The sequence below is a fragment of the Sceloporus occidentalis genome, unplaced genomic scaffold, assembly GCF_023333645.1.
Source record: "Sceloporus occidentalis isolate IW3139 unplaced genomic scaffold, rSceOcc1.0.p SCAF_5, whole genome shotgun sequence".
Classification (NCBI taxonomy): domain Eukaryota; kingdom Metazoa; phylum Chordata; class Lepidosauria; order Squamata; family Phrynosomatidae; genus Sceloporus; species Sceloporus occidentalis.
In genome coordinates this window covers 137,629,278-137,917,635 of record NW_028316985.1, presented here as the reverse complement: position 1 = coordinate 137,917,635, position 288,358 = coordinate 137,629,278, and the positions used below count along the sequence as shown (strand labels likewise).

General features: G+C 40.0%; 1 protein-coding gene across 9 annotated transcripts; it reads left to right on the top strand.

Moving 5' to 3' along the window:
* Positions 1-48,828: 48,828 nt before the first annotated feature.
* On the top strand, positions 48,829-281,289 carry RAPGEF2 (Rap guanine nucleotide exchange factor 2). 9 transcript variants are annotated; one of them, XM_089525591.1, is made up of 30 exons: positions 48,829-49,036; positions 128,112-128,182; positions 132,334-132,390; positions 145,301-145,384; positions 160,510-160,585; positions 162,797-162,964; positions 166,652-166,669; positions 216,447-216,578; positions 226,284-226,461; positions 226,962-227,098; positions 231,156-231,314; positions 232,705-232,857; positions 233,180-233,344; positions 237,335-237,442; positions 237,547-237,750; positions 237,859-237,967; positions 238,737-238,983; positions 242,211-242,368; positions 253,195-253,435; positions 254,244-254,627; positions 256,946-257,157; positions 257,267-257,390; positions 260,158-260,181; positions 261,225-261,448; positions 270,384-270,569; positions 270,862-271,014; positions 274,579-274,804; positions 275,383-275,711; positions 278,295-278,603; positions 279,342-281,289. In XM_089525591.1, the coding sequence occupies exons 1-30, from the start codon at positions 48,968-48,970 to the stop codon at positions 279,365-279,367; spliced, it is 4,731 nt and encodes a 1,576-aa protein (XP_089381717.1). In that variant the 5' UTR covers positions 48,829-48,967; the 3' UTR covers positions 279,368-281,289. The 9 variants fall into 9 exon arrangements, with proteins under 9 accessions (XP_089381717.1, XP_089381711.1, XP_089381713.1 ...); XM_089525585.1 differs by having other exon boundaries at positions 48,830-49,036; positions 275,383-275,942; XM_089525587.1 differs by lacking the exon at positions 166,652-166,669 and having other exon boundaries at positions 48,830-49,036; positions 275,383-275,942.
* The last annotated feature ends 7,069 nt before the right edge of the window (positions 281,290-288,358 follow it).

The window sequence follows — 288,358 nt, the reverse complement described above, 5'->3', positions numbered from 1 at the left end:
GCTTTATTTTGGCCTGTCTGTATAGGGCCAGAGACTGCTTTGGTCACCTGGGTGGTTGACCTATGTTGGGAACTGGATGAGGGAGTGTTGCCCTGATGGTTCTGCTGGTTTCAGTGGCTTTTAGTACCATTGATCCTGGTATTCTTCCAGCTGCCTTTTTGAGAAGAGGCTTGGAGACACCATTTTACAGTGTCGCCATTCCTGGAAGGCAAAAAATCCCAGAAGATGGTTAGGACTCATGACCCCTAGGCCTGCGAGTCCCTCAGTGTTCAGTGCTGTCCCTCACACTATTTAACATAATATGAAATTGCTGGGAGAGGTCATCTGGAGTTAAGGATCTGGGATCTTCAGTATGCAGATGACAGCCAATTCTATTATGCCTTTCAACCTCTGTCTAAGGAAGCTGTTTTGATACCAATGCCTACCAGCAATGGATTGAATGAGGGTAAACAAATTAAAACCTAGTCCAGACAAGACAGAAGGGGTTCTCATCCGTCAAAAGGCAGGTCAGGGAACAGCCTGTGATGGAAGAGGTTACAATCCCCTGAAGACATAGGCCTGCAGCTTAGGTGTACTCCTAGATTCAGTTCAGAGCCAACAGATTGAGCCCATAGTTATACAGACACAGAAATAACATGCACTCACAAATTCTCCTTCCCTTTCTGCCCCTTCTCCTAGTTTACACACAAGCTATGTTTTAACAACTACCATTAATTGTCACAACAGGTTCACTTATTTCAGTAATCATAGCAATAATGAATCTTAAAATAGAAATATTACTACATTCCTCATTCATAAGGAAATCTGTTCTCTGATTAGCTAACATATCACAATTGTCCAGCATCAAATCCTTGGGAATTACACCATAATGGTGGGATAAGGGGGCATTTGGTATAAGACTGAGTTAATTACCATAATTGGCTTGACCCTGGAAAGGATTCTTCGATGGAAAACCCCAAGGTTTTCTACTCCCCAGCCAACTTCTCCTGGAAAGCAATGCCTGTGGCACCATGGAGGAGGATTGTGTGGTGCAGGCCTCCACAAGTACATAGCATCACCAGTCCCTTCCATCGGTGTGGTTCTTGTTCCTATATACTGAACATGATCCGGAAGCTTAGACTGGTAGTTACCTGTACCATCTGGCCCTTGGAAAATGAAAAATATTTAGAAATATTTTTGGGAATCCAATATATACATTAAGATTTGCTAAACCATCACTTACTGTCTACTTCATGTTTGTTTCTTTCTTTTCCTCCTATCCACCTTTTCCTCGGTCCTTTTAAGTTCTTTGTACCTCTTTCCACATGTAGCATAATACAGTCCTTGTACTCATAAAGGTATTTTTGTTATAGCTGCATGGCAGCTCCTATGTCAGTGGAGGCAGTGAATCTTTCCAGATTTTAGACTAAACTTTAGAGATGCAACCCAAGGTATTGAAGCCTATTTCTCAAATAATCTCAGCTCCCTTAAAGTTCAGAGTGCAACCTTGAACACATTCAATACCTCTACTGCCACTAGCCATCATTGCATGGCTGTGCTGATATTGGGAAATTGTAGGCAATATCAGCCTAAATAAGAAAGACATGGCACCAGGCATGAGAGAGGTAAGTGCCAGGTAGCTTCTGGATTCCTAGTATAGGCTGTGTCTCTCTTTCTGGAATTCCAAAATCCAAAATTGTTCACATGGGTGGCTGAGATAATAGTATATTTGCTTTCTGATGGATCAGTATATACATACATTGTTTTGTGCACAAAATTATTAACAGTATTGTGTATAAAATTACCTTCAGGCTATATGTATAAGGTGTATATGAATTAAAAACGAATGTCATGTTTAGACATAAAGATACCTCATTATGTATATACCAAAACCTGAAGAAAAGGAGAAAAAAACACTTCTGGTCCAAGCATTTGTCTTTCAGATAAGGGAGGCTCAGCCTGTAAGTCAGTATCACACTACAATATTAATAGCACTATAATTCCACTTTAACTGCTATGGCTGCCTTCTGTAGAATTCTGGGGTTTGTAGTTTAGTGAAGCATAAAAGCTCTCTGGTTGAAAATTCTAAATGCCCCTCCTAGAATTCCATAGGAAGTAGCCACAGCAGTTAAAGTGGAATAATATCACTATAACAGTGTAGTGTGATATTGTCCTAAGCGTCCTTTACAGGATGACATAGACCTCCTGTTGGAAGGAACTGCCTTCCTTTCTCTAGTTATCCATTTCTCTCATTTGTCAAGAATGTCACCTGTAGCCCCATGTTAAGATTTAACTTCAGCTCCCCAAATGTGGTGGTCCCAGCTGAGATTGAGGCCCTGCATACTTTACTTTGCAAGTAAAACAGAGCGAGAGGGCCAGCTGCACATGATAAACTCAGTATAAAATGTAACTGGATACATACACACCCAAGAAAAATATATTTTGGGCTCTTGAAACTACTTTAGGGTGCTGGCTGTTATTCTAGAAATCTAATGTGAGAGCAAGGAACTGGATGGCTGTGGCAATGCTTCATTTGTGCCTCCGTCTATACAATTTGTAAATAAAGAAAATATATTACAAAATGCCTGACAGCTTCTAGAGATCTCCTAATCAGAAGCAACTGGGATAACTGGCCTAACTCTTTACACCCTTATGACTTGGAGAAGTAAGCTGAGTATAACAACACTAAAGGCCCCTAAGGGGTGGTATGCAGCCACTCCTTTCCTGGCTGGATCGGGGCCACGGCATCCTCATCTTGCAGCCTTGATCCAGCTTCTGGAGGGTGCAAAAAGGAGCTGCAGAAAGCAGCTCCTTTTTGCACCCTCCAAAAGGTGTCATAGCCACAGTGCCAGAAGGGCATCATGCTGCCGTGCACTGTCTGGAGCAGTGCATGGTGTCATGGTGCCCTGGTGGCATCATCAAGGGTGTGTGTCATTTGGATGTGACGCCCTGACTCCAACCCCAGGCTGGCACAAAGTACAGTCTGTACAGGGTTTCAATCTGCAATCACTGTATCATGCAGTAAACTCTGTTGAAGTAAATAGGACTTTCCGATGAGGAACTATGTATAGAAGAGTAGAGAAATTGTAGCTTGTGTGCCTTTTTTATACCCACAAGGTCCACAAAGCCTTCAGAGACATGTCACTTAAATTGCAATAAAATGCCCTCAAACTCTTCAAAACATACACCAAGCTGCTGCCCACCAACACATTTTAAAAAAAGCCAAACCTTGGAAGCACAAATTGGAAGCAGTCTTCTGATCAGATCTGGGAGGCATTTTTGGCAAATTTTGTCTGAAAATGTAAAACTGAGGCATGCTATGGGGGCCCAAAAGTGAAAATGGGGTCCTCCTTTCAAGTTGACCATTCCTAGTGTAAAGCCCTGAGCCAGATGTTGTTAGAAGAACTAGGGAATGGCTTGACAGAAGGCCATCTGTATACTCACTGCAGAACCGAAACTTTGAGGCCAAATATTCTATCAGCATAGACAACACACACATTTCCTCAAGCTAATCTTAGCTGTGATGCAGTGGTTTGAGCGTTGGAGTATGATACTAGATACCAGGTTTGAATTTCTACTCAGACTTTGAAATCCAGTAGGTCACCTTGGGCAAGTCACACACTCTCGGCCTCAGAAAATCCCATAATAGGGTTTCCTTAAGTTTGCCATAAGTCAGAAACGACTTTAAGATACACAGCAACAACAATAACACGCACATACCATTACATGGCCTCCAACATTTTACAGATGAAAACTGAAGCACATGTAGTCAAGTGACATCAGAGGAGAATTAAGATGGCAAAAGTTACTAATGATGAAGAACCCACAAGCTGCAGCAGTCCCCTTTTTCCTGAACCTACGGGGAAGGGCAAGATTCCACTCCCTCCTCTCCTCTTTCCTTTCTTAATTGAATTGAATGCAAACTACTTTGCAATTTCAATTCAGTTTGCAGCAATTGAAGTAAGCTGCAGAGTGTTGAAGGAGAGAGAAACTGGGACATTTTAAAAGCAGCTGAAAAAATGGGATGACAAAGGATTAATGAGGAGTCTTCCTGCCAAATCAGGACAGTATAAGGCACACTGAGTTTTATCATGGGGAAAAGGGTGAGGTGGAAATAATGCAAATAATATTAAACAGTATCCTGTGAAGGCTGTTGGAGTTTTCTAAAAAAGCTTGAGAGTATTAAAAGGAGGAAGGTGGATTTATAGAAAAATGCAGATGTGAAGAAGTATTGGCTGGGAACACAAATGAATTACAGAACAGAAATTTAAAAGGGGAAGTGGACACTTTTCCTCCTGGGTAAAAGAAACTGCTATCTTGTACTTGATAGATCAAAATTTCCTTATTAAATTCTCATTACTATTATGTTTATGCAGTTCCTCAAAATGTAAGGGAGAATCAAAGAAGAAGAAAATGAGGAAGGGACAAACAGTCCCTTAAAAAACAAGAATGTTTTTTAAAAAGTACCTTTTGAAAATGAAAAACATAATTATATTAAAGGGTGAATTTTCCTAATACAGGTACTGAAGTGAATGGGCCACTTCTGCTCCAAAAAGGAGGGAAAAAACACCCTTGTACATGCTACTAGTCCTGGAGACACAGGCACACTTAGTTCATTTGTTTGATCTCTGAATTTCTCAGCATGGCTACTTGCATTAACCCTTTCCATCTGCATCCTCTCCCAACCCAGTCTAGAGGTACTGCCAAGCTTACATCCCTCAAAACCAGCACGGCTTGTAGTTTCACACAGCTGGAATGACAGCAGGAAAAGGGAAGCTAATGTAGGTAGTCTGAGAAGCCTTTGGTACTGAGATACACACACACACACACACACACACACACACACAGAGTCAGCCATCTGTATACAAAGATTATTTTATCCATGAGCATCTATGGCTTGCAAATATTTTTTAAAAATATAAATCCCAAAAAGTAAATCTTGATTTTGCCATTTTATATAAGGGACACAGCTTCACTGTGCCATTGTATTTAATGGGACTTGAGCTTCCATGGATTTTGTTGTCCACAGGGGGTCCTGGAATCAAACCCCAGTGGATACCAAAGGGGCCCATGGTATATCATAATGAATAAAGTTTAACTTTACAGCCCACTTTCATAAATACAGGGCTTGCTTGGAGAACTGAGCCACACTAAAAACTGGCTTTGTTTTTGTGGACATAAATCATCACTCTGCTTCTGTGACACAACTGAAACAATATTATTTGAAGGCAGTTGTGAATTTTCTGGTAAATCAATACATTGTTTACTCTTATGTCACATTATGTTGCCATTCCTAAAAGTTATGCCGATCCTTTGTATCTGTCCTGATTATATGTTCACTACTGTTGTGTGCCTGTGCACCATGGCGTTGCATATGATGGGGCTCATGATTTGTATGGGCCAGCAGATGTCCATTTCCCTGCCAGCTTATCAGGTTCTACAATGGTTGTCCTTCCATGCTCATTTGATAGCACATGGAGCACATAACTATTTATAGTGCATGACGCAGAGCTACAGTATGTAAAACTTTGTCAGATGCTGAAGCTGAGTGTCTCACTTCTCACTCTGGGTCATCTATCAGATTAATGCAATTGCTTTTGGCATCATTCAGAAGCAATCCATTTAAGCAGTAATGGAATGGGTGGTAGTTACCTGTAAATATAATTCTTTTCCCTGTAACTACTGGTACGGTGATGGGTCTGGAAGCACATTTTTTTGCCATGCTCTTGGCAGCCTGGCTCTAGACTGCAGCCTCACCAATCAGTTAATCCTTGGCAGGCTCACGCTTGTTCTGAGCACTGCGGCAGCTGTTGTCACTGGCTGGCTCTCTAGGCAGCGCAGACAGGAAGAATTGTAAGCCAGGAAGCTTTGGAAGACACTAGGCTATTAGGTGACATTTGCTACATTGTGACATATTGTCCTTGTGACCTTGCAAGCCAACAGGATTCCATGCGCTATCTGCTCATGCCTCCAACATGTCAAAGGACATACAGACCCTGCAGGTCCTTCACACATGTAGTTTTGAAAGACATTCAGCCACCTCTAATGTTTTCTCTAAAGCTGTCTGGCTGTTCAGCAGATTTGTAACCCTACAGTAAAGATTACTGGATCATCAATATGCTGCCTCTTTCCAGCCATGATGATTTTTTAAAGTGGGCACGGCCACAGCATTGAGCAAAGGGAAGCACCTGCCTCAAGCAGCATATTCTAGGTGGCAACAGCAGGGGGGATGGGGGAACTATTCGGCATTCCCTGAACTAACTTGTTACCTTCAGGTGTAGTGAGAACACTATCCTGACCCCTGAGCTGAAATTGAGACTCAACTTGAGACTGCCCTCTTTGTTTGTGTAAGCATGTTACAATAGTAAGGAATGTTATATTTGTTTTCTCCTTGGTGATAACTGAAATTTCTAGTGTTAATGTTTTTTAATTTTATATATTTAGAAGTATGGAAAAGCCAAGTTGAAACTTTATCTTCCTAAATTGAAACATGCTATTACTACTGAAGAAGACTATATAGTCGAAACGGCTTCATAACTCCGGAGGTAGCTACCTGCTACTTGTGTTACTATTATTGCCATCTGTATTATTGATACTTGTGCTACTACTCCCAGTGCCATACTGCTGCCTTGCTTTTCACCTGAATAGAATCACTGGTACGTTTGTCTCAGATTGAGATTGAGAACCATGGATTTATCATTTTAAGAACAGGGTTAATCTTCATCTTATCACTCTGTGAAAGTTACAATATAATCCTCGCAAGGTGACTTACTTAAGTTTTCTGTACCACTTCCACCATTGCCATCCTGTTAACTTGGTCTTTATTTGATTGGAATTACTGGGATGTTTATCCAGTATTGACTACCATGGATTCACCAGTCTGAGAAGAGGATTTTTTCATCTCATCACCTCATACCATTTACAGTAATATCCTTGCAAAGTATTCCATTTTGAACTCATAATTAACATTTATTGTTTTCTAATATCATGATAATCAAACATTCTATTGTTCATTGATAACTGTGTAATTATACTTGTCATTGTTTAAGTATTTAACTAAATGTGCAGTATCTCATTGAGCCAGTACAGACAGGCTAAAATAAAGCTGCTTCAGGTCACTTTGGAGGTATGCTGTTCAAATGATGCATGTGTCTTAAGAGACCAGAAGCTGCACCAAAGCCGCATTCCAGTCCTAAGAATGGGAGTGCAGCTTTGGTGCAGCTTCTGGGCTCTTAAAATGTGTGTGTCATTTAAACAGCATGCCTCCAAAGTGACCTGAAGCAGCTTTATTTTGGCCTGTCTGTATGGGCCTAAAATTTGTTGATTTAGTGATCTATAGTGCATACATACTTCGTTTATTTGTTGCTTTCCTCGGTTTTGACCAGTTTCAGTGAAAGCCTCCTGTTAGTGTTAAGGAAAATATCTGGGACTGGCCTTGAATAAAATGCTTCAGGGACACAAAGCAAACATATCTTTCATAACTTCTGCATGAAGGTTTGGCTCTTCTAAAAGTCAAGGCTTGCTAAAAAAGCAACAAAGAAATTCCTTTCTGGTTAGTCTTTGTTTGTTATTTCAAAAGTGAAGCTAGCCTTGTGGTCTCTATTAGAACAGAGAATGCAAACAAGCTACCTTTCTAGATAACAAGCCACAATCAAAGCCACATGACCACTGACCATGCTGGCTGGAGAATTCTGGGAGTTGGTATCTCAAAAATAACTTTCCCAAATTCGCTGCATGGAATGATTTCAGTCTACCACCATAGGGTTTTCATCTGTGTTCTCCCTAAGCCTTTTGGTGGTGGGAATCCCACCAAAGTACTATACAGCAAATGGCACTGCATTACAGCCAGAGGTTAGTCTGAATGACTCTGTGCTCTGCTCTGACTCCAATTTTGTTATGCTATATATCAGACACATTTTGGATCATCACCTAGTTTGCCTTCTCCAAGTACACAACAGAAGCCCAATGACTTTTTCTTTTCCACCGGTTTATTAATTGAATGTTCTGGCAGACCAGAAGCCCTGAGTGTGATGTTATGCACCCTCTGAATCCAGGACTGTAGCAGCTCCTTCTAAGTCAGTTGAGCCCTCTTGCAAACTCTAGGTTTAGGATGGTAGCTGAAATGCATTCCAGGCAGACTGCTTCTACAATGATCAGCTGATTCAAACAGGAATAGACTACTCTGAAAGAAAATGACCTTTCTTGTCAGCAAGGGCACGGAAGTGTTTGTATAAAGTGGTGATCACTTGGCAGAAGCTTCTTTTTATGAAAGGGATCTGGCATCTCTTTGAAGAATTATAATCACTTGAGTTGTTTTGCAAGCACCATTTAGCTTGAGGGCTGATTCAGATAACCACATTGTCAGGGAGAATATGTGATATGAATGGATCTGGATTGTGTTCACTTCTTGGAGAAGAACAATGTATTTGTTTGATTGTGCATCCAGAGTTCAACTCAACCAATATTTACCATGTTTCTGCTCAGCTCACTTTGAGCATGGTTATTGCAGCATGATAAATACGGTTTGAGTACATTTGTTTGTTCATGTAAAGCACTGGTATCCTGCTCCCTGTAAACAACAACTGACAACTGTCCTTCTCTCTGCAAAATACACACACACACACACACACACACACACACAAAACTGTAACAAAACAAAAGAATGGAAACTTTTCTTAACAGATAGTGGTAAACAGATTTGAAACCATTACAGAGCTTTTGCTGGTGAAATCCTATGCACGTGTTCACCTCCTTATGTGTAGGTTTAAAGCTGGAGATAGGGATATAGGCACATATGTAAGCCATACTCTCAAATGCTGTCACATACCTAGAATCATTGTAGATAGATAAGGCCAAGTTCCTAATAACTGGATTTCAGGTGAACACAGATATTAAATAAACCTGTACTGGTTTTCCTGCTTAGTACATATAGGTCTGCAATATCGTTCTGGATGTATGTATGGCAGCATTCAAGGTCAGGATGCATGCACAGGCTCATGTCCTCATCCCCAGTTTTGCCCTTTGTGCAAGTAGGCAAATGTGTACTTGGGGCTATAGTATCTGTCAATATACTGGTAATTTTGCCCCCCCCCCCTTTTCCTGGAAATAGGAGGAGGCGTCTTTTATTTATTATTTAAAGTATTTCTATATTGCCTCCTAGCCCACGAGGGCTCCCAAGAAGATGAACAAATAAAAACCAAGTAAAACAAAATGATAAAAGCATTTTAAAACACTTAAAAATTTTTAAAAGCAGTCTAAAGTCTTTGCACCCTGCCACAATGGAGAGATAAGAGTGCACTGTCAGTTGGGGATATAAATCTTTGTAAATTTTGCTCCTGCAAGGGAGAGTGAATAATTTTACTATTCTTTTCCTTGTTGCAAGAAATTTGTCAGGTACTGTAGAGCTTTCTGAGACTGTTTGCCTTTTGGTACTTGCTATATGAAAAAAAATGCACATGGGTTTTTCATGCAGAAAATGGTATTTTCCATGCAGAAAACAAGTTTCCCATGAAAAAACAGCATTTTCTCCACAAATGTTGCTTTCTGTGCAGAAAATACTTGTCTTCTATGCAGGAAATTTGTTTTCTGTACAGAAATGTCATTCTCTACAAACATTTTTGTACAGAATAAGTCCTGAACTGCAAAGAATTTCAGCCTTCTAGGATTCTTCTTGTCAGATCTCCTAACACTCAAGAAATCTATGGTTTTTTTTCAATTTTTTAAAATAAATTTTATTAATAAAACAAAAATATAGTAACAAAGACAAACAATACCAAGAAGTATATACAACAAACAAAACAATCATACTTAATCACACGGAATATATAAGAGGAAACCTATCTAAAAGTACTCACCCTTACCTTAGCCTTCGACTTATCTTCCTTCCTTAAACTTTCTTACTTCTTACTTTCTCTACCCCCACCTCCTGGACTAGCCTTGATACTTAAAACAACCTACTCTACCCCTCTACACTTTCTTCTCACCTCACCTATTCCTAATCATCTTCTTCTTCGTTTCCTCTTCCTACTATTCTTCCCAAGTTCATTCTACCACTCGTAGACAGATTTGCCAACATACGACATAAAAAAATGACTTCCTGTCACCAGTATCTGTTTTATTTTTGATTGACATGCCTTTCTTAAAATACAAAGATATAGCAATCTAGACCCACCTACCCTAGATCAACTGAAACATTTAAGTTGTTTATCAAACATAATGCATTATACACTTTTAGTTAGAGACAAAAACAATATTTATATATTCCTCTCATATATAACATATTGCAATGTTACCCCATTTGGATTCCAAAAATTTATAAAATCTTTCCCAATCATCGTTAATCTTGCTTTTAGAGTTATCCTTCAGGATTTGAGTCAGTTTATCCATTTCTATTCCTTCATATATCTTAAATATCCATTCTTCCATAGAAGGATTGGACTGGTTTTTCCAGTGCTGCGCATAACAAATTCTTGCTGTTACCACCAAGTAGAATAACAGTTTTTCCTCTCTCCCCTTAATTTCTTCTTCAAAAATCCCTAGCAAGAAAAATTTGGGATTATGTTTTATTACCTTGCCCATAATTAAATTAATTTGGTTGTTGATCAAGTTCCAATATTTTCTGGCAAATCTGCAGGTCCACCAACAATGGTAGAAAGACCCAACTTTGGTTTTACACTTCCAACATTTATTATTTGAGTTTTTGGACATTTTTGCCAATTTAGCCGGGGTTAGATACCATCTAAAGAACATTTTATAAAAGTTTTCACGTAAATTCTGGGAGACCGTAAATTTGAAATTGTTCCTCCATGTTTTTTCCCATTGGTTTAAATTTATAGGGTGCCCAATATTATTAGCCCATGTGATCATTTGTTGCTTCACGACTTCTTCTTCCAGGTCCCAACTTAACAGCAATTTATATAGCTTCCCTATCACATTTTTGGTGTTGTCTATCATACATTGAATTAGTTCTGACTTATCTCGAAGTGGAGCAAATCCAAATTCCTTTTTATCATCTTTAAATTGTTCTTGTAATTGCTTGTAAACAAACCAGTTTATGTTCCACCCTTCTTTATTTAATTGATCTTTAGATTTTAGAAACAAATCCGATTTACTAGTGTCGATGATGTCATTATACCTAATCCAGTCTCCTTCTTTATACATCTCTTTTCTATAGAAAGCTTCCTGTGGCGATGTCCAACCAGGTATTTTCGGGATTATTCTCTTTTTATATCTATTCCAGACCTTAATTAGTGAACCTCTTACACAGTGTGATCCGAATGATCTATTCTGTTGCCCTTTCCCATAAATCAAGTATGCATGCCACCCAAAGGGTATTCCGTCCGCTTCTACATCTAACAATGAGTTGTTTTCTAACGTAATCCAATCCTTAGTCCATAACAGGCAACATGCTTCGTAATAGATTTTTAAGTTTGGTAGGTTTAAACCGCCCCTTTCTTTTACATCTTGTAGTAGTTTAAATTTGATTCTTGGTTTTCCCCCTTTCCAAACAAATTTTGATAAATCTTTCTGCCATTCATTAAAGCATTTATTGGGGATTTTAATGGGCAAAGTTTGGAACAGATATAGCATTTTGGGCAGTACCATCATCTTTATAGTCGCGATCCTTCCCATCATGGAAAGCTGCAGTTTGTTCCATTTGATCAAATCACTTTTTATTTCCCTCCATAATTTACCATAGTTGATCTCAAATAGTTCCGCTAATTTATTGGAAATTTGGAGCCCTAGATATTTAAATTTTTTAATAATTTAATGCCTGATATTTTCTCTATTTTTCTTTGTTCATCCATATTCAATTTTTTTGTCAAAATTCCTGATTTGCTTTTATTTAATTTACAACCCGACACATCCCCAAATTTGTCTAAAAGTTCAACAATATTTTCAATGCTTTCATCTGGGTTCCCACTAAGTAGGATAATATCATCCGCAAATGCTCTTATCTTATAATTATTCTTTTTTCATTTTAGCCCTTCAATTTCTTTAGTTCCAATGATTTTTTTGATCAGGGTTTCAATTACCATTAAGAATAGCAATGGGGATAAAGGGCACCCTTGCCTTGTACCTCTTTGAATTTCAATAGGTTGTGTCTTATCTCCATTAATTTTTATTTGGGCTTTTTGATGACTATATATCTCTTTTATCCAATTCATGAAATTATCTCCTACATTAAATTTAGTCAAGATTTTTAGTAAGGTGACCCAGTTTACAGAATCAAAAGCTTTTTCCAGATCAAGGGAAAAGAGTCCCACTTTTTTATCGTAATGTTTGTCATAAAATTCCAAAATATCTAATAACCACCTCGTATTATCCCTAATGAATCTTTGGGGTAGAAATCCTCTTTGTTCGATCCCAATCATATCTTTCAGACAGTTTTTTAATCTTTTGGAGAGAATGGTTGCAAAGATTTTATAATCACAGTTCAACAGGGAAATTGGTAATTTGAGGGATTTTCCAAATCTTTATTTTCTTTAGGGATTAAGATAATTTCTGCTTCTTTCCATGATGGGGGTATATTTCCTGATGGCATCTCATTCATTATATTTCAGAGGATTTCAACTACCTCATCTTTGAATGTCTTATAGAATAGGTTTGTTAGACCGTCATTACCAGGAGCTTTCCCTAATTTAGAAGATTGAATGGCTTCTTCAATTTCAGAGTTAGTTATTGGGTGGTTCAAATTTTGTTTCATCTCCTCCGAAAATGGTTGGATAGCACAGTTGTGGAGATAGTCTTCCAGTTTACCATTATCAATTGTTTTTCCTGTATATAAATTTTGATAGAATTCCCTAAAAGTTTCTTTTATTTCTTCCTGTTTCGTCAATATAGTGTTACCTTTCCTAATCTTACAAATTGTCTTTTTCTTTCTTTCTTTCCTCAGTCTATACGATAACCATTTCCCCGTTTTATTTGCATGCTCAAAATAATTTTGCTTGGCCAATTTCAATTTTTTCCCAATTTCTTCAGTCGTGAGCGATTCTAATTGTTTTTGTAAAACCTTGATTTCGTTTAGAAGTTTTTTGTTACCTGGGCATTTGGCTAATAACTCTTCCTTTTCTTTCAGTGCCTTGTTCAGTAAATTGGTCTTTTGATTCTTTTCTTTCTGAAATTTAATGTTCTGCTGTGTGAAGAAACCTCTGAATACAGCTTTAGCTGCATCCCAAATAATTGGTAGATTAACCCCTTTGTTTATGTTTTCATTAAAATAGTTTCTCATCATTATTTTGGCTTCCTTAACAATGTTCACATCCTTTAACAGTTCTTCGTTTAAATACCAATTAAGGTTTCTATATGTCTCTTTGATTTTTAATACTATTGGATTGTGGTCTGAAAGGCTTCTATTTAGAATTTCCATTTTCTCGACCTTGTTTACTAAAGAATTGGATATAAAGAACATGTCAATTCTAGATAGTGAATCATGCCTTTCAGAATAGAAGGTATAACTTTTCTGATTTTCATATAGATGTCTCCAAATTTCTATTAGGTTCCAATCTTCAATGAAATCAAAAAAGGATTGGGGTAATCTCCCTTGTCTTACTTTTATTTTTTTCTTTGAACATCTATCCATTTGGGGATTCATCACCCCGTTAAAGTCCCCCAACATAATCACATTTGTGTATGCTAAATCATCTACTTTTCTCTTCAATTTTTTAAAGAATTTACTCTTACCTTCTTGTGGGCCATAGATTCCCAACACCAGGGTTTTCACACCATTCCAGATTACCTCAACTCCCCAAAAATGTCCCTCTGGGTCACATATAATTAATTTAGATTCTAAATAATTTTTAACATAAATGATTATTCCACGTTTAGCTTTGCCAATCGAACATAGATATTCATTTCTTAACTTCTTATTTTTAGCTAACCTGGAGTCCTTTTTCCTTAAGCGGGTTTCTTGGAGACATACAATGTCAGCCTTTTGCTTCTCTAAGAAGAGTGATACCCTTTTCCTTTTTGAGGGGAGTTTAGCCCTTTGATATTTAAGGATAAAATTTTCATAATTGGGTAATTTCTTTATCTGAAAAAGAAGTGAACAGTGTATCTGAAGTTTCCAAAGCAATGGGGGAGAGAGAGATGGTTGGATGTTGGAAGTCAAGGTATTTGCTTCCTTTGGAGGAATAAAACAATGACTCACTGTATAGTAATATCAGAACCTTTATTCAATTTGTAAGTTAATAGTAGAAGATTTTTACATTATAAGATTAAGTTATAGTCCAATGGAATTTATTAAAAAATGTCTAATAAGCAAGATTCTTATAGATATACGAAGCGAAGTTCCAAAGAAATATAAACACTTTCAAACTTGAGTAACTAAACAATCAATGATACAGGAATGAGGGATAGAAATGGTTAATAGATTGCACGAACACTGCAGGTAATAAGTTTATACAATTTAAAGAAAAAAGTTACGTGGGGTCCCCCCCCCTTTGGTATTGTCAACTGATTTCTTCTTTTCGTGTGCTCTTCGCAAGTCTTCCAGTAATTTTGCAGCTTTTACCGATGAATTGACTCTTATTCTTTTTTCTTCCCAAGAAATCTATGTTTTGACCAGTTAATCCCCCTCAAAAACATTTAGCCCATTTCAACTGCAGGCAAAAGTTATAATATTGACTACAAACGTAATAGAACAATTTCACTGAAGACATTTTTTGTTTGCCAAAATTTCTTCTTTCACCACCACTCCCCTAGTTTGTACCCAGCCTTAGCCAGCCTGGCCAACAATGAAGAATGACAGGAGTTAACATCTGGAAGGCTGCTTCTGTCCTAGACCTTCTTCTGGAATGTTTACCCTCAGGCTGAATCTGTTGTTGTTGTTCTGTGCCTGCAAGTCATTTCCAACTTATGGCAATACAAAGGTGAACTTATCATGGGGTTTTCTTGGCAAGATTTGTTCAGAGGAGGTTTGCCATTGCCTTCCCTTGAGGTTGAGAGCATGTGACTTGCCCAAGGTCACCCAGTGGGTTTCATGGCTGAGTGGGGAACTGGGAATCGAACACTGGTCTCCAGTCCAGTGTCATAGTCCAGCTCTCAAACCACTACACCACACTGACTCTCTATACAGGAAGACAATGCAGATCTATGCAGGTTAATAATATGACCTTATCTTGATTCCACTCCTGTTGAACACTATATTTCTCTCATTCAGATGTGAAAACAATTATTTTCATGTCTGAGGGGTTTATGTAATTGGTGTGGGGTCCTGTGTGACTTTCCAAACTGATTTCAGTTTGAATTAAAACAGTTGTGTGTGGCAGTAAAGGGATCAAACTGGGGTAAAGATGCTATATAGTGGAGTCTCTGTAGTGGGAGAAAGGCAGGATAGTCAGTAAAATAATAATAATAAATAATAAATTCAGCCTAGTTTACAAGCAGAGTTTACATGATGAAACCATGGGGCAAGCTTATGGCTCATCTTCATCTCCTCAACAGTGTTTTGGCTGTATATTACAGACTGTCATACACTGTTAATACTCTAGGTCTAACTTATTCTGAAGATCAAACATTTGTTACATGAAAAATGTAGGGCTGAACCCAGCTTCAGTCATATACAACTGGGCTGGTGGAAGTAGGCTCTCACACATTTCATTTTTCTAATAGCAGACTCTCCATACTCCTGAAAATGTCAAGGGGCTGGATGGTGCTTCAGAAGATGGGGGAAATAACTAAAATCAGTCACCCAAAGAAAATCCCAGAAAGGAAGGCATAGTACATATTTAACAGCCCATGTAACTGGACCATAACGTTCTGTACCAGGATATAGTGTTAAACTTGTAATAGAAATAAGCCAGAACTCAGTGGGTGATATTTAACTAGTCTCTCCCCCCGCTCCCTGTTTCTGCCTGACCACCTTCTTCACAGACGCTACATCCCTACTGCTGAAATAATCTGGTTTTACACCACTTTAATTGCCTGTACCAGGATATAGAGTTCTAGGAACTGTAGCTCTGTTGCCACAACAAACTACAGTTCCCAGAATTCCATAGCATTGCGCTATGATAGTTAAATGTGTCAAACCAGATTATTTTGGCAGTGTGGATGCAGCCAGAGTTGTTGTGAGGTAGGAGGAGAGCCAACTCACTGGAGGAAAGACAGTTATGTATTTATTTAAGAAACATTGAATATATTTGGAGAAAAATCGGAGCTCTTCCTCTTCCCCTTTTGGTATTGTTGAAGGCCAATACACATTTAAGACATGTCTGATTATTGGTTGAAGTAGGTAGCACTAGAGTGTGTGATCTGGAAGAGTTTTTGTTGTGTGCCAGAAAAGTGTCAGTTTTTGAAGACAGCTCTTCTAGTTGTCATTTGAATGGTAATCCAGTCTGTAGAAATCAGCAGGTGATAATGTTTAGTTTCATGCCATAAAACATTTCACCTGCTGATCTCTTCTTATCAAACCCCTCTTTAATAAAAAGTAACAGGCAAGGTTGGTTGTCCCCTCCTTGCAAGTCGGGAATCCCTATTGCAAAAAAGAATGTACCAAACACATGCTAAAAATAAATGTGGTTGCAGAACATTTCATAGTTGGATGAAGACAGATCTGAAGAACTTTTGGTTGATTACAAAAGGACTAGCAATGTAGGTGTATGCTTTCCTACTGGATCTATCTTCTTCCAAAATGTGTTATTCCTGCCCATGAATGATTCCCATCCTCATAATTATCATCCTTCTGTTTTATTCCCCTTGGTGTCTTTCAGTTAATTGCTTTGTTCTTAAGCTTGCAGTAATTAAACAGCACTGAAGTGCAATCTGAGGTTTGCTTATTTCTCGTGTGTCTAATAATATTATTTAATTTGAACTTGGTGTGTGGTGAAGCAGAGTCCACTATTAACTGGATGAAAGGAACATGGTCATGACTGAATCCAAATTAGCAATCCGATTTTCAGGGGCAGATTCCTTGTACACTATAGTTCTGAGGAGTACCAAATATTTCTAGTTAGGATTAAGACTCATCTCAGGACCACACTTTTGGCTGCTTTCTGTTAGCCAGAGCTTCAGCCATGAGTTGGCAAATTGACAGCTAGGAGACCATCTGAAGATGAATTTGTTGTTGTATATCTTCAAGCTCCGACTTATGGCAACACTATCACAGGGTTTTCTTGGCAAGGTTTGTTCAGAAGAGGTTTGCCATTGCCATCCCCTGGGGCTGAGAGCTTGTGACTTGCAGATGAAGCAAATCAATTAATCTTTTTTTGAGGAGGGTAGAAGGTGCTGTCAGATTTTCCTTGACTGCAGTATGAATTCTACCAGTGCTTTTAAATTTTTGGTCCTCCAGATGTATTGGACTTCAGCTTCCAAAAATCCCAGCCAATATGACCAATGGTTAGAATTATGAGTATTGCAGTCACAAATATCTGGAGAACAAAAATTTGAGAACCATTGGGTTATACACTATTAGGATTTCCAGGAGAAAGGTTCAACTTCTACCACTTAAGATTATGGTTTTCACCACTCAACTGTGCCCATAGATTAGGGTGATAATTTTGCAGCCCTCCAGATGATGTTGAACTGCATCTCCCAGCATGCCTCATTATTAGTTAATCTAGCTAAGACTAGAAGTTGCAGTCCAATAGCATCTGGAAAGCCACACAATTCCCATGGTCACTATTTATTTTCCTAATTTATTCCCTTTATGTACTAGGTCAGGGAATGGACAGAGCTTAGGTGTTTTGGATGTACTTTATTTTTTTTTATTTTTTTAAATTTTATTTTATAAATACATATACAAACATACATACCACCCAGAATACATCCAATACATACAAATACATACAAAAACACCCATCCATTCTTACATCTCTTACCCTATTATCCACTAGCATTCTTTCCCAATATCATCATTATTACTTCTTACCAAAAGAGTATCCTTTCCTGCTAAAACTTAGGAATTTTCTTGTTAGAATACACATCACATTCTATTTCTAATAAGCCTCCATCTTCAATTTTAAACCATTTTTTATCTTATTTTCCCAACCTTGTCACAACCAATATTAATATCCATAAATTTACTTCTTACACTTCAGTCCTGTCAATTCATCAAATCATTCTTTCCCTTCTCCAACATATTATGTTCTTCCTTATCTATTTTTCATCCTAGCTTTTCTTTAACTTATTTTTCCAATAGTTCGTTATTAAATACCAACAATTCTGAGTGTCTTCATCAATTTCATCTCTTAAATTTCTAGTGTTTATCTCTAGATCCTTCATTTCCAGTAATTTTTCCAACCACTCTTCTTCTGTTGGTATGTACTTTATTTTTTGTAAAAGTACCCAGTTTTACAAGTTGCTGTCAGTTGCATAAGAATATACATTTTGCATTGAAGAACTTGAATACCTCTATTCTGAGTCCAAGAATGTGTTTTCACCACTTTTCCTGGCTATCCTAAGCTACTGCTGTTGTAAAACTAGAACTCCAGAAACCTTTGCTTGTCTGGTGTAAATCTCCAGAGATGCATTGATAGATTTTGGTCTGCACACCACTGCCTTCAGTCTCTGTGATCCATTTCTTGATTGGTCCTTCTCGTTTTGTCCTCATGCTTTCCTTAGCTAGTTCTCTTTAAAATCATAGAATCATAGAGTCATAGAGTTGGAAGATACCACAAGGGCCATCCAGTCCAACCCCCTGCCATGCAGAAAACCTCAATCAAAGCATCCCCGACAGATGTCCATCCAGCCTCTGTTTAAAGACCTCTAAGGAAGGAGACTCCACTACACTCCGAGGGAGTGTGTTCCACTGTCGAACAGCCCTTACTGTCAGGAAGTTCCTCTTAATGTTGAGGTGGAATCTCTTTTCCTGTAGCTTGTTCCAGGTGCTGTTCTCTTGAGCAGCAGAAAACAAGCTTGTTCCCTCCTCAATATGACATCCCTTCAAATATTTAAACATGGCTATCATATCACCTTTTAACCTTCTCTTCTCCAGGCTAAATATCCCCAGTTCCTTAAGTCGTTCCTCACAGGGCATGGTTTCCAGACCATTCACCATTTTGGTCGCCCTCCTTTGGACACGCTCCAGTTTCTCAACATCCTTTTTAAATTGTGGTGCCCAGAAGTGGACACAATATTCCAGGTGGGGCCTGACCAGAGCAGAATAGAGTGGAACTATTACATCCCTTGATCTAGACACTATACTTCTATTGATACAGCCTAAAATTGCATTGGCCTTTTTAGCTGCCACATCACATTGTTGACTCATGTTCAACTTATGATCTTTTTGGACTCCTAGATCCCTTTCACATGTAGTCTCATTCAGCCAGGTGTCACCCATCCTATATCTGTGCATTTCATTTTTCTGCCCTACGTGTAGTACCTTACATTTCTCCGTGTTGAATTTCATTTTGTTAGCTTTGACCCAGCTTTCATTTTGAAGAGGTCTTTTCAGTCTTCTCAGAAAAGGCAAAGGGTGCCCAACCTGAGGATAATGGAGCAGAGGACAGAATAGGGGAATTTCAGGACAGAATAAGTAAAGAGATAGTAGAGGAATACCTTGTTAATCTAAATGAATTTAAGTCTCCAGGACCAGATGAACTACATCCAACGGTACTAAAAGAACTGGCAAATGTAATATCGGAGCCATTGGCAATCATATTTGAAAACACCTGCAAAACAGGAGAAATCTCAGCAGACTGGAGGAGGGCAAACGTTGTCCCCATCTTCAAAAAGGGGAAAAAAGAGGATCCCAACAATTATTGTCCAGTTAGTCTGACATCAATACCAGGAAGGATTCTGGAGCAGATCATAAACAGAGAGTCTGTGAACATCTAGAAGGCAATGCCATAATCACAAAAAGTCAACATGGGTTTCAGAGAAACAAATCATGCCAGACAAATCTGATCTCTTTCTTTGATAAAATTACCAGCTTGGTAGATGAAGGGAATGTTGTGGATATAGTATATCTTGATTTCAGTAAGGCCTTTGACAAGGTTTCCCATGACATTCTTGCAAACAAGCTTGTAAAATGTGGGCTAAACAAAGTAACTGTTAAATGGCTCTGTAATTGGTTGACCGACCGAACCCAAAGGGTGCTCAACAATGGCTCTTTTTCAGCCTGGAGAGAAGTGACCAGTGGGGTCCCAAAGGACTCTGTCCTGGGCCCAGTGTTATTCAACATCTTTATCAATGACCTGGATGACAGGATTGGGAGCATACTTATCAAATTTGCAGATGACACCAAATTAGGAGGAATAGCTAATACTCCAGAGGACAGGATCAACACTCAAAATGATCTGAATAGACTAGAAAGCTGGGCCAAAGCTAACAAAATGAAATTCAACACAGAGAAATGTAAGGTACTGCACTTAGGGCAGAAATGCACAGATATAGGATGGGGGACACCTGGCTGAATGAAACTACATGTGAAAGGGATCTGGGAGTCCAAGTAGACCACAAGTTGAACATGAGTCAACAGTGCGATGCGGCAGCTAAAAAGGCCAATGCAATTTTAGGCTGCATCAATAAAAGTATAGTGTCTAGATCAAGAGAAGTAATAGTCCCACTCTATTCTGCTCTCGTCAGGCCCCACCTGGAATATTGTGTCCAGTTCTGGGCACCACAATTCAAAAAGGACATTGAGAAACTGGAGCGTGTCCAGAAGAGGGCGACTAAAATGGTGAAAGATCTGGAAACCTTGCCCTATGAGGAACAACTCAGGGAGCTGGGGATGTTTAGCCTGGAAAAGAGAAGGTTAAGAGGTGATATGATAGCCCTGTTTAAATATTTGAAAGGACATCATATTGAGGAGGGAGCAAGCTTGTTTTCTGCTGCTCCAGAGAACAGGATCCGGAACAATGGATGCAAGCTACAGGAAAAGAGATTCCACCTCAACATTAGGAAGAACTTCCTGACAGTAAGGGCTGTTCGACAGTGGAACACACTCCCTCGGAGTGTAGTGGAGTCTCCTTCCTTGGAGGTCTTTAAGCAGAGGCTGGATGGCCATCTGTTGGGGATGCTTTGATTTAGATTTCCTGCATGGCAGGGGGTTGGACTGGATGGCCCTTGCGGTCTCTTCCAACTCTATGATTCTATGATTCTATGAATTTTGATCCTGTCCTCTGGGGTATAAGCTATTCCTCCTAATTTGGTGTCATCTGCAAATTTGATGAGTATGCCCCCAATTCTGTCATCCAAGTCATTGATAAAGATGTTGAATAGCACTGGATCCAGGACAGAGCCGTGTGGGACCCCACTAGTCACTTCTCTCCAGGATGAAAAGAAGCTATTGTTGAGCACCCTTTGGGTTTGGCCAGTCAACCAATTACAAATCCATGTAATAGTTACGTTGTCTAGCCTTCTACTCCTTCTACTTCTTTAATAGGCCTTTCAGTGTTTACATAACTGGGAACTTTTCTGCTTCTCTTTTTCTTATATGATCAGTCAGGAACTTGCTCTTGGCTCTTCCCTCTCTAGCTGCTGTCCCCAGGTGACCTCATCGAGTCATGTTTCATGACTTTCTGTAACACCTAATGTTGTCAGATGTTCAAAATAGCAATAAGGAACAGTTGAAATTCATAGCACGAAGGGCTGACAATCAGGAAGTTCCTGTTAAGAATTCACATGCATCTGAGGAAGTAGGGAAAAAAGGTCATGCTGCCAATTTCTTTTTCAGTTAGTTTCAAAGATGCTACAAGATATCTTTACTTGCTGTTAAAAAGTTTGTGTTCTACCAAAATACCATATGAAAGTATTGACTTCAGTTATCTTTGCTGATCTTTAATCTATGTAGAATTAATATATTGCTCACATTCATAAATTATATGATACACACATTTCTGCCATTATGAAGGGCCACACTAAAAAATATAGCATTTTGAGGCATCTTGTTCAGTCTACAAAAAAGGAAAAGGTTTCCAACCCTCAAACAGATAACATTTCCTATAATAACAGGCACAGTCTGTACTTGATATCACACGTATCCATCAAATATGTTACCATTCACCCTGTTGAACAGGCACATATTTTTGTCTTCATCTTTGTTGTTTACATTCAGTCCACATAACCAAGTTGCATCACTTCTCCTTTTGCAACACTGCAAAAGATATGGCTCTTCTGTTCTGTCCTTTTGGCAAAAGCTTTGGTCCATGCCAATATCATCTCTGGGATAGACTAATACAATGTCTGGTCTTCCATTGCCACAACTTGATTTGTACCCATCACTCTGCTGCCAAATAATCCACCTCTCATTGCTCTGATCATGCAGATTTGGAAGATCTGGCTATGCCTTACATAACATAGCAAACACTGCCCACTGATACGTCATGAATCCTCTGTTTTCTCCTCATTCAGTTACTCTAACACCTTATGAAGATTCTAAATCAACACTCTTCTTACCAGTTTCATTAAAGAACATGTTGAGTTTAGTCATGTTTGAACAATTTTACATCACAATTCCAATAAGCTAGAAATATGTTGCGGTTACCTGGTTACAGGGTGATAAAGATGTTAACATCTGGATCTGGATGTTCGTGTCTGTTGTGGCAACCGGAGAGGCAAAGACTAGGCAATCACATGTTATCCAGCCCTTATTCCCCATCCAGTTTTATTTAATTTTATTTAAAAGATTTAAAAGATGCTTTCTAGGCTAAACACTCTCAAAGCAGCATACAATAAAACCGAGAATCATCACACTAATGGAACAATGATGACCAGTTGCAGAAAGAGAGAGGCATACTCACAATGGAATCCCTATCAGGTGTTGGCCAACATCAAGAGATGAATCCTTGGGACTTACATGACGGCCTTTAGTGATGGAGCCTAGTGAACACCAGTGGGAATAAAGCCTAAACAATCTCCATTTACGTAGTACAAGCCATTTCAGCTTGGCTTGTTTACAGTCTTCTCATATGTTTTGCTGAAACTGCCCAAATAGCCACTTAATTTTTATTCATCCTAGATCAATAGCCAGGAAAGCACTAAGTGTTTTATAATTGTTTGCATTATGCTGTTGCTGGGGAGCATTCATAAGGCATGTCTCACATCAGAGGCAACTTGTTGGACAGCAACTCACCTTTGGCTAAGCTAACTGCTGCAATTTGTAGTGTAACAACATCTAGGGTAATACACTTTGCTCCTTCTAAATGATACATTATGAATGGTCCCATGGCTGATTGTTCCTTTATCAGACAATCAAATATCCATCCTTGTATAAAGGATAGAAGGGAGTGGCAAAACCATAAAAAAGAAAGGATCCCACAGGGACTGCCTTAAGCAGTGGTATCACTAGGGGATTGCAGTGGTATGGTCCACATTGAGTGACACCCCAGATGTGGGATGACATCCAGTCAAGCCCTCCCTTTGTGCCATCCCTGTGCACACTCCCTTCCATGCTTCCTGTGCTCTTGTCATGATGTACCTGTGCTCTCCCCATGCCATCCTGCTCTCTCTCTCTCCCCTGCACCTCCTCCCCTGTGCTCCCCCCATGTCATCCCATCCTTTTCGTCATCAGGAAAAGGATGGGTAGCAATGGGTGGAGGGAGTGTACTCTGCCCCAGAAGCCCTACCTCAAGACATACAGCACTGGAGGAGGGTGAATTATTATTTTATTGTCTCCCAACTGGGGAGCTCTGGTGCCACAACAACTGCCACAACTGCCATGGCAGTTAAAGTGGTGACAAACTGGTATTTCTGCAGGGTGGATACAGCCAAATATAGATTCACTAAGTCAGAAGTGATCTGGGGCACATAATAATGACAAGCATACATAAAGTGTATAACTTTTAACTATCTCTTAACAGAAAAGTAAAGCCAAGTCAGACAAATTATTACGAATGGGTATTAGAAAATTTGCAATGTACTTTCCTCAATGAGAAGACAGGGGGGAAAATTGGTTCATGGTCATCTTGTCTTCTATGTCGATCAGAATTCACTCATAGAAATGGAAAGCCCCCCCCCCCCCCCAAGTAATACAAAAGTTGTCTTCAAAATGAATATGTGAAGAGAAGTGACACAATCTATGAAATGAATCAGGACTGGCTTAGTGAGTATCTTTCAGTGATAGATTTAGGGGATAATGGAAGAGCAAGAGATCATTCGATATTTAATTTATTATGAGAGATAATAGTGTGAGATTTTTGGTTTTGGGTACCAAAGCAGTATGTCTGGTTAGGGTACTATACATCTTGACATATGTGTGTGTGTGCTTTTGCTACTCTATCTAAGGCAGCAAAATGTTTTGGGCCAGCCCTGTCCTGGCTGTTGCCACACTACAGAAATAAAGCAATTTGACACCACTTTAACTTTCATGGCTCAGTGCTAGGGAATCTTAGGAATTGTAGCTTATTGTGGCACCAGAGCTGTCTGACAGAGAAAATTAAACAGCTCACAAAACTACAAATCCCAGAATTCCATAGCATGGAGTCAAGGCTTGTTTCTGCAGTGTAGACACCCCCCTGTGTCCTCATCCCAATGGCGAGCACTTCAGACCTTTGTGTATTCCAGTTATATGGAGGTTTCTGTGTCCAGCTGAATACATGTAGAAACAACTTTCAGACCTTAATATCTGAAAAAAAACTGAAGCTCTATCCCTTCACTTCATACAGTCATTCTGAATGCCTGAGAGGGGAAAATTATCTTACTGGGAACTGCCTTGCCCCCCAAAGGATGATTAAGCATCTACACAGGAGCAGCCATTGTTCAATATACACTGGAAAATGGAGATTGTGTCAGTCTGGTACAGATTCAGCTGCAAGCTACAAAGATAAGTTTGTCTTCATACGAGCAACATATGTTGATATTTCTGCAGCAAAGGAGATGGCTGAATAAAATTTCTGTTGTGTGTCTCATTGTCCCATTACCATGATGAGCATAAACAGACTAAATTATGGGGAATGATTAAAATTATACAATAAAACTACAGTATATGAAGTACAAGGCTATGAAAATTGCTAAGCCTAAAGAGTTTATGCTCATTACACAGTTCCACTTTTCTTGGGATAGAATTTGTTTCACACATAATTTATTTTTCAATGCAAACTAAATACTAAATGCAGCCCACTCACACAAATGAGAATAGGAAACAGAATTGCCCATATTTTTTTTGCTTAAATATCTAAGAAGTGCTAGCCTGTTGTATATGTCTAAATCAGAGATCCTCCAATATTCAAAAAGTAACTGATCCAAGCTCTTAACTAATAGCCCTTTTACACTACATAGTTATAGATTCCACTGTAACTGCCATGAGTCCATCCTATGGAATCCTGGGATTGGTAGTTTGGGGATGTACTGAAGAGCTCTGGTTAAGAATTCTACAAACCTGTCCCTAAACTGCAGATACCAGAATTCAATAAGATGGAACCAAGATTGTTAAAATGGTGCTATAATGGCTAAACATCTCACAAAACTACAGTTCCCAGAATTCCCTGGCATTGAGCGAGGGCAGTTAAAGTGGTCTCAAACTGGATTACTTTTGCAGCTTGGTTTGGGCCAATGTTGAATTTCCTCCCTAGTGAAGCACATTAACACCTGAAATGATTGCCAGGAAATTTATTGAAAACAAGCCATTACTGGACAATGCCCACTGTGTTTTAAACAGTGGCCCAAAACACACTGCACAAATAATCCAGTTTGAGATGACTTTATCTGCCTTGGCTCAAATGTTAGGGAATTACGGAAATTGTACTTTTGTGAGACATTTAGCCTATTTTGTCAGAGAGCTCTGGTGTCAAAATAGTCTCCAATTCCTAGGATTCCCTAGCACAGAACCAGACCGTTAAAGCGTTCTCAAACTGGATTATTTCTGCAGTGAGTTTTGGACCAAAGTTAGATTTAACTTTAATATAGGATGTCTGTTCATGAAATGTCTCTGGGTTTTTTTTTAATCATGTTTTTATTATACTCACAATAAGGGGCTTTTAGTTTTATATAGAAAGAGTTTTATGAATAATGTGTATCTGCCCAGAGAACAATGTTGATAGTCCATGCACATTTTGAGTTTCTTTAAACATATGGGTGGCCACTCAGAGGCTGCTGACAATTCCTTTTCTTTTCCCGCTTGTCTTCTGTATTTACCATTGAGTTCTTTTGCAGCAGAGAATGTTGCCCTTATTTTTCTCACCGCTCACAAAAGCTGTCCTCTGCTTAACATGCACATTCTTTCTTTCAGAGCTCTTTGCAGCCTTTCTGCCATCTATTGCAATTGGCTGTATGCCAAACAGTAGGGTAAGCGGCAAAGAGAGAGAAAGAGAGAGAGAGAGAGTTTATCACAGGCAAGCTGTCTTACAATTTCTTTCTTGTATTGAAAGTACATATGGATGCTATTATAGACAGATTTTAACCCTGGTTTGACACAGCTTTTCTAAAGAACTGAAATGCAAAGCCTTTGATACTTACGAACCAACCCTATATGCATACAATATTGAAGGAGGGAGACAAACCTATTGCTATACTGGCAGAAACAGCCACTGTATTATTGAATGGCCGCTCAGCTCAATCAAGGATAGTACGGGAAGAAAGACACAACCAGCAAACAGAAAAACAGCATACAAATAACCATTGCATGGAAATTTTACTTTTTAGGAATTAACACTCAGAATTCCCTACTTAACATGGCCACTGTCCATACTAGCTGGGGAGATCATGGCAGTTGTAGTTAAAAATGAATAAAATAAATTGTCCAAGTGTTACCAATGTCCCCAGAAGCACTTCTTGTACCCATGAATCAGAGACAGTGCTAACAACAGTGGCAAGCAGTGATTTTGCAATGGTAGGGATATACCTTCAGCTTCAGTCCATGTGCTCTGATTACACACAAAAATGCATGCATGATGACTCCACAGTGCTCTTACTCTGTTAGCTGTAATAACAAGGGCTTTGCTATTGCAAGATTCCAAGCATCCTTAAAAAGTAGGGTTGAAATGGCCTTATGTTCATCCAGTGGTATAAAAGGAGAGCCCAGTCATCATTGCCATCATCATCATCATCAATCACTGTTGTTATTTATTTATATAGCACCATCACTGTTTTTTACAAGAAAAACAATAAGAGGAAGAAAAAAAACCAGTTCCCTGCCCTCAATCTTATAATCTAAGTAAAACACAACATACAAGGAAGGGGATGGTAGTGGTATAGGGGATTAATTCCATCAGAAACTACCTCCATGGCAAGGGCAGTGGCAAAATTGCAATGGAGGGAAAGCATTTCATCTGCTTCAAGGCCTAAGCATGTTGGAGCACTGCTTGCTTCTTCTTCTCTCCTTCTGAGGCCAGGGCAGTGGCATCACTAGGGTGGTGTGGGCGTGCAGACTACACTGGGTGACACTCCAGAGGGGTGTGTTACTTGGTGAGGCAGTACAGCCAGAAGGCCTGGCACAATTACTGGGCAAACAAGAAAGAGTGCTTTCCCACTCGCACAGCAACTGTACAGGACCCTAAATGGGTCCTTTGAAGGCCGAAGCACAGCCCCCCTTAGTAGCAATGGCTGCTGGAGGAGTAGGTGCCATTAGGATCTGGAGTGGCAGCAGCCACACCAGACCATAAAGGCCTCTTGGGAAGCTGCCCCCCCCCCCCCCCCGTACCCAGTGGCACTAACCTGAAGATGCCACTGGCCCAGGGCAGTGGCTGTTGGGATAGAGTGAGAGCCTCTCATCTGCTTCTGGAAATGCAACAGATTGTCCACATTGCTTCTTGGTCAAGAGGCCTGCAGGATCCTGCATACAATGTGGAAAAACACGCAGGTGGCTGCCAAAACAATACTCTTCATATGAGTGCCCTTCCCCATCTGTGAAATGCACTCTCAAGAAAACTCTGCTTCCCTGCAACAACATGCTGTAGCTTCCTTGAATTTTATTTTTGCTTTTTCTGAGCAAAGCTTTATTGCTGGCTGTTGGCATTCTAGTATATTAATGTTTTAACAGAAATTCAACTGATTGATTTGTTTTGGTTACTATGGATTAATTGTTTTGTGTTTTTTTTTCTTTCTAAATTGTTGTGAGGACATTTGCGAGTTCAACAGTACATATATATAAAATTTAATTGAATAAATAAGGAAGGGATTTTAGTCAGTTTCATGTGCACATAATTCATTTGGAAAGGGTCTTCTTTTCAAACCGGATTCTGTTTCTTGTACCCTGGAGCAGGGAAAGCCTGTCCCTCTGCATTAGACATTCAAACTGTTGCCAGGGCCATCTCCTTCCCCGTAAAAGCTGGAAAAAAGTAACCATCACAAACTGTTCACATTCAGTTTGGATAAAGCTCTCTCCAATATGAAAGAAAAAGAGTGGCCTCTTTGCTTTTCCTTCCTCATCTTTTTATTAACTACAACTGGACACAAATTCATAAAAGTGATTGACAGATAAAGTTCTTGGTTATGTTTTAAATGTTTCACTGAAGAAGGTACAGCTGGAAGATGTTAGCAGAATTCTCTGTATTCCACACTTGCTGTCATCAACATCAGCTGTTCTTATTTTAATTTCTAATAACATGGAAATATGCATCTGGTCCAATTAAGGAGCTTTTTGTCCATGTATTTGACAAAATGAAAGCTCCCTGTATGGCTTGAGAAACGCTTGAAATATTGTGGTGAAGTGCTTTAGACTTTTGAGACTAAAGCTAGATTACAAGAAGAGCCCCAGTGACAAAGCCATTGTAGTACGCTAATTTCAGAGCCCTGGAAGATTTCAACAAATGTCTTTACAGTGATATGTGCTATGGATAATATTCTAATGGTCTAGGGTGCTTTCTAATTAGAAGGGATGCTGCAATGGATTGTGACATTGTGACCCGAAGAGTAGCTAAAGAAGGTAAGCATTTGGATTTACTCAACTGGATGCCCAGAAATTCCCTTAAAACAGAGATGAGCAACTTCTGAAGGACAGGTGTGGGTTTTGCCCTATCCTGAGTCTCTGTGGACCATGCCCCCATGGCAAATCATAAGTCCAGCAGATTCCTAGATCTCAGGGGCTCACCCTGAGTCTCAGGGTCTAGTCTCTGTTCTCTGTATGAAAAATCTCGGGGCAGGAGGGCCTCGGAAAAACACATACTCCTTCTGCACCTGTGTGTATTTTCCTCATTTTAAAAAATACGTCTTTTTTTTAAAAAAAATCTGAATAGCATACTTTTAGCAGTTGTGACTGATGTTTAATATATCATGCTTAAGGTCATCACCAGGGGCCTTTCCCATAGAGCCCACAAGTTTGTATGTCTCATGTTTAGGCCCTGAAATCTCAGGACTTGGAACAATCCTAATTTGGCAACCCTCATCTCCACACATCTCAGGTGACAGGGAATTGTCCTATCAAAGTAATTTTGGCCTCCTCATGCTTTTCATGGGCACAAGGTGGTGTCTTTAACAGCAAGAAATAAGTTGTGACAACTGGAGGTGTTCGTAGGGTCCTAGGCAGTATGCATACTGCACTCTGCATTTGCCCAGCCACACATGCCTTAGATGTATGGACCCTGGAGTACATGAGGGTAGGATAGTCTTCCAAAACTATTCTATAGTGGGCTAAGCCCCCCTCTCTCCACAATGATCTGGTAAAATGAGATCATTAAGTGACCTACGAGTTGAGCCTCCTCAGGCGTTACCAGTCAGAAGTGTATTAAATTATTAAGCACTACACTGGGGAAACTCAAGATATACTGCCAGCACAAAATATGTTGGTGGAATACCCCAGATATGCTGGCTATCAAAATGGGGTTGAATCATAGAGGAGATGGAAAAGTGGGGCACGCTTATGTCATATCCTTTTGGCTTTCAATTTGTGGATACACCCCTATCGGTGGTATATGTGCAGTCTAAAAATTCAGAGATGGCTCTCTCAATAGAATTGTAAAAATCTTTGTTGTCATAGCTGGTACCATAATAAGTTTCAACAAAGAATTATAAAAAGTTCTCTTCTGAAGTCCACATCCTGCACTTATGTATTGTGTTGTTGTTGTTTTTACATAGGATTTCATAAGCATGGCAGTATTTGGGTTGAATATTGTAACTCAATCCTATACATGTTTACAAAGAATTATGTTCCAATAAGAAATTTTAAAAAGCATTTTAGATATTTATAAACTGCTTTTTGAAAGTAGTACGCAGGATTTTAAGTAGCATAATACAACAAAACTCCTTACCGTAAAACACAGTCATCCCAACATTAGGTAAAGGAGTTTTCTACCTCCTTCTGAGTCCCAAGAAAGATTTAGATTTTCAAACTTCTTGAAATAATGGTAACACTTGGGGGGGGGGGGAACAGTGTTGGGAAGGTGGCACAAAAAGATAAAGGTAAACGAGGGGAAGAAACTAAACAATATTCCTCATATTAGATTTCTGAAAGAGGGCATCAGGGAAGCATGGGGGTCACATCACAGACTGGCTGGCTAAAGGGAATGATTTGTTCTCAGCTGGTGTTCCCATCTGGGGTACAGTTAGCTCCTGAAATCACTGGCTGAGAATGGACATGGAGTCACCTTTATCTAGAGTTGCCACATTTCAGGGCCTGGCCATGATCTCTAGTGTTATTGGGTTTTCTTTTGTTTCTTTTAATTATTTACATTCAAAAGGGATCTCACTTACATAGAATAATGGTCCAGTATAAGAAAACAGGAAAATAAAATAAATAAAAATAACAACACCAGTCGTAAACTTCTATAAAAGCTGATCAAATTTACAAATATAAATCAATGTGTACATTTTGTCTATACATCATTCTTTGAAACACTGCAAGCATTGTTAGATCTTCTATCCATTGGATCACAAGTGGAAAAATGATCTTTCCAATAACAAAGTATCAATCTTTTAGCAGTCAAAAGGATGCAAAAACTCCACATCTGTTGGCCATTTGTTAATTTCCAAGAAACAGGTAAATAATTAGAAAGACCATGCATGTCCTTGAATATCAAGAAACTTTCGAAACCCCAATTTACTTGTGTGTTTATTTCCTTCCAAAATATAGGTACTATGGGAAAACTCCAAAATGTATGTGTAACTCTTGGCCTACTGTATATACTCATGTATAAGTCTAGAAATTTAGTCAAAAAATTGACCCCCAAAACCTAGGTTGACTTATCCATGCGTCAATGTAAATACTATACTTTAACTCTTATTAAAAAGGGAACTATCCCCTGGTGAAAGGCAAGAGTGAAATCTATCCTGGAAGCACTGACCTCCCTCTACGCTCTCTTTTGTCCAGTCTTTAGTGTGAGCCAAAACAGTTATGCCTGCCATAATATTGTAGGTTCTTTGGCATTTTTTCCCTTTGCTTCATCATTTAGATCTTTTGTTGCATGTTCCTAGGTTTTACGCTTGACTTATCCAAGGGTCATATCAAAATCCATAATTTTGCCCCCAAAACCTGCCCTCAACATGAGGTTGACTTATAGTCGAATATATATGGTAATCCCCCAAGCTTACTTTACTAGGCAACCATCAGATTGGGTGAAGGAACTCCATTCAGTTGATGATCAGGGTGCAGGAGGAGAAAATTTCAACCCGCTTCTACCAGTGAGTGAGGTTCTGACAAATAGAAGCAGGCCTCCTGTTGCAAGTCCACCTTGCAGCCTCACTAGCTGATGGGAAGGCTGAACAGGCCTCCTTTGCCCAATCCATCAGCTACCTGGCAAGTATGTTTGGGAGGAAATTCACCATTGGGGCAATAGTGCCGCAATCGTGACTACATGGTATTAATATATATATGGAGCAGTTACAGACTCGTAACTCGAGGTTACACATCCATAACTGCAATACTAAATTCCAGCCCTCATCTAGAAGAAAAGCTAAATAAACTAAATGATGCAGGCTCTATGGATGTCTCAAACTTTGGATTGCTATTTTGTCAGTCTAGACCATATGCATGTACAAAGGTGGCAGCATTTTGAAAACTATTCTTAATATCTGGGTACCATATTGTAGAAAACATATCACCATTTGAAGTTGTTGCTTCAAAGTAAAAGATTTTCAACATCCAGAAAGATGCAATAGATGATTTTCAGCAGCCAGAGGATGCACCTGGGTCTGACTATTGTGAAAACATTGTGGTTTCTACAGGTTCCAGACTGGGTTCAATTTCTGCTTTTACTGTGCTCAGATATTTTGGGATGAAATGCATCAGATGTTTTGGACTGTCATTGGGAAAGCTTACATAACATATGCTGAAGTGCATCTTGGAATGAATGAATAATGATGAAAATAAATTATTTGCTTCTGTTCCTGAAATGATGACATCTGTGATTTGTTAGCAATGCACAGACTTCCACAAAGAAAGAATCCTAGGCTGAAAGATAATCATATGATTTCATTCATACAGATGCCTCAGAATTTTATTTTTATTTCCATGTGAAATGCTGGCATATGGATATGTAGAGGATTTGGGAAAAGAAAAGTGCCTGAAGTCCAGGATCTTAGGGCCGGTACTAATTCTGTTTTCTCTAAGAAATTAGTGCATGGATGGGAACATCTTTGGAACAGGAGTGTTTTTCTCTCTCCCATACCCTCTTCCTCCCTCTTCTTCTCCCACAATCTCTTTGTTTTCTTTGTAGACTGGAAGTAAGACAGCCTTTCTCTAGAGAGCAAGACTGGGGAAATGATTTATGACATCTAGATGGATTTGATAGCCAGAGATACAGGCCAGATTTCCCATCCCTCACAGGTCCTTCTCAAACAGTTTCTTTGCAATTAATATACAATATATATATGTTGTATATTATATACAATTAATATGCAAGGTATTGTATATTAATATAATACAATTAATATAAAAGAGTTGTGCTCTTCTGAAGTAGATCCAACTATCACTTCCCAAGAAGTGTAGTTTTCCTCATTTTATTTTTAAATTATTGCCTGGTTTGAAATGAAAATCAAAATAAAAGCATAAACAAAACAACATATCATCCGCAACACAATTATAAAATAAATTAAACAGAAATAAAACAGAGGTCAGAAAAATCTTGGCAAAGCTTTAAAAAAAAACACAGTCAAAGTGATCTTAATATCTCATGATGTCTGTTAAGTAGGACTTCTGCTGCAAGAAAATGCAGCGTACAATCCTATTCTTAGGATTTGGTAGCAGTCCTTTACACTGGAAGAATGCCAGACAAAAATCTTCTGTGAAAGATACAGCAATGTAACTGACTGGATACACTGGAGGAAAAATGGTTATGGCAAAACCATTCCACCAGTGAAGATATACCAGTGGAACAGCTGAAACGGGATGGGGATGTGGGTGGCCCAAGAAAGGATCATTGAATCCTATATTCCTTCAGTCCACAGCCATGACCTTTCAAACCACACAACTTTATGTCAGCCTTAGAGACAGTGCAGGGAATTTTCCTCCCATTGATTTCTCCTGCCGGGTACTCAGTTAAGGACCAGTCCAGGTTAGGTGGGCGGGGGGGGGGGGGGGCGTGTTGCCTTGATCCATAAGACCACCATTTCCTTAGCCAGGAACCATGTCCGGCAGACTACTTATATCGAGTGTATTTACCTGACCCTGAAGGCTAGAGACAGTCTGGGGATTCTGTTGGTTTATCGGCCACCCTGTGCGCTAACAGACTCCCTGGCCGAGCTGACACAGCTGGTCCCAGAGCTGATATTGGAGTCCCCCAGGCTTCTTGTCCTGGGGGACCTCAATGTCCCCTTCACGACCAGCCAAAGTCCAACAGGTGCGGCTCGGGAGTTCATGGATACCATGGCTGCCATGGGCCTGTCTCAATTAGTCACAGGGCCAACGCATTCTGCTGGTAATACACTCGATATGGTTTTTCTGCACGGACATGGAAAGTACTAAAAATACTAATATCTCCGCCTTGTCATGGACGGACCATTTCCTGGCAAAGGCGAAGATCAAGGTATCTACCCAACTCCCCCCCGGGGGTGGCGGACCTATTAGAATGGTCCACCCTCGAAGGCTGATGGAACCCATAAAGGTTCCAAGAAGCCCTAGAGGGGTATATGGTTGGATGTGACGGCGATTCTGTTGATGCCCTGACAAACACCTGGGACATTGATCTCTCCAGGACTATACACAGTATTGCTCCCAAGTGCCCTCTCAGGCCTGCTTCCAAAAAGAAGCCCTGGTATACGGAAGATCTTCGGGCAAGGAAGCGGGTTCTGCGACGACTAGAGCGCAAATGGCGGAGACACCAGCGCTTAGCCGACAAGGCTCTCCTAGCTTCCCTTTTGGAGGACTATGGAGAGGCGATAGACGCAGCAAAGAACTTGCTCTATGCTGTGCATATCGCGTCTGCGGAGTCGCGTCCAGCAGAGCTGTTCAGGGTAGTGAGGGAACTTACGCAGCTTCCCTTCTCCCTGAACCCTACTTTGGAACCATCTAAGGCCTGCTGCAACCAATTTAATAACTTCTCCGCAGATAAAACCTCTTGGATAAGGGCTGATCTCAATGCCATTGTTGGGTCAGAAACCAGTGTAGAGGTCTCCAGAGCTTCCGTGGACTCAATTAGACTGGATCACTTTGAGTCTGTAAGTACCAAGGATGTGGACAAGATCCTTAGAAGTGTTAGGAAGACAACCTGCTCCCTCGATCCCTGTCCCTCATGGCTAGCGGCTCAGGGGGGATCGGTGGTAACTACCTTGTTACGCTGAATAATAAATACATCATTCAGGGATGGGCAATTTCCATCTAATTTGAAAACGGCTATTGTAAAACCATTGTTAAAGAAGCCCTCCCTTGACCCCCTGATGCATAATAATTATCGGCCGGTATCGCTATTGCCATTTCTAGGGAAGGTGATCGAGAGGGCGGTTGCCATCCAGCTTCAATCGATCTTGGATGAAACTGCTTTTCTAGACCCATTTCAAACCGGCTTCTGGGCGGGCTACGGGGTTGAGACTGCCATGGTCGCCCTGGTCAATGATCTCCGTCTGGGCATGGACAGGGGTAGCGTGTCCCTGTTAGTGCTCTTAGACATCTCAGCGGCTTTCAATACCATTGACCATGGTATCCTTCTGGGACGCCTGAGAGAGTTGGGAATTGGTGGCACTGCGCTCCAGTGGTTCCGTTCCTACCTCTCGGGTCGGTCCCAGATGGTTCAGCTGGGGGACGTGTGCTCCGGTAGGAGGGCACTTACATCTGGTGTCCCTCAGGGAGCCATTCTGTCCCCCATGCTATTCAACATTTACATGAAACCACTGGGTGAGATCATCGGGAGACACGGGGTGCGGTGTTATCAGTACACTGATGAGACCCAGATAGTCTTCTCTGTGCCTCTGGCTGCTGCAGTGACCAGGGATGGCATCTCTCCTCTGGATGCCTGTCTGGAGTCGGTAATGGGCTGGATGAGGGAAAACAGACTCAGTTTGAATCCAGAGAAAACGGAAGTGCTCGCGATAGGTTCTCCTGGCCCGGGAATGGTTGTTTGTCCACCTGTCCTGAACGGGATCACGCTCCCTGTGAAGGATTCAGTTCGCAGTCTGGGGGTGCGTCTGGACTCGTCGCTCCATCTTACATCTCAGGTGGATGTGACGGTCAGGAGCACTTGTTATCAGCTTAGGCTGATATGCCAGCTGCGACCCTACCTGGGCTGGGGGGACCTTGAAATGGTAGTACATGCTCTGGTAACCTCTCGTTTGGATTTCTGTAACGCGCTCTACATGGGGCAACCCTTGTACCATACTTGGAAGCTTCAGTTGGTTCAAAACATGGCAGCGAGACTGGTCACTGGTTCTTCCAGGACCAGTCACATAACACCAATTCTGAAAGATCTCCACTGGCTGCCTATTCGCTTCCAGGCACAATACAAGGTGTTGGTTATTACCTATAAAGCCCTATATGGCTTGGGCCCAGGGTACTTGGAGGACCGCCTCTCTCCATACATTCCGCCACGCACACTCAGATCTGCTGGGAAGCAATTGTTACGTGTCCCAGAGGCAAGATATTCTACCACCACTCAGAGGGCCTTTTCTATCTCGGGCCCCATCCTCTGGAACTCACTTCCGGACGAGCTCCGCTCGGCCACCTCCCTGGAACACTTCAAAAAAGGGCTTAAAACTTTTTTGTTCCAGCAGGCTTACCCCTAACATTCCATGTTGCCCCCTTCTCTCTCCTCATTGTTTTTGCAATTTTGTGCTAGTTGGAAAACTTTTTAGCTGGATTTTAACTGTTGTAAGATGTTGTAAGATTTTGTATTTTCTGTATTTTAATTTTGTTGTATATTGATTGTATTGTGTTTTTGGCTGTTGTGACCCGCCTTGATCCCAGGAAAGGCGGGCTAAAAATAAAGCTATTATTATTATTATTATTATTATTATTATTATTATTATTATCTACAAATATCTGTGGTAGCTCCTGCAAAGACCAAGCCCTGTTGAAGGGAAACATGCTGATTGTTAAACTCACATAATCCTCAATGATTCCTTATCACCTGAGCATATCTTCTCCAATATTGTGAAGACTTCTGGAAGGCATTATTTTTATTAAACCACTTCTCTCTCAATATGTGGTGCTAAAGTTGCATGACCAAATGCAGTCCCATTGCCACTACATGAGTTGGCTATTCTATTACATAGATAAGTGCACACATTTACATGTGCACATACACACAGAGAGTAAGGGCATTAGAATAATCTTGTCAGATGTAATTTGAACAAATCCACAACAGGCTTTACGCTGCTTTAACAGTTCACCACAGGTTTGACCTACATGGAATGAACTTTGCTGGGTTGGGATGGTGATTAGGTTTTAATGAGAGCTGATCGTTCAGGATTCTTGAAAGATGCTTTCTACTTCATAGAAGAACTGGGAGGAAGAAATTTTGAACAATATGCAGCTGCTAGTATCTAAAGGGCATCCAGGATTTCTTTCTTTGTTTTTAAATTTGATTCTTATGGATAAATCAGATATCTCATAGTACTTGTCACACTGTTGTTTAGGCTGCATTTCCACACTAAACAGGTGCACTTAATATGTGTACCCCTCACAAAATGCATTCTTACACCCACTACTTTATATCCTTTAGACAGATTTGAGTGATAACAGCATGTAAAAGAGGCATAGAATGTATAAATATTCCACTGAGAAGTCATTACATTTAAAACCAATTGTGACTCTTTTTGCAAAATAATACATACTGTTAAAATGTGTAAGAGATGGGGGGAAGATGGGGACTTTTTGTGTTTTCTAATGAGACCGGACAGTCAAAACACAGCATGTATGTGGAGCCTAGGGACTGTTTCCAAGGAACAGTTTTGTCACAGCCTAATTCAGATGTATAGTAAACAATGGATTTTGATTGACTAAGAAATGCTGAGTCTGGAATAATAATGTTCTGAAATAGGCACAGAGCCAAGGCTTTTTTTTTCTTCCCATTTTTGGTTTTGTTTTGGAGGCCTTGGTAGAGGAAACTCTACTGGGTCTTCATTCCTGCCCTGAGATCCGCCATAGGTCCTTTCTCTTAGTGCACACTAATAGTAGATATATCTATAAGAATACTTCTTTTGCCAAAGATTGGAAATGTTACTATTTTTGACTACAGCTCTCAGCATCTAACTACCAGCATGACCACTGGCACTGGAAGTTATAGCCCACAGGAGCACATTTGTATCAGCTTTCTGTTTTCGGTGCAAACGTCACATGGGCATCCTGGGTACTACAGACCTTTTTTTTCCTGATTATTCTGGTAATTTAGTTTCTCTCTTTCCAACTGGATGCTCCACAGATGTGTGCATCTGCAACACCATCATCCCCAGGCATTTACTGTACTGGCTGGGATGATGAGAATTGTTTCCAATGCATCCGGAACACACTAGAGCCCTAAACAGAACTTTATGCTCATTGTACATCGCAAAGATTCCAGCATAATTTATATGTATACCCATATCTCTTCCTCAGTATATTACTACATCTGAATAGGCAATTTCATCATTCTTATTTCTCTGAAATGGTAATGGAGACAGACTAAAATACTGGTAAAGGTTAGTTAACTGGATGCGATTAAATGTTAATAATTGTTCTTGGGAAATGCAGCAGTCTTCAACATGTTTAATGAAGCTCAGGATTTATAAAATATAATATCAAAAGCCATTGTTTCTTGTATTTAAATTTAAATCACTGTTGGCCTCTTTGTCTCTTTAAATGTATTTATCTTAGTACTATATGCAAGACAATAGTTTTTGGTGAAAATATGACTCTGTACGAACAAAATCACAATCTTGATATAAAGAGTATAAAGTTCTGGGCCAATGGACTGTTTAAAAATGAAAGCAATACTTGCAGGGTAGAACTGCCTTGCATAACTTTTATCAAAGTAGTGAAAGCATGCAGATCATATGAGTTACAAACGAGGATAAATATCTTACCTTAACTGATTTGTATATGACATTTTGTAGGAAGAAACACATTCTTTGCCAATGCATGTGGAAAAAGTGATGACACTCTTTCTAGTGAAGCTCTGCTGTGAAAAACTGACTAAGAAATGAGAGATTACTCCTACATTCTTTCACTTAATTATGATGCAGTTGACTTCTTTAAAGAACTGGTGTCATAAGTCATATGTCAGTCACCATTCCTTTTCTGTAACCATAATGGAAAAACCTAAATGTTCTGTGATCCTTCATCTGAAAAATTAACTGTACAACTAATACCCTGTTACTAACTCTTGTGTGGACTGTGGGAGTTTGGGAGAGAAAGTTAGCACAGATCTCTTATAAATAATCTTGGTGATTTGTAGCTATACACATATTGCTCACACGTCAATTTCAAATTAGTGTGTTTGTTAACTGAAGGGAGCTAAATGCTAGCTTAGTACTTTATTTTCCATTTATTATTGTATTGATTTTGTATAGATACTGCCTTTTATGTCCTTTGAGGTTTAAATATATATTTATGAATGAATGGTTAGATGGCAGTTGATAAGGTTTTAGAGTTTAGACTATTGCTATTCAAAGTTCAAGAATTGCTGCTGGTTCTTAAGCCATTGACTATGAATCTCTAGGGAGTTTCCAGGAAAGAAAGAACTAATCGTAGCCAATGGGCAGAAATATAGTAGTGGTCCTCAGCATATTGGAAAAACATAATTATGGGTCCCCCAGCCCAGATATGCTTGGGAAGCATTGCTTCAGACAGAACAAAGCAAGAAAATTCTGGGCTATTTGTGGAAACAAATGGAGAGCCAGTAAAATGTCAGATGAATGTTATTCAATCAAGAGCTTGGAAAAATTGCTTTTTACCACAACTTCAGCCAGCATGGGGATTCTGGGATATGTAGTGCAAAGGGTAAAATGTCCAAGTTCTTAGCAAGGATTCCCCCCCCCCCCCCCCGAAAACAAAAAGCAAACGAGGAAGCAACTCTGATCCTATAAAGTGCAGGTCTCAGGCAGTCTTGGAATATCCTGAACAGATGTTTCTGTGAGCTGTCTTTGGCCATTTCTGTTTCAGAGCCCTTTAGCATGGTTGAAGCATGTCAGCTGCCTCAGTCAGCTGGAAGAAGAATTAAAATACAGCTTGCACCCAGAACTTAAAAATAACATCCTATGTGATACAACATTATTCTTACCCATGCCCGAGATTCTGCTGTGGTATTTACTGTTTATCCTAACCACTCTGTAAGCCTACCGTCTTGTGCAGATAAAACATTTTTCTTTCATTTATTACACACCAGTTCAAGCGCCAGGAAAGCAATTAAAGAAGTAAGGAATATGTGACAATAATGTTGACTAGGTTGAAGAGAATGTGTAGAAATGTGTAGAAATGCTCTGGTAAAGTCCTGGTTGGGTAACTGTATTGTGTTATAAGTGAGTTTGCCTTTGAAGGCAATTCAGAATATAGCAGCTAGATCTGTAATTGGTAAAGACAGCTCAGATCATATTTCCACAGATTTAAAGGAGCTTGACAGGCTGCCTGTTCACCTTCAAGCAAAATTCAGAGTGCTGCTAAAATTTCAAAACCCTGTGTGGTTCAGAACCAAGTCCCCAAAGGAGTAGCTAGTTCAAAATCACTCTATGAGTACTTGAAATCTGAGGTCATCTGCTGTTTTATTTTTTTGAACCGCCAAGAGCCTCCAAGATGAGAGTTAAATCTGATGTTGGCTAGGGAGAGGACTTTTGGAAACATAATAATAAATAATAAATATTTTTTTTATTTCTATCCTGCTTTTTGCCAGGTAATCAAAGCGGCATACAACAGGTTAAAATACATCCATATATACATAATGCCCCCTTAAAACAAGATTAAACAATGTAAGATTAAAAACTACATATTAAAACTGACTAAGCTAAATAAAAATCATCCTGGGCAGAGTTCACTGGATGGAAAGTCTTATTTGTGGCTGATCTTTTTATTCCAGGAAGGCTTGCCGGAAGAGATCCGTCTTAATGGCCTTTTTAAAGCTCTCTAGATTGGTAATTTGATGGATGTCGTCCGGCAGGCCATTCCAAAAGTTGGGAGCGGCTGCAGAGAATGTCCTCTGGGAGGTCGCTGTCAACCTGGTCTTTAAGGGCTGTAATAAATTCCTCCCAGAAGACCCGAGTGTATGGGGTGGATTATATGGAAGCAGGCGATCCCTTAGATAGGTTGAGCCCAAGCTATGTAGAGCTTTAAAGGTGATAACCAACACCTTGTACTGTGCCCAGAAACTGATAGGCAGCCAGTGGAGTGACTTCAATATTGGTGTTATATGGTCACTCCTTGCTGTTCCTGTGACCAAACTGGCTGCCATATTCTGTACCAACTGGAGTTTCTGGACTAGGCACAAGGGTAGCCCCATGTAGAGCGCATTGCAAAAATCAAGTCTTGAGGTTACCAGCGCATGTACTACAGTTTTGAGGTCACCCTGTTCCAGGAAAGGGCGCAGCTGGCGTATCAGCCGAAGCTGATAGCAGGCGCTCTTGACCGTCACATTCACCTGATTCCTCATCTGAAGCGACGGGTCAAGAAGCACCCCCAGGCTGCGAACACAGTCCTTTGAGGGGAGCGTGAGCCCCTCTAGGATTGGAGGTTGCAGCCCAATCCCTGGTTTGGGGGCCCCTACCGTAAGTACCTCCGTTTTGTCTGGATTCAACTTGAGCTTGTTTTCCCTCATCCAATCCATTACTGCCTGAAGACACTGCTTGAGGGGAGAGATGCCATCTGTCGTTGTCGCTGATGACCGGGACATGGAGAAATATATTTGGGTGTCATCAGCATATTGATAACACCCGGCCCCATATCCATGGATGATTTCTTCCAGCGGCTTCATATAGATGTTAAATAGCATCGGGGACAGGATGGCCCCTTGAGGGACACCACAATTAAGCTCTGTTTTTGAAGAGCGACTGTCCCCAAGCATCACCCTCTGGAACCTGCGGAACCACTGGAACGCAGTGCCTCCAATTCCTAACTCTCGCAGGCATTCCAGAAGGATATCATGATCTACTGTATCAAATGCCGCTGAGAGGTCCAGCAACACCAACAGGGTCACACTCCCTCTGTTGATGGCTAGACGAAGGTCATCAGTTAAAGCGACCATGGCAGTCTCCACCCCATATCCGGTCCTGAAGCCCGTTTGAAATGGATCAAGAAAATCGGCTTCATCCAAGACCACTTGGAGCTGAAGAGCAACTGCCCTCTTGATCACCTTGCTCAGAAATGGCATATGAGAAACAGGCCTATAATTTTTCATCTCCAGGGGGTCCAGCGAGGTGTTTTTCAAGAGCGGTCTAACGATCGCTTCTTTCAAAGTGGATGGTATATGACTCTCCCCAAGGGAAGCATTAATGATACGTCTAAGACAGTGGTTCCCAACCTGTGGGTTGGGACCCCTTTGGGGGTTGAATGACCCTTTCACAAGGGTCGCCTAAGACCATCGGAAAACACATAGTTGCATGTAGCAATGAAAATAATTTTATGGTTGGGGGTCACCACAACATGGGGAACTGTATTAAAGGGTCACGACATTAGGAAGGTTGAGAACCACTGGTCTAAGAAGTGCCATCAATGCCTCACCCCCCTGGACAGCCAGCCATGATGGGCAGGGATCAAGAGGGCATGTCGTCTTTTTTACCTTTCCAAGGATCTTGTCCACGTCATCAGTACTCACAAGCTCAAACTGATCCAGTTTAATTTCATAAACGGGTTTACTGGACACCTCAGTAGTCGGTTTTGCTTCAACATTGGCATCCAAATGGGCTCTTATCTGAGAGATTTTGTCTGCAAAGTAGTTGTTAAAAGCATCACAGCAGGCCGTTGTTGGGTTAAGTAGAGGGTTCTGGGTAGATGGCATTACTTATGGAATTCCCTGTCAAAGAGGTAGTTCTGAAGCCATCATGGTTGTCTTTAATGTACTAGGCAAAACCTACTTTATTTTAAGCTGGTCTTGCAATGGTTTAAGACAGCGATTCCTAAACTCCGACCTGTCAGGTGTTTTGGACTTCAGTTCCCAGAATCCTATGCCACTGGCCAAGATAGCTGAGGCTTTTGGAGGCTGAAGTCCAAAACATATGGAAGACCAGAGTTTGGGAATCACTGGTTTAAGATATTTTAGTCAATATTTTGGTGAGCTGTATAGGAATGTATACAGTGAGATGACAAAGAAGGGTAGATGCCATCCTTTTGTTTCTTTGTAGTTAACAATTATTTACTGTTGTTATTCGCTGATGTTGCAGTTGTGCCTCTTAATGTCTTGTTCTGAAAGCCTGAAGTCTCTGCTTGTGTCTTTTACTCCAGACAATGTAGGGTGCCAATTGTAGTTAGTAACTCTTCCCCAGAGCTTGAATAGCTTTCTGGTAAAATGATGGGATTCCAGTTTGTGTTCCTCAGGGAAAACCTTGAACAGCACCAACATATGGGGTGGGTGAGCTATTTATGAGTAATATTGTATGAAGGAACTCTTTCCTTTCTGTTTCTGGTTTCCCTCAAAATTTAACAATAACTGGACAGGAGAACTCAGTCTGCTTTGTACAGTGAGTCTGAACTGTTAGGTTCCTATTGACTAGCTTTATTGCAATTGCTCTAGCCGTTGTACAGTCATGGTTACATTTTTCTCTTAGGGAAAAATGGTTTAAAACAAAAAGTTGTGATTGTTCACTATTCTCCAACACGCAAGGAAATATGAACCACAGTTGTCTGCACTCTCATGCTAACTCAAAAACACTGGCACTTTCTTGTACCTTAAGTTCCATCCCAGATAAACACAGGAAGTGAACTGAAGTCCTTGTTGCTCCAAAGAGCCAGAGTTAAGGTTGTGTAAGTCGATCTTTCAAAAAGCAAATTCTAATCTTTCATTTATCTTGCTTTGGGTCTGAGTGCTGGATTGGATACTTTGAGGCCAGGGTTCAAATCCCTGCTCCACCATGGAAACCTACTGGGTGACCTTGGGCAAACAACACACTCTGCGCCTCAGAGGAAGGCAAGGACAAACCCACTCTGAAAAAAGTCTGACCAGAAAACCTTGTGATAGGTTTGCCTTTGGGTTCCAATAAGTCAGAAGTGACTTGAAGGCACATAACAAAACAGTAACCACCACCACAATCACCCCTGCCTCCATGCAAACTTTCATACCAAATAAATGGAAACAGTGAACCCAAATTTCTGATGTTCCGGATGGTTACAACAACTGTCAAACAACAACCATTGTTACTGAACTGGAGGAAGTTGCAATTACTTTCCAGAGTGGGGTATTTACAAGTGGATAACACATTTCAATAGCTTTGCTGAATGTATTACTAAGCTTCCTTTTGAGATATTTTAATGAGAAGGAAAAAAAACATGTACAGTGAGAAATTAGAAGGAAAGAACAAGTCAAAAAGAAAGGTAAAACAAGAAAATAGAAGTAAAACTGTGTTCCAAAGTTACTAGTTTTTATTTACATTTATATTCATATCACTGCAGCCTTCTGGCTGGGCTGGTGGGGGTTATGGACCAAAATTTGACCACAGCACAGTTGGTCAACTATGATGTGTATGGGGAGGGGGTAACTGTGGGATTATGCAATATAGTCATCCCTCCATATTTGCGGCTTTGATATTTGCGGATCTGATTATTTACGGATTTCATTAATATGTTTTCTCTAGGACTGTCTCGGTCCTCCAGTGCACCTCTGTGGTCAACTTTAACTAAAAGTTGCATTGAAAGACCAGTTGTAGCTACTCCAGTGCTATTCTATGGTCAGTGTATGTTGGACATTGATCACAGAGTTGCCCTGGAGGACCTAGAGATTCCTAGAGAGGTGTCCTCTCAGGTAAAAACAGTGGTTTTGTTATTTGCGGTTTTTCCATATTCACGGGGGTCTTTTTCCCCTAACCCTAGCAAATATGGAGGGACAACTGTAGTGTTTATTTGGGCTGATCACAGGGCCCTTTTTGTATGTTAATGTACTCATGTTTTGAGTACATTTGAGGTGTGCTCTCAGTTTCCTCATTCATTCATTCATTCATCCCATTTCCTGCTTTTTTGGATGGTATAACTCCCATCATACATTTTTGTTTTAAACCGATTTTGAGCTCAGATGGTCATACCATAAGGTGATTCTGAGGCAAAGACTTGGGATGAACTACTACAAACAGAGCCGGGATTTGCACCATCTGCTTTCCTTGCCAATGCTGTTCTACTTCACTCCCACACTTCTGTCTTACTCTTTGCAGCAAGAGTGGATTAAACATCCTTGATCTCTTTTATGGCTAAACCTTGCCCGCCTCATATATGCACACAAGTTTCTTGCAGTAGTTTTGGAACTCAGATTTTTGGTTAATTTTAGACTAAGGGCCCGTACAGACAGGACAAAATAAATCTGCTTCGGGTCACTTTGGAGGTGTGCTGTTTAAATGACACACACATCTGAAGCTGTGCCAAAGCTGTGGTCCAGTCCTTAGGACTGGAGTGTGGCTTTGGCACGGCTTCTGGACTCTTAGGACGCATGCGGCATTAAACAGCATACCTCCAAAGTGACCAAAAGCAGCTTTATCTTGTCTGTATGGGGTCACTGACATCCTTTTTAACTTCATTTTTTTAGATATATGTTGAAAACAAGCAGGTTTCTATAGGGTCCTTTTTAGTTTTTAAAACCTTCTTGCATCTGTATGTTGTATACCAGTGATGGTGAACCTTTTACAGACTGAGTGCCCAAACTGCAACCCAGACCCCACTTATTTATTGTGAAGTGCCACGTCTCTCTGGCTTTCTAGTAAGAAACTCTGGCAAACTCTGTGCTAGGGTGACAGCATGTGTGCCCACAGAGAGGGCTCTGAGTGCCACCTCTGGCACGCATGCCATAGGTTCACCATCACTGTTGTATACATATAAATTGTATTTGTTGTTGTTGTGTGCCTTCAAGTTGTTTCCAACCCTACGCCCTCTGACCCTATCATGGGGTTTTCTTGGCCAATTTCATCAGTGGGAGTTTGCCATTGCCATCCTCTGAGGCCAAGAGAGTGTGACTTGCCCAAGGCCATCCCTGTGCATTTCATGGCTGAAACAGTGTGGTGTAGTGGTTTGACCATTGGACTAGGACTCTTGGAGACCAGAGTTTGAATCCCGCCTTGGTCATGTAAACCCACTGGATGACCTTGGGCAAGTCACACTCTCAGTGTCAAGGAAATGCGATGGCAAACCTCCTCTGAACAAATCTTGCCAAGACTACCTATCATGAGGTTTTCCTGACAGTCACTATGTGTCGGACTCGAAGGCACAACAGCAACAAACATTTTATTAAAAGAAAACAACGTTTATTCTCTAAAACATGGGCTACTACAGCACCGTCAGCAAAGAGGTTGCACCTTTTCTTGATCTATATATATTACAGACTAGAGTGCAAGGAGTACAAATTGCTTATGGCAAGTAAATACAGTTAACAGCCTTCCACCTTGCTCAAACTGTTGTTGCAACAAATATAATTATTATTTAAGCACGCATAGTAATGTGTGGTTTTATGGCAAGTATAAATGTAATTTCCATGAGGATAAAAGCAATATTCATTCCATAATATAAAAAGATATGCTAAACTTGTTTTTGTTTCCATAGGCAGATAACAAAGTAAAGAGAGTGTGTGGGTGGGTTTTGGGGGAAGAGAGAAAAGTACCGTCATCAAGAACATGATACACTCATTTTCTTATAAAGCAGTATGGCCCCAACACAGATTAACTCTGTTTAATTTGTGGGCCCAAGTCTTGTTGTTGATGTGTGTCTTCAAGTTGTTTCCGACTTATGGCAACCCAAAGGCAAAACTATCACAGGGTTTTCTTGAATCATTGGTTCTGTTGAACCTGCTTATATACAACAGAGTAATTCTATCGAGGTAGTATAATTCTGGGGAGGATAAATTTACATGTACCCCCGTGTAAGAGAAATTCCATATATGCTCAAGCCCCATTAAAATCAATGGGGTTCATGCTCACGGTGGTGCAGCAGCGCAGCGGAGTGTGCGCCACACGCATGACCTATTACTCTTTTGGGGGCTCAGCGCCACTTCTTCCAGTGTGGCTTTCAGCATATGCTGGAAGCCATGTAAGTCGTGCCCGTGTATGACGCGGGCGCACCGTAGTTTGAGTGTTGGACTGCAGCTCTGGAAATCAGAGTTTGAATCCTAGCTCAGCCATGGAAACCCACTGGGTGATGTTGGCCGAGTCATACTCTCTCAGCCTCAGGGGAAAGCAAGGGCAAAGCCCCTCTGAAGAAACCTTGTCAAGAAAACTCCCATGATAGGTTTGCCTTAAGTCAGAAACAACTTGAAGGCGCCCAGCAACCATCATAGGCATATGTCATACTTGTGAATAGGACACCCATCTGTTGAATAAGGACTTAAGGTGCATGGCGTGGTGGAATTTGGGTGGCATACCCTGGAGATCAGGGTTTGATTCCCTGCTCAGCCATGAAACTCAGTGGGTAACCTTGGATGAGTCACACTCTCTCAGCCTCAGGGAAAGGCAATGGCAGAAATCCCTATGGAGAAACCTTGCCAGGAAAACGCCATGAGGGTCGCCATGGGTCAGAAACGCCTTGAAGGCACACGGCAACAAAGTCCCTGCACTTTACTATTAACTAAGGGCAAGAGTTGTGTGTGTGGGTATGTGTGACCCTGGCCATGTCACACTCTCTCAGCCTCTGAGGATCTACAATAGCAAATACCCTTCTGAAGAAACCTTGCCAAGAAAACCCCATGAGAGGTTCGCCATAAGTTGGGAATGATGATGGGAAGGCACTACAATTCATATACAGTATTGTGTATGTGTGTGTGTGTGTGTGTGTATGTATATTATATACTGTGTATATATACACAATTATATATATATGTATATATACGCACACATTATACTGTTGCATTGCCTTCCTGTCCATCCTGACCTATGGCCGACCCTGATGGGGTTTTCTTGGCAAGGTTTCTTCAGAAAGGGATTTGCCTTTCCCATCCTTTGAGGCTGAGAGAGTGTGACTTTCCCAAGGTCACCCACTGGGTTTCATGGCAGAGCAGGGAATCCAACCCAGGTCTCTAGAGTCATAAAAGTCCAACACTCAAACACCACTATGCCACACACACACACACACATAAAAACACATATAGAGAAAATGGTGTATGTGTGTGTGTGTGTGTGTATATATATAACACATATGGTGTTAATATGTATATGTATATAGAGTGGTATATATAGACACACACCAAATATGTGGTTGGTATATATATATATATATATATATATACACACACACACACCATACACACAATTATATATATTTAACTTCAAGGTTGGATTTCTGCAACGCACTCTACATGGGGCAACCCTTATACCAAACTCGGAAGCTGCAATTGGTGCAGAATATGGCAGCCCGGCTGGTCACTGGTGCTCCCAGGACCAGCCATATAACACCGGTTTTAAAAGATCTCCATTGGCTGCCCATTCGCTTCCGAGCTCAATATAAGGTGTTGGTAATTACCTATAAAGCCCTAAATGGCTTGGGCCCAGGATACCTAAAGGACTGCCTCTCCCGTACATTCTGCCTCGCACCCTCAGAACGTCTGGGCAGCAGCTACTGAAGGTGCCTGGGGCTAGGTTGGCCTCCACTACTTGGAGGACGTTCTCCATAGCTGCCCCAGCCCTTTGGAATGCGCTGCCCACAGAGCTCCGCTCGTCTACTACCCTGGCCCAATTCAGGAAGGACCTTAAAACCTTCCTATTCCAACAGGCATTCCCCGAATAGTTATCCTGTGGGCCTCCCTCCTCTTTCGTGGCCAAGAGGTTGGGCTATGGGGCTTTTTTATTGTTGGTTTATGTGGATTTTAATCTGTTGTATTTTAACTTGTTGTAAGCCGCCCTGATCAAAGGAAGGGCGGCATATAAATAAAACGTTGTTTATTATTATTATTATTATTATTATTATTATTATTATTATTATATACCACATATTTGGTGTGTGTGTGTATATCTATATATATACCACACAGACAGCATATACACACACTTCAAATATGGTATGTGTATGTGTATATAGTGGGTTCTCTATAAGAGCCGTCATCAGGGAGGAGGAGGAGAAGAGGCTGTGGATGTGAGGGCGGAGGAGGGAGCCTTTGTGTCCGCGGAGAGGAGGAGGGAACCGGCGTCGGCGTCGGAGGCTGGAAGAAGGGCGGGAACCGAGGCCGAGGCGGCTCCTCCTCCTCCTGCTCCCCCTCCCTTGGCCGCTGTGTCCGCTCTCTCTCTCTCTCTGTCTCTCTCTCTCTCTCTGCCTGGGTCTCCTGCTGAGAGGCGGAGTGGGCCGGGAGGAAGCCTCGCTCGCTCTCCCCGGTTCTTCTTTCCCAGGGACACAGAGAGAGAGAGAGAGAGGCGGCGGCGGTGCCTCTCCCTGCCTCCCTCCCTGCCTCCCTCCCGCCCGGCTGCCTGCCGTGGCGCCCGAGGGGATGCGGCGGCGGCTGAGGGCGGAGGAGGAGGAGGCGGAGGAGGCGGAGGGGAAGCAGGAGGAGGACGGCGGCGGCGACGACGACGACAGCGAGAGGCCCCCGCGAGGGAGGGGAAGGGGCTGGGGGTGGCCTCCGGAGGAGGAAGGGGAGGAAGAGGAGAGCCGCAGCCGCTGCTCCCTCCGGCGGCGCCCCTGAGGGAAGAAGAAGAGAAGGGGCCTCTCTCTCTGGCGGGACCCGGGCGGCCGAGGGGCGAGATGGCCTCCTACGTCGATAACAACTTCCGCCAGGCGGTCATGAAGAACCCGGCAGACAGGAGCCCCCAGGTACCAGGCAGCAGCAGCAGCAGCAGCCCCAGCCCCTGCCCCTTCCTTCGCCACTCCTGCCCTCCCTCCCTCCCTGGCTTTGCTTTCCCCTCTGCTTCTGCTTCTGCTTCTGCTTCTTCTTCTTCTTCCACATCCCTTACCCCCTCCCCCCAGACACAGTTTCAGTATGATTCCGCTCAAGCAACAGAGCCCCTCCGCACTGCGGGAATAACCCGGTTTCACGCCGCTTTTAACTGCCAGGTATTTATGTGTGTGTGCGCACACATGCACAATTATGTATATTATATACACACACACACACATGTATATTTTAATATATATACACAATTATGTATAATATATACATACACACACAGACACTCAGTTATCTATATTATATAGATATATATATATACACACAGACATAATTATGTATATGTGTATATATATATAAAGATACACACAATTATGTGTATATGTGTGTCTATAATATATAATAAATTACACACACACACACAAAGGAAGACAAGGCATGTAGGGCATTGAAGAAAACCCCTAGGGCTCTGTGTGTGTTTTGGGTGGATGGGAGGGAGGGAGCTGTAGTTCCAGAGGCCTAAAGGGCATCAGGGGAGAGGAGGCGGTTTGAAAGTGTCCATAGACTATCTTAGCCACTGACATCCTCTTTAACTCCATTTTTCTTTATGCTGAAACCATGCAGGTTTATAAAGGGTCCTTTTTAGTTTTTAAAGCCATCTTCTATCCATGTATTGCAGACATACACATTTTAGTTGCTGTTGTTGTGTGCCTTCAAATCGTTCCTGACCCTGAGGCGAAGCTGTCATGGGTTTTTCTTGGCAAGGTTTCTTCAGAGGGCTTTTTGCCCTTGCCGCCTTCCCCTGAGGCTGAGAGAGTGTGACTTGCCCAGGGTCACCCGGTGGAGGCTTCATAGTCAGAAATAATCAAACCCTGGTCTCCAGAGTCGTAGTCCAACACTCAAACACCACTATGCCATGCTCCTTAAGTCCTTGTTCAAGAGATGGGTGTCCTATTCATAAGTAACACATGAACACAAGGAGGCCTGTGATGGTTTCGGGCACCTTCAAGTTGCCTCTGACCCTAAGGTGAAGCGATCATGGGGTTTTCTTGGCAAGGGTTCTTCAGAGGGGGTTTGCCATTGCTTTCCTCAGAGGCTGGGAGAGTGTGACTCACCCAAGGGTCACCCAATGGCTTTTCATGGCTGAGTAGGATTCGAACTCTGGTCTCCAGAGTCATAGTCCAGCTCTCAAACCACTATGCCACACTGACTCAGAGATGCTTCCAGTCACTTCCATGTTGGTAGCACCCGGCACAGGAGGGTTCTTCCTCCTGACCTTTTGGGAAATGTGACATTGTGGTGATGGCAAATGTGTGCCTGTCAGGCAGCTGGGGTGAGGATTTGAATATCCTAGGATTTTGTTTTGCTTTGTAAATAAACGTAGTTCCATGGGCAAGTCACGTTCTCTCAGCCTCAGAGGATGGCAGTGGCAACAAACTAACAAGTGTGTCTTGCTTCTGACTTATGGCAACCCTAAGGCAAACCTGTCATGGGTTTTCTTGGCAAGATTTGTTCAGCGGAGGTTTGCCATTGCCTTCCTCTGTGGCTGAGAGTGTGGGATTTGCCTAAGATCCCCCAGTGGGTTTCATGGCTGAGCTATGGATCAAACCCTTGTCTCCAGAGTCTTGGTCCATCACACAAACCACTATGTCATACTGTCTGGCAATGGCTTGTGGCAACCCTAAGGCGGCCTTATAACTGGCCAAGAAAACCTTGGTCAAAATGGCCAAAGAAAACCCTATGATAGGTTTGCTTTAGGGTTGCCATAAGTAAAAAATAACTACCGTAGAGTCCAAAACATGCTGCAGAAATAGTCCAGTTTGAGACAACTTTAGCTGCCCTGGTTCAGTGCTAGGGAATCCTGGGAATTGTAGTTTATTGTGGCATCAGAGCTCTCTGACAGAAGGCTAAAGTGTCACACAAAACACTGCCTTAGCATTGACCCAGGGCAGTTAAAGTGTTCTCAAACTGGATTATTTCTGCAGTGTATTTTGCACCTTGGAGGCACACAGCAACAACAAAGTTGAAATGGAATTGCTTGCTGAAAAAGTCTGTACACTGCACCCAAACAACTCAGTTATACTTCAGGTCCCTTCTCCTCCTGTCTACGCATGGATACATGTGCTAATCTTGTTTTCAGAGGTCTCTAATCCTTTCTCTACTTACGGGAAGAAAAGCTGTTCATTCAAAGTTTCCCTACCTCCCCCCCTTCCACCAGCATTGCAAGCCATAGATGGGTGCTTCTCATAAGATGGATGCTTTATTTAGTTTTCACCCTTCTCCCATTTCTAAGTTTGAACTGAGCATTCATTTCAGCAGGCAGGCAGTCTCATAGATAGCTAATTTTGTGGGGTAGCAGTATCCCTTGCCACTCAGTTTAGATACTGGGTTTCTACAGTATTAGTTTCTTAGCAGCTATGTAATTTTTTTCTTAATTCCTGAGAAGGTAAATGGATGTGGAAAACTGGGATGCGTTGCCTTCCAGATTTGTTTTGCTTATTTGTTGTGGTGGCTTTTTGAATTTTCTTGTATCCTCTTTGTGTTTGTTAGTGCACAAAATCATAGTCTCTTTTGCTTTGTTTTCTTAAAACTGTCCACTGCAAAGTGTTGTCCATGATCCTTTCTGGAAAGATAAAGTTTCAATGAATACCCTTTTAATGAATGATTTTTTAAACATTGTAATAGTTTAATACCACTTTAATCGTCAGTACTATAGGTTTTTAATTCTATTTTGTTTTTTAGACTGTAAGCTGCTTTGGGTCCCAGTCTTGGGAGGAAAGCGGGATGAAAATAAATATAATAATAAGAGTAATATCCTTTTTACTATATTGTAGACATTTGTTTTACTGCTTACTCTGGTTTAGAATTTTCCATTGCCTATCTTTAGAATAGGCACTTAACTTCATTTCTGCTAGTCTCTTGCTGTTTTTGCCATCTTCTATCATTCCATAATACGTTGTGGCATTTCTGGCCAGTACATGTTGCTCAAATGTGAAAAGAAAATCCTTAGGTAACCTAACAAGTATTTTTGTCCACCTGTACACTTCATTTCTGGCCTGGTTCTGTGGAATGTCATGCGTTAGCCCAGCGTCTTTGCTGGATTATTTGCCCTTAGCAAACAGGATCTGAGTGGAAGAAGATGCTCAGAGAATACATTTTTACAGGATAACCCTTTTAAGGTTGTGTTAAGCTGAACAGATTCCCCTTGCTTTCAGATAGAGACTGTAGGGGTTATTACTGCCAATCGTTTAAAGATAAATAAGCTTTTTACTGATCCTTCTATGAAGCCTTAGCTCAATAGCTAATGCTTCATGGAGTTACTTTGCTTGTTGGAGTTAGTGCCATCTGTCCTCCATTCTAAAGGGCTTGTCTTGCTGTCTTCAGATCCTGCACATCTTTATTTAACAAGGGGACACTACTTTTAATTGCTGTGATTGCTGATAGTTTTGAGCCGTTTTCAGCAATGATTTTAAACTGCCAACATCTTAAATTGTGCATTTTTCAATTTAATTGACTGCAGATTGTTTATCCTGAAGCCCTTGACTACTGATAAGATATTTAATTTATCTTGCTTTGTCTTTGTTGCTATATTATGCATGGTGGGGGTTCAGTGTGAAACTATAGACATCAGCTTTAAAAAAAAATCCTGACCTTTCTAATTTTGCTTTAGGGCTTACTATTTTTGTGTCCTTGTTTGACCCTCATGCCCCAACAATATTTACCAAATTACTCAGAAAGGTGATAAAGGGATGCGGTTCTGCTTCTTGGGATTCTGTTTGTTGATGCATAGTATGGCCTGGAGAAAACTGGATTTTTAGTAATTGTTTTATGGTTTCCAAGTCAGAGTAAGAAGAAAGCAAAGACTGTTAGGCACAAGAAGATTGACTAACTAGATTTGAACATCTGCTGTCATCATGTCTGTCAGGCCAAGTTAGGTTATTAGAAATAGAATGTGTTCTGCTAAATAAAGTGATCTGTCTTGTGCATGTTTTATTTTAAAAAAGCAGAAGAAGTGACCCAGTGAATAATTTTTACTTCATTGCAGAGCTAGGACCAACAGTGCAGAATGCTGAATCTGGAACACTAGGGCTGCATTAGCACTGCAACTATGAAGCATCTGCAGAGTAAAGACACTATGACATAATACTTTAAAAGGGACTTTAAATTAGTGATGCCAGTTGGTTCTTACGGGTGGATTGCAGGAAATGGTTAAGAGCACTGCAGACTAGTAAGTTTGCATGTGGGGTCTTCTGTTGTTTTAGTGAGGGGGGGGGGCGTTACATTTTAAAAAAACTTTGCAGGGAGGGAGGAGTAGTCTGGGATATTTGTTGGTTTTCTCAGTCTTACATGTTGCCTTGCATGGCTTCAGAGTTGTCAAGGTATCTTTCTTTTTAACCTGGGCTGTCCCAATAAGTGTATTAATGAATATAAATATTGAATTATGACTTAAGGCAGACAACCTCTTGCTTGGCTTATTTTTGTACAGACACTTGAGTGGTTATTTTTAAGTGATTATATAAAGGAATCTTCCAGTTAGATTTTTCTGGAAATCTGAATACTGTATTTTTCTTTTGGATAATAACTGATTACCCTCCCCCTCCACAAGTTCTTGGAGGTTAAAGATGATTGCATTTCTAGTCATGTGACTGATATGGATGGGAAGTCCTTACTTTTGTACCACTGCAAAATGAACAACATAATGTCAAACCAGGTTTGTGAGAAAGATATAGCAGAGTAAATATCATTGGTTAAGGAGAAAGGTATTTTCTAAATATAGGTGTATGAATTTTCTTAAATTTCCAATTGTAATATTGTAGGTTTGACAGAAGAACTATTTTTTTTAAAAAAATCCCAATTGTAATATTGCAAATTACTGTTACTTCTCCACTGTCAATCTGTTATGTGAAGCAATACTGCAGGATTGATAGAATCCTGTTTCCCACCCTTCCTGTGTTCATGTGGAAGGCATGACATTGGAAATAGTAAGACTTCTTTGTATACCTTCCATATCCATTCAGTCTTCCTTTTTTGCTCCTGTGTAACTTAGGTCCAAAGCACACTGCAGAAATAATCCAGTTTGAGACCACTTTAACTGCCCTGGCTCAGAGCTAAGGGATCCTGGGAATTGTAGTTTTGTAAGGCATTTAGCCTTCTCTGTCAGAGAGATCTGGTGCCACAACCAACTACAGTTCCCAGGGTTCTCTAGCAGTGAGCCAGAGCAGTTAAAGTGGTCTCAGGTTGGATTATTTCTGCAGTGTGTTTTGGACCTTACTCATACACCAAATGGAGGGGGAATTCTAAAAGGAATGTGGGAGTCATTTCCTATAATGGCCCAGTGCACTGCTTCTGCACATGTGGTGGGGTGAGAGAGGCCTTTCTAGCATATGGGAATTCCCTGTATGTGGGTGTTTCTTCTGAAATGGATTAGAGTATGTCTGCAATGTAAATTAAAGAACTGAATCAAAGCAATAGATACATAAACTTATACATACATAGTAACAGCTAATAAATGTGATATATTTAATGATCAAGGTCATAAACGTATGTGCCACTAAATCCTCTTGAACTCAGTGGGACTTTATGTTTACATAGACATATACAGTATGAGCTGTTAAAAATAAATTAGGGCCTGAACAGACAGGCCAAAATAAAGCTGCTTTGGGTCACTTTAGAGGTATGCTGTTTAAAAGAGACACACATCTTAAGAGGGCAGAAGCTGCACCAAAAGCTGCGCTCCCATTCTTAGGACTGGCATGTGGCTTTGGTGCGGCTTCCGGCCTCTTAGGGACTCATGTATCATATAAACAGCATACCTCCAAAGTGGCCTGAAGCAGCTTTATTTTGGCCTGTCTGTTGTGATGTTCAGGCAGCTTTTTTTTTTTAAAAAAAACTTTTATTTTTACTTTCAAATATTCTCTTATGCAATCATTTCTGCTCTTTTGTTCATTCTAAAGTCTGCCTTTGAAATTTGTTCACATTACCCTCAAAAAACGAACATAATGTTGTTTATTTTGGATATTAAGCATGGCTCCCTGGCAGTAAGTTATGCTTGGTTCAGTAGAGCATGATCTCATATACATGTGCTTGCTTGTTTATTCATTTGATCTAATAATTTGCCCTTTAGGGTGTCACAGGGCATCTTGGAACAACTAATAGCAGCCATGTGTTAAAGCTAGAAATCAAACTAGATTCGTTTTGTAGTGCCAGTTCTTCAGCATTGCTAGCAAAAAGAATAGATGCACAGGCTGAAAAGAAAGAAAGACTAATGCTGCAGATGGGCATTCCTTGTTTGGCACATACTCCTGTCACAGATTGAGTTAATTTAGTAATACTTCAGGTATCCTGGCTTGTTAAACAAACTAAGTTATTGTACATTTCTGCAAATCAGTATGTATTTGGTAAAGTTTTTAGTGAACATGATATGTAATCTTTTCCCAACTCTACTTTATTGGTTGATATGAACTGGGAAATATGTAGCGTTCTGAGACCATATCACAGAAGAAAAGAGAAAATGTGCCCTGGAAAAACAGTTTTTAGCCAGACACTAATTGTTTACTATAGTTTGTTTGGTCCTTGATAACAGTAATGGTTTAAAAACATCTTAATATATTTGAACAGTTAGAATCAGAGAGGCGGCAATTGCTTTGTGAATTCAGTCTGAGAAAACTGTTCTGTTATGACATAGACTCAGTATATGTTGAATTTGCAGAATTAAGATGCCTTTCATGCTAGAAACCCCTAATTGGCATACATATTCAAGCTTTGAGTAGTTCTCAGGGTTTTGGAACAGTGCTCCCTTTGTTTCATCTGCTTCAGCACACCTGCTTACTCCAGCCTTGTCAATAGGAAAAAAAGATGAAAGATTTCAGTTTGCAGGGGGTATCTCAGTTTCTAGGTAAATGTGTGTCACACATGAGTGCCAAAATAAAATGTGCTGTTGATAAAGAATCTTAATGACTGCCTTGTGCTGTATGTCATAAAACCATGTGGATTCCAGTGAAAATCTTAAAACAGACTTTTGACTTCTGAATGGTAATGAATTAAAAGGTAATCTTTTTGCAGTATTTAAAAAACGTCAACAAAACCTGTATACCACACAATACAATAATTTGCTGGTTATACTGTTTTAAGAGTTGTATATAATCTGTTGAATATATCTTGTGGTTTCTGTTGATATCTGTATCCTGTTGCAGTGACTTTGAAACACATCATTTTGTAGAAGTGCTACTAATGACTAAAAAAGTAGAGACAACAAATATAAGAAAAGAAGTCAAAAGTAATTGTTCATAACATTGCATGACTAATTGTATAGATGAGCTAGTTTTAACTTACATGGATGAATACTTTATCTGCCCAGTGTTTTGTCAGTTTTTAGTTATCTAGTGATCTCATTGAACTTTTACAATGCATTTTGCCTTCATCTTGCTTACTCTTGCTATTGTATTTCATTTCAAAATAATATTTTTGAATGAATTAATTAGATTAAAAATAGTTATATTCCTACTGTTGCTTCTTCTGGATTCCCATCAGTTAGTTACAATTTTATTGCTTTTAATGTATACACATGTACATAATATAAATCAACAAACCCCATCTCATCTGCCCAAAAGCACAATTTTCCTCAAGAGCTTTTGGGAAACCTTAAAGCAATGGAAGTGAAAGAAGAAAAGTAATAAAGGAAGAGAGAGAAAACAGAATTGAGGAGATAAGATAGGTAGTGAATTGACTTGCTAGACATTCCCTGAACAGGTAAGTGGCAGTTATTTTTTTGTTGATGTGTGCCTTCAATCCTAAACTGACCCTATGATGGGGTTTTCTTGGCAAGATTTGTTCAGAGAGCGTTCTGTTGAATTCAAACTTACACTTTTCATATAATTAAGAGTTGGAAGGTACTCATTATTTGGTCTGTATCACATTATTTTGTTTACTACTGGAAGCAAAAAACACTACAAGTCATCTTTGGATCTAGCATGGTGTAATAGTTTGAGCGTTGGACTATGACTCTGGAGTCCATGGTTCTATTTCCCACTCAGCCATGAAACCTGCTGAGTGACCTTGGGCAAGTCATATGCTCTCAGCCTCGGGAAAGCAATGGCAAACTTCCTCTGAACAAATCTTGCCAAGAAAACCCACCGATAGGTTCGCCATATGGTCACCATAAGTCAGAAATGACTTGAAGGCACATAACAACAACAAAACAAATATTGTGATGCTTTATAATGTCCAAAGGGGAACTTGTTTAAAGGACAAGAATAGTATCATATAGTCTACAAAGGATCACTGCTACTCTGATGCATACAACTGATGTGTTTTGTGATTTCTGGTAAAATCCACAATAACTTAGATAGCTCCTATTGCTTTCTTTCCTCTGAGTCAACCGACCATGCTGTTACAGTTCAACCCATCTTCCAGTTCACTTTATTAGGAGTGCATGAGAGATATGAAATTTTATCTAGTTTCAGACAAAAATAGCACCGAAGGAAACAAGGAGGATCCAAATAGTAGTGATCTTTCTGGAGTTCTAGAAAATGGAATAGAAGTCAGTAGTGAAGCAAGAATGAGACAGGCTTTCCTGCCCATAGTGATAAAAATATTGTGTTGGTCCTTGGAGGCAGGCAGGATAGGAGTCTATATGGAAATAAAAGTAGAAGCAAAGAAAAATGATATTTTTTTGTTGGAGCTTGTCTGTAAATGTAAGCATAACCACTAGATTAGAATAGCTTGAATGTGAAACAAATCCATTCTTTGTGGGGTTTTTCTCAGTAGAACATGGGAATATTTACATCTTTCTGTTCCAGTCTGTGATGATTTTTCTGTATCCAGTCATCAATCTTACATCAATATATAATTTTTGCTCTGCAGCTTGTTCTTTGATCTGTTCATTGTTTCAAAGCACTGGCAGAATCTTGGGAGATTGTATTGTTTAACTAATTGTAGACATGTGGTCTAATAGTTAGATTGCTATTCCTGGAGGATGGTGCAGAGCTGTAGCCCCCCACAAAAAACACCACCAGTAATAGAAAACAGAAACGAAGTCACTGTAAGTAGGTTTATTTTTTGCTGCACAGCAGCTGATTTTGGGGCATTCTAGGATGAAGAGTGTTTGGGGCAAAATTGCTGCTCTGGGCCCTCTCAGTTGTTTGCTTCTGTGTCAGACACTTCAGTGTTGTCTCTATTGCTTAGATATGTCCTTATTTTCCAAGCTTGGGAACTCCATACATGATCTCTAAGCTATGTAGCAGGACCTTTGTCAACAATAATGCAGAGCGACTGTATCCAGTGTGGTCTCAGTGATGTTGTCATCTGTGTGACCTAGTAAAGTCTGAGGTGACGAATTTTTAAGATGTTTTTCTGTAAAGCAAAACAATGAACTAATAAATTATCTTAATGTCTTTCTAGTTCTACTTGCAGAGTATATGTTACACCTGTTGTGGCTGTGCTTTGAAAAGCTGTGGTTGAAGTAATGCTTAATTTAGACAAACAAAACTGTGTCTCAAATGATTGTGTCTAAACAGCTGCAAGCATCGGGATAATGCTTTCTGTCCTCTATTTTCTTTGTTTTTCTGCATGTAGTAGGAGGAAGAGGAGAGAAGCTTCCATACCTATTATGTGGCAAATTTTAGTTTATAATTTTATCCAGTTGCTTCAAACTGTAGTTTGCTTCAAATCAGAAATAGGAAGTTTTAACTTTCTTCATTTACGCTCAAGGCGATATGAATGTCTGAAACTGAGGGTTGTCGTAGTTTGTTGTCCATTGTTTATGGTGGTAGTATTTACACCAGGAGGTAGAAGAACTCCAGAGTGGTCCGTTGCACCCTAGAAAATTGAGATTTTTATTCTCAGTTCAGGATTGATTCTAATACATAAAAAGTAATAATCAGCGGTGATTTTTCTCCTACTGTTAACTGGCATGATACTGAATTCTGTTTTCTCAATCATTTTTTGTGTGTGCAGCACTGAAATTATTTGTGGCTCTGATAGTGTTGAAAGAACTATAGCCAGAAAACTGTGGTATGACATAAGTGATATCTGTGAATTCTGGCCTTCATACATCTTAGTTTCTTCTTGGATATCTTGCAAGGTTCCTTTCAGCTGTTGTATTATGATGCCACTGTAAGCTTACTTGCATAAGATTTTTTTTCATCTCTGTAACTGAAATGTCGATAAGCATGCTTGTTTGCTACTTTTCTGCATTTGTCATATGTTATTGGTTGTCTTGGTTGAGAGCTAACTTTTGAGGAACTAAGAGTAATGCTGTTTGAGGTCTATTGTTATTTTGCCACTGTGTAGTACATGCCTCTGCCTCTCAGAGCTTTCAGAATACTTAGTAATGAGTAGGAACAGCTTTCCAACTCCATAGACCTTATGTTTGGTGGACATATATCTGAGGCATGTTTTGTACTTCAACAGCTGGAACTGACCTTGTGCTATTTTTAGATAATAATTGGTTGCCTCATCAGTTAAATATGAAGAGGATGTGAGAATGAAATGCATGCTTTTTTGAGGTGTGAGTATTGCTCATTAGTGACTGACATCCAAGGAATGTACTTACTGTTGAAGGAGGAAGGAAATGTAATATATGGTTTCTTCAGTCAAGCCAGAATATTTTTAAAATAAAATTCTTTACAGTCCTTCAATTAGAACAGTTTATAATAATAACATAGTACAGTGATAAAAATAAAAGTAAAACAAGACAGTATGGAAGGGAGGAGCTATGGACAATATAGTCTTAAGTTCATCTATGTAAAACTCCCATTGGATTCATTGAAGTGTTTGCACTCAGATAAGAGGAAGTTTCAGTGCTGGATTCTGCTAGTGTGGAATCCAATACAGGTGGGATGTCATATCCCCTTTCTACTGCTGCCCTATGGACCTAAAAAGCAGTTTAAAACTAAAACATTTATATGCCTTCCCCTTTTTCTATTTGCAGGTTAGGGTTTTCTGTTTTGATGTCATCAGAACTTTTTATTTCCTCCTTTGGCAGTTAGCATCTGATGGTGTACTCCCAGTGGCTAAACCTACTCCTAAGAAATGGTGTCTGAGGACCATTTGTCTTCTTTCATTGGGATTCTAAATTGATTTCTGTAACCTTTTGTTTGTTTGTTTGCAATCTTACAAAAGGAACTCTTGGGAAGTTGTGGTGTTGATCTACTTACGTAACTTTACACCAGTGTATGAAAGCATATCCAAATTTTTTGAGAGGCAATAGATTTTAGTGTGTGACAGTGGCTTTTTGTGCATATGGAGAAGTACTTGGGTCCAGGAACTTACTGTATAACAGAGACATAGGCATGATAGTCTGGAATATTAGTATACAAAGGGATCTTGTAGCAGTTGTGAAAGAAGTTGTAGCATAAGCTTTCCTAAACTATGGCCCCATTCCCACTGGCCCAATTACCGTGGGTGGGACTGGGTAGATCCGGATGCCCCTCCCCGAATCTCTCTGTTAGGAAGTGCCCACTAGATTTGAGGGGCATTTTAACCCGAATGCCTTATCAGGTTTAACTTGAAGGCGCCTGCTGTCAATCAAGCGATCGTCATAGGTGACATTTGCAGGGGCATCAGAAGTGTCCTCCCCCTCCTTTTTTTAAAGAGCCATGCACAAAATGCCCCAAAGTGCGCACGTCAAAATTTAAAACCTCTTTCGTGTGTGTGTGTGTGTGGACATTTGGGTCTGTGCAGGTTATGATCTGCCCTTGGCTCCATTTTCAACCCCAAAATGCAAGCTAATGCATCCTGTATCCCCAGCTCCTTGCCACCCCAGAATGCCTCTTACACATGTAATAATAATAATAATAATAATAATAATAACAATTTCCTCACCTCAGAAATGCCAGAAAAGGGTGCGATTGCCATGCATTCTTTTTTGCTTTTAAAAGCTATTCAGAGACAGTAGCAAAAGCATGTATCGTTTTGCCAGTTGCCTAATTGACAAGAGCAACAAATGTAACATTCGAATTATAGCATTGATTTGCAAAGGAAAAAAAGTCTAGCCTTTTGCAACATTTCCTCTTTGCTGGAAGCCAGCAAATAGAAGGGAAAGTGAACAAGCAGCTAGCCATGTTCTATCTATCTATATATCTGCCTCAAGCAAAACAAAACAAAACAAAAACAAAACAAAAAAAAAACAAAAAAAACCAAAAAAACATGTGCATATTTTGTCAAAAATAATTTTAAAAAATAAAAAAAGGGGGAAGGTGCCTGATGGGAGCTTTGTTCATGCCCTGCCTTTGACCTGACCTGAAATGACCCTTTTCCTCCTGCTAGAGGAGCTTTGCCATTGTCTTCCACTGAAAGAGAGTGACCTGTCAGTTCCAACTGACCCATGGAATCAATTGGGAATAAAAGGGAAATGCAGTGCAGGCATTCTGACTGTAGCATCTGCATATAACACAAATAATAATAATAATAATAATCCAGGAGCAAGAGGAAATAAAGCACAAGCAGGCACACAGATATGTATCCCAAAAAATCATGCACATAAATTGTCAGAAATAAAAGAGGCTCCTTCTGCTGCAGTTGGATTTCCCTACATCCCCTGGCTTAGCCCCACAGTCCTATTTCCCTGGGCAATCCTCCTCCTCCTCTTTCCTTCCGACCCTCCCCTCCCAAGCTGCCCTGGCTCCTTCATCCTCCTCCTCCTGCTCCCTTAGAGAATGCCCTCCATGGCTCCCTTCTTCCCAGGGCTCCTCCTCCTCCTCCTCCTCCATCACTTTCTCCACTCCCACCTCCCTCTTACAGCCCTTTGCAGCCCAAAAGTCACCCTGATTTCCCCCTTTGCCTCCTCTCAGCCTCCAGTCCTTCAGTTCTTTCCTCCTCCTCCTCTTCCTCCCCCTCCCCTCGGATGAGGGGAGGGAATGCTCTGACCTCTACCCGCCCTCCGACCCTAATCCCTCCCTGAATTTGCCCTGATCGTGATTGAGGGCAAGTTCATATTTCGTGGAACCCGGGTCTTTTGGGAAAAGACGGATTTTAGCCCGATTCTGGATACCCCGGGGTAAGGGGCATTTCCTTGTGCAAGCCTTGACATGGATTGTGACAGAATTGGGCCCAATATGAACTTCATGTGCAAATTTCGAATCCTGAACCGGGTTAAAAGGTAGTCTGAATGGCCCCTAAGTCTATGCCTCTGAAGATGTAGACCTGGATTACAAAAACTTCTTTTGCACAATTAAAAGATATAGCCATGTTAGTCTGTAGAATCAGTATGTAGAGAGATCTTGTAGCACCTTTGAGACTAACTGAAAGAAAGAAGTTGGCAACATGAGCTTTCGTAGACTACAGTATACTTCCTCAGATGGATTTAGTGGAGTGGAAACCAGGTACAGACATATATACAATGGGGTGTGTGTGTATGTATGTATGTATGTATGTATGTATGTATGTATGTCCCTGGTTTCTATTGCAGTACATTTGAGGAAGTAGACTGTAATCTATGAAAGCTCATGCTGTCAACTTCTTTCTTTCTTTTGTACAGTTAGTTTCAAAGGTGGTGCAAGATATCTTGGCTAATTGTGTACCAGGAATACCCCTGTAGAAGCATTTATATCCATGGCTTCATTATATGCAGGGAAATTCATAGCTACAGATAGTGATGGCAGGTAGCTTCCATGTAGGTAGGACAGTGAATCTGTTCCAGGATTTCTTCTTTTTAATCTTGTATTGGTTAATACAAACATACAATCATACCTGGAATTTTCAAAGTTTGTTAAAATTTGCCTGAGATCCACAAGGAAAAGCTTTGGTTCAGGCCTTCCTTGAGAACAAAGAATCCAGATATTTCGTGAAGAAAACAATATTTTCTTAACAGTTGGTCAAAAGGTTTAAATAAGAACTGGAGACAATTCTTTCTTTAACGAAATGACAGCATGATACTTATTCATGGAGTTTAATGGGTTTTACTCCCAGGTGGGCGAATGCTTCTAGCCCAACCATGAAACATGCTAACTGGGGCTGATAAGTACTCCAATCTAATACCTAGATCAGGGTTGCCAGGTGAAAAATAGGGCAGAGCTCCTGTACCTTTAATTGCTGTATGGAAGAGAGTATTCCCACCTCCCAACATTTCTTTATTTAATAAATGTACCATGCAAAACAGTTTTATGCACAGAGTTATATGCACTATGTTTGGATCTAGAGATCTGATCATAAAAGGGATGGGATAATGTAATTTTTTTTAAAAAAATCTTTTTTAAAAATTCAGTTTCACAAACAACATTAAACTACTGAAATGATCAAACAGGCTTAGGATATGAGTTAACAAAAAACAAGTATAAGGGACACTTGACAGGAAATGCCATTAGAGTAGTTCACTGGGTGGCATTGTATGTTTTCGGTTAGGATGAACACAAAAGTTCACTGAGGAAGCTTTTGATGATGGGTCGGAATTAAGCAGAAAGTATCAATCCATAAATCAGCAGTTCCTGATGCTAATGGTAGCATAGTCAATAAGAGCTGATTGGTAGTCATAAAAGGAATGTGATTTCTTTTGCCCATTAAAGCACTGATCCATTACAAGCTTTATCAAGTAGCCATGTGTTCCAAACTCTTGCCCAACATTTTTCCATTGTTAAATCTCCCATCTTCCAGCAGGCAGCTGTTTCAGTTCTTGCATCAGCCAGAAGGAAGGTAATACAACTTCTTTGTTTCAGAACACTATTTTCTTTGGTATACAAGTGGAGTAACAAAAGTGCAGGACAAAAATGGATGGTTTGGTGATAAGTAAGATCTGGTTTATGGTTGCCATTCAAAAAGTTTTGATTTTGGGAAATTCTATCCACATATGAAGACAGGAGCAAGTCTGTTTGCAACCCCTCCATCATAATATTGGTACATTTTTATCTATTTTTGATAATTGGATGGGGGTTAGATACCACTCATGAATTGTTTTAAATATTCCTTCTCTTGTGTTGCTCATCTGGATTCATAAAACAGAGAGGACAAAATATGGACCCAATTTGAGTCAGTGATATTCACCCCAAGGTCCGATTGCCAGATTATTTGGGAAATAGGCCTTTCCAATATGTGGTTTCCACTGATATTCTATACATGATTGCAGCCCCTCTTTACTTTGTGGATGATTGTCAGCATATAATGACTTGTAGGGAATTAATGGATGTGGAATTTGTCCTTTCACTGCCAGGTGGGTAGCAAAAGAGTAGACTTGGTGGATTTGAAACCATGTAGTTTTAATATTTTGTTGTTGAGTGGAAAGAGGTTCCTTAGCTTTACGTTTTCCACCCATAAGTAGGTCTTGAGTGTGATGTAGTCCTTGATCACTCCATTCTTTAAACTGATAAAATTGGTTTGGCACATGAAAACCTGGATGAAATAAAAAAGGTCTCAAAGGGGAGGGGTCAGGAGACAAAACATGTCTTCAGTTTTTCCATATACTTACATCTGTTCTAGGTTTTGAATTTAAATCAGCTATTGAAATCATTGAACCCTATCCACAAAAATAGGATCAGTACCTATAAAATCTGAAATGGATTCACAGCTGCACTGACATGGAAGCTGCTAGGTGCCACTGGCTGCAGGAGTCTACATTTTCATTAGAGGTGAACACTACATGATTATTCACTGATTTATTTATTACATTTTTGTCCTGCTAGTACTATGAGCAAATTAGAGCAGTTCTTCCTCTTCCTTTTAACATTGCAACACCACTGAAATATGAGAGATGGTAAATGGCATGGTGATACTTAGTGATTTTGTATCTGTGTGCAGATCTAGCATGGTGTAGTAGTCTGAGTGTTGGACTATGTCTCTGGAAAGCAGGTTTGAATCCCTACTGGGCCACGAAAACCCACTGGGTGCCTTTGAGGAAGTTACAGTCTCCCAGCTTCAGAGGATGGCAGTGGCAAACCCCCTCTGAAGAAATTTGCCAAGAGAACCCTGTGATAAGTTCACCTAAGTCTGAAGTGACTTGAAGGCAAACAACACCACACATCATCGCACAGTTCTAATCCTAGTCTGTTCTGGCACTCCATCACAACATGATTATCAGATGAATTTTGAGCATTATTTCTTGCTGAAAAATATTCCTTCAATTGTGTGATATGAAAGTTCTGTATGTGGAGAGCATGGAATGTTTACACAGTATTAACTGTAGATAACCAGAGTTAATACTACATAATTAGGTGATGACAGTGAAGCATGTGGAAATGATGCTGGAGGGTATTATTTAACAATATTTCACGCAGAATAATGTAATAGATTGAAGATAAAAATACTGTACAAATAGAAGCTTGAATTAAAATTGTTTTATAAGTAAGTAAAAACATTTTTATAAAGAAGTGGTTAGGAGGCCTAGGATTTTTCCAGAAAAGTGAAGTAATGAGAGTGATGGAAAGAGTCATCTTAGAAATAAGTGTTTATGATAGGAGGAAAATACATGTAATGTGATGTGTTGATGAACATCTTTGAGTACAGTGGAAAGGTAAGAGTAGAAATACAGTAGTCAAAGCTGAAGTTAGTGTGGGAGTAGAACTGTCATATTTCAATGGAAGAAACTGGCAAAACCACCTCTGAGTTTTCCTTGCCTAAGAAAACCCTGCGAAATCCACAGGGTAGCCATTAGACCACAGGAAGGCACAGACACACACAGAGAGATAATTGTGAGTCCTTGGATGTGTATATGCCTGAGGTCTTGATACTTCAGATTGCTTGGAAGCCAAGAGGAAAACAGCAACAAGAGGAAAAAACCACTAAGGAATGACAAGAAAAGTGATAGAAACATTCTGTTGTAAGAAGCTACTGTCAAAAAGGCAATGAAGCACTGTAATGCTGAGCTATCAATTTGAATCTTAATAGAGAATGTTTTCAGCTTTGTTACTATTTCTTTCTGAATGAATCCAGGTAAATAGCATAATGTTTCTTCAAACATGTTGTTCCATTTTGCCAGTTGACAGGGATCAGCACTGCTTATCAGCCTCTTAAAAAATGTCATTAAGTAGATTGAGTGCTCCAAGCATTTCTCCAGCAAGCTACATATCTTTTGGGATTCATTAATTCAAGGTATTTTATAACAGTTTTAAAAACAGAATTCCATTGAAAGAGGAGTTAATTTGTTGTAATAGAACGTTCCAAAAGTCTTAACAGTTGCCTGCTTTAGTAAATTACTAGCCAGTAATTACTGTGTATTTCAGCAATTGTGTAGCTGCTATAATATAGATTTATTATTAATTACTTTCTTGAGCTGAATGTGCAGCTCTAGACTGAGCTATGTTCTATTTATAACTGCTGCATTGTAATAGTGATAACTTTACTTTAAATCTTTAGCAAAAGCTATTATATTTAGTAGCTGATAATACTGTGCATTGTGTTCATGAGAGAAATAATTTTTACACTTTTAGGTTTTCTGTCCATACATTATTTCTCTTATTTATTGCCAGGCAGAGTCTTTTGCAAGATGTAATCTTCTAGAACAGTGTTGATGAACCTTTTAGAGGCCAAGTGCCCAAACTGCAACCCAAAACCCACTTATTTATTGCAAAGTGGCATGTCCCTCTGGCTTTCTAGTAACAAAGTCTGACAAACTCTGTGCTGGGGTGATGGCACATGTGCCCACAGAGAGGGCTTTGAGTGCCACCTCTGGCACGCGTGCCATAGGTTCGCCATCACTGTTCTAGAAATTGCTAATCTAAAGTAGATGACAGGAGTACAGAAATAGAAATTTATTACAAAGCAGTTAAATACTAGGAAAACTGTGGAATACCTACAGATCTGCGGTTCTGCGTGTGGTGTGAAACTGATGTGGAACACCTATTAACACTATTATGTATGCTTCATAAAGAGTTGTATCTGTGATGAGATTATATATCTGGAGAACATGCCTTGTGGAAATACAATTGTATCATTTAAACATTCATATGATGTGCTACATACAGTTGCCCCTCGGTATCCGCAGGCTTGCCATCCACAGATTCAAGCATATGCTGGTGGCAAGCATATGTTGTCTGCAGTGGCAACACGCGGTTCCCCCCGTGCATACTTTGTTCGCAGCATTCCGGCTAACCGAAGGACCAGGAACACCTGAGGGGAAGGCGGGGAGGGGCGTGCCAGTGAGAGGGGCACGCCATAAAGTCTACCTGTGGGTAAATCTCCTCGTCCTGCCCCCTCCAAGGCCCTGAGGGACGCCGTTGTTTGCTGCTGTTGCCAGGCTGCTCCTTGGGCAGCGAAGAACTTGCACAGCTGTGCATTTGTCCAGGGACTTGGCAGCCAACGGACTTTGTTCGCAGCATTCCGGCTAACCGAAGGACCAGGAACACCTGAGGGGAAGGCGGGGAGGGGCGTGCCAGTGAGAGGGGCATGCCATAAAGTCTACCTTGGCAGCCAACGGACTTTGTTCGCAGCTGCGCACCATCGCAGGCAGGCTTGGGTCAGGTCCTGAGTTGCTGTGTGCGCAGCAGAGGAATAACGTGTAGTGTTGTCTTCCTCTGCTGCAGCTTTGTTACATTGCTGTGTGGGTATTATTGGGCCATGGATGAAGGACAGCTGGGCGAGGGGATGGTGGATTGTTCTGTGTTGTATGGAGCTCCTATTAGAGTAGTGTGGGGCAGGGGGAGATATAGTGGTAGGAGAGTGGAGTCGTTTCGGAAAGGAAGGCGGGATCGATGCGTAATATCTATCCCTCCTTCCATCCTCTCTCCTAGCCAAAAAGATCTGTGGGTCAGTCCAACTGTACCACAAACCCTGTCTCTGCTCCTGTGCAATGCCAGGTCTGTAAAGAACAAGACCCATGTCTTGTATGATTTGTTGGAGGAAAAGTGTTGTGACCTGGCATGCATTACTGAGACCTGGCTTGGGCCTGAAAGCGAAGCGGTGTGGGCTCAGGCCCTCCCACCTGGGTACTCAGTTAAGGACCAATGCAGGTTAGGTGGGCGGGGGGGAGGTGTTGCTTTGATCCATAAGAACACCCTTTCCTTGACCAGGAACCATTTACGTCAGACAGATTACATCGAGTGTATTTACCTGACCCTGAAGAACAGGGACAGTTTGGGGATTTTGTTGGTCTACCGGCCACCCCGTGCGCTAACAGACTCCTTGACCGAGCTGACACAGCTGGTCTCGGAACTGTTGTTGGAGTCCCCTAGACTTTTAGTCTTGGGGGACCTCAACATCCCTTTCGAGACCAGTCGTGATCCAACTGGTGTGGCTCGGGAGTTCATGGCTACCATGACAGCCATGGGCCTGTCCCAATTAGTCTCAGGACCTACGCATTCGGCTGGTAATACACTTGATGTTCTCTTCTGTACGGATATGGAGACGCCGTGGGCAGAGGTTTCTAATGTCTCTCCCTTGTCATGGACGGACCATTTCCTGGTCGAGGCTAATATCAAGGCTTCTACCCGGATCCCTCCTGGGGGTGGCGGACCTATTCAGATGGTCCACCCTCGAAGGCTGATGGAACCCAAAAGGTTCCAAGAAGCCCTAGAGGGGCTTATGGTTGGAACTGACGGTGATTCTGTTGATGCCCTAACTAACATCTGGGATATTGATCTCTCCAGGGCTATATACAGTATCGCCCCCAAGCGTCCTCTCAGACCTGCTTCCAAAAAACGGCCTTGGTATACGGAAGATCTTCGGGCCAGGAAGCGGGTTTTGTGACGACTAGAGCGCAAATGGTGGAAACATCAGACCTTAGCCGACAAGGCACTCCTGGACTCTCTTTTGAAGGACTATGGAGTGGCGATAATCACAGCGAAGAACTCTTTCTTTTCTGCACGTATCGCGTCCGCGGAGTCGCGTCCGGCAGAGCTGTTCAGGGTAGTGAGGGAGCTTACTCAACTCCCTCCTCCCCTGAACCCTATTTTGGAACCATCGAAAGCCTGCTGCAACGAGTTTAACAACTTCTTTACGGATAAAATCTCTCGGATAAGGGTTGATCTTGACTCCATTATTAGTTCAGAATCTAGAGTAGAGGTGTCCAGAGCCTCCGTGGACTTGGTTAAACTGGATCACTTTGAGTCTGTCTGTACTGAGGATGTGGACAAGATTCTTCGAAGTGTTAGGAAGACGACTTGCTCTCTTGATCCCTGTCCTTCATGGCTGACAGCTCAAGGGGGAACGGTTGTGACTAATATGTTGCACCGTATTATCAATACATCCTTCAGGGATGGGCAGTTTCCATCAACTTTGAAGACGGCCATTGTTAAACCTTTGTTGAAAAAGCCCTCCCTTGACCCCCTAATTCGGAACAATTATCGGCCTGTCTCGCTGCTGCCATTTTTAGGGAAGGTGATTGAGAGGGCAGTTGCCTTTCAGTTTCAAGGGATCTTGGATGAGACGGATTAGCTGGACCCATTTCAAACCGGCTTCCGGGCGGGCTATGGAGTTGAGACTGCTATGGTCGCCTTAGTTGATGATCTCTGTCTGGGTATGGACAGGGGGAGCGTGTCCCTGTTAGTGCTCTTGGACATTTCAGCGGCCTTCGATACCATCGACCATGGTATCCTTCTGGGTCGCCTGAGGGAGTTGGGTATCGGGGGCTCTGCTTTGCAGTGGTTCCGTTCCTACCTCTCAGGCAGATTCCAGATGGTGGAGCTGGGGGACTGTCGCTCCGATAGGAAGGCCCTGACATCTGGGGTCCCTCAGGGAGCGATTTTGTCCCCTATGCTTTTTAACATTTACATGAAGCCGCTGGGAGAGATCATCTGGAGACACGGGGCGCGGTGTTATCAGTACGCTGATGACACCCAAATAGTTTTCTCTTTGTCTCCGTCTGATGCAGTAACTAAGGATGGCATCTCTCCTCTTAATGCTTGCTTGGAGTCGGTAATGGGCTGGATGAGGGAAAACAGACTCATCCTGAATCCAGAGAAAACGGAAGTACTGGTGATTGGCTCTCCTGGTCTGGGTAAGGAAATTTTTCCACCTGTCCTAAATGGGGTCACGCTTCCTGTGAAGGACTCTGTTCGCAGTTGGGGGTGCTTCTGGACTCATCGCTTCACCTTACTGCTCAGGTGGATGCAGCGGTCAGGAGCACCTGTTATCAGCTTCGGCTGATACGCCAACTGCGACCCTTCCTTGGCCGGGGGGACCTTGAAACCGTTATATATGCTCTGGTAACCTCTCGATTAGATTTCTTTAATGCGCTTTACATGGGGCAACCCTTGTACCAAACCCGGAAGCTTCAATTAGTGCAGAATATGGCTGCTCGGCTGGTTACTGGATGTTCCAGGGCCAACCATATAACATCAGTCCTAAAAGATCTCCATTGGCTGCCTATTCGCTTCCGGGCCGAATACAAGGTGTTGGTTATCACTTATAAAGCCCTAAATGGCTTGGGCCCAGGGTACTTGGAGGACCGCCTCTCCCCATACAATCCGCCCCGCACTCTCAGGTCGGGTGAAAGACATCTTTTAAGAGTTCCAGACGCTCGATATGTATCAGCTCAGAGGGCTTTCTCTATTTCAGCCCCTCAGCTCTGGAACTCCCTCCCCAATGAGCTCCGTACTTCCACCTCCCTCGATGCTTTCAAGAAGAACTTGAAGACTTTTTTGTTCCGCCAGGCTTTCCCCCCGTGAGCCTTGTGGTCATTCTTTTCCCCGTGGCAATGTTTTTGTGTATTCCATTCTACACAGCCACTTGTATAGGGTGTTGTTAGGTTGTTTTTTTTTTAAACTTTTTTTTTAACTGTTCTTAATTATTAACTTTGTATTATTTCATGCTAATGTTTCAATTGTCTTACTCTTTGATGTACACCGCTGTGATCGCTGGAATAGCGGTATAGAAATAAATTTTTTATTATTATTATTATTATTATTATTCTCCGCGCCAACTATACTTTATTGGTTTATAGGTTGTGCTTTCCTCTGAATTGTAGCATTTAATTACAGTGATGTTTAATTACATATTTCTTGGTGAAATAAAGGGAAGATGTAAAAGTTTTAAAAGTAGATAATAAAATACTTTAATCCTAGGTTGCTGTTTTGTGACTTTGCTAGTTTAGCATACGTATGATGTTTGTTTTCCCTCTCTGTGAAGGGAGAGGGGTCTCAGTGATCATTCTCTCTTAATTTTACTGATGGAAACTTTTTTTTTAAAAAATAATTTTTATTAACACAGAATTTTAATATGTAAAAAACAACATTAAACAACAGTTTAATCAGCAAAAGTATCCCATTTCATTTGGCTCTTAGACTTTTGTTGTCTGCCGTAATCTTCCAGAACATGGAAACACAAATTTTTGGGGCACGGTTGCCCTGTCAAATGGACTGTTTATCTGTTTACTGATACATTTGTGTTCTTTGGTATATGATAGACTAGGGATAAAAAGGCCTGTGATTTATAATTATTTCTATAACACTTTGTATTGTACTGGGTTTGTGGTTTGTAGCCTCTAATATTAACTGGTATGATGATAACAAATGTCTATAAATATTCTTATGTTTAGACTGCAGTCAAGAAATAAGAAGAAGACTAGGAATGGGAAGGGCAGCTATGAAAGAACTGGAAAAGATACTGAAGAGCAAAGACATACAATTGAACACTAAAGTCAGAATCGTTCAAGCCATTGTATTCCCAGTTACCATGTATGGATGTGAGAGCTGGACAGTGAAGGAAGCAGACAGAGGGAAAATCAACTCATTTGAAATGTGGTTCTGGAGAAGAGTACTTAGGATACCATGGACAGCCAGGAAGACAAACAAATGGGTTCTTGAACAGATCAGAACAGGGATCTCCTTGGAAGCAAAGATGATCAAGTTGAGATTATTGTACTTTGGCCACATAATGAGAAGGCACGGATCACTAGAAAAAACACTAATTCTAGGAAAGGTAGAAGATAAAAGAAAGAGAGGAAGACCATACACCAGATGGATAGACTCAATCAGAGGGGTTATGGGCAAGGGCTTGCAGAATCTGGGCAACGTAGTCTCATCCACAGGGTCGCCATGAGTCGGAACCGACTCGAGGGCAGCTAACAACAAATAAATATTCTAGATGCATGGGAAACAAAATCTACTGGGAAGAAATGTTTGTTTATTTTAAAATCCACCCATGACATTTTATTCAAAACATTTTTATTATACTAAGGCTGATAGTAAATTCTAAGAGTAATAGATGGAATTTAAATGTGTGAATATGTATTGCTTTTTATTGCCTGCTTAATTGTGATTTTTTACCAGTCAATTTAATGGGGTTTTCTTACATGAGATTGTGCATTTGATTGCAGCCTCATTTTAAAAAGATAATAATGGTGAAAAACAGTTGAAGCCAGGAGTTTATGTATAGTGTGCCTATACATAATCATGTGTGATGGAATGGCTTAAACAGGCTCTTCTAATTTCTTTATTTCTATTTTGTAGTGTAGGCAACAAGTTAGCTTTAATTTCACAATAGCAGAAGTTGATTAATCAATGTTTATTACTTCTAACTATTGCAAACAATACAGTTAAAATGTCAGAAATGCATAAAAATTGATGCGATACAGAATTTATAAAATAAGTTTTAGCTTAATCAGATAAGTATGTCATCTTCACAGTTCACTTATTGTTGATTCAGATAGTTGACTGATTTTCTTAGCTGCTTCTACACATAATAAATGACTAATGTCCACTGTTGCTCAGTAGAGATTTTACAGTATGATATAGTGGCTTTCTGATTAAAGAGGACAAAAACTAAGGTAGCAATGTACAGTGGAACCTCGCCATAGGCGGGCGCACCATACGCGCTCAAGCCGCGGCGGGGCGGAAGGGGAGGCGCGTCCCATTCAGTTGAATGGGTGAGTGTGCCTGTTGTGCCGCGCGCGCACCCGTTGCGCCCCGCGCACCTCCGCGCCGCCGTGCACGAGCCCCATTGTTTACAATGGGGCTCGAGCATAGGCAGAAATCGCCATACACGGCGGGATCCGGAACGGATCCCCCGCGTATGGTGAAGTTCCACTGTACAGTATTTTCTGGCGTATAAGACTACTTTTTAACCCAGGAAAATCTTCTCAAAAGCCGGGGGTCGTCTTATACGCCGGGTGTTGTCTTATAGGGCGGGTGCTGAAACTTCCGAGCTGGAGAAGCTGCAGTTGCCGCATATGGTGGGAGGAGCTCAAAATGGCCACAGCCGCATCCCCTCCGTATAAAATCTTGGAGACAGGGAGGGCTGGGCAGGCAGGGAGAGCTGACCAATCCAAGCAGGCTTTGCATACAACAAGTTTTCCTGCTAAGTACCTGCATGTCATAAGCATCTGAATTAAAATTACCATATTGAAATCAAATCTGATTTTTTAGATTTTTATTTGGTGTGCGTTGGAAGAGGGGTAGTCTTTTACGGCAAGTATATCCCAAACTCTATATTTTAACTGGAAAAGTTGGGGGTCGTCTTATACGCCCAGTCGTCTTATATGCCGGAAAATACGAGATGAGGTAGGTAGTGAATAAAACAATGATTAGTGTGGTACATTCTCAATATAGCTGTTGCAACAAATAGCAAATGTACAGCACTATATATGGTAAAAGCAACAAATCTTATGTGGTCACTGTTTTTATTTTCTTAATATACAACTTTAACCCTGCACTTCCTCTGTATCTTAGTCACAGTGAAACTGAGTTTTGAATCAGGAGTCATTGGATTTAATATTTTATTTCCATAAATTTGATAGAATATTTTAAGCAAGCTAGGTTGTGTTAGGTCCAATCCACACCACAGAAATAACCCAGTTTGAGACCACTTTAACATCCTGGCTCAATTCTAGGTAATTCTGGCAACTGTAGTTTTGTGAGACATTTAGCCATCTCTAAACTACAATTCCCAGGATTCCCTAGCACTGAGCCAAGGCAGTTAAAGCAGTGTCAAACTGGATTATTTCTGCAGTGTGGATTGGACCTTAGTCTCTCTTTCCTTGCCCCATCCCTGTGACACTTGAGATAAGGGACAGTAGAGATTCAGGTTATGATTAGTGAGATTCTGTACCTGAACCATTTCATGTGTGCTAAATCACTATACAGTCAGCCCTCTGTATCCCTGAATTGTTTTATCCACAGATTAAAAAATTCATGGCTTGAAAATATTCCTCAAAAATATAAATTCTGAAAAGCAAACCTTGATTTTGTCATTTTATATAAGGGACACCAGTTTATTGTCCCATTGTATTTAATGGGATTTGAGTATCCATGAATTTTGGTATCCATGGGAGGTCCTGGAACCAACCCCAGTGGTTCCAGGACCAAGGGCCCACTGTATACATGTCAGTTTTGGTTACTGTGTGCAAATACCTCTTCTCCAAATTGCTCACACAGTGCAGAAAATGAGGGAATGAGGAAATCTGACCATGGAACACACTCCCTTGGAGTGTGGTGGAATCTCCTTTGGAGGTTATTAAACAAAGGCTGAATGGCATCTGTCGGGGGTCTTTGATTATGAGTTCCTGCATGGCAGGTGATTGGATTGGATCGCCCTTGTGGTCTCTTCCAACTCTATGATTCTATTATCCTAACTCATGCCATGCACAGTTTATTGGTTTTATCAAAATATGTGAGGATTTATAAAGGAAGATTTTTTTGTCTAGACGTGACACTATCTTGTAATTCCTAAAAAGAGTATGTAAATAAGACTGTTCCTAATAATATTGAAAGTTGGACATAGGGTCAGGAAATAAGGACAAATTGGGGATCATACTAGGACTTAAACTGCTGATGACATTCTGTAACAAATTGTGACCGGATTTTCATTTTGATATTTCTGTTTTGGCTTTGTAATTGCCCTGGTAGTTAAATTTGAGAAAAAAGCTCTCTTTCTCTCTGCCAACTTTGTTTTATAATAGTGGCTTCTCTCTTTTATAACCACATCCACCTCACCCCTTCAGCTCTACTTCACACCTAGATGCCATATTTAGTTTCATGGAGTACATGGTGATGTGTGTATATGGATTCTTTAAATAAGATGACACAGAAGATTTCTTTTTAAAGTATGATATCTCTAGTATAGTAAGAAATAGTCTAATTTTATATGTAATAAACATGTACAGTAGCCCCTTCCTATATGCGGGGAATCCGTTCCGGACCCCTCCATGTATGGGAAAAGCTGCATAAGGTGAAGTTCTGTGCACAGCGCCCGTGGCCCTGCGCCATTTTGTCGTCTGCGGCTTGCCGGATGTGTAAGCTCAAATCCATGTATGGCAAGCCTGCGCATGGCATCACACTGTACTGGCCTTACTACTACAGTCAGTCCTCCATATCCAATGATTCTATATTCACTAATTCAAGCATCCATGGCTTGAAAATGGCAATATTTAAATAAAAATTCCAAAAAGCAAACCTTGATTTTGCCATTTTATGTAAAGAGTACCCTTTTACTGTCTGTTGTATTTAATGGGAGTTGACCATAGACAGATTTTGTTATCCATGAGCGTCCTGGAACTAAGGGCCCACTGTATTCTATATGCTTTTCATGAATAAATAAACCCTTATTTAATGATGTATTTTCTTTAAAAACTTAATTTACTAAGTTAATTTAAAGGTGTTTGGTAAGTTTAAATAAATTTTTTTAAAAGGATTGGCAAATGAATTAATTCTCTAACCCATGCTACACTTTTGAATGGATTAACAAAGAGAATTAATAATTTTAAAAAAGACATTGTGGAAAAACAAAATAGTTGATGAATGATACAGAATTCAGAAGGCTATTCTTTCCCTTGCTTCTTTCTTTGTCTGCTATTCTGGCTTGTTGTTTCTGTCGTGTATTAAGTTGGGCTGGCATGAATTATTTTCAGCAAAGATTATATTTCATCATGTGATTTCCTGTTTTAGAACTGTGTTGTACTAACTGACACTAATCCAGATTGCTGTGGTCTAGGTGTAACAGGGAAATTTGGCTTATACAAGCATTGATGTCAGAGACTTTGTTAAGAGAGGCATGCCTATGCTGTTCTATGAAAAAAAGTGCAGAATGAGGAGAAGGGCAGTGAAATGAACACTTGCCAGAGGTTTATGAATCCTGCAAAATTGTCCAAACTAGGCCAGTTGTAAACTGTATTCAACCTGAAAACACATTTATTCATTTTGTAAACAAGCAAATGTATACAGGACACCGACCTACAAGTGCTATGTAGAGACTACTGGGCTTTTTCAAGTTCAGATAAAGTTTGAAACTTTACAGAATACTATGACATAACAATAAAATTAAATGCTTAGAATGTAAGAAGAAACATCTTAAAATGAAGAAAGGTACAGACAGAAAGAAAAAAGAATACTTACATGTTAAAATACAACTGAGCTGGGCATTAATGAGTCTACATTGTTTGGCTTGTAACTCACATCAGCTCTCGGTAGTGGCAAAGGATTATGGAAGCTGTAGTTTTATCCACCCTGGATGAAAATAAACGATATTTTAAAATGTAATGCATTTTAGAACATGTATTTGTACAGACACAACTATTCTTAATGACCAGAAGAGAAGTGTTTAATAAGTATCAGCTTTTTAATGTTTATCATAAATATATAGTTATAAACTGCTCGTAGGAATTTGTTTCTCAAAGTTCTTTGATTTTCCCCCCAAAATCAATAAGCAATTAAATGTGTAATTATGCTAATGGGGGGAACAATACTATTGTCTTCAGCATGGTATGGCACTTTTATATTAGTGAACATAACAGAATTCTGGTTCTGTCCTTGACTATAAAGCTGTGATAAACGATTTTCTTAATGTGTTCCTTTTTTTAGCTACCAGTATAGATACTGCCTTAGCAGCATTCCAGTAATATGCATAGGTAGATTTCTTCTGTTGCAATACCAGGTGACAAGATTGCAGAGTGATCATTCATCTTTTGTTAATTGAGATTGAAAATTTACTCTCAGATTGCCCTTGCTCTAGTATTAAAATTATGAACTGAAAATGTGCCCTTTAAAAACCAGTGGAAAATATTTGTATCTTCACAGCACTTTGCTAATTCATTTTTAAAACATTTGTGAACTTACTTTCCAGTTGATATTCAAGGTGGTATTCATCATTCACCAAACCAGTAAGAGATCTATGCAAAAACTATTGACAGTGGGGAAAACCTTATTTGCCTGACATCAGAATGTAAGCAAGAATGTGGTTTTGTAAGTCTTCATGTATGGGAAAATATTTCATAATTGTAGCACAGTTTTTGAAAGGCCCTGCCCTGCTAACCATAATAATTGACTTAAGGGCAAAATCATAACTCAGAACAATGTGAGATGCTCTTGTTGGAAGAAAATGTTCTCTAGTTCTATGGAACCTAGATCCAGGGCTTCTCCAGTTTTCCTTATCATCACACCTTGAGACTTTTGTAGTTAATTGGAATTCAACACTGGCCAAAAAATGATTGCAAGCACTGCACTGTTCTGCACTTTTGAACTTGCAGCAAGAACATGCCATGTTACACTTCTCCATGAAGATTATTTGGGCATAGATAATGGCAAATTTCCAGTTATCTGTACAGGATTGATGCTGGCTTACTAGACTAAGTGTAAAAACCCTTATATCCGGGACTGTGTAGTGGTTCCCTCCCAGCTTCAGTCCAGTCAACTCTCATACTTGTTGGGTCACTTGCACAGTAACTTAATGCATGAACTACATCTAGTTTTGAGCCACTTTTAATTTTTATACATTGTGATCTCTTGGTCATTGTAGTTCTGTATATGCACAGTGTAGCGCATGAGATATTTAAGTTTGTAGCACCTTCATCATTGTTGTAGTTTAACATTTTGTAATGTTGACATGTTCTGAAAGCATGGTGCTGGATGCAGATGTGGAATCCAGGGAGCACCTCACCTTTTGCTTATACTGCTGGTAACAGAGAGGGTGTATCTTTTTTGTTATGACAGCTTCAGTAGCTATGGTTGGTCTCTTCTCTGTTATCCTTCTACTGGACAGTAAAGACCTCATTGTTAAAGTGACCTACTGTTTATTGCTCTCTTGCTGAGCTAGAATGCTGTATTTTTTTCTTGATGTGTTTTTAAATTACTTGAGTCTCAGTTTTGGGAGAAAGTCAAGAAAAGTAAATAAGTAAAGCTAAATAGCTGACTACTACGTTAGTTCTAGCCAAACTGTTCAGTATGTGACCCTATTTTGCAGAGTTAAGGAATGGAAACACGCTTACACACTGTGATACCATTTAATGTTCATTATACTATTCTTTACTTTTGATGGAGAATGCTGCTGTTCTTCAGGAGATCTATGACATGGACCAGTCTTGCCTTACAGAAACTGGGCCAGAAATGTTCCCTTTAGCTATATTTGACCAGGCCTCTGGAAGTAAGGTAATGGCAACAAACAGGTCCCGCTGTTTTTGAGATGCATGTTTGTGCTAATGTTTGTTTCATGACTTTGTATGAATTTTCTGTAGCAGGAATGACACTTAGGAGGGTCATGAGTTCTTAAAATTTGATGTAGGAAGTTAATCCAAGTGTCAAGCTGTGGCACAAACATATTCATATGTTTTGTCTTGGCTCCTTTGCAGAAGTCCACATGGGTTTCTAAAGTGACTGGCTTGATCCAGACTTTTTCTGCTTGTTATGTAACACTAAGAAATGACTGTTTCTGCTTCTTGCCAGCTGTGATTTTTTCCTGAAGACTTTTCTCTCTTTTCTGTTTGCAGCCGTGTAGTGTTGTTTACTGCTGCAACATTCTTTATTTGTGGTATTTTGCTCTGTTTTTCCCATTAAAAAAAAAAATACTCATTACAAGGAGCACACAATTCCATTGTGTTGAAACAGCTGCATTGGTTGCCAGTGTGTTTCTTGGCACAATTTAAAGTGCCAGTTATGACTTACAAATCCAAATAATAATGATAATAATAATAATAACAAATCCATATAGGGCTCAAGTCCAGGTTAGCCCTTGGTCCAAAAGCCATCTCAGGTACATTTGGTGAGAACACAGAAGTCTTTCTTGGTACTTGCTCCCAGGCTCTGGAACTCTCTTCCTAGAGAGATAAGACTGGCACACTCTTAAATGTCCTTTCCTAGTCAGGTAAAATACGTACTCCCATGTTTTGTGTGAAAAAATTGCTCTCAGAATTTTAGAACAAATAGTACATTGTGTGCTTTTATGCACATGGATTTACAGGCCATTAGGCAGTCTGTAGAAATCATAATTGCAGACTTTAGGAAATATTACAATGCTAAATAATGTGTATAATTCTGCTGTTAGGTAATGATCAGAAGTAGATTGCTTCCTCAGTTGGCTACTGTTCTAATAATATATTATTTGTATGACAGAAATTAATTGTCCTTAACTTAAAATGACTTTAAGGTCTGATAAACTGTCAAAACAACCTGTAGGGCGGTCAGTCAGACATGCTGAATGCTTATTTAAGTATCGCATGTAAATTCAAAACTGATAAAGACGTTACGGTGGTACAGGTGAATAATCTCATAAGTAAGTGGGGAAAATATTTTTCTCTTTTAGAAATAGTAGTTTTTCAGACATCTTCAACCTCTTACATCCCTCCAATGATGATTACATTTTCATAGAATAGAAAATACACTTTAACTGTCAGTAGTTGTAGGATCTTTTTTTTTTAAATTATTTTTATTACTAGGCTGCAATTATTTTCATATCTTATTGCAAACTGACAGTTCAGGACAACATGTCTTAAGTATCTCCCAGAATATACAGAAAAAAAATTCCTTTAGAAGGTTTCATTTTGTAAGTGGAGAAGAATGCTGAGGCTAAGCATTTTTTTTAAATGTAAGCACAAAAGGGCTGAAACTGCATTTTGAGCACTTATGCCTCACCTTCTTGACTTTTTACATAAATGGAGAATTAATTTCATGTTTGTGGAGAAAACAGTACAAGAACAGAAGTAGGTGATTAAAAGTATATGAATGTTGAAAAAAATAATAATTATAGCAATGTTATAGTTATGTTTCAGAACAGTGTTGTTTGTCAGAATGACCTTTCTGATACCACCATCTTCAGCCCTATCCTGAGATTGCATTTTCTGCTGTGTTTAGTTGTAAAACAGTGGGGGTAGGAAAAGCCATCTTTCCCAACCTGTCATATGGGAAGCATTCTGGGATGAGAGGGAGGCATGTGAAGAAAGACCACCTGAGACCATACTTCAAGTGAACTGTCCACTTTCACGTTCTGTCACAAATTTCCCTGTAGAAGGGATTTCAGGCAAAAGAGAAGGCAGACCCTATAGTAGATGGATAGTATTAGCTATGTATCAGGTGTGTGACCTGGAACAGAGACATAGTGGGTATCACAAGGCCACCCGACAAGTTAATAGAAAAACAGAGCGTAGAACTATGTTATACCTGTTTTTAGCTTATGCTCTTGGTGACTGTACTTTTGAACAATGGTAGGGCAGCCACAATTTAAGTTGAAGGAGATAAAAGATTGCCATCTTGCAACCTAAACTTTTTAGATGTACCTTTAAAAGTATGAATGCAGCAGGGGAAGTTGTTTTGGTTGGGAAGACCTGCTAGCCCTGTTCTTTCCTGAATCTGTTGTCAATTTGATTTCCTTCGGCTCAGTCATACTGCATAATTATTGCACTATGATTCCAAAAACAAAATGTCTGTCACCTCTTCCCTCAAGAGCTATCTATTACCAGCTATTGTATTGGAAGGAGATGATGATGTTGACAGTATGTTTTGATATTTTCATACTGATTTTGTTAATGTGTTCTGATGTCACTTGTAAGCCACTTTGGCTAATAGCAGTGTTAAGGATGTATTTTTAAAATGAGTACTGCAAATATTCCATGATTTTATATCCTCATCTAGTACTAATTAGATCTTATCTGTGAAGGAAATGTGTGCATAAGTTTTTGGATGCAATATTAGGGGATTAATGGTGCTTTGACATGCATTTCATTTTGGATAAACACATGTTGCAGAGGTTTTAATACAGTAAACTGGGAATGGGTCAAAAAGCCAGTCTTTCCCCCCCTGGAGGCCAGAGATCGCAAGAAATATCTTTGAGCTAAAACAAGAAACCTGAACTGTCTGGAAATCTAGTTTAAAAAGTTAAACTGTGGGCCCTCCTGCAACCATTTAAAAGGCAAATTTCTACTCCTGGAGGTTTCTAGGTCATGCGTTTAACTCCCTGCTTTTACAAAAAAGGGCATTTTTGAGAGTCTGTAGGAGTTAAGGGCCATGAACACAGCTTTAGTGGATGTCACATGCTATTCCAGTGCTGGACTTTGCCCACTCCTCCAAGAAACAAAATTTAACAAACTAAAATTAAATATACTTGAGATAATCAGTTATTTCTCAGTTTATGGAGTATGCACTGTGCCGTCAGATAGAGTTACACAATAGTAAGTTCTCTGATCCCCTTCTCGGCATAGCTGAAATTTTTCTTCGCTATTAGGTCTCTCTGTGGAAGTCATTTTTGAATGGATTCCAGGTTATAATATGGTATTTATTAGGGCTGGAAAAACAATGAATGAAAGTTCTGTTTTGCAGACTGTCTTCTGTAGATCTTCACTGCCAGCACAGAGATGCAGGAATAAATTTGCCAGCAAAGAACAGGAGAACAAAACTTAAAATTACATCTCCTTCCCCCTTCTCTATTGAATGAAAAAAGGTTACTTAGCCTGAAGCAGAAATTTGATGTAGTCTCATGAACAGTTTTGTATTTAAGCATTTATCTTCATTTTAAGATGAATCTAGTGCAGGGTATCTCAACCAAAGCTCCCTATAACTGTAGCACTTTGGAGATTATCATACTAGAGCCAATTTCAGAACAATCCCACAAATATCCTGTTATTGGCAGTGAACGGGGCAATAACATTGTGTCAATATATCTGTGCAGTTTTGCAATTACGATGTAATGATGAAACAAAAACGGTTTAATAGAGCGTTCACATTCGGCGATTGGTTCGTATTGGTATATTGTGAACTTCACACATGTGCAGCAGCGAACACCGATTTCACAGTTTTGTTGCCGTGAAAATTATTGTGACCGTGTGTTTTTCGCTTCTGGACTGCTCTTTTGACTATCTGTTTTGGTGCTTTATATGTTTTTCTTCAAAAATTCAGGGGTTTTTTTGTGGTGGAGATCATGGAGGTCACATTCTCTTTAATTACACTGGTGTTCCATTTTTTGGAAAGATTTCTGAAGATGGAAAGGGAGCGAAGGAGGAAGCAGCGACATCTGTGCCTGCTAATTCGCCATCATTTGAAGCAGATTGGGAGGGGTGTGTCTTTCATGGATGTGATTTCATCTCATCTTTTCCATGGAAGTAATGACCCACTGGCTTGTCTTGCCAACATTCCTGCAGTAGAAATATTACATTGATAACTATAATTATGTATGCTTTTACATATAAATGAAATAAATTATACAAATAAATTATAATTACATAATCCATATAGCTTTCATAAATGTCAATGATTATTATTAATCTCATATACTGTACATGTGATGTATTTTGGTCTGGCATTGATATCAGCCAAGACCTGAAGAAGACAAAATACATACCAATATAAAAATCCTTTTCACAAGGGAAATGCCCCAAATGAGTGGGATTACATCACAAAAATCCATACATCACGCAGCCACCATCTACTGATCTTGAAATGGCTAAGTGACCTACGGGAAATACATTTTCCAAATAGCAACCTGGTATTTGACATTTGACTTCATGAATGAAGTGTTGTCGGCAGACCATTCACAGGCTGGAGGGATGTGTGCATATGCTCCTCTTCCTCCCCCCCCCCCCATGCTTTAGCCAGTTGAGGGAAGCTTCCCTGAGCCCACCTTCCCCTGCTTATTCATGGTTTTTCCACTTTCATGGGGGTCTTGCACCCCTAACCCCTGTAAAAATGGGAGGGCCGACTGCAGTTAACAATTTCAATATGGAGTAATACAAAATGTGTAATAATAATTATTAAGTGAACATTTTTCTGAAACAGTAGCAATTACAAACAAATTTATTAGATATCTCCCATATTTTCTCCTCGGGGGAACTGTTTGAAAATGTGCCTTCAATATCTTATATGAAACTCACATCCATCATGAACTTCCTTCTGTTTTAGTATTCCTCACCACAGGATCACACCAATTATTTTCCTAAGTTTACTGAAATTGGCTTTCTTAAAGTCTAGAATGTATGGTTTCCCCTTTCCACTGTATAACTAATTTTGGGGGAACATGGTCACTTCCACCTAGGGATCCTGCTGCTTGTACCTCATTAATCAGGTTATAACTGTTGGTTAGGATCAGATCTAAAGCAGGTTGTCACTATTGGTTAGGATCAGATCATTGCCTCTTCCATTTTATGGACAATGAAATCATCTGCAAGGCAAGTGAGGAATCTGTTGGACCTTACATTTTTGGCAGAGTTTATCTTACAGCAAATGCCAGGATAGCTGAAATCTCCCATTACTACTACATCTCTCCTTTCTGGATGTGTGGTCATCTGTTCCAGGAAGGCATCATCCAAATATTCAATCTGACTTGGGAGTCTGTAGTAGACCCCCCCCCAATGATATTGTTGTTTCTCCCCCCCCTTAATTTTTACCCAGCCTTCTATATTCACTTCGTCTTCTTGATCACTTTGCATCTATGATCATGTTCTTCTCTTGAATTCCTATTTGGTCCTTAGCTGGTCTTTGTCTTATATCTCAGGATGGATATAAGACAACCAATGATTTCCAACCAATGTAGTGGTTGGAAATCATGTTTTATCTTCTTTTTAATAATAATAATAATAATAATAATAATAATAATAATAATAGGTTTTATTTGTAGCCCGCCTTTCCAGTAACCTGATCAAGGCGGCATACATACACCAGGAAAATATAACAATACAAAGTTAAAAACAGAGTTAAAAAGACAAAGTCAAATACAAGGGGCAGGCAGTTGGGGAGTCAAAGTACAAATTCCGGGGTCGATGATAAAGGGTAAAGAATAAAAAGATCATTTAGGGTGGAAAGGCTTGCAGGAAAAGATATGTTTTCAGATTCTTCTTAAAGAGAACTAGGGATGCAGTGGAGCGGAGCTCGATAGGGAGATTATTCCAAGATTTAGGGGCAGCAACAGAAAAAGCCCTTTGTGTGGTCCCCGCATATCGTGTTTTTGGGACCTCCAGTAATTTCATCCCAGTTGACCTGAGTGTGCGGGACGGATTGTATGGGGAGAGGCGGTCCTCTAAATACCCTGGGCCCAAGCCATTTAGGGCTTTATAGGTCAACACCAACACCTTGTATTGAGCCCGGAAGCGGATAGGCAGCCAATGAAGATCCCTCAAGATAGGTGTTATATGGTCAGACCTGGAACTACCAGCGACCAATCTCGCCGCCATATTCTGCACCAACTGTAGCTTCCAGGTTTGGTACAAGGGTTGCCCCATGTAGAGCGCATTGCAAAAATCCAATTGAGAGGTTACCAGTGCATGTACAACAGTTTCAAGGTCCCTACGGTCCAGATAACAAGCGCTCCTGACTGTTGCATCCACCTGAGATGTCAACTGGAGCGAAGAGTCAAGGAGCACTCCCAAGCTGCGCACTGAGTCCTTCAAGGGGAGCGTGACCCCATTCAGGACCAGGTGACAGATCTCACCTCCCAGGACCGGGGAACCTATCACCAGTACTTCCGTTTTCCCTGGATTCACACTGAGTTTGTTTTCCCTCATCCAGCCCATTACCGACTCCAGACAGGCATTTAGAGGAGAGATGCCATCCTTAGTTACTGCATCAGTCGGAGACACAGAGAAACATATCTGGGTGTCATCAGCGTACTGATAACACCGCGCCCCGTGTCTCCGGATGATTTCTCCCAGCGGTTTCATGTAAATGTTAAATAGCATAGGGGACAAAATCGCTCCCTGAGGGACACCAGATGTAAGGGCCTTCTTATCGGAGCGACAGTCCCCCAGCTCCACCATCTGGAATCTGCCCGAGAGGTAGGACTGGAACCACTGCAGAGCAGTGCCCCCGATACCCAGCTCCCTCAGGCGCTCCAGAAGGATACCATGGTCGATTGTATTGAAAGCCGCTGAGATGTCCAAAAGCACTAACAGGGACACGCTTCCCCTGTCCATGCCCAGACGGAGATCATCAACTAATGCAACCATGGCAGTCTCAACTCCATAGCCTGCCCGGAAGCCGGTTTGAAATGGGTCCAGAAAATCGGTGTCATCCAAGATCGATTGAAGCTGGAAAGCGACCGCTCTCTCGATCACCTTCCCTAAAAAAGGCGCAGCGATATAGGCCGATAGTTGTTATGAATCAGGGGGTCTAAGGAGGGCTTTTTTAGCAGGGGTTTAACCACTGCTAATTTTAATTTAGATGGAAATTGTCCCTCTCTTAGAGATGTATTAACTATGCGGTGCAACAAGGTTAGCACCGCATCTCCCCCCTGAGCTGCCAGCCATGAGGGACAGGGATCAAGAGAGCATGTCGTCTTCCTAACACTTTGAAGGATCTTGTCCACTTCCTCGGTACTAACAAACTCAAAATGATCCACTATAACAGGGGTCACGGACGTTCTGGACGTCTCTCTTATAGGATCTGCATGAATACTGGCGTCGAGATCAGCCCTTATCCGAGAGATTTTATCCGCAAAGAAGTTGTTAAATTTGTCACAGCAGGCTTTAGATGGTTCTAAAATAGGGTCCATTTTTCCCTTCCGTTGGATTTCCACAGGGTTCTCTTCTGGGTCCTCTCATGTTTTTTTCCTTGTAGGCACTTGGGTAATTTTATTCATTCTAATGGTTTTCAGTATCATCTTTATGCTGATAATATTCAGTTATATCTTTCCACTCCAGGACTTTCTCCCTATCGTTAAACATTGTTGATTACAGCATATATTTCAGTTATCTCAATGTGGATGTTTCATCATTGCCTAAAATTTAAAATGCAATGATGGAACTGTTTATTTCCCCTCCAAATCCTTCTTTCCAACATAAATTCTCCACCACTGTTAAAAACATTCACATTCATTCTGTGAAGGGAACATGTAGTCCTGGCTTTATTTTTGACTACTCTTTGTCTTTTGTTCTTCACACTGAGACTGTAGATAAATCATATTGCTTAAAAGAAAATATTGCCAGAATGAGACCTTTTTTTAACTGCTTCCTCAACAAAGACTTTAATTCACTCCTTGATCATTTTCAGTCTTGGTTATTGTAATCTTTTGACCGGTTTTTCATTATCTCATCTTATTCCCTAGTTTTTATTCAACATTCTGCTGCTAGGATTATATTTCGGGCCCATTGTTTTGATTATAATACTCCACATTCAGATTGCCTATTCCTTTTAGGATCCATTATAATCTTCTTAAGTTATAAGTATAACTTAAGTTAGAAATTAAGTTAAGTTTCTTCCTGATGTTTCGCCAGCATCTGTGGCTGGCATCTTCAGAGTCTCTGAAGATGCCAACCACAGATGCTGGCGAAACGTCGGGAAGAAACTCTTCTAGAACATGGCCATATAGCTCGAAAAACCCACAAAAAACTATGGATGCCGGCCATAAAAGCCTTCAACTTCACATAAGTTAAGCTAAATTAATTAATTACTTAAAAATTAATAATTAACAACAGCCAATAAGCTTCATGTTCTGCTATTTAAAGAGCTACATGTCCTTATCTTTTATCCATTTCTCCTTAACTGTCAGCTTGGGGTCTTCGTTCTATGAATTCCAGATTTCTCACATAACCAAAGGGTTCCTCTTCTTTTGCTCGGCTTTGTCCTTTTCCTCCTGCTGCTCCACATTCTTGGAATTGTCTCCTTGAACGCTGCAGACTGCTCCTCCCCTCGTTATTTTGTTTTTAAAGCTTTTGGAAGTTAGTTTAATTTAGTTTCATGTTTGTATATATTTTGATTATATGTATTTGTTAGCTTGTTCTTATATTGCATTTTAAAAATTTGTATAGCTTGATTTACAATTGTATTTTACTGGTTTTCTGTCTCTATTACTCCTTCCTTCCTATGCTTCCTTTTATTCTTTTTTAAAAAAAGATTGTATGCCTTTGGTTGAGCTGTAATTCAATTGTTTTATACTGTGAGGTGCTATGTATGGTAGTTGTATTTAAATAAGTGATGATGGTGGATCATCATTATCATCTAAATGGCATTGTTCATCAAACTATCAGTACTGATTGGTTAGGGCTGTTTTTCTACCCTAGACTGACTGCATACCTTTAGTTTTGTATAGCTTATTTAAGAGACAGGCTCATTCACTCTTTGCCCTGCTTAAATGCTGTTCAAATCTAAGGTTGTTCATTTTTTACTACTGTAGTGATGAGCCTTACACTCCCTGTTGTAGAGGAGGAGGGCTGGAGTCAGTACAGTGGACCCTTGTTATACGCTTGGGTTTGGTTCCAAGATCCCCTGTGGATAACAAAATCCGTGGATGCTCAAGTCCCATTAAATATGACATAACAAAATGGTGTCCCTTATAAAAAATGGAAAATCAAGGTTTGATATTTGAAATTTATACTTTTTTTGAATATTTTAAAACCGTGGATGCTTGAATCCGTGTATAAGAAGGGCTGACTGTACTGAGGGCAGGGAACCGTCTAACTAAAAGATTGTATGTACAGCGCTGTGTAAATTTACAGCGCTTTATAAATAAAGGTTAATAATAATAATAATAATAATAATAATACTTGGCATGATGCAAGAAATTCAGGTGGTCAAACGTTCCAGAGAACTCACTATGCTGTGCTGTTTCCAATTATTATTTTTTAATGATCTAGCAGAATACAAAGAAATACACTCATTGTAGGCGAGTTGGAGACAGTGAGATAAGTATTGTAATACCTATAGTTGCCTTGCTCAGCACTTTACTTTTTAAGTGTGGCCTGAGAGATTAGGGGGTGGTACTGTAGCTATAGTACTGAGCACTATAATTGCACTGCTTTGAGCACAGCTACTCATTGCACGAACACAGAATGGATATGCCAGATCAGTTCAAATGCCTATATAATCCAGCATCCCATTCATACAGAGGCCAATTAGTTGCCCATGGAAAGCCCAGAAGTGTGCTGTAGTGTCCATCTGCTCAAGCTCTTGAATGAACATAGGCATACTGGAGGGAACTGTATCCATCATAACCAGGACCTTCTCACAATATTAATATAGCTTTTCTGCAATCTCTGATCTTTTAGTATTTAACTTCCATTGCCATCCAGTGGCCTAACTGTTTCCATACCTGCTTTCCTTTGCTTTATGTATTTAAATATTTTTTTCTTATTGGTCTGGAACAGTTTACAATAGTTATTTTCTAACTATTCCTGGCCCAACATCTCCAGCTGAAATGGGCGAGAGATCTTGAAGTAACAATCAGAAATCAGTGACATTTGACTATTTGATGTCTTGGGGACTAATCCACAGATCATGTTGTCTCACAAATTCTTTTTATTTCAAAAGTATCTTTCCAAACTGAATTACGGTGATGGGGAAAAAAAAGCTTTTACTATATAAGGCACAAGAAGCCACCTAGGTATACTGGTGGACCATTGGATGCCAATGGAAACTAAACAAGTACTAAAGGAAGATAGGGAGATGGTGGAAAAGCTAAAGGAGCACTATTAGACAGTTCTAATTATTATGGCTGTCAATTCCCTCCATTACTCTCTTCATCAGTTCATCAGTTACTTGAGAGTTGCTCCTGAAGGAGTGGCAGATTATACCTATACCTTTTCCTGATCCCAGTACTCCACAGCTAAAATAAACCAAAATAATCCAGAAGTCACAACCAGAAATCACTTCCATTTGTGCGGTATGGCCCAGTACAGACGGGCCAAAAAGGACGGCCCTGTCACATGCGAGGGGCAGTGTTTCTAGATGCCCCTCGCCCCTCGCACGTGACAAGGACATCAAAATGGCAGCGCTTTGTATAACTGGGTGCCACCATTGTTATGCAAGTGCCGTGCATCATCCGCACGGCACCGTGCGGCACTTGCGTAACGAGTGTGTTACAGTGTGCCACTGGCACACTCGTTACACAAGTACTGCACGGTGCCATGTGGATGACGCACGACACTTGCATAACAATGGCGGCACCCGGTTGTACAAGGCGCCACCATTTTGATGTCCTTGTCACGTGCGAGGGGCATCTAGAAGCGCTGCCCTTTGCATGTGACAAAGGCGTCCTTTTCGGCCTGTCTGTACTGGGCCATACAGCACAAATGGAAATGATTTCTTGTTGTGACGTCTGGATTATTTTGCATAACGAGTGTGCCAGTGGCACATTGTGGTGCACTCGTTACGCTGCCACCGCGGTGTAGAAAAAACGTTTTTGCGGGTTCTTTTTCCACCGGTGGGAAGCCTTGCCGTTTGGAAAAGCAGGTACCAGCAGGCCTTTTTGGGCGGTCTATACCCCGCCTATGACTCGTTTATATCTACGGCAAGAATTGCATGGTGTGGGCCATTCCAGGGGTACAGGAATTATACCCGCACACTACAATTGCCCACTCCTGATGATGGGCAGAGTATGTTCTGAGCCACCACCAAATTTTGTCAGATAATGCAAAAATCCAGTAAGACTAAACAATGCTCCAATTGCAGTGAGAATGCTAGAATAAGATTGTATTGGTTGTTTATAAACAGCCTTATGCAGAAAGGCCCGAAACAGACGTGTCAAAAGGAGTGGCTTCTGGCTGCTTTGGAGATGTGGTGTGCAGATCATGCATGCCCCCAAGTGGCTGGAAGCTGCTCTGAAGCTGGACGGAAGGTCACAAGAGCTGGTCCAAAAAGGAGCGATGAAAAACCGCTCCTGTTGGCAGCCTGTTTGGAACCATGGCAGTGGCATGGTTTAAGAGCGGGTGATGCTTTTACAACAGTCCCAGGCTGATTGGGATCCAGTCACAGCTGGAGTGGCCAGAGGCTGCTCCTAGCTGTCAATCTGCTTCACCCCAAAGTATTCTCTGACGTTAAAAATTACTGGAAAAAGGAAACTCATCTGGCTAGCCTGTCCTTTTTCAATCACAAAGTCAGGAATATGCCTGAGATTAATGTCTTTGCAGTCACTCTGTCTGTAATAAGTTTTCACTCAGTGGCCACGCCACTAATACTCTTACTTTTGTGCAGCTGACCCTTAATATTATTATTATTAACCTTTATTTATAAAGCGCTGTAAATTTACACAGCACTGTACATACAATCTTTTAGTCAGACGGTTCCCTGCCCTCAGGCTTACAATCTAAAAAGACACGACACAAAAGGAGAAGGGAGTGGTGGTGGGGAATAGGATCAGGTCCAGCAGATCTTCTCCACTTCCGAGGCCTGGACCAAGGCAGATGGACTGGAGGAAGGGCTTGGCTTCTTAATGAATGGTTAAAAGGAGGCTTCCTGGGTCAGAGAGGGGCTTGCCTCTGGGAACGCTTCTCTAAACAATATAGTTTTTAATTCAGTTTTGAAACTGGGTAGAGAAGTGATGAGGTGTGCATGTGGGGGAAGAAGGTTCCAGGAGTAAGGGGCAGCAAGCAAGAAGGGACGAATTCGGGAGGGGGCAGTGGTAGTCCTACACTGTGACAGGAGACCTTGACTACCAGAGCGGAGGGTGTGAGTAGGAATGTAAGGAAAAAGAAGGTCAGATATGTAAGGAGGGGCCAATCCATGGAAGGCTTTGAAAGTCAAAAACAAAAGCTTGTACCAGATGCAGAAGGGGAAGGGGAGCCAATGAAGGGAGGATAAAAGAGGAGAAACATGGTCAAAGCGGCAAGCGGATGTGACAATACGGGAAGCTGAATACTGGACAGAGATTAAAGGATGGAGGTGTGAAAGAGGAAGCCCTGTCAGAAGGAGGTTACAATAATCTAGTCGCGAAACCACTAGGGCATGGACCAGAGTCTTGGCAGTGGAGATTGAGAGGAATGGATGGATCTTGGCAATGTTGTGGAGAAAGAATCGACAGGCCTTGGCAGTGGCCTGGATCTGGGGAATAAATGACAGAGAAGAGTAAAAAATGAAGCCAAGACTGCGGGCTTGATGAACCGGTTGAATAGAAGTGTCATCAACAGAAACAGAAAAGGAATAACAAAGGGTGGGTTTAGGTGGAAAGATGAGAAGCTCAGTCTTAGACATGTTGAGCTTCAAGCGCCGAAGCCGCATCCACTGAGAGATGGCAGTCAGACAAGAAGAAACTTGCTGTTCAAGCCCCGTCAAAAGGTCAGAGGTGGAGAGATACAGCTGAGTGTCGTTGGCGTACAGGTGATAGGAGAAACCAAAAGAACTGATGAATTTACCTAGGGATAGTGTGTATAGAGAGAACAGAAGGGGACCCAAGACAGAGCCCTGGGGAACTCCAACAGATAGGGGAACAGAGGATGAAGTCAGACCACCCGTGACCACTGCAAAAGATCTATCTGACAAGTAAGATTTAAACCAGTCGAGAGCAGAGTAGGAGAACCCAAGGTCAGAAAGTAAATCAACCAGGAGACAGTGATCAACAGTGTCAAAGGCCGCAGACAAATCAAGAAGAATGAGAATAGAGGCCGTTTGCCTTGGCCCGCAAGAGATCGTTTGAGATCTTGGTGAGGGCTGTCTCTGTAGACTGACGTGGGCGGAAGCCAGACTGGAAAGGGTCTAGGATGGAGTTGGTTTCAGGAAACTTAATACAGCGAGAATAAACGACCCGTTCTAGGACCTTAGAAAGAAAAGGAAGAAGAGAAATTGGATGATAGTTAGACAAAGAAGAGGGGTCGAGAGAGGGTTTCTTCAGAATTGGGGAAACGAGAGCATGTTTGAAGTCAGAAGGGAAGGAACCCATAGAGAGAGAGAGATTAAAGATATAGAGGAGCGAGGGCAGAAGAGAAGGGGCTGTAGAGATTAGGAGACGGGAGGGAATAGGATCAAGAGAACAGGTAGTAGGTTTGGAAGAATTTAGCAGTGTAGAGAGTACATCCAGAAAAACAGGAGGAAACCCAGAGTTTATTAGTAGAAGGTGCCAGGAGGTTAGTGGTAGGGGGCAAGTTGGGAGGAACTATTTCAGATCGAATAGTAGTGACTTTAGTGATGAAGTAGTTGGTGAAGTCAGTGGGGGGAAATGATGAGAAGACAGGGGGAGAGGAAGGTTTTAGTAGTGTATTGAAGCAGGAGAACAAATGCTGCGGACGCCTCTCATTAGCGCTTGAAAATATGTTTTAAAAAATACAAATTCCAAAGAACAAACCTTGAATTTGCCATTTTATAAAAAAAAGGGTTCCATTTTACTACATCATTGTATGTAATAAGATTTGAACATCTATGGATTTATGGGTGGTCCTGGAACCAAACTCCAGTGGATACGAAGTCTGACTGTATATGCATCTAGAAGCAGAATAATCTCCTAAACTCCTACATTACATCAAGTACTTTCTCCAAATGCTGACTTCTGATTTCAGGCAACCATTCTACTTTGAGTGTTTTTAAAGCTGGTTAAATAGAAAAAAGAAAACAGAAAATATTTTCTATTATTAGTCAACTTGGAAAATTAGGCAGCTTGGAAAAACAAGTTAAGACTAACTCTTCCCAAGGTGTAAATCCTTTTTTATTTTTTTAATCACTCAGGTAATATTGAAAAGCAAATTGCCCATTTGCACAACTCCATCATTTTATCAATCATATTTCCAAAAGCATTTTCATGCTATGAAGGTATTACTTTAAAAATGGAAATAATAAAAATGAATGTATTAACTTAAACAATTAATAAAACAAGTTACTAGTTACAAAAAATAAAGTAAAAGAAAATTAAAGTTTGATGGAATTTTAGATTGTGTCATTGCACAAGCATATCATAGAAAAGAACCTACTGCACCTAACACGTAAGTGGAAAAATACAGTGACTGGGCATAACATACACACACTTACTGGTGTGGAATGGAAACCTTTTACAAGAAGATTAAAAGATGAAGGACTGTCATGAAAGCAGGAATGCTTCTGAAATGTTTTGAAACTGTAAACTACAGTATACCCTCACCTTACGTAGGGGATCTGTTCTGGACCCTCCCCCCATGTAAGGCTAAAATGCATATGCTGGAGCCCCATTGAATATAATGGGGCTTGGGTGTGATGGTATGCCGGTGCATGCACACCATTGCTGTGCAGCTTCAGCATAAGCTGAAAGCTGCATATAGTGCACCCGCGTATGGCGTGGGTGCACTGTATTGGGATTTACTTTGTAAGCCTTACTCTCCCCTCTACAGGGTTGATGCCAGGGTCTACAAAATGGCGTGGATATTCCTCAGGCCAACACTTCTTTGGTAGTCCTGTAACCCACCCCAAGCTTACCAGGTGGTGGAAAGAGATTTTTCTTACTGCTTAAATTGAAGCAAAGTGGAAACAGGCCTTAAGCAAGCAGTAAAATATGATAACCTGTCAATAAGACCCAAGAGCCTACATGGAAAATACAGATACAAGAAACATCTGGAAAGGGGCACTATGCATAGGTGTTTCTGTGCTAATGCCAGAAGCCTTCCAGTGAAAGTAGGACTGTTCAATTGCTTGGTTTTAAGTTAAAACAGAGATATAGTGAACATAATAGAGTAAAGAGAACCATTGGGACACTATAATCTCTCAGTACAAACTCTATAGGAATAACAAGTAGGGTGTGCTTGAAGGTAGTGTTGTTCTGTATGTCAAGGAGGAGAAAGTGTCAGTCATGTTGGAAACCTTAAAGTGGACTGATTCCTCCACAGAATTGCAGTGGATGATAATAGCACCCCCCCCCCAATGTAATAGTAATAGTGCTGAGAAACATCATCACTCTCTGACTAGAAAGCTCACTCTCCATCTTGAGATGGAGAAACATCAAAGATCAAAAATCAAAGATGCATTAAAAGTAGTATTGTCATAATGGGTGACAATAATTACCCTTGAGCCGAATGGAGAAATGAATTTTCTAGTCTCAACAAAGATGTAAGCGTTTTAGATACCTTCATAACTGTATCTTAGAACAAGGGAGGCAACCTGACTTACTATAAGCAGTGCAAGATGCAAATGTTGAGCATACCAGCAGCAATGACCATAGCGATGTAAAATTTAAATTATATAAGAATGGAAAAAACACCAGCAAAATCATTTATAGGGAAAAACTTTAAATGAGAGAAATGATAAAAAGGAAATTGAAATGAAAAGTCAGAGGGGTCAGAATTTTTAAAAAGTCTTGGGAGCCACTCAGAAATCACAGTAATAGAGAATTGGCTATCATAAGTCAGAAAATTATCCAGGAGGTCAGTTACATGGCTAATAAGAAGCGTGAAGGAAGCTATTAGAGGAGAATGAATGCTTCTTTCAGAAATTAGAAGTCTTACCTGAACAAGAAGAAATATAAAAGATCATAAACTTGCACAAAAGAAAGTTGTACTAACAACTAGCTAGCTAACAAGGATGGAACAAAGAAAAGAAGATTTTGAGGAATGTATTACTGATAGCATCAAAACCAGAGCTTGGAAATGTTACTTTTTGGGGCTACATACAATTCACAACATTGCCAGTCTACAAGCCTCATTGGCTCAGGGATTCTGAGAGTTATAGTCCAAAGAGTGGCAGTGTTTTGTCATTTTGAGAGTGATTTATTTTTTGCCTGAAAATTATGTTGGAGGGAGAATGCAGAGGCTTTGAGTGAATTGGGAGGTGGGCTAAAAATCTGGGGTTGTGGGGGTCGCATGTGGATAGGGTTGCCATAAATCGGGACCTCCAAACCGGGACAAATGTAGGACACTTTTTTTATAGCAGATCCAAGCCTCTCCCTCCCAGCTTCACTTTCCTTCCCCCCAACCCCTTTGGGGGAGAGGAAATCCCCGGAAAGGAGAAGCCTGGGCAGCGGATGACAAGCCTAGACCGAGGACGCAGGCTCCTCTGAGACGCTTGTGTGCTCGGCCCAGGCCTGTCCTCCGAGGCCATGAAGGACAAGCCTAGACCGAGGACGCAGGCTCCTCAGAGGGGCTTGTGTGCTTGGCCCAGGCCTGTCCTCCGAGGCCACTCTCCTCTTCCCGGACGTCCCCTTTCCTCCAAAGGGCTCTTTGGAGCTCTTTGAAGGGAAGGGAAGGGAGGCAGGAAAGGAGAGGAGAGACCTGGGCACTAGCCTGGTCCTGCTCTTCCCAGACCTCCCCTTTCCTTCAAAGGGCTCTTTTTGGAGCCATTTGAAGGGAAGGGAAGGGAGCAGGGAAGGCGAGGACTTGGCGGCTGCGGAGGACAGCCCCAGGCCTCTCCTCGGAGGCTTCATTTTCCTCAGGCCAAAGGGAGAAGCCTGACCCAAGCAGGGAAGGTAAGTAGGGAACTAGGGAGGGAGGGAGAGAAGGAAGGAGGGAGGGAGGAGGCAAGGCGAGGGACTTTTGTCTCCAATCCGACGTCCCATGCTTCTTCACTGAGACTCTACTGTACACAGAAAGTGCACTTGGGGGGGGGGAACCTTTGAAAATGGGCACCCACCTCCTCCTCCTCCTGTTTCCCCCTCCTCCTCCTCCTCCTTGCCATGCACTAAGAAAGGGTGCTTTTCCCTCCCCCTGGCTGGTCCAGAGTCTCACTCCTCCTCCAAGGGTCCACCTCCTCCTTGAGGCTGGCCAATGGCACAGTGGGGCTGGAAACAGCTCCACCCCAGCTGCTGTGCCATTGGCCACCCAGCCTCAAGAGGACGAGTGTTCCCTTTAGGTGCGATGGCTGCCGGCCGGGCCCAAACCCGGGATTTAGAGTGAACCGGACTGTGCCAAACCGCAAAAACCGTTACAAGCACGGGCGCAGCCGGGTTATGGCATCCCTACATGTGGACCTTGTTTTTAGTTATTTATTTATTTAATTATTTCATTTCATTTATATGCTGCCTTTCACTCAGAGTAGGACCCAATGTGGCTCCCAAAAAGAGTCAGTTAAAACCTAAACAGTAAGATTTTAAAAACATTTAGAATAAGCACATTAAATCAGCCTTGCACATCAGTTGTCCCCAGCCTTCTTGGGAGGTACATCTGACATTCTGAGAATATGTCATGAGTCATGAAAAGGCCTGCCATTAGTTAATTGCTCATTCATTTTGACTAGTACAGAGAAAACTATGGTTTGCTTTCGATGTAACATACTGAAAGAAATATACTGTTTTTATCTGAATTGGGTGAGGTGGCTTCCAGTTATCTTCAAGGTACAATTCAACTAATCATTGGGTGTGTGTGTTATGATTTGGAAGCAGTATGTCTCTGACATACCAGTTGCTTGGAAATGTTTTAGTAGGACCTTTTAAGGAAATATGCTTAAAATACTGAATACTTTACAGGACTTACTGTAAAATGGGTCCCCATTAACTAGAGCAGTTTTCTTTGTTTTTGAAAGATTGATGAGTGCCCAATAGAGGTTAGAAGTGGAGGCAAAAGAGAAAAAGAAATTCTCTGAGTTCCAAATCCTTTTCCAGTTCACATTGATTATTTGACTTTTGAATAAATATTATTTCAGAATTGTACCCCCTTTTTTGTAGTCGTCCATTAAAAACAGCAACCCTGCATTGTGAGAAACAGGATGCTGGTCTAGATTTAACTTAATATGATCCCACACAACTTTTCTTCCTCCTTTCAGGTGCTAGTGATAGATTTTAAAAATGTGGATGCCTGAGATAATTTCTCACTGCATGCTTTTGGTCCTATGCTTCATTGAGTTTAGAAAGAACAGGGAGGGAAATGTGAACCCTTCAGATGTTGGACAGCAAGAGAGAGCAGCCCCAGTTAGTAGTAAGGAATGCTGGGTCTTATAGTCCAACAATAACTGGAATGTCTCATGATTTCCATTCCTGAGATAGAGGCTTGCAGCTTTCTTTGAATCTTGGGACAGGATATAAAAAGACATTTTACTAAGCAATTTCAGTTGTGTGTCCAGCAAGTAAAAAGGGTAGTTACTTCTAAATAAAGATAAAGTTTGCTAAAGTTACTGGCTTGCAGCATTTCTTACTATTTTGTTGTTATTGTTGTTGTTGTGTCCCTTCAAGCTGTTTCCGGCACAGGGTCTCCACATAACATTGTTTTCTTGGCAAGATTTGTTCTGAGGGAGCTTGCCTTTGCCTTCCTCTGAGCCCTAGTGGCACCCAGTGGGTCTCCATTGCTGAGCAGGGATTTGAACCCTAGTCTCCAGTCATAGTCCATTGCTGAAACCACTACATTGTGCTGGTCCTCTTCTTACTAGTTTGTTTATGGAAATCATTCCTTTTCCTTGCCCACTTTCCAGTTTTCTTTTCCAATGGAATGTTCCATAACTTCTGGAAGCCACTGAACATGCCCAGATATCATTCTGTTTTGTTTATGTTCAGACCCTTACAAATTGTATGTTTAACAGGAGAGTTTTATATTGCAGATGCAGAATAGGACAGTGTTAAAAGATGTTTGCAATTTTTGTAGGGCTCTTCTTGAAATTAAACAAAGGTTAGCCTGTTCTTGAAAAAGCATTTCCATCTATCAAAATGTTTAAAACTCTGAGGAATTAGCAATAGGAATAGCACTTAAAAATATTGTTCAGCTTTCATAAGAACTCAGATTATACATAGAAAGGATAAACAGTTTTTCATGCAAGGAAATAGATAATGTAGGAGTTCTGATCCAGTTATTTAGAGATTCCTTAAGTGTTAAATGATTGTTAAAATGTTCTTAAAGAGTTAAAAGTTTTCCCATAATTTCATGGCAATTTTGGTCATAGTGTTTCAGTTATATTCACTATATATCTTGTGTCTGCTGCGGAAGGAAATGACTTCCAAAGGTGGCAGAGGCCTAAAATTTAATGAATCCAGTTGCTCCTTTCTTTTGTTGCTATGGCACTGTTATGTAAAATGCCCAGGGGAAGTTGTGTGAAATCAAAGCCTTCAGTTTTTATTTTTGTTGCATGAAAGGTGGGGTTATTTTAGTGGGGAAAAATAGATTGGGTAAACAGGAACTCCATGGAATTGTGAGGAAATGGAATCATCTAATCAGTTCTCAGAGGACCAAGGATAAGGTTACCATGTGTATTCAAAGACTTCACAGAGCTAATTTAAGAACAATTGTTCTTTGAGAGAACACAACTGTCAAGACCTTGTCCTCACTTGATGCCATTAAATGAACAGAAATAAAAGCTGTGCTTATATTTAAATCATAGTGAGGATCAGAAGCTTATGCTGTAAAACTTGGGCCTTTTAATTGTACTTGTGTAATGGTTCAGCAAAAGCTAAACCACTCTCCTCAATACTAGGAATTCCTGTGGTATAAGAATTAGTTTGCAGTTAGGGTAGGCATATTTATCTTTAAAATTAAGTATGAATGTTTTAAAATGTCTTTAAGCTGTGAATTTTAAAGACATTGTACAGATAATGAATTTTATATGAAGTCTAGATGACACCTTGAAAAGAATCCTGCTTAAGATGCAATTCATATTCTTGTACTCAGAACACATTTTTTACATAAGAACTTGCTGATTCATATGATGGTATCATTATTAATGGAACAATTATTAATAATGTCTAGTATACAGATGATGCAGGATTACTAGTTGGCAGCTTAGACCTTGAAACAGCAGTACACGCGCTGGTAACCTCTCAGTTAGATTTCTGTAATGCGCTCTACATGGGGCTACCTTTGTACCAAGTTCGGAAGCTTGAAAATAAATCGATTCAGCACAAAAGAACCTGAAAAAAACAGTGTCTTTTTGATGTGGGTTGAATGGGCTAAAAGCATGCCCCTCCCCTTTTCTGAATCTTTTCAGCGATTCGGATTAAGTGGGAACCATGCTTGTTTAAACTGGATCATATCGAATCATGATCCGGTTTAAACCGTAGTGGGAATGAGGCCTTAGTAGGTTAATATTTTGAAAACCAGCCAGACTTTTTAAAAAATGATACTATATTAGATCACCAAACAAGATTTCTTTGAAGACAATAGAACTGTAGTAAAACTTTTTTTTTTTTTTAAAAATAGTTGTTCGGCTGAGATTAATAAAGCAATTGCCTTCTCCATTTCTGTGCTTTGTAGCACACTAGCATTTTGGACAGGACACTTTTGCAAACAGTCAGGATAGTGTTATGAAAGTCCTTCTTAAGTTTAAATGACTTATTAAGGGTAAGCTATGAAAATATTGTCAGTATTCTCTATGCAAGGAAACAGTTCAACAAGCAGATCAACAGACAGTTGATGTTGCTTATTTTCTTAGTGGTATGAAGCTATGATCTGTAAACCTCATCATTCAGTTTCTAGTGAATTTTATGGTGTGAAGCAAACAGGTCTTTCCAACTTCCCAATAATAGTGCAGCAGACTAGGTTTAGCAGAAGGAGATTTAATAAACTTACATCCAGGTGGATTAAATCTATTTGCAATGGTAGTTGATTTGTTGTTGTTGTTGTTGTTGTTATTACTATTATTATTTTAAAAACAAATTTCTCAGTGATAATTAGTTTCATGAAATACACCAGGAATAATTAAAAACCTACTTGATAAAATTGTTGATGACCTTCAGAACATCTGGAATTTTGACAATCCCAAATTCTTTTTTACACTTGATGTATGCACATATAGTAACATTATGGTTCATTCATTTTATTTTGAAGTGGTTTTATTCTAGAGCTGCTTTATTTGAAACTCCTTGATGTTCTTGTACAGACAAGAGATTTCTTTTTTATAGCTATTACATTTTAATGAAGGAAACCCTTCCTCCCACATATTACATTAGATGAATCATAAAACTAGTTTGCTGTGTATTGTCAACAGTTATAGACATAATAACAAAATAGTAGTAGTCATAATAAATCATTGAAATACAGTGTAACATGAAAACTTAGTAAACACAACACAATAAAATACAATAGAAAATATAAAGCTACCCCCTTCCCAGCTAACATCCTTCTTCCCGGTCTAAAATAATGTATCTAAAATAGATTTATTGGTTAGAAACTTAGATTAAAAAATACAATGGCTTGGATCCCAATAGCTGTGAATGGAAGGAAGTTCACAGAAGGTGACTTATGTCTTTTCCTTCCCCATGTCCCCTCCCAAGCCACTCAAGGGGTAACCCCTTGAACCATGTGTACAAGTGGCTGCAAGACTGAGGAGATGAAGCTGCTTTTGATAGGAAAAGCCTAATCAAAAACAGTTTGACGTTTAAGTGTGATTATGAGTTTTGTTCGTTTAAAGACATTTGGTATAGGTTGTGTGAAACTGGCTTTCACCCAAATCCTAAATATTTGCATCTTTTTATTTGCCTGTAAAACTTGTTGTATGTTGAGGCACCAAGTAAAAATTTAACTTTTTGTCACTAGCCGTATGTCTTGGTGTAGCATTTGGCGCTACTTAAGGGTTTTATATGCTTGCTTATAAATTCTTACTGTGGAACTGTTACAAATACCCCCCCCCCCCCCCCGGTACATCCATGTTTATGTTGTACAAAACAACTCAATACTTTCTGGAATATTGTTTTGTTTTTGCTGCCAGTTGCTTCTAATTTTTCCCCTTTGGACAAATCTGTGTCGACTAGACTGTATAATGGCATGACTAAAAAACAACAACTATCTAACACTTACAAAGGCAGTCACTCCAAGAATATTTACCAGTCTACTAATTTCAGTAGAGCTTTATTACTAGTTAATGTACTCGGGACTCCTGCCTCCATTAAAAAAAGACCATGAAGTTCTTATTTCATTTTGTGTTTCATTACTTTCCCACATATCTAGCTAGTCGAGCTTTTCAAAGAAAGTGGTAATCTGCACAAAACTCAGTTTTGTGATACAGGGGTCATTGTTGACGTGATGGGCAGATTTCTACCAAAGTTTTAACTGTTCACTATCATGTTGAAGTAGTAGCCAGTTTCTCTAACTCTCCAGGACATTATAAGCTATGTAAAAATGATAAATAAATAATAATAAAATTTTTATTTATATACCGCCCTTCCTCAGATCAGGGCGGTTTACAACACTTTAAAAACATTACATTAAACCATCATAAACATTACAATAAAAAACAGAAAAGCCCCGAGTTAGCCAGTCCTCTTGCCAGTGAAGAGGAAGACTGCAACTTCTTACTTTCCTTCTATGACTGTCTCATATATAAAATGGAATTGCTATTTTGAACTGTAGTCACTTAGACTGAAAATGATATTGTGTGAATTCTAATCGGTTGATGGAAATCTAAAGCATAGGCTGATATTTCCTTATCACTTCACCTAGGGGAAAATTTGGATGCAGCCTTGAGCTCTTAGAATTTTTCTCTTCCCTCTTCACGTTGGAGAGAAATCAGTATTTCAATTGTGATGTCTCTGTTTATATGTCTGCTGAAACTTTTTACATTGTAACCATTGATTTGCAGTAAAATAACTACATGTGATTTTTTGGAGCATGTATAGTCTGAGCAGAGTAAAAAAAAGACAAAATACATAGATGAGTAAGCAAACATATGTATATGCATACACTTAAGTGTTTGCGTCTTTGTATTTTTGCATGTGCATGCACACCTTGGGCAGGTCATAAACTCCCAGTCTGGGTCCCTCATGGGATTGTTGTGGAGATAAAATGGTAAGGAAGGTCATGCATACCCATCTGACTTATTTGGGAGGGCGTTGCAATACACACACAAACACACACAAATGTGTGTGTGCATGTGCACATTCATATCTGTCTGCTCTCAAGAACCACTCAGTTCAATCTAGCTTTAGATAGACTGAAATAAAAAGAAGGTCCTCCCCAGAAAACTGCAGAAAACACAGAGCTAGGTAAAACATGGTGAAAATCTTAAGAACACAAAGAATTGTACAGCAATTGTACAACTGGCTTCTTCATCAGGCAAAACTGCTAACAATCAAACAGGTGGAAGAAGAAAACATGATGGTGTAGGGGTCATTTGTCCACATTTTATCAAGGTGTTGTTAGAGTTCTTCTTAGTTAAAATGGTACAGAGGGATATCCATGTAGGCAGAGGCCATTACTCCTCCTCGGCCATGCAGACTCTGGGAAACAAAGAGTAACTCCAGGAAGTTTTACACACACACACACACACACACACACACACACACACACACAGTACTGTATATGAAGCTTTGAAAGCTTGCATCATGCATTTTGTGCATTTTGGTTGGCCAATAAAGTTATTGCTGTTTTGTAGATTTTGAATGTTATTGTATTTTGCTGTATGACCAACATGGCTAACCCTGGATATGCTTCCAAAGAATTCTGTTATAGTTCTGCAGGTCTATATGACAGAAGGCTTTTAGTGGGAAATTCATTTACAAAAATAATGCAGCAAACTGCAAGCATAAAAAAGAAGCTTATAGGTAGCAATGACACAGAGGAATTCAAATTAATTAATAAATAATTTTTGTTGAATTTTCTTAGGCCTGAAACACAATGGCCAAATATAGCGGCTTCCAGCAGCTTTGGGGGGTGTGCCGTTTACATAATGCATGCCCCCAAAGTGTCCAGAAGCCACGTTGAAGCCGTGCCAAGATGAGAAAAGCCAGCTCTTTTAGGAGCGGATTAAATTTGCTGCTGCTGGTGGCCCATGTTACGTATTAGATTAGTAAAATATCTCTTTGAGTAGAATTTTGGATTATAATAATAATTTGTTTTATTTATATACCGCTATTCCAAAGATCATAGCGGTGAACAGCAAGTAAGCTAATTAGCAAGTAAGCTAATTTTCCCCCAACAGTCTGGGTACTCATTTTAGCGACCTCGGAAGGATGCAAGCCTGAGTCGAGCTTGGGCCCTTTTGCTGGTCTTGAACTCGCAACCTTGTGGTTTTGAGTGAATGGCTGCAGTACAGGCATTTAACCACTGCGCCACCAGGGCAGCACTGCTAGAGTTGCAAGCAGGATATCCTGATAAGTAGTATCATTGGGCCCTTGGTTAAATATTCTTAGCAAGTTGATCAATTCTATTTTTTTATATTAGTATATGTAGAGAGAACCAATGTGATATACTGTAGTGGAGGGCAAAAGTAAACTCCCTGTGAACAAATCTTGCCAAGAAAACCTTGTGATATATTTGTCTTAGGGTTGCAGTCAGAAATAACTTGAAGGCACACAACAACAAGTCTAGATAGTTTGCAGGATATAAAATCATGTGGAGGCTATGTCTGGCTCCTAAATGATTCTGCAATTACAGAATTGGGAACCAACTGGAGAGCAAAAGATAAGATTTGGCCTTTTCAGGTTTCTCAATAGAGTGTTGAAATGTGTGTGCTCCAGAGAGCACTGGTGAAGTATGTTTGAATTAAGAGGTTTGTACATTGCATTTTCTTCTTATTCTGTACTAATAATGAAATTAATAAAATACCTGTCAATGAGAGATGAAAATGTGTGTTGGTGATTGTTCAAGTGTTTGCCATACATACCAGTAAAGAGGTGAATGATGGTGAGGGATACAGTTGTCTCTGTGGTAGTGCTCTGGCTTTGAAATTCATTCTAGAAAGAGTTTTACTGAATTCTGACATTGCCCATTGCCCATTGTTTTTAAATTGTTCTTAATAGGGATTTTGATTCATCTGGTTAATTTTGCGCTTCCCTCTAATTGTTAATTCTAAGTTCTTCCACATATGATGTTGGAAGCTATTTTGAGATTTTTTTCTTAACAAATGGGATATTAAAATATTCAGATACAGTAAATTTTGTGTAGAAGAGGTTTGCAGAAATATGTGCTGCAAAGTTATTTTGCACTGATTTTCCAGAGTTTGAAATCAACTGTGGATATGTCTTCACATGTATAACTGCAGTGGATTCATCTTGTGCAGCTGTCACATACAAACATGTGCATATCTTATGCAGCCACTGAAATTAATCATGTCATGTGACATTGCCCTAACTTTAAGCATTCCAATTCTCCTTTTTATCCCAGCTGTCTAGACAATACCAAAGTAAATGGCCTGTGCGACTTTAAATAAGTAGAAATCATTTGTTGACAGAAGCTATGAAATCTTTAACAAGACATTGTAAATCTTTCATAAGAAGAAAATGGACTCAGGTGCCCTGTGCCTCTCCTTTATGTCTCTTTCCTGGAAAATTGGCCTGAAGAATTCTTTTGGCCAGATAACCGTAGCAAATATCTCCATGAAAACTGAGACAAAATCAGGCTAATGAAATAAATGCTTTGTGCTTTCTCTTATTTTTTAAAATTAATGTAGATCCCTTCTATATTTTGGGACTCTTTCTAGAAAATAATTAATATGCTTTCTTGCCTCTTCGACAACATCAGTTTTCTTTTCTTTTTCTGTCACTGCTGATATATCGGGTAATGCTTAAATTTGTTTTACATTATTTATATTTCTGCCATTATAAGTGAGTATGCTTAAAAATGGATTCTTAAATTGACATCGAAAACAATAACTTGTTCATTAGAAGATGTGCTGCTATAAAATGACATTTACTGTCATAGATATTCTTTCTTGTTGATCTTTCTTCATCTCTTATCTGATTCAGAATCTAGTCATAGCAATCTTTGTCCTAATTTTTTTTTTATAGAGACCCCCCCTGTTAAACAGATTAATTCTCAAGTCTTTTGATTGCATGAATTATACACTGTCATTTGAGCTCATTGTAGGATTGGTTAATAATTAGGGCAACTTGTGGCTTGTTTTTAGTTGAAAGGATTATTGTTTTACTTAGGATTCAGAGGTTAGAATTGGAAATAGTTCCAAGGAGCTAGATACGTTACAGATGGTAAAACATTCTTAACAGCTTTCTAGACAGCTTTTTTAATGTGATAGGTCATAGTAATAAATGCTCTAACTTTCATTATACATACTCACTGAGAACACTGTTGTCTAATACAGACATTTGTTAACATATGTGCTGTATGAAAAAGCAGATCCTTGTTTTCCACTGAATGCATATTGATTTTTATATGTCATGCCCATTGTGACACACTGGTTTATCTGAAAGCAGACTACTGGAAAAAGGTTATGACCTATTGACTACATGTGAGCTACTTTGGAAAAAAACTATTTTTATAATAGCTGCAGTCAACATGTTTTATAATGAATTAGAGGTTTCTTCTCTCTTAATATTTCCAATTACTAATGAAACTATTTTAACATATAAAATCTCATGCGTGTTTACTCATCAGTAAATACCATTGAATTCAGGACCTATTTGTATACAAGTATACATGTGATTGTTGTGGCATCCCCAGATGCCTGGCCCCGATCCAGCCAGATTCCACCCAAAAAGGAGTGGAAAAAATCAGCTTCTTTTTGGGGTGAAAAAGCTGCCCCTTCCCCCATAGAGCCAGCCTTTCCTCTGCAAAAGCCAGCTCTGGGGAAAGTGGCATCTAAGCACCAAACGCCCAAGTGGGAGAGATGCTGGCTGGCATGTAGCTTGGGAGTGTGGCACATCTAAACGCCATGCCTCCAAGCCAGCCCCAAGTGGGCTCAAACGGGCTTCCTATTCAGCCCCTGAGATGACCCTCTCATAGGGTTTTCTTGGCAAGACTTGTTCAGTGGAGTGTTTCCATTGCTTTCCCCTGAGGCTGAGAGAGTGTGACTTTCCCAAGGTCACCCAGTGGCTTTCATGGTTGATCTGGGAATCAAACCCAGGTCTCCAGAGTCGTCATCCAATACTCAGACTTCAACTCCACAATGGCTGTCATGCATATGATTACAATATGAACATTTTTGTGCCTCAGAGTGTCCACATGCTGTAGTTGTTGTGTATATATATTAAAGTTATTAATGTGCTATTTCCAGAATGCACTACATTTTCTCTAAAAAAATTATTCAGTTTTCTGTGAGTTTTCCAGGTTATGTGGCCCTGTTGTAGAAGAATTTATTCCTGATGTTTTGCCTGCATCTGTGGATGGCATCTTCAGAGGGTGGTGGCATGGAGGTTTGTGGTGTGTGTGACCCTTGGTTGGGAGGAAGTGATTTACATGTTAATCTGTGTGTTGGTCTGTTCTTGAGTGGCAAGGCCTCAAGGTGGGAGGCTATGGGAGGTGGATGTGTGTGTATTTAATTAGCAACCTATTGTCTTGGGGAAACCCGCTGACCCTGGGTGATGTTCATTTGCATGAATTGAGTCTTGATTTTGGTGTTCTTCAGGATGGGTAGACAGATTTTGTTTACTTTCAACATTTCTCCTTTCCCATTTAAGTTGTCCAGGTGTTTGTGGATTTCAATTGCCTTTTCTGTTTCAAAGAATTTATAGCCAGCAAAGTCTAACTCTCTGGAAGAATATAAGCAATAACAGTTTTATTAGACCATGGCAACGTTATGAACTTATTAAACTAAAATTTAAGGAAGGTTAAAACTTGATGCAAATTTCTTCTCTCGGTTGTTTATTATGTAGAAATATTTCACTATAATGCAGGAGTGAAGAGACTTTGGCCCCCTGGATATTTTGGACTACATTTTCCACAGTTCCTTAACATTAGCTATGAACAGTGAAGCCATCAAGCAGTTGAAGGCTGATAGGCAAAAAGCTTCAGCCCAATTAGTTTAAACTAAAGTTGACCCAATTAAGCAATGGTTTGCATAACTGTTAACATGCTGTTTAGTAGTTGATTCAGTTGGTCTGCTGTAGTTGGGACTAAAAATTGGATTTAAGCCAAAGATTTCCCAACACACGATTAATTAGTTGTTACCAAAGTGTAGAAAGTCTTTAAGTTTTCTGAAAATATTTTTAAAGTTTTAAGTTGTCAAGTTGGCTAGTGGTTGATAAGGAAACAAACCCACATAGGAACAAAATATTAACCGTTTTATTTAAAACTTCTTCTGCTATCTACTTTTGCTTGTGATTTCAATTCTTGTAATTGGTTTCATTAAAATTTCTTATTTTGTTATGGTTAATGTGCTTGTGTATGTATGTATGTATGTATGTATGTGCCTTCAAGTTGACTCATGTTGATCCCATGAATTTCATAGGATTTTCGTAGCAAGGAAAACTCAGAAATTGTCTGCCAGTTTCTGCCTCTGAAATATAGCCTACAGCATGTGGTATTCATTGCTGGTTTCCCATTCATGTACTAACCAGCTTACATTCCATGATCAGACAGGATCTGGTGCCTTTAGGTCTAGGATCCCCAAATATTTTGGACTAAATTTATGCTTTGATTTTTGTCTTGCTTTTCAATTATCTAGACATTATCTGTCTAGTAGTGAATTGACTGAAGATGAATTTTGTAATGCAAAATTCCAATTTGTAGTTAAAACATAATGTGGTGTGAGAATGAATTTCACACTCCATATTGTTAACATTGTACGTTGAGTCCTTTAATTGTATTACTTCCAACAGTGTCTGCAAACCAGGCAACTGAGGCACATAGGTGCACCCTGTAATTTTCTGTTCACTTCCCCCCTCCGAATGAAAGAGGTGACAGGCTCTAATTTTCCATGTAGCCTCTTTCCCATTTGTCTTTTCCTTATGGCATCATTGTAATCTTGGATGTCTTGTTTTCTTCTCTTTATTCTGTTAAAAGCTTTAGCAGCAGCATATGTTGCATAAATTTTGTTGATTTGAACCCAAGTACTTAAAACCTACTTGTGTGGGTGGATCATTAAGTCTTTGTACTGCTTCATTTGAGTAGTTGTGCTGCAGATGTGATTAAATGGCTTTTAATAAAAATATGAAACGTGAATTCAAGAAAAATAGGCATTTGCATATCATTTTATTTGTATTTTACACTATAGGTTAATGCAGTGGTTTACTGCAAATATACTTCAATGAAAAAATTACTTAATGTAACTATATTGTAGTGGTTTGAGTGTTGTACTAGAACTCTGTAGATGAGGGTTTGAATCCCTGCTTGGCTATGAACACCTACAAAGTGACCTTAGCCAAGTCACACTGTTTCAGCCTCAGAGGGAGACAAAGGCAAACACCACCAACGACAGGTCACAAATGTGGCAAATATTTGAGTACCCTTTGGAGGTTATCACACGCAAAATCCAGGCCAGATCAGCACTGGGTTACATGCGAGTTGTAATAATCAGCAACGGATCTTACTGCTTCGTTCTCCAGCAGTAGGCAGCCTGTATCCAACCTGGGCTTCTCCCATAGCTTTTTCATGAATAGGAAAATCCCAGGCATGCAGCAACATGGTAAGATCTGTTGCTGATGGTTAAAACCCACATGTACCTCGACACAGATTCGGCACAGATTTCGTGTGCAATAATCTACTTCATAAGGCTAGCTGATGAAACAAAAGACAATTGGCCCTCCATATCCACTGATTCTTTATACATGGATTTAAGCTTGAAAATATTCCAAAAATGTATGAATTCCAAAAAATAGACCTTGATTTTTGCCATTTTGTGTAAGGGACACCATTTTACTACACCATTGTATTTAATGGGACTTGAGCATCCATGGATTTTGGTATCTGTCTGGGTTCCTAGAGCCAAACTCCAGTAGATAACAAGAGCCTATTGTATAGGATTTTTGGGAGGAAACACAAAGTTCAAAAATCTGCCCTCATATTGTGGCTATTGTCAGAGTCACTCCTCATATAGTTCCTTCTGCCACGTGAAAGTTGGGCCTGCTTTTCTATGCTGTAGCCACGTTCGGATCCTGAGTGTGAGCAGCTGTGGGGAATTGTTGCATGTGAACCAAGGTCATGGGGTGCCTCACACTTTGCACTCCTTGAGAATGAAATTTGAAGGGAGGGGGGAGATGAGTCTGGAGAGGGTATAGAAGTGAAACTTACCTTGTTAACCCAGATCTGGCAAAGGATGTGCTACTGTGCTGATCTTTTTCAATAAACTCTTTCTGGTTTCATCCATGAGGTGTGTTCATTGAGTTAGATAGAAACAGTGCATTACAGGTATTGTTCTCACAGGCCTGCACTTTGATTTATAAGATGGAGGTTGCAGAGATTTAGGGTCTATTGAGATTGATTAAAAAGACCAGAAAGTCCCAGATTTTGTTCCTGTTCTTTATGATTTGATTTTGGAGATCCATACACATTTTGTTTATCCCAGCGTGATCAGAGGCTTTTTCAATCCAGGCTCCCCCTTTTTATACCAGTTTATTTTAAAACTTGAAGAAAAGAGATGTAAAAGTGTCAGTTTACATAGCTCTTCTCCCTGTAGACAAAAACATTGGCTGTAACTCAGAAATGTGTGCATTGCTTTGGTTGAAGCATCCTGATTCCTGAGCTGGTTTAGAGGGAGAACATAGGGTAACACAGTGATCTTTATATCACCAAATCTGGAGATTAAATTTAGATGTTTTGCTGAGTTTAGTGAAGAAAAAAGATTAGTTGAAGCACTGGTGATGTTTAACAACAACAACCGAAAATCTAGGATATGTAGCAGTAGTGTGCTTTTTATTTAGGCCACATAAATGACATCCAAAATGATGTTGGGGCCTAAAGGCACCAGATCCTGTCTGATCTTGGAAACTAAGCTTAGCTAAGCTAAGATCAGCCCTGGTTAGTACTTGAATTGAAGTCTGCCAATGAATACCAGGCGCTGTAGGCTCTATTTCAGAGAAAGGAACTGGCAAAACCATCTCTGAGTATTCCTTCCCTAAGAAAACCCTATGCAATTCACATGGGTTACCATAAGTCAATAGGCAACGCTAGATGATGTTGAGACTTGGAGGCACAGGTTTGATCAAATGACCTGTATTAAGGGTTTGCATATATTTTAATTCATAATGTCTATGTTTATATTGATTTTTAAAATTGTTTATAATGTCTCTGCGCTATGAAGTCTAAATAATAAAAGAAAATAAATATTTTCAACTGTGGTCTTTTCCTGAATGTTCTTGATGAGTCTTGAGCCACTATAAGAGTTATAGTATCTCAGGATGTTTTCTGCTAACTATGGAAGGAGTCGCCTTACTATATTTTATCAGAGGTGAATAATTCTTTTTGGAAAATGATTAGAATAGTAAATAAAGTCTGTTTGTTATTTTAATGAAATGTCATTTTATGAGTCAAGCTATACACAAGAGTTGGGATTCTATATAAAATACTACCCTGTGAAAGATGAAATAATGTATGCTGTTTTCTTTGAAAGCCTAGCAAGCAGTCTGAAGGCATAAGAGTGTTCACTGCAAACGTTGAAATCTGGAACCATCTCAAAACCTACTGTACACACACATCTATAAGTGTAAAAATTTTAGTCAAAAAATTGTCCCCCAAACCTTGGTCAACATATCCATGGGTCAATATAAGTACTGTATCCTTGTCAAAGTACTCTTGTCAAAAAAGAAACCACCTCCTTCTCTGAGTAGAGTTGTGAAAAATGAGGGCATAGGCCCTGTGCAGACCGGCACTTTGGGCCGGCCTGGGGGTGGTGTCGGTGCATAGCATCTGCATGACACATGCTCCGCCTCTGCCCCAGAACACCATGATGCCACGCATCGCACCACATGACACAATGTGTCGCGGTGCTCCAGTGCTGAGTCTGCATGATGTAGTGTCAAAGGAGCGCCATATAGCCATGGCGCCGCAGCTATTGCGCCCTTTCCAGGGCGCAAAAAGGAGCCGCGCCCCTAATCTGGCTGAAAAAAGGGCAGCTGGAGGCCACCCCTTCAGGGCTGTTTGCACAGCCCCTTAGTCTGTCTCAGGAAAAGCACTTCTAAAGAACACTGGCTCCCTTCTACTCTGTGTGGCACCACTTCTGGCCTTCTCCCCAAGGTTTCTATAAGAATACCACTAGAGGATAGAAATGTTGGGAGAGAGAGATCCAGTTTCTAATCGCAATGAATTATTCTACAGGCACTTTCCAATCCCATTGCTTTGGGAGAGGACTGTTGAATGATCCAGTGTTTGATGCACCATTATACTCAGTTCTTGGTTAGTTGGTGGGAGATGTGAACATTTGGATCTCTAAACTAAGGCGCGTTACAGATGGGCCTAGGAGGCGCCGTCCTTGCGCCGTGATTACGTGCGAGGGGCGGCGCTTCAGGACGCGCTTTGCCCCTCGTGCGTAACCGCTACGTCAAGATAGCGGCGCCCTATACAGATGGGCGCCGCCATCTTGACGTAGCGGACGCTCTGCATCCGCACGACCCAACCCAGGAGACATCGCGAGTGCGCGCTTTGGCACTTGCGACGTCTCTTCCGGGTTGCCGGAAGGAGCGCGATTTTCGTGCTCCTTTTTTGCAGCGCGTAGGAGTCGCGTGGTTTGGCTGCTGCGGCTCCTCCACGCTGCAACCGGCAGCGGCCTGAGACCGCCCAAAAGGGCCTAAGATTTTAATTTGCATCTGAGTTGAATAAGGCAGGTGCTGATTTGGTCTAAGGTGAAATACAATTTTCCAAATTGTATCTGAACTGAGTTTTGTGTTCACTGCATAATTCATAATGTGATGTGCCCAAAGGGGCTCCTGATGGACACCCTAAACCAATCTTTCTGCATACTGTTAGGATACAAGGGATATTAGCTTCCAGAGATCTGGATACTCAGATGTGAAGAAAGGCCAGGAGGACCAGGATAATAGAAACAAGCTATTAAAATAGGACACTGAAGAGTGTATCTACAAGGCAAAAGCAGATTGTGGTAGAAATCAAGGGAGACTCTATCTTTTGAGTAAAGTGAATTGTGGTATGTTGACTGGGAAAGAAAGTCTCAACTTGTTACTAAAGGAGAGAAGGTTGAGTAAATTCCTTATATTTTTATAAGCTGATTTCATTAATCTGCTATAAAGTCACCCCTTCATGTCCACGAATCTGCACCCATGGATTCAGCCTTCAATACCTTGGAAAAATATATATCTATATCCATATTTCCAAAAAGCCATTTATCTATGACAGGTCCACAAACAATCCAGTTTGAGATCATTTTTACTGCCCTGGCTCAGTGATAGGGAATCCTGGGAATTGTAGTTTATTGTGGTACCAGAGTTCTCTGACGAAGAAGGCTACATGTTTCACAAAACTACAGTTCCCAGAATACCCAAGCATACTAGATTATTTCTGCAGTGTGTTTTGGGCTACAGTTAGTATAATTATAAAAAATCATTTCTGTTAAAGTTAACAATTAAAATACAGTAGTAAAATAGAAACAAAATTATGGCCCTCATAAAAATGGTGTTTTATCTGATGAAAATGATTTATAGCTTAGTGCATATACATTAAAATAATACATTCTTTGGTCATAAATCTCCAAGCTTCTTCAGAAAGATTTATTAAATATTGTCAATTTATTTTCAAGTCTTTTACATTAGTTATTTGTAGGATTTTCCTAAGACAATTGTCCTAGTATGCTACAGGTAGGTTGTAATTAGGTACATGAAACATCTATCTTTAATTATCTTTGCCTTGTGCTTAAAGCAGGACTGGGGAGTCTCAGGCCATCTCTCTGTTACCATCTGGTCCATTGCAAATCCTCCCTTGATCTGGTTCTAGAAGTCTGGTATTGGGAGATGGAGGCATTTTTTTAAATATCCACCTGAACACATTTTGTGCAGTATGAAAATCAAATGTGCAGTAGGAAATAGGCTTTTTGTGCAGTTGGCAATATGAGCTTTAATCAGGGAAAAGGTTATTTCTAAAACAAAGAGATTATATTCTTGGTATTTGGAAAGGGGGAACCTGGAACATCTCTTACAGGAAATTTGCAGATTGAAACTCACTTGGTTATTTAAGGACATAAAGTGCACTTTGTGTAACTTGATTTGCCATAAGATTATCACTTATGATATATTAAAACAACAATTTATTCAGACAGTTTGTCTTTCCTGTGTGTTTGTGCTTATGGTGATCCCATGAATGCCTTAGGGTTTTATTAGGCAAGAAATACCTAAGAGGTGACTTCCCCAGTTCCTTCCTCTGAAATATGTCTTACAGCACTTGGTAGTCATTGGTGGTCTCTTATCCGAATACTAACCAGAGCTGATTCTATTTAGCTTATTTCAGATGCATTGTACATTTTCTTGTGGCAGAGATTTCCTTTGTTTGGGTAAGGTAGCATAATAAACAGACAAATAAGAAGTAAAATATAATGAATACATGGAACCTCAAAAATTCTACAGCATCACTAATCATGGGCCTGTACCTTATGAATATTTTTCCATGCTGCACAAAGAGAATCTGCTCTTTGGATTTTTAATGGTACTGGGTGGTTAATTTATGTAAATACAGCAGAATATCATCAATTGCTATTACACTACTTGTGCTTTCTTTGCAGAGAGCTCATAATACTTACCAATTTCTTAAATCCCTTTTAATAGCCTTCAGAAAAATCTGTACCCTCCCACTGCAACACCCTCCTTTGCTGTCCCTTAATTCTCTGAGATCAGAATATATTAGCTTAAGTCATGGAATCACCTTGAAAATCTAGAAAATAAATGTAGCCTTTTAAAAAGATTGTGAGGAATCTGCTTGAACTCAAGAACTTGACCCCAAGAGTAACAAATCTCTTAAAACCAGAAATGCATGTTCCTGCTAACTAAATATCATATGAGTTTAAGGTGTCTACATCCTATTGTGCAGATTTGCACAGAATTAATTATACTTCGTGTCATTTGCAAATAAAAACAGTGAACCCAAGAAGCTCCTTCCCCCGGAAATCTGACTAATGTAAATTGTTCTATTTTGTCACTATCTTCTTGTACTTTCTATTGCTTTTGTAATGTCATATTTTGATTTTGGGGGCACAGACTTGTCTTTTTGTTGCTTTTCACATTTGCATTGTTACATGTGTAAAGCATAATGATGATGATGATGATGATGATGATGATAATAATAATAATAATAATAATGTGGCATAAAGACACTAAAGACACCAGATCCTATCTGATCTTGGAAGCTAAGCAGGATCAGCTCTGGTTAGTACTTGGATGGGAGACTGCTAGTGAATACCAGGTGTTGTAGGCTATATTTCAGAAAAAGGAACTTTCAAGACCATCTCTTAGTCTTCTTTGTTTAAGAAAACTGAAATTAACTGACTCACCATACATCAATGGGCAACTTGAAGGCACATACACATACAGAAGTGTTAAAGAAATCAGATTGCTTTGGCAAGCCGAAATCAACACAGAAACTCAACCATGAATCATATAAACTGGACATAGTACTAATACATAAAGGACAAGTTCAGGACCTGAAATTGTTTTCCATGATGGTCCTACTTATGCTTATTATGTGGTTTCTGAACTTTTGCCATGTTTCTCGTTTATTTTTAGTAGTGAAGAGCAGGAATGTCAGGAATGGAAATACATTCTTTTTAAAACACATCCTGTGCCAGATTATGCACTATCATATGTAAGTAGATGCAGTAAGCGATTACAACAGAGGTTCATTCTCAATTCAGAAAAGTAGTCTACCTTACAAGAGGTGGTGGCTAATAAGATTAACCTAAAGAATGTAGTAATCCTGGTGCTTTTCAGCCTGTGTGCCAGTTCCTCTGTTTAACATCCTCTAGTCAGAGATCATTGTGGCCAATCACACAATGTTCTTGGTGTGTGCCAAAATCCAGAACTATCATGCATAGCGTCTGTCAAATACTCTCTGCTTTTATCTGATTTTCTGAATTATGTATCAGTTGACACTGTGTTGAAACTATGTTGTGTTATGCATGTCTAAGAACATCTGAAGAGCCTACTTTCAGGTTACAAGATCAGTCTAGTAAAAGCAACAGTTGATGTTGCGATTGGTGAAACTGTCACATACCTATGCTGTATTTCACACACTGAAATTTGTTACCCACACTGAAAATACCAATATTTACTCTAATTCATCTTTGTGGTCATTGTGAACTCACACAAGTATGTTATCCTGCGTCTGCACAGTGCAGGGTGAATTCAGAGATGTTCACTTGAAGAATGATAGTTATAAGTATGCAATCTGTGCCTTCTCTGAGAGCAAATGAATGTGACTTAGACAATCCATACTGCAATCCACTATTAATTCCAGGTTCTACAGCAGTCATTTTTGTGGAATGGCCAATGACTTTGAGTATCTCTTACTACCAGGTGGCACAGGAGTTTTTCACCTGACTAGAAAGATACATTTTAAAAAGCTATGTGCCTGTATCTGAGATCGTGTAGTTGTTCTGCAATGGTTGAATTTTTTCCCTTAGAAATTTTTCTGAAATGTATTTTCAGTAGATTTGGCTACTGTGTTTCTTATAAAAACATCTGAGGATGCCATGTAAGCTTTTCTTCATACTTGTTCATAGTTCATAGTTCAACCTTCATAGTTCAAGGTTGATACACAAAGGTAGTTAACACTACTTACTATGAGCAAATAGCCTGTTAAATAACTAAAATCAACATCTTTTCAGTTGTATTCCTTAAACAAAGATGTTTTGTAATGATTGTTCAAAAAGTTCAATAACGCATTGCTATGACTGTATGTTCAGAAGTAACTCCCATTTAGTGATAACTTCATATACGTTTATATAGGAATGTAGTCTAAAGATTGATTCAGAAAAATGAAAAATGTGCTCACCGTTATGTATGTTCATTTTACTTTTTGGGATTGTTTAAGATCCACACCAAAAGGCTATTGCCATCTTTTTAATTTATAGATAGTTTAAAAACCTGTTGTAACTGTATCACCACTTTTCTCACTGTTATATGAAATGTCAATTTAGGGAGACTAATTAGTCAAGTTGGTGACTAATGAATACAGTTCCACTTTGCTGATGTTTAGCACACTCTTAGCTGTTGTTTATCTTAAATAGAAGCTTTTTACTATATGTAATTTTTGGACAGAATCACTTACAGCTGGAGCTCCTATACCATGAATGGAAAGCAGTAGTATCCAGGTTTGAAGGATAGTATTTCATTACAGAGGAGAGAAAGACAAGTTTGGTTGGTCCAATGGCCAAATTACATTTGGAAACTTGCAGGAGTAGCAGGCAACATGTTTTTTCTGATAGTTTTATGTACTTGTAGTAGAAGTATGGGTTGGAAAAAGCCCAGAGTCTGCAAAAGTAGATTTGGGAGGCCAAATGCAGTACATTGGCCACACCTCGTCCGCCCCTATTACAGTGGACTGGTGTACCACAGACCTGTTTTGGTTTCCCTGTCCTTTTTTGCACACACCGTGCACTCTTTAGAGATACTCAAATAATATGTATGATTTCTCTTTTGCTTGAGATTGCATTAGTTATAAGATTTTGATGTCTAGATGTGAATTAATTCAGCTAACACTATATACACACTGTATACACACTGCAGAAATAATTCAGTTTGATGCTGCGTTAACTCACATGTTATGGAATTCTGGGATTTGTAGTTTTCTGAGACATTTAGATTTCTCTGTCAGTGAGCTCTGGTGCAACAACAAACTAAAATTCCCAGAATTCCATAGTACTCAGCCAGGACAGTGAAAGCCAGGTGAACCTGGATTAATCCTGCAGTGCATATGTAGACTATTTCAAGACAACTGACCAAAATTTGCTCTCTCTCTTACTCAAAGTGGTTAGATATAGTGCATTATTTGATTATGAGTATTGGATTAGAACCCTGGAGACAAAAGTTTGAATCTCTGCTTGGCCATGGAAACTCATTGGGTGACATTGGGCAAGTCACACTCTCTGAGCTTCAGAGGAAGGCAGTGCCCCCCTGAACAAATTGTGCCAAGAAAAACCTTAGCATCGCCATAAGTCAGAAATGACTTGAAGGCCCCACAACAGCAACTGTAAATGTTGGCCTTTTGTGAACTTCTTCCTGTACTGATAAATGTGCAAGCCAACAGCATGAAGTAAATCATTACTACAGATGAATATAATTTCACATTATTGTGGACAAGTAAAATCCCTTCTAGACAGGTTTTTTACACATTGTTATTTCCATAACTTTAAGGCGGGAGAAAAAAGCCTGCTATAGGCGGGTTACAGACCGCCATTTCGGACATCCTCAGGACGTCCCAGTCAGTGTTGCCAACAAGCCTCGGAGATAATTCCCGGAAATGCTTGTCCAAAACCCGCTGAATCCCCTCACATCACACTGAATTTTCAGTCACAATTCCCAGAAAATTCCCATAATGTTCAAATGGCGGATGTTTTGCAAATAAACGTAAATATAATTGAATAAAAATAATTGTAACTTATTTCAACTCTCAAAATCACCATTGAACCAAACAAAGAATCTTTCAGTCCTTTTAAGATATTTATTTTGACATGAAGGGGGTTCAGGAAGCTTTGTGCCAAATAGAAATGTGTTCGGATGCAACCGCACTGCAGAAATAAATCCAGTTTGACACCCTTTTAATTGCCATGGCTCAGTGCTAGGGAATCCTGGGAATTCTAGTTTTCTGAGACATTTAACCTTCTCTCTCAGCAAACTCTGGTGTGACAACAAACTACAATTCCCAGGATTTCATAGCACTGGGCCATGGCAGTAAAAACAGTATGAAACTGGATTGTCTCTGGAGTCTGGAGTGAAGATGCAGCCTGAGTTGGGTCCAAGACACACAGAAGAAATAAACCAGTTTAAGACTGCTTTAACTGCCCTGGCTCAGTGCTAGAGAACCCTGGGAATTGTAGTTTTGTGAGAAAGAGCTCTGGTGCCACAATGAACTACAATTCCCATGCATCTGAGGAAATACTCTTAAGTCTAGGAAAGCTCATGCTGCCAACTTTTCTTTCAGTGAGTCTCAAAGGTGCTACAAGATCTCTCTATCATCATCACCATTATTATTATTATCATTATTATCATTATCAAATCCAAATGCAGCTTAAGAACTGGACTTAAATTGGCAACACTGAATCCTGTAGACTCATTCTCTGGGGCTGTGATATGGAAGTGTGCAGGCAATTCCCTTGTTCAACCAGGGAATCCTGGGAATTGTAGTTTGTTGTGACATGAGACACTGCTTTTACCGGCAGCCAGGGCTCCATGCATGAAATTCTGGGCTTGGTGGTTTGTTGTGCCCAGAATCCCATCATCGCAGGGAGCCTTGCAGTTAGAAGCAGTGCCAAACTGGATTATTTCTGCAGTATGGATGGCAATGGAAAAGAGAACGAAAAAGAGATCCACAAAACAAACTTCTTGGAAGACAGAGCAGGGATGCCAACTTACCAGGTGCTCTGCCCATGCTCAGAGGCATATTTAATCACTAACACACACACACAGTCTCAGGGACATCACATTCACATCACACAACTAACTAGTAGGGCAGCCCATGGAAGGGAGGGAAGATGGAGATAAACACATCCCTGATTATTCTACCCAGGTGCTCTGCCCATGCTCAGAAGCACCTTTCCACCTCTTTTTCTCCTCCATTCTTCTACTTTTTCCCTACTAGATTTTCCTCCCATCGACCCAAATGGTCCTCCTCACAGTACAACAACAACCCTGAGAGGTAGGCTTGGGGCACTCTGCCCAAGCTCAGGAATTCAGAAATTCAAATGTCACTCTCAGGCACACACAGTAGTCCCAACATCAACCCATGATACCATTATCAACTATTGCCTTTGTGATTGTGTGCCTTAAAACTTATGGCTTACTTGGAAATTCAAGGCAATTGGGATTAAGCCAGCCAAATCCCTCACTCCTCCTGGGCAACACTTTGTGCCTGGGTTGGTTGCTTGCCCAATGCCTGCCTCTCTCTCTCTCCAGCAGCCGCTTTGCCTGGAGCGGAGCCTGAATGCCTGAGGGGGGGGGGGCAATCAATCACTGTCCTCCTCTCTCTCTGATTGGCTGAAAAAAACTGTTAGTGTGATTCCAGAGTTGGTTGGTTTGCTCTTTGCTCCGTTCTGAACTTCTGGCTCTCAAAGGGAGTCGTTGGAGAGAGAGAGAGAGTGTGTTTTTTCTTCAGCCCTCTTTCTGATTGGCTGAAACTGTTACAATCCAAAGGGTTGGTTGCATGCTGCAGGCAGCTTTCAGGCTGGAGCTGAAAGTCGCCGAAAATGCACTGAAATAGAGGAGGGCACGGAAATCACACGAAAAGCTCTGAAAAGTCACCGTTTTCGTGTGAAAGTTGCAAAATTGGCAACACTGGTCCCAGTTTGAAAAAGGGGCGTCTCTTCTAGACGCCCCTACTCCTATTACGGACAGAATCCGTAACAAATGGCGGCGGCCGTTCCACACGGCCGCCGCCATTTTGACGTAGTGGACGCTGTGCGTCCACACGGCGCGCAGTGGAAGTGACGCCGCGAGTGCGTGACTAGCGCCTCGCGGCATCTCTTCCAGGCCGCAAGAAGGAGCGCGATTTTCGCGCTCCTTCTTGGCAGCGTCCGGGAACTGCGCCGTTTGGCTGCTGCAGTTCCCGGATACTGCAACTGGCGGCAGCGGCAGACCGCCGCTTCTCGGCAGTCTGTAACGCACCATAGTCTGTTGTTTACACTGTGGTGTAATATGCAGCTGATTGCCTGAAGGAGTGCATTTATCATCTGTGATGAACTTGTTGAGAAATACTGCCCTTGTCTCATATAGAGAAAGATTTTGCACCAGTTTTACCCCAGATGTGCTTAAACAAGGAGTTACTGAATGTGTTTTAACTTTTTTTTAAAGGGATAGCAAACTGTAAGCTTTTCTAGAGTAATAATTACCTAGTGACAGTGCATTCTCCTTTTACACACACAAATCAATTTTAAGAAAATTGAAGATCTTTATCCTGCTTAATAGACAAGGTTTTCCAACATTTTACATTGAAAAAAGCATTTCTTTGTGGAGTCTAGTTGAGGATTTTCATCTTGTTCAAACCCTCTGTTCAGTTGCGTATGAATCTTGATGGTGAGAAATTTATTATCTGTTTTTGGTTTGAACATATTTTTCTTTTAAGCTGGGCCTTCCTTTTTCATGAATTACAGTTGGCCCTCTATATCTACGAATTATGTATCTAAGTATTCAGTCATCCACAGATTCAAAATGTTACTCCTTGATTTTGCCATTTTATGTAAGGACAGCATTTTACTATAATGATATTTGAGCACCCATGGGGTTTCCTGGATACCAAAGGGCCACTGCAATTACATGCTATTCAAGTCACAATTTTCTTCTTTCTAAGTATTTGACACATTAGGCTTGCAATAAAGTCTGACTTTCTCTTAATTATTTAATAAATTGTGTTTAGAGACTGTTCAAAGGGTAAGGTAGCTGCATGTGCATACAGAGTCTATATGTGTGCATGGGTGTGTAATTCATGACAAAATAAAAGACCTTGTTATAAAAAATAAGTATTCTATCTAGAGGGAAAAGGCAAGATATTTAATATCATGTGTTTCTATTGAAACAATTTATATTGATAACAATTACAGAAATCTGTGTGCACAAGGTGGTAGAATTAATAAAATGCATTTATATGTTCTCATGCCATAATACAATTGTGCTCAGTGTGATTTACAATAGAATAAATAACAGCAGCAATAAAGCAGAAGTCTATAAAAACAGAATTATCATTGCAAACCAATTCAGGCATAATTCACTTAACATCAATCATTTAAGATCACTCATTAAACATCAAGCAGCAGATAGAGTGGGAATTAAATTTCTGTACATTAATTGTGCAAAATGTCTCTCATTTTAACCCTTCTCCCTAGAAATCAAGCAGTTGTTACTGTCATTCATTTAAACAATAAATAAATGTTTAAATGAAACATTTAAGTGAAAGCAAAGTAATAAGGAATATGTGGTATAACTGCAGCATTTCAATTCATTACTAAACAAATAGCTCACTTCAATAACTTTACAACAAACAGAGCAAGAAATACACAAATGACTGAATAGCACCTCCACAGCCTTTACAATATACCGAGGAGATGTACAGTGTACTCCAAATCATGGAAGAGTACTTTTAAAATCCAAAAATTGTTGTTTAAGCAGCCTTTTTCATTGTTTTCATAAAAAATGAAATAAAATTAAGAAAACAGCTATATGACAGAATTAAATTTGTCAGATTAACACATTTGTTTTCTGTGAGTCTTCCAAAGACATAAGATGGTTCAGACTGCCACCTTGTGGAAACTGAAATCCTGTCAAGAATGCTTAGAACAGGGGTGGGAATCATCCCATCCTCCAGATGTTAGTGTGACTGAACAGTGTTTTTCACCATTGGCGACACTGGCTAGGATCACTATGTGTTGCAGTCGAATATAATCCAGATGATTACATGATCCCATCTCCCTAATTTAGAGCATATTAGTTTTGGATAACTAAATTTATCTTCTATTCATTATATTGTATAGTGCATAGTTGTTAAGTAGTTGTCTAAATCTTATTTACCATCGTTGTGTAGAGATGATAATCAGAGATTATCAAAGCCAAGTGGCTGATTATACAATTTCCTCTGTAAGATTATTTTTGTAAGGTTTTGCCTCTATAAACATCCCTGCTTAAGGTATTTTAAAAAACCTTCAAGTTGGAAGAAGATTAGGCATGTTGGTATACCCTTGTATTTCTTCAACCCAGTGGAGAAAGTGTATTCCTGATCCTTTTTCAGTATTTTTTCTCCCCCCCCTTTTTTTCTTTTTAATTGTTATTTTTAACTTTTCCACATAGAACAAAACATTTCACACATTACAAATTTGACAGTAGACCACCCCCATACACAAACGTCATTATTAAAACTACATATAACATAAATTGATCTTCCTAATACTACTTGAGGCTTGTTCTGAAGTTTTCTTCCATCTTGTTTTATCTTGAAGTGTTCTCATTCTTAGTTCCTTCACCTGGATCTGTCCTTATGTTGTGTTGAATCCAAAAAAATTTCATTGTTAATATACTTCGCTTTACCTAGAAATATACATCTATAGAGTAGCTCTATAACGCATACCATCCTTCCTATACATAACATTCTGCCATCAAGAATTTAAAATATTTTAGTAAAAGAGAGTTTTATGTAACCAAGATTAGGCGCTATTATATAATTCAAATCCATTTATGTCTTTTTAGTTATCAATACCTTATTCCATCTTATCTCTAAAAACTTATAAAATTCCTTCCATTCTTGATATACACAATCCTCAGTTTTGTCTCTCATCCAACATGTTAACTTATCCATCTCAGCCATTTCATACAGTTTAGAAAGCCATTTGTCTACAGATGGAGCTTGTCGTTTTTTCCAAAATTTTGCATAAACTATTCTAGCACAAGAGAAACAATAAAAGAGAAATTTACCATGTTGCTTTTCTAAAATATCGTCTAACATGCCCAAAAGAAAGATTTCTGGTGAAAAAGACCCTTTTATATTCATGTTTACATTTAAGATTTTGTGAATCTCTAGCGAAATTTTTTTTGCAATATCACATGTCCACCATATGTGAAAATAAGAACCAACATTATCCAAGCATTTCCAACATTGGGGATTGCTATTCTTATACATGAATGACAATTTTTGTGACGACAAGTGCCACCTGTAAATCATCTTATAAACATTATCTTTGAGCTCCTGGCAAACTGTATGTTTTATGCTTCTTGTCCAAATATTTTCCCATTTTTTATATTCCAAATTATGCCCTATATTTTGAGCCCATCTCACCACTGAATGTCTGATTATTTCGTCTTCCGTTTCCCAATCCATTATCATCTTGTAATACCTTGAGATTAGTTTCTTTTTCCCTTTTAAAGTATTTTCTTCCCAATCTGATCGTTTCTTTTGAATTCCGACCAGTTTCTTATCCATTCTCCACCTTTCCCTCAACTGTCTAATAAATACCAATGACAATAGATTCCTGAGTCCTTAAGTTCTTCCTGAGACTTCATTTCTATGTCATCCTGTATTTCTTTTGTTAAATCCGAGTATCGTAACCAGTTTTGTTTGGGGATTTTTCTTTTAATTCATTCCCCTCACATTCCAAGATAATATTTTTATTTTCTGCATTGTTTCGATTTATTCGTCTATTACTTTTAATCTGTTTTTCTTCTAAATTTGCTTTCTATACTTTATTCTTCTTCTTCCTCCTGGTCTTTTTCTTCTTCTTCTTTTCTGGGATCGTTTACTTCCGGTTCAGATGTATTCTCAGGGTCTTCTGATTCTTCTTCCTCTTTTTGCAGTGTATCTGTTTCTGTCTCTAAGTTCTTCTTGTACTTTTTGATGAAGTCTTTCATTTTCATTACTGAAGTAATCCTGAAGAGCTCCGAATTGTATCTAAATGTCACTCCCTCTAATCGTTCCCATTTATAATTGATGTTATTTCTCTTTAGTAGATTGACTAAGGGTCTGTAGTCCATTCTTTTTTTTACAATTCTAATTGGGATATCTTTATATATAATTAATTCCTCTCCGTCTGCTTCTAGTTTATGTTCGTAATTTAGTTGTATGATCTCGTCCCTAGTTTTTTTCCTAGTAAAGTAGATTATCACGTCCCTTGGCAGTTTCCTTTGTTGTGCAATTTTGGAGTTAATCCTGAAAATTTTACTGATTTCCCATTTAAATTGATCCAAGTCTACATTCATATAGTCAGCCAACAATGGTGTTAAATATTCGTATAGGTCCTCATTCTCTTTCTCTCTTAATCCTCTAATTTTGATGCAATTTTCACGTTGTTTCAGATCTTGTAACGCTCTTTCATCTAAATCTTTTTCATGATTTTTCTCTATTTCTAATACTTTTTTATTAATTTTATTTGTTTTGTCATCGATTTTTTCTATATTCTCCTCCATTTGTCTTATATCTTCTGTTGTCTTACCTAATACTTCCTTTATCACCTTTAATTCTGACCTTATTTCTTGACAGATTTCCTGTTTTATCTCCTTCCTCATAGCATTCATATCTCTTTTAAGTGCTTTTATATCCTCTTTCATGTCACAGTACATTGCCTTTAATTCTTCTAATACAGATGCTTGGTCTGTTTTGGAGTTCGCTTCCCATGATGGTCTCCTTTGTTGGGTCGAATCTAATTTAGTTTTTCTTGTATTCATTTTTGAGAATTTTATTTCTCAATCTATTGCCACCACCTCTTATAGTAGCCTTCTAAGTTTATTTTCTAAAAATCTCCTCTTTTCTCAATATCTTCCTTGCTATACCTTGACTCCTTTCTTTTTATTTGTCTTTTTCAGTTTATCTCTTATCTTTCTCAATGTTATTTTCTAAAAGGTGCCTCTTAAATCTATATCCTCCTTTCTCTCCCCTCTGTAGGCCGCCTCTTGGATCAATGTCTTCCTATCAATAGGTTGTTTTCTAACTTTTTTTGTTGTTGTCTTTTCCAATTGATATTTATTGTTCCTCCACAGTCTCTCCTATAGGTCTTCTCTTATCTCAGTATCCTCCTTTTTCTGCCTTGGCTTCTCTTTCTCTATAGATGCCTCTTCTCTCCGCGTCCTCCTTTTTCTGCCTTGGCTTCTCTTTCTCTGTAGGTGCCTCCTCTCAAAGTCCTCCTTTTTCTGCCTTGGCTTTTCTTTCTCTATAGATGCCTCTTCTCTCCGCATCCTCCTTTTTCTGCCTTGGATTCTCTTTCTCTGTAGGTGCCTCCTCTCAAAGTCCCCCTTTTTCTGCCTTGGCTTCTCTTTCTCTATGGATGCCTCTTATCTCAACGTCCTCCTTTTTCTGCCTTGGCTTCTTTTTCTCTATAAGTGACTCTTATCTCAGTTTCCTCCTTTTTGTGCCTTGGCTTCTCTTTCTCTATAGCTGTCTCTTATCTCAGTTTCCTCCTTCTTCTGCCTTGGCTTCTCTTTCTCTATAGATGCCTCTTCTCTCCACGTCCTCCTTTTTCTGTCTTGGCTTCTCTTTCTCTGTAGGTGCCTCCTCTTAAAGTCCTTCTTTTTCTGCCTTGGCTTCTCTTTCTCTATAGATGTCTCTTATCTCAGCGTCCTCCTTTTTCTGCCTTGGCTTCTCTTTCTCTATAGGTGTCTCTTATCTCAACGTCCTCCTTTTTCTGCCTTGGTTTCTCTTTCTCTATAGATGTCTCTTCTCTCAACGTCCTCCTTTTTCTGCCTTGGCTTCTCTTTCTCTATAGCTGTCTCTTATCTCAACGTCCTCCTTTTTCTGCCTTGACTTCTCTTTCTCAATAGGTGTCTCTTATCTCAGCGTCCTCCTTTTTCTGCCTTGGCTTCTCTTTCTCTATAGATGACTCTTATCTCAGCGTCTTCCTTTTTCTGCCTTGGCTTCTCTTTCTCTATAGATGTCTCTTCTCTCAATGTCCTCCTTTTTCTGCCTTGGCTTTTCTTTCTCTATAGCTGTCTCTTATCTCAGTGTCCTCCTTCTTCTGCCTTGGCTTCTCTTTCTCTATAGATGTCTCTTATCTCAACGTCCTCCTTTTTCTGCCTTGGCTTCTCTTTCTCTATAGATGTCTCTTAACTCAACGTCCTCCTTTTTCTGCCTTCGCTTCTCTTTCTCTATAGGCTCCTCTTATCTCAACGTCCACTTTTTTCTGCCTTGGCTTCTCTTTCTCTATAGTGCCTCTTCTCTTAGCATCCTTCTTTTTCTGCCTCGGTTTCTCTTTCTCTATAGGTGCATCTTCTCTCAACGTATTTTGTGTGCTGCTCCATTTGTAAATGTAGTCCAGGGTAAATGGGTAAAGAGGGCTAAAAACATCAGTGCAGCTTGAATGTAATATAAAGACCAACCTCTTTATCTTGACTCTGTATGCCAATTCAAAAATTTTGGCTGAAACAGGAAAGACAGAGAGCGAGCGAGCGAGCGAGCGAGCGAGCGAGCGAGCGAGAGAGTTTCAGGAAGCCAGTATGTTTTCAAATATGGGGAGCAATTATTACTACTACGAAATGCATTGCTAGGAGTGGGAAAAGTGAGTCCCACAAGCGACATGCAGTATCTTTTTTTTAATAGTTTCTGAGGGCCTCCCAAAGTCCTTAGATTTCTGTCGAAAAATCCCCCATGCCTCCAAATGCTCTCTGGTGTGGTTTTAGTTTACACCCTGACCCAGCCATAAAACACTGAAAACCATAAAAAACAAATCAAAAAACAAAGTCCCCTACAAAAATGAAAGCAGAAATAGACTTTTGAGTTATGTTCAGGACCTATGTTCTGCCAATTTTCAGAAGAAAATACAGTAGAAGCAAAAATTGGTCTCAGCCACATTGTTTTACCTACCCTAAAACTTTCCGAGAGTACACTCGTCCCTCCACATTTGTGGCTTTGAATTTTGTGGATTTGATTATTGACAGATTTTATTAGTATGTTCTCTCTAGGAATCTCTAGGTCCTCCAGTGCAACTTTATGGTCAACTGTAATCAAAAGTCGCACTTTAGGACCCAAAGATTCCTAGAGAGAACATTCCACTAGGCATCTGTAGCTTCTCTAGCGTAATTCTGTGGTCAATGTCTGACAGATATTGACCACAGAGTTGCATGGAGGACCTAGAGATTCCTAGACAAGTTTTCTCTCAGGTAAAAAGATAGTGTTTTTGTTATTGAATAAAACAATTATGCATGTTTTTGTTGTCCTGATAAATGTAATGCCCATCTACCGATTTGAGATTATTTTTTTCCTTCATGGACGGGCATTGCTAGCTTCCCCCATCTCACCATGGATATTGTTTTAATTATACTTTGCCAGGGGAGAAAAGAATATTTGCCATATGTTTTCAACATTGTATTCTACCATGGTTGCATTTCTTGGGTCATCCCCTTGGGTCACATATGCCCCCTAAGACCTCAGTGCTTCCCCTGCAGCCCCAACACCAAATATTTCATTTTTTCAATAAAAGATCTCCTGACTTTTTGAGGTGTAGGGAAAAGTTTCCCATTTTCTCCCATGGATTGTTTTAACCAGGGGTGGGGGGCTTTTTTAAAACCCAGAAGGTACAAGGGATTTTTAAGTTTAAAAAAAAAGGGGGGGGGATGTTTTCAGGTGCAACCCTTTCAGATCTTGTGGGAGATGTGTGCAGACCTCTGGCCTCCAAGTAGACTATACCTGTCTATCATTCAAAACACACTACAGAAATAATCCAGTTTGAAACGTTAATTGTCCTGGCTCTAGCTTTAACCGTTCTGCTTCAGTGATAGGGAATCCTGGGAATTATAGTTTAATGTGTCACCAGAGTTCTTTGACAAAGAAGGCTAAATGTCTCACAAAACTACAGTTCCCAGAATTTCCTAGCATTAAGCCAGGGCAGTTAAAGTGGTCTCAAACTGGATTATTTCTGCAGTGTGTGTTGCACCTGTATGATTAAACAGAATAATTGTGGGATAATCATTTGTGGCTTATTATCTGCTTCAATCTTCTCCATTAAATAAGATGTTTAAGGTATCATAAACCTTACTGGCTTTTGTGTTGTGTTGTGTTGTGTTGTGTTTTGTTTTGTTTGGTGCACCAGATTAGCATGACTGTTTCTCTGGAAACTCTCACCTTCTTCAAAGCAAATGTGCAGATTGCCTGATAACGAATGATGGCAGCTTTGATGCAGTAGCTTGAAAAATGTTTGCACAATTTTGATCTGTTTCATAGCATTCCTGTGTCTAGAGTGGACACTTTCTTTCAAGAGTCTTAACTTTGCACATATAGAGAACAGATTATCATAGGATATAAACACATTTTTCCTGCCCCTTGTTACTTGTAAGAGCAGCTACTGACGAAGATAGCTTTGAAGGGCTGGCACTTACATTACAGTTAAATTATAGGTTTGGTAATAGTGTTGAGAATAACATTTGGAAATTAAATCCCAATTGATAGTAACATTGTAGTTTGTAACATACATTTAAGATTTGTGATGGGGTGTAGTAGTAGTAGTATAATATGTAAACAGTGTAATCCTTTAGTTAGAAATCTTGTTTTCTCTTCTTGTCCAGGGGTGAAAAATATGTGAAAGAACATCCAGTCTTATGGAACTGTGAAATTTTCCCAGAGTTCCAGTAATACTCTTTTAATAAGACCTATTTATACATGTTATGAAGTGGGCTGTTGGCCTCTTTTATGCATATACAGCTAGTCCTCAATTCGTTTTTAGAGATTGTGTCTGTATAATATGCATATGGGAATTATAAAAACTCTCTTGTTAAAACAGCTTCACTGCGTACCAATTTGTTTCTGGGCTCAATTCAAAGGGCTGGTCATGATTATTCACCCTTATTTAGCTTAGGTCTTGACTATCTGAAAGTCTGTATCTTCCCATATGAATCTGCCAGAGTTTTAAGATCTAAGGGGGAAGTCTTTCCCTAGGTATCATCACCCATCGCTTGGTTCCATCCCTTGGTGAGGACATGAGTGAGAGCCTTCTCAGTGGCTACTTCCACCCTCGAACTCCCTCCCTTGGGAGGCTAGGCTGCCCTCCTCTTTGCTTTCCTTTCGCTGGCAGGCAAAGATCTTTTTGTTTAAGAAGGCTTTTAATGTGTAAGCAGGGGAACTATTTTATTTACTTTTTAAACTTTTGTATGCCTTTTAAATGAGTTTCTGCTGTTTCTATGTGGTGCTTTTAATTATACATGTTTAATGTTTGTTTCCTTTTCTTTTAGGATTTGGAGATAGTGTATTCTTATTTACATGGAATGGAAGCTTTGTCTAATTTGAGAGAACACCAGCTCAGGTAAACTATTTAATGATAACATTTCATTTTGTTTTAAGGATGGCAAAATGATTAGGCCTCAAAAGGAGCTGCTTTACTTGGATGGTGTATTGTGAAAAACAGTGCTTTGTTGCTTAAAGCAAAACTGTATGAATTGGAGATGAAGACTGTGCCAAGGCAATACCATATCTCCTGATTTTTTAAATAGTTACAGTTGGCCCTCTTATCCTTAGGAATTTGGTTCCAGGATCCCCTGTGGATACCAAAAAACGTGGATGCTCAATTCAGTATTTAAAATTTAGAATTACTTGTGAGTGACTGTAGCCAGGCAAAGAAGTGGTCCCATTCTTTCTGTTTGCAGTGATTCTAGTCTTTCTTTCAAAAGGCAGAAGCAGCAGCTGACATGCTTCCAGGGGGAAGAAGCAAGTGCTTGGAGTGTCCTGCTGTCTGTCTTCCTCTTGGTTGATGGAAGTCAGTCCCACCACAAAGCCTCAGCCAGAATTCAAACCCCTTCCTCACTCCCTTTCCCGGCTATCCACCTCCTTGCCCCATTTTTCTATTGCTTATCTGCCTCTTTGTAGCAGTCTTGTGAGGTCAATTGGCAGGAAGGGATTTAAATTTTGCTAGACTTCCTGGTGGGAAGATGGAAAGGGAATGAGGAAGAGGTATAAATTCTGACTCAGACTTTGTGGTGGGAAGGTGTGAAAGGGAGATAGGAAGGGATTTGTGTATTTTGTTCTATTTTGTCTGGAAGAAGACAGTCTTGATGCAAAGGTGAGCCTTTTTTGGAGAATGTCTCTGCCACTGGAAAAGTCCCTTGTATAGATACCACTGGCTTTATTTCATACAAGATTGGCACTGGGAGAGAGCATTGTTAGTTGATCTTAGGGACTGGGCCATTAACATAGGAGAAGGCACTTTGTAAGATAATTGCATTCAGGTAGGTCAGAGTTTTAAAAGCAAGTTTTGAATATTTACAATAGTCTTGGAAGGGAACAGGTAGTTATCTCCCCCCCCCCCCCCCCCACACACACATTTAACATCCTTACAGTTGTTTTTTACCCTAATTTTAGTTTCTAGACCAACTTTCAAGTGAATCCCACATTTCAGTAACCCAGTTGGGTAGTTATGAACATAAATAACTGATAATAATTGGTGAACCACACACAACCTGTACAAGGCATTCTGTGTCAGTGGGACAGAGCTAGATCCAAGTCTTCAAGTTGTGAATATTTTCTTTCAGAAGAAATACAACCTCATCTATTATTAGGTGACTACTGGCTCCCATTTACGGGCACAAATACATTTATGTTTTGACCTTTTATGAACTAAGTATGTAATGGTAGAGGGAAAGATAATATTTTTGTGTTACATACTCACAATATTGTGTTGGGGAAAACATGAACAACTGTGATTTTCTAATACTGTTCTGAAATGTCAAATGTCAGTACTGAAAACTTGCACACATGATTGAAATAATTTCTGTAACATTTTGCCATTTTTAATTGTTTGTTTTAATTAATCAATAAAGAATATTTTCTAAAAAAACTCCCGAAAATAAATAATTTCTGTTGGACAGAAATTGGGTATCTGTGCCAAATGGAAACTGGTGTTGAATCTTTCCTTCTTTTGTTTCAATGTAGGTTATGGGTAAAGTGTTTAAAGTTACAATTAGACCATTCTGTAGAGGTTAGACCTTTTGGGAGTAGAATCTATTAAGCACTTATAAATGTCTCTTAATTTAATTTACATTTTTAAAAAACTAACCTCTGTTAAATACACAGAAATTTGTCTTCTCCTCCTCTTCTGTATAGAGCAAGTGAGTTAATATGTTACTCTGTATGTTGGTCTGTTGTTGAATTGCAAGGCCTCAGGATGTCTATTTAATTAGTGATCCATGGTCTGCTGGGAAACTCCCCTGACCCTGAAATTCTGGACCATGCCAACAACTGTCGGGGAAGCCATTGAAATCCATAAACACCTAGACAATTTCAATAGGAAAGAAGAAACCCTTAAAGTAAACAAAATTTGGGTACCAGTCCTGAAAAACACCAAAATCAAGACCCAGCAAGTTCAAATGAAAACCACCCAGGATCATTTCCTCTCAGCCAAGGGTCACACAGTATATATACCCCACTCACTTCCATGCCAGCATTCCCTGAAGATGCCAGCCACAGATGCTATTGAAACGTCAGGAATAAGCTCTTCTAGAGCATGGCCATATAGCTCAAAAACCTTACAAAAAAACTATCAGAACTAATAGTTGGGCAAAATCTAATTTTTAGTTCCACTCAGGTAGGTTCAAAGAATGAATGGGACAAAGGTCAACACATAAGTCCCACTGCATAATGGGTTTACTTTAGTTGGGACTAGCAGTAGTATTTAGCCAAATGAGTACATTTTTTTTCCTTCCTGCCTCTTGATATTTGTGCTCCTTTCTATCTGAAATCAGTTTCATAGTTATTATTAAGATATGAAAAACTGACTCATGTTAGTGTGGATAGAATTTGTGCTCTTGTTTAAATGACCTTATTGTTTTAGATTTTTAATAGCTTGATCATATGAGCTGCAGCTCAAAGAAAAAGTCAAAGCAAAAAGTCAAAGCAAATCTTTGGCATAAAACTGCTTCTTAGAGCCACAGCTGCTGATAGAAGTGACAATGGGGAATCCTCAGTTTTTCTTACAAATCCCAAAAGCTGAAACCTGCTTGTTAATCTTCTGATGAATCCTTTAACTATCAGTTCTTTGGCAGCCCTGGAATAGTAAGTAAATGTATTAACTTTTCCAGTGTTAATATATGATTTGGAGCTCATGGGTGACTTGAAAGGCTTTTTGCAGTAGGAGAGCCCCAAGGAATGTAACAGTCTTCTTGGAACTGAAGAGGAAACATTTATTTCAAGAAAATATGAATAAGAGCCTGTTGAGTAAATCTGTCATACCTCTTTATTCCTGTCCTCCAGTTACCCTTTCTGTTTTCAAACTAGGTTTTCATAAATTAGTCAGAAATTTGATAGTCTTAATTGAGTCATGTAATTATTGTTACCATAAAAACAAGATGTCCAGTTGTAAATTTAGATCCTTTCTCTGTGTAATCTGAGATAGTTTGAGCACTTTGTATATTCTTTATTTTAATATGATGTATTTTATGGGATGAGACCAATTTTATATAAATTAATCTTCAGATATGAAAGTGTTGACAAGTAATATGAAAAATGACATCTGAAACAATAAGCATGAGGAGAAGATGCTGGCAAGCCTCCTATCTGGAAACTTTAATCCATTTGTTCATAAAAATTTCCTTAACATCTTAATATCCTCATTTTTTTTTAATTCTATGGTTCTTTTGTTTTAGCTGTTGGCATTTCACATTTTTGCATAATGTTATCATCCTCCTTTCAAAATTCTCAGTATTCCTGTGTATATAACTTTCTTTAAATACTGTCATAAAACAGAAAACTTATCACTCTAATGATGAATTAGCTTTTCTTAACTGTTGATAAGATATTTGACATTAGAAATAATTACAGTTGCATTTAGTGGTGAGGGGCACTGAATTTAATTCATGTTACAATTAGTTTGTTTGTTTGTTGTCTGCCTTCAAGTTGTTTCTGACTTATGGCGATCCTAAGGCAAGCCTAGCATGTGGTTTTCTTAGCAAGATTTGTTCAGAGGAAGTTTACCATTGCCTTCCCCTGAGGCTGAGAGAGTGTGACTTGCCCAAGAGCACCCAGTGAGTATCCTTGGCTGAGCTGGGAATCGTACCTTGGTCTCCAGAGTCACAATCCAAAACTCAAACCACTATGCTATGTTGGCTCTCATGTTACAATTACAATATTTTTTTATATTACAGTTACAATATGATAATTCCTTTTGAGTACAGTACAGAGATCAATCATAAATGAGAGTTGCACATAATATTTACTTTCTACATATTTATTGTGTCATGTGTATAAATTGCCATAGTGCAATCAGACATTAATGACATTATTGGTTTTCAGATGTATTGCTTTAATGCAACTGTAAGACAGAGGATTGCTAGTAATAGTGAACATATTTGGGGTAAATTATTAAAAGTACACAGGATTAAAGAGGCTAATCATAACAACGAATGCTAAATAAGATTATTGTATGAATGAAACTTTTAATACTAATTTATTTTCTTTCTTTTACAGAATGATGTGTGAAACAGTGAGATACGAGAGGCATGAAGCCAATGAAGTTCTGTACTAGTGAGTGTGGCTGACTTTATTTTTATATTGTTTACCTCAGCTAACAAAGTAGATGTGCTCCTGGGCATTATTTCTTTAATAGAAAACATGGTACCAGAGGCAGATATAACATGGAAAGAATAAGGATAAGTTCCTAGACCACCTAAAACAAAACAAAACTATTCAACATGTTTGAGACAACTTTGGATTCAAAACTAACTATACACACATGTGAAGTGAAACAACCAGGTCGGCTAAGCCTTTACATAAGTAAATATAAACATTTGAAACTTCTGAACATCTAGAATTGACATTTTCTTTCACCAGTCTCTATTTTTTAATGATTTCCTCTTTAGTGATCACATCTATAGATTACACTTTTAAAAAACTCTCTAGAGGTAGCTGGTGAGGCAGGCATATTTCCTCTCCCAGTCTCTTTCTATTTTGCTATTCACACATGCACAGTGAGAGATGTTGGGATTAGCTGTTTACTTTGCCTGTTGTATGCAGGCACACACAGCTGTTCTAAGATTGGTTAGAGGAGACTCCTGTTCTTTTCCAGCTAAGGTTTTTATTGTATTATTTAATGTAGATGTTGTGGTGCAAGCCAACATGGAAAGTCTGTTTTTCTCAATCCTCCTATACCATCCTACCAATGCAGATGCAACTATAAACCTTCCAACTAGACAGAGGAAGACACAAAAAAAACTTTGGCTGCATCTGCACAGCAGAAATAACCCAGTTTGATATCACTTTAATTGCCATGGCTCAACACTGTGGACTTCTGAGAATTATAATTTGTTTTGCCACCAGAGCAATCTGATGAAAAAGGCTAAATATCTCACAAAACTACAGATTCTAGAATTCCATAGCATTGAGCCATGGTGGTTAAGGTGGTGTCAAACTGGATTATTTCTGTAGTGTGAATTCAGCCTTTGTAAAAAGGAGCTTCTTTGCTGGAGGCTTTGTTAAATGAAGTACTCTTGTTGTTGCTTTCAGAGAAAATAGCAGATTTTGGGAGCTCTTGGTGGATGAGAATGATATAATTTGATAAAATGACATACATTGATAAAATGAGCTAAGTGGCAGTATCTAAGATACATTACGGAAAGGCTTTCTGCCCAATAACATTCAGTAATATAGTTGTCCTAATGCTGCTTTTCCTTTCTTTGTCTAATATTGATAGTTTTTCATAAGTGTGTGTGTTTTGTGTGCCTTCAAGTTGTTTCCAACTTATGGCGACTCTAAGGTCATAGGGTTTTCTTGGCAAGATTTGTTCAAAGTGGGTTTTCCATTGCTTTCTCCTGAGGCTGAGATCATGTGACTTGCCCTAGTTCACACACTGGGTTTCATAGCCAATATGGGAATCAAACCCTTGTCTTCAGAGTCATAGTCCAACACTCAAACCACCATGCCACGCTGGCTTTCCATAAATTTTAAATAGGGCAAAATATTCATGCCTATTGGCTGCATTTTTAGTAGACATAGTCGTTTGAAAGCCTATACAATTCTAGTGCTATGTGTCTATAGTATTTGCTATGGAGAAACATGTTGATGTTTTTATGAAATCATGTGTTTGAGATTGGAAATGTCCTACTGTGATTATTTTTAATTTTAATGTTGCCCTTTGTATCCATACTGGATACATACGGGGGGGGGCGGGGGGAAGAACTTGTCTGTCTTCAATTTATGTCAGTTTATCCGTTATATCTCAGTTTTATGCTAGGCATTTTTGTGGTATTTGGCCAATCTGATTGTCAACAACTTCATTTAAGGATTTCATGATGGTGCAAACTGATTTACCACCACATTCTGACTTAATCCCACTGTGCTGTCTTAAGTGCCAGTTAAATTGTTTCGTGGGTCACACTGTAGATAAACTGCCAGCACATCATAATCGTGCACTGTGATCCTTCCTGTTTTGACCATGAACAGTTTGTTTTCTTTACTGCCCTTTAGTAAATCCTGAGGCTTTGAAACTGGCTCCTAGTATGATCAAGCTATACATTACTGATTGGCCTATTTTCCTCTTTGCCAGTGTCAGAGTGCTTGTGTTCTCCCATAGGCAAAACATAATATATCAGTATTGAGAAATTATGACTGTAATTCTGTGCATAGATATTTGGAGGAACTCCCCATTAAATGTAGAAGATTTTGCTAGAAGTTTCTTAGGCATGAGATAGAAGTCAAAATGTCATAGGCCCCTGTATACACAAGCAATGCTCTTCTTTAGCATATGAAAAATTCTGGAAGTCTAAATGGAAATAATGGACAAGAAATATTGTCTTTTGAAGAATGGTTTCACCCTATAGCCTCCCAGAGGGCACACAGTTTGGAGAATATTATCCACCGAGACCAATTTCCCAGCCTCAAGTATTTATTAAACTATAAGGGTTTTAAGGGAAACAGGAAGTGGCTTTGTAGCATGTCAAATGTAAGTTTTCCTTTCCCCAGAATCCTTTAAGCTGTGAGAGACTTCATCTCTTTCCAGGGTAAAAATTTCCAGTGTGGTAGTAGAAACAGTTGAGCCTAGAGGGTATATTTCCTTTGCCTACTATGCAGTGGCCAGGTCTGAATTGAGAATAAAGGCAGGTTCCTTTTACCAGCTGAAATGTGGACAGGATAACCACCATCACTTTCTGTCTGTACTAAGAACCCATAATGATGGTAAGAATTGTACTAAAGGCAGAGTCTCCTTATATGGAATTCCTAAATCCAAAATAAGCAGAAATCCAAAATTGTCCACATGGGTGGCCAGGATAACCACCTTGACTTTAGGATGGTTCACTGTATACAAACTTTGTTTCATGAACAAAATGATTAAAAATATTGTGTATAAATTACCCTCAGGATATGCATATAAGGTGTATGTGAAACATAAATGAATGTTATTTTTAGATCTGGTCCTATCTTCAAAATATATAGAATCATAGAGTTGGAAGAGACCACAAGGGCCATCCAGTCCAACTCCCTGCCATGCAGGAAAACACAATCAAAGCATCCCCGACATATGGCCATCCAACCTCTGTTTGAAGACCTCCAAGGAAGGACTCCACAACACTCTGGTGGAGTTTGTTCCACTGTCGAACAGCCCTTACTGTCAGGAAGTTCCTCCTAATGTTGAGGTGGAATCTCTTTTCCTGCAGTTTGCATCCATTGCTCCGGGTCCTGGAGCAGCAGAAAACAAGCTTGCTCCCTCTTCAATATGACATCCCTTCAAATATTTGAACAGGGCTATCATATCACCTCTTAACCTTCTCTTCTCCAGGCTGAACATCCCCAGCTCCCTAAGTCGTTCCTCGTAGGGCATGGTTTCCAGACCTTTCACCATTTTAGTTACTCTCCTTTGGACACGCTCCAGTTTCTCAATGTCCTTTTTAAATTGTGGTGCCCAGAACTGGACACAATATTCCAGGTGGGGCCTGACCAGAGCAGAATATAGTGGCACTATGACTTCTCTTGATCTAGACACTATACTTTTATTGATGCAGCCTAAAATCGCATTGGCCTTGTTAGATGCCACATCGCATTGTTGACTCATGTTCAACTTATGGTCTACTTGGACTCCTAGATCCCTTTCACATGTAGTTTCATTCAGCCAGGTGTCCTCCATCCTATATCTGTGCTTTTCGTTTTTCCGCCCTAAGTGCAGTACCTTACATTTCTCCGTGTTGAATTTCATTTTGTTAGCTATGACCCAGTTTTCTAGTCTGTTCAGGTCATTTTGAATCTTGATCCTGTGATCCTGTCCTCTGGGGTATTAGCTACTCCCCCTAATTTGGTGTCATCTGCAAATTTGATAAATATGCCCCCAATTTTGTCCTCCAAGTCATTGATAAAGATGTTGAATAACACTGGGCCCAGGACAGAGCCCTGTGGGACCCCACTGGTCACTTCTCTCCAGGATGAAAAAGAGCCATTGTTGAGCACTCTTTGGGTTCGGTCAGTCAACCAATTACAAATCCATGTAACAGTTGCCTTGTCTAGCCCACATTTTACAAGCTTGTTTGCAAGAATATCATGAGGAACTTTGTCAAAAGGCCTTACTGAAATCAAGATATACTATATCCACAGCATTCCCTTCATCTAACAAGCTGGTAATTTTATCAAAAAAAGAGATCAGGTTTGTCTGTCATGACTTCTTTCTCTGAAACCCATGTTGACTTTTTGTGATTATGGAATTGCTTTCTAGATGTTCACAGACTCTTTGTTTAATTATCTGCTCTAGAATCTTTCCTGGTATCGATGTCAGACTAACTGGACGATAATTGTTGGGATCCTCTCTTTTCCCTTTTTTTAAGATGGGGACAACGTTTGCCCTCTTCCAGTCTGCTGGCACTTCTCCTGTTCTCCAAGACTTCTCAAAGATTATTGCCAATGGCTCCGATATTACATTTGCCAGTTCTTTTAATATCCTTGGATGTAGTTCATCTGGTCCTGGAGACTTATATTTGTTTAGGTTAAACAGGTATTCCTGTACTATCTCTTTGCTTATTCTGTGCTGAAATTCCTCTTTTCTGTCCTCTGCTCCATTATCCTCAGGTTGAGCACCCTTTGCCTTTTCTGAGAAGACTGAGGCAAAGAAGGTGTTGAGTAATTCTGCCTTTTCTCCTCTGTTAGCATTTTGCCATCTTCTGCACACAGTGGCCCTACCGTTTCCTTTTTCTTCCTTTTGCTGCGGACATATCCAAAAAAGCCCTTTTTGTTGTTCTTAACCTCTCTAGCAAGCCTGAGTTCATTCTGTGCTTTGGCTTTTCTTTACCCCTACACAGGCTCACTATTTGTTTGAATTCCTCTTTGGTGATTTTCCCATTTTTCCATTTCTTATACATGTCCCTTTTTAATCTTAGCTCAGTTGAAAGTTCTTTAGTCATCCATCCTGGTTTCTTGAGACATCTCCCATTTTTCTTCCTCGTTGGACACAAGTGTTTGAAATTGTGCCTTCAGAATCTCCCTTTTAAGAAACTCCCATCCATCTTGAGCTCCCTTCTCTTTTAGTATTGTTGACCATGCGATCACACCCAGTATTTCTTTAAGTTTACTAAAATCAGCTTTCCTAAAGTCTAGAATGCGTGTCTGACTATGCCTGGCTTCTCCTTTCCATTGTATAACAAACTCCAGGAGAACATGGTCACTTCCACCTAAGGATCCCACCACTTGCACTCCGTTAACCAAGTCATCCTTGTTGGTTAGGATCAGATCTAGAACAGTTGAACCCCTTGTTGCCTCTTCCACCTTTTGGACAATGAAATTGTCTCCAAGGCAAGTAAGGAAATTGCTAGACCTTGAGGATTTGGCTGAGTTTGACTTCCAGCAAATATCAGGATAGATGAAGTTGCCCATCACTACTACATCTCTCCTTTCTGAATGTGTGGTTATCGGTTCTAGAAAGACATCATCCAATTCCTCAGTCTGACTTGGGGGTCTGTAGTAGACTCCCACCATAACATCCTTCTTGTTTCCCTGCCCTTTAATATTTATCCAGATGCTCTCCACCTGGCTTCCAGGATTGATGTCCTGAATCTCTTCACTGATGTAAATGTCCCTGACATATAGTGCTATTCCTCCTCCTTTCCTGTTTGGCCTATTTCTCTTAAAAAGGTTATACCCCTCTATTTCTACATTCCAATTATGAGACTCATCCCACCAGGTTTCAGTGATGCCTATTATATCATATTTGCTTTGTTGTGCTGGGAGTTGAAGTTCATCTTGCTTATTTCCCATGCTCTGTGCATTAGTGTAGAGGCATCTAAGACCATGTGTTCCCTTTACTTGCTGCCTGTGCAAGTTCTTTTTCCTCCCACTGTTGGGTCTTTGCACTGTTTGTCTTGTTCCCTCTCTGTCAGTTTGACTATCTTCTCCAGCCCTTTTGCCCTCCAGAATACTGTCTCCCTCCCCCACATAACTCAGTTTAAAACCCTCCTGATCAAATTCTTGAGGCTATTGGCAAAAATGTTTTTGCCAACTGGTGTGAGATGCAACCCATCCCTTGCCAGAAGTCCCTCCTCATGGAACCGCAGCCTATGATCCAAGAATCCAAATCGTTCTCGGCGGCACCATCTGCAGAGCCAGTTGTTTACATCCGTTATTTTCTTCTCCCTTCCTGGACCATGCCCTTCGACTGGGAGAAGAGAGGAGATGACAACCTGTGCATCCACCTCTTTCAACATCCTACCTAAAGCCTCATAATCCCTTATGATATTCTGAAGGCTATGCCTTGCAGTATCATTGGTTCCCACATGACCCAAAAGAAAGGGGTAATGGTCAGTAGGCTTGACAAGTCTTGTCAGCCTCTCTTGTCAGTCTTGTCAGTGGTCCACAAACCACTGCTTCAGTGCCTCTCAGCAAAGAGTCCCCCATAACAACTACACGCCTCCTCCGAGGCTTAGCAGCGGCTGTTCCCTTTGATGGAGCTCTCTGGGTCCCCTGCTCTGTCCCTGAGGTCTGTCCCTGCTGTTGTTCCTCATCATCCCTGATAGTAGAGAGAGATTGAAATCGATTCTGTAGCTGCAAGCTTACAGAATGTTCCTTGGTTTGCCTACTTCTGTGTGTGAACTTCCTCCAACTATCTACTTCTGTTGTGTGTGAAGTGACCTCCTCCTCCCCAGCAACTTCCTCTGTGTGTTTCCTGTCCAGGACCATCTGGTCCATTCTGCTCAGGAAAACCTCTTGCTCCCTATGATGCTGAAGTGTGGCGACCTGGGCCTCCAGCTGCTGTACTTTCTCTTCTAAGAGGGCTACCAACTTGCACTTGGGGCAGGTGAAGTTCCCCAGTTCTCTAGGCAAGAAGACAAACATCCCACAAGTGTTGCAGGTGACTGCAGCAGGGCCTTCAGTGTCCATACTGAGAAGTCTAAAGGAGACACTGAAACAAGACTGTGGGCTTCCCCTGCTAAACTTGGCCTTTGTCCCCAAGCTCTGGCACTGAGTTCAAGTCAGCTTCTCCTCTATTCTCCAAAACCTCCCTGACTATATAGAAAAATTAAAATTTGCACGCCATTAGGTGCGCGCCTCTGCCAGCCTTCTGTAGAATTTAAAGTTGAGACTCCTCCCAGCAGTGACTCCCAGAATGCAATAATTCAAAGTATAAGGTTAGAGCTCACCAAAAGCACATGGAGAAGAAAGCCAGCCCCTTCCTCCTTGAAGGAAATGAACTAGAATGCCTCTGCCAGCCTTCTGTAGAATTTAAAGTTGAGACTTCTCCCAGCAGTGACTCCCAGAATGCAATAATTCAAAGTATAAGGTTAGATCTCACCAAAAGCACATGGAGAAGAAAGCCAGCCCCTTCCTCCCTGAAGGAAATGAACTAGAATATCATTATGTATATGCAAATACAGTGCGCCCTTGCCTTACGCAGGGATTCGTTACAGACCCCACTGCCTAAGGCAAGTTCTGTGGGTGCTTGTGCCCCATTGAAACTAATGGGCCTCATGCACACGATGCGGTGTGGCGTGTGCACCATTTCCTCTTTGTTGCACAGCTTTCAGCATAAGCTGAAAGCTGCATATAGTGCACCTGCATATGACGTGGGTGCACTGTATTCCAAAATTCCCCCCTCCCATCATCATCATCATCATCATCATCATCATCTAAATCCAAAAGTTTCTTCTGCTCCCAAGCATTTTGGATAAGGGAGACTCAACCTGTATAATCATACAACCTCAGTAACCAAAATCTTTAAAATATTTAAAATTAACTGGTTAGAATCTTCTTTTAAAAAAACAAAATAGGTGGGAGGCAGGAGGAAATGCTGGGATAATTGTAATGATTTGTATGGTGCTTAAAATTACTAAATATTGTAGAGAAAGAAAGGCAGCCCTTATCTTTAATACAAGAGACCAGAAAAGGGTGGAAGGAGATTTTTAAAAGCAAAATGCCAGCCAGACAAAAACATCTTTAATCAGAATAAATTTGAAAGAAGAGATAATTCCTTTTTAAAGAAGGAAACAAGACTATGGTTGACATGAATCTTAGAGGGAAGTGAATTCCAAAAGAATAAGGAAAGGGTGGGGGGGTGCAAAGGATGTGAGGCTTTAAGGAAAACAAAGAAAAATGAGGTTGGAGTGTACTGTAACACCCTAAAGGCACAAGATCCTGTCTGATCCTGGAAGCTAGCCAGGTTCAGCCCTGCTCAGTACTTGGATTGGAAACTACCAAGGAATACCCGGTGTGGTATGCTATATTGCAGAGGAAGCAACTGGCAAAACCACCTCTGAGTACTGCTTGTCTAAGAAAACCCTATGAAATAATGGGGTTGCTATAACCTGAAGGCACATATACATAATTGAAAAGAAGAAAGTGACATGAGGGCAGGAATGTACCATTAAGATGTTTAAAGAGAAAACAGAATTTACAATAAAGAGAAAAAGGTAGGTAGTGAAGGTATGGGGAAAAGAATATACAGTATTTGAAATAAAGGACAGAAAGGTAAAGCAGATTGCAGAATACAGGTAAGAGGAATGCCAGTGGTTGTTGTTATTGTGCACCTTGAGGTCTTTTCTGACTTATGATGATGCTAAGGTGAACCTATCACTGGGGTTTTCTTGGCAAGATTTGTTCGAGGGAGCTGACTTTTGCTTCCCGCTGAGGCTGAGAAAGTATAACTTGCCTAAGGTCACCCAGTGGGTTTTCATGGCTGAATGAGGACTTGAAGCCTAGCCTCTACTTAAACCACTGCGCTACACTGGTTCTCCTTGTGGTAATCCAAGCATACGAGAGAGACTGTGTGCAAATATGTGGAGGACTGGTAGAAGTGGTAGACTGCTTTTTGGATTATCATGAGATGACATTACTCATTGGAAAAGACAATTATGCTCAGTGAGGTAGAGGGCAGTAAGGAAGAGAGGAAGATGTAACAAAGAGGAAGATTGAATAAAGAAAGCTATGAACCTGAATTTGCAAGATCTCAGCAGGGATTCTGTGACCATGGCCCTTGGCTGTCTCCTTGATATGGTAACCATAAATAAAAGGTATTTATGCCAAATACAATTTCATGCCAAATAGAAACAATACCCCCCCCCCCAAATATTCAGAAGATACAGCTCTGAGGAATTAGACTACAGGCCTATCTAATTCAGCATCTGGCTTTTTAAAATGGTTAGCAACATATATATGAGAAGTCCTCTCCTACTATTTTCCCATGGTTATGTGATTACTTGTGACTAATCACTATGGATAGACCTTTTCTTCCTGAATATATATGATATCTTATATACATTTAAGTTGGTAGCCATCACTATATTTTGTGATAATTATAATGATGAAGTCAGCAAATTTTTCAGAACGTCTTTGTGGGGAAAAAAAGAAAAGGAAGATGAAAATAAGAGTGCTATGGATACTATGGACAGCCCAAAAAGACAAACAAATGGATCCTAGAACAGATCAAGCCTGAACTCTCCCTGGAAGCCAAGATGATTACATTGAGGCCATTGTACTTTGGCCACATCACGAGAAGGCGTGACTCGTTAGAAAAAACAATGATGCTAGGAAAAGTAGAAGGCAATAGAAAGAGAGGAAGATCGCAAGCCAGATGGATGGACACAAGCAGGGAGATCATGGGCTAGAACCTACAGAACCTGAGCAGGGAGATTGAGGATAGGGAAACATGGAGATATCTCATTCACATGTTTGCCATGAGTTGAAGCCAACTCAAAGAAAGCTAACGACAAACACGTTGATTAGTAAGAAAACCTACTAAACACTGTGTTCTTTTTAAAAAACACACAGATGTGTCAGCTTTGTTTAGAGAAAGGGAATAAACAGGTAAGCAATTGTAGTAAGCAAATAGATAATTGTAGTAGAATCAAGGAGGAAGTCATCTTTCCCCATTGGCCCTTCCCCCCAGACCTGGAGGCATCATTGAAGAAAATTAACTGCTATAAACAATATAACATGGACTGACAAGACTAACAAGTCAGCACATTTCATTTTTGAAATATACTAAATATAATTCAAAGTATAGATGTCCAAATGGGAAAAAGCTATATAGATATGTATCCATTTTGGGATTTGTGTGTTCTGAGAGAATGAGAAAGTTTCTTCTGCTTTGTCTGTAGCCCAGTTACAGGAAGGAGACATTGTTTAAGCCATGGAACTTAGAATGATTTTCCTAAGGCAGTCAGTGCCCTTTACTGCTAAGACATGGAGACAGCTGCTTTTGTTCTGGGGTGAACTGTGGGCCATAGGAGTTATAACTACACAAAGGCTTGATTCTTAAGGGAATGTAATTACTCCGGAGACGTTTGTGGGCACATGCTCTTGCACACATATACATACGTGTGCATTTGGGAGATACATTTGGGAGATTTCACCCTATGGTGGAAGAAAGGAAGAAATCTCTCAAAAAGTTTATCTGAAAATGATTGAAATCCTTCTAAATAGTCTCCTTTTGAAGCCCCAGCAAAGCTCAGTATTCTCATTTCAAATAGTAAGCCAAGACCTCTTCAAGAAATGAATATGCATTCTCATTGTGCTCTCATTGGCTTTTGTGAAAGTCATCCAGTAGAATATTTAATAATGCAAGAGTAGCTGCAGCTAGGCTAGTCTGTTGCTTTTTTCAGTCTCCTCGAAGGTATATTTTTCCTAGCTGGCAAAGTTGCTTTGGGATCTGGCCAGGTCTGCACTGCAGTAAATCAAAATCGCTTATTTACATATTCTATTGGGAATGTTTCTTTTAAATGAATGCTTCCTAACCGGCATTAAACATTAGGCAAATATTCAAGATTTTGCTAGTTGATTATATTATACAGTATATATAAAATTCAAGAGATGCAACTTTTAGAGAAAGCTTTAGCTATTCCAGATGTGTTAAATATGTGTCAGTTGCCTGAATGCCAGCAGAAGGGTTTGCCTTGTGCTACGTTTGTATATTTGTGAATATGAGGGTCAGCTATACAGAACAGAACACTCCAGTTCTTGCTTTGTTAGTTGTGAGAGGGATTTCTTAGGAAGAATCTAAGTCTGTTATTATCTAACACAGTTTGAGAGACTGTAAAACCTTGTGCACATTTAAAAAAGGTAATGTATTACCATATTTCTAATGATGTTTGTCTTTCCATAGAATGTGATAGCAGTTACATTTTCAATATCACTGATATCGCCAGCAGCAGACTAAGTTAAAAACAGAAACTTGACTTAGTTCTTTTCAGATAATGATCTGGGTTTGAGTGGAAGGGTGGCTGAACAACAGGGATTGTCAATAGGAGTTGGGATTGGTTAATAGTAGTAAACATACAGGATTAGGCTAAGATATTCTTTGGTTGAGTTGGTAAAAATAGCTTTTCCAGAGAAACAGATCTTGAAGGAGGTGGAACTCTATAGTTAGGAAGCAGCATGTTAGAACATGCTGAGACAGGAATGGTGCAGAGGTGAACTTTACTGGAGTAATAGAAGTGTAAAGAACTGCTAAATGAGTTTTGAAACTTTCTAATGTAGGTTTATCACTTGATACTCAACATGAAGTACATGCTGAAGGGAATAAACGAATTTAGCTGATGTCCTGGCACATCAAGTGATTTGTATGGATATGTAAGTTAGAGAATTTAGTCATAAGTCAACTTATTTATTAACTGTAAAAGTGAGATATTGTTTGTATTAGTTAAATTTCTCTCTCTTGGAGATATGTACAGTGCATTGCCTGAACTATTTTAAACAAAAAACAAACAACACAGTTTAGGATTGATGCATTCAACTGGAATTAGTCACTATTCTGAATTTTAATAGCTGTGTTGCCATCTTCTGTTAAAATGTATGGGTTAGGTCAGAAATTCTGCTTTGTCATAGTCTTGTTATTTGTGACTAAGAATTACAGTTAGACAGAGATGTTGAATCATGATTTCATATTGTAAATCCCTCCAGTAGACTGGGGTTGAAGGTATGTGGAAGTTTTAGAAACAGATGCCCGATTTAACATGTGAATAATCTTGAAGGTTTTTCAAGGTCATAGCATGTATCTAACCATGCCAAACAAATACAATTGAAATATAATTTGGGCAGTCATTTTAAACTAGTTGATTGTCATGTTCAAAATTGTTTTCTTAGAAGTCTTGTGAGCTAATGTTTTGTGGAAGGAAGGATCTGTCTCTTGGGAAGCTGACTTCTAATATCACAAGAAGAAATGAGATCAAACCGTTTTCTCTGTCAGTAACTAAATATATTGCTAGTTCTGACCTCTAAAATTAAGCTGCTTAGTAATCGGGTTCTTCGGGAAGAAAACATAGAACATTTCGTACAAAGTAGCAGCATAAAGAAAGTATGGGGACAAATGCTGGGCACAAAAAGAGTAGCAAAAAGAGAGTTATGAAATCAGAATGGGCTTGTTTGTTTCTGTGAGAGGTTATTCATTACACACACCCCATCCTATTTCATATTCAGAAGGAAGTTTCAGTGAATTCATTGAGATATGTTGCCATATAAGTATGCATAGACTTTTGGGGCTTAGTTTGTTAAAAGTTTTAATGATACTTTTACTTTGGTACATATATTCACATATTTAGTTTAGCTTTCAACATACTATTTTAGAAGAACAAATATTTGAAGTTATCAGATTCATTGAAAAGGTATGATTCACACTGTCTAGATGCATAAAACTGGCACATGTTCAGGAAAATGTGTGTTTACAAAATTTCGCCATTAAAAAATAGTCCATCATAGAAAAAGCTAGCAGGATTTAATGATTTGAACATTGAACTATTGCTCTGGAGACCAGGGTGTGAATCCCTGCTCAGCCATGGAAACCCACTGGGTGACCTGGGCAGGTCACACTCTCTAAGCCTGAGAGGAAGGTTAATGCAACCCCCCCCCCCACCCCGAACAAATCTTGCCAAGCAAACCCTGTGATAGGTAGCTCTGTGCGTTACAGTTTGGCTGCATTTAGCTTCTCTTTCCTCTGTCCTAATTGTACTTTCTAATATTTTCTCATTTACATTTACAGCCCTGACGATGTTGGAACATGTTGGTATATTCTTCTGTCTGGTTCAGTATTTATCAAAGAATCAATGTTTTTACCAAGGAGCAGGTATGACTGGAACTTACATTACACCTTAAATATTTAAAGATAAGTTACATATATTGAATGTTTAATCAAATATCAGTTGCTGATACTGCACACAAAAAAGAGAGAAAGAGCTCAGTATAGTTTTACAAGTTGCTCGTCACTGGATTTTAGAAATCATTTCATCATATGCTTATATTCAGCAAAGGAAGATCACACAGTGATCTCTGCTCTTTGTCCTATTTTATGAACACAGTACCATTAGATTGGTCCTTTTTTCTCTCTCCAGCATAATGGAACATGGGAAGTTTTATTTCTTATATACTTGATTTATAACATAAATTAGTTTGTCTTATAATATAAATCAGATTCCAAAACTAGGACCCATGATTTTCATAATCATAATGCTGGTACGGACTACTAATTCTGCTTAAAAATGCCATTTAACAAGGTCTTGCCGAGGGCCTGTGATTTTCAAAATATGTTCAGTTTTACTATGCTAGTGCTGGAGAAAACTGAAAAGTACAATGAGTCTACTGTAGGCTTTGACCTCCATATTAGCCAGTGGCGATACATGCCCAACAGTGCACTAATGCAGGCATGTGTACATCACCATTGACTGACTAAAATAAACTTGATCCTCATGGTTTTTCCCATCTGTGGTGGACCAAGGAGCAGGACCAAGCCCCCGCATATGGGAAGGGCATACTGTAATTATTATATAAATAATAATTCTATAGTGATGTAGCATTAGGAGAAGAAAGGTCTGCTTAGACACTCAGCAATTTTCAGGTGGTATGCAGAGACTTATTTTTGTGTTTTTTGAAATTCACTGTTGTAAATCAAGGCAGCAAAATGGCTTTGCATATTGGACAATAAAATATATAACTGAAGAGTATACATTCCATAAAATATGCTTTTATGCTGTTCATTAATCACTTTCTTTAGAACCTGGCCTATAATTTTGGGAGTTTTATACCCTCCCCCTCTCCTGGCTTAAAACAAAAGTTTTTCCAAAGTAGCCCAGGTGCCACTCTTTCTTTCTTTATATGTTTAGCCTATGGCAAAGTTTAGTTACAGCACTGAGAAAGAACTAAAGAAATATACATGTCTGAAAAAAAAAGCAGGTTAATTTATCTGAGTCTTATATATTTTTAATTTTTTTTATTTATTATGGTATTTATACCCCGCTCTTCAGCCCTAAAGGCTATCAGAGCGGCTTACAGTTATTATTTTTAGTTAGATGGTTCCCTGCCCTCAGGCTTACAATGTAGAAAGGCATGACACAAAAGGAGGAGGGAACGGTGGTGGGAAAGGGGATCAGGTCCAGCAATTCTTCTATCCCTCTTAGGCTTGGACCATGGCAGATGGACTGGAGGAAGGGGTCTGCTTCTTACGGAAAGGCCCGATGGCGTGGGGCCTTTCTTTTCATTCCCTCCCAGGCTGATGCAGTCAGATGCCATGGAGGGAGGGCTCTTTTTCTTAAGGATAGGCCCGATGGCATTGGGCCTGTCTTTTCACTCCCTCCCAGGCTGATGGAGTCAGATGCCATGGAGGAAGGGCTCTTTTTCTTAAGGATAGGTCCGATGGCGTTGGGCCTGTCTTTTCACTCCCTCACAGGCTGGATGGAGACAAATGCCATGGAGGCAGGGCTCTTCTTCTTAAGTTCTTGTCTCAGTGAAAACGTCAGTCTATAGGTGTTCAGGCCTTGATTTTTGTTTGTTTGTTTGTTTTTGTTAGCTGTACCACAGGAGAAAAAGTTCAAATTTGAAGATAAATCACTAAGAACTTCCTGTGTCTTTTTGAAGCTCTTTGATATCTCTTAAGTCAGTTTGAGAAATTGTGCGAAACTACAGTAAAACACAGAAAGGGAGATGGTCTTAAATGTACAGTGGAGCCTCAATATCTATGCACTTGCCATCTGTGGATTTCAGCAAGTGCAGATGGCAAGCCCCCATTGTCCCTGATGGCAGCTAGTGCATACAGGTGCACTAGTGGGCACATATGCACCATGCCACCATTAGGGGAAATGGGACTTGAGGTCATGCGTTTTTTGGTATCTGTGGAGGAGGGACACAACCCCCATGGCTACCAAGGTCTGACTGTACTTTGACAAAACTAAATGGCTTGGTTTCTGATTTTATCCATATTACTGAGCAGCACTCAGCCTTTTCCCTGGCTGTAGCAGCGGAGGGAAGGCCTCTGGCGCTGGAGGACCAGCGCCAGAGGCCTCCTCTCCGTCGCCACGGCTGACGGGGGAAAGGCCGGGCGCTGCTCCTGGAGGCCTCCAGGAACAGCACCCGGCCTTTCTCCTGGCAGCGGTGGCGGCGCCGCAGAGAGGAGGAGGAGGAGGAGGCCGAGCGCCTGGGGCCTCTTCGGCCCCCTCTCCGCCGCCGCCAGCGCCTGCACCTCGATGCAGGGGCCGAGTGGCGGACTGGAGACCAAGAGGCCTCCAGCCCACCACCCGGCCCTTGCACAGAGGTGCTGGCGGCGGCAGAGTGGGAGCCGAAGAGGCCTCTGGCGCTGGTGCTCCTCTGCCTCCACCACCGCCGCAGAAGGGCTGGGTGGCAGGCTGGAGGCTTCTTGGCCTCCAAAACCCCCACCCGGCCTTCCCCCCGGCTCTGGCTGAGGCGGCGGCAGCGGCAGCAGCGGTGCGGCACCGGCGACGAAAAGGTAATTAAGGAGGGAGGGAGGGAGGGAGGGAGGGAAGGAAAGAGTTGGGGGGAGGAGAGGGGAGGGAGGGAAGTTGTCCCCAATGGCGGCGTGTGTGCACGCGCGCCGCCATTGGGGACAAAATCCCCGGATTTGCCATGCGCGTATGCTTAAATCCGCGACTGTACTTTTAAAAATATGTACATTCCACAAGAAAAATGAAAAAAAAAGGTGTAAAAATGTGGGGTAAAAATGAAGCATTTGTGAACTGACAATGGGGGTTTGCCGGCTGGGAATTATATAACCTGGGCTGCATCCACAGTGCAGAAATAATCCTGTTTGATACCACCTTAACTGCCATGGCTCAGTGTTGTGGAATTCTGGGAATTATAGGTGGGTTACAGACTGCCCATTTGGGGCGGCCTGCACCCGCCCCTTTCCCCGGTGTATCGGGGCCTCAGCTGCCAGAATGGCAGCCTCCGAGGCCTCGATCTGCCACTTTTCAGGCCACTTCCCCGTGGCCTGGAAAGGCGTGTCCTTGGGGCTTCAAGCCCCAAGGACACCCGGCGATGGCGGGAAGGAGGAGAAAGGGGCCTCTTGGCCCCTTTTTCCTCTGTGTTGCTGGTGCAGCCATGTAAAGGCTGCGCCCAGCGACGCAAACGGCAAAAGGAGCTCCGTTTCGGAGCTCGTGCTACGGCCGGGGAAAGGGCGCACTATGTGCCCTGGCGCGGCGTGACGATGTCACGTCCACGCCACCCCATATAGAGGCGGCGCGCTCATGACGCCGTAATGGCGGCGCCGTCTACATAGGGCGCCACTATCTTGTACGGACTGGGTACAAGACACCCCTTCCTAACCCTAGTACGGACCCAGTCCGGACTTTAAGGCCCGTGTGTAACGGGCCATAGTTTGTTTTTGCACTGGAGCTCTCTGAAAAAGAAAACTACATTTCTCTCAGAACTGCATTTCTCAGAATCCCATAGCATTAAGCTATGGCAGTTAAAGTGTTGTCAAAATGAATTATTTCTGTAGTGTGGATACAGTGAGAGTTAGAGTGGGGTGGGGAAATCACTTATCGTCTATTGTAGGATAAACTGATGTGTCTGTTTTCTAGGTGTCCGCTTGCTGGGTTCAGCACACCTATTCTTGGTATAAAATTATCTGTACAGGTAGAAGCATAAAGCTAACATAGCAGATTTGTAAATACAAATGTATCACTAGCATATGAATATTTAGGCTATATGCTAGGTAAATAAAACTTGGAAGTATGAATCTGCATTTGCATTTAGTCTTTAAATGTTTCTATGCATTAGGGGATAAAGAAGAAAATCAGATAAAAATATTTTCAAGTTACTGGTTGATACAGATTCAATTCAACCTTGAAAGGTCTCTTGAATTCCTTCCCTGTGTGCCTTAGCTTTTGGTGTTTCGTAGCATTTAAATCAATTTTATTCCAGTTTGCCTGAGGCTAACTGCAAGGTATTGCACAGACGTGGATTAACTGCACAGATTCTATCATTATTTCAGTAACAGTCACTACTAAATTGATAGCATATATGTCTTTTCTAGCAGTATAGGAACTATGTATAATTAAAAGTGGTAGACAGAAAGATCAGGAGTAACTGAACAATGTCTAAATGTTTCTCCTGCCTAGCAGAGAGTGTGATCAGTCATTAGTTTCACTTCAAAACTTCTGTTCATTCCAAAAAGTTTGAGCAAGATTCCTTGGCTGCATCTGCACTGCAGAAATAATCCTGTTTAACACCACTTTAACTGCCATGGTTCAGTGCTATGGCATTCTGGGAATTAGTTTGTTGCAGCACCAGAGCTCTGCTGGTGTCAAACCAGATCATTTCTACAGTGAGGATGCATCTCAACTGACCTTCCTGCAATGAGCAGTGGTTGTGTAGTAGCATTCTTGGTGATTTGTACTTCTGCACCCAATCCACAGAAGGCACTTTGCACACAGAAACAACTTACCACGCATAACTTGGAACAAAACAGAATAAATCAGATGTGCCTTTCCCTTGAAGAAATTGTATATCTATAAAGTAGTGGTCCTTTAAGAGATTTTGAACTTCAGCTCCTAGAAGTCTCAGCCATGTTGGCCAATAGTCTAGAATTGTGGGAGCTGAAGTCCAAAATCCCTTAAATACACAGTTTGGGGACCAATGCTATAAACCATCTGCAATAATGTGTGCATTTAGACATACATTTAGTGCACATTCTCATTTACATTTGTCTCTTGGTGGGAATGTGTATTCAAAAGTGCATCCCAATGCAAGTAATGCTGTTCTGATAGACCGTTTCCGATGTACTTCTGACTTAGGTAGCAGTTTATGATATCCACTCAGAGGTCTGATTTGGACTTAGAGGATAGGCTTTCAGGAATTGTAATTTAGATTTCATACGATTTGCCAAATCATATGAAATCTAAATCTTTCAGATGGTATGATTAATAGAAATTAAAAATACTGGAGTAGCAAGAAGAGAGCAGATGCTTAGAACAACAGATGACATATCAACTAGGGAAGAGATGCTTTACAACTGAGATTTCAGGCAATTTATATTTCTGTTCATAGACTTCTCACATATAGGAAAGAAAAGTTTAATTCTTCAGAATATATCAGAATCAGTATGGAACAGCAGCTGAGAGTAATATCTGCTCTTGTCTGAGCTGGGGGCAAATAGTGATGTCTTTTTTAATTTTGCATCAGAAGGTTGTTGTTGTTGTTGTTGCATTTATTTATATCTTGCTTTCCCCAAAAAGCTCAGAGCAGTTTATCATTTAAAAGAACAGTACAATTAAAACATAGAAAGTGAGCATTAAAATAGAATTAAACTATTACAATATCAAGACATATCACTCATTAAAAGAATAAAATACAGTTTAAAAAGATAAAAGTGCTTAAAAACAGTACACTTTAAAACAATACAACAAACTCTAGCCCATTCATTGAAGATTTTCTGTTTTAAATCCAAGGCTAAAATGCAATTCATCCTTGGAAGAGAGGTGAGAAAGTTGTAACAGATCATAATTCTGCTACATGTTTGTGATTTGGAAGATAGCAATAAGTGGTAACAGAGTCTTAAGTTGCAAGGGATGGAAGGATAACTACTGCAGTGAAGCAGTATAAGATGACAGTCTTTTCAACTGTGTGCCAAAAAAAACACAAGCTGCTTTTCACATGGACTTCAAAAGATTCTTTGCACTTACTTTCTCTTTTCCTTTGTAAATGAAATAAAACAGAACTACTAAGAGACCCCTTAATGAAAGTGACAGTCAGGTCAGCTTCACTAGCTGATTTGCCCTTTTCAAATTTGAAAGGCACCTTTCTCTACCCATATTCCTATAAATAAGACATTGTGGCAGTTGTTTTCTCTTGCCTTTCGTTGTTTTTGTACAGAGAACACCTGAGCCCCAGATGAACTGTGCTGGTGCAAAGCCATTGTGTCAAAAATATCTTTACAATATATAATGGAGATTTTAAAAATAATTTTCTGACACTCTGTACTGTTGAAATAGATAGCACTTAAGCTGAAGTACTTTAAGGACTGGACTCTTTGGAAACTCATAAATGTCTAAGCTTCATTGTTTAGCAGCTAACAATAGTTTGTTTCAACAGTTTTCCCCTTGAGCCTTTTTTTTCATTGCAATGAAAGAATCCCTTTCCTCTCAATCCCCATCCCGCAACCATCAGGAAGCTTATGTCCAATCATTATGGTTTATTTTATTTCATCTCGGTAGTAATTGGTGTAGTTTACATCTGTTGGCATACATGTATTTTCATAGTCATGGAAATACTATGCTGAATAAACACATGTTCCTAGAACTTCCAAGAGCAGGAAAATGTTTGCAGCACAGTCATATACAAGTTGTAAGTACCAATATGTTTGTTGGGACTTACTCCCTGCTTTTACTGTTCATATTTAAAATGGAAATTATATTTAAAACTATAAGGATGTGTTTTCATTTTGTATTAATCTGAGCTATTTAAAAACGAGCTTCTGGCTGATAGTTCTGGGTGATAGGTAGGGTTTTCCCCCCAACACAAATGTTGAAATGTCAGATATGTAGGATAAACATGTCATCTCTTGATGTTGCATTGTGCTGTTGAGGCTTGTTCCCACCTTTATAACAATTTTGTAAGTTCACAGTAATGCTTCATTGTGTAGTGTACAGCTTGTAAGTGTTAACTGAAGCTTGTTAGCCAGTGTGTTGCCTAGTAAGAAGAGACATGACTTGCCAAGAAAACATTGATTTATGTGTGCAAAACTCACAAGTATGCCAATATATATGTGTGTCTCCCCACCAGAGGATAAATAGCATGTATCATAATTATAATCATATACTTTCCATGTTGTAGTCAAATCAGTACTGGTATGTAGTGCTTTGGTTGTGCTGGCCTATGACTGTAATAAAGATGAACTGAACTGTAGTGCCTTGGCTTTCTGCTGCCTTCAAGACTACAAATAATCAGATATTCGTACATCATGTATAAGTTAGGGCTTCCTTTCAGCTCTTTGTAGGCAGGAGAGGCCATATGGTGTTGTATTACGCTCTTGGGAGCTCTGTGGATAGCTGCCATAGAAATGGTTCTGCAGGTTTGATTAACAGTATACTGGAGACCACAGCTACATCTTCCATGGCTTACTCTAAGGAAATGTTCAGAAAAACTGCTCAGGAAAAGTGAATTTTCATATATTGGCTTCTTGTTAGCTGTTACATATATGTAAACTTATTGGTGAAAAGTGATCAGAAAGGTACCTATTCCTTTGGCAAACATGGTCCAGGTTGTTAAGAGAAGCAACTATGGCTTTTGTGTTTTGTCCCAAATAATTTTTATAGATATGCTGGGATGCATAACAGAATTATAATAGAAGATGTAATGAACTAAATGGTGTATTATGGTTAGCCAGATAGTTTTGAAATTCCAGCTTACTGGAAATGGGCAAATGTTTTGCTATATGCTACTTAATTACTCCTGCTTGGTTGTTGTCACCAGTGGCAGCAGCACACCATCCATTTTTTCTGCATTGTATTATGTACTGTAATTTTACATTGTTGGCATTGTATGGTATTGTGTACTGTTTTTTTCTGTGCATTGTTTGCTTTGTATTCTGAGATTCTGTTGTAAGCCGCCTTGATCACGCTCCTGTGGAAAGGCGGGGTATAAATTAAAATAATAATAATAATAATAATAATAATAATAATAATAATTTATAGTTTTAGTAGTACCTTTCAGCTGGGATTTCTGGCTTGTTACACTACTAAACAAGCTAGGATTGTAAACCAAGAACCAACTCTCTATTATGGCTCTGACCTTGTCAGAAGAGCAACAAGCCAGAGATTCCTAATTAGAATTTATGCTAAACGAAGCCTAGACATGGAGCCAAGTAGAAGTATACATTGTATCATGATCTAAAAATGAAGAAACTGAAATTTAACATCACAATATTTTTATGTTTTGATCTGTGATACTATAGAAACAGTTTTGCAGTGCTTATCTTTTGTTCTATGTCATTATGCTAACCACCAAGTCTGTGTACATCATTCTGAACACTTAGGTATTACAGTCACTCCTATATTTTCACGTGGGATCCATTCTGGACCCCCCCCCCTGTGAAAATGGAAATTCGCCTATGTCAAGCCCCATATTGTCTCCCTCTGTTTGCTGCCTGTGAACGGGTGAGGGACGCAGGCTTCAAGTTCGCAAAAAGGGAGGAGCGACTGTATTATGAAAGTTTTTTGGAATCAGGCTGTACTTTTTGTAAATTTTGTGCTTAAAGATCTGGGTGATGTGTTCATTGATTTTGTTTTGCAATTATCTGAAAAATGTGTGTACAGTCGGCCCTTCTTATACACGGATTTTTTATACACAGATTTAAGCATACACGATTTGAAAATGTTCCAAAAAAGTATAAATTTACCTTGATGTTCCATTTTTTATTAGGGACACCATTTTGCTATGTCATTATACTTAATGGGACTTGAGCATACACGGATTTTGTTATACACGGGGGATCTTGGAACCAAACCCCAGCGTATAACAAGGATCCACTGTATATATATATATATATATATCTGTTGGTGATAATTCTCATTCCAAATTTTTTTTACTATTTATATTTTGCTAATCTGTAAATTATTTTGTCCACAAAAGTTTTAAATTTTTTAAAAAGCATTAAATAAAACACTGACTTCAGTATTTAATATAACTTCGGAAACACCAGGGAATTAACACACCATTATGTGGCTTGTGATGAATAACATTCCACTGAATAGTTGGACTGAAGTGAAAATTAGGAATGTAGGAGCCCGGCAAAGGCAAGGGAGCAATAATGAATACTGTCAGAAGCTTCCATGCTACTGTAGCTTTTTGTGTGGAAAAAGAATTACTTGCCTCTGTGTATTACAGCATATCAGACAGTTTGTATAATTGTGAATAAAGCACTACTGAGGAAACCTCTTTCTTGATGGCATGTATTTTTCTCTCTCTCAGTAACATAGGAAAATGGGACAGATTGGTTTTTTGCCTACAGTTTACTCATGTGAGTGCTTGCACCATATGTATATCTTCTCTTTTCAATGATTCTAAATAATAGAACATTCAAAAATTATTGTTATGGATTTGTTTGGCTTGGAGGCAACAAATGCTGATTTTTTGTAGTAAGCTCCTCTTGTGCTGACTGTTTATGCAATATGCACATGGAAAATATTGCCAGCAGATATTTTCTGTACTTCAGTCAGACATGTTTTTTTCTTTCTTTGCATTTGGTCCTTTCTAAAGGATATGTTGAACAGTTTTTTAGAATATCTTTGTGACTACTTGCCTAATAGAGAAGTAGAAACAGTTATGGCGTTTCCATGCAGATAGTTGTTTGGTAATAGTGAGGAAAGAAGATTATGTTTCTCTGATATGTTGAAATGTTAAGATATTTTTAGATATTTATTAATTATAAAATATTTTTAAAACAAAATATTTTTTGTTTAAATTGTTTTGAAAGTACTGATCTTCATAAAAATTATTGACAATTTGAACTTGATATCCTGAACCAGTATCATGGAAAATAAAATGATATCACATTAATTTAAGCAGACCACTTGTACCTTGAAAGTAGCTACTTTACAATGCAGTTTGATACATATCTACTCTATGTGTATAGAATTGCAGCTTTTAATGATAAAACAGAATTTAGTAATGGCTTAGTTTTAAAGTCAGTTTTGAAAAAAGTGTAGCTAGAGGGTGTATTATTATATACAGAACAATTAGTGGAATAAGTAAATTTGTTCCCTTGGGAACTATTTGCTTTTTATAGACGCATATGGAGCTTTTTCTTGAGAAGTGAATATTGTTGTAAAATTAATTACACACTTGCTGGAATTTCTTTCTTTCCCCCCCACAAATTGGTAAGGCTTTGATTCTTCATCTGCTGTAAGCATATTTTTTAAATGAGCTGTCTTTAAATGCAGAATGGTTGTGCATTTGAACCTATGATGAAGAAAGCTTTGTCTTGAATCCCTTTTAATCCTTATGGTGGCAGTAGTCATTCAAACAGAAATAGAGTAATAAGAGATGAGAAGCAAAATGGCATTACAGTGAAGATATATATAGCCTTTAGGATATTAAAGTTTATAAGGGCAGAGGTGACAGCTTGACAGTCCATAGTCCTGACCTAACTCACAGAACAATTGTATTCCGTCTTTAAATGTTAATTAATTTTCATTAATACAGAAGAGTTATTTTCAGGCGCAAGACTGAAATTTACAGAGATTCAACTTCTTCATTTGCCCAGTTCTGACTGGTGGCTGGCACAAATATTAAGTAAACCAAACCAAAGTGGCATTTGTTGGTTGCTTTGACATTCACCCCTTTGCCACGATAAATAAGCAACCCTACTATCTTTAGAATTTACCTGAGTAGTGAATGAAGTCCATCTGTGTGTGATTTCCATGCCACATGATCTCAGAGTAAATACATCTGTTTCTGGAGGGCCCCCTTTTATAAGCAAATAACATCATGAACTCTAAGGAGCTATTTAAACAAGACTGAGTGAACGTTGTGGAGAAACGCCAATCAGGCTTTAGTTATTTAAAAATACATTAATCCCAGAGCACCATTAAATCCATTATTACACCATGGAAAGCATATAGAGAAGCAACCAAGAGGCCAGTAGTAGCTCTGAAAAAGATGAAGTGCTTTCCAGGTGAGATGGAAGAAAATGTTTTTGGGACCACTCATCTGGACATTCCACAAGATGGGCTTTATAGAGTTGCCAAAAGAAAGTCATTGTTAAAACAAAACCCATGCAAAAGCACATTTATAATTTGGAAAAAGACAGATGAGAGACCAGTCAAACAGGTAGACAAACGTTCTGATGAGGCAAAAACTCAGCTTTTGGGCCTTGTCACAGAAATCTCTGTGTGAGACCAACAGCACTCTTCGCCTTGAAAACACCATCCTTATTGGTGGCTACATCATGTTGTGCGAATAATGGGAAGCTGGTCAAGAATGATGGCAAGATGGAGCTAAATATAGGGCAGTTTTAGAGGAAAGACTATTTCAGTCTGCTGTGGACCTGGGACTGGGTTGAGGTTCACCTCCAGGAGAACAATGATCCTGAACACACAAAGTAAAACTGGAATGGTTAAAAAAAGAAGAAGAACTTTGAATTTCATAGAATGATCAAGTCAAAGCCCAGACTTCAGTCTGATTGAAACTTGAAAGTGACTCTTCATCATTGGTCCTCATCCAGCATGAAAGAGCTGAGAATGGGCAGGATCTATGTGTTCAAAGCTAATCAAGATTTATTCAAGAAGACTTTCATCTGTAATTGCTGCTAGAGGTATTTCTACTAAGTTTTGACTCATAGTGTTGAATACTTATGTGGCCAGTTTGTTTTTGTTTACTTAACTTTAGTACGTAATATTTTGTATCTTGAGAGTGCAGTGTTTATTGTGAATATCGAGTGGCATAAATGCCAATTAAATCAGTTTCAGTTCTAGCTTGTAATACAATAAAATTTGGAAAAGTCAAAGGGTAAGTGTATGAATACTATAATAATACTTATATAAGTGCTGACTTCCATTTCTCATTGATTCAGTGTATTCATTGTAGTTAGAGATATGCAACTCTATAGGTCAGAGAGACTACAGATTTGGGTTATCTTTATTTCATGGCATTGTATTATTGCACTGCCCATTTATTGTCCATGATATTCCCAGCCAGCCTTTTTATCATGTTACCTACCAGGTAATAAATCTAGTAGTTTTTATCTCTCTTTAATCTTGCATGATCACACAAGCCTATTTTCTAAGGACACAGTAAAAGGCCTTTTTGATAGCTACTCGCAGGGTATCTGAAGGAGCATACAAGCTGACCTAGGCTGTAAGATATTTGGGAGAGACCTTTCATTGGGTAGAGGGCCAAACTTGTTGTGGAATGAGTTTGAACGGGGGCTCCTGCCCATTTTCTTCATCTATTATGTTTTAAATGGTTCTGAACTATTTTCAGTTCAGAGCTATTTTATTTGTAGATTATTTATTTATTTTACTGTTACAATTGATTTTAGCTGTGTTTTGTTTTTTAACTGATGTTGTGAGTTGCCCTCAGTTGTGTACTGGGCAAAGAAGGAATATCGAATGAATAAATAAATAAATAAATAAATCTAAAATTGAATAAATAATTTAAAAACAAACATTTGTGCTCTTGCAGTTTAGGTTATGAAACTGCTAAAATGAATATTTGGATTAAATATGAACCTTTGCATAATTTAGTTAAACTTAATTGCTAGTCCCAGAATAGACTTACTAAGTCAATTATATAATGATAACTCCATAAATGTGTAAATCCTATTGATTCAGTGAACCTACTCAGGTTGGGACTAGCAACTGGATTTAGAATGTAACTTTAATCTGATCCCATGTCCTGCTTGTTCTAGGAAAAAATGTTGTTTGGTTCCCTCTATAAAGGACAGTTTGTTAACAGACACTGGCATGGTTTAATAACATTGGTTTCAGTCTGCTTCTTTCTCTCAGACAATAGACTGTATGTGAATTTATAATCAAACAACACATCCCATTACTTTGTAAACTTCAACAGAATTTAGTCATAAAGGTAAGGAATGGGGCAAGAGAACATTTTATGTTTTCCACTGATTTGAGGGCCATATTGCTAAACTAAACACAGGCACAGCAGAAATGGAAAGGCTGTTTCCTTTCCTTTGTATAGTACACAAGTGGTGTATGTGGGTCATGTGGCTGCTCTCATGATGGTCTTGTGCATGCATGGTGTTGGTAATGTGATCACTAGAGGAGTTGGAGGAATGATGTGGCTATGTGTTGCAGTTGGTCTGTGGCATTTCAGCTGATTGATGACCATCCTTTGTAAGTTGATTGTTTGGTAAAAGTCAAGCATGATTATTTGCTATTCCTGAAGTGGGACTGAATGACTAGAATCCCATTCCTATGCCTTTTAAATTTCACTCCTTTCCCTCAGGTGATGGTATGGTTAAGTATGGGAAGTGGAGGGAGGAATACGAAGATGAGGAAAAAACACTGGAATTCATTAGGGATGGGTTTGCATTAGGGGACTTACGTAACTGTGAATTATTAGGGGATATGGAGTGGCTTGATAATTAATTGAGTTCTTTCCAGATTTTTGGAAAGTGGGGAACAGCTTGGCTTATTTCTGAACCATTATCTGCTTTCTAGTGGGAGGAAGGGGAAAATCTCCCTGATCCTTCTACTTTCGGAAGGGGGGTGGTGTTACAGCTGCTTGATGACCTTCTGCTAACCTGATTGCCTTTTAATAGTCAAGGATAATTGGTGATTATCCTAGAATTTGAACTGGGAATAATGATGCTGTTCAGCTAGTTGGAAGGCAGAGAAATGATCTTGTTGTTTGAAATGGGACACAGAGTGGGGAGCTGAGTCAAATTAAAAGTAGTCAGAATAGAGGGGATGCAGAAGTCTCATCATTGCACTTTATGAAACTAACATAGTTCTGGTCCCCCTTTTGCGGGATCTGTTTAGTTTATCGTATATACTCGACTGTAAGTCGACCTTATGTATACGTCGAGGGCAGGTTTGGTGTACACAAACTTGGTTTCATGCAGAAATGTATTTTAAAAATTACCTTCAGGGTGTGTGTATAAGCTGCGTATGAAACATAAGTGAATTTCTTGTTTAGACTTGGGTTCCATCTCCAAGATAATCTCATCATGTATATGCAAATATTCCAAAATCTGAATAAATCCAAAATCCAAAACACTTCTGGGCTCAAATATTTAAGATAAGGGAGACTCAACTTGTATAGTAGTACAAGTGTGCTTTGCCTAGTCTACAGAGTTAGTCTGAATCCTGTAGTCTGCAGACTTGCGCCCTGTACACACCGGCCATTAAGGCCAGAATGGGCGTGGAGTCGAAGCGTAGCATCTTCATGACACATGTCCGACTCTGCCTCCAGGTACCCTGATGCCATGCGCTGCTCCTCTCACGCTGCATCCATACGACACAGCACCAAAGGAGCACTGGTAATGCGGCTATGGTGCCTTTTCGAGGGCGCAAAAAGGAGCCAGTTTTTGTGGCTCATTTTCATGCTCTCAAAAGGCTGGATCAGGGCCGTGGCATGAGGTTGCCGCAGCCCTGATCCGACATGAAAAGGGGCGGTCTGTAGAGCCCCTTAATTCCATAGCCATTTTGGTGGAGCACTTGGATATTGGGGCAGTAGTGTATACATGTGTCTGCAGTGGTTTTAATGTTTACCACCTCTGTAGTCTCTCTCACTCCACCAGTGGAGTTATATAGTGAATACATATTATCTCAGTTTACTACTCTAGTATATTTTCACTGTTGGAGGATTATCTAGAATTTTGGTGAAGGGGAGAAAAGCTTCCCAACCATAGATTTTAGAGTTTTTGTTGTTGAAATATTAAATCAAGGTATGAACATGTAAACTTAAGTATTCTTACAGAGATGGGCATATCTCTCATTTCTGTTCGTTAGTCTCTTGTGTACCTCATATCATCCTGCTTTTAAAAGTTAATATGCTTGTTCATTTATCACCACAGCTGTAAACAAATTCTGTAGATCAAGGAGAATTTCAGAGGTCCTGATGACAATTCAGTTTCGTATATGAATGTTCAATCTCCCTTACATTCAAAGTTTTTTTGTCTTAATAAAAATCTGCTAATTTGTATGGTAATGGAAACTTAGTAATATGTAATTATTAATAATGAATAAAAAGAAAATCATTGTTACAATTGTGTGTCAATTATGCAATTAAACTTTCAAATATTAGGTGAAAGATTTGTATGATCTGAAGAGAAACCAGAGTATATTTGGTTATATTCAATATTCACCCACTTTCTCAAGAGCTAAATATGTTAGTATTCACTCTGCTCCTGTTTTCCAATATCAACTGAGAAGGAGCTCAGAAGTATATCATTAAATTATTTGAAGTCTGTCTTAATAAATCCTTCTTCCTTCCTTTCAGTTTTGGCAAACGTTCTGCAGGAAGCTTCAGGCGTGGCTGTGAATGCATTGTTCTAGAGCCATCTGAGATGATTGTGGTAAGCATGAACAGATGAATGATAGTATCAAGAAGTACAGAAATGTACATTTTAACTTTTTAAACTTCATACCTTTCTTCAAGTTAGTTTGTAATAAACAGCCATTTAAAATAGTGATGGTCTCTAAAGTAAGTGTGCAGTCTCTTTTATCAACCAAGTAATTGCTTGGTTTCTAAGGTTAGCTACAGGACATTAAGAAAGTTTGTGAAGGAACGTTTGCGAGCCCCATCTCTCCTGGAGACCCCTGCAGCCATGGAAAAGCCTCTCTGAGCGTTAAAGGCCCTTCCTGAATGATATGTAGTGGGGCTGAGGGAACCAGTACTGGAGGAAATAATATACTCAACATTTGGCAGACCTCCTTCCTGTCTTGGAGAACTGACTTGTCCTTCTTGTTTTCCCAATTCCTCTGGAGATTTTTTTTTGGGGGGGGGGGGTCACATGTGGTTACAGAAAGACAAAAATATTCTTTTTGCAGCTTTCTTTAGAATAATTTAGCTAAGAATGCAAGATAGTATGTTTACAAATTAATAATTATATTTAAATAAGTGAGCATACAAGGAAAAATACATTTGCTTGGAAAAACTGTAAAAAAAAATTCAACTTTGGTGAGTCAGCTCTTTATTGAGGCAATTCTGATCAGTTACAGTTGTCTGGTTATATTGTTAAACATATTAAAATCCAGTATATAAAAATTTATCTTTATTTGTCAATTGAGTAAGTTGTGAAAATTTTCTGGAATTGTGTTTAGACACAACATTCTATGAGAGATATATTCAGAATATCTGTTTTAGTGCATATGAAAAATGAGTATATTCTCTAGTGTGCAAAGAAACTTTCACATATTGGGCTTCATAATTAATATAACTATTAACAAAATTATTTGTTAAAAAAGCATCTTTTTGCCCTAATCTTGGGCCTCAACCAAATTTGTTTAGGCATGTTTACACTCATTTATTTCAGTAAACATAAGCAAACTTAACTCTGCTTAGTTCTTAGTGCTCGCCATAGGGTTAGATGAGATGCCACCCCACTTTTCAACCAGACATTATTTATTTGATTTGTTCATCCCACATCTTTGCAGTATTGTACCATTCCCCCCCCCCCCCCTTTTTTTTTATTTCAGGAGCTGCCAGAACCATAATACATAATTAATAATTTTATGCCTGTGTGTTTTTCAAAAATACATTTTAGAAATCAGAGTTCATGCCTGCACAAAAGTAAACAATAAAAATACATTTTAAAATGTATTCCTTTTGGTTATCGATTTCCCTTTTCCCTGTGTTAATTGAACAAAAAATCACTGTATGAATTAGGCATAAGTTCTCTCTGCTCTAGCATGGGATGTTGTGACTCATCACGTAGTATATGAGTTAATTCTTCATCACACAATAAGGTTAGTAGCATTTGGGGTAGGCATAGAGTTTGTTGTTGTTAACTGCCCTCAAGTGAGCTCTTAACTCACTGTGGATGAGACATCTCCAAGACTCTTTATCCTCCACTGCTCTCTTTAGGTTCTTTAGATTCAGGCCCACAGCCTCTTTATAGTTGAGTCAGTTCATCAGCTGTGCACTTCCTCTTTTTGCTGCTTTCTAACTTCTCTAGCATTATTGTCTTTTTAAATTAGTCTTGCTTTCTCATGATGTGGCCACAGTACGACAGCCTTGTTTTTGTCATCATAGCTTCCAGAGAGTTCATGTTTAATCTGATCCAATTATTTGTCATTTTGGCTATACACAGTGTCCTCAGTGGATGAGACAGTGAAAATCCTTGACTGGGACAGCAGATTTTTGTTTTCTTTATGTTCAATAGTAAGCCTCCTTTACACTTTCTTTTGCAGAAAGGCTTCAAATTACCTTTGTTAAATGTTCCTCTTTCCAATGAGAAACTAGTATTCCCTGTGAGATGGTGGGGGGAGGAGAAGAAAAGAAATAAGTGGCCAGCTGTCACCATCATTATATGTGCTCATTTTTAATAAAGTGCACAAAATACATTAAGTTTCAGTGACTTCACTGTTGAAAATACCTAGTAGATTCTGTAGCTAGTAGATTCTGAAGCCGATTAGGATGCCATTTCATCTGCTGCATCTTAAATTAAAACGAGTATCTGAATAGTTAGTCACTAATGCAGTATAGAAGATACCTCTGTAAATGTTTATTTTTATCATATGAATTCTAAATTATAAGATTTGTTAAATTACCATATTTTTATTAGGTGGATTACATGGACGAAAATGAAGAATATTTTCAGCGACAAGCATCTCATAGGCAATCTCGAAGAAGATTTAGGAAAATCAATCAAAAAGGAGAAAGGCAAACTATTATTGATACTGTTGATGCTTATCCAGTAGGAAAACCACCTTTACCTAGAGGTTATCATACGGTAAGCTATCCACATAATTAGTACAGTGTATTATTTGATTAGCACATGAAACGAACAGTAATCAAACTTTTTCTGTTGGTTTGTGTAGATAAAGTTGCCCGAATTCCTATTCATGTCAAAGATGTATTTGACTGTAATATGCCTTGAAATTAAAGATTTATATACAGAATGTACTGTGGTAGATATGCCTATGGTTATCAGCATAGTACCTATATTCGGAGTATTGTAGAAATACTTACAAAACAAGGTGGATTCATAGTGTCACCCTAAAACACTTGATTCATATTTGATCTCCATGCTATATCACTTGTTTTGGGTTCGGTTACCATATATACTCGACAATAGGTTGAGAAATTTATGCCTCAAAATCGACTCCAAAATTCTGGATCGATTTATAGACAGGGCAATATGGTAAGGAGGAGTAAACACTCACTTTCCAAGCCTCTTCCCAGCCTGGCTGCCTCCAGAGGGTGCAGCTGGGTAGGAAGATGCAGAAGGAGGGAGCATTCGCTCCCCAAGCCTCTTCCCAGCCTGGTTATGTGCCCTTCAGTTTTACCCTCGACCTATCCACGGGTCATAGTAAAATCCACATTTTTGTCCACAAAACCCACCTTCGACTTACACACAAGGTCAACCTATACACAAGTATATAAGGATATGTCATGTCAATAACTCCATTACTACAATATTCATTTCTATATATAGGCACTTTAGACAGAAAGATGGACAGAAATAAACCCCTCTTATTGTACTAATTTGTTTAAGCCAATATTTTGTTTTGTTTTTGTTCTTTTCATGGTGTGAGACGTAGACCAGAATGCACATTCCAATAGTGTGGCTAACATAATACCGTATCAAAATAAATTTGATCCATGGCTTTATCATCTGAGAGAGCATTATGTCTGCATTGTCTTAACTTTCAAATATTCACTATTCTGCATTCTTGAACTGAGGGGGAAACGTCTTCACAGATCAGTGTTGTCATTTCAAAATGCTATTTCCAAAATTTGTACAAAATATTCAGAAGATATGATGATTCTAATTCACAGCATCAGCCAAATGTTTCAGAAACTTAGGGAGTACAGGAGTTCATACTGTCATTTTACAGAACAGTCTTCTGGTACCTAAATGTATGTAGACTTTTTTATATATATACATAAAGTAAGCAATGAATGGGGTACCACCATCCTATAATAACAAAACTGAATGTTGGGTACAGCTTACTTTAATTTTTCTCCTACTGTAATTTTAATGATATGTGGTTAAACAAAGCAATAGGTGCAAAACAGGCAATAAGTGGTTAAAAACAAAATGCTTCAGAAATACAGTTTCACTTAAAGACTTGATAAAACATTCTACAATGCTTGCTAAAAGGCGACAGAATTTTCTTACTCTTCTGGAAGGTGGTTCCTTTGTTTTGTGACTAGTATCGAAAAGGTTTGAGAGCTAGCTATTGCCTTTTAGATCAGGGATGAGCAAAGCACAACCTGAGAGCCACATGTGTCCTCCTGGGCCCCCTACAGATTAAAAATGTTTTGCTCAAATTACAAAAAACAATATCCAGGGGTGTAGAGGGCATTTCCGTCACATTTGGAGTCTCCCTCTAGGAGTCAAAATGAAATTTGTATCCCCCCACCAATTTTTCCCTTAAAATTTCTCCTAGAAGCCCAGGAACCAGGTGGCCAAACAAACAAACAAACAGACAAACAAACAAACAAAAAACCCGTTTTTTTCCGGAGCACATGCCAGGAGGTTAGGCCCTCCAGGATCTCATGGCAGCCTCTTAGTCTTCCACAATTGCCTACCCCTCAACTTTTCAAACTGAAATAGGTTCATTTAGAATAAATTAAGATCCTTGCTATCCAAAGCTTTAAAGAGAATATGTAGCCCTTCAAATGTTGTTGAATTACAATTTTCATGAGCTCTAGCCAGCATAACCAGTGGTTAGCTAGCTATAGGAGCTGCATTTGAAAACAGTTGGAGAATCACATACTCCACATCAAATTTTTAAAGGTTTAATTAGTTTTGAAAAACACAGGTAACTAATGTAACTAATCTGGCATAAACAAACTGTATACCCACTGTCAAACAGCAATTGGGAAATACTGTATGCTGCTTCATTCTTTATCTTTGAAGATTTCTAGTTGTCTTTAAAGACAGGTACTGTATATCCCCATGCAGGTCACATGGCAGTAATCAAACCTTGAAATTAGGGATGCATAGATCACCATGACAAAATTTCCTCTTTTTAGTAGATAAAAAAGAATCACCTATAGATGGGGGAAAGAGATTATTTGAGGCAACACCAGTCTGATTCTTCAGAAACAAAATGAGGTTCAGGAGTGCTTCCAGGTTTTGGTTGGATCAAGTCAGTTGATTTTCATTAATCACAGAAAATCTAATTCCTTTCAGATAGCTATTTCCTACCAGTATAGCCTTTCTCTAGGATCATTTATTTACACATTGCTAGTTCACATAATTTCTTCTCACGTAATGGTATTCCTTAGCCTTATATAAGTACTTTTTTAGAGGAAAGAAAAGTTTCCCCAGATGACTATCTGAGCTGATCTTTAATGTTCATGTTTATTCCTGTGTGCTCTCAAAGAGTGCACAATATATCACCTCACGAATACAATTGAAATTCTTCATGTGCTCTCTCTGATTCTAAAGTACTGGGGATTTTCCATCCTTTTCTGTCCTAAAATTTATGCTCTTCTTCGATTCCTTTCCAAAGAAAATCCTATGAAATTAATGGGGCTTCCATAAGTTGACAAGCAACTTAAAGGCATAAGGACACACATATACATTAACTTTCTTGTTGATATCTTTCTACAAGCCGTGTGTAAGCTGTTCACATAAGAATATCTGACTATATCTCTTCTTAATTTGAAATACTTCTTCAGGATACTTGTACACTTAAACCTGTATATTTTTGTACACATACACTTGTTTGTTTTGTTTGTGTAACAGAAAGCTAAAATTTTTAGAGTTACTTTTTATGTAATCTTTCATTTAATTTTATGTTGAATTTAATCATGCTTCAATTTATTTTCTCTTATACAGAATATTAATGAGGTCTTACAAAGTTGATATTCTATATACTTACCTGGTATATGTCTTGGTTGGTAGGTTTTATTAAATGCAAAAGAGATTTCTAATGCCTGATCTATCAGTTACTCAAGGTTAATCAGTCTATGGGAAGAGATATATCTCCAAACAACTGGTGTGAATATGTCCAAGAGCCTTATTTTGGCTGTGTGTCTTTTATGCTTGCCCACTATAAGTTTAGTTTAGACATGCAATTTGCCTTTTTTGTTGTACTTGTAAAGGCAGCAATATAAAGTAAGAATAGTTTTTCAGTGTGCTATTTTCTCCTACTTGGTTTATTATATATTTGCTAAGACAGTATGAACGTAATTGATCGCGTTTGAAAGATTACACATAGGTCAAAAAGTGAATACAGATGTCACATTAACAGTATGAAAAATATTGGCAATGCTGCTAGGACTTTATATTAAAAAGCTAAAGTACTTATGAGGACTGTTTATAGCAAACTCACAGGTCCATTTAAAATCTTTCTTACATGATAACATTAGTTTCATAATACTAGTCTATATTTTGGCACCTCTGATAATATTCATCTTTTCCTTTCCTCCTATATGGCATTCATTTCATTTTGGCTCACAGGAATGCACTAAACAGCAGGTATTGTAACTTATGTGTATGGTCCTGTAACTCTTTATATCACCCTTCCCCACACTTTGGAGTGACTGATGTCTTAGTCCTGGTTTGTTGCTGCTAAATTTGTGTTGCATTGCTTCTTTTCCACTACCTGAAATGTATTTTAACTTTCGTGAAAAATACACAAACTAAATGTAGACCCTGGTGACATCACTGTTATCTCCATTTCAGCTTTAGTTTTCAAAATCCATTGTGGCATATTTTGTTGATAGAAGCTGTCATGTGGTATCAGTATATAATATGGAGAAAATACACTTATTATTTGTGACTTCAGTATTGTGCTTATAAGTCTTTCCATTTCCCAAATAGTGTATACATTCTACTGTCCAGCATTTTGTAGAAGATGTTAAAAGATTGCAATGGCTTATATTCAAAATGTAATGATATTGACGTGAGCTGAATGTATGTAGGACTTTCTGTTGCAAACATTTTGATTCTGCTTGGTGGCATTTTCACTTGTTTAAAATTTAAATGAGTGAGTTTTTGTTTCGGTCTCACTAATACTACTACTACTACTACTACTACTACTGTGTAACATGGATATAGGAATTCTCTGATACTGGTATAGACTCAGAGTAATCCATCCACACATAGATTTAAGAGTATATAATATCTACAAGAGGGCATATGTGTTGTTAGTGCTGCTGCTAATGCTTTAACTTGTTTAAAATTCTTATTTACCATATAGTAACATTAAAAAGGTTTATTCACAAGTAAAAAGTGCAATCATCATGCACTCACTCACTTGTTACAACTTTCAGTCCTGAGAATGGAGAGAGACAGTATATCAAAAACAATTTTTATTGCTTGTTAGTAGGTTTTATTTATATAAAAGGGTGAAGCAATGAATAATATAATCTTTTATATAAACAGAAAACCATTCCAAGGCAGAGGAGTTCCATGTTAGCACTGGATCTTTCCCAGCCCTAATAAACCATGCATTCTCTTTTCATTGAAACAGTCTCTTTTCTCTTTTGGTGCTCTGTGGTTTTTAGTAACAAATTGTGCCAACAACATTTGATTGTTAACATCTCCCCCCCGACCCCCCAAATTGTTACCATTTATGAATCTCCCGCTGTCTCAAAAGCAGTTGGTGTTACTCATTTTGATTATTTACATGCATGGATTAGTTGGTGTTGGAAACTACAATATGAACATGTCCTCATAATCTTAATTTACATTTGAATTTTTAAATCCTGTTTGCATTTAATTTTCTATTTAGTATGAGCTGCATTACTTTATACAAATAAGAGCCTCCGGCTTTATAAGAGTGGAAGAAGGGTGTTGGGTCCTTATAACTCACCATTCTTTGAAACATCAGTTTTAGGAACAGTTTTTAAACCACTCAGATGTTACAAAATGGGCAGCAGTAGTACATGTTGTAGGTAGAAAGCCTTCCTTCCTTTTTTTTTTAAAAGATCTTATTTGCTAAAAGAAAGGATATTTGTTATCACAGATGTACAAAGAAAGGGGTATGACAAAAACATTCTATTAATCACTAGCATGCACAGAGGAATTGTTGATAATACCTCTGGGTGGTTAAATCACTTTAGACTTGCCTTCTGCATTATGGTTTTCATGGCCGTTCCTTCTCCCACAGAGATCTCTCACAGCAAGAGATTGCTCAGCCTTTCTACTTTTTACAAGTTTTCCCCCCTCTTAAAAACAAACAAACATTTTTACTGGTCAGTAGGGCCATCTTAATTCCCCCAGAATGCCCCTATTCCTGTGTGGCACCCCAAGGCATATTTTAGGAAATGAATGTGATGATTAGTTGACGGCTGATTGGCACTTTGCTTTAAAGTGTGGTCAACCACTCTGTAATTTAAAAAGAGAGAGAGAGTGAAAAGATGAGAAGGTTAGTCTGGTAAGCTTATTGAGGTGGAGGAAAGAAGAGTAGAGTGTATAGCTGGGAGTAGCAAGTGCATAAAGGAGGAGTCTGGGTATGGAAGAAGTATGGGAAGGATAATGGAGTGATCATAGGGCATTGGATGGAAAGGTTTCAAGCAGATCAGGGAAGTTTCTAACAGGAAAAAGAATGGAATGAGTGGAGGAATGGGAGGAAAATGATATAGAAGTAAGATGGGGTGATGTAGGGAAATGGAGGGACGAGAACAGAATAACTAGGGGTTGTGTGAAGGAGAAAACAGTTGTGATGTAGGACTTATGAAAGAAGAGAGGAGAAAGACTGAGGCTAAGAGAAAAGAGAGATTTGGGGGAGAAGACTAAAGTTTGTATGCCATATTTTTAAAAAGTGTCACACCAGCACTGCTGCATTTGTAATAAATACAGATGTTTTGTATTTCTGCCATATTTTTAAAAAGTGTCACACTAGCACTGCTGCATTTGTAATAAATACAGATGTTTTGTATTTATAATAGATACATTTATATTTCACAAATACAGTTAAATAGATTGTGCATTAGAAATATTTGCATTTACTTAAGTAAAATTCAGGAAAAGTTTTCCCCCCAGATAAACATAACAGTTTAACTTGACTCCTTTAAGAAAATTCTGTAAATCTGTGAGGAAAGGCAAAATAGCAAGAGGTGAATATTTCATTACTAAGTTTCTTTTGCAAAATACAAAATAAGTTATGTGGCTTCAGAACTGTTAATGTCAATACCTTTGCATAGGAAAACTGTTTAATGCTTAAATTTGTATGACATATATTTCATGCTGTCTGAAAATCATTGCAGAGTTTTTTAAAAATTTAAAAATATAAAACAGTATGCAAAATTACTATAGGAGCTGGTGGTTTTAATTTCATAACCATGATCAGGGTGTAAGGATTCTTCTGTGCTATAGAGGAATATATAATTATGTTTTGTTGCACGTTATTCTTTGTCAGAAATGCACATATAACCAAAATTGTGTAACCTCAGAAATCTAATTTCATGCATATTCTTTATTCAGATAGTGTTAGGATTTTTATTGCCATAGAGTATGCAGCATTTCAAAACAGTGCATAGTACAGTAGTTCAAGGTAGTATGTGATCTGTTGTTTACCAAGTTTCAGCTTCTATCTGAGGATGTATTTCTGTCTGTCTGTATTACATCATCTTTGCTGCAGACCTGGTGTGTGTCCGCTGGGATTTGTTCTTCTTTCATTCCCTATGGAAGAAGAGCTTGTATTGACGTCATAATTAGACTCAGCTTTTGGTTGCTTTGGGAATTCAGTGTAATAAAGGTGTTGTGTGTCAAGCCATGCTGCATGCATTTCAAGCAATTTAGGTGTCAGTAATATGCTTGCCAGTCTCGGTCCTGTTTCCAGTTTGTGAGATTTGACAGTCCTGTGTTGCCTGCCTTGTAAGCATGTAAAATCCGTTAAAGGCATTACAGAGATATTCTTCAATATCTCTGTAATGTGTCTGGTTTGCTTTATTTGTATGTTACTCAGATGGGGAGTTGTTCTGTGTAAATACTTAAAACAAAATTTTGTCAACCTTCTGTAGGAAATAATTCTTCTTTTCTTCTTTCTTTCTTTCTTTTTGCAAATACAGTTTGCTTATATATCTAGTGAAAAATTGAATGAGAAAAGATACTGTAATAACTTAAAATTAAATTAAATATCAATACATTTCTAAACTGGTTTGATACTATTTTTTCTTTCTTCTTAGCAGTGTCTGTGACTCACACAAATCGGTTCTCCTAAACGTGCATTAAAAATAATGTAATCTATACTATTCAATAAGGTTTTTAATTTAAAACTTGCAAAACCATTGTTCTTAATATGAACACTTGTCTGCTATTACTTGTACAGAAGTAGTCAGGTGGTATACAAAGAACTCATTTTGCCACAATTAGAAATAGAAATAAGAGCTTATATTAGTCTTCCCTGACCTGATGTCCATCAGAAAGAAGTTAATTGTTGAAAGAAGCAGAAAGTGGGAAGTGTCTTCAGTTGGAATTCACAGAAAAAACTCAAGATGCTCAAAACGTGGTTATTTTATTATTTAAAAACCTGCTCAGAGGTTATGTAATGACAAAGTCTCATTTGTTATCAGACTGTTATGCTAATTATTTGTCTGACACTACCCTCCAGCAAACTTATCCAAAAGGATTTGTTTCTCTCTCTCCCTTTCTGTCTTTCCTCCTTCCCTTTCCCAAAGTTACATTATATACTCTTGGAGCTGGAGTTAACTGAAATGTTGCCTCCTCCTCCTCCTCCTCCTCCTCCTCCTCCTCCTCCTGTCATGGCTGCCTTCTTCTTCCTCCTTTTCCTTCTTTCTCCTCCCTCCCTCCCTCCCCCTGCCCCCGGGTTTGCTGTCCGCACACGCTGGAATCTGCAGATGGCAAGTCCACGGATACAGAGGGCAGACTTTATTATAGCAACATGGAATGTGAGAAGCATGAGTCAGAGGAACCTAGACATAGTAAAACAAGAAATGGAATGGTCCCCCTTTTTTGTGTGGGATCCATTCCGGACCCCTCTGTGAAAACGGAGTTTTGCTTATATTCAACTCCCATTGGCTCTAATATAGGCATGTGGCTGTGGGTGTGCATGCACTCCTTAGACAGGCACCTCATTGTTTCCCCCTCCATTTGTCCTTTGCGCATAGGCAAAGGACACGAGTCTCAAGACTGCGAGAACGGAGGGAGGACTACATAAGCATTGCTATACCTGGGATGTGCAAGCTAAAGTGACAGGAATGGGACATTTTGAATCACACAGTGTTGTACTCAGGAAATGAAAATTAAAGAAGAAATGAGATGGCATTTATAGTGAGGAGACATTTAGCAAAAGTGGTCAAAAGATATAATGTAAAGTTTGATTAATTATGTCAGTAAGACTTCAGAGCAAACTTATCAATATCAATCCAAGTTTATGCCCCAACTGCACAGGGAGAAGAAGAAATTAAAAGATTCTATGCAGGAGTCCAGGAGGAAATTGACCACACATCAGTATAACAACCTTTCTCCTCATTGTAAGCTGTAATGTGGGGCTTCTGCTATTGGAGAGCAAGGCTGCTTAAAGAGAGGCACAGGGTTAGAAACGTTGCCCCCAGAATAGATTATGAACTTGTTGCAGGTTTACTGTGTTGCTGGTGTGTGCTGTCGTTTGAATGTTCAGGTCCTAAGATTTTAAGCTTTAGAGAAATATATCCAAACAGATATGTTTTCCCTTTTAAGGTATATAGAAAATGTAGATTTTAAAGCATTTCTGGAGCTTTTCGCATTTAGTTATTAAATCTTGCTAACAAAACAGCTGGCATTTTATAACTGGAGTGGCACAAGTACTTCCATAGTTTATAATGTTTCTGTTTTAAAATGGCTATTTAAACAGGAGTTAACGATTAAAGTATTTAGTAACTGTGTAAACACTGTTGCTCTTTTAAGCAGTAGGAAATATAAATGTAACAACATTCACAAAAAGCTAAGAACAGAGTGTTCAGTATGATTAACCAATCTGCAATCAAAGCAAGATTGGCAGATGTCACCAGCAAAGCAGCTGAGACACCAATATGTCTGTATTCAGTTCTTGGTGTATTAAAAATATGGATTATGGTTTCATCCACACTAACAGACCACCAGAAGGACATTGGTACAAAGGGTCTGTAACATTAGCAAATGAATCAGTCAAACAGCTTCTATTAAAATGGGGGTATTGAAGGTTGAACCTTGACAAGATACAATCTAAGTGAGGTTACTTTTTATTAAGAAAGATGTGTTTAAAAATTTATCATGAGGTATTGTTACATTTAAGATTAATTAGTTATAAATTAGAAATAATTCAAGGAAATTATATTTTCTTCTCTTCAAATATTATTTGAAATAGAATGTAAACGGACAGTAAAAACAAAATTTACATTTATCTATGTGATTGCCTTTCTGTCATGTTGCTTTCATAAAAATAATAATGGGGAAGTTTTAACACTGATTTTCTGCTTGGTTACTCTGCCAGTTTTGCAACAAATTAATTTAAAGCCATAGAGAAAATAATTGAGAATACAGCCACTCTGCTACTTCACACCCCTACACATGCTATTATAAACTTTAGATCTGGCATCGGAATAACACTTGGTTGATCTTTACTGTTGATAATGAGAAGTCGTGTGCCTTTAATCTCATAAGTGTTCTATCTGCATTTGTATTTTTAATTAGGTTGTGTGACATGGCTGCAGATGTTGGCAGAAATATACAGGAATGCATTTGAGTGATTCAGTGTCTTAGTGGTGAATGGTTACTCATCATTTACATGTGATTATATTCTGATTCTCACATCTCCTTTTGTCTTTGAGGACACAGGTTGAGGTGATCTGAAGTTTAGTGCTATTACCACTGATGATGCACAGCCATCAAATTATTTTCATGGAAGTTTGGTGTGATAAATTGCAGATGGTACTTGCTACAGCCAGGGAATGGACTGCTACAGTTGTTTTTTCCCCACCCACTTTGTGGCCACTCCCTCTCCTCACAAAGAACAAAATAGTGTGCATCCAATAACATAAAAAATCAATCAAACAGTGATACTTCTATTGGGCTAACCAAAATGCACAATATGCATACTGCAAGCTTTCAAAGCCCCGCTGGCTTCATCATCAGGCAAGGTGTTAAAAACCATACAGGAGCAAAAAGTTGAACATGTTACTCATAGGCATGTATTTTTCTGATTTTGTCTTAGTTCAGATGATATGGAGGGATATCTCTTGCAGGCCGGCACCTCCTCCTCTGGCCATATGGCTACTGGGAGATTCTCAACATCCAGGAAATTTAGCATCCATTTGCAGCACAAAAGATACTTCGGGCCCAAACAGACTGGCCAAAATAAAGCTGCTTCGGATCACTTTGGAGGTATGTTGTTTAAATGACACATGCATCTTAAGATGCCAGAAGCTGTGCCAAAGTTGCACTCCAGTCTTAGGACTGGAGCATGGCTTTGGTGTGGCTTCCATCCTCTTAGGATGCATGCATCATTTAAACAGCATACCTTCAAAGTGACCTGAAGCAGTTTTATTTTGGCCTGTCTGTTCAGGCCCTTCCTTTACAAAGTAGTGTGGAATTGGGGAAAACACAACCTACACAATTCTCTACTAGTCCCCCCAAACCTCCAATTTTAAAATATTTTGACATTTTCAGGCAATGATAGGCCTTCACCAAGTGCATAAAACTCCACACAAACTCTCAAGCCCTAGAGGCTCTGTATAGTTCTTCTGTCTGTTGTATCCTGGCTAAAATGGCAACCTGAAGTAATACAACATCACTTTTGGCTCCAAACCATTATGCAGTTTCCTGAAGTAGTGATTACTGTAAGGGTTTTGTCTCTGCTGCCCATTTTGTCTTGAGCAATATTTATGACATCAATTCTGTCCCAATTTACATGATAATAAGACCTAAAACTGAATGCAATTGATTTAAAAATAAACTAAATGTTTTAGGTTTTTTTTTAACTGACTCATCTCATAATGTAGGCTGTAACCTTCTCTCTCAGCAAAACCTGGAACAAAGAGAATTGCTCAAACACTATATCAAAAGTAATATAAATCCACAGATGTACACAACTAATTTAGCAGCACATCACCCAGTATGAGAAATTTACTTTCTTTAGGGGGGAGGTGGAAAAGTAACTTGGGTGATGGAATAGACTGTATTTTTTAAATCAAATTGCAAGATTACAAACTTTAGATTACAAATCAAGATTAAAAATTAATGTAATAGATCGGAGAGCTTCGCCAAAACTAACAAAATGAATTTTTATGGTAATAAATGTAATTTAGGCATGAAAATGAAATGCACCAATGTAGGATGAGAGACATCTGGCTTGAAAACAGGAAATGTGAAAAAGATCAATTCTTAGTTGACCACAAGCTGAAAGAGAGTCAACACTCTGATGCAGAGCAAAACATTAAAAACAAAACAAAATAAAAATTACTGATTTCTGGGCTGTATCAGCATGAGTATAATGTTCAGATCTAGGGAACTAATAGCACCAGTCTATTTGTTTTGGTCAGGAAACCAAGCCCTATGAGGAATTTCTTAGGAAAAATTGATATTTTTATCTTGGAGGAAAGAAGAGTGTAAGGTGACATAATAGAAGGGATGCAAGTTCTTAACTATTTCATCCTTGCCACTAAGGATAAATACAGTGGACCCTTGTTATACGCTGGTATTTGGTTTCAAGATCCCCTGTGTATAACAAAATCCGTGTATGCTCAAGTCCCATTAAATATAATGACATAGCAAAATGGTGTCCTTTATAAAAAAAATGGAAAATCAAAGTTTGATATTTGAAATTTATACTATTTTGGAACATTTTCAAACCGTAGATGCTTGAATCTGCATATAAAAAATCCGTGTATAAGAAGGGCCGACTGTAATTACTTTAGTTTTATCCCACTGTGGGGAAAAATGAATATTTCTGCACAGTATTCTCCTTGTATTTAAGAATTCCAAAGTGTTCCAGAGGATTTTTTTCTGTACAAAGATGCATGAACTAAATTATTTATTTATTTATTTCTATCCCACCCTTTTCTTAGCCTGGGACACAAAGCAGCTTACAACAAATTAAAAAACACATTGTCAAAAATTCACAAGATACAAAAGTTAAAACAATGTTAAACAATCGTTTTTTTTAAAAAAAAACCTAGATTAAAACATGTATTACTACACACACACACACACACACACACACACACACACACACACACACAAAATGCCAGCACAACAATTAACAGGATCCAGCATACTATTTAGATGAGTTGGCCCCACTTATCAAAAACATGCTTCCTGAAGAAGAAACACATTTCTTGTCCAGAAAGTACAACATAAATATTTCACATGTCTCCTGGAACAATTTGGGATTTTTGAATAGTGAGAGAAAACTCTGTGAAATTCTTGCTGTTCTATTATTCTTTCCTATGGTGTTGTCTGACTCCATATAAATTGCTTTTTTTAATGAGGAAAAAATAATACAGAATATTATTTCATCCATACATGGTAGTCTTAAATTTCTAAAAGACTATTGTGCAGAAGATGTAGCAAGTAATTTTTTCCTGCTTATTCAGAGATGCTGCCCAAAAATATGATCTTTAGGGCCTCATAGAATAACATAGTTGGAAATGCCATTATACCAGCCATTTGCCATACAAGAATATACAGCTGAAGTATTCCTGAGAGATGACCATAGAATCATAGGGTTGGAAGTCCAATCCAACCCCCTGCCATGCAGGAAATCACTATCAAAGCATCCCCAACAGATAGCCATCCAGCCTATGTTTAAACACCTCCAAGGAGGGAGGCTCCGCCACTCTCTGAGGAAGTGTGTGTTCCACTGTCGGAACAGCTCTTACTGTCAGGAAGTTCCTCCTAATGTTGAGGTGGAATCTCTTTTCCTGTAGCTTGCATCCATTGTTCCAGGTCCTGTTCTCTGGAGCAGTAGAACACAAGCTTGCTCCCTCCTCAATATGACATCCCTTCAAATATTTAAACAGGGCTATCATATCACCTCTTAACCTTCTTTTTTCCAGGCTAAACATGCCTAGCTCCTTAAGTCGTTCCTCATAGGACATGGTTTCCAGACCCTTCACCATTTTATTCGCCCTCCTTTGGACATGTTCCAGTTTCTCAACATCCTTTTTGAATTGTGGTGCCCAGAAGTGGACATAATATTCCAGGTGGTGCCTGACCAAAGCGGAATAGAGTGGCAGTATTACTTCCCTTGATCTATACACTACACTTCTATTGATGCAGCCTAAAATCACATTGGCCTTTTTAGCTGCCGCATTGCACTGTTGACTCATGTTCAACTTGTGGTCTACTTGGACTCCTAAATCCCTTCCACACGTAGTTTCATTCAGCCAGGTGTCCCCCATCCTATATCTGTGCATTTTATTTTTCCGCCCTAAGTGCAGTACCTTACCTTTCTCTGCGTTGAATTTAATTTTGTTAGCTTTGGCCCAGTCTATTCAGGTCATTTTGAATTTTGATCCTGTCTTCTGGGGTGTTAGCTATTCCTCCTAATTTGGTGTCATCTGCAAATTTGATAAGTATGTCCCCAATTCTGTCATCCAAGTCATTGATAAATATGTTGAATAGCACTGGATCCAGGACAGAGCCCTGTGGGACCCCACTGGCCACTTCTCTCCAGGATGAAAAGGAGCCATTGTTGAGCACCCTTTGGGTTCGGCCAGTCAACCAATTACACATCCATGTAACAGTTACATTGTCTAGCCCACATTTTATAAGCTTGTTTGCAAGAATGTCATGGGGAACCTTGTCAAAGGCCTTACTGAAATCAAGATATACTATATCCACAGCATTCCCTTCATCTACCAAGCTGGTTATTTTATCAGAAAAAGAGAGAGAGAGAGAGAGAGAGAGAGAGAGTGCGAGCAGATTTGTCTGGCATGACTTGTTTCTCTGAAACCCATATTGACTTTTTATGATTATGGAATTGCCTTCTAAATGTTCAGAGACTCTCTGTTTAATGATCTGCTCCAGAATCTTTCCTGGTATTGATGTTAGACTAACTGGACGATCATTGTTGGGATCCTCTTTTTTTCCCTTTTTGAAGATGGGGACAACGTTTGCCCTCCTCCAGTCTGCTAGGACTTCTCCTGTTCTCCAGGAGCTCTGAAAGATTATTGCCAGTGGCTCTGATATTACATTTGCCAGCTCTTTTAATACCCTTGGATGTAGTTCATCAGGTTCTGGTGACTTATTGTATATTCATTTTGATTAACAAGGTATTTCTGTACTATCTCTTTACTTATTCTGTGCTGAATTTCCCGTATTCTGTCATGTGCCCCATTATCCTCAGGTTGAGCAACCTTTTCCTTTTCTGGGAAGACTGAAGCAAAGAAGGTGTTGAGTAATTCTGCCTTTTCTCTGTCCTCTGTTAGCATTTTGCACACGGTGGCCCTACCACTTCCTCCTCCTTTTTTTTGCTGTAGACATACCCCCCCCAAACCCTTTTTATTGTTCTTAACCTCTTTAGTAAGCCTGAGTTCATTCTGCACTTTAGCTTTTCTGACTTTACCCCTATACGTGCTTGCTATTTGTTTGAATTCCTCTTTGGTGATTTCCCCATTTTTCCATTTCTTATACATGTTCCGTTTAAAACTTAGTTCATTTGAAAGTTCCTTAGTCATCCATCCTGGTTTCTGGAGACACTTCCATTTTTCTTCCTCATTGGAACTGTTTGAAATTGTGCCTTCAGTATCTCTCTTTTGAGAAACTCCCATCTGTTCTGACCTCCCTTCTCTTTTAATATTCTTGACCATGGGATCACCTCCAGTATTTCTCTAATTTTACTAAAATTCGTTCTCCTAAAGTCTAGAATGCGTGTCTGACTATGCCTGGCTCCTCCTTTCCACTGTATAACTAACTCCAGGAGAACATGGTCACTTCCACCTAATGATCCCACCACTTGCAACCCATTGACCAGGTCATCCCTGTTGGTTTGGATCAGATTTAAAATATCTGATCCTCTTGTTGCCTCTTCCACCTTTTGGACAATGAAATTGTCTTCGAGGCAAGTGAAGAATTTACTAGAACTTGAAGATTTGGCTGAGTTTGACTTCCAGCAAATATTAGAATAGATGAAGTCATCCATCACTACTACATCTCTCCTTTCTGAGTGTGTGATCATCTGTCCTAGAAAGACATCATCCAATTCCTCCATCTGACTTGAGAGTCTGTGGTAGACTCCCACAATAACATCCCTGTTGTTGCCCTCCTCTTTAATTTTTATCCAGATGCTCTTTACCTGGCTTCCAGGATTGATGTCCTGGATTTCTTCGCTGGTATAAATGTCCCTGACATATAATGCTATTCTTCCTCCTTTCCTGTTTGGCCTATTTCTCTTGAAAAGGTTATACCCCTCTATTCCTACATTCCAAATCGTGAAACTCATCCCACCAGGTTTCAGTGATACCTATTATATCACATTTGCTTTGTTGTGCTAGGAGTTCAAGTTCATCTAGCTTTATTTCCCATGCTCTGTGCATTAGTGTAGAGACATCTAAGACCATGTGTCCCCTTTACTTGCTACCATCCAACTTCCAGTTTAAATACTTCCAAAGAAGAAGAACCCACCACCTTATATTCTACTGTTGAACAACTGTTATCATCAAGAAGTTCTTCCTAATGTATAGCTAGAATCTTTTTTCTTGTCATTTGAATATATTGGTTCATGTCCTAGTCGCTGGAGCTCCTTCTTCTACATGCCATTGGTTCAGATAATTTAAAATTGCTCTCATGTCAACTCTTAATCTTCTTTTCTCCAAGCTAAATTTATCCAGCTGTTCCTCACAGAGCTTGGCTTCCAGACCTTTCACTATCTTGGTCTTTCTCATCTGAACACATTTCAGGTTTTTAGTATCCTCCTCCAACTGAGGTGCCCAGAATTGAGCACAGTATTCCTAGTGAGTTCTGACCAAAGCAAAATAGAATGGCACCATTACTTACCTCAGTCTGGACATAATAATAATAATAATAATAATAATAATAATAATAATAATAATAAACAATAATAATCATAATAGGGTTTATTTATATGCCGCCCAATCACTGGGAATCCGTGTGGCTTACAACAGAGGGGATAATAGACGGTTCCCTGCCCTCAGGCTTACAATCTAAAAAGACACGACACAAAAGGAGAAGGGAATGGTGGTGGTGGTGGGGGGGATTCAGGTCCAGCATTCTTCTCTCCCTCTGAGGCCTGGACCAAGGCAGATGGAGTGGAGGGAGGGCTCTTTTCCTTAATCCTTAATTATTCACATCTATGGATACTTGTGGAATATCAATAGATCGGAAGGATTTCTAACTACAGTTTGTTCTACATAATCAGTTAATAACCCCCTTGCCCATCCTACTTTCATATATACCACTGCAAGGAGAAACATACTTCATGTGTCAGTGGTACACACAGTACAGTGATTCCCATAATGACAGCAATGAAAAATGCGTTGATCTATAAGATTTCCAGATTATGTGCACTGGAATAGATAGCCTTTGTGACAAAAGTGCTGTGGTTTTGCTATTCTCATTCCTTCAATTCAAGTGGGCTATTACAGGTGGCATATAACAAATGAAGTTTGCTACAGGAAATGTTTTAAGTTTCATATATTTAAGTCATTACATACTTGTAAGGTCATAGCGTTTCCAATGAGATTTTATGGAATTGACTGTACTGTCAAAGGTAATCTAGTATGGTACAGAGGAGTAACTAGTGTTCTAAAGATAATTTATTTTGTAACTGGGGGCTAGGACTCATATAGTGCCCAGTAATAAAGAAATATAACTTAAGTTTTCTAGAGCAAATGGCACAAAGTGCTATATTTAAACACATTTATTTTGTATTTCCCTACAACTGAACTAAATGTGGCCTGAAGGGTTACATATGCCAGCTGTAACTGACCTGTCTGCTAAAACAGTAATCTTCAGGACTGAAAAAGTGATTTATGCCTCTGTCCTGTCATGGACGGACCATTTTCTGGTTAAGATGGGACTGACAATTATTACTCATGCTCCCCTCGGGGGTGGAGGACCTATTAGAATGGTCTGCCCTCGAAGGCTGATGGAACCCGACGATTCCAAGAAGCCCTAGGGGGTTCTATGGTTGGGAATGACGGCGATTCTATTGAAGCCTTGATTAATACCTGGAATACCAGTCTTACCAGGGCTATAGACATTATTGCTCCCGAGTGTCCTTTCCGGCTTGATTCTAATAAGAAACCATGGTACACTCAAGATCTTCAGAAAATGAAGCGAGCCACGCAATGACTAGAGCACTACTGGCAGAAACATCACCGCTTATCCAACAAGACATGCCATAGGGCTCTCCTTGACTCCTATGGTGTGGCAATCAACACAGCAAAGAACTCGTTCTATGCTGCTCGTATTGCATCAGCGGAGTATCGTCCAGCAGAGCTGTTCAGGGTGGTTAAAGAGCTAACCCAACTGCTTCCCACCCTGAACCCTCTTCTAGAACCAACAAAAGCCTGCTGTGGCCTATTCAACAACTTCTTTGCAGATAAAATCTCTCAGATAAGATATGATCTTTATGCCGGTATTACAACAGAAACTATGAGAAAGATGTCCAGTGACCTGTGGACTATGTTAGACTGGATCACTTTGAGTTTGTAAATACCGATGAAGCAAGCTTCTTGGTTGTGTAAGGAAGACAACATGCGCTCTCTAATCTTGCCCATCCTGGTTGACCGCTCAAGGAGGGGATGCAGTAACAACATTACTTCAGGCTATAATCAATGTATCCCTTAGGGAGGGGGAATTTCCATCTGAACTCAAACAAGCAGTGGTTAAACCACTTTTGAAAAAACCTCCCTGGACCCTTTGATAAGAAATAACTACAGACCGGTCTCCTTACTACCATTCTTGGGCAAGGTGATCGAGAAGGCAGTTGCTTTCCAACTCCAAGCCGTCTTGGATGAAACTGATTATCTAGACCCATTTCAAACTGGCTTCAGAGCGGGATACAGAGTTGAAACTGCCATGGTTGCTTTGGTCGATGATCTCCATCTGGGCATCAACAGGGGAAGTGTGATCCTGCTGGTGCTCTTGGGCATCTCAGTGGCATTCGATACCATAGACCATGGTATCCTTCTGGAACGCCTGAGAGAGTTAGGTATCGGGGGCACTGCGCTCCAGTGGTTCCGTTCCTACCTCTCGGGTAGATTCCAGATGGTGAGGCTGGGGGACAGCTGCTCTTGTAAAAGAGAGCTGACATCTGGCGTCCCTCAGGGCGCCATTCTGTCTCCCATGCTGTTTAATATTTACATGAAGCCGCTGGGAGATATCATCTGTAGGGATGGGACGCAGTGTTATCAGTATGCTGATGACACCCAAATATGTTTCTCTATGCTTCCGACTCTTGCAGTGACCAAAGATGGCATCTCTCCTCTGAATGCCTGCCTTGAGTCGGTAATGGGCTGGATGAGGGAAAACAAACTCAGACTGAATCCAGAGAAAACATAGGTTCTAGCAATAGGATCCCTAGGCCCAGGCAGGGAGGTTTGCCAATCTGTCCTGGACGGGGTCACACTTCCCCTAAAGGATGAAGTTCGCAGTTTGGGAGTACTCCTAGATCTGTCTCTGCAGATGTCATCTGAAGTAGATGCGACGGCTAGGAGTGCTTGGTACCAGCTTCGGTTGATACGCCAACTGCGTCCCTACCTGGACCAAAAGGACCTTGAAGCAGTGGTACTTGCACTGGTAATCTCTTGTTTAGATTTCTGTAATGCGCTCTACATGGGGCTACCTTTGGACCAAGTTCGGAAGCTTCAATTGGTTCAAAATGCTGCAGCCAGATTGGTCACAGGAACATCTAGGTTTGACCACATAACAGGTCCATAAAAAACAAGACCCACATAATCTACGATCTATTGGAAGACAAGAGCTGTGACCTGGCTTGCATTACTGAGACCTGGCTTGGGCCTGAAAGCGAAGCTGTGTGGGCTCAGGCCCTGCCTGCCGGGTACTCAGTTAAGGACCAGACCAGGTTAGGTGGGCGGGGGGGGGGGGGGAGTTGCCTTCATTCATAAGAACACCCTTTCCTTAACCAGGAACCATGTCTGGCAAACTATCCATATCGAGTGTATTTACCTGACCCTGAAGGCCAGAGATAGTTTAGGGATTCTGTTGGTATACCAGCCACCCCGTGCGCTAACAGACTCCCTGGCCGAGCTGACACCGCTGGTCTCGGAGCTGGTGTTGGAGTCCCCTAGGCTTTTTGTCCTGGGGGACCTCAACATCCCTTTCGAGGCCAGCCACAGTCCAACCGGTGCGGCTCGGGAGTTCATGGCTACCATGACTGCCATGGGCCTATCTCAGTTAGTCTCAGGACCCACGCATTCTGCTGGTAATACGCTTGATATGGTCTTTTGCACGGACATGGAGATTCCGTGGGTGGAAGTAACTAATATTTCCGACCTGTCATGGACGGACCATTTCCTGGTTGAGGCTAAATTCAAGGCATCTACCCAACTCCCCCCCGGGGGTGGCGGACCTACTAGAATGGTCCACCCTCGAAGGCTGATGGAACCCAAAAGGTTCCAAGAAGCCCTAGAGGGGTATTTGGTTGGCACTGACGGCGATTCTGTTGATGCCTTGACAAACATCTGGGATACTGATCTCTCTAGGGCAGGGGTAGGCAACCTGCGGCCCGCGGGCCGGATGCGGCCTGGTGAGGCCTTGGGACTGGCCCCAGCCCGGTCCTGCCGCCGATTGCCGCCGGGGCCTTTGGGGGGCAATTGTCTATAGAAGCCTCAGAAACATGCATTTATATTAACATTTTTTAAAAAAATCAGCAAATTGTTTTGTGTGTCCTCCATTTTTTTTAAAAAAAAGTGTCTTCCATTTGAAAATTCTGTCCTACATTTGTCCTGGTTTATTTATATATTTAATTTTTTTAAAAAATTATTTAATTATTTATTTTTTTGGCTTCGGCCCCCCCAGTTGTCTGCGGGACAGCAACCTGGCCCCCGGCTCAAAAAGATTGCCTACCCCTGCTCTAGGGCTATACACAGCATCGCTCCCAAGTGTCCTCTCAGGCCTGCTTCCAAAAAGCAGCCCTGGTACACGGAAGATCTCTGGGCAAGGAAGCGGGTTCTGCGACGACTAGAGCGCAAATGGCGAAGACACCAGGACTTAGCCAACAAGGCACTCCTAGATTCTCTTTTGGAGGACTATGGAGTGGCGATAAGCGCAGCAAAGAATTCGTTCTTTTCTGCGCGTATAGTGTCCGCGGAGTCGCGTCTGGCAGAGCTGTTCAGGGTATTGAGGGAGCTTACTCTGCTACCCTCCTCCCTGAACTCTATTCTGGAACCATCCAAAGCCTTCTTCAACTTCGTGGATAAAACCTCTCGGATAAGGGCTGATCTCGACGCCATTATTTCTACAGAATCCAGAATAGTGGTCTCCAGAGCTTCCATGCACTCTATTGTACTGGATCAGTTTGAGTCCGTGAGTACTCAGGAAGTGGACAAGATCCTTAGAAGTGTTAGGAAGACAACTTGCTCTCTCGATCCCTGTCCCTCTTGGCTATCAGCTCAGGGGGGTGCGGCTGTAACTAGTATGTTGCACCGCATAATTAATTCATCCTTTAGGGATGGGCGCTTTCCATCCAGCTTAAAATTGGCCATTGTAAAACCACTGAAAAAAAAGCCCTCCCTAGACCCCCTGATTCACAATAATTATCGGCCTATCTCTCTGCTGCCATTCTTGGGGAAGGTGATCGAGAGGGCGGTTGCCATTCAGCTTCAATCGGTCTTGGATGATACTGATTTTCTAGACCCATTTCAAACTGGCTTTCGGGTGGGCTATGGAGTTGAGACTGCCATGGTCGCCTTGGTCGATGATCTCCGTCTGGGCATGGACAGGGGAAGCGTGTCCCTGTTAGTGCTCTTAGATATCTCAGTGGCTTTCGATACCATTGACCATGGTATCCTTCTGGAACGCCTGAGAGAGTTGGGAATCGGGGGCACTGCGCTCCAGTGGTTCCGTTCCTACCTCTCGGGTAGATTCCAGATGGTGCAGCTGGGGGACGTGTGCTCCGATAAGAGGGCCCTTACATCTGGTGTCCCTCAAGGAGCCATTCTGTCCCCCATGCTATTTAACATTTACATGAAACCGCTGGGAGAGATCATCCGGAGACACGGGGCGCGGTGTTATCAGTACGCTGATGACACCCAAATATGTTTCTCTGTGTCTCCGACTGATGCAGTGACCAGGGATGACATCTCTCCTCTAGATGCCTGTCTGGAGTCAGTAATGGGCTGGATGAGGGAAAACAGACTCAGACTGAATCCAGAGAAAACGGAAGTACTTGTGATAGGTTCCCCGGGTCCAGGTTTGGAGATTTGTCCACTTGTCCTGAACGGGGTCACGCTTCCCCTGAAGGACTCTGTTCGCAGTCTGGGGATGCTCTTGGACTCGTTGCTCCACCGTACATCTCAGGTGGATGCGACGGTCAGGAGTACCTGTTATCAGCTTCGGCTGATACGCCAGCTGTGACCCTACCTGGGCCGGGAGGACCTTGAAACGGTGGTACACGCTCTGGTAACCTCTCGGTTGGATTTCTGTAATGCGCTCTACATGGGGCAACCCTTGTATCAACCCGGAAGCTTCAGTTAGTGCAGAACATGGCAGCCAGACTGGTCACTGGATGTTCCAGGTCCAGCCATATAACACCTGTTCTGCGAGATCTGCACTGGCTGCCTATTCGCTTCCGGGCACAGTACAAGGTGTTGGTTATAACCTATAAAGCCCTAAATGGCTTGGGCCCAGGGTACTTGGAGGACCGCCTCTCCCCATATAATTTGCCCCTCACACTCAGGTAAACTGGGAAGCAATTTCTGAGGGTTCCACCCTTGAAACGCTCTACAACTGCACAGAGGGCGTTTTCTATCACAGCCCCGCAGTTGTGGAATTCGCTTCCCGAAGAGCTCCGCTCGACCCCCTCCCTCGACCAATTCAGGAAGAGACTCAAAACCTTTCTCTTCGAACAAGCTTTCTCCCAGTTGTAATCGCTTTTTCTCCCCCCCCCCTCCTTTTGCACCTGCACTTTGGCTAGTTTTTGTAAGGTTTTTAATCTGTGTTTTTAATTCTTTGTTTTAATCTCTGATTTTGTTTTATATTGTATTGTTGATATTTATTGTTTGTTGCTCTATGATGTTGTAACCCGCCTTGATCTCATGGAAAGGCGGGCTAGAAATAAACAATTTATTTATTTATTTATTTATTTATTTATTAATATTAAAATCTCTTCACGGGCTGCTGATCGGCTTCTGGGCCCAATACAAAGTGTTGGTTATTACCTTTAAAGCCCTATATGGCTTGTGCCCGAGTTACTTGAGGGAACACCTCTCCATACACAATCTGCCCTGCACTCTCAGGACATCTGGGACGAAATTATTAGAGAGTGCAAAAACTAGGTTAACAACAACTTCCCACAGAGCATTTTCCGCCATAGCCCCCAAGTTATGGAATGACTTGCCGAAAGAGATCCGCCTTATTACCACCTTAGATGCCTTCAAGAAAGCACTGAAGACGGATCTCTTCCGGCAAGCCTATATATAGAATGTGACACTGGTGGGGGAGTAGTAGTTTGAAAGTAATTAGAAGGCTACTACCTCTGGACTGCTATGGACCAGCCTCACCTCTTGGATCTCTTCCAGTGAGCCTATCCACCAAATTTCCTGTAAAATATCCCACCTCCATTAGCACTGTATGTTTTATGAAAGTTAATTGTATTTTATTAACCTTATTGTATTGATAATATGCTATTGTTTTTATTAAATGTGTTTGATATGTTTTTATTGCTGGAATTTTTTGTTTGTTGTAATCCTGCCTCGATCCGCAGGGAGAGGCGGGAAATAGAAATAAAATTTATTACTATTGTTGTTGTTGTTGTTGTGTGCCTTCAATTTGTTTCCAACTTATGGTGACCCTAAGGCAATCCTACCATGTGCTTTTCTTAGTAAGATTTATTCACAGAGGTTTTCTCCTTGCCTTCCTCTGAGGGTGAGAGAGTATGACTTGTGCAGTGAGTTTCCATATCCATGCAGAGATTCAAACCCTGGTCTCCAGAGTTGTAGTTCAGTGCTTAAATGACTATACCACACTTCTATACCATTAAGTATGGTCAATTCACTAGAGGTTGTTAGATGTTTTTACAACAAAGGTTTCTGTCGGATCTAGAACATAAGGAAGCATCTACCCTATGGCAATTTTATCCACAACAAAAACAGTAGATAACAACAACAACAACAACAAGAGATAAATATTCATCCATCTGTAACAGCCATAACTTTAAGATTGTGATCCTTAGGCATTTTAAACTTGGCAAATGAGCTGAAGAGAATGTATTGGTATTTAGAACATTTGTTTGGAGCATTAGTTAATTCTTATTAATGTACCTGTAAATGTGTCCATACCTGTCAAACCTAAAGTGCTGTTTTAAGAGACTAACCAGCATATATATCTGTAATCAATTGCATGTGACACTGGTGGGGAGTAGTAGTTTGAAAGTAATTAAAAGGCTTCTACCTCTGGACTGCTACGGACCAGCCTCACCGCTTGGTTATAACCTTGTTTCAGTGGGCTAAAGCAGTGCACCACAGGAGTGGGCATTCCTTAAACTCAAAATGACCATGAATTTACTCACATGAGGCACAACGAGTCCAACTTTGGAAGATGCATAACTGGATAACTTTGCTAAATGGCATTAGTGTATTAAGCTATGGGAAGCTTGGGATTTTGCTAGTAGAGAATAAGGGGAGCCCCTAAACGTCAAAGTGCATGGTCGACTTTCAGCTCTTCTTAATGAAATTAATTCTTACTGTTGACTGGAGGAAATATAAACCCTGTTTGATGGTTTCTAAAAGTACAGACTTTGCACACACTGTAAGGAAATGAACTATACGCTTATGCACTTTCCCCCTATTGTATATGGAATATATTGTAAGAACCAATATTTAGTAATTTAGGCTTCTAGGGCCTCGTTGATACTGAAGGTTCGGCACATAATGAGGGTGTGAATACATTACATTATCCTGCCTTGCATGACATTCACAGTCGGGGCCATGTGAAAGCCTGATGCTAGTGTACCCTATAAAGGCTTATTCAGCCACTTAACTTTTTTGGAGGAACTGTAGGAGTTTTTTCTTTGGCATGACAGTGAAGAACCATTTCCTGTTTTAAACAGAAATCTATTTGAGCTTCTTTCTGTGATCTGAGAAAATACTTCATTTTAATACTCTTTGTAGCAACACAGATATTTGAAAACTCCTTTTACTGGTTCCATACAGTTTCATATCTGGTGATCAGCTGGGCTGCATAGTGAAAGGCCTTAACAACAGGGGAAAGAAAGTGAGTGAAGTTATTTCTATCTAACAGGAGCGTGAGGTGACATTTTGTTTATAGGCAGCTTATGACATCCTCAGTTTGATTGAAGTCAGTTGCTCAATAAGGCCCAGTACAGATGGGCAAAAAGCACGATCCTATGGGTGGGGTAAGGGGCTGAGCATCCCCACACTCAGAGCCCTTCCCATGCTGCCCGGGCGCCATCTTGGCACGCAGCTTTTCAGATGGTGCACACAATGGTGACGTCCCTTTGGTGCAGCGCCCAAATGACGCCGCGCCGAAGGAGCATGATCAAGCCACCCAGCAGCAGCTATGGAGCCTCTTTGCAGACTGCAAGTATAGCCACAAGGCCATGAAGATCTGCATGTGGTCAGCAAAACCTGGAGGCATAAGTAAGATGAGAAGGAACAGGAAGTGGCACTGGGAATGGCTGCAACTGGCTAAAAGTGGGAGGAAGATCATGGGTGAAATCCAGAATTTGCTAACCAACCAAATGAGAAAGGAGGGAAAAGACTGTTTGCATTCAGAAAATACAATAACATGAAACTACTGTGAGGTTGTAAGAGGTGATAAGGACACCGATGGCCACTGGTTGTATCCTGGGTCTGTATCTGAAACCTGACTTAAAGACCATTTTAACATCTTTGCTTTAAGGGACTGCACTCTGCTCCCACAGTACTTTGCAATGCTTGTAGAAGTATTGTGGAATGTGTGAATGCACACACAGTAGAAAGAGAGTACGTAAAAGCCTGCAGTCAGACCTGAAGTACCTACCGTTGTTGTGCAAAGTGAATGAGGAAAATGGTTTAATTTAGGCCAGAAAACCAAATGCTCCGGTTTATTATTACGCAGCACATAAGAACAAATAGCCCTAAACATTTTAAAATGTGAAACCTTTTTTACCTTCTTATAAAGCCAGACTTTTAGGGAATCATTTTTTGTCTGCCAAATGAGCTTTTAGTATCTTTGACCTGCAGTCAGTACAGAAAAGCATCACTGTGTGTTGAATTAGATTAACTAACAGAGACTGCATGTGTCTGTTAGAGACAGCTGCAGCCTCTGTCTAAAATATTTTTCTGTATTAGTCGTAAATACATATACTACCTTAAAATTGTTTTACTCCATTAGATTTTTGCTACCATTGTTGCAGAAATGAACAGTCTATCCCTCCCAGTTTCTCCCCAGTCTTGCAAAGTTGTGTGTACACATGTACTCTAATTTCAGAAAGAGGTCATATTTTGATATTTTTTTAAATCCTAGGAACCATTTTAAATACTGATTTGCATAAAACACAATTTATTTGTAATATACACATATAATAATAATTTATTTGACTGGAACGTACTCTGTAGCTTAATTATTATCTTGTAATACTGGTGGTAGAGCAATCTTTACATGGGAGTGGCTAGGTGAATTTCTCCATTTTTAAAAATGAAGTATTATGTCAGGACACATATTCTAATTGTTCAAATTGAATGGATATCTGCCTATTCCAGTACTGTATCCTATGTGTTGTACACCTTTTAAAAATGGAAATTACATGTTAATTCTCTGTGACAACGTGCATACTTTATTTAAGCAAATTTCAGCTGAGAACTGTATAATGAATGGCCAGGCTCCATCCAGTTCTCTCTTACCTGAATCTTCAGCAGTATCATACCTGTGTCTCCATGAAAGCCTGTCAGATGTGCCGTTAATAAATATTTGATACAGATATTTACAGCTTTGCTGCAATAGTATTTTTGGGGTGGGGGAGCAGGGAGAGGAGGTATCAGCCAACACCACTGCTTTATATTCATCTAGGTGAAAAATGATATTTAGTTCAGAGCCTGTTCAAGTTAGTCTTTTTCCTTATTCCCACCCTACCTTCAGTGGTATTCACTGGAGCCAGCAATCAATGGATTCCTTCCCCTCTGGGATTTGCTTGACCTACAGAAGCTGACATAATACAGGCAAGCGCTTGTTACTCTATCTGAATTGTCCATCTGTACCTAAATGAGTGAAATAGTTAAGCAGCCGAGGGGGCGAGCCGCAAGGAATGTGTCTTCCATTTGAGTTGAATATTTCGATGTATAGGGGGAGAGGGAGGGAGGCAGTGAGAGATCCACTTACATCATTAGAACTGCATTGAGTGTGCCTGTGTGCAGGTTAAGAGACAGACTACAGTGTCTTTGCTTTCTGCAGGAAGCAGCAATGCCGTTTGTATCCTAAGAGGAATTTTTTATTTAGAAAAGGAAGCGTTCTTTCTACCCAGGAAATGGCTTTCCTTGTGCGTTGCTATGCCAACTGCCTGCAGCCATGGTCTTCCAAAGTAAGCACAATAACGTAATTATATTGGCGTATTACATTCAGATTCATGATTCTCTAGGTTTTTCTCTGTGTATGTGCCTTTGGTGGGGTTTTCTTGGGTTTTTTTTTTTTTTTTGGCTTGGTTGTTTTTTGTTTGGTTTTCCCTCTGTGACTCTCTTGGTGGTAGGCATGGTTTCCTTGAATGTGAGGGACAGGCATCATTAAATTAAATGTCCATCAATGTCATGCCGCTTGGATTAATTGTGAGAACTTGGTTAGTTGAGTGGAACAGAGATCACTGGTCACCCTGTCAGCATCATTAGCAGCCAGGGAGGAGGTCCCTATTCACATGCTCTGCCCTGATTTTTTTTTAAAGCAGGGATGAGGGGTTTTTCTATTACTACGATTGCAAATTAAACTGGAATATTAACAATGCTCAACTGAATGCAGGAAGCCGGTTCTTGTACCCTGACTAATATAATACTGTATTAAGCTTTTTTTTTTTTTGGGAAGGAGTCTGTGTGCAGTCAGCCATTTTAGCTTTTTTTTCCCTCCCCATCCTCTTTTTCCTCCCTTTTGCTCTCAGGGAATGCTCTCCTTCTTGTAGAAGAATGCTGGTTGTGTGTGGTGTTGCCAGGCACTTTACATCCTTGTACGCTTAAGACGAAGTGTTATAAAAAATGGAGACAAATGCTGCTGTTTGGATTGCTTTTCTGTACTACAAGTGTAGGAGATTTATGAGCGACATTTGGCTTGGTTTTTCCCCCTGGTTTTTGTTTGTTTAATTTAATACAATAGAGAGAGGTTTGCTATCCATATGACATTGGTACATGATGTGTAAATTCAGTTCAGCATATGTTTGTTCATTATGAAACCTCTTGCAATCCCAGCTAACCATGGAATTATGGGCCAGCAGGAGAAACACTCAGTAAGTACAGCAAATTTTGTTTGTATTGTGAAAAGGCTTTTCCTCAATTTTAATACAATTTTAATTTATCATTGTTTACATGCTCCTTTTACTTTTGATTATAAATGCAATGGTGCTGTTGAATTGCAGTAGGAAAATCAGGTATATGCTGCAGTGTTAGTTTTGATTTAATACTGTACTTCTGTATTTTATGTTTATGTTTTAAAATGTGGAAGTTACTTGTTTCTAAATATATACTTTATACAGATTCTACTTCAGCTGAACTTCTAACATATTTCTTTTAAAGTTAAGATTTCTTCAGGGTGTATAGTGAAATGGAATGCTTCTATAGGCAGAATTATATTCTGTTTACTTAAGGGCTGTGTGTAATTTTTGGCTGACACATGGTGGGCATCTTAAAATGTAATAACGTTTGATGAAAATAGGGATAATTTAGAAGAAATAATGCTTGCCCTCTTAATTGGCCCCATGAGATCACCTCACCACTTGCCATGCAGTAATCCCAAATGTGTAGACTGTTTGTTGTTTGTGAAAATAGCATTCATAGGCAGAATAGATCATGTTCAAGAGTATGGGCCTTGAGTGCCAGAGATTTAAGGCCACAGTCCAGAGAGGTATTAGGTGTACCTAGCCCAGTGTCTTTCCCCCCACCTTCTTTGAGTGGCAGACACACCACCCCAATGCCGCATTGATCAAACTGATTTGAAAATTCCTTTGAGTTTCTAAAGCAGTTTGCCATGCTGTGCAGGAGGCTGATGCTTGAGAAATAGAGGTCAAAAGTCCCTTTGGGCGGTGCCAATCCATTTGCATGGCTATCTGAATTGTGGCCTAGATTAATCATTTTAAGTTTTTACAAAGTCATAAGAAATGTTAAATTATAATCTAATTCATTAGTTACTACTGTTAGTAATATTGGTGGTTAGTGCATTATGCTTTTGAAAATATTGTTTTGAAATCAGCAGCTATGAGTTTTGTAGAGCATTTATGGACTGAATGGTTGTCAGATCACTTGCTCTGTGATTAATCCTGTTGAGGTTATAAGGATCAAGAAGGTTTTTTTTTAATGTGCATGGAAGTTCAGTTAAATGTGCACTAAAATAATATTACATAAATAAGAGAGGGAGTCACATATGGATGCTACAAGAATGTTATAGGTGAAACTTAATCAGATGGTGATTCTTAATATTTCTAAAACCGAAAAACAGTGACTGTGGAAATGAAAAACAAACACTTAGATTCATGGAAGCAGTCCATTTTCCATGCCAGGCATTGTGAGTGAATTGTTGAGAAACAACTACAGGATTGATATATGCTTCACGGATTGTTTATGATACTACATACATCTATGAGTATGAGTGTCTTCTCCTTTTAAATCACTTTGCTGCTATAGAAGATAGCATCTAAATCTGGTGTCTCTCTGCAACAGTTTCATGGGACAGCATTATCTCAAGGAATAGCACTAGATTCTCCTGAAGGTAGAGAGGAACCATTATGACCAGTAGTATTCCAGTTGGTACTCTTATCTCAGAACTATTTGCTGTCTTGAAAACCAAGATATGTATGTACACTCAGGAAAGAATCAGGGTGACCTGCCAGGCTAAACCAGCACAGAAGCAAAATATCTCAAATTAGTGCAAGCTTGTAGAAGTCTAGAATAATTTTCAGCTGACAAAGAGATCCAACTCAGAATGGATTCCTAAGAAAAGACACAGACATCCTTCAGGACTTAGACAACTAGGAGTAACTCACACACATGTAAGAGCCTGCTGAATTAGACTAGACTTTCATCTAGTCCAGCATCTTGTTTCCCATAGTGGGCAACCAGATGCCTCCAAGAGGCCAGCAAGCAGAGCTTGGAAGTTACAGCCTCTTAGTCAATTTCTATATAAAAAAACGCTTCACTGTATACAAGATCTATCCCCGTTGTTCTTTTCAATGCACATCTTATTAGCAGAGTGAAAAAAATGTAACGGCAATTTACTAAGCCCAAAGTGATGTGACTGAGGGAAACTGGAGGGTGACACCATTTTCTGAATTTTGTGCCCCTGCTGAGTGAAATCTAAACAATGTGGTGGTGTTTTTCACTTCTGGGCACATAGCTTCGAGGGTTCCTCATGATATTTCATGATTTGATGTGATTTAAAAAACACACAACTGTAATCCAGAAACATTTAAAGGATAATATCTACATTACTTTCACCTTTTTGTAAATCCAATTATATTTATTATATGTTATGTTGTTGTATGCTTGTTTGGTTCACATTTGCAACTATCAGCTTCTTTAAAAAGAAGGAAGATTGTGGGATAGAAATCTTATAAATGAAAAGTTGACAGTGAGTGGGCAGTAGGTGCTTGTTTTCCCCCTCATATACACCTGTAGTTGAAGTGTCATAAGCATAAGACAAGAACCATTATGTGAACTTGTATTTAATGAAGTGTTTTATATCTTCAACATTAATAAGATAGCTGTTGTCTGCAACTATATAATGCCTGTTAGACTTAATGCCATGAGTGTTAACATGTACCTTGATTTTCTAAATGCTCTTTTTCATATTCCCATATTTATGAATATAAATGTTCATTGTGAACTTCATAGCTGTGGCCTTGTCAGCTTTATGGAGTATTCATACAATCTGTCATGTGCGCACATATGTAGTAAGCAATAAATTTTCCAAATTAACACAATAGTAAATTATTAAATGACTTACTAAGCTGCTCCTCCATCACTTCATTTCTCTTGGTTTGTGGAAAGTCTGCAATTTTTAGATGTCTTCTTTCTAGTTAGTCATTAATAACCACCTGTTAATTAGGATGTTGAGTTCCATCTTGACATTGAGGTTTTATATATATAGTGCTCAGTAGTAGAATGAGTAGATGTATTTAGCCTATAGATTACTGTGAAGTAAAATCTGCTGCATGGCAGATATTTAAATTGACGTCTAAGAATTCTAAAACCTAATACAATTTTCCTGTTGCTTTTATACAGTAGTTAAAACATAGTACCTATTGAAAGAACAATGCCATCCTGTAGTAATTTGGAAACCAGAGGAACCCAAATATCAATGGCAATACATCTGCTATCTAAAACATCCTTCTCTGGACAGTTGGCCATTCTTTACTCGGATTCAAGCATCCACGGTTTGAAAATGTTCAAAAAAAGTATAAATTTCCAATATCAAACCTTGATTTTTCATTTTTTATAAGGGAACCTTTTTACTATGTCATTATATTTAATGGGACTTGAGCATCCACAGATTTTGTTATCCATGGGGGATCTTGGAACCAAACCCCAGCGTATAAGAGTCCACTGTATGTTGCTGTCACAAATAAGCAGAATAACAGGATCACTCTACTTGATGCCAACTCTTTGAAATTATAGATTCCTATGTTATAATTTTCTTAACAAGTTGTGTGGATCCATTGAAAACAAACTGAATGGGTTAAATATAAAAAGCAACTTTGAAATAAGTTTGCTTTGAAATGAGTAGTAACAGGCAGGGAGAAGACAGGGGCAATACTTAATAGGCAAGAAGTCCCCTACCTAAATAATTACAAAGACTCAGAATGATGCTTTGAGTAGAAGGATTGTATTTTACAGTATTGTATTTCTTGTTCATTAATGAATATGGCTTCCAGGGGCTAGATCTTATTCAGCATAAAATGGGATTGGCAACTATTGTCCCAATTTTTGAATTATAGCTCCCATAACCTCTTCTAACTGACTGCTGAGTATACCTGATGGAAATTGTAGGCCAAGAATATCTGGAAAAGGCTACAGTTACCCAACCCTGACACAGAAGTTGATAGGGGCCATATTGTTTTATGTGGTTGCTTCAAAAAGGGATATATTATACTGTACTGTAAAACAAACATAACTGCTTAAACCTCACTGTTTCTGTCTTTTCATACTGCCTTTTAGAATGATACATACGCTTTAATATGCAAACTATAGTAACTTGGCTTCCAGTAAATTTTCACTGCAGTGTTTTAGGTTTACCAACAATGTATTATTGTTAATTGCTAAGCTGATGTAATCTGCAATGATATACAGTAAATGTTGGTCTTCAAATGCAGAATTGTGAACATGTGGGTTTAATTGAAGAGACTATAGTTATTCTAGGGTAAAAGTGAAAAATCTATAGCCCTCTAGAGGTACATGAACTAATATTCCCAGTATCCCTCATTACTGGCCAGGCTGGAAAGTATAGATGATAATTAGGGTACAGCAATATCTGGAGGAACACTGCCTACCAGCCTAGTTCTGAAGGAAGATTACTGGATGTTCTTAGAGTGTTGTAGACAGCTTGGGTAATGATTTGAAACCATTGTGTTTTATTCATTCCTGACAAGATTACATTGCAACTGTTGTAGGTAGCCAGTTTTGTCAGACTCCTCTACGTTGCTAGCAGTGTGATTCTGTACCTGCACTGCCAGCACTCCTGATCTTCTGTCAAATGATGAACTCAGATGTATATATGTTAATAATGTTGGACTTGCTGGCAACCTTGGATGGTCACAATTAAGAAAGCTAATGATGCATAACAGCTTACAGATGAACACACAGCACAACGCTTGATGAAAGATGAGTGAGTGTTTCCTAGTCACATAACTAAAAAATCAACAGGTACTACTTTGTCATCTGCTTCTTAACTGGAAGAGATTAATGATTTCTCATGGCAGGCTGAGAAATCACCAAAATATCTTCATTCTCCACTATCTAATTGCAGAATAATTTCCTCCCTTTACTTTACTGGTTTAATACTGACAGCAGCAGTGTGGAAACAGGAAGTCATTCCTGTTGGCCTAGCACTGTCCAGAGCAGCTCCAGGAGGAAAATTGTGATGGCTTTTAGGACTTTGTAATAAATACTCCAAAGGCACCAGATCTCATCTAATTGTGGAAATTAAGGAGGGTCAGCCGTAGTTAGTACTTGGATGGGAGACTGCCAACGAATACCAGCTGCTGTAGACTATATCTCAAGTGAAGGAACTGGCAAAACCACCTCCTTGCCTAAGAAAATCCTATGAAATTCATAGGGACACCATAAGTTGACAAGGGACTTGGATGAAATTCATAGGGACATCATAAGTTGACAAGGGACTTGGAAGTGCATGTGCATGCGTGCACACACACACACACACAGCTTTCTTAGAATATTGTGATTGTCTTCCAAAAAAATTACACTTTGCATAGTGCCAAGAAAACAAAGAGGAGAAAGCAAAAGAATAGATTTCCATCCCCAATTTGTTGCTGCTGCTATCACCAGATTAGTAGGAAGAAAGTTTCATTTGGAATGGAGGAACTGGCAGGGAGTATATGATGATAGAAGCTGGCTTTTTTTCTGTATTAGAATTTGATTTGAGCTATAAAAGAATTCAAGGGCTTGAAGAACTTTCATCTACTTTAAGAGGTGACCCTGAGCTCAAAGGAGTTCTCTGCAAGTGCTGATCTTAGCATCTTTTCTTATAAGTGGCAGTCATCCATGTCTCATCATAACTTGTGTTTCTACTACTACTACTACTACTACTAATAATAATAATAATACGTTTTATTTATAAACCGCTATTCCAAATAGATCATAGCGGTGTACCTACTAAGGTGTGTTTCCCAAATTTGCTGTAGTATGAGGTATCTATTTTTTACAAAAACTTTGCTTATATTAGTCGGATAACATTTAATGTTGTAGCCAAAGTCAACTAAATATACAACATTAATTCAACTATGGAATGAGGTGTTTGTGACTTTCCTGGTTTCCAGTCAGGTGACTGCTTCTTTCTGATTCAATAATTTAGGATGAAGTTCTGTAAAACTTGTTCTAGCCTTACTTATTCCATCCATAGTCACACTGGAATTTTCATGGATCCATAGTACTTTTTGTATGTTTTATTCCTATCACTTGCATAAATTTATTGAATAATTTACCATTCATGGGAGAACTGATCTCAGGAAGCTGAGTATCAGATAAGGCATAATTTGTTCATGTTCAGTAGAATGTATTCTGCTAACAAATTGTTTTGTAATAGGAAAAATCCTGCAACTTGCCACCATGTTTCACCTTGGATAGAATTGCAACTAACTCCAAATAGGTAGCTGTGCTGTATATTAAGCAGAATTTGGCTGGGGCAGAGTCAGGACATTGCGTCTAGATGTCGCATGCCCTGATTCCGCCCTAGGGTGCCATGATGCCATGTAACGCTCCACACAGTGCGCAGCATCATGACGCTCCTCCTGTGCTGCGTCCATATGACACAGTGCTGAAGAAGCACCATATAGCTATGCCGTGGCGGCTATGGCGCCCTTTTGTGGGTGCAAAAAGGAGCCACCTTTTGCAGCTCCTTTTTGTGCCCTTGAAAGGCTGGATAAGGGCGGTGGCATAAGGTTGCTGCAGCCCCGATCCGGCAAGGAAAGGGGCAGCATCCCTCTGCCTCTTTGGGATGGTCTGTCAATCCCTTTTGTCTCCACACTTAAGAAGTTACACAAAAATCCATTTTTGATCAGATTAACAGCATAGCTTCCTCCCTTCTTGTGGGAGAGGTGTTACGGGCTGGCAGAAGAGGGAAACTATTTGGCAGCTGAGAAACGGTAATAAGATGTTGAATTAAGTATTTTGGGATGAGGAATCTGGAGGGAGTGGTTTTCACCCAGACACTTTTCTTGCCATTTGGTGGCACAGTGTGAGTGAAGGGCATTGTTATGCTGAACTTACTTATCAATCTAAATCCTGTTCACTTAAAGATGGCACCAAGCTTTGGAACTGAAAGGTCCTTCCCTTTTAGGTGATCTGCCACTTGACAAATAGCAGACCTCTTATTCTTCTTGATGGGCTAAAGCAATAGTGTCAAGCTGATGTTGGATGTTCATGTGTTTCCTCTCCCTACCACACACACCTACACATACAGTACCACCAAAGAGCAAACCTACAAAATGCATTTTTCACTTTTGACACATTTATTTAAAAATCCAACCTATTCTTTGAAGTAAATATTTGCATTTAAAAACAATAAAATACAATAGTGTTAAAATTAAGGGAAAAATTAGTGGATAGAGTGACATAAATCACAGTATACGGGGAGAGGAGCTAGGTTGGGAAGGCTCCTTGAAGATGCATGTTCACATTTTGAGAATACTCCTGGATTCAGCCCTGAACCTCAATATGTTAATATTAAGGTTAATATGTCAAACATGCCCATTCTTGGAGATGTTGGAGCCAGTCATGGTAACATATGCCTTAGATGTATCCCATCTTGACTAATGTGATATACAGGCATGGGGTTGCCTTTGAAATGTGTTTGGAACTTGCAACAAGTCTAGAGTGCTGCATCCAGACCATTACCGTATATACTCAACTATAAATCGACTTCATGTATAAGTTGAAGGCAGGTTTTGGAGTCAAAAGTATGGATTTTGATATGACCCATGGATAAGTCAAGGGTAAAACTTAAGAGGCATGTAACGAAGAATCTAAAAGATGAAGCAAAGGAAAACAGTGCCAAAGAACTTACAAAATTCCAGCAGGCATAATTGTTAGTGCTTACACTAAAACTGGATGGATGAGAGAGTGGGGTCAGTGGGTGAGAGAGTGGGGTCTAGGACAGATTACATTCTTGCCTTTCAACAGGATATGTTTCATTTTAAATAAGAGTTAAAAATACAGTACTTACATTGGCCTATGGATAAGGCGACTAAGGTTTATTGGATCAATTTTTTAGACTTGACTTATACATGAGTATATACAATAATCAGTGCTCAGCACTAGGGAGCACACACTTCCATTTTGTGAACAACTTCATTGGCTGACAGTCTGTTTTGGAGCACAATTCAGAGTGCTCTGTATGACTTGATATCAGGCTGTTTGAAAGATTGCATTCTCCCCCATGACATTAAGAGCTCCATGAGAGGTTCTTCTCTCTGTTCAATGCCATTGGATGTATGTTTGGCGAGACTGTGAAGCAGGCTTCTCAGTGCTTGTTTCTAGGCTCTGGAACTCCTATTTATGCTTTCTGCCTGGTACTAGGCAAGAGTAGGTTAAAGTCAAGAACTGGCTACCACAGTTTGCTAAGGAAAATGGAAAGTAAAAACAGTTAATTTCAATATCTTGTATGTACCCAGGGTTTCTCGGTACCAGCTGCTCAGATAAGAAGAGAGTTTGCTGCTTTTTAAAAAGAAATATTAAAAAAAAAAATTGGAATTCGATATAGTTTGTTCCTGTTAGCTACAGGAAAGTAGAAGGCTTTCATAGTTAGTTCTGTAGGAAAGAATTTTGATCAGAAGATATTTTACAGCAATCACAAATTTGCTTTGTGTTTTTATTAGTTTAAGTTAGAAGTTATATTCTGAAGACCGTGCCTAGGTTTATAGGCCCGGTACATACCGGCCCTTTGTGGCGTCATGGTGACGTGCTAGGGTTGCCTTGGGGTGGCACGTGCACACGCCCCACAACCCTAGCATGTGATGATGTCGCAGTTGTACCGCACCAACCACATGGCACGCACAGCTATGATGTCACAGCACCGCAGCGTCCAAACAGCACTGCGCAGCTACGATGCCATTGCACCATCTCTGGTGGTTTGCGGCGGTGCAACTGCGCTGCAAAAAGGAGCTGCTCCTGCAAACTCCTTTCTTGCTGCGCAGCAGCGTTGCGCAATTTGGTTGCTGCGGTGCTGCTGCGGAGCAAGGAGAGGTGCCTCCCTGGCGCTTCTTTTTGGTGCTCTGTACCACGCCATAGTTACCCTTCAAATACTCAATTGTAATAATAATAACAACAACAATAATAGTATTTATTTATAACCCACCTCTCCCTGTGTTGGATCAAGGCAGGTAACAGCATATAAAAAGAGAAAACAATAATATCAAAGGCATTCGATTTAGCCCGAAGAGAACAATTTAAGCACGTGGAGAGTGAAATTAGGGGATCAATTTGGGAAGGCCTGCTGGAAGAGATCTGTTTTTATTGCCTTCTTAAAGGCCTTGAAAGATGTTAGTTGGTGGATCTCATCCGGCAGATCGTTCCAGATTTTTGGAACGGCAGCAGAAAACGTTCTCTGGGAAGTAGTTACCAGTCTAGTTCTCTGTGACTGTAGTAGGTTCTTCCCTGAGGACCCGAGAGTGCAATAATGATTATATGGGAGGAGGCGTTCCCTCAGGTAAGCTGGACCCAGGCCATGTTGGGCTTTATAGGTAATAACCAACACCTTATACTGTGCCCAGAAGCTAACATGCAGCCAGTGTAGGGATTTTAAGATAGATGTGATAGAATCATCTTGGAACTCCCAGTCACCAATCTGGCTGCCATGTTTTGGAGCAGTTGCAGCTTCCGAACGTGTCATAAGGGTTGCCCCATGTAGAGCGCATTTCAGAAATCAAGATGAGAGATTACCAGTGAATGTACAACCGTTTTAAGGTTTTCCCGTTCCAGGAAGGGGCGCAACTCAGCCAAAGCTGGTAACAGGCACTCCTGGCTGTCGCGTCAACCTGGAACAACAGGTGAAGCGACGAGTTGAGAAGCACCCCCAAGCTACGAACACAGTCCTTTAGGGGAAGTGTGACCCCGTCCAGAAATGGGGAGCTTATCACCATACCTGGATTGGGATTGCCTATGACAAGTACCTCCGTTTTATTTGGATTCAATTTAAGACTATTTAAGTCATCCAATCCATTACTGACCTCAGAGTCATTCAGAGGAGAGATGACATCCTTGGTCATTGAAGCAGTCTGAGATATGGAGAAACAAATTTGGGTGTCATCATCATACTGATAACACCCTGCCTCATGTCTCCGATGATCTCACCCAGCAGCTTCATGTAAATGTTGAAGAGTAAGTCTAAGAGGCATCAGTTTTCTCAAATCAGGTGCAGCCTGGTCACCTTTCCTGCTAGACTGGAAGTTTCTGGGAGGAGGGGGTGGTTTTGTGTTGCTCTGAATCTCACTTCTAGATGTGAGTATGTCTTGTAGTTTCTAGTAGGGTCAGGCAACCTATGGTGGGTGGGTTCCTGGCCAAGCAAGAATTTGAACCATGGTCTCCAGAGCCATAGTTGAACACGCAAACCATTGCATTGTCTGGTTTTGTAGTACTTACTCTAGCCTGGCTGACATGCTCTTTCATGCTTGAAAGCACTGTCTCCCATGTGCAAATTAAGTAGTGAAGAAGACAGAAGGAATAGGAAGGGGACAATAGTCTCATCCAGCCTCATGCCCCTTCCTTTCCTTTTCAGTAACCTTAACTACTATTTTTAGTTGGCTATGGAGGCATAAAACTGCAAGAGTCATGGTTTGGCTTTTATTAACAACTTCTCCCTCCATGTTTTGAATACTGCCTGCCTGGAGCCTACTGAAGCACTACCTAGCTTGGCTGTATCTTAGCCCCAAGTCTTGATTGTAGTTTGATTAATATTGCAAATGATTGAGGACCATGTAGCTGTGGATAGTCTGGAAAAAATGCCTTGTTGATCTCTGACAGCCTTAAGGTAGTCACAAGATTTTCTTGGCAAGATTTGTTTAGAGGAGGTTTACCCTTAAGCTTCCTTTGAAGCTGAGAGAATGCAACTTGCCCAGGGCCACCAGTAGGTTTTCCTGGCCAAGTCGTAGTCAAACACTCAAACCATTGCATCATACTGGTTCTCCAAGAACTTTTATAACTATGACCTTTTCAGCTGTGTCATGAACCAACAGTTATGATTCAACTCAAATTTACTTGCTGTTGGAAGGTGACCAACTGAAATGGCTGACATGCAACTATTCTTAATTTTTTTTTGGAACAGGAGGACATGGCATTTTCCTGATGAATGTGCCATTTTCAGGAATGGACTATCAGACAACATACAGCATTTGCTGCTTTTAGCATTGGGATAAACATTTTCTTTTTCTCTCCCTTGCCCAATTCACAATTATATTAGATAATCCTGTAATAAAAGTGGTGCCACCCTCAAAGCAGAGAAGGATGTAGATTACAGTTTGTATAACAATATTACATAGATGGAGTGGCTGACACTGTGCCCCTATGACCAGGTTGTCTTGCCTACCTAGAAACACTGGCTTTGATTGCCTCAAGAAATGTCTTTTAAGCAGTTGTCCCCCTACTCCCTCAGTGGCAACAGCGAGAGAATCACAACCCTAGAAAAAAGCACCTATGAAATAGAGGTGTGTGTGTGTGTGTAGGAGAAAGGGCTTTTTTTTACCTTCTCTTCTGTACCTTTCTGTTCTTATGCCGTCTTATGCCTTATCTATCATTTGCTACCTGCTTGGCCTGTTTTAATGTTACATTCACCTTTGCTTTCTAAAGTATTGTTATTCACTCCTCCTCCCCTGTCTGCTCTCTTCTGTAGAGTCCTTGTCCTTTTTTGGAAATACAAATTCAACAAAAAGTATTGCTATCTTATAATTATTTCACTGTTTTAAACATTGACAGTTGCTTAGGTATCCCCTGCCTCAGTTTTACTGTGATGTACAAAATTAAAGCAATTCTCATATAACAGTCTCAGATGATTAGGTGCAGTGTTGTTGAAGACTGTTACCAACATTTTATTAGCATAATTTGAGTCATATTCCCACCATTTTAATTTTTTTTGAAAGTCTAAATTTAAAAATCTGTTGAAATATAGTTGTGCTTTGAATTAACAATAAGGAGCAATTTGGGTTTTTTAAAAGGGGGGGGGGGCAGTAGAATCATTTTGATCTTGCTAGATTTATTCTAAAATGAAAGAACATAAAACAAAGCCATTCCTTAGCTTTTAACATTCTCATTACTAAAATCTACTTTAATTGTTAATGCTGCTTAAATGTCAAAGGACAACTAAATGGGATACCCATTGGAGCTCATTTAACACTCCTTCTTTACTGCCCAGTAGCTGGTGTGCCAGAAACTCTCTTTCCCTCGTGGATCTGATTGTACTGACTGTATCTCACTCTTTCAAAGTGGGGAACTGGGAATATAGGGCTTATCACCTGTTGCTGTTTAAATGCCATGGAACTTATTAGCCCTCTCTCTTATTTTTTTGCCAAGTTAAAAATCTTTAAAAACAAAATAAAAACCCTTTCACACTGGATTTGTTTTTTAAAAGGACCAGCACTTATTACTTTATCTGTTCAATAAGATAAAGTTTACAGTAACAAACAGGTAAAAAGTATTCACCTGCCTGTTCAGTTCGCCTGTATGTTGTAATTCAATTAATAAAGGAAAGTGGATAATAAATCTGCCCTCACTTTGAAAAGTCTGCAAGTCTAAAGAAAACTTTAAAGGTGAACTTAAGAAGAGCAAAATACAGATTGCCACAAACAAACACAGGGGTGCCATATAGCAAAAGAGGCTTGGGTGTGTTAGATACCTCATGGATTGTGGCCAGAAGTGTGAATTTGAATTTAACACCCTCCTCTCAAGTATTCATTTAAAAGGCAAGTGAGAATAAAGCAGTACCCCTACTCAGCTTTACTCACCGTTGCCATATTTATTATAACCTTTATATACCAACTATCCACAAATATCATCAAGAAGGTGTACATACAACAATTGGAATAAAAATATTAACACAACAGTTAAAAACATATACTAAAACAACATTATGGCTATTACTCACAATTTTAAAGACTGAATCTAGGCACTGAAGAGAGATGGTTTCACAGTTTGATATATGTTACCTCTTTTATAAATCAAGTGTGATGACAGTAGATATGATAAGAATGTGGATATAATAAGAATGAAGTTCTTTTTACAAGTGAACATAGGACACAGTGAACACAGCAAAAATCAGTAAGATGGACACCATGTTATTAGTACACGTGTTCTAGTCTTACCCTGGAAATTCAAAGCAGCTGGCATGTGATTGCCAGTGGTTTCCCATCGCAGCACTGACCATGTTCAAACCTACTATCATTTCAAATATGCTATAGTATTGAATACTCCCTCATTGTTCATGTCTTCTATAAGAAGATTGTTTCATAATGTTGAAACAACTACAAGAAAGGATATGCAAGATCCTGCTGTCTTAAGTAACACGGGGACTCAGTAACTAATCCAAAACCACTTGTTACACCAGCATATGCTTGAAATCATGTTGGACATATAACCTATCAATCTGTTTTGAGACTTCACTGATTTATAGTCTTTCATTTACATATTTTCAGATATATTTTCAGCCTCAGATTACCTAAATAAAAATTAGCTATTTGGTTGGTAATTTAGATTTTTCTTGTACCACGAAGCTGGTATGTTAGCAGTTACAGTTATTTTTGTAATAGATGTGAACTAGAAAGTAGTGTTTGTTATTTAAAAATAAGAATTTACATTTATATGTCCATACTACATTTAACATGCAAATATTTTTCTAAATTATTCTTAAGAGAAAATGTGTAGTGATATACATGTAAAAGAATATTAAGAGATCTGTGTTTTCTATAAATGAGATCAAAGAGAAAATTAAGGGGGAACTGGAATTCCAGTATAAAACGTCTGTTTGATTTAACACTGTGTTGAGCATGTCTGTGTTCATCATGTATATAAATTAAATCAATAGAAATCAGTTCATTATTCTGTAATTAAGTATATCGACTGCTGACCTTTAAATAGCTGGACCATACAACTAATATTTCTCCCAAACATTTCATTTATTTAGGAGGGGAAATGAATTGCTTTGAAATAGTCTCCTATAAGATGAATAGCTACCATCTGTTCTAGGCAACCTCTGTTCCTAGCCTTTTGGTGAACTGCCAGCTTTCACTTATTATAGAAATTAATTTTACATAAATGTTTATAATTGAATTAAGCAATAATAATACTTGAAGGACAAAACTGAAACCACTTAATGTTCCATCAGTCCTATACAACTCTTTATGGAATTGAAGGCTTACAATAGTTGAATCTCCCTCCCTCCCTCTCTCTCTCACACACACAGAGTGTGTGCTATTTTGCATAGTTTTATTCTGTGCATGGTTCTTTCCAAGAGGATGGATCCCTGGCCCAAGGAATTTGCAATCTGCAATTTAACACAGAGGAAGAATAGGGAAGTGGCACAGGAGTGAAACATATAGTTGTTTTAGTTGCTGTAGGGTGTCAGCAAGAAATTGAATAAACTAAGAGAAGTAGCATTGAGAAAGGAATTGCACGAACTAAGGAAAATGGTAGTGCATAGGTGTTCCTTGAAAAGGTACATACATTGCAGTAATGAAGGAAGGCTAGAGTTTTTTGAGAGAGTAAAAGACATGTGAACATTAGAGGGAATAAAACTGTAGAAGCAAAGAAAATGGGAAGATGTAAATCAGGATAAGACCAAGGAGAGAAGGGGGCATGTTTGGGGATGACTTTGTGGGTAGGTACAGGGAGCTTGTGCTGAATCAGAGAGCAGATAGAAATCCTGTGTATGGAGGGGCACACATGATCAGAGCTGTATAAGAAATTGATGATTTTGGCAGCAAACTGCTGGATAAACATGAGGAGAAACATACTGTGGCATTTTTGTTGTGAAAGACTTCCATAGAAGTAGCTGTGTTAATCTGTAGCAGCAACAACCAGAGAGACATATGGTATTGTAAAGACCAACAGATTTATTATGGCATAAGCTTTTATGGGCAGAAGGTAGAGAAGGATTTACTACTAGATTTCTGGGTGTTTTGAGTCAGAGAAGGATTTTTCCCCTCATTTTTTTTTAATCAAAGAGAATAGGAAAATTAAGCCCACCACCAAAATAATCAGAAATAAAACCTTTCAAGGAAGGGCTATAAAAAGGAAATAATATTTATGAGGAAGAACTGTTCCTTTCTTCACTTAAGGTACTAAAAGCTTCATGGAATGTTACCTTTTGCGGCTAGAAATCTATATACTTGGCTATAGAGAGACGGGAACTGTGGTCTATGCAAGACAGTAGCAGAATAAGTATGAGCCCATACAGACAAGCCAAAATAAAGCTGCTTCAGGTCACTTTGGAGATATGCTGTTTAATTGATGCATGCGTCCTAAAAGGCTAGAAGCCGTGCCAAAGTCATGCTCCAGTCCTAAGGACTGGAGCACAGCTTTGGTGCAGCTTCTGGCCTCTTAAGATGCGTGTGTCATTTCAAGAGCATACCTCCAAAGTCACCCGAAGCAGCTTTATTTTGGCCTGTCCGTATGGGCCCTTGTTAATCTTTAAGGTGTCATAAACTTCTTTTTTGCTCTTGTTGCAAAAAAAACAACAACAAACAAACAAAAAACAAAAAACACCATATTGAGAAAATATGATGGTGCAATATAGCCTGGAAATACCAGCTCCAATCCCCCCGCCCCCCATTCCTCACCCCTACTGCTTTGTTTGTGACAGAGAAGACTATTGTTTCAGAAGCAGTTATTGAAGCAGGTTAACACTGGATACCAGTTGTTGAGGTGCAAGAGAGGTCCAAAGAGAGAACCCTCACGAACTCTACAGGCCTCTCTCATTATCTGGCAATCCTATCTCAAATGGAATGTTAATCAAGTACAGTTCTCATATTGTAACTTTTAAGGACATTGGGCCACTAAGTCTACACTGGTCCCTTGCTATTCCAGTAACGTTACGTCTAAAAACTGGATCCCATGCTGTGTATAGGAGAAACTGGAGCTCTATCTTGGGAAATGAAGAATTGCTGCTGTGGGGAAGAACTATAGTGTGTTACGTGGCTCTGATCTTTTAACATTGGTGGGCATCACATGAGTACATATATGATATTCCCAAGGGACCCTGAAGTGTCTTTGTCTCTGGACCTGGTTGAGCTGTGTCAGCAGTCCTTATGCTTCTTTATAAGGGCACTCTGAAATGATGAATAACAGAACATTTCACTGTCACCTTTACTATCCTCATGTAAGTGATACCTGATTATTTTCTTCACCTTCTTGTTGAAATACTGATGAGCTCTGAACATTATGAGGTCACTCTTACATTAATGGTAACTGTGTATCTTTTCAAATATTTAAAGATTATTACATGTTTTTGAACTTGGGTTGACTATTTCTTTTATGCTGACACAATGAATTTATAGTCATGCAGGTTGTTTTCAGAATATATTTGAGGAATTCTTAGTGATCTTCTTTAGCCCATTCTTCCCAAATGCATGACTTTTTGAGGAAAGAAATTCTTGTTACTACAGTCACTAAAATGTTTCACCAGTTTGGTAGTGGTTAGTAAAGACTCTGTATTTAATATCATCTTGTAATATTGTGGTGCTTTATCTGTAAATCATATATTTTAGAATTTGTTTTTGATAAAGGCTTATGTAAGAAGAGAGTAGTCCTGAATGTCAGAAATATGTGTGTAGAAATTAGGGAATATAAAACTCTTGGGGATAGATCATAATTTATGTGCTGCTTAAATAGTCCAGTAGCAGATGTCCTTTGTGTCTGTTTCTCCATACCAGTGTGTACATACATACTCACATGTCCTACGAATGTTTAACTGGAGCAAAACTTAAAGTTCTGCTGATAATTCACAGTTTAAATAATATCTTACTTCAATCTGTAGTACTTTCTGCAGTGGTGTGTTCCAGTTTCTACCTACCAGTACATTTTAACAGCTTGCCATTTCTTAAAGAAACTTAATAAAATAGTTTCCCACACAGAAGGTTGTTAATGGAAAATTAGAAAATTTAAATTGCAAATATAGCTTGAACTATTGGGTACAATATTCAATTCAGCTAGAAAAATAAAGAATTGTGAAGCCAATGTTTCTGGTTTTTAGGAACTGGAATTTCAGATTCAAAAAGAAAAAAGTATTTGTCCCTTTTAAGTGCTCTTAAGAAGTTCTATTTTTGAAAGTTGCCTTCTCTCAGAAATGTTCAAGTGTTAGAAGGTCTTTTTCAAAATATTTTTAATTGCTGAATGGTTTGATAAAAGTTTATCAAATAATTCAGTGAGATACAGTGATTTGTGCTGTGTTATGTTATTGTCAATTGCATATTTATTACTGGTAGTCTAAATGACGTGTATTTAGGTGTGCTGCCCTTTGGATGTTTTTGACAACAACTCCCGAAAGATCCAGGCACCAGGCAAAGATGTTAGAAATCACATAGGAGAAATTTTAAAAAGGTGACAGGTATAGGCCTGCATTTGTCAACCATTATGGTTGTTATGCTCAGTTCAGATGATATGGGAGAATATTAATGCAGGCAGGGCCTTCCTCCTTCAGGCCATCTGGGTACCAGGAGATTCTTAAAGCCCAGGAAATAAGCTTTAAATTCCATTAGCAAGACAAAAAGTTTCTACCTTTGAGATCCAGGACAACAACCACAACATTTTGACAAAATATAGGCCTGTGACTAACATTGTCATTTTTTTTCTTTCTCCTGATGATTTTTTGACATGTTTACCTGATGAAGAAGCCAGTGGAGATTCAAAAGCTTGCAACAAAGATTGTGGGAGTTGTTCCAAACATCTGGAGGACCTCAACCCTAGTTTAAATACTCTGGTTTAGGTAGATCGAAATGAAACCAGTGCTTTGCATCACACCGAGAGAATCCCATCAACTTTGTATTCAAAGTTTCTATAATTCTACAGTGGGCCCTCAGTATCAGCAGGGATCTGTTACAGACTCCCTGCTGCCGCCAACGGGCCTCCAAGAGAGCCAGGCCCAGGGTGGGGCTTGGGTTTTGGAGGCCAGAGGCTTCGTCCCTGGTTCTAGGCTTCGGAACGGGCACCAAGACTCAAGCCCAGGCCCCAGCTGACTGGGCGGTAGACTCCACCCCCAAAGCCAAGCCAGGGCAGAAGCCTCAGAGGAGGGAGGGAAGGAGGAGGGAGGGACTTTTGTCCCCAATGGCACACAGCTGTGTGTGCGCTGCCTTTGGGGACAATACAGGCTTGCCATACTCAGATGCTCAAATCCATGGATGGCAAATCTGCGTATAAAGATGGCCCACTGCAGAAGAGAATGATGCATTTTTCTTGCCTGTCATCCAACTTGGGAAGTGAATAATGATCAAGTGGTTTTAGTTATCCCATCAGTATTTTTTTAACTTCTAAGTTTCATGAAAAATAATTGTAACATGGCTTGTGAAATCATTATTTACAATTTTTTAGGCATTTTGTTAGCGTCCCCTAAGTTTAATGAATACATATCCTTGCCTCACATACTTTATTTCCCTCCCTTTTTTCTGTTATCTCACCTTTGTTGAAGATGGTAAAAAGGACCCGTCCTCTAATAAACAGAGGCTGGATGGCTATCTGTCAGGAGTGCTTTGATTGTGTATTTCTGCCAGGCAGGGAGTTTGACTGGATGGCCCTTGAGGTTTCTTCCAGTTCTGTGATTCTCCTTTGAAAAGTACTGCACAGGGTGTTTATGTAAGGAGTGAATATTTATGCTCGTAATATAGCATGAGTACAGAAAGGTAACTTAAAGCATGTTACACTAAGCAGAGCAGTGGTGGTTGAATACTGAGTTGCATTATGACTTTCTTTACTCACTCACTCACTCACTCACTCACTCACTCACTCACTCACTCACTCACTCATATCCAATTTTTTACCTATAACTGGAGCTTAAAGCAGTTTAGGAAATTAGAACAAGTACAGACAAAAATATTATTTTGCTCTGTGACCATAAAGAAATAATGACAACGACAAACACATACAAAACACATTTAAAAAATACAGAAAATTATTGTTAAGTTGCAATAAAAATGGAGGTAGAATTAAAATAATTGTGATTGTATAGATTGAGTAGATCATAGAATCATAGAATCATAGAGTTGGAAGAGACCGCAAGGGCCATCTAGTCCAACCCCCTGCCATGCAGGAAATCCAAATCAAAGCATCCCCAGCAGATGGCCATCTAGCCTCTGCTTAAAGACCTCCAAGGAAGGAGACTCCACTACACTCCGAGGGAATGTGTTCCACTGTCGAACAGCCCTTACTGTCAAGAAGTTCTAATGTTGAGGTGGAATCTCTTTTCCTGTAGCTTGCATCCATTGTTCCGGGTCCTGTTCTCTGGAGCAGCAGAAAACAAGCTTGCTCCCTCCTCAATATGATGTCCTTTCAAATATTTAAACAGGGCTATCATATCACCTCTTAACCTTCTCTTCTCCAAGCTAAACATCCCCAGCTCCCTGAGTCGTTCCTCATAGGACATGGTTTCCAGACCTTTCACCATTTTAGTCACCCTCCTCTGGACACGCTCCAGTTTCTCAATGTCCTTTATGAATTGTGGTGCCCAGAACTGGACACAATATTCCAAGTGGGGCCTGACCAGAGCAGAACAGAGTGGCACTATTACTTCTCTTGATCTAGACACTATACTTTTATTGATGCAGCCTAAAATTGCATTGGCCTTTTTAGCTGCCGCATCACACTGTTGACTCATGTTGAACTTGTGGTCTACTTGGACTCCCAGATCCCTTTTACATGTAGTTTCATTCAGCCAGGTGTCCCCCATCCTATATCTGTGCATTTCATTTTTCTGCCCTAAGTGCAGTACCTTACATTTCTCTGTTGAATTTCATTTTGTTAGCTTTGGCCCAGCTTTCTAGTCTATTCAGATCATTTTGAGTGTTGATCCTGTCCTCTGGAGTATTAGCTATTCCTCCTAATTTGGTGTCATCTGCAAATTTGATAAGTATGCTCCCAATCCTGTCATCCAGGTCATTGATAAAGATGTTGAATAACACTGGGCCCAGGACAGAGCCCTGTGGGATCCCACTGGTCACTTCTCTCCAGGCTGAAAAAGAGCCATTGTTGAGCACCCTTTGGGTTCGGTCGGTCAACCAATTACAAATCCATTTAACAGTTACTTTGTCTAGCCCACATTTTACAAGCTTGTTTGCAAGAATGTCATGGGAAACCTTGTCAAAGGCCTTACTGAAATCAAGATATACTATATCCGCAGCATTCCATCTACCAAGCTGGTAATTTTATCAAAGAAAGAGATCAGACTTGTCTGGCATGACTTGTTTCTCTGAAACCCATGTTGACTTTTTGTGATTATGGAATTGCTTTCTAGATGTTCACAGACTCTCTGTTTAATGATCTGCTCCAGAATCTTTCCTGGTATTGATGTCAGACTAACTGGACGATAATTGTTGGGATCCTCTTTTTTCCCCTTTTTGAAGATGGGGACAACGTTTGCCCTCCTCCAGTCTGCTGGGATTTCTCCTGTTTTCCAGGAGTTTTCAAATATGATTGCCAATGGCTCCGATATTACATTTGCCAGTTCTTTTAGTACCCTTGGATGTAGTTCATCTGGTCCTGGAGACTTAAATTCATTTAGATTAACAAGGTATTCCTCTACTATCTCTTTATTTATTCTGTGCTGAAATTCCCCTATTCTGTCCTCTGCTCCATTATCCTCAGGTTGAGCACCCTTTGCCTTTTCTGAGAAGACTGAGGCAAAGAAGGTGTTGAGTAATTCTGCCTTTTCTCTGTCCCCTGTTAGCACTTTGCCATCTTTTCCACACAGTGGCCCTACAATTTCCTTCTTCTTCTGTTTGCTGCAGACATATCCAAAAAATCCCTTTTTATTCTTTTTAACCTCTGTAGCAAGCCTGAGTTCATTCTGCACTTTAGCTTTTCTGACTTTACCCCTACAAATGCCTGCTATTTCTTTGAATTCCTTTTTTGTGATTTCCGCCCTTTTCCATTTCTTATACATGTTCCGTTTCAAACTTAGCTCGGTTGAAAGTTCCTTAGTCATCCATCCTGGTTTCTTGAGACACCTCCGATTTTTCTTTCTCACTGGAACTGTTTGAAATTGTACCTTCAGTATCTCTCTTTTGAGAAACTCCCATCCGTCCTGAACTCCCTTCCCTTTTAGTATTTCTGACCACGGGATCACCCTCAATACTTCTCTAAGTTTACTGAAATCCGCTCTCGTAAAGTCTAGAATGCGTGTTTGACTATGCCTGGTTTCTCCTTTCCTTTGTATAACAAACTCCAGGAGAACATGGTCACTTCCACCTAATGATCCCACCACTTTTACCCCATTAACCAAGTCATCCTTGTTGGTTAGGATCAGATCCAAAATAGCTGACCCCCTTGTTGCCTCTTCCACCTTTTGGACCATGAAATAGTCTTCCAGGCAAGTGAGGAATGTGCAAGACCTTGAGGATTTTGCTGAGTTTGACTTCCAGCAAATATCAGGATAGTTGAAGTCGCCCATCACTACTACATCTCTCTTTTCTGACTGTGTGGTCATCTGTTCTAGAAAGATATTATCCAATTCCTCAGTCTGACTTGGGGGTCTGTAGTAGACTCCCACCGTAAAATCCTTGTTGTTTCCCTCCTCTTTAATTTTTATCCAGATGCTCTCCACCTGGCTTCCATGATTGATGTCCTGGATCTCTTCACTGGTGTAAATATCTCTGACATATAGTGCTATTCCTCCTTCTTTCCTGTTTGGCCTGTTTCTCTTAAAAAGGTTATACCCCTCTATTTCCACATTCCAATCATGAGACTTATCCCACCAGGTTTCAGTGAGGCCTATTATATCATATTTGCTTTGTTGTACTAGGAGTTCAAGTTCATCTTGCTTATTTCCCATGCTCTGTGCATTAGTGTAGAGACATTGCAGACCACGGGTCCCATTTACTTGCTGCTTGTGCAAGTTTTTTTGCCTCTCACTGTTGGGTCCTTACACTTTTTTTCTTGTTTCCTCTATGTCTGTTTGACTATTTTCTCCAGCTGTTTCGCCTTCCTTAATATTGTCTCCCTTCCCCACGGAACTCAGTTTAAAACCCTCCTGATCAAGTTCTTGAGACTGTTGGCAAAAACATTTCTTCCAACTGGCGTGAGATGCAACCCGTCTGTTGCAAAACGTCCCTCCTCATGGAACCGCAGCCCATGGTCAAAGAATCCAAATCGTTCTCGGCGGCACCATCTGCGAAGCCAGTTGTTCACATCCGCTATTTTCCTCTCTCTTCCTGGACCGTGCCCTTCAACTGGCAGAAGAGACGAGATGACAACCTGTACCTCCATTCCTTTCAGCTTCCTACCAAGCGCCTCGTAATCCCTTTTGATGTTCTGCAGGCTGTGTCTTGCAGTATCATTGGTTCCCACGTGGACCAAAAGGAAGGGGTATTGGTCAGTAGGCTTGACCAGTCTTGTCAGCCTCTCTGTTACATCATGGATCTTTGCCCCTGGAAGACAACACACCTCTCGAGACATCTTGTCAGGCCTACAAATCACTGCTTCTGTACCTCTCAGCAAGGAGGCCCCCACTACAACCACACACCTCCTACGAGGTTTAGCAGCGGCTGTTCCATTGGGTGGGACTCTCAGGCTTGCCTTCTCTGTCCCTGAAGTCTGTCCATGCTCTTCTTCATCCTTCTTCATAAGGGAAAGAGCTTCGAATCGATTCTCTCGCTGCAAGCTCCCCGAACAATCCCTTCTTGGCCTACTTCTCTGTGTGACATTCCTCCAACTGTCTGCCTCCTGTGTATGTGAAGTGACCACCTCGGCTCCAGCATCCCCCTCTGCGTGGTATTTGTCCAGGATTGTTAGTTCTGTTGTGTCCAGGAAATCCTCCTGCTCCCTAATATGCTGAAGTGTAGCTACTCTGGACTCCAACTGCTGCACTTTCTCCTCCAAGAGGGCTACCAACTTGCACTTGGGGCATGTGAAGTTCTCCACTTCTGTAGGCAAGAAGACAAACATCCCACAAGTGTTGCAGGTGACTGCCATGGTTCAGTCAGTGTCCATACTGAAAAGTCTTAGGAAATTACTAGAACAGGACTGTGGGCTTCCTCCTGAAAAAAAGAATCCTCCAGAAAAGACCCCTCTTTAGGTGGTTACTCTCTAAGATAAGAACAATGATCGTACCTATGGACTGATTTAGCCAACAAAATAGGATCTAGAAGTGGAGATGGACTAGAAGGGTGGCAGGGCCGCTATAAAATGCTCTTGTTCATGTTCTTAGTGACCACTATTTGCTAGTATTTGACTATCAATACTAGCCAAATCATTTCAGGCTCAGGTTAAAAAGGCTGTTTAAAATTCTGCTGTTCAGCAGCAGCTTTGAAAATGGTAATGAATCAAAGTGCAGACACATTGAGGGGTTATTAATATGGATGTCTTTTAAGCAATATCATGCACATTGTTCTTATATATATTTGCTTCTATACTGCTTCATTCCACATGTCTAGACTGTTGGTTTGCCTTCTTGTGATGTTCAGCTACCAATGATAGCATCTGTTGTTTTTCAGTTTTGTTTTGTTTGTTTTTTAAAATGGGGGAAGTCATATTTCAGTTCACTTCACACATATACACTCCAGCTGAGCTCCCTGACCTTTACTTAAACCATGTCCTTCAAAACAGGCAGCAAGTTTTATTGTCAGCGGAGAGGAAGGGGGCACTTATCCCTTGAAAAAAAATCAGTTGCAGCAAAGGAGCTTGGGAGTGTAAATTTTATTACCTTACACAAGATGTTATGGGTTTCTGTATTAAATGCACACTAATACCCTGCAAAGATAGAAAATGAAATGATAGAAAAATGCACTGTGGTTTGGTTCTCGGATTCCCCCATGGATATCAAAATCCATGGATATTCAAGTCCATTAAATACAATGGATAGTAAAATGGTGTCCCTTATATAAAATGGCATAATCAAAGTTTACTTTTTGGAATTTGTATATTTTTAAAAATATTTTCAAGCTGTGGATGCTTGAATCTATGGATAAAGAGGGCCGGCAGTACTCATGCAAAAATTAAAGCAGCCATGATGACATTTCTTCATGTAAGAAATGGTGGAAGAAAAGTTCTATGTCCTGTCTCTGAACACCAGTTCCATACTTTGTGCAAATTAATAGTATGAATTTGCATTTTCAGTGATGGTGAAAATGTGCAGAGTAGATATGTGCAGAGCATAAAAGGAGAAATTATTATTTTAATGTATGGTTTATGTGGGATGAAAATAATTCTGTTAATGTCTGAAGTATGACCTTGATTGACTGGAGCAAGGTGTATGTTGTGTGAATTCTAAATAAGTGCAAAGATCTGTGCATGAATTTCCCCTTGAAAAATAGCAGTTCACCCATCTAATTTCCCAGAGATTAAGTTCCTTTACTTTGGTTCACCCACTTATTTCTATTCTTGGATCACTTCCAACATTGGAGTTGGAAATAGAGAAACTGGTTAGAACAGTGAAATGAAGAGGGTGAAAGTTGCCTCCCATGCATTCAGCTGTCTCCCATGCATACCTTCGAATGTTCAGGGTTGAAGGCTCTCCCTGAAACTGTTCTCAGCAAATTGTTTCCTGAATTTTCTAATCTAAATTATCATTAAATTTTCACATGTCTACTTGTTTTATCAGCTGCTGAATTAGCAGTGCCCTAAGACACACTCTTCATGATTTCAGTTTCTTGATCCTCTGAGCCTTTCATGTGAATGGTTCTTATAGTTATTTTTCATTTCTCAATGTCACTCTGGAGACCAGGGTTCAAATCCCCACTCAGCCATGGAGACCGTATTTACAAGATAAATTTACAAGATAAAACCGAACTCACCAGCACTTTATGCTAGTTAGTTCAGTTTTATCTTGTAAATTTTTACTCTGCTTTTAATTAATCTGATGTATTGTTGTGGTTTTTATATGAATACTGTTTGTAAATTGTACATTGTGTAGTACTCTGTTGTAACCCGCTTTGATCTCCCAGGAAAAGCAGGCTATAAATAAACAGTTTATTTATTATTATTTATTTATAGGCGACCTTGGGCAAGTCACATTCTCTCAGCCTCAGGAAGGCAAATCCCCTCTGAATAAATCTTGCCAAGAAAACCCTGTGACAGGGTCGTCTTAGGGTTGCAATAAATCAGAAACAACTTGAAAGCACAGAACAACTCTATATATATATATATATATATATATATATATATATATATATAAGCTCCTAGATTTTTCGTACATCAGTATGCATATTTCCCATGAAATTTGCCTATGATAGGTGTATGGGGTATTATATAAAAAGTGTATTATTTAGAAGCACAAAAGATGAATGTAGTTGACTAACCTGTTCACAAAGATCACTGAAAGCTTCAACAGAGGAAATGATATAGTTATTTACATGTGAATGAGTGAGTGAACTTGGTCCTTACAAAAGTAGTACAAATATAATATGGTATATAGCAATTTGGAGACCTCACACTGTCCATGGCCTTCGATTTTGATTTTCAGGGTGTCTCTTTTTCTGTTAAAACAATATTGTTCGTTGCCATGTTGCATGATGTATGACAGCATTTTGTAGTAGTGCTTCACAAGTCAAAAGCATATGTTACTACTTACAGTTGGTTTTGTAATCTTGAAAGTGTCAGGGATGCTGGAAACCTATTACAAAAACTTAAGTATTAACCTTTTTATCTTGTTCTTCAAGAGTCTTATATTTAAGCATTAATAGTTTTTTTCCCTACTGAAGTCAGTGGCTGTTGTCTTAAATACACTCATGGTAACGCCTACTGATTCCTTTGAGACAGTTCACATGACTTGACAGGGAATCACTTGGGACTAAGTATAGCTTGAAGTTATATTTTAGCAGTGCTTGTACAATTGTTGTGTTGAAAGTGATAGTTTGTTTGTTACATATGCAAGGAGTCCCAGTTACTAAAAAGCCTGGAAACATAATCCAATAACTTGTTACCCCCAACCCTTCTGACTTAATAATTTCTTTAATACCGTATATTTTATACATTTTTAGAATTGTCAGAGAGATATGTATTGTGCATCATTTAAATGATTATGACATTTGTACCTTGCTACACATTTTAATTAATTATATCTTTTCTACTTTTATCTACAGCTTCCTGCAGATTTTACAAAATTGCACCTCACTGACAGTCTCCATCCACAGGTGACCCACGTTTCATCTAGTCATTCAGGATGTAGCATCACTAGTGATTCAGGAAGCAGCAGCCTATCTGATATCTACCAGGTATGATAGCAAACAAAGTTGCTTACTAATTTTTTTAACAAGATATCTTTAAAATAGGTAACCCATAAAGTGGTTACATGGGACCTGGAGTTGTTCAGTTAAGTTCTGCTAGTTAAATATTCCTATTAAACTACATGGATCATACACGAGGAGCTACAAATTCCATCACGGCTCACCATAGTCAGTGCTAACTGTATTTAGATATGGAGATACCTAGGTTCCCTAACCCTAGCTTAGATTTATAGTCCAGAGTAGCCTTCCAGAAACATAGAACCTTCAGTTTGCTTTGGACCACATTTCCTGTCACCTTTGGCCATTGGCTGGCTGGCTGGCTGGCACTGATGTGAGTCAATCTACAAAAGCACAGTTTCTTGTTACACATTTGTATATTCAATTTCTCTTGATAATAGGCCTATTTGATATACATTCATTCTCAAGAGACAGATGATCCTGAAGAATGAATGCTAATCATTTTTACACAGTCTCATTACTGCTTGTTAAATGGAGAAGGAACATAGATTTTAGTTTACGCAATTAAGAATTATACAAAAAAGGGGTTGGAAAATAAATTGCGGGAATTAAGATATTTTTGTGGATATGAGACAGTGGTTCAATAGGTAATCTTACTTTTCAAAATGGTTCCATCTTGACTATTTACATTAACTTCTCTTTTTTTAAAGTAGTAGTAAAGTATGTAAGCTTTAATATTGTTTACTATTTTGTGGCTCTTGTTAGTGTAGGTTTTTTCAGCATGACATTTTTGTATTTTGTTATGTGTGCCTTTAAAATTGCACAGAGAATTAATTGTGCAGCTCCATATTTGATTGTCACATGAAAAATATGCGCTGTAAACTTTATTTATGGTTTTTTGTGGGTTTTTTGGGCTATGTGGCCATGTTCTAGCAGAGTTTCTTTCTGACGTTTTTGCCAGCATCTGTGGCTGGCATCTTCTCTGAAGATACCAGCCACAGATGCTGGCGAAACGTCAGAAAGAAACTCTGCTAGAACATAGCCACATAGTCCGAAAAACCCACAAAAAACTATGGATGCCGGCCATAAAAGTCTTCGACTTTACATTTATTTATGATGTTGCATACTCAATTAATTATTTCCTATATTTGCTTCATAAGCAAATGTTTAATAGTTTAACTTGAAGAGTAGCAATTTGCAATGAAAATACATTCACAGATCTCCTTCGATTTGAATAAATCATGAAACTGAATCTTGAGTTGCTTTTGGCAATAATCTGAGAAAATTCCTGTTTAAATATTCATGTTGTTTCTAAATTTGTATGTCATGTGTTATACATAAAAGACAAATCCATTTAGGGCAAGAATTCTTTGCCAAAAGGAAATATGTGATCATCCTGAAATCATTATTTGTGGGAGGTCATTGAAATACTTTCACATATATTGGAAAAGATATGGTATATGGTTTTTTACTTATTTAATTAGAAGATCAGGTTAAGCAGTTTGTGCTCAGTCGTGTAATACAGAATTACCCACTTTTGTGCTCATAAGTAATTCCTGTTGTTTATAATTGGAGATTATCTTCAGAAAGAATTGTCAGTTAATTACCTATTAAAATTTTTCAATAGCTAGATACAAATAGTCTCTCTTACCCTGCCATGAGAATATAGTTATGAAATGCCATGATTCACATCAGGCTTGTTTGTTCACTGTGGAGGTTGACAACCTAACTGGTCACAAAGAAATTGTTACTGTTTACAGCACTGGTTTGTTGAAAAGGAAATGTTATATAAGACCCAGGTACATCTGTAAAAAGAGCTGCTTAAGGAGAAGCAGTGATGTATACTGGTTTTCCCTTTGTGCTACTCTGGGGGAAAAGTCACCTCCCCCATGTAATTCAGTTGATAACTTAGATTTTTTTAAAAAATATAGAAAAAAACACCAGTGATTGACTAGCTTTTTTGTCTCTGTTCATAAATATCTGTTACCACACGTTTTTGTCAGTTGATCTGGCCACTTACAAGTTCACAAGAATATGCCAGAAAGTAATATATCAGCTTTATAGGCTTTTTTTTTTGTTAAAATGAAACTTTAAGTCAAGGATGAGCAAACTGCAGCTAAGGAGCCATACACATCCTCCTATTCTTTTTGCCCCAAATGGCTGATAATACCACAGACTTATATGGAAGAGCCCTGGTGGCGCAGTAGTTAAATGCCTATACTGCAGCCACTCACTCACAAACCATAAGGTTACGAGTTCTATATCAGCGAAAGGGCTCAAGCTCGACTCAGGCTTGCATCCTTCCGAGGTTGCTAAAATGAGTACCCTGATTGTTGGGGGTAGTTAGCTTACACATTGTGCACTGATAAGTGGTATAGAAATGTTATTGCTATTGCTATTGCTACTGTCCATATTGCTATGTTTTTAGAAATGGGGGCAGCTCACCTTTTTTTGAGGCTTTCATTCAGTAGAGAGATAGAATCATAGAATTGGGAGGATCCTCATGTGCTATCAAGTCTAATCCCTTTCTCAACTCAGGATCTCCAGCTAAAGTGTCCCCAGCAGGTAGCTGTCCAGCCTGTTTCTGGAGAAATCCAGAGGAGAGCCCACAAGTCTCTAGTCTAGGCAATTGGTCCCATTGCTGAACCATTCTCACTGCCAAGAAGTTCCTTCAAATGTTCTGATGAAATCTTTTATCCTGTAACTTCAAACCATTAATTAATAATTAATAATAATTTGTTTTATTTATATACCGCTATTCCAAAGATCATAGTGGTGAACAGCAAGTAAGCTAATTAGCAAGTAAGCTAATTTGTCCCCAACAGTCTGGGTACTCATTTTAGCGACCTCGGAAGGATGCAAGCCTGAGTCAAGCTTGGGGCCTTTGCTGGTCTTGAACTCGCAACCTTGTGGTTTTGAGTGAATGGCTGCAGTACAGGCATTTAACCACTGCGCCACCAGGGCAGTCATGTCACCTCTCAGCCTTCTCTTCAACAACCTAAACATGCTCATCTCCTCCAACCTTTCCTCATATATTTTGTTTTCTGTATTTCTTACCATCCTTCTTGCCCTTTCCTGAGCCTGGCTCAACTTGTCTATATCCTTCTTAAAATTAGGTGTCCAGAACTGAATGCAATATGCTAGATGAGGCCTGATCTGTGTTGGTCAGCTATATAGGTAGACCTTTACTTCCCTCATCTTGGAAACTATGCTTCTGTTAAGGCTGGCTAAAATAACATTTGTCTTTTTTGCTGCAGCACCATACTGCTGACTCATCAACAGAGGCAAAAAAGCTCATTATGATCAACAGTAATCCCAAACTTCTTCCTACTGCTGAGCCATGTATTTCCCATCCTATGCATTTGGTTTTTGTGATCCAAATATAAAAAAATTGCATTTGTCTTTACTGATGTTCATTGTATTAGCAGAGTTTTCTCTTCCTTTATCACTAAGAACTCAGGTATCATCTTATGGTTGTAACAGAGAAGAGCAAAAGCAAGTTCACTTAAAAATGAACTTAAACAACTATACCAGAGGAAGTTGATTTCACCTTTCCGTTCAAAGCTTCCCCACCTTTACATTTGTTACATACATATATACTTTTCTTTTGTAAAAAAATTATGTATGGTCTGTTCCTGACAATGACTTTCCTCTAGGATGCTTCCTCACTGATAGAGTGCTCTTTATTTTCTTGCCAATTTCTTCCTGTACATTCTGTAGGATCAGTTGTCTCTGTGTTCTGTCCAGGAAGACCTCATGCTCCCTGATGCATTGAAGGGACTCAAGACATAGCTGTAGTGCACTTCTCTTCCAACAGGCGTAGTTGGTGAGGTTTCCTAACAAAAAGACAAACATTGCACATACATTGCAGCAGACAACTGTTGATCCTTTTGCCTCCATCTCTGCAATTGTTTCTCTTCTCTTCTTCTCTACAGTCACATTGCTTTTCAGTTTTTCATGTAGCCCTTGAAACTTCTAAGGCAGCCCCGTCGTTCCTTTGAAATTTAGCATCATCATCCCAATTGATCCAGGGGTGTTCCAGCATCGCTTCTGGGCCATTGCCATGCGTGCATCAGTGGTCATACCAGCAGAGGGCAGCTTTCACCTCCACCTCCTCCGCCACCTGTTTCGCTGGCTTCTGAGTTCCTCCCCTCTGATGTCAGCCATGGTCCACTCCAACAATACTTTTTTCAATACTTTTGTGATAGCTATCTGTCTGTGTTGTGCCTCCTTTTTACATCCAAGAGACTCCTTGTCCATCACTATGGGGCTTTTTGCCTTCACCTCTTTAGTTATTTTCTGGACTTCCTCTCACATCCTCTTTTGCAGTAATGCTTGTTTAAGCTGACAGAAAGCCTCTAGAGGACGTTTAAAAAAAAGGCAAAGGGGGAGAAGCAAATGCCCTCAAACATGTTGAAATGACTAATAATACTCTTCCTTAGAAGCGTGGCAAATGCTATTGGCTATTTCTGGACAATAATATGGCTTTCATTCAAGATGGATAGCCTCCAGCACCCCATGTAGGGCCAATTTGGCTTCCAGCTCCTGTTGCTCACCTCTGCTTTAAATCAGCCATCTCCAAACTCTGGCCCTCCAGGTGTTTTGGGCTTCAGCTCCCAGAAGCCTTAGCCACCTTGGCCAGTGGTCTGGGGTGCTGGGAGTTAAAGTCCAAAACACCTGGAGGGCTAGAATTTGGAAATCATTGGCTTTAAATGAACAAAATATTTTTATGATCTTATTCATTGTAAAAGTGAATGATATATAGTAATGTGAACATTCATAGATTTATTTATTTCTTTAGCACATGTGTATGGTGTTTTTTCAGTAATTACAGTTGTCCCTCCATATTCGCTAGGGTTAGGGGAACAAGACCCCCATGAATATGGGAAAACTGCAAATAACAAAAACACCATGTTTTTACCTGAAGGACACCTCTCTAGGAATCTCTAGGTCCTCCAGTGCAACTCTGTGGTCAGTGTCCAACATACACTGACCATAGAATGGCATTGGAGTAGCTAATGGTCTTTCAGTGCAACTTTTAGTTAAAGTTGACCACAACGTTGCACTGGAGGACCTAGACAGTCCTAGAGAGAACATATTAATGAAATCTGTGAATAATCAAATCCACAAATATGGAGGGATGACTGTATTACATTATCTAGCTATATAGCATGCAGTACATATTTAAATTCTGTTGAAACTGGAAAATGGCTAGCATGTACAGCCTATTAAACAAATTCACTTTTAAGAATAACGCTGCCTATCCTTTCATACAGCTACTTGATCTTTAGAATTTTCCCCCATCCCTTGTAAGCATCAAATTGAAAGCGATGGTTTTGGGAACATTCTCAGTAGACTGTTCCATTCCTTAAAATCATAACAGTTGTAGCTTAGCAGCTGCTTTGATATTAAATCCAGGTCTGAGGAAAAAGCAGCTTTATTTGAGATGACAGGCAGATATATGTGGGATTTATTGAATGTCTGGTCTTAAAACTGAAACATTAAAATGTGTTTACCTCTGGGTACCTATTAAAGACCTTAAACTATGTGTTGGCTGTCCCCCCCCCCCTCATTTTTGTATGATCTATGGCAGATTTAGATTTGGCAGATACTATTATTCCTCTGTGGTAGAGACACGGTGACTTCATATGTTTTACCCTGTCTCTTAAGTTCTTCTTTTTAAATAATAATAATAATTATAATAATAGCTTTATAGCATTGTTTAGTCTCTTCATTTGATAGTTTTTGCTATTTGAAAGCAGTTTTTCTCTGCTACCCAGCTAACAGTTAGACAGCAGGGGGGAAATTCTTTCCATTGCTAGGCAGGCAGCAGGCAGAGCAGCCAAGGTTCACCCACATGTGCTTTATTCCACACCATCCTGGCATTTAGTTTTCACTGACTGTATTTTAGGATAGATTTGTTTCCTTCACTTATTTTTCTAAAGATTGTTTTACTAATTTTACAATTCCTTGGCATACTAATAGCACCCTGAGACCTCCCTCTTTTTGCCTGGTGAATTTGTTAGCTGATGAATGATTATTAAAAAGTAATTATTACTGATGTCGGTATCCTATACATGTTAACACCATTTTATTATGATTGTGTGTCTCATGGAAGGGTTTGAAATTGTTTGAAATAATACTGATGTAGAAATCATGGGGAAATCTTTGCCTTACTTTCACAGAATTTGAGAGGTCTTTGTAAGCCATGTAGTCTTAATTTCTGGCCAATTCAGCATTTGTAATGCAAGATGCAGCTACTTCCCACTGACAAATGGTGGTCAAAAGACTAAATACTGCTAGAAAGCTCATCCCTTCCACAGGGCAATCTGTTTTATTTTTCCTTACTGTTATGAAGCTTTTGCTAATTGATTCATTACTATTTCCATCCATTGCATTTAGACTTGGAGCAACAGATAACATTTGTGCTCCATCGAAGTACCCCCAGCATAGCCAAAGGAGAAAATAAAAAGAACCTAGTTAAACCAATCACCACTTCTTCTAATTTCCACTTTTCAAACCAGTGTAAAATGGTCTCCAGAGTGACCAAAAGCACTGCAAGTTTGTCATGCCACCACCATACCTTCTGTTCAGCCCACTTTGAGCCAGGACACCTCACAGAACATCCATAGGAATCAAAGGAAACAAGGGGAAGTTGCTACCACAGTTTCCCCCTTAATCTGTAGACAAAACCCATTCTATAGTAGAAATAGCTAAGAGACCAGCAAGTGAAATGATTCATATTACCAGCATTCACATTGTCTCCAAGCAGGTAGGTTAATTTACAGTGCAAGGAAAAGCTGAACACTTTGGGAAGAGTGTCACAGATAAAAAATTAAAAAGTATAACTGCACCCCTATTCTATTGCATACCAAGCAAAAGTTCTCAACAAATATAAGATCCAGAACCACTGTAACATGATAATAAGTAGCCAATCAATGCGAGAAACAAATAGGTTTATCGCATGGCACTTGGAGAATGGGAATGGAAGAATGGAACGGAACTGGGGGGAAACATGTGTTATTGCACGGGAGAATACCGTTGATGCCACTGGGAGTCTCCAATCCATTCCCCAACCATTCCACAGCAGCCAATTTTGAAGAACTGCTCTTCAAAATTGGCTGCTGTGGAATGGTTGGGGAATGGATTGGAACTTCCAACGGCATCGGTGGCGTTCTCCTGTGCAATAACACACATTTTCTCCCTGTTCCATTCCATTCCGTTCCATTCCCTCCCTTGCATTCTGTTCCCATTCCTCAGAGTGCCATGTGATAAACCTAATAAACAGGCTCCAAGGTCCAACATTTAGAAGCAAGCCCCATTATATGAAGGGCAGATTTAATCACAGCCCACATATCCATGGCATTCTCACACTTGCCACCTGTGTGAGAAACTATTCCTTTTCTAGTGGTAGTTATATTAATTAGCAAATTTTCTTCTTTGGCCTTGAGAGTGCAAGTCAGCAGATAATATGGTGTCTAGGTGATTCTCTTGCTCCCAGAGTTCTTACAACACAGACCTATCAGCAGCAATTTGAATCTCTTTATATAATCAGTTCTCTTCATGATAGATTTTTAGGTATTTGATGGCCACTGTGCCTCCCCTTAACATTATCTCCTCCAGACTAAACATACCCAGATTGTTTAACTGTTCTTCATAGGTGGGCAACTCATTCAGTAATGAATACCAGGCCTTGAGCACACCTGTTGCATGATAGTCAATTAGCTCCCCATCCATTGCTTGTGCATTTCTTTTTATGTGTATGTATGTTATGTGCTTTCAAGTAGACTTACAGTGACCTCATGAATTTTATAGGGTTTTCTTAAGCCCAGAATATACCAAGGTAGTTTTGCCAGTTCCTCCATCTGAAACATAGCCTATAGCACCTGGTGTTCTTTGGCAGTTTCTCATCCAAGTACTAACCAGGGCTGACCTGCTTAGCTTCCAAACTCAGGAAGGTTCTGGTGCCTTTAGCTCTTGATAATTTCTGTCAACTTTGAAGAAGCAGCCACAGTGAGTTAACCTTATTGACTGCAAGCTGTTCCGAGGCCTGTGATTGCTACCAAACATGACTGAGTTTGTTAGTTGTTGTTGGTTTATAGTACAGGTTGAATCTGAAATCCAAAATATTCCAAAAGCCAAAATTGTCCATATGGGTGGCTGAGATAGCGATGCCCTTGCTTTCTGATGGTTCAGTTCAGTGTACACAAACTTTCTATTCACAAAATTATTAAAAATATTGGGTATAAAATTACTATCAGGCTATGTGTATAATATGCATACCAAACATAAATGTATTTCATGTTCAGACTTAGATATTTCATTACATGTATGCAATTATTCCAGAATTTAAAAAAAAACCCTCTAAAATCCCAAACACTTCTGTTCCCAAGCATTTGAAATAAGGGAGACTCAGTTTGTAGCCTCAATAAGAGTATGGGTTTAGAATCATGTTGTGGTCTACTATGGCATAGAGATATCTTACTGTATGTACTCATGTATAAGTCTAGAAATTTTAGTCAAAAAATTGACTCAAAAAACCTATCCACAGGTCAATATAGGTAGTATCCTTTAACTCTTATTTAAAAAGGAAACATCCTCAGTGAAAGGCAAGAGTGTAATCTGTCCTGGAAGCACTGACACCCCCGCCCTCCTGGCTATTCTCTCATCCATTCAACCTTTAGTGCAAGCACAGTTATGCCTGCTGGAATTTTTAAAGTTACTTTGGCATTGTTTTCGTTTGCTTCATCCTTTAGATGCTTGGCATCTCTTACAGATAAATCCATGCTGGGCCTTAGTAGCATGGTGTTGCTATCAGCAATCAAGGAATTGTTATCTACATGCTCAAAAATCAATTACTTATTAATAGGTTTAGAATTTTATCAAGTATTGATGTTAGGCTGACTGGACAAACTTTTCACTGATCCACATTTCCCCAACTTTTGAAAATGGTGGCATTTTCCCATCTCTAGTCTTCTAGCCCTTTATGTTTTCTCCACAAATTCTCCAAGATTATAGCTAGTATCTCTGAAATAACATTTGCAAGTTCTATCAGTACCATGTGGTAATATTCATAAACCTTCCCCAATTTAAATACAGCTCTCCTTGAGGGGAAAGTCTGGGACAAAATAGGAATTGTATAGGAATTCAGTCTGTCTTGTTTAAAGCTTACCCTTATGAAATGAAATGGAATATAAAATGTTAAAAAATAGCATGCCTTTACTGTATAGATCAGAGTAAGTTTAGAAAGTTACTTGACTAAGTAGCACAATAGATTTTAATCATGAGAAAATGAAATGATCATGTTTGATAGGTAGAGTGTAAATTTAATTTTTGAGAAATGATGAAATTGTCTCTTGATTTATATACTCTACTTTAATGGTGTGTATCGTATAGAAGGATTGGCACCAGTTTGAGACTAACTGTGGGGCCACCATGGTTATATTTTGATTGTTTAATATTACACCACAAGTTCTTTTAAACATTTTAATTATTTATTTATTGTTTATTGATAAAGTCATTGATATTTATCAGTGCTGGCAGGTGTTGCTATTTTGTAGTGAATTCCTATGACATATTTATCTCTCTTTCAATAAATGTATACTATAGTAAAGTGTCTTGAAAAGCTGCACCACTGGTCTTCTGTTGAGATAGTAGTAATTTAATTTACATGTTGTTGATTATGATGCATCCTATGAAAATACTAATTTTAGAATACTTTTATCATCATTCCAGGCCACAGAAAGTGAAGCTGGCGACATGGACCTGAGTGGGTTACCAGAGACAGCAGTGGATTCTGAGGATGAGGATGATGAAGAAGATATTGAGAGGGCTTCTGATCCTCTGATGAGCAGGGATATTGTTAGAGACTGCCTAGAAAAAGACCCAATAGACAGGACGGATGATGATATTGGTAAGCTAACATGGAAGCTAGAATGAGGGGCAAGATAGTTTCATTTCCTTTAGTAGCATTCAGGATCCTTGCCAAACTATTTTCTTTTCCAAAATTTAACTGAAATGATACTCAAGGCAATAATAAATAATAAAATATCCTGAAACTAACTATACTTTTGTTAATGCATATAGCCTTGCAAAATGTATTACTTGCTCCTGCTGAAATGTTTGTTTTTATGTTTTTGTTTTGTTCATTTGTCATATAAATTATAGAAATCTGGATTAGTTTTTGGGAATATTATACTTAACAACAGTTCCATCAGTGGAAGAGATGTGATGAGATGACAACTCTTTCAATGTATTTGTTTAGTACAAGTGGTTAATTTAACCTTGTTAGACTAAGAACAAAACAATTAAAATGTTTTTACAATATATAACATTACGGAGTAATCTGAGTTTCTGAATTTAATGACAAATAAAATTATACATGTGTAACTTAATTAATTCACTCTCTTTCAGAGCAACTCTTGGAATTCATGCATCAGTTACCAGCTTTTGCTAATATGACAATGTCAGTGAGAAGAGAACTCTGTGCTGTGATGGTGTTTGCAGTCGTAGAAAGGGCAGGGACCATTGTTCTAAACGATGGGGAAGAAGTGAGTAGATTGTAACTACTTGAATCTCCCAGACAACTCTAAATTAATACCAGCCAAGATAATAATGTTGTAGTATTGTTTATTTTACTGTGTTTCATTCAGTATGGGTGAGGTAGCCTGGTCACAATGTTGACATTTCTATAAAATTGATACATTGCTTTTATATGAATTTATTAATCTGCCTGTAAAATTGATTCATAAAAACTTTTTCAAAAATGTATGCTGATTTTATGAGAAATCTGTACTTAGGACAGGAAGTAACTGTTAGAAAAGAATATGGAGAAACAGAATGGTTTCCAGTTGGCAAGGGAGTCAGGCAAAGCTGCATATTATCACCCTACTTGTTCAACTTGTATGCAGAAGATACTGTACAAAGAGCATATTTAAACTCAGAAGGAAGAGGAGTAAAGATCGGAGGAAGGAACATCTACAATCCAAGATATGCAGGTGACACCATGCTACTAGCTGGAAACATCATGGACTTGGAACATTTACTAAGGAACGTCAAGAAAGAAAGTGCATAGGCAGGCTTGTAGCTGAACATAAAGAAAACAAAAATAATGACCACAGAGGATCTACATAAATCTAACCTAGACAATGAAGAAATTGAAGTAGCTAAAGATTTTCCGTGCCTTGAATCTAACAGTGATCAGACAGGAGACTTCAGTTAAGAAATAAGAAGACTAAGAATTGGAAAGGCAGCCATGAAAGACCTAGAGAGGATCCTAAAGAGTGAAGATATACAGCCAAGCACTAAAGTTAGAATTATCCAATCCATTGTATTCCCCATCACCATATATGAATATGAGAGCTGGAAAGTGAAGAATGTGGATAAAAAGAAAATCCACTAATTTGAGATGTGGTGCTGAAGAGTGCTGAGAATACCATGTACAGCCAAAAAGACAAACAAATCTTTCCTTGAACAGATTAAACCTGAGCTCTTCCTGGAAGCCAAGATGATTAAATTGAGGCTGTTGTACTTCGGTCACATCACGTGAAGACATGACTCATTAGAAAAGACAATAATACTAGGAAAGATGGCAGTAGAAGACCACACGTCAGATGGTGAAACTCAAATAGGGCCTGCATCTACAACATCTAAGCAGAGCAGTGGAGGGCTTGTAGATGTCTCATACACAGGGTCTCCATGAGTTGAGGTAGTTGCTAGCTGGGAGATTCATTTGTGATATGTATGCCCTGAGAATGTTACAAACTGAGAAGCTCTCAACTTTTGCACTGATCTGCTGTAAAATTGACAGCATGTATTGTCTGGAATCAAGACAATGCATCTGCAGTCTTGTTGTTTAAACATTGAATGTACCTCATTCAGAAGCAAATGTAAACAAATAAGGACAAACGGTCAAACCAAAAACATTACTCCCTCAGAGCAGAATGTCTAAAATTATTTTCACCACTTCTTGGTTTTTGCTCTAGAAGTACAGTGCGTCTCCATTATACGCGGCTTTGAGCTTATGTGCAATGCCACGTGGGGCGCAAGGGGTGGCACATCCCATTTGGATGAATGGGGCATGCGCCCGTGGCACACGTGTACCTCTGCACTGCTGCATGCACGAGTCCCATTCACTTGAATGGGACTTGAGCATGCACGTTATTTGGCTTATGCAGGGGGATCCAGAACAGATCCCCGCATAAGCCAATGGTGCACTATATAGCCTTGTATTAGCAAATGCTTCTTGCCATGTTGTTACTACCCCCAAGATGGGGGAAGTTTTTAAAAAAAACATCATTTGGCACAATATGTCTGACACAGCCCAGTCTTCAACCCATGCTGTACCCACTAGTGGCCACAGGAATACATTCCAAACTCAGTACTGTATAGTGCATATTTGACTTGAACCTCTAGGTCTATACCCAATGGATTTTGCCAGATGAAGACCCCCCCCCCCCCATTATAATTGTTCAGTTATTCATCTCATACCTAAGGTTCATGCTTCTTCGTTGTTGCTGTGTGCCTTCAAGTAGTTTCAGACTTACAGCAGCCCTAAGGTGAACCTATCATGGGGTTTTCTTGGCAAGTTTCTTCAGAGTTGGTTTATCATTGCCATACTCTGAGACTGAGAGAGTGTGACCTGCTCCTAGCAATCCTAATATGATGGTGTATAACAGTGTCCCTGACCTTGCCAATAGCCAGAGAGGTGTGGAAGACCCTGTCCAGTGCAGCTATCCTCTGAGTAAAATTAAGATGTTCAAGCAATGCACGTAATTCCATAAGTAAAGACTTACTTAGACCCATCATTACCACAGTTCATCATAGGAAGGACTTAAGTTTACCTTTTATGGACAGGAGACTCCTTTAACAGAGTTTATTTTAATGCCCAAGTGTATCCTAAAGTTCTCATCTGAATTTGGAAGCTAAGCAGGGTCAGTACTGCTTAGTGCTTGATGGGAAAATGCCAGGTGCTGTAGCTTGTATTTCAGAGGCAGGAACTGGCAAAACCACCTTGGAGTATTCCTTGCCTTAAAAAACCCTTTGAAATTTGTGGGGTTGCCATAAGTCGACAGGTTACTTCACGGAGCATATACGCTCATAATGTTATGTTTGGCAGAGGGTACTCTAACACTTTTTTTTTGCCATGTTTTGCATAAAAGTTTATTGCATGCTTGGCCCTTGGAACAAGCTAGAAACCAGTGCATTAATGAGTGACTAGTGGGATGTTTTACTATTTCCTTGCTGCTGCTTCTTGGTCAGTATATCTATATCTATATCTATCTGCACTGGATTCTCTATCATAGGTGCTAGCATGGCTTTCCTTCTCTGACCTATTTGATTCATGGTATCTTCTGTGGCTCTGTGCTTATCAGGGGTAAGCGGTGCAGGTGGTGTCTTTCTTGTCCATATTGGCTTGAGATCTTAGTTTCTGCACCTTTTCCATGAGGTTCACTAGGCATTGAGAAAGGACCCAGAATACTGAACCATTATTAGATTCCCTCTTAGCCCTGCTTGGCTTTTGTTCTCTTTGCCTGTAGGATTGCACCCTGTTTCCTGAAAGTAGCCATGTCTGTCCAAGCTTTCACACTCAGCTTAAATGGACTGTGATATGAGGTAGTGAGATCTATCACTGCCATCTCCTCCATTCTAGTCTTTGGTGGCATGATCCTTTTCCAGATCCCTGAATAAAACATGTAGCTTATGCTTAGATAAACGTTTTGAATACTTCAGTGCAAACCAAGCAACCAGCTACCAGATGCAAAGAGAGCATTTCCCAAACCAGTGATTTCAGATTTTGTCGATTGCGTGAAGTATATGGTTAAAATATTGCAGTTTTCTAACCAGCATTTGTGCTGTACATGTTATATGGCCTGTTACAGACTGCCAAAATAAAGCTGCTTCGGGTCTCTTTGGAGGTATGCTGTTTAAATGATGCATGCATCCTAAGACTCCGGAAGCTGCACCAAAGCTGCACTCCAGTGCTCAGGAATGGAGTGTGGCTTTGGCGCGACTTCCGGACTCTTAGGACCCATGCATCATTTAAATAGCATACCTCCAAAGAGACCCGAAGCAGCTTTATTTTGGCAGTCTGTAACAGGCCATAGAAATAACCAGTGTTTTTCTATCCTGAAAGTAACTCAGAAATAAGCTCTTTTTCCTACCAAGAAAGTAGTCTTATATTCTATGTGTATGTAAAGTTTGTTAGCAAAGTATGCAGAAATGTAGTGCCCGTATGCCACACCCATGCACATCTGATAATTCTAGGTATATATAGAAGTATATATTATCACTTCTCTTATACAGTTGGCCCACCCCTTCTGTGGGCTTGCCTTCCGGGGACTTGAGCTCACACAGAAGGCAAGCCCAAATAGAAACAATGGGGTACGTGCCCATGGTGCACACACCACGACGTGCCATGGGAGCGCACCCCATTATAGTTAATGGGATTTGAGCATAAATTCAATTTCCCTTACGCGGGGGGTCCAGAACAAATCTCCGTTTCATTCATGTTGCAAGCAGTTGTTAAAGTAAATAGTATAACGTACCTGAAAAAGTGAAATGACTTTGCTCTGTTTGCATGTCCCACATACTTTGTTTTATTTTCAGCTGGACTCCTGGTCTGTTATTTTAAATGGTTCTGTGGAGGTCACATATCCTGATGGAAGAACAGAAATATTATGTATGGGAAACAGTTTTGGTGTTTCTCCTACCATGGACAAAGAATATATGAAAGGAGTAATGAGAACAAAAGTGGATGATTGCCAGGTAGAACTTGAAATATGAATCAGTTTTTAGAATAGTATATACACATTAGAATGATTTAGTCATAATATGGTTTTGTGTTCTATGTCTAAAGTATGTTTAGACACGTGTTTAGAGTTGTACCTGAATGAGGAGGTTAAATTAGATTCATATGCATGAAAATAATAAATAATGTAAATATATGACTGTCTGATCTAGAAATAAGTGAATTTTTTTCTCTCATATACTGGCATAGAAAATGAAAATCCACTATTCATACTTAATGAACTTGAATTTTATAGTAAATTTCATAGATTTGAAATGCAAGACTATAAAAAATAAGGTTGATGTTCCAAGATAGAAGTACATTAATTAAAATGTTTTTTTTCCACACCGCATGATAATAACAGTTTGATCTGTCTTTGTGCTGGAATCCCAGAATTTATGGTTTGGTTGGGTACGTGGAATTAGTTGAGTATGTGGTTTCTGGAAGAAAACTCTGAATGTCAGAATCCTATAGGCCAGATCTGTGGCTGTTCAAGTTGTACTGAAGTCCTTTAATTGTGTAGTGTCCATATATTATAAAACAAAATAAACTGTCAAGTCTCAGTAGTGCTAACAAACTGGGAATATAAAGAACATTGTTCAGTTTAGAAATATGTTGTGTGCTTGGGAAAGATGGGCCCTGAATGCCTGCTAGAAATAATAATAGATTTTGTTTTAATTTCTTTATGGTAGGAAATTATATTGTGAGGAAAGGAAAGAAATCATTTAAGAACTATTTGAGTCAATAATGGAAACCACACATTAGAGAAAGAGAAATATCATTCACTTTTTATATGTCCTTAAGACAAAAGCTAGGAATTTCCCTAAAGAAAATGTCAACTAAATTTAACTTTTATTTGGGGGAACAGGAAAGGGAAGCTAGTGATATGAGATTACTGTGATAGTCATTAATTCATATTGAATCAATTAATCACACATTTTCCTAAGGCAAGAATGACAGTAGAATTTATCTTACTAGTTTTTATAAGGCACATTTGCTCATTCACTGTGTAAAAGGATGCTAACGCTACAGTAATAGTAGAAATTTATCTTGTTTATAATAACCTTAATAGCTGTTCTAAAGCAGAAATTGTGGAAGCTGTGGAATTTTATGTCTAAAGTATCTTAGATTTGACAGAACAAATGTAAAGAAATAAGCATATTCCTAAATACAAAGATAAGTCAATGAAAAGTAACTACTTAAAGCTGTTTATTTTTGAGTCAATCTGACTGTGTCATTGTTTCTGTTACACTTCAGACTGACAAAACAATAGCAAACAAGGAAAAAACAGCAACATAAAAAGAAATGAAAACTTTAAAAAATTTAATAGTCTTGAGTATATCTTTTGCAATATGTCTTCTTTTCTAGTTTGTGTGCATAGCCCAGCAAGATTATTGCCGCATCCTCAACCAAGTGGAAAAAAACATGCAAAAGGTAGAAGAGGAAGGAGAGATTGTTATGGTAAAAGAGCATAGGGAATTGGATCGCACTGGAACAAGAAAAGGTCATATTGTTATCAAGGTATATTTTGTATATCACAGTGTCCAGAATGGCAATTTTATATAATCTTATATATAAACAGAAATTCTCAACATTTCTTTTTAATCTATATCTTAATGCTATACTGATCATTTCCTATTTTACAGATACTGCAGAATAAGAATCTTATGAGGGAATCCCCCCCCCCCCCCCAATTATTGATTTTTAGAATTCAGAGTATTTTCTCATTGTAAATATAGTCCAGTAACTATACCATTCTGTCTTGACTTTAATGAAACAAACAAAAGGATGCAAGTTGAAATGCATTCATGTGTAGTGATGTTTGAACATTTACATTTTATAGGGAACGCCGGAAAGGTTAACAATGCATTTGGTGGAAGAACATTCAGTCGTGGATCCAACATTTATAGAGGATTTCCTGTTGACCTACAGGACCTTCCTTTCCAGTCCAGTGGAAGTGGGAAAGAAGTTATTGGAATGGTTCAATGATCCTAGCCTCAGGGATAAGGTTGCATTAATAATGACCTTCTAAAATTTAAATGTCTGTATTTTAATATACTTCAGTTAGGGCCTGAAACAAATGATAAGCTGATATGCTGAATTACTTTGACAAAAAGCAGGCAAGAAACATTATTTTTACAATACGAAAAAATATTTATGTGGAGATAAAAATATTCTATATAGTTTTGCACTCTGCCTCTTTATTCAAGTACTTATGTCCAAATGAACCAGTAAGAATAGTGAATGACCAAAAAAGTCACCTGTGGTTTGGAGACAGATTCTTTTATATCTCATTTCCACAACTACCAGTTTTTTAGTTTGGTAGATTTCTTTTTAATTTGATGTCTCTTACTGGTGGTAGAAATTTACATTTACATTTCTGTTTGATTTGAGGATAGTATAACCATTCTGTGCAATTACTGAGGACTAAACACATTGGTCACACTTTACCTCGTACTTAAAAAACAATTGAATAAATAAATGGAATCTAGTGACCCTTTTTCTTGTGTTCTTTTGTGAATTGGGAATTATTAAAGCATTTGGAATATAAACAATAAAGACTGGGAAATGTTTTCCTAGTTCCTTTAATTCATTTTATATATTAAAAATTAGTAATTCTTGTTTGTGGCCTATGTGCAGTAATACCTAAATAAGAAGTTTATGTATAATCAGACATATACATAATAATTAGATGTATAATAGGTTCAAAGTGTGATGAAGCAACAAATAATTCAAAGATAAAGTGCTGTGCTGACCTTTATTTTCGTCCCAAATTGTGTGGGATGATGATGATGATGATGATGATGATGATGATGATGATGATGATGATGATGATTTTAGTTCTGCTATTCATTTTAGCACAAGGCCATACAACCATCACTACAGAATGGGAAATCTTGTGTTAATTAGATGTATAATAGGTTCAAAGTGTGATGAAGCAACAAATAATTCAAAGATAAAGTGCTGTGCTGAGCTTTATTTTTGTCCCAAATTGTGTGGGTTGTTGTTGTTGTTGTTGTTGTTGTTGTTGTTGTTGTTCTGCTGTTCTTTTTAGCACATGGCCATACAACCATCCCTACAGAATGGGAAATCTTGTGTCCCCCCCCCCCCAATCTTTATTCATTGTACTTTAAGGAAACAATCTACATGCTCTATGACCCTATACAGACAGCCAAAATAAAGCTGCTTCGAGTCACTTTGGAAGTATGGTATTTCAAGGATGCATGTGTCCTAAGAGTGTGGAAGCTGCACCAAAGCTGCACTCCACTCCTTAGGACTAGAGCATGGCTTTGGTGTGGCTTCTGGACTCTTAGGATACATGTATCATTGAAACACCATACCTCCAAAGTGACTCGAAGCAGCTTTATTTTGGCTGTCTGTATCAGGCCTATATTCCACATATATGTTTTAGAAATCTGCTGTTAGGAAACCTTAATGTTAAGTAGGCAGTTACATTCAGCTTAGAGGTATTTCAAGAAACTGGGCTTTTTTTTGAAAATGCTCTATCCTATCAGGCCCTAACGGTGCATGTTAAGAATTTATTTTTACATTGACATCTGTTTCTGGATTTTTTAAATTTAGGTCATTGTTTGCAAAGACTGGAATTAATTTGGTATTTTACAAATGCATAGAAGTGACAGTTGTATTAGCTACACATTATTAATACCTATATAATGATTAGTGGCTATTGGTAGTGAGTTAGTTTGCTGACACAGCAAGAGCAAGGTCTCTACTTTGAACTAAAGTAGCATAACTGAAAAGCATATTACAAGAACATATAAAATCTGACAATGTTGTCAGGCATTTTAAACAACCAAACCCTCCTTCCCGCCTCCCCCCCCCCCCCCATTTTTAAAAGACTATTATTTTTTGTAAAACTGTTAACAATTTGAAGCTTGCTCCTTTAGAAAACACTTCTTGCACTATTTCCTGGGTTGGCAGATGCAAAGTTTAGCAAAGTATAGTTTTGGTGGGTTTTTCAGGCTATGTGGCCGTGTTCTAGAAGAGTTTCTTCCTGACGTTTCGCCAGGATCTGTGGCTGGCATCTTCAGAGGCTCTGAAGATGCCAGCCACAGATGCTGGCGAAACGCCAGGAAGAAACTCTTCTAGAACATGGCCACATAGCCTGAAAAACTCACAAAAAACTGTGGATGCCGGTCATCTGATGTGAAGCCTTCGACTTCAGCAAAGTAGTAAGTATTCACAATTTTATGTTAAGGAAAATTTAAAAAAAACCCTGTTAAGTAGTAGATCATTCAGTGTTGGAAGGGTAAAGTAAATGCTTTAAAATTGTATTTAATCATCATCATCATCAGACTGAGGTGGGAAACAACAATTAATAAACATTAGTTTAAAAGACATTGGTTAAAACACACATCAGTTAAAAGAACGAACAAGGTGTACACATATTAAAACAATCTACATTTTAAATTAATTTAAAAATCACAATTTAAAATCATTTTAGAAAAAAAGTTATTTAGAAACATATATTATTTAGAAAAATATATTTAAAATAACCAAGAAAACTAATCCTTCAAACCTCTATAATATGCTTAAAACTTGTTCTTTGAGGTTGATGGCTGTTGGATATTGAAAAGGATGCTAAGTAATAGTAAAAAACTAAGCAATTTAAAGTATTCTTCTGATTGAGTCTCCCTTATCCAAAATGCTTGGGAATTTGAGTATTTCAGATTTCAGATTTTTGATATTTTTTTTTATTTTGGAATAGTTGCTAGCTGCCTACTTTTCCCTTGCAAACAAATAACCAAGAGCACCACAACTGCTGCCATCTTAAAAGCAGAAGCTGGAGGGATCCCCGGAAATCTTCTATACAGTATTCAAATATTTTATATAAGTAAAGTATTTGCAGGCCACAGAGAGAGAGAGACATGAGGAGATTTCAAAAGCCTGCTTTAAAAAAATGCATGACAAAAAGAGTGAACTGGGACAGTGGTGGGAGAGACAATTGACACCAGAGGCTGGTGAACACTAAGACCCATCCTTGCTAGAAACAGTGGGATCTGCACACATGGGCAGCCTGAAATCTAACTTGCTGTCTCCAGCCACCTCTCTACAGCCCCCAAATCCTGCACCATTTTATTGTATACAGCGGTCCTGGTTACTGTACAAGAGATCTCCAGGAAGCTGTCCTGACACTCACTTCAGGTCATTCATCAGTTAAGCAGCAGTGGGCAGCTGGCAAATATTTCAAAATCAGGTTCCTTTCATAAAATAAAAATGGTTCATTAGTTGCAGGCTGCAGAGAAAGGTAGTTGGAGAGATCAGGCTGGATTTTGGGTTGCTCATCAGTGCGGAGGCTGCTGTTGAGACTACTAGCTTCTGGTGCCACTTGTCTCCTCACACTGTCACTGCAGTCCTTGGAAAGTTCACTGTATTTTTTGTGCATTTTTTAAAAAGCAGTTTTTGAAATCTCATTTCTGTGTCACTGCAGCTTGCAAATACTGCACCATTTTATTTTATATAAGGGACCTGATTACTGTTTAGGAGATCTTTGGGGAGCCATCCAACTATCTGTTTCCACCTTCCTCTATATCCAGACTCGCATCCCTCTTCAACCTTACAAATGTACATACTACATTACTTGTGTTGTAGAGCCAAACATTTCAGATTTAGTAGCATTCCAAATTTTGGAATTTCAGATTAGAGAGGCTCAACCTGTACTACCATTTCAGTATAGGTTACTAAAAGAACTGTAGCAGAATTTTCCATTTACACGTGTGCTTTACATTTGGTGAAATGTATACCATTTTTCTATTTTCTGAAAAGAAATTGGAGATACATTTTGAGCAACTGTGAAACTTTATTTTTGAGAACCAATTTGTTGCTGGAAAAATGTTAGGTTACTTGATCAGTGGAGAGATCTATATGATCATGCATAAAATATTAAGCCAGATGAAAATGTTTATGTATGTATGTATGTATGTATGTATGTTTGTTTATGTGAAGGATCTACCATAATTTTATAATTTTCCTACAGGTTACACGGGTAGTATTGTTGTGGGTGAACAATCACTTCAATGATTTTGAGGGAGATTCTGCAATGACTCGTTTTTTGGAGGAATTTGAGAACAATTTGGAAAGAGAGGTATGAATATTAATCAAGGAGAAAAGACTTGTAATGCTACGTGCAGGCCAATTTTATGTGGATTTAATGGTTCTAGATTTATTTTCTTTTTCTTCCTTTTGCAGAAAATGGGTGGACACCTGAGGCTGCTAAATATTGCATGTGCTGCTAAAGCTAAACGAAGGATGATAACTTTAACAAAGCCATCTCGGGAAGCCCCTTTGCCTTTCATATTGTTGGGAGGATCTGAAAAGGGATTTGGAATCTTTGTTGACAGTGTAGATTCAGGTAGCAAAGCCACCGAAGCAGGCTTGAAACGTGGTGATCAGGTTTGTAATCTAAATTCAGATTGTTTATTTTTGAAACAATAGTAATTGTGAGAATTAAATGAAAAGAGGAACAGAACAAGTTATGTTACCTCATTTTTTCCCTCCTAGATATTGGAGGTGAATGGCCAAAACTTTGAAAATATTCAGCTATCAAAAGCCATGGAAATTCTTCGAAATAATACACATTTATCTATCACTGTGAAAACCAACCTATTTGGTAAGTTATAAAGCATACATTCAGTGTCATTTTTATTCAAACTATAGTTTTCAAGCTGTGTTGAAATAAAGCCCAATATGGCGACTGTGGTACAGCTGTCTCAAGCCCTCAGGCTACCTATAGAGCAGTCCACTTCTGTCTTCTAACATAAATCCAGAACTAGTGGTGGCATTAGCTGTTAGCTTCCTCCTTAGTCTCTCAGTCTTGTCTGCAGAATTCACTAAAGTAATAACTTACAACAAAAGACTCATGAGCACTTATTCCCTTAAAGGTATAGGAGTAGTTTCATGGGCAGAGGTTTCTTTCATCTTCTCTTAGCAATGCGGGAACGAGGAGGAACAAGAGGTAGAAAAAAAGGACTTATTGAAACTCATTCCTTACAGGCTACAGTAGTTTGCAGCTTTCCTGCTAACATAGTGAGATAACTTTTGTGACCTTTGTATTTTGGCTCATCACTGCCACCATAGCACCACTGTACTTCATCACGTGATGGAAGGCAATTTCTGTTCAAATCTCAGAATTAAAACTGGCTTGGTTTTAGCAGCATTCATTCTTCCAAACTCTTATAATGTAGAGGAAAAATGAGATTATAAGGAGTTTATTCTGTGCTTTAAGAGTAAATTTGGAGAATTTAGCAAACAGTAGCATTGTATCAGAAGTCAAATCATGTTCATATTTGAATGCCATTAACAATACTTTATATCTGAATATAGTAATTTCTTTTCTGTTTATTTTTTCTATGTTTTCCATCTTTTGTCTTGCTTTGCAGTTTTTAAGGAACTTCTGACAAGGTTATCTGAAGACAAAAGAAATGGTGCTCCTCATCTACCTAAAATTGGTGATATTAAAAAAGCAAGCCGATACTCCATTCCAGATCTTGCTGTTGATGTAGAACAGGTGATAGGATTGGAAAAAGTAACTAAGAAAAGCAAAGCCAATACTGTTGGTGGGCGAAATAAGCTAAAGAAGATACTAGACAAAACCCGCATCAGTATCCTGCCTCAAAAACCATACAAGTAAGTGTGGCATACAGCACTGTACAGTTTTCATCTGAGTCATACATAGTTATTAGCTTAGATATATGACTCATGGAAGTTGAAAGTAGCACACTGTTGTGTATCATTTGAACACAAAGGAGGAGGATGACTCAATAGCGGCAGACAAGTTCTGCTAGAGCAATCATTTTAATATTTTGGAGCCCACTTTTCTGTTCTGTATTGATATGTGACCATTTGCACTGATGTGGTTTCAGTCATTAAAGATAATTGAGCATACCTACAATTATCCTCCATAGCTTTTACATTTAATCCTTCTTTATCTATTGAACCAAATATTCATATTTTTGCTATATTGTGTGTTCAGTCATATACATCATATGCATTTTCCTGTCTATCCGTCTTATTGACTATATGATTTCATATTATATTTCCCCTTTTCTTTCTCCATGCATTTTGATGGGTTTTGTTCAGGGAACTGTTTAGGTAAGGGTGAGAAAAAATATTTGTCTTCAGCTTGTATGATCCTTGTGGTTATATAGAATAGTATATCGCACTGATCCTTGTAGGCCACAGTCCAGAGACCTGTATGACAGATTGTACATATTCAAAGCCTTATATAGTACATTGGATGCTGCTGCTTTTTACAATATAAAGGCTACTGTTCAAGTGTAAAGTTACAAAACCTCCGTTGGCAGGCTCTTGTTTTGTTTTGGGTCTCAGAGGTGCTTTCTGGATAATAGCCATAACTATACTGATTTGTTGCCATTGTTTGCTTAGTATATATAGAATGTAGTTCTTTCTTTGGTTTTCATATATATACAGTCTGGTATGTGCTGATTAGTTCCATTTACTTATCGATAGGATGCGTAAAGAGGTAGCTGAGAACAGATTATAATAATGCACCTTTTTTTGACTGATTCTTAAATAATTAAATGAAAGTTTAGAAACAGAAGGATGGTTTTCAGATATACCTTTGCCACATTTAATTACTAAGATAGAAAAAATGATGGCTGGTAATGTTGCTGTTTCTTATTTTAATTGATATTTGGATTTCTTAAATGGTGGTTGTCAAAACCTTTTTTTTTTAAAAAATTGATTGAGATTTGTATACCTGATTTTGCCTAGCATTTTCAAGATATTTTACAAATGTCCTGTTGATCTTCGAAATACTGTGATTTCTTCAGAATTAAAATTATTTGCAGTACATTTTAAGAGGCGGGTTATAGACCGCCATTTCGGACGTCCTCAGGATGTCCCATTTTAAAAAGGGGGTGTCTCTTCTAGACATCCCTTTCCCTATCATGGACTCAGTCCATGACAAATGGCAGCGACCGTTCCACATGGCCGCTGCCATGTTTACATCTTGGACGCATAGCGTCCAGACGGGTCGCGGCGGTTATGACGTCGCGGATGCACCATGGGCGCCTCGCGATGTCATAATGGCGCCGCAGGAAGAAGCTCCATTTTGGAGCTTCTTTTTTGCTCCGTGAGGGAGTTGCGCGGTTTGTATGCTGCGACTCCCTCGTGGAGCAAAGAGCAGCGCCGGCAGACCGCCGCAAAGCGGCGGTTTGTAATGCCTCAAAGTATCTGGAAATAGAGTGCGCCCGTGTTATACGCGGCTTCCAGCATACACTGGAAGCTGTGCCGGAAGGAAGAGAGCCACGTGCCAGAAGAAAACAATGATGTGCACTCCCATTTGAATGGGGCTTGAGCATCCATGTTTTTTCCCTTACCGGGGAGGAGGGGGCGAACAGATCCCCCATGTAAGGGAAGGGATGACTGTAACACATTTGTAGTTAGTTAATTCTGCAGGAGGAATTTTTGTGTGATCTTAGGTGTTATACTATGATTAATTCTGAAGATAAAACCACTAGCTATGTAAAGTGTTCTAATGGTTTAAGATTCACTGTGCTAGAAATATAACAGTTATTTAATAAGGCTGTATAGTTATACCTCAGTTAACAAAGTGAGTTCTTGGGCCTTACTTCTTTAACAAAAAAATTGGTACCAGAAATAAAACAGAAAGAATAGGGATAGGTTCCTACACCACCAAAAAAGAAAGAATGAAAGAAAGAAAGAAGAAAAGAAAAGAAAGAAAAGCAGTCCAATGTGTTTCAGCAAACTTTTTATTCAAAGCTAAACAATGTGTACATGTGAAATGTAACAACCAGGTCAGGTAAATCTTGCCTATGTAATCCAGAAAACACTTGAGAGCTTCTTAGAAAATGCTTGAGAGTTTTTTTCTTTCTTTCTCCAGCCATCACTTTGTGGCCAAATCTAAGCTTTATTTAAAAATAATAATATGCTGGCATAATTTATGAGGCAAGTTTATCTGCTCTCTTCCTTTTTCTCTATTTTGCTGTTTTGTCATGATGTGTAAAGGATTATGGAAGCAACTGCTGTTTATCTTGCTTATTGTAAGCATGCACACACTCCTGCAGTAAGATCTGTTTGAACAAAATCCCATTCTTTCCCAGCTCAGGATTTATTGCATTGTTTATTGTAAACAGATTGATCCAACCCAAGACTGAAATTCCTTATTTTGCCAGCCTCTTTTCACCCTCCTCTGAATGTCAGTACTGCTAAAGAACTTCTAGCTACAGAGAGAAGAGAGAAGAGAAAAGAAAATGGGGGCTGGGCAGGTATCAAAAAGCTTTGTAAGAGAAGCTTCATTGTCAGAAGCTTTGTTAGCTGAGGTATACATGTAATTGTTTCCATGCAGTTCTACAGCGTAACTTGAAAAGTAAACCCAATGTTGTTTCTGAGTAAGAATTAAATGTGCATGGAAATGGTGCAAAGAGATGAAAGATGCTTTTTTTTCCCCTTGGAAAATCCAATGTTGTTCTATATCTTGATTACAAAATTGCTGAGCTTTACAGTAGCAGCATTGTATCTGAGTGTAATGATGCTGTTCACTTGTAACCATTCTATAGAATATGGCTTTATTAAGTCTTCCTGTTAGTCCATTTACCAAAACTATGCTTATTGTTACAAATATCTGCAATGTTTGTTGATATAAATAAGTATAGGTGTGTGACTTCCATGTAAAGTTACTTTCTATAGTTCAGGGCAGACCCGTCACCTTTTAGACGATATTGAATTCCAGATTCCATCAGCTCCTGCCACCATGTTTGGGGACTGTGAGAGTTAGCGTGCAAGAACATCAGGACATTCACATATTTTTCAGCCCTGCTCTAAATAGTATAAAAACTCTGAATGGATTTTGCATTTTTTCACAAATATAGTGATATTGGAATTGGACAGTCTCAGGATGACAGCATTGTAGGGTTGAGGCAGACCAAGCATATTCCTCCTGCTTTACCAGTCAGTGGAACACTATCTTCAAGCAATCCTGACTTACTGCAGTCACATCATCGCATCTTAGATTTCAACACAACACCAGGTGAGCATCAGGTTCTCATTGCCACTGTTTAGGTCCATCTTGTGATTGGGTGCAAAAACTGAAGTATGAAAGACAGATGCACCTTTTACAGGTTGAGCATCTCTAATCAGGAAATCCAAAATCCTCCAAAAACTGAAATTTTATGCCACTAGTTGCCTACTTCTACCTGCAAAGCAGCAGTGACAGCTCTTGCTCATTCATTTCTCAGATCCTAAGTCTCTCTCCAGTCTTGTGTCTTATACACAACACAAGTAGCAAATGAATGAGATGCCAGGCTGGAGAGAGATTCAAGGATTTGTGAACTAGCAGGATTCCTACCATTTCTCGTTTTGTAATTCTCTCTCCAGTTGTGTCTGTCTCCAGGTTCATGTCTCTTGTGTCTACTGCCAGCCTTGCAAATACTGTATGTCTTATGCCACCTGGGTTGTGCATCATGTATTATGTATATACAAGTACAGGTATTCCAAAAATGTAAAATATTAAATACAAAACATTTCTGTTCCCAGGCATTATGGATAAGAGGTACTCAACCTGTACTCAGTTGCAAATAATGTGACATTTCTTCTTTTATAATGACAGTAGTGGCTATTGAAACGTATAGCTGAGAAAAAAGGCAGCTTAAACTGACATCTGCCCAAATATGATGTGCAATTTTAAATGGATGTTGTTTCATTTGGTAGCACTTATTTATGTTTCCAGATTTTGTATATGCAAATATATTTTATATTTAAATCCCTTCTCAGTATTTTAATTTAAGCTGTTGAAAAAAAGCTAATACATTTGTTCATCAGTTGTCACAGACAGTAGAATGTGCCATACTTGTTTTGCATTCACACTTACTTAGGTTATATGGGATACATCATATCCATCACATGTTACTCACTACATGGTAGCTGTTTGATGTAATAGCCTCTAGAATGAGATAGTAGTGGAAGAACAGAAAAAAACAAGGTTAAGTTGATTCAATAATGGGTTTGTTGGAAAAGGTATGCCATAAGGCATAACTGATAGGATATGAAAATAGTTTGGCCAGTAGAGAGTAGGGTGCATAGTGGTTAGGATATAGTTAACTGACTGATAAGGAGACACAGATACTGGGTATTGTAATATATGTGAATTCTATAAAATGGGAGATGAATGGGAAGAGATGCTCAAAAACAGAAAGCTTCAGTGTCAAAAGCTAGGGAACAGCATATGAAGCAGGGAAATATATATGTGGTGTTGTTTTGATGCTGACTACGTATTCATATACATTTGGCTGACTTTTTGTAAGTGATATTTGTTTTCAAATAGGCTTCGTATTCTCATTTTTATGTTAACCTACAATATTTCCTTAAGACATATGGAACGTTGGGCTCTAATCTCTAGCTGCAGCATGTACATTAAACTTCAGAAAGTGTACAGTTTAAATTGTTTTGTTGTTGCGTTAGATCAGGCTAAACATGGAGATCTGGGAGACATTCAGGAAATGGAATGTAGTAGAGCAGAAAGAAATAAGCTTTTCAAAATTACTGTTCCATGTAGCTTGGAGGAGTAGAGTAGAGCTCAGGGAGACAGTTAAAATTGCTAGCCAAATTAGGTAGATTTTTAAATCAGTGTTCTAACGTTGGGGTGTTTATAACAAGAGAAACAGTCTCTTCAATCTGCAGTAGGTTATTCCTGTAAACTGAAAAATACTACTTCAAATTTTAACACACACAAACACACGCATGCGCACACACACGTTTATCACTTTACTGCCAGATTAGCTTTCTAAACCTGAGACTGGGTTGCTGCCTCGATATTCATTTGTGTATTCATGTAGATATTTCCAGCGATTTTTACGCTGACATTTTATCTGAAGTAGTTTAGTAGATGTTAAATTTTCCTTTGCTGAGTGTGAGAAGCAATACACCGTGCAGGCAGAGTGGTCTCCATAAATTAGTGGTCTGAAGTTTTAACATTAATTTCATTTATGTCATTTCATTAAGACATAAATATTTGGGCACATCTGCAAGTGTATTCCATTCCATGTTAATCTTACATGAAATCTGCTGGGACACCAGATTTCAATGATATCATAATCTATGATTTTTAAATATCACAGCAAAGTTGTGGGAAGAGTTATGATGCATCTGGAACTGAGGGGAAAGTGATGAGAAATGACAAAAATGAGTTATTTTAATAATATTATTATTATTAAATCAGTGTTCTAATGTAATATTATTATTATTATTATTATTATTATTATTATTAACCTTTATTTATAAGCGCTGTAAATTTACACAGCACTGTACATACAATCTTTTTAATTGGACGGTTCCCTGCCCTCAGGCTTACAATCTAAAAAGACACGACACAAAAGGAGAAGGGAGTGGTGGTGGGGAAGGGGATGAGGGCCAGCAGTTCTTCTCTACCTCCGAGGCCTGGATCAGGGGAGATGGACTGGAGGGAGGGCTTGGCTTCTTAATGGATGGTTAATTTTCTTCCAGGGAGGCCTGTTGTCTAATATGTCTGTAGAAGTGCGGGAAGGACTTAAAAATACAGAAAGTGAGTAGTGGCAAGGAATAAAAGAAGTAAGAGATGGTTTTATCCCTTTTGTATTATTGTAGAGATGGGGTGCTGATTGTGTGATCAGGTTTATTTATCAGTACAGAAAATTGCAAGAAAATAGAAGGCAAGAAGGCTGAAACTGGTCTTCATGCAACCTACTGTTCTCAATCAAATAAGAATACCCAGAAAATAAGAATAACTGGGCAAAGTTTTCAGTTTCAGTTCAGCTGGTAAAATATATTGGTTTTAGGATTTTGCTATTTTGGTAAAGCTTGGAATAAGGAGTTTGGGTTGAGTGCATAATTAGATGACTGCATACCCAGATTGTTGGGGGCAATTAGCTTACAGTTGTAAACCGCTTAGACACTGTTAATTCGGTATGAAGCGGTATATAAATTAAGATGTTTGTTTGTTTTTGTTTGTTTGTTTGTATTTGTGCCTTATACTAGGGATTACTTGCATGCTCTATTTCTAGTACATTGGACCCTTCCTGTCCATGGGAATTCAGTTCTATCCACACTCATGCAAGGAGCAGACATCTAATTATGCACTCACTCCAAATTCCTTATTCCAAGCTTTACCAAAATGGCAGTCTGCAGATGGGAGGAAATGCAGATGGCTGCATCCCATATTATTCAGTGGGCAGCTACATGCACATGTCTGCATCATCGTGGGCATATGTACATACCACTATTGAATAATATGGGATGTTGCAAGCCTCAAACACTCAAATCTGCGGATTGCTAGCCTGCCAATGTGGTGGGCCCACTGTACTATAATTTTTATTTTAGAGTAAGAGCAACACATATAACCAAAAAACTTTACTTGGCTATGACAGTCTTTCAAATAAAAACAAACAAACAGCATTGAGACATCTGCAGATGCTAATGTACATTGTTATTAAACCTACAAAAATAGGGAGCAGTTAATTAGTGTCAGTTTAAAACAGCCATTTCTGAAGGGCTTTGATAATTAAATGATGTAAAAACTTCTAATGTTTTTAACAAAGACATCACTGCAGATATCAATACTGATAACACATACAATATTTTAAAAAGAATAACCTACTTAATATGGCAACAGATGATCTTTTTTTTTTTTTTAAACAAAAAGCATTACCTTCAAATAGAAGGCACATGCTTGGCCCTATAATAATGGATAAACTAGAGCACACAACTCTTGGAGAATCTAAACATTAGTTAACTATGGTGGAATTACTGATGATATCGTCACGCTGTGGATCAGTGACAGATAAATTTTTGAATACTTTACAAATTACACCGTCTTCTTCCTGCTATTAAAGTTGTCTACAGTAAGACGTTTGAAAATGAGAGATAGCTTTGGTGTTTTGCTAACTATCAGGGATAGCAAGCTTGTTACAGATCTGTTTTGTAAACCAACTGATGTTCATATGTAAACTAGAATTCTCCCATCCCAACAATATAAAAAAACCATATGTGGTTGCTGCTCAGGATTAAACCTATTTGTGGCAATGATGCTATTTACCAAGAAAGAATCCCAAACCTAAAACACCACTTGATTTGAAGAGGGAATATATCTCTCACCAATGAGAACAACTTCCGTTAGGCTGCTGTATTCACTGGAAATGTCTCTTCTACAAAAAATAAAAATAAAAACAAACAAACAAACCACCACCAACAACAAAATGGGGGCAATTGTGTACTTTTTGTGGTTGATTTCCACCCATCACCTCCAATTTACCAATTGGCAATAAAAAAGTACCCATTAATGGCTAATTCACATCTTTCTCAAGAAACAAATAAAGCTCCTACTATTGGTTTATCAGCCTCCTATTTATTTATTTAAAATAAAAGAAGCTGCTGGTAAGATTGATTTTTTGATTGATTGATTGAAATTTTATTTATATACCGCCGTTCCTATGATCACGGCGGTTTACAAACAGAATAAGATACAATACGATACAGGTTACAAATATAATACAATACAAATCACAGTTTAAAAATCAAAATTAACAGCGAAAGTCCTTCATAAAAAACCATATACTACTATACATCATTAAAATCCATCATTAACCAATCAAGATAATAAAACAATCTAAAAATACAATAAATAGTATACAGGAGCAAAACAGTCAGGACATGTGAGGGAAGGCTTGACGAAATAAATGAGTCTTAAGGTTTTTCTTAAATGACTCCAGGGAGGGGGCTAAGCAGAGCTCCTCAGGGAGAGCGTTCCAAGACTGCGGGGCCACCACAGAAAAAGCCCTTTGCGCAGTCACTGCGTATCTTGTCTTGGGAACACTCAAAAGTTTTTTTTCCCACGAGACCTGAGAGTGTGGGGCGGATTGTATGGGGAGAGGCGGTCCTCCAAGTACTCTGGGCCCAAGCCATTTAGGGCTTTATAGGTAACAACCAACAGTTGAAATACCAGATGAAAATCCTGGATCACATCACTGCATCCTAGTGTTTCATCATTTATATAGGTATGTAAGAAATGACAACTTTTAAAAGCAGATGCACTGGTAAACTCTAGCATATTAAACAAATTATGGTTTATGGTTCCAAGCATGTAATATATGTGTGATTGAATACCAGCACTCTGGATGCACCATGCAATATGTGAGAAATGTCATTTTTTTCATAAGATTCAGGTACCATAAATTGGTAATCAATAATTCTCATGTCTGGGATCAAACATTGATAGAAATGGGGACTGCAGCCATGAAATCAGAAGAAGATTAAGAATGGGAAGGACAGCTATAAAAGAACTAGAGAAGGTCCTAAAATGCAAGGATATACAACTGAGCACAAAAGTTATAATCATACAAGCCATTGTATTCCCTATATTGCCATGTATGGATCTGAGAGCTGGACAGTTAAGAAGGAGGATAGGAGGAAAATCTTGGGCCATTTAGAGTAAGTCCAAAGAATTGTAAGTAGTTTTTTAAGGCAATGTTTTGGACAGGTACAGGTCCAAAACACTGCAGAAATAATCCAGTTTGAGACGGCTTGAACTGTCCTGGCTCAGTGCTAGGGAATTCTGGGAACTGTAGTTTCGTGAGATATTTAGCCTTCTCCGTCAGAGAGCTCTGGTCCCACAACAAACTACAATTCCCAGGATACCCTAACACTAAACCAAGGCTGTTAAACCAGTCTCAAATTGGATTATTTCTGCAGTGTGTTTTAGACCACATCTTCTGCTGTAAGAACTCATCATAACATGAAATGAAAATTATTTTCTCACTTGAGCATTTCTAGGACAGCTGAACCATGCAAAAAGTCTGCTTCCAAGCAGCTTGGATCCACTTTTCTCCCTCCCTCCCTCTCCTCTGTTCGTATGCATGCATATAGGTAAAGGGCAGGGGTAGAATTTGCATTCACACATGAAAATAGATTCCTAACTGACGAACAGTACATTAACATTTGACTTTTACAACCTTTCTATCTGAGAGAATAATAGGATGCAGTCTAGAGTTTTCATCCCACTTTACCCTTCTTCCTGGCTAGCTGGGAGTGGAACTGTGTTTACAACCAGTCTTTTGAGTCCTCTTGGGGAAGAAGTATGGTTGTGTAGCACTGGCCACTAGAAGTGACTTGGCTCTTGTTTAACACCAGAGAAGCTGGCTTGTTTGGTTCATACTTGACCACAAACTGAATGCAGTTGAGTTTTTTTCCAGGCTGCAGGGGAAGAGGCGGTCTCTTTCAGACTAAGCATGTGCCCATGCATATAATGCTAAATCATGGTTTAGCCTTAAGTGCAACCATGTCTAATGTCTCTTTTTGAACGTAAGAGTATGTTTTAGTTGATCATTCCATGTATGAACCACAACCTTCTTCATTCACCTTCCCTGATTGTTCATTTTTGGGATCACTAGAAGATGAATAAGTCTTCAGTTAATCACAGTTTATTTAGCATTACTTTAAATGCTGAACTATAATTCATATTAATTGGGGCTTAGTAATTATTAATAATCTGAAAATTTTGTGATTTAGTCTTTTAGACATATGTCTGCAAAGTGATTAAATAAACCAGAAAATCTGGGCTGATCAAAATGATATTCAAGATGTAACAACAAATTTAACAAGTATTCACAGTCAAATAGAATCTGATCAACCTTCTTCTGCTGCATAGTTACAAACTCAGGCAAAATCAATGTTACAACAAGAGCAAGACTATTTAAATGCTAATTGCTCCACATTAGAAGAATCAAGATATAAATTTTATACATTATATCCCAACATAAACATCACAAAAAAGATGGACAAGCTATTCCACATAGGAGAGAAATTATGTTTAATAGAAATGCAGAGCTAGGGAATAGAAACTTCTTCCCAACTTTTTTCCAACAGATGCAAACAAGAACAGTCAAGAATAAACAGTATATAAATCCTGCTATATTTGAGGGTGAGCTGCTTATAAGCCCACTGAGGGAAGCTAGTCTTCCTGCTTTTGAAGTAAATGGATATACTAAAATGATATTTCCACCCTTAGGGAACTGACTTGGAATAATTGCGTATATTACTAATAATCCCTCATCATGCATAGAGATCAAAGGTTACAGTTGGAATACTCAATTGAACCACTCAAGTTTCTGTCAGAGAACATCTCTGGCTGGGGGAACAAGATGAGGGACTTAGGCTTTGTAGAATGCCTCTCCTAATTTCATATATATGGTCTACAAAAAAACAAAAACAAAAAAGCACATGGATCTAAAAAATGAGTTAGAAGGCTTTCAGATATTCACAATACCAGTGAATGGGGATCAAAAGAAGGGAAGATGCAGAAATGGTCTTGCTTTTGGTGAGTCTGCTAACTCATACAGTTCTCCCACGTCATACGCGGGAGCCTTTTATGTGGCTTTCAGATTACGCTGGTGCAGTGGTGCAGTGCTGCATGTCATGCACAAGCCCCATTATTTTCAGTGAGGCTCGAGCATATGCACTATTTGCCTTATGTGGCGGGGTCCAGAATGGATCCCCCATGTAAGGCAAGGGCGCACTGTATATTGAAATCCAAACAATTGACATTGATTCACCATATTTACAAATTATTCTATTGACCAGTTCAAATGGGGTTAAGATGATATGCATTAATGTATACACTCTGCCAAGAAGCTCAGAATATTATGATTCTAATATATGGGAGATCTTGGACTTAGAGTCTCAATTGGAAGAAATAAACCAATTTCCCTTTGCCAAATTATTCTGTCAAAGACTGAAATTAAGTCTACAGAAATAGCATATAAATAATTTTGGGGGAACTTATATATTTTTCTCTCAGTTGATTCAGTATGAAACAGTGGCCAATAGCTGATCTTCCTCTTCACCAATCATATTGTTTTGATCTGTCCAGTCTTCAGCCTTACACAGAAGATAACATGTATATACTCTAGAGATGATATCCAGCAAACTAATAGAATGATAGTGACTGAAATTATGGAGGTTGGAGATGGATAGGGGCTTGTTGATCTGAACTAATAATTTATATTTTGATACTAGAATTCAAGTAAGAATAGGCAAAAATGGACAATCAGAAGAGGTTAAAACATCAGAGTGTGTGACAATATTGTCTGCTTGCCCCATTTTTGTTTAATATTTATGTAAATGATATAATTGCTCAACTGGCCAGTGACTAACTTTCCTGTGTCCTTGGGGAATGAAAAAGTAATATTTTGCTATATACAGATAATATGGTACTTTTGTCATAAAATTTAATAGTTAGGAAAAGATTATGGAAAGCTTTTGGAGAAGTGTGTAATAAAGAACAACTCTATGTAAATTATACAAAAGTCAAGGCTATCGTTTTTGACAACCCCCTCTCCCCCTAAAAACCCCAAAATGGTTATTGATTGCATTTCAGCAGGAACAGGTTATGCAACTTAATTATTTAAGACTTTGCTTTTCCCAAAATGTCTCGTGGAACAGTCACTTGACAGCTATAAATTTGAAAGCACAAAGATCTATACAAATTGTCTTAAATTTGCTGGAATGAAAGGTGGGAATGCAGTTCTCTCTGCTGTAAGGGTTTTTGTGGCAAAGGTCATATCACAGGTAACATATGGAGCAGAGGAATTGAGAATTATTAAGACAAATAAATTAGAGTCCTTACAGAATATTTTTTAGGAGTGATATTGTGCCTTCCACCAGGCGTACCTGTCAGCTGTATGTGAGGAGAAGTTGGATTAATTCCAATATCTTATTTTATCTTACATGCATCATTTCTTTATTTTATGAAATTGAAGTATTCAGTTAATAAATTGGTAACTCACATAGCATATGAACAAATAGTTTCTATCTATAAAAATCCATGGCTATTAGAATGTGAAACAAATTTGAAGTTGGTCTGGACCCTGCAGTTCTAAAATCTTTTGATAGATATCATAATAGGAAACTTATTAAAGAAAGGATGAAAAAATATTATGCTTTGCTTGATATTATGTTACTAGAGTTTAAAAGTTCTCTTCTAGTTTCGAAGAGGAGAAATATTTATTGAAAAATTACTCAACCTCTTCTTCACATGGCTTTTATAGTCCTACAATTTCAAACAATGAAAACCAGTTTCATTGAAGGGAAATATAAAAGGATTCCCATGAACAGCATGTTTGCACATATGGAATTGGGGATATCGAAGACACCATATATTATATGCTACATTGTAGAATATATAAAACCCCAAGGGATAAAATTCTGAAGAGAAGTTTAGAACCAGTAGCCAATGGAAATGATCTGGAGAAAAATCACTTATTTGCTATTCAGTACAGCAAAGTCTGTTATGTTTAATATTGCCAAATTCATGGTGGAAGCAGCTAAACTTAGATCAGATTTCAAGGACAATAGCCTATGTGGGAATCTGTGAGAAATATATTTATGCTAATTTGAATGGATTATGCAACATTGAGATGTGCTTAATATTAAACATTTTTGTAATTTAAAATTTTAATTTAAATGTTTATTGTTTTATATATTATAGAGCCAACTATGATTTTAAAAGTTTTTAAAGTTTTTAATAATTTTTGTAAGATTGTAATTTGATGGTTATAATACATATATGGTTGTCACAAATAAAATGTATGTGTAATTGGGGCTTAGAGAAAAAACCTCATAAAGAGGTATAAAATTTGGTTGTTCCAGTTTCAGTAAAACATACAGTCCACCCATGCTTTACGCGGGGGATCTGATCCGGACTCCTCCGCATAATGCAAATACAGCGCATGCTCAAGCCCCATTTAACTGAATGGGGCTAATGCATGTTACGGTGCGGGAGCACACCACGCCCCATTAATCACAATGGGACGTGCTGCCCCTTGCACCCCACGTGCCCCCTTACAGCTTTCAGAATATGCTGAGAAATGTGTATAGCGCGCCTGCTTATGACGCAGGTGCACTGTACTTATAAGAAGGCATAATACAGCGTGCCCGCATTATACGCGGGTGTGCTTTACGCGGCTTGAGCATACGTGCTCAAGCCGCGGGGCGGAAGGGGCGGCGCATCCCATTCAATTGAATGGGCGCTTGCGCGCCACCGCCGCGCCGCCGTGCACGAGCCCCATTGTTTCCAATGGGGCTTGAGCATAGGCGGAAATTGCCTTACGTGGAGGGATCTGGAATGGATCCCCGCGTAAGGCGAGGACCCACTGTATGTCTGAGTTAACACATATACTGGTGAACCAAAGCTGAATAAAAACAGACTCTGGATTAAAGGAGGATAGGGATGAGCGATAAACCCAAGCCTTGTTCATGTAACAGTAATGTATGGTTTATTGCTGCATCTGTATACATTTAGTACAGTGCTCCTTTTTTTACGCGGGGGATCTGTTCCGGACCCCCGCATAAAAAATAATGGGGCTTGTGCATGGTGCCATGGTGCGTGCTCACCATGGGCGCATGCCCCATTAGCCTTAATGGGACGTGCTGCCCCATGCACTCCCGTGGGCTCCCTCGCAGCTTTCAGTGTATGCTGAAAGCTGCGTGTGGTGCGTCCACGTATGATGCAGGCACACTGTATGTGTCAAAGTAGATTGCACTAATCATTACCTATTAGGTGAAAGTTTGTAGCAGACTATAAAGATATGTTAATCAAAGTCAGTACATTTATTCTACTTTTTTCTTGCTTGGAAGTGTTTTCTGTTCTTAGACCAAAAAAACTATAATGTACTAAAAGGAGGCTAGTGAATAGCATCCATGCAAGAACAATTTATCAGGAAGATGAAGAAGGCAACAAAAGTGTGTGCATTCCAATTGCAGTTGTACTATCTGAAAAACAAAAATTGTTAGTCTTTGCCTGTTATAACATGGGGTGTTTTTTTCTTCCAGATTTACCAGATCAGGTTCTAAGGGTTTTTAAAGCAGATCAGCAAAGCCGCTACATTATGATCAGTAAGGACACGACTGCAAAGGAAGTGGTCATTCAAGCAATCCGAGAGTTTGCTTTAACTACTACCGCTGATGCATATTCTTTATGTGAAGTCTCAGTCACTCCAGAGGGTGTAATCAAACAGCGGAGGCTTCCAGATCAGCTCTCTAAGCTGGCTGATAGAATACAGCTTAGTGGAAGGTAAGAGCAATAATGTCACTAGAGGGCTTCGGGGGATTCAGAAAGCACCAGGTGACACAATTGGAGAGAGGTTACAACCAGTGGGGTGGTTGCTCACTGTCCATCACAAGATCATATCTGTCAGCTAGAGTGCCTCTGTCCACTGAGGCCGCTGGTGGGGTGCTGCTGTTTCCCGACAGCTCCATCCATATGTGGCTAGGCTGCTGGTGAGGGTGGAAAAGGAAGGTGCTGGTAGCACCCATGGCAGAAGGAAGCCCAAGGCAGGGGGTGGAAAGGGAAGGCAAGTTGGGCAGCAGTGTGCCAGGCAGCTGGGCCAGGAGTGGGAAGGTGGACAATAAGCACCCCTCCCCACCTGATGCCACTGCTGCTTCTCCATCCACCACCCCTCCCCAGGGGCATTTTCCCAGGCTTGCACATAATGATCATGGGGAGGAGGGAGGACTTACCATCTGGCATTACCTGCCAGGGGCATTTTTCTCTTCCCCTTTCTTCAAGTTTGGGGATTCCCAGGGTGGCTTTCCTGTTCTTGTCTTTGCTCCTGGGGTGGGCAGCCAAGACAGGATTCCTCCATCTGCCAATGTCTCCCACAACCAGAGCTGTGGGGTGACTGCCTGCCTGTGGGTGACACCATGGGGTACTGCACGGAGTTGACATCAACTCTAATGATGCCACTGGGTAAGAGTACATCATTACCCATGTCAGGTTATAAATGAAGATATTTACTACAGAGTCTGGTACATGAGGTCAGTGTAAGCTATTTACTTATCAAAAATATGAGTTATTTTTTTGGGAAACTTGATTTCTTCAGGTATTATCTGAAAAATAATATGGAGACAGAAACATTATGTTCAGATGAAGATGCTCAGGAATTGCTGAGGGAGAGCCAGATTTCACTCCTGCAACTCAGTACTGTTGAGGTGGCAACCCAGCTTTCAATGCGTAACTTTGAACTGTTCCGGAACATTGAACCTACGGAGTATATAGATGACTTGTTTAAACTGAAATCTAAATCTAGCTGTGCTAACTTGAAAAAGTTTGAAGAATTAATAAACCAAGAAACCTTTTGGGTAGCATCTGAGATTCTGCGAGAAACCAACCAACTGAAAAGGATGAAGATAATTAAGCACTTCATTAAGATAGCATTGCACTGCAGGGAATGCAAGAACTTCAACTCCATGTTTGCAATAATAAGGTAAGCAAGGCTGTAATTCTTTCCTACTATTTAACATAAGTTTTAATAAGGAATAGTATATAAAATGAAAACTTACTAGGTAATATGAATAGAATGCTATGTTGATGTTTTTATTTTTCTGACTTAATAGTATAATGTTATAGTACTGTTTCATGAGTCTAACAATCCACAGTAGCGGCTTTGGACAGTATTTTTGTTTAAATGGGGTATTGTAAAAGCTGGGAGATTCCTCTAATTAGCTAAATTAATGTTTATTGCAAGCCTGCATTTAGCAATGTCTTATTGGTAAACATATGGAAAAAACCCTTTAAAATAACAAAAGGGCTCAAGCTTGACTTCCAAGGTCGCTAAAATGAATACCCAGCTTGTTGGGGGCAATTAGCTTACACTTTGTAAACCGCTTAGGGAGTGCTTAAGTACACTGATAAGCGTTATAGAAATGTACTTGTTACTGCTATTGCTAAAATAAACCTGTACAATTATTCCAATTAGGAAAAGTAAACTGAGAAAAGAAATAACTTGTTTAACCCTTGTTTCCCCAGAGTTTATACCATTTTCTGTGTTGCTAAGTATATGTATGAAAAGCTAAAAATAGTCATGTGTGTTTTAAACTGTTACTTTCAATTTTACTTGTTAATCCAAGTACTTTGTGTTGATGTGCAAGATTCCAGTTAGTAGCTAAACTGAAAACTTCACTTCTTGGGTGTCAGAGCTGAAGCTGACAGTCAAACTCATAGTTGACTGAAGTGAGACAAGATGCAAGGCAGCTTTTAATTTGTGGTTCAACAACAGCAAAAGGTTGATTTTGAACAGTTTATCACTTTATTTGATGAATTTCTTAATGTTGGCTGAGTCTCATGGATATTTTGTTCTATTTTTCAATGCAAATAAAACCATGTGAAGTATTCGGAGGCCTCAGTTATAAAGCAAAAATGTACTTTGTTCTGTTGATAGTTTTCACATGATACTGAACAACATTGGTTATGAAAGATTGGTATTTGTATCTAGCAATTGATGCAAAGTGACCATATGTTGTGTCTTCTGGACCTTCCTATCATTCACTACCCTACATGAACCCATAAAAAAAACATTCAGATTGTGAGCATGTGTTCAATATTCTGATAGAGTCCACCTTTTCCTTTTTTGACAATGTTTTTAGTGCTTCTGTTTATTTTATTTATTTATTTATTTATTTATACTATGGATAACAATAGGATGCAGTAAAACCAACTGATGCAATACAGAAAGAAAACTGCATGCGAAACACTTTGATTCTGGGGTGCCATCTGGCTGTGGCTGTTGACTTTTTCTGTGTATTTGACACTCACAATTTTCACCAGTCTTTTGTGTCCAATAGGCTAAATGATTGTAATTTACATGTGTTCATACACATGATGAAGCTTTATCAAGTTTTTGTCAAATTTGTCAACTGTCTCGGGCATTTGTGGGATGTATGACAGTGCTCTGATCAAAAACCTTTAATGGAAGAAGAAATTCTGAGAATTGTTGTGAAGGGTAGTGGAATTAAGACATCTCTGCAGAAGGGTAGAACTGGCAGTTGAAGAATCGTATAATAATTTGTTAGATGGTCTGAAACAATTAATTTTAGGATTGTGTAATTCAAGTATTTTAGTTGCCCATTTTAGCTGAAGATACTGGCTGTTACTGAATGACAGTTATCTAGGACTTGGACAATAGAGGGCTTTTATAATCAATATCACTACGGCATCTAAATGAGCATAGCTAGTCAATGTCTCTTCTAAATTTCTGGTAATGACATGCTCCCATTGCTAGTATACTAAGGGAATGACTCATAGCATTTTACAGCTGCAGTTTCTGAATAGACTTTACTGTGCCACTCATTACAGTTCTTTCATCTGGCAGTAACAAATGCTTACTGATGATCATTGCCACATCTTTATGCCCAAAATGGCCCTTGTTTATAAAAGTGTCTATTGCCACAATGCTGTTTGGAAGGCAATGTTGTAGTATATCTGAGAGTTCTTTGGTAAGAGAGGAATACCATGTCACTGCTAACATAATCTTTTGTTCACTCCTCAGTTTAGATAGACTGTTCAAACATGCAGCTCATACAAAATCTGTGTTTTAAGATACTTTTTTTCTAGTTTTTTTGGACAGCAGAGATTTTATTTACTAGTGCCTAGGTTTCAGCCAACTGGTATTTTTGTTCTTATTTCACAGAACTGTGTGATAGTGCATGTTTGGGATGCTGTGTGTACATTTTGTTCTGAATGAATACTATATCACTTTTAAACTCATCTTTAATAATCTTTAAATCCTTTAAATTCATTCTTTAGTGGCCTGAACTTAGCTCCAGTTGCAAGACTGCGTACCACTTGGGAAAAACTTCCAAGCAAATATGAAAAATTATTTCAAGATCTCCAAGATTTGTTTGATCCATCTAGGAACATGGCAAAATACCGCAATATCTTGAATAGCCAAAACCTACAGCCTCCAATTATTCCGCTGTTCCCTGTAATAAAAAAAGACCTTACATTTCTTCATGAAGGTAAGTGCAAAAGATTTTGGGATCTTGCCCCCTCCCTATTTCTTTTTAAATTATTGCTGTTAAGGAGAGAATACTCTAGTTATTGCCTATAATTCTTTTGCCAATTTAGGAAATGACTCAAAAGTAGAAGGTTTAGTCAATTTTGAGAAACTGCGAATGATTGCAAAAGAGATCCGCCATGTAGGTCGAATGGCTTCTGTTAACATGGATCCTGCTTTAATGTTCAGGACTCGGTAAGTAGTTTTAACCAACAGAAAAACATACGAAATACATAATAAAATGTAATTATGATATAATCCTAATCAAATGATTTATTCTGTAACAGATAATTTGCTCTGTAATCTGTTATTGATGTTGACATGATAAGGACTTTGCATTAAAAAAATGTATGTGTAGAATCAGAAAAAATAATTGGTTGTCATCATTTCCCCAGACAGCTGACTGCATGTTATTTAACAGTGGTCCAATATTTTCAGATATGTCATTCTGAAATAGAATCATAGAATCATAGAATCGTAGAGTTGGAAGAGACCACAAGGGCCATCCAGTCCAACCCCCTGCCATGCAGGAAATCACAGTCAAAGCATCCCCGATAGATGGCCATCCAGCCTCTGTTTGAAGACCTCTAAGAAAGGAGACTCCGCTACACTTCGAGGGAGTGTGTTCCACTGTCGAACAGCCCTTACTGTCAGGAAGTTCCTCCTAATATTTTCAGCAATGTCAGTATATAGGGTTCTATCTGCCCTTTATCATCTTGATTTTTACATTGGGTCTCCTAGCTGACATGGCCAATGAGCTTTTTGCAATAATAATTAAAAAAAACACAGAACCTAGTCCTTCTAGATGTATAGACACATATGCCTCAGTTTCATTTTTGCCATGACCTTGTTCTTCCTCTTCTTCTTCTTCTTCTTCTTCTTATTATTATTATTATTATTATTATTATTATTATTATTATTTTCATTGAGCCATATGGCACAAGAAACTAACATGGACTCAATAAGTGGACTGTATTATTTTATGCAAGATTTTCGGTCAAATATTTGTGTAATCTCTGCATACCGATACACTGCTAACACACAACTTGTTCTACACACATAAACTTTGTTTCGATTACACACCATCCAAAAGTATACACATGTGACATCCTTGTACCCAGATTTATTTGGGTTTCAGCATTGACCCAAATCAATTATCACTATGTTGTTTTTAAAAATATCCACAAGTTCAAAAGCTGTTTGAGAATTGTTTCAGAAGACTTTTTATAACCCCAGTGAATAGTAGTAACATGTCTCTGGAATACAACCATTGCTTCACATGTTTCAGTTTTAAGTTAATAAAAGATAAGAGACTACAATAAATATATTCATCATGGAGGAAGTATTGCTACTGTCTAGCAAATTTAACAACAAAGGATGTCATATTGAGGAGGGAGAAAGCTTGTTTTCTGCTGCTCCAGAGACTAGGACCCGGAGCAATGGATGCAAGCTGCAGGAAAAGAGATTCCACCTCAACATTAGGAGGAACTTCCTGACAGTAAGGGCTGCTCGACAGTGGAACACACTCCCTCGGAGTGTAGTGGAGTCTCCCTCCTTGGAGGTCTTCAAACGGAGGCTGGATGGCCATCTGTCAGGGATGCTTTGATCTGGATTTCCTGCATGGCAGGGGGTTGGACTGGATGGCCCTTGCGGTCTCTTCCAGCTCTATGATTCTATGTTCATCTGTAAAGGGCCATGAAAACTCCTCTTACTATATTTGGTGCTCCAAGCAGAAAGGGCATAGGGAAAGTAAGGGAGCCCTGATGGTGCAGTGGTTAAATGTCAGTACTTCAGCCACAAGGTTGTGAGTTTGATCCCAAAGACTCCAGGGTTGACTCAGCCTTCCATCCTTTCATAGCTTGGTAAAATCCCCAGTTTGTTGGGGGAAATTAATTTTCAGATTGTAAAATGCTTAGAGAGTGCTGAGTTCATTGTTAAGCGGTATAGAAATGTACGTACATGCTGTTGCTATCGCTAAGTTCGATATTGCCTTCTGAAGATTGTGAAAGCTCTCCAGGAAAACTTTTGCCACTAGTCTACCCCTCAGGAAAGGTAGGAAGGAAGTGGAGAAGTTTTTGCAGTGTTGCTTAGACTTCATTCACAGTGCAGAAATAATCCAGGTTGAGTCTACTTCAGTTGCAATGGCTGAGTGCTATGGAATTACAGGATTTATACTTCGTTGTAACATCAGAACTCTTTAACAGAGAAGGTTAACTGTCTCACAAAACTATAAATCCCAGAATTCCAAAGCATTAAGCCATGGCAGTTAAAGTGCCAATCTGGATTATTTCTGCAGTGTGGATGCAGCCTTTGAGATGCTCATGACATTTATGACCAATGTTGCACAGCTGGGCACTCTTCTCTGACAAACAAGACAGATTATAAGGAGGTGTTGTAGTGTTGAAAGTAGTTTAAAATGCAACAAAATTAAGAACAGAAGCTCTATTTGTGTCTTAAACCATATATATTTGTGTGTGGGGGGGGGGGGGGGAGAAACATGTCAAATGTCCTTGTCTAGCTGAGATGCTACAAGTAGAATGGGTATCTCTTGGATACTTTATGTTGTTTAAAGTTTATGGAAGGGGACAGAATTAATAAACATTTAATTCCTTGCTAGTTTCATTCTTACTAAGTGAAGATAGTTATAAATACAATTTGCATTAAATCAATTAAAAAATTAAATATTCCATTCGATATGCTATGTAGAGAGTGGACACTGATTGAATAATTTTTTAAAATGGTTGTATATTATAGGAAGACCAGAGAGCAGAACATTCCAAATTTTAGAAATAAGCTTTAATCCTAATGTTTTAGTGCCCTATACTGTGCTGACTGAGAGAAGGCTATTCTGGGAATTCTGGTACTGCTTGTCCCAAAGTCTGATCTTTTCCTTCTGAGCTCATAATCTTTCTCTGTCTCTTCTTTAAACCCACGCTTCAATACTCATGGTTCTCACTTGCAGGAAGAAGAAGTGGAGGAGTCTGGGGTAAGTGGTTGGAGAGAACACATGCAGACCTCCATTCTTTTCTGAATATCTGCATTGTATCCTACTTGTTTCCCTTAATTTTCTGATGTCCTGGCATTTCTCCCTTTTGTTAACCCTTTTGTACTTGCATCATATTTAATCTCAGTTCTGCTTTTGCTTGAAGTCATAAAACCAAGAGCTGTGAAACCTTACAGAAATGCAAGCTACTAGATTACTTGGTTTGATCTCTCAGCCTTTGACTTGTATGAACCAGTCATGAGAAGAAGTAAGCAAATGGAATTGCATGATGATGGTTCAGCTAAAAATTAGATATAAATTTATACCTGTCACATAAACTAATAGAACCATCCAAATCTATTTGTATTACAGATTTAATTACAATGTTTTTTACAGCTCAACTAACTAAATTTTCTTTCTACAAACCAGCCTTCATTTTTGCTGTTAACAAATTAGAAGCAAAATATCTCCCATACATAAAAACATTCAGATTTGCATGCTGTTTTCTCATTGAATAATAGAGTTAACAAGAAGGCCTGTTTATCTGGGGGAGGTGGATGAGGATAAAAAAAAGACTTTTGGTATCTTATAAGTGGAATTAGTATTTTAATAGAGGTATCAAAAATATACAAAGAACATTTTCTGCCATGTTTTGAGAATAGCTGATTTTTAAATTCTTTGAGGGCTGGTTGGGAACACTTGGGTTCTACATGACCAGCATTAATGCTCCTCCCTTTCAGATACTCAGTTGACTGTTGGACAGACTAGGCTTTACCATTTTTTCAGAGATAAATTCTTTTCATATTTTGTGCAGTGTAGGTCTCAAGGACATACGTTAATGGTAACATACATATCATTACAACTGAGCTTGAGAGTGTTCTTGATTTTATCCTTTTCTCTATTTTAGCTGTATGACTTACTTGAATGAGGCATGTAAGCTTTGGCTATAGATTGACATTCATGCAGACCTTTGCATGTTTCAAAATTTGCTGGAGGATGTGGTGATGAGTGAAGTTACACAATCGTTTTGTCTTCTTTCACTCCAGGTCTCTCAGTCAAGGCAGTACAAATGCAGCAGTATTAGATGTTGCACAAACAGGTGGACACAAAAAGCGGGTTCGACGCAGTTCCTTCCTCAATGCCAAAAAGTTATATGAAGATGCCCAGATGGCTCGTAAAGTCAAGCAGTATCTCTCTAATTTAGACCTGGAGATGGATGAAGAGAGCCTTCAGGCCCTCTCTCTGCAATGTGAACCAGCCAGCAATACATGTGAGGATTTTTCCTTTCATTTAGGTATATCAGTATAGAGAAGAATAGAATTGCAACCAGAGCATTTGCTTATGCTTGTCTTTAGGTACTGTTTGAGTACAGAGAAAAGTACTGTGTTAGCCATAGGTTTAAATTCATTATACATCTTTTGACAAAGCTTCCAGGGGCAGTGCTTCTACAAGAAGGCATTTAACTTACTTTTCTTCTTACTTAAGAAGTATAGGAACACCACATTGTGATCACTATTGTAGGCGAATTTGGTCTGAAATAGTGACTATGTGGCTATACAGATGGACAATATGCAGCTGTCCCTTTTTGCCCCGGATTGGTGCCACAGCAACCACATGCAGTGGCACCAATCTGGTACCTGGAGGCAGCAAAAAGAAACTGCGAAAAGCGGCTTCTTCATGCTCCCTGGAAGGAGCATCACAGATGTGCCGGCGCACCATGATGATGCCCCTTCACCGTTTGGGCATGCGCCAGACGTGCATCATCATGTCATGCGCTGTCTAGAAGGATGCACACCAAAATGGCACATCGGCAGCATAATTAGGGTTGGAGCATGCGGACATTCAGCCCTCACCCCACCCACAGACCAGCACAAAGTACCGGTCTGTATAGCCCCATAGTTCTCATTTTAACTTACCGAAACATATTTGACAGCTTTATGATTAGATCAGTATTAGGTATGGGTGGGTTCTAGTTGTATAGAACAGTATGACCTGTTCATGGCCAATCTCTCCAAATTGTTCTTAATTGATAAGCGAGTTATCAGATGAGAAGTTTTCCTTGATACAAAGAAAGATATATGATATAGCCAAATGCTCAGTATACCTTTCATCTGTTTAAAATGGGTAAATTTGACAGCCAACCATCTTGTTTCGCTCTGTTCAGCCACAGATTGTCATCAGCATGATAGCTTCCACCCTACGAATCTGCATAGGTAGCCTTTAAATAACTGAGAGGAGGCAAGACTTTTGTTCTTGTTAAAAACTTAAAAGTACCTAAAACTTCCTGAACAGTTGACAGGCCTCATATGAAGGGAAAGGGAGAGCAATTGTTCAGGGTAAACATTATGTCCATCCTTTCCTAAATATTTTAGTATCGAGAGAGACTAAGGCATCAATCTTACATACACTTAGGAATCATCAGAAACACTGGAGTTGTTATAGATGAGCTCTTAATATATTTTAAATACATTTATAACTTTACTCACCAGAGGGTTTAAGGTCTGGCACTAACATAGGATACCTGTTGTTTTATGGTGTGCATCATATATGAAATAACTACTTTGGTAGTAACTAGTTCAGTTCATTTTGTAATGATGTAATTAATTTGGTAACACTGAACAATGTGATTAAGAAGAGACCCTTTTCTTAATGTTATTTATACATTGCTAGGATATTCATTCAGCATACCTCAGGTTGATGATAATTTTAGATTACAATTTGAATTAAACAAATGTTTGAATGGTATCATCTACAACCTTTGAAATTTCTTTCACACTAAATATGGCCAAGTGAACCAAAAACAGCCAAAGCTTGCCTATTGGTTTTAAACATGCACAAAAATGTTTGGGGCATCAAGCTAACTTTATCATATTCTATCAAAATTAATTCCTTAATGTGCATAGTAGAGCAAAATCTAAAGGATTTGTTTGAGGGGTAACAGACTATTTATTTATTTATTTATTTATTTATGACAATACACATTAAAAACAAATCAACATAACCAGAAGTGAAAAGAAAAGGGAAAAAATTAAAATGGAAAAGGAACACGTCAGCAGGTATAATTGATAGATTGGGTCCAAACTCTTGCTGCAGTCTTTGTTTTACTTGCATTTCATAACATATCATGTTGGGTGATTCTGTGATCACGTTTGTAGATTGGTAGAATGGAAAAGGGACACAAATGCCCTAAAATATGTTATAAATTATTTATTTTATTAGTTAAAGATATAATGCATAAACATTATTAAGACAAATGTAGCTTTTAAATTAAGCCTTTTTTATGGCTAGAAAACTATAGTCACTTCTTCGTATCCATAGGGATTCCATCCTGAATCCTTCCATGGATAACAGAACCTCAACTTCCATTCTTCCCAATGGTGGTAAAATGTGTGCATACACCACCATTGGAGAGAATGGGCCAGAGCCATCTATGGATGCTCCAGTCTGCAGATGGCAAACCCATTGAACAGGTTAGGCAACTGTAATTACATCATAAGAAGGAAAATATAATACAGCTGGTTTATTCTCCTTGTGTTTCATGGGTTTTTTTAAATTATTTTGTGCAACATGAATTAATGACTTCTTCTTCATGGTCTCTGCGAATCATACAAATGGGTTTCACTGCGCCTGCGCAGTGCTGCTCGGAACCTACTGGAATCACTGGGCAAAGTTTACTTTGCAACATATAGAAACTTTTTGGCGGTAACTCCGCCCACCCGTTATAAGGCCCCTGCCTTCCCGCTCTTTCCCCAGTTCCTTTTTTCCGCCGCGCAAGCTGCTTCAAGGAACTTTCGCTCGCTCTTGCTTGCTTGGAATCACTTTCGCTTTTGACCTCGGACCGTCTCTTGACCATTCTCTTTCTCCCGCCCCGGTAACTTTGGACTTCTCAGCTTGATTGACCTCGTTTTGGATTCTCCTCTCAACGTGACGCTTTGGAAGGATGCCTGCACCCTTCAAGAAGTGCGACGTTTGCGGGGGCAAGGTGCCCGTCCAGGACCCGCACTCCTCCTGTCTCCTGTGCTTGGGCAAGGACCACGATGCCAAGGCTTGCCTGCTCTGCAAGTCCCTCTCATCTCAAGCCCGGAAAAATCGTGAGTCCCGGCTCACCTCTGCGATTGCCCTGGGCAAGGTACAGGAGGGAGGTTCCCGCCTGGCATCTGTCCCGCCTTCCACGCCACCCGCTTCATCCTCCAGGGCCAGCGTGTCCAGTGTGACATCCGTCAGGGCCAGCGTGTCCAGCGTGGTGTCTGTCCCGGCCGGGACAGTGGTTCCCACCACCTCCGATGTGGCCCGTGGCTCGAAACCGCCCAGTGCCACCGACGAACCCTCCAAGCGCCCCCCAGAAAACCTCAGGGACTGAGGGTCCTGAGCCCAAGCCAAAATCCGGAAGGAAACCATCTCCGGAGGGCTCCCACGCGAGGGAATGGACGGAGACGGAGGTCCGGCTCGCTTCGCCTTCGTCCTCCAAGGCGTCCAAGTCATCTCGACACGCCTCCAAGCCGAGGGAGCCGGCTTCGCCTTTGGGAGCGACGAGAGCTCAGCCCCTCGATAAGGCTAAGCCTCCAAGGCCCTCCTCATCAGGAGCCGCCGCTGTCCTCCTGGACCTCCCGGAGAACCCCTTCTTTCCTCCGGAAGACCCAGCCGAGACCCCGAGATCGGGAAAGAAGCGACACCGGAAGGAAGCTGAGCGGGACCCTGTGCCTAAGAAGTCCGAACGGCCGAAAGACCACGCCGGGACGGACTTGCCTTCCAAGGCGAAGGACAAGAAGCACTCCCCTTCGAAGAAGGCCCGCGCTCCTGCAGCTCCCTCCATCCCGGAACCCGCTTCTGAGGTACAGCCGGTCCCGGTTCCAGACACGCCGGTTCAGCCCACCGTGGACTTCGTTCACGATGTGGAGGACATCACCACCGGCTCCCCTCGTGGGGAACTGCCTCCGCCTTTCCCCCACTCCGAGGATGAGGATGAGGGTGACGATGACCGGAGAGAGGAAGCCCCGGACCTGTTCTTCGACTCGGAGACGGGCCGTTACTTTATGTCCGTTCCGAGGGATGTGGCCATCAGGGAGTTCACCAGACTCAACCCTCGCCCTGTGGATACTCGGGAGGGTACGTCTGCCCGGTCGATCCTGAGTGTCTCTGTGCTGGACAGGCCTCCCCCTTCGCCCGCGACAACATCTTCGGCGCCCTGCCGGCAGTCGAAGACCTCGACAGCCCCCATCCCGGTTCGTCCGAGGTCCCAGGTCAGGGTCCCAGACATACCCCTCACTTCGGACACGGACTCTGAGGATGAACCCCTGCCTCCATCGGATGTTCCCTCTGAGGACGACGATCTCTCGGCGTCAGCTTCCCCTCAGAGGATGCACCACCCTGAGCCATCGTCTCCATCTGACGACGTGCGTACATTCAGCGAGCACGTCGTAAAGATGGCCAGGGCCCTTGACATTGAGCTCTCCTTCCCTGAGGACGAGGCCCGCGACCCGGTGGAGAATCAGGTGCATGGACGGGTGCCCACACCGCCTTCCATCCCCCTGCTACCGTCCTTGGAGACCATAGTCCGGAGGTCCTGGGACGCCCCGGCTTTCCTGTCCGGCTCGTCCCGCAAGGTCGAGTCCCTCTACAGGGTCGCTCCGGCAAGCTGCGCTTGGTTGGCTGACCACCCCAAGCCGAACTTGGCCATTGTGGAGGGAGCCCAGCACAGCTTCGTCCCGAAGCAGGCGACCTCCCCCGTCGACCGGGAGGCTAAGAAGATTGATGGCCTGGCCAAGAAGGCCTACTCGGCGGCAGCCCTTGCAGTGAAGGCCATCAATTACAACGCCTGCATGGGGGCCTACATCCAGACCTTGATGGAGCAGATCTCCCCCCTCGTGCCGGATGTTCTGGATGAGATCCAGAGGCAGGTGGTAGAGGTCAGGGACGAGGCCCATTCCATCGGGAGTTGGCTCATCACCGCCTCCAGGAATGTGGCAGACTGTGCGGGAAGGGCCATGTCAGCATCGATGGCGCTCCAGCGACATGCCTGGTTGAGGGCGTCGGACCCAGCGTCAAGGCGGCCATCGAGGACATGCCGCTCGATGGCACCGGGCTCTTCCATGCTGAAACCGACGACCGCCTGAACAGGAAGTTCAGGATGAAGGTGGCGGCGAAGAAGCATGGGATGTCCTCCGCATCCGTCTCACCCTTCCGAAAGCGACAGTGTCCGTGGCAGCCACAAGGTCAGTCACAGGGGACCTTCTCCCAGGATCGGCAGTCTCAACAGCAGGGCTCCCAGAGACGCCGCTACCCCTCGCAGTCTTCCTCCTCCTCTGGAAGTCGCAACTTCCCGCCTTGGTACCGCAAGTCCCACCGGCAGGATACCGACCAGGGGAAGAAGAGAGCCTGAAGGGACGCAGCACGCTTCGTCTCTCCTTCATCCCTCTTCTTTTTGGACCTTTTGAGGCCCTTTGTTAACACCTGGGCCTCAATAACATCGGACTCGTGGGTTCTCAACATCGTCCGTAGGGGTTATGCCCTCGAGTTCCATGAGCTCCCTCCAACCGGAGCCTTCATGTCCACTCTCCCCTCAGACACCCTTCTTGACGAAGTGCGCACCTTGCTTGAAAAGGGGGCAATCTCCCCTTTACCGCCCGACCAATGCTCCAGGGCCTTTTTCTCCAGGTACTTCACGGTACCGAAGGCGGATGGTGGCATCAGGCCCATCCTGGACTTGAGACAATTGAACATGTTTCTTGAATACCATCGCTTTCGAATGGTAACCCTGGCTTACATTCTGCCTCTGCTCCACCAGGGCCTGTGGTTCGCAACCATCGACCTGAAGGACGCCTACTTCCACATCGGGATCCGGGAGTCCCACCGGAGATTCCTCGCCTTCGCTGTAGGCTCCACCTCGTACCACTACAACGTGCTTCCTTTCGGCTTGGCCACGGCACCGAGAGTTTTCACAAAGTCCATGGCACCGGTGGTGGCATACCTTCATCAGAAGGGCTTCATGGTCTTCCCGTACCTGGACGACTGGCTGTTTGCTGCCGAACCCCAGCAAGAACTACAGGAGGCAGTCTCATTCGCCTTGCACCTCTTGGACTCCCTTGGTCTGGTCATCAACTGGGAAAAGTCTCACTTCACACCGACCAGGCAGGTCAAGTTCATCGGGGCCATCCTCGATTCCGAAAGATGCTCCGCCTTTCTCCCTCCAAACCGTTTCCAGGCTCTGACGACATCGCTCAGGCCTTGCATCTCCCACAGAAGGGTGAGGGCCAGAGATGTCCAAGTCGCCCTGGGCCATATGGCATCGACGACGTTCGTCACGCCTTGGTCAAGACTTCGCCTTCGACCTCTGCAGTCCTGGTTCCTCTCGGTCTTCTCCCCGATGGAGGACCCTCCGTCCAGGTGGCTCACGGTACCGAGACCGGTAGCTGCTTCCCTGAGATGGTGGTTGGATTGCCGCAACGTATGCACCGGGATGCCTTTCCATCAGCCTCAGCCCCAACTGTCTCTGACAACAGATACTTCCCTGGAGGGATGGGGCGCCCACCTGCTCGACCTGGTCGTCAAGGACAAGTGGTCTGCCCAGGACAAGCATCTCCACATCAACGCTCTGGAGATGCTGGCAGTGGAAAAGGCACTGAGGGCATTCGAATCCGCTGTCGCAGGCAAGGTGGTCCTCCTCAGGACGGACAACACCACCGTGATGTACTACATCAACAAACAAGGAGGCACCAAGTCCAGGACCCTGCTCGACCTCACTCTCCGCATCTGGGACTGGTGCATCCAGAGACAGGTCCTCCTCCAGGCGATTCATCTTCCCGGAGAGGACAACGAGTTGGCAGATCGCCTCAGCAGATCTCCGTCGGTGTGCCACGAATGGAGGCTCCATCCCGAGACGGTCAGCGACCTCTTCGACCGGTGGGGAACTCCCCAGATTGACCTCTTCGCGACCAGATGGAACAGCCACTGTCCCGAGTTCTGCTCCAGGAAGCGAATGGACAGATCTCTAGGAGACGCGTTCGCCTTCCTTTGGACAGGAGAGCTCCTCTACGCCTTCCCTCCATTCCCTCTCATCATCAGGGTGGTGTCCAAGATGACAACGGACCGTTCGCATGCGATCCTGATCACCCCGTGGTGGCCGAGACAGCCTTGGTTCTCATCCCTCCTCCATCTCTCCAGGAGATGCTTCCTCCGCCTCAATCCCCGCCCGGACCTGTTGTCGATCCAGGACGGACGGATTCTCCATCCAGACATCGACAACCTGCCGCTCTTAGCCTGGAGAATACAGCCCTGACCGCCCTGCCGGAGGCGGTGAGGATGGTGATCCTGGCTGCAAGGAAACCTTCCACCCAGCGGTCCTACGCCCTGAAATGGAGGAGGTTTAGTCTCTTCCTTGATCGAAAGGGCTTGTCTCCTGCTCAGGTGTCCACTCCAGTGGTGCTGGAGTTTTTGATGGCACTTTTGGATGAGGGGTTGTGCCTTGCATCCATTAAGTGCTATTGGTCTGCCATTTGTGCCAAGTACCAATTCGGGGGGAGGGCTTCCTTTTTCAGGGATCCTTTGGTGAAAGGGTTCCTTAAGGGATGTGCCAACTTGTATCCTCCTGTGTCGGTACCAGCGCCGGCTTGGAGCCTGGAGGCAGTACTGTCTGCACTCCAATCCAAGCCCTTTGAACCGATGGCCACAGCGGACTTGAGACTATTGACTTGGAAAACCGCTTTTCTGGTGGCCATCACCTCTGCCCGCCATGCGGGCGAACTCTGTGCCTTGCGAAGTGACCAGCCCTTCCTGAGGTTTCACAAGGACAAGGTGATCCTTCGGACAGACATTACTTTCTTGCCTAAGGTTGTGTCTGCTTTCCACATGTGCCAGGACATTGTGTTGCCTACCCTCGCTTCCAATCCCACTTCGGATGTGGAGCGAAGCCTGCACTCTCTTGATGTCAGGAGAGCGCTGGCGTTTTACCTGGACAGAACTTCTGCCTCCAGTCAGTCCGAGAGACTTTTCCAATGCTACTCGGAACCGAAGAAGGGGTTGCCCGTGTCTGCGCAGAGGTTTTCCAAATGGGTGGCCGGTACCATTCACCTCTGCTATGAACTGCTGGGCAAACCTCTCCCTGGCAGGGTTCGGTCCCATTCTATAAGGGCAATGTCAGCATCCTCTGCATTCCTGTCGGGGATTCCCTTAGAGGATGTCTGCAAGGCTGCTGTCTGGTCCCAACCTCTGACTTTTATTAAGCATTATAGGTTGGACACCAGAGCCATCCGAGACGCAGCTTTCGGGAGGGCTGTGTTGGTTTCAGGGTTGCATTGACTGCACTACTGATGGTTTGTGTTTCAGCATTTATGTACATAATGCCACTGTTTTACATTCTGTTGAATGTTGGTTTGCACAATTTCTATGGGACTGGTCTTGCATAACCCCTTGTTCCCTTCCCAGGTTTAGCAATGTTATTGCTATGTTTGGTCTGTGCATGAACAAAAAGACTGACTCTTTTTATGGTTCAAGGTGTTTATTGTTTCAATAAATATGCCTTTGGTTTACCATAGCTTTGGTTTCAGGACACTCCCTCCGCCGCATACCTAAGCTTGTCAGTCTAAACCCATTTGTATGATTCGCAGAGACCACGAAGAAGAAGGACAGGTTGCTTACCTGTAACAGTATTTCTTCTAGTGGTCATCTGCGAATACATACAAATCCCACCCGTCCATCCCCTCAGTGTCCTGCTCTTATTGGCTCTTTCCATTGCCTGCTTGGCGGAAAAATTGCGGAACTGAGGAAAGAGCGGGAAGGCAGGAGCCTTATAACGGGTGGGCGGAGTTACCGCCAAAAAGTTTCTATATGTTGCAAAGTAAACTTTGCCCAGTGATTCCAGTAGGTTCCGAGCAGCACTGCGCAGGCGCAGTGAAACCCATTTGTATGTATTCGCAGATGACCACTCGAAGAAATACTGTTACAGGTAAGCAACCCGTCCTTCTCCACTGCTGGTTAGGATACCATATTAGTGTAGTTAGTATTGCTGAGGGCTTAGTTTAAATAACAAAATCTTATCCCACCCCAAATATGTTAATCTTTAATATAAAACTATTTTTGTCAAATTATTATTTTTGCTGAAACAGACTATCAGGGTTACCTCTCTCTGTGAGTGTTCAGTAAATCTAAGGACTTCTGCGGCACTGCTCATAATAATCTAAACATAATATAAATTCTGCTTTTTGCTCAAGTACCCAAAACTTCTGGGGACAAGCGATCTGGAAAGCCTGAAACATCCCCAGTTGCACATAGGTCAGTGATCCAGCAAAAGGTGCAGCAGCAACAGCAGCACAAACCAAACCAAGCATTGCAGGTTCCTGCTGTGTCACTTTATCCTTCCCGTAAGAAAGTACCAGTCAAGGATCTTCCACCATTTGGTAAGTGCTGTGAGCTGTTTTGTCACGTAGAAAAACATACTTTATATTGTTAAACAAAATTTCAATAACAATTCTTTAAAAAATATTTTTCAATGATTAGCTGAAGTTAATATTAAAGTATTTATTTTCACAATAAAGGAATAAAACTTGAATAATGGGAAAGAAAAAACACAAGCATAACTTGTCACTTGCATAACTAGAAAAACTGTCAGTACACAGTTTCCATTCTTTTAACATTATGGTAGATGTAAGCCTTTATATATAAAAATTTGGTGGTTTTTTTTCCTTGAAGGGATAAATTCCCCACAAGCTTTGAAGAAAATTCTTTCACTCTCTGAAGAAGGAAGCTTAGACCGTCATAAGAAGCAAGCTGAGGACACTATTTCAAATGCATCTTCACAGCTATCTTCTCCTCCCACCTCACCTCAGAGCTCTCCAAGGAAAGGTATAAAAGTGTCATAAAATGCTTTTCATTTCTTTAATATTCTCTTCTACAGTCATGTTTAGTATGACTATGGATAGTTGTTCTAAATATACCAAATTTCTAGTCAACCATAATTTTGCTTATCTATTTCTCATACTTCAAGTTTGCAAAAAAGTCTCTTCTCCTTCTTCAAAATTGTGGAGAATTAAGTAGGTAACATCGAATAATATCTAGGTGCAAAGAACTGTTTAGTTATAGAGATAATGATTGTATTTTAGTTTATTTTTGTTACTTCAACCTTTGTTGTTGTATCATGATTGTTTTTATTTGGTTTTTTTATATTTTATATATCATACACTGCTCTTATATGCAGTTTGGATTCATGACGCCTGAGGGCAGGAAACCGTCTAATTAATAAGATTGTATGTATAGCGCTGTGTAAATTTACAGCGCTTTATAAATAAAGGTTAATAATAATAATAATAATAATAATGACAGTTTAGAATATTTTTTTGAAAGAAAAAAATATACAGTCCTTCCTCCATTTTTGCAGACTTCAAGTCTGTGGTCTTGGTCATTTGTGGGCTGGCAAGCAGGGTTGGGGGGTGGTGGTGGTTAAAATAGTGCACGCACAGAGCCACACATGGGAGTGCACGATCATTTAAGCCAGGGGTAGGCAACCTTTTTGAGCCGGGGGCCGGGTTGCTGTCCCTCAGACAACTGGGGGACTGAAGTGGGGGGGAGCTTCCACCCTCCAGGGGCGGGGCCGCGTGCCAAGCTTCAACCCTCTGGGGATGGAGATGCATGCCAGGGGCGGAGCTTCCACCCTCCAGGGGTGGAGCCGCATGCAGGGGCGGAGCTTCCACCCTCCGGGGGCGGGGCCAGCGCTGGAGGCATCCCCCTCTTTACCGGCCCCTGACGGGGCCCCAGGAGCACCGCCGCCCCCTCCTGCCCTGCCGAGAACTAGTGGAGGAGCTCCTCCTCTTGAGGCTGGCTGGCCAATGGGGGCAGGCTGGAGCTCCAACAGCCCGCCCCCTGCCAGCAGCCATTGGCCAGCCAGCCCCAGGAGGAGAAACTCCTCCTATTTAGCCCTCCGTGCGGCCCTGCAGGCATGCGCAGGGCTAGAGGAAGCCCCCGGCGGGCGAGCGGCGGTGCACTGTCTGTGGCCCGCCCTCCCTGCCGCCACCGCCACCGCAATACCGCCTGCGGCAGTCGGCGGCAGGACCGAGCTGGGGACGGTCCTGCCGCCTCCGCGGGCCGGATGAGGCCCGTGGGCCAGGGGTTGCTGACCCCTGATTTAAGCCAATGGGGCTTGAATATGTGCAAATTTCCATTTATGAGTTTGTTATAGGGTTCTTCTTAGTTATTTTTTGAGGGAGCACAAGAATGACCAGTAGCTTCCCATGCCCCATGGTTTCTTCAGCAGTTTCTTTTAAATAATAATTCCTGGCTCAATTGTAGCAAAAACCCAGGCATCTGTTAATGCAAACATTCTAGTTTATTTCTCCTGGTATTATCATGCACTGCACTTCTCTGTGTGAAACTGTTCTTACTTTGTGTATATAGTGAGATCTTGTAGCACCTTTGAGACTAACTGAAAGAAAGAAGTTGGCAGCGTGAGCTTTTGTAGACTAAAGTCTACTTCCTCAGATGCATATAGTGAAGTCTCACTTTGGTTCACTTCAAGGAGCTACCCAAAGTATAATAAACAGTGTGACCATCAGATTGGTGAGCTAACAATCTGTGGATTGGGGTGTCTGTGGCTCACCACATACCATATTATTAATTGGTGACACATGGATGCTCTTACTTGGACATGCACACCTCACTGCCCATCTAATAATACAGCTGTCCATGTTTTTTCCCATCCTTGATGGGTGGAACTGAGCCTCCGCAGATGGGAAGGGTTCACTACATTCTTAGTACATGTTAAAGAGCACTAGGTGAATGTACTATTCTCCTAATACATGGAACACTGTTTTCTACTTTTAAAAACATTGATGTATTCCGAGCAGTGATGAAGAGCCAAGTAATTGTTATACTTATGTGCACTGATATCCTAATGAACAAACTGTGAAGAAGGTGTCTGCATAATCCATTTTTCCTGCCTACTCCTCTTGGGTTTCAAAATTGGCTGCTCCTCCTCCACTGTGAGGTTTCAAACATGTTAGGTCTTTTCATCAGTCCATCACTTCCAATTATAGTCTCCTAAAGCCCCTTTCCTTGCTTTGTTTACCTTAAAAAAACACCACTGTTTATTACCTTTATATGAAATTGTGTATAACATGTTGTTTGGCTCAGAAGATAACATTATAACCCATCTTTAGCACATTGCTACACATCAGACACACTTATTTCATCCTTTCAGATATTGGGCATTCCTCATCATTGGCTGTGTTAGTTAAGGCTGATGACAGTTGGGGGTTTCACTGTTGAAAGCTGCAGTACAATCCCATTTGGAGGGCCACAGGCTGTCCTTTATATTTCTGTACTAATGGTAACTGACACTAACCAAAAGCTCACAATATCCATGATCCCTTACACTTTTGGTATACCATAAATATACACAAGCATGATTATGCTGGATCCCATAGTTGTGTGACTGCAGTGGATGCCAGGCCTTCACTTCATCTATTGCACAGTGGTTAATTAGCTGTTCATACATCAAGTCAAAAGTGAGAGGGCTGTGTGCACTTGGAAGATTATTGACTATCAGTAGGGACTACATTTATACCATGTTTGTGAAAGCACAATCTCTTGCCAACCATTTTTACACTAGGCTAGTGTCTCAGCAGGACTTCAGCCTGAAAATGTAACCAAGTTTCTGGTTGCACCAGTTAGAACAAGGTCACAGACCCTAAATGAAAAGTCATCTTTAGTCTGACCTGTTATTTTATATTAGCTTTGTTATATTTGCTTTATTAAATTCATGTGGTATGTTACATAACAATGATTTTACTTCATATTGAATCTTATCTTTACATATTTTAATGGTCCTTGACATAAATAATAATTAGAAACTAGGAAATTTACCCAGCATTGACAAGCTTGCTGTTAATGATTGTGCTAATGATTCTAATGTAACAGATATTTGGATAATAGCACCTATAACCTTTTAAATATGCTTTATACACTGTTCACTGCAAAAGATACCAAAAACAATCACTTTCTGGGGGAAAGGCTGAAGTTTGCTCATCAGTCTCATACATACACAAAGTTTGAAGATGTCAGCTCATAAATGTAAATACCAAGTGTCATCTGATCAAGCTTGTGTATTTACATATCATAAAAACAAGAAGTAGAAAGTGTTTTTGGAAAGTACCTGGAATGGTTGATGGACTGGTGCCGTTGACTGCAATCTTACTGTAGTCTTCATTTCACCCCCATTAAATAATACAAGTTTGATGGCTCTGTGATCAATTATGCATGACAGAAAGACAAACATTTCAAATTATAGAGTAAATGAGATACTGTATTTGTTCATGGAATAAAAATGTAAAATCAGATATAAGAGATTTATAGTTCATTTTTGTACAAATCATGGAAACTTTCTAATTGAGTAATATTATTCTTTTCCTTCTGCAGGTAATACTCTTGCTCCCAGTGGCACAGTGGATAACTTTTCAGACTCTGGTCACAGTGAAATTTCTTCCAGATCTAGCATTGTCAGCAATTCTTCATTTGACTCTATGCCAGTGTCACTACATGATGAAAGGAGACAGAGGCACTCTGTCAGCATTGTGGAAACTAATCTGGGAGTGGGCAGAATTGACCGAAGAGCCATAATTGAACCAGATCAGTACAGTCTAGGGTAGGCATTTAATGTCTGCGTAATCATGTTTATTAAAAGGCTGCGCAAAGGGTTTAGGTTTTCTCTTGAGAGCAGATTTTAGGGATCTGTGTTTGGCTGCCTGGTATCACTTCTGCAGTTCTGCCTTCTAATGAAAAGCACAACACACCTTCCTTATGACCCAGAAAAGTAGCACGACAATAATCTTCAATGTGATTTCAAGACTGATGTGTCCTCTTGGTATTTAGATTTAAATATAAAGTATAACATAGAAAAAAAATAGAATTTAGATTGATGATTTAGCCCTCTCTAATTGGGAGTCGAGCTACTTATAAAATAGCTGTACTTTGAGAATATTATCTGGATATTAAAAATGAAGGAAGGCCTATTGCAACCACTGGGCTTCCAGATACAGTGCGTATGGGGTAATGGGAAATGTAGGAAGATCCTGTATTCAATATATTGTGTGTATCACAACATACTTTCTTCATGAGAAAATGGGACAGAGGAGGGGAATGAGGACTGTTCCTTTAATAAACTAGTTGCCAGTACTTTTATACATTGTAATGTGCTTCTTAATTATTTTTATTTCCTTGTAGCTCCTATGCACCACTGTCAGAGAACAGAGGCTTGTATGCTGGGGCAACCATGCTTTCTTCTCCCAGTACAGAAGAGTTGTCACAGGATCAGGGAGATCGAGCATCACTTGATGCAGCAGATAGTGGTCGTGGTAGCTGGACTTCTTGCTCAAGTGGTTCCCATGACAATATACAGACAATACAGCACCAGCGAAGTTGGGAAACTCTTCCTTTTGGACATGCTCATTTCGATGGTTCAGGCGATGGGGCAGGACTGTGGGCCTCAGGCAGCCACATGGACCCGATGATGTTCTCCGATCATGGCACAAAGTATGGCAGGCAGAGTCAAGGTAGGGAGGGCCTTGATCAAGCACAGTCCAGAGCAAGCTGGGCATCCTCCACAGGCTACTGGGGAGAGGACTCTGAAGGTGATACAGGTACCATAAAACGGAAGGGTGGGAAGGATGTGTCAATTGAAGCTGAAACCAGTAGCATAACGTCCATAACAGCAGAGGACTCAAAGCCAGTTCCCATGCCAGCTCATATAGCTGTTTCAACAAGTAATACAAAGGGTCTTCTTGGTAAGTTTCACTTTTTTACCACAAAGTATGTATTTGCTATACATAGGCATTTATTCTTCAAATATTTTCCTAAAATCGTTCTTTTTAAAAGCAAAGCACAGAGCAATTTGAGAGTCTTATCTGATGTTTTGCTTTTCCAAAAAAGCAATTTATGCTATGAAAAATAATACTTCTTATTGCAGAGATTCCATTACAGGGTTGCTGTTTTGATAGTTAAATAGTTTCTTGAAGTTGCCTTAGTATTGCCTACATTTTAGTCACTATGCCAGACTCTGGTATAGGGTATTCCCCCCACTAGTATGTCAGTAATAATACAAACACTATATTTTTATGAAGTAATTTGTCAGTTTGTTATGACAAGTTTATTTCACATTTTAATATGTGAGTTTAAATTTGGACTTGTCTCTGAGTATTAAAAAGTGAAAATGCTGCTGTTAGTGATAAGTACAGCCTTGTGCCTTCCCAATGTGTGCAACTTCAACTCCACTCAACCCCATCAGTATGTCTTCACTGGAAATGATAGGACTTGTTCAATACATCTGGAGGGCATCCAGTTGAGAAAGGCTAGTCTAGAGAATGAAAGGATTAGATTAAATCTTTTTACAGAAATGAAATTATTGCAAACAAGTTTAGAACATAATTTTTAAATGATATTAAATTTTTATTTTTATGTTTAGGCATGTTTTTGTAGAGTTTAGTATGCAGCTGGTCTATGAAAGATGAAGAAGTGAAGACCCACAAGCCTTACTATGGTCCATAACACACTGCAGAAATAAGCCAGTTTGGGACCACTTTAACTTCCCTGGCTCAGTGCTAGGGAATCCTGGGAATTGTAGTTTCTTGTAGCACCAGAGCTCTGACAGAGAAGGCTAAATGCCTCACAATAGTCCCCAGACCTCCCTAGCATTTAGCCAGGGCAGTTAAATCGGTCTCAAACTGGATTATTTCTGCAGTGTGTGGTGGACCTAAGACTTAGGAAAGAAAAAGACTGAGGAGCACTGGGACTTTTCATTTATATGTGCTCTTTACTCCTTGTTGACAACCCACAGCAGCTGCTTCCCCCACTTCATTATATGTTGCTGCAGCATGATACAAGTTATGAAAAGAAATTTACTTTCAGTAAATCACAAAAAACTATAACTTATAATTTTCCCTTCATGCCCCAGATGTGCAATTTAAGGGGGAAGTTCCCTTTGAGTCCCTATTTCATTTACCTCAAATATTTTGCTTGTGGATTTAAAAAGCTTCATCCTTGCTGACCATTTCATTTAACAGTTACACACACACACACACATATACAGAGAGAGAGAGAGAGAGAGAGAGAGGTTATCTTGTGAGCATGCATGAGAGTGGAAGCAAAATGCAGCACTACATGCTGGGGAGGGGGTCTTTGTAATCTGAATTTGTATTATATTGATTTTATTAGAGAGAATTAGGCAGAACATGCATCTTGTCAGAATGTGATCTCAGGTCAGAGTACTATATATAAAACAATTGTAGCTCTAAAAATAATTCAAGATGTAAACTGGGTTATTGCTATTTGCATTTTTGCTAAAAGATGAAAACACTGTCATATATTGTCTCAACTGCAATGTTGTCTTATCAACTGGTACTTCCAAACATAAGCTTGAGACTCTTTTTCAAGGTGTCATCTTGCCTGTGTGCATAATTTAGTCTCATCACACGCTGGCTTCTATAATTGACTCAGGTTTTATATGACTTCTCTGCTTATTTCACTCTTTTTCATCTTCTGCATCTCTGCAAGTGTGTATGTATGTTGACTGTATGGAACTTCCTGACAGTAAGGGCTGTTTGACAGTGGAACACACTACCTCAGAGTGTAGTGGGGTCTCCTACTTAGAATTCTTTAAACAGGCTGGACAGCCATCTGTTGGGGGTGTTTTGATTGAGAGTTCCTGCATGGCAGGGGGGTTGGACTGGATGGCCCTTGTGGTCTCTTCCAACTCTATGATTCTATGAGTATATGTGATGTGTGCACATTATGTATTATATATACAGTTAATCCTTAGGTATATTATGTAATGTGGATCTGGTGACACAATTCAGCCAGAACTAAGTATTTTTGGATTTTGTTTATTTGAATGAAACAGTTTAAAACACACACTCTGCACCCCATCAAAATCAAAGAGATGTAGATGTGTTTATCTTTTGGCTGATTTGTATCTATACTGTTTTATTTTTAATGTCAAACTGTTATGAAACCTGACCTCTGTTGGCAGCACATCTGAGCTACCATTATTAAGATTTAATGCACTCAAGTACAAGTATTTGTAATGTTTGTAACAAATATGTGAAAAAAATTGTTGCTAATGGTGTGCTATTTCACTGCAGCTCGAAAAGAGGGTCGCTATCGTGAACCACCACCAACCCCACCTGGTTATGTAGGAATACCTATTGATTTCACAGAAGGGGTTTCCCATCAACCTCGAAAACCACCAGATTACAACGTAGCACTTCAGAGGTCTAGAATGGTGGCACGTTCAAGCGAAACCCCTGGGACTTCAGCTTCAGTTTCACAACAGCAAACACAGGGTCATTCATCTGGCAGACCTGTTAACAAACCTCAGTGGCATAAACCAAATGAGTCAGACCCACATCTTGCTCACTATCAGTCTCAAGGGTTTTCCACAGAAGAGGATGGTAAACATGTTATCACATTTTGAAAATAAGTAAATTCCAAAGTGCTTTTTCATCCAGGAGAGATGATGTAGGTGCAAGAAAGACGCTACTGTTATCAGTCCTGAGTTTAATTTTTTTTCTGGGCTGTTACCTAATGGTTTCTTAGGGATTTTTTAAAATAAAAAAACAGCTGTTAAGACTGCTGTTTTTATGGCAGACATCCTAGTTTTTCACAGTACTTTCAGCAGTTAACAAAGCGCATAGTACATTTTGGTGTTTGTTTGGTATCGTGTGTTGCTTTGTTCTCAGACCGAGCTCCTGTAGACACAATGCTCAAAGCATTTCATTTGGGCTCAAATCAAGTGGTGGTTAATTGTACTGTTCTGTATGCCTAGATATTATAATGTGTGCTCTTATTCTGTAGCACATTAGAGCTCTTAAGATTATGATTAATGGAACCAAGTTCAGAGATATATAACATTTCTAATAAATGTATAAAAAGTACAGCCTTGCTGAGTAAAATGTTAATTGACAGATTTTTAAAAATCTGATTGGATAACATTAAAGTGCAAATGTCAAAACACCATTTTAAGTTCAAAGTTTTTTAATGTAAAGGGGAGGCAGGGAAGAGTATAAAAATATTTATACATTTCACTGTTCAATGAGAACAAAATGGGAATGCAGAATATATATATTAAAAGGCTATTTAGTTTTGAAGACCATGAAATTTATTTCCCTCCTGTCCTATTGTGTTTGCAGAAGATGAGCAAGTCTCTGCCGTCTAAAGAACTGGGGCTTTCTGGATCCTGAGCGAGCCAACTTAAAGGAGAGCACAAGATGATGCCCCTAGTATAGGAGCCTTGGAACTCTAATTAAAGGATGGTGGACCTGTTTGCCTCCTTCCCTGCCTTAAAGCAGCATGGGGCTTCTTCTCTCCCTTCTTCCCTCACTCTTCTCCCCCTTGCATGTGAAATACTGTGAAGAAATCGCCCTGGCACTTTTCAAACTGTGTTGCTTGAATGCACAGTGCAGCGTTCTCCCAGCTACCACTGTCGCTGTCTGTCACATCACACAGTATCATTCCAAATTCCAAGTTCAACGCATCAGAATGATTAAGTCTGACTGCACCTCCCTGATGCCTGGAAGCATTTTTTTAAATTCTTCCTCAGAATTTAATGATGATCCTAGCACTTCACCTCGTTGGGATAATGAGATCAACTAGTTGACAAGCTACATTTGGCCTTTAACCTATTAGGAAAAAATGTGTTGAAATCCTTCAAGTACACAGTGCTTATTTGCTTGTTTACAATGCCTTTGTTGCTGTTCTAAATGTTGTGTTCAGAAAGGAAAAAAGTTACACCTTCATAATTACAGTATTATTTTGTACTTTTTAAGATGGTTTGCCAGCCTGGACTACTTCTTGTGGGGCAGGGGGAACGATTGTGTGGTTAAGTAAAGATGATGTGATCTGTAGGGGGGAATTCAGCCTTTCATTGACCTTTGAGCTCCATTTTTAGTGTTCCACTGGAAGCACAGTTCATAAATGGTAGGATTTGCTGCAAGTAATCAGTTGAGAAAGATAACCTTTTGTATCCCTCTCCTGTGCCTTGAAGAATACAGGATGGTGAGTGAAAACATTTTCTCCAATCAGAGGACAAATTGCAACTAAATCTTTTAAAATATTTTCCTTCACACACACCCCAACCTCACCCCCACCCCTGTATAGATGTTGTCACAAATAAATTATAATGATAACACTACAGTTAATGCAATTCAGAAAACTGCTGCTAATGCAAGCTCTTAATACTGATCCAATAATCTTGTTTCTATTGGCTTAGTATTGAGAAATGTTGACCCTTTTAAAGAGAAGTAATCAGTGTAGATCAGCCAGCTTTGATAGTGCAAACACATTCACAACTGTGGATGGCTTTTATGGAAAACTGTATGTGTAGAGAAGGCCAATGGGTAGCAATCACCTGTTCAGAGCTGCTATTAAACCTTGAGGGATGACACTCCCACCCCTTCTATTTTTATGTTGGTTTTGCACAGACTCCGGAAAAAGTGAAGGCTGCCAATCCAAGTAGAACAGAGATGTGAGGAACTGCTGGTCTTGGATTTTTTTCATTGAACTCAGCTGATCATATTGATCAGTAGATAAACGTAAATAGCTTCAACTTCTAAAGATCAAATTGCAGTGTTTTTTCACTGTATTGAACAATGTCAGTGCTTTATTTAATTATACTTTTTCCTCTAATCATGGCTCTTTGTCTATTTGCTTATATATCACATTGTCAATTATGCATTTGTAATTTTACATGTAATATGCATTTGCCAGTTTCATTATATAGGCTATGGACCTCATGTGCATATAGCAAGACAGAACAAACCTAGCTGTATCACAAGTTGCACAAATGTTATATAGGCATTAAGTAATTGTAGACCATAGGACTGCTAATCTCAGTTCACTCTGTGATGTCAAGTGCAGAATGTACAACTAACTGGTGATTTCCTCATACTTTTGATACTACTTGTACCTGTATGTCTTTTAGAAAGACATTGGTGGAGTCTGTATCCCTTTTGTATTTTTAATACAATAATTGTACATACTGGTTATATATTTTTGTTGAAAATGGTAGAAATGTACTATGTTTATGCTTCTATCCAGTTTTGTATGAAGCTGGAATATAAATAAATATAATGTTAATGATCTCTGTATTGTTCTGTGTTGTCCTGTATGTATGTTTAAGCTCGGATTTATCATTGTGTGTGTGTGTGTGAGAGAGAGAGAGAGAGAGAGAGAGAGAGACATAGCTTTCCTTGCTGGTGTCAGTGCATAGGTCAAGATCCTAATATTAACAGCAATGGCAAAACTTTTACACTAACATGTCACTAACAGTTCAGCACTGTAAAATCCCACTGTACTGACAGCTAAGCTAATTTTAACTAAATACTGTTGATAAATTAACATTATTAACATCTTGTTTCCCATGGAAGAACGTGAAGGGAAAATACCCTTCAGAGATTTTTTTTTTTTACCTGTCTTGAGCTAGTTTTCACTTGCTCTGTCAGTCTGAATGAGGGTTTCAGCCAAGTTATATTCCTTGTTAAAATACAAGAGGATTTGCAAAGCAGCTTACATTCACCTGTCACTAGGGTGATATACTTGTGTTGAGTCATCTTGCCTCAGGTGGAAATTCACATGGCTTACTGCTTTTCAAATGATTTTAAAAAAATACCTGCACATAGGAAACTAGGTTACAGAGGAAAGGGCTTGAGCCTGGCCATCTGTCTGACACTTCTTTTTCTATGCATAGAGGAGCATACATGTCTAAAATGTATAGAGTGTTAACCATCCTTTACAATCTGAAGTTTTATCACTGATTTACCACTTCTGTGAAAACTGGGCTTTGATTTCAATTTAGAACATGTTTTTGTTTGTTTCTAAGTTAATTTTAGTGCTTCCAAAGAGATCTGAAGCTAGAGTTAAGAGCTAGGTCCCATATCTCTTCTCGGCCATTTGATGGCTTGAGTATCAAGTATGCATTTTCATGTGTGGATTAGTTATCACTAAGTAATTGTCACAGAAAATATTTATTATCTAGGAATCAAAGAAATAAGGAACCAGTTTTAGGTTCTTATGTGTTTTATAATGTTATATTTTATGGTTTTAGCTAAGAAAGCTTCAGGTATTGTGGTGCTATAAAATGTATATAAATCAATAGTTCCATGTGGCTAATCCAGGCCTTCATTTTAAAAATTAATAGCAAACCTTTATAGCAAATGGAGGAGAGGTTCAGAAGCACTTTTTATATAAAAGCCAGTTGTTTAAAGTATCATCTTTGATTGAACCTAAGCAGCTTTTTAAATCCCAGTCAGACTTTTTCAGTGGCAACATATAACATGTTCATCAGCTCACAAGAGCATCTATCCCTTGTGTTAGTGGTTATATTGCTTTTAGAATTGCTGTGTGTTGTCTAAACATATTACTTATTTTTGCAGTCTCAAGGGTTTCATTGGTTTTTTAAGTGTAAAAATATGTCGATTTTTAATGATAGTCTTCACTATGTATGTTCAAAAATCAGTAGGTATTTTCATTGAACAGTTGAAAGAAATCTGGGAAAGGATCTTACAGATGGCAATTATGTCTTTCCCTATATTATATAACTGGCTGACTTCAATGTCATAGAACTATTTCTCTGACTGCATCATTCTATTCTGCCCCTAGTCACAGCTTTGTTAACTAGAAATCTCAAAATAGTCACTGACATGTAAGATCTGGATCAGGTAGGTCTGTGGAATTACACTAAATGGTTGAGCAAGATGTCCTACTCAGTTCTGTTACTGAGATTCTTTGTTCCATTTCGAAAGGAACGAATTTTATTAAAATTGTCTAAGGAGTAACACAGAATGTGTTATTAGGCAAATACAGAGCACTGTGTGCCCACCTGCTCAGCACATTGTTGAGAGGAAAAGTTCTGATACAATCCTAATCCTTCTTGTGCAGCCCTGAGGCTGAAGGGCAGTTCTGGAATGTCCCCAGGGCCTCAAGGCTGCCATAGATGTGTTTGGGCATTCAGTTTCCCCCATGCATGTTAGAATCATGTGAAGCAGTTGACCCTTCTCACATCCTTGTTGCTTAGACCCACAGCCTTCCATGCATTGGAGGACAAAGGTTATAGCAGAATACCTGCTGTAGGGTATTATTATTATTGCACGATTTAGAACACTGTTTAAACAAGAACCTATATAATGAAACAAGCCCCCTGCTACAGTGATTCAGTTTCCAATGTGGACCATAAGGCAGAGATGTGGAAGAGTTGCATGGTTAATCAGCATACTTGTGTTGTCCTTCATTTGATTCTTAAAGGTTAAACTATAGTAATATTATCCATCAAAAGTTGTATCACTCAAGCTTACTAGATTAAGCATCCAAGAAACAATAAAAGGCTACAGCATGTTTTTTTCTATAACAGACCATAAGGCTTGTTGCCACCTGCCTCGTTTGTACTGATAGCTATTGTTATGTATCTTCAAGTTGACTCTGAATTATGGTGAGCCTATCAAAAGGTTTTCTTGGCAAGATTTCTTCAGAGGAGATTTGCCATTGCCTCACTCTTAGGCTGAAGGAGTGCGATTTGTCCAATGTTACCCAGTGGGTTTCCATGGCTGACTGGAGATTTGAACCCTGGTCTCCTAGACTCTGAATGCAAAACTCAGATCATTATACTTCACTGGCTCTGTGTTATCAGTCTATTAATGAGATCCAATAGACGTTTTAAAAAAATCCAAACTGGCAAACATTATGATGAGTTCAAAATGGCTTGAAATTAGCATTAAAAACATTTTACTGATAGTATAGTTCCAAATTATAGTCTGACAAAATCTCTCAGAACAATGAACCCTACAAGGTTAACTTTTTTAAAAAAAAGAGAACAAAGCAGAAAGCATTATTTTTTATTACTAGGATACAAATCTGTGCCATATGACCAGGAAAAAGAAACCAATTCATTTGGGTTTTGGAGAATTCCTGAAAGAGAAAATGACAAGAATTCTCCCCTCCAAATGTCTAGATGAAACACAAGGATTTCACCCATAACCTACCCACAGTCTGAACTCTAGTCCAGGAGACATTTTCCAAATTTCATCATCATAAGCTTTCAAGTGTGCATTATTGTTTCCATGGGCTGTAAATTAGTTAGTTTTATCTTTATGAAGATGGTGCCTAGTATTTTAAAATATTAAATGCTCATATTGGAAAGGTAATTGTTGTTTTATTGCATTTTAATGTTATACATTGCCTAGGGATTGTTTCTGTTAAAAGATGGCATAGAAATATGTTAAATAATAATAATTTTAATTATTCATGTAGGATTTAATTATATTGCAATGTCGTATCACATAATCAAAGCATATTTTTGACTGCAAATATTAATGGGACTTGTCAAGGTTAACATATGCTCTGTTTCTGTATGTGCGTGCACTTCTGAGGTTTTATCTTCTAAGAGATTTTAAAAGATTGTTCATTTGTTGAAGGTCACTTTGTTTCAGCTGTGAAGTATCCCTTTTTAAAGGCAGTGTGCCAGTATCTTAAAAAGATGGAGTTAGGTGAACTGAATCAATACTCACAGTGTAGTCTGCCAAAGAGAAGATGTATGCTTCATAGAAATGCCCTTCACTTATTTACAAGTATAACTGCAATAGCTGCTTTATGTCATAGGCAACATCTAGCAATTTCTTTAAACTGCAAGAGATATTTTCTTCTACTTCTTCTTCGTGGTCTCTGCGAATACATACAAATGGGTTTTACTGCGCCTGCGCAGTGCCTTCGGAAACTTCTGGAATCACTGGGCAGAGTTAACTCTGCAACATATTGAAACTTTTTGGCGGTAACTCCGCCCACCCGTTATAAGGCCCCTGCCTTCCCGCTCTTTCCCCAGTTCCTCTTTTCCGCCGCGCTAGCTGCTTCAGGGAACTTTCGCTTGCTTTTGCTTGCTTGGAATCACTTTCGTTTTTGACCTCGGACTGTATCTTGACCATTCTTTGTCTCCCGCCCCTGGTAACTTCGGACCTTCGGACTGCTGACCTCGTTTTGGATCTCCCTTCGGCTTGACGTTTGAAGATGCCTGCGCCTTTCAAAAAGTGCGACATCTGCAAGGGCAAGGTGCCCGTTCAAGACCCGCACTCCTCCTGCCTGTTGTGCCTTGGACCCAGCCATGATCCCAAGGCTTGCACGCTCTGCGGATCCCTCTCCACTCAGGCCCGTAAGAACCGTGAGTCCCGGCTCACGTCTGCGATCGCCCTGGGGAAAGTGCAGGAGGGAGGTTCGCGGTCCTCTTCTGTCCCACCTCTGGCGCCCCCCGCTTCATCGTCCCGGGCAAGTGTCTCCAGCGTGGGATCGGGGAGACCAGCCGTCCCCAGTGTGGTGTGTGTCCCGGCCGGGACTCCTTCTACCACCTCCGATGTGGCCCGTGGCTCCAAACCGCCCAGCGCCACCGACAAGCCCTCCAAACGCCCCCAGAAGTCATCGGGTGCTGAGGGTACCGAACGGGCCTCCAAACCGAAGAAGGGATCGGAGGGCTCCCGTTCGAAGGAGGCTACCGAGCCTAAGGTCCATCTGGCCTCGCCTTCGTCCTCTAAGGCGTCCAAGGCATCGCGCCATGCGACACCGAAGGAGCGGACCGAGCCGGTTCAAGGGACGAGGTCACCGAGGCCCTCGTCATCGACAGCGGCTGCTGTCATCCTGGACCTCCCGGACAACCCGTTCTTCCCATCCGGGGAGCCTCCCAAGCATGGGAAGAAGAGGCGCCACGAGGAGGCTGGGCGCGACCCTGCCCCTAAGAAGGCAAAGTCCTCCAAGGATCGGACCGCTACCGACCTACCGGGACCGAAGGAGAAGAAGCGCTCCCCCTCCAAACAAGCTCGCGCCTCCGTTCCATCAGCTCCCCGTGACCAAGAACCGACGCTGGACCAAGGGACCCCGGTACCGGTCACGCCTCTGCCTCCCCCGACCATGGATTTCATCCACGGTATGGATGATACCGCGCCTCCTCGTTCCCCGGAGCACCGGTCGCCCTCTCACTCGGCAGCTGAAGATGAAGACGACTTGCCCCACGGACAAGACGTTCCGGACCTCTTCTACGACATGCAGTCACGCCGCTACTACATGTCGGTCCCGGAGGACAGAGCCTTGAGGGAGTTCACCAAACTGAACCCCCCTCCCGCGGACCGTCCTCATCCTTCCACGTCGGTTCCGACCGTGTCTGTCTATGAGAGGTCGTCGACTCCACCCCGTGGACGTGAGAGGTCGCTGTCTCCACCTCGTCGGCGCTCCCGTTCTTCGGTTGACTTCGCCCCAACCCGCCCGAGACCCCAGGTCAAGGTGACGGATCCCCTCTCCTCCGACCTGGACTCCGAAGACGAGCCGCTGCTACCCTCGGAGGCACCCTCGGACGAGGATGTCCTCTCAGGCCCGGCCTCCCCCCAGAGGTTGCACAACCCGGAGCCATCTTCGCCGTCGGACGATGTCAGGTCCTTCACGGAGCACGTGATCAGGATGGCGAGGGCCCTCGACATCGAGCTCGCGTCTGCAGCGGACGACGCCGAGGACCCGGTTGAGCGTCGGGTGCATGGTCGAGTCCCCACTCCGCCGTGCCTGCCTCTCCTTCCCTCTCTTCAGACCATCGTGAAGAGGTCTTGGGACTCTCCAGCCGCCTTTTCGGCACCCTCCCGCAAGGTGGAGTCTCTTTATAGGGTCGCCCCGGCGAGTTGTCCTTGGTTGGCCGAGCACCCCCGGCCCAACTCTGCCATCGTCGAGGGAGCCCAACACAGCTTCGTCCCGAAGCAGGCCACTTCCCCTGTCGACCGCGAGGCCAAAAAGGTGGACGGACTGGCCAAGAAGGCGTACTCGGCTTCGGCGCTTGGGGTCAAGGCCGCCAACTACACCGCGTGCATGGGGGCCTACATCCAGACCCTCATGGAGCGGATCTCCCCCCTCGTTCCAGATGTCCCAGACGACGTCCAGAGGCAGCTGGTGGAGATCAGGGACGAGGCGCACTCCATTGGAAGCTGGCTAATCACCACTTCCAGGAACCTGGTGGACTGCTCCGGGAGGGCCATGTCAGCTTCCATGGCTCTTCGGCGCCACGCTTGGCTGAGGGCCTCCGACCTCAACCCGACCGTCAGGGCTGCCATCGAGGACATGCCGATCGACGGGACCGGCCTCTTCCACGCCGAGACCGACGACCGCCTAAACCGCAAGTTTAGGATGAAGGCGGCGGCAAAGAAGCACGGCATGTCCTCCGCACCGGCTTCTCCCTTCCGGAAGCGCCAACGACCGTGGCAGCCACAAGGTCAGTCGCAGGGGACCTTCTCCCGGGACCGACAGCCCCAACAGCAGGGCTCTCAGAGGCAGCGCTTCCCCTCGCAGTCTTCCTCCTCCTCTGGCCGTCGTAACTTTCCGCCTCGGTACCGCAAGTCCCGCCGGCAGGACACCGACCAGGGGAAGAAGAGGGCCTGAAGGGACGCAACGCACTTCGTCTCCCCTTCACCCCTCTTCTTCTTGGACATCTTGAGGCCCTATGTTAACACCTGGGCCTCTATAACATCGGACTCGTGGGTCCTCGACATCGTCCGTAGGGGTTATGCCCTCGAGTTCCAAGAGCTCCCTCCAACTGGAGCCTTCAAGTCCACTCCCCCCTCGGACACCCTTCTCGACGAAGTGCGCACCTTGCTTGCAAAGGGGGCAATCTCTCCCTTGCCGCCCGACCAGTGTTCTCGGGCCTTTTTTTCCAGGTACTTCACGGTACCGAAAGCGGATGGAGGCATCAGGCCCATCCTGGACTTGAGACAATTGAACTTGTTCCTTGACTACCGTCGCTTTCGAATGGTAACCTTGGCTTCCATTCTACCTCTGCTCCACCAGGGCTTGTGGTTCGCGACCGTCGACTTGAAGGATGCCTACTTCCACATCGGCATCCGACAGTCCCACCGGAGATTCCTCGCCTTCGCTGTCGGCCCCGATTCGTACCACTACAACGTGCTCCCTTTCGGCCTGGCCACGGCTCCACGGGTCTTCACGAAGTGCATGGCACCGGTGGTGGCATACCTTCACCAGAAGGGCTTCATGGTCTTTCCCTACCTGGACGACTGGCTGTTTGCAGCCGAGTCCCAAGACGAACTGCGGGAGGCAGTCTCATTCGCCTTGCGCCTCCTGGACTCCCTCGGGCTGGTCGTCAACAAGGAAAAGTCCCACTTTACGCCGACCAGGCGGGTCAAGT

Excerpts from the sequence above, each read along its gene's own strand:
- RAPGEF2 (XM_089525585.1), top strand. The coding sequence starts at position 48,968 with ATGGCCTCCTACGTCGATAACAACTTCCGCCAGGCGGTCATGAAGAAC. Across the intron at positions 160,586-162,796 it reads AGCCATCTGAGATGATTGTG|GTGGATTACATGGACGAAAA; the intron begins GTAAGCATGAAC and ends TATTTTTATTAG. Across the intron at positions 278,604-279,341 it reads GTTTTCCACAGAAGAGGATG|AAGATGAGCAAGTCTCTGCC; the intron begins GTAAACATGTTA and ends TTGTGTTTGCAG.